Here is a 288,358-nt window from a genome sequence, read left to right on the forward strand (position 1 = left end):
TTCTGTTTTGCTTATGTGATATTAAGTTGGACATCTGTTCAGTAGGTCCTACCATTAACGGGCACATAATAGTGACTACAGTGAAGAGTGAAAGCAGTGATTGGAAGAGTCTGTCTCTTATCGGAATAACTTCCACCAAAAAAAAAAAGAGTTTAATTACGACTCAATTTTTTTTTAAACACCCTACAATGTACACAGAACACGAGTTTCCACTTTTGGCCTCTAGGTGTCCCCGTAACAAATCCCCGCCACTCTTCGGCGCTGCTGTCAGCTCTCTGCGCTCTCGTTGACTGTTCACCGCGATATCTTCTATACCGGAAGTCGCTTCATTCTGTGAGTTTCATTCAATATTTGCAAAGCAGAGCAATGTCAGGTTTAACATGTGAAGTCGCTTTATTAGTAGCGAAGTATAGTGTCGGCGTGTGTGTTGTTTGCGTTCGTGTTGCACGGTTTTATCCGTGAACAACGGGAGGCACCGTTGCTCATTGCTCCGCTGTCTCGCCATGCATTTGCATACAGCTGCGTACAGCTGGGTAACGTTTTGTGAAGTGTTTTCTTCATGTGTTGGCATGTTCCCACGGACGGTTCAACGGGGTCGGTTAGTGTTCAAGGAGCTTATCATTCAGTGGTTTAGCAGTGGAGTACTGCATCGCGAGCTGCTGCATGCAGCCCACTTCTGCATTAACACAGTTTAATTACTTCAGTAACTGAGGACACCCTGGAGGCAGAACACCAGCGGTTGATTGATATGTGTTGTTGCAGTGGTTGTAAAACATTAACGTATGTGTAATTAGCCAGAATAAAGTATAACGGTTTCACTTTGAATGATTTCTAATACTTTGCAAAGGCTGTAAAAATGAACAAGTAATAAACAAAATGTATTCTGGCGTACTGTGAAACACATAATTACAGAAAAGCTGTGTATCGAGATGTGACAGCAGCCTTCTATTGATAACCATTGCAGCAGATGTTAATGGTTGACCACTCACAGCCTAATCAAATGTGAAAATAAGTAATATTTATAGAATTATAGAACTATATTCTATATATGTCATTGTGGGGACAGTTTTTCTCTAAACCAGCTAAAAGGTTTCACTATTACGTTTAGCAGGGTTGTGGAAAGGTGGAGGCAATATGATTACATAATCCCACTCTACGTCTGCCAAACTCATTTGCAAAATTGAGTCCAGTGTAGTAGCAGAGGCACTCAAGTTAATAATTGATGTCCTGTTTTTTTAAACCTGGAATAATTTATGTGTGTGGGAAGGAGGAGGACGCATTGTTTTCACTGAGGGGAGGTACAAGAAGGTTGTTAGAAGTCCAGCAGTGGTAGAGTAACCTTTGTGCGATCAGTATCTACACATCTCTGTTTGCTCTCTTCTCTGCTAACTGGATTGTAAAGCTGAAAGGTGAGCAAGGGGTAGTGCTGGCTCTACTTTATGCTTTTCTTTTGTTTCAAAGGATTATTTTCTACATGTACAGAATTTAAAGGCAGTATAACAAAAGGATGGCTCGGTGGAAACGAGTTTCAGAAGTTTGGCTATGTTATTACATGCAGCAGTTTGTAATTTCAAGATTACTGTTTAACTCAGTCTGCAGAGAATGATGGAAATATTCTGGCTGATGAAAGCAAAAGGTGTCTGTCCTCCTCTCTCCTCAGTTCCAGGCGAGTCGACTGATTGAAGACGGGCTCCTGTGGATCCTGGCCATGGATGAAGAGTTGACGCCTTTGGACTGCCTTCTGCCCTCAGGTACTGCCTTTCAAACACACATCCCCTCGGCGCAAACGCACACGCGCGCAATCAATCACATACGCAGGTCCGTGCGCACATGGCGCGTTCACCCACAAGCCACAAGCTTGCCTGCCCCGAAAACAGATCTGTATGCGTCTGATCAAAACACAAACTTACTCCCGTCACTGTCACACTTGTCTTCCTCTGTCTGCTTCTCCCAGACACTCTGACACACACACACACACACACAAACACAAACACAAACAGTCTTGGGGGAATTAAAACTCAAAAACAAATCACTGGTACTTTCATGACAACAATGTGTATATGTATGAGATGCACTTCTGAGCGTCTTCTCTGTTTGGCTGCGTGAATAATGAATGTTTATTGAAAGAGGGTCTCGTGTGTTTGCTGTTTGAGAAAAACTAACTTTGAGGGGCGGCGTTGTGATTATTGAAACGTTTCTAAAAAAATAAATAAAAATTGCTCCTGCATATGATTTCTGTGATCATAAACATTCACTTTGTTTAAACGCAACCCTAGATAACCACGTTTAGTACAACAATTGACTGAAATCTTTTCAGTAGTACTATTTTCTCTTTTCCAAAGGCACGTAGGTACATTTTTGTGGCAAGATTAGATGTTCTGTATCCGTTGATGCTCTTAAAAGAAACCCTACATATGGTCAGAACCGGCCTCCCCAGAGACCCGAGGAAGAAGCTGCTTATAGCTGCCTTTAGCCACTGCGCTAAGGTCAAGGCTTACGTGAGCTCCCTGGTGGTGTGCGAGTGTGGAGGAGGGAAAGCTGCCGACGGGCAGGTTTCACCCAGAGCTGTAAAGGTCAAGATCGTACAACAGTGTGGCTTGTAGAGCAGCTTTTCTCAAACCCTCAAAGCATGGTGCTCTGTGGGTCGCGGAAGAACTGCCAATTGGTAAGATTTGAATTTAAATTCAAATTGTTTTGGTAATTTACAAAAGCTAGCTATGTGCGCCAGTAAAAGCTCCCTATGCGTGTAGTGAGGAAACATGACCCTGAATACATTCATCAATTATTTAGGTGGTTAGTGCTGACTGTGCAATAACACACATTCTAATTGTTTTAGTAAAAAAGACAGCAGCCACATGTAGTTCCCTCCATCTCTTACTTCTGTCTCGTGTTACAGCTGTACTGTTATTCGTCATGTACATGTCATTTTTAGAGATCTATTTTATAAAGAGCTAATTCTGTGACTTGGAACAAAATATATTCCTGCCTTGCATGCGTGTACATTATAACAAAAGGAGGCTGCCATTGGTTGAGTAGCAGCCGCTACACTCTGTCCAAATACAAAGGTGGTGCAGGGTTTTGACACTGGCTAGAAATATTGTCCACCCACAGAAAGATATAGATGGAGATGTTCGGAGTGAAAAACAAACGTTCTGTCCCCAAAAAGCTCAGCACTGTCTGAGCTTTTTTGTCATTCTTCTTGGATTCAGCATACGGGCACCGATCAACCTTTTTCATAGACATACAGTAATACTCTGTGCAGTTTACTGACAATTTCAGGCTACCTCCGTAGTCTGTGGCGTTGCATTCCTTGAGTAATTTTACTTTAATGTGATGGAACCACTTTCCTTTAACCTGCAGCTTTTTGGACAGCTGAAGACTCTTGTATGGAGCTGCACTCGACTCCAACATGAAACATCCTGTCTGGACTTCTTGTCGACTGTGTCTGCCCGTTCACAGAGTGGAATGTGGAAAAATACACCACCAAGCCAGAAAATGGGCCAATGAACACAAGGTGCAATGCCAACAACCTTTTTTTTTTTTTTTTTTTAGAGATGTTTAGGTGATTTGATATGAGCATTGAATACTCAAAAATGAAAGGATAAAGATATCCTATAACTACAACGCTCATGTCAGCATAGTTTCTGCGAGTTCCGGTTTTTTTTATCCTCTTAGATTTGATCCACAAAACTAAACGTACGCGTACCCGAGTTCTGTGAATCTGCACTCTATTGCTCTTCCTCAACCACTGCATGTGCGTCTCACTAAACTGAAACTGAATTGTGAGCGCTGACTGTGGACGTATATAAAGAGCAGGACTTTCTGTTTGGATCAAACACAGTTTCAGAGCAACTGCATTCCTTCACTTTCAAGTTTACGGGAATTCAGTTTCAAATTATGTGATTCGAATTCAGTTTTTTTTTTAATGACATTATTCAAGTGAAGCAATTCAAATTCAACTATAAATTATTCAAACTTTGTTTCTGGTGACGCATATTTCTGCCCGTACTCCACAATGCTGTGCTCTGCTCTGCAGTTCAAAGTTTCACTGAATGTTTGTCTCGGGACTGTTGGTCTCGGGTGCATTCACTGAGGAGTTTCTCCCGGGATATAGTTTATTTTTGGCAACATTTTAAATGAGACATGAACTTGACACCCACGACAATTACCTGCACGCCCTCTGGTCCTTCCCACTGGTTCAGAGTTTTTGGAAAGAGATCACAACTTTCAGAGTTTCTGACATGTAACTTTTCACTATCTCCATCCCTCTGCCTTCTCAGGGACCTGTCAGACTCAACAATAACAAGCAATCCATCTGTACTTGTGGCTCCAGCTATTGCCAAGAAGACTATCCTTGTCTGTTTACATATATGTGTCCTTGTCTACTCTTGAGTGCTTTTTTGTTGCCTGTTTGTTCTTTGCTTTCTTCCTATTTTTCATCAATAACTATCTTTAAATAATATTGTTGTCTTTATGTCTGTGATTAGTCATTTTTCCTCCTCCTCATTGGCTAATGGTTGGAAAAGAAATAGAAACAAAGTAAGTTTAGTCCTCCGATGAGGGAGGTCAGGAGCCGGCAGACATTTGAAAATCCGACGATGAATTCTGTTTTTACAGTTTCTGGCTATGATAAATGATTTTTATAAAACATGCCTTTTGAAACCCGTCAGCGGGTTCTGGGGTTTAGAAAGTGAAGTACATTAACACAACAAAACAACAAACATTGTCTGGTACCAGCCTCTCCAATACAACGATTGGCTGCATTTTTCAGCCTATTTTTAGACACAAATTCATTAATTATTAAAAAAAACAATCTACAGATTAATCGGTAATTTAATAATCGTTAGTTGCAGCCCCAGTACATAATTTGTCCCATTGTGATAAAGTGAGTAAATGAATGAGTGCCACTGGAGGAACAGAGTACTGCGCCATGCACCATTTATTAAACTGGTGTAGGTTGTATCACGGTGCATTGCTTCCTTTGTTTCTCTCTCCCTCGGTGTCTCCTATTGATCGCTGTTTGAAGGTTATAATCCTGCTGTTAGACCACTAAGGGCCGCTGTAATTGTGCTCCTGTACGCGTACATATGTTTGTATAAACCTGACACTCTCACACACGTGCGTGTTCTGCACAGAACAGGAACACACGAGTGGTGTTGGCTTGCACAGCTCAAAAAAACAAAATCAATAACACTCAAAGGCCAACATCAGTCAAGAGACACTCACATCTGATAGGATGCTATCAGCAGTTTTGAAGCATCCATTGAAACCGATGTTTACTCAAACACGCTAGCTAAGCGTGACAGGCCACCCACCTGAGTTTGCTCTCTATGCAAATCCAAGATTTATTGCACAGATGTCACAGGGAGTGCAAATAATGGTGGCAGATCAGAGCGCACACATCCTCCTGAAGATACGACGTATTGATGAATCCGTCACTTTCTAATCAAAGGTAACATGTGTTCGAGATTCCCTGTATCGTTCACATACACACTAAAGTCTTTCTCCCAGCTGTACGTTATAACTTCATTTTCCTCTGTTAAATAAGTTTAGAAAACATTTCCTTTGTTGCTTTAGTTCCATATCTTACAGGAAACACTTATCTAGCCGTGGTGGAGGATATGAATACAGCCCCTGGATGTCTGCATTTTAAAGACCCCAGTGTGCAAAGTTAGCCTTTTAAATTTCACCTTTTTAATTATAGATGCTTATTCCTGGAATGTCTTCGTGCTAGGTTATGTGCTTGGATATTTGTTGTGTGTGGGTTTGTTGTATTTATGCTGTCTGGCACTTCCAAGGTGACATTTCTTTAAACGGAGTGCACGATAGGCTGCACACTTCCTTGTGTGTGTGTGTGTGTGTGTTTGTGCGACGAGGGGTTATCTGAAAAGTCACGGCTGGTTGGGTTTGTCTTTTGTTCTCTGTACACCTCCAGCCAATTAAGAGACAAGACTGACAAATCTACTCTTCCTTTTTCTCCTCCTCACCCACCCCTCCTTGTGTCCTCCTTTCCTTTCCTCTTCCCTTTACCACACTCTGCTGGGGGTTGACTTTTGTTTTGGAAATGACCTTCCATGGATGTGAACTTTTTAACGACATCAAGCCCGCTGCTGCAACAAAGTCACGAACCCAAAGACAATTTTTTCCTCCACACTTTCTCAGCTTAGTCAAGATGCACTCTCTACACTTGAAGGCTTACCACCACAAAGGGAGCTTTATAGGACACAAGGTGATGCGCATGCCATGAGAATTTCATGAAACCTGAAGATATTCTTCTTCTTCCTTCTTAACCGTTGCTTTCTCTGGCCTCCCTTCTGATGTATTTTGAAATGTGTACTGGGAAAGATACAAGCTCTATTAGATATGGCATGCAGCGCTGTTTCCAAACTGGTATCCAGTTGTGCAGAATTTACATAAATACAGTTTAGCAGAGAGGGAAGAGGGCATTGTAATCACAGTGTTGCTTAAGCTTGCGTATGGCATTTTGGCTTTGCTACAAAGGGCAACTACTTTAAAAAAAAAATGGATGGAAAATCATTAATGAGGGCAGACATGAGAGTGAAAGATATATGAGCACGCAAGTGTTAGGGCGAGAGCTTGTGCTTTGGTCTTTGCTCCATTTAGGCTTTTCTAGCAGCTCTGGCTTTTAATGTGTCCATGAATGCAGAGTTTCCATCATTTTTTTTTTCATCTCCTGCAGACAGAAAAAAAAAAGACAATTTTAAAGTATTAGGGGATCTGCATTAGAAGCAGAGCAAAAGAAAAGAGGGATGTGGGTTTGAGAAAGGAAATAGATTTGTGAAATGATGCACCCTGGGACAAAGGAGCATGGAGGTGCACTGAGAGGAAAGTGATGTGAATGGCAGGTTGTGTTTGGTTGTGCTGTATTGAAAGGGTACAGCTGGTGTGTCATCAAGGTCAACATATTCAATTGAGCATTGATGAGACGTGTGTGCACACGTTTTCCTTTAGAGAAACCCAACAGGAACTAATATTAAGGACTGTGACTTGTGACCCTGTTCAGTGAGAGTAACGGTACTGAAAACATGTTTAGACATTGCATATACTCTCTCTACTACTTATATTTTGTTATTTTCTGAGGCAAACAAACCACTCATTTGATGTGTGTGTGTGTGTGTGTGTGTGTGCACGGGAAAACATTTTGAACTTTTACAAAACCAACGCTCAACATCCGGACTTGTTTGGAATGGTTTCTGTTTTTTTTTAATCCTCCCTCTTGTTTTCCTGTCTCCACGATAATGACCTCATTATCACCGCATTGTTTAATTGTTCTTTATTTAGCCCATTCAGTGACATAAACAGCCACCAATCTGTATTTAAAAGGCAAACAATGATGTGTTGTGTTTTTGCTATGTGGCCATTATGTTCCGTCGTCTGTAGTGTCTTTACCTGATTGTTTCTGATTCGTCCCTCTCCCTTTTTCTCCTGTTTTCTTGTGCAGGCACGCAGAGGATCTGTCTTATTGTTCTGAACCAGCCTCTAAATAAAGACTACCTGCACATTCTCTGGAGTAAAGGTATATCTCGCACATCACCAACACAGATCAAACACGCCTCTTTAATAGGACTCGGAGCTCATCTGCATTGAGTTGCACTGAGCATTTATTTCCCTGTTGTTTTTTAAGGGACTGTGCTCTCTGGCCTGTGTAGTCTCCACTGTGCAATATCGTAATTACTCCCATGTCTTTGATGCCCCCTTTCTGCCCTCTGTCCACATTTCCTGTGAGATGTTTTAATTAAGTTAAAGAGGACATAACTCTTTTGCAGAAAACTTTCCTTCCTATTTCGTTTTATAACTCCTGTAGGACCTGGACAATTGATATAATCAAGAAAGATTCATAATACCATACAAAATGTGCTAAATTTTCATTGGATTCACAGCTTGAATATTCAGCGTGATGTTGTTGCCCCTGAGACGCTGACTTTTTATTCTCATGATTAAATGGCATAATGAGTTTTGAATCTGAAATGTCAGTTGAAACGGGGTCATTTAACTTAACTGATAAACCTGAAAAGAATGTGATCAAATAAGAGCCGTTTTGCTACTCGAAAGGTCTGCATTATTTTCATTCATTATTTCCATAGGTCATTCTTTCACAGCCCTGAGCCATATGCTTTACAGTACACATGTGTCTAAGCACTCTTTTTGTAAGGTCTCAAGATAACAAGAACAGCGCATCCGTTCGGATTCATTCAAGTGTGTGTACATTCATTAGAGCTAATTGGTGGATAAATAATTGTGAACACAGACAGTGGCGGTAAGTGTCCACTCCACTCAGCGGGGGAGTGACGAGGTCGATACAAACAAACCCAGCGGACCCGAGACCCCTACATTTAGAACGTGGGCGTTTCGGTCACAACAAATCCACCCTCACAACGGACTCTGAGCGGTTGCTTCCATCTCTGAGGTCTCCTGCAGCCTTCCATCAGAGGGGGAATGATCTGCTTAGTGATACGAACACATGGGGTAAACTTCACTGTCAACCTGCTGCTCATAAGTCCCCTAGATTCCAACCACTTTTTTTTTTTGTAGCTGGTAACGAGAGGATGTAAATAATCATTTGATTTCCCTCCTCTGCTTCATGAATACTCCAAGACCTTTCATGAGAGTAAAAGACAAACAGAGATTCATTCTCCAAAGGCTCGTTGTTAAAAGAGGGAAAATAGTTTTTTGAAAGGGAAGTAGAGCTCCAGTCTCCCAGAGGTGTTGCTTATGAGATGCGTTGATGCCTAATGGTTGTTAGTTGGCTGTGATGTATTAAATATGCAAAGCTGACTTTGAGCCTTTGAACCAGACATTGTCATCCAAATCTGGATCCCACAACTGTGTTTTTCTTTTGAATCTGCTGAACCGATCAGAAACGGAGCTAAATGAACAAGAATGACTGGAGCCAAACTGCCGAATTTGTTTTTATCAAGTACGTAGTGGAGAGAAGTGGCCTGGATCACTGGCACTGTGAAACAACAAAAGAAAATAACTGTAGGCCAACTCATTTATGAAAACTGTTATACATGGATTTATGCATTCAGGAAAGTAAAGGAAACAAAGCAACTTTGAAGGCAAACTTGTGATTAAAACCACTTTAGATTTAATTTCAATGACACAGCTTTTGATATTCTTATCAACTTAGAAATTACCCAGGAGGCACCTGAGCTCCTTCTGTCGCACAGCTCTCTCTGTTTTTTGCTTTTGTACTGGAGGACCTCTAGAAACATGTTTAATGGCATTAGACAAAGCGGTTTCCTCATCTGATTTCACACCAAAGGTCGCCTGTTGCCCCGAGATAAAGATCCTGTGGATTGTTAATTAAGTGAGAATAATCAAAAATACTGAATTTAAAGCAAGAAAAACCTAGAACGTTCATCAAGCAGATATTGGTAAATGTTATGTTGAAATGGAATGGGTTCGTTGACTCTAAGTCCTCCAGTGTGCATCCAGAGTAAAGATCTGCACAATACAATTGCTTTTCAGAAAATTGCAGTTATGTTATTTGAAATGTGTTTTCAGTGCGAATGATATCTAAATTGAAGACAGTTTTTCAATATCCATCTTAAATTATTTGTTTGCTCCCACATGTGGAGATATTAGTCTGGTAATACATTATTTACGCCCTGTTGATTATAACTGACCCTCAGCAGTGCTCGGAGATTGATGTTTTTCATTTAATACCCTTGTTTTCGAATCCAAAATGTGACCAGACCAGCAAACCTTAACTGAGGTGGTTATACTCCAGTGATTACATTTTAAATTGTGGAGCTATTACAATTCCTTTTGTTGATTTTCATTTATTTTTCTCATCCCAGTTAATACTTGCCAGTAGTTCAGGAACAAGAATCATAAGTTAAGCATTGCATCAAACCATCCTCCTGCACCATTCTGCGACCACTGCGAGATAGAAAGACCTGTCGGCTGTACTCTGACAGCACGATGCAGCTTGATAACATCGTATGGAGTTTGCTCCTTCTTATATAAGGCTACTTTTTAAAGTTTCAGAGAGATTTTGGGTGGTTTCTTAAGTGCCACAAGCAATGCTGTGGTGTGGATTTCAGAAATTGGGAAGCTTTCTTGATCCGTTTTACTCTTGATCCGTTTTGCACATGGGACTTGAAGAAAGTTTTGACAGGGTGGTGATGATGATGCATGAATGGCAGATCTCAGATCTCTTGCAGTGTGATGGTAAACACGCTTTTAGCGAGTTTTATCATTCCTCACTTGATATGCCATGTATTTTTAATGTTGTTTATCGGATTTGTCAGTGTGCGCAGTGAGCGTGTCTGAGTGCGTGTCACTCTCCAGATGGTTGTTCACCTGGAGGCATCGTAGCCAGGTCTCCACCCTTACACACACACACACACACACACGCACACGCTGCACTCTCAGGTTCTCTGATGTGCTGCCCCGGCCACCCTCATCACCTGTGGGAGAGGTGGAGCAGCAGGGAGCGAAGGAGCGATTACCGGCTGGGAGAGTGCAGCGCTGATCAAAGGGAAGCTCATTTACACGTGATGTTGTGCTGTGGCATCAAGCTGCTTATCTCACTCACGCACCCTCTCACTCATCTAGTCCATCAGTCACCCACTCACTTGTTCATTCAGTCAATCAGTCACTCATTTACCTACTTACAGGTCCTTCACTTACTTCCGTGTAACAACACAAACAAGCCAATCAATAAAGCAATCACTGAAGGTGTCTCTCTACAAGAGAAAAAAACACGGCCTGTGCCGGATTTCATCATTTGTTGATGTGGAGCAGCTTTTATGAACATTACCCAGCAGCCAGTCGGGTATCAGCCGTGCAATCAAGGCCGGTTGGGTGATTTGTTGACGTGCAAATGCACACTTCCTGAACTTCAGCATTTAAAAGCATGTGTCAGACGGCGTAAGTGGGAACGTCGAGAATTCAAAGAGAGAAGCTGTTAGCGAGGATTAATGGATAGAGGTCGTCAGAAAAGCCAAAAAGCAAATTCCCGTAAGACTGTTGGTGGAAAGGTAAAAGAATGAGTCAAAGAGCCAGTGAAATGTTGCCTCCTGGAATACCAAAGAGTGGGACAGAGCATAAGAATAAAGAGTAACAGAGAGGTATGAGATGTGTGTGCAGGAAATCAATCAAATTTGAGGCAAGGTGTAGAGAGCAGGGTGGATCTGGAGACAGGAGGACAGGTGGAGGGGAAGAGGTGGACTGATAGATGAAGGGGGGGGGGGGGGGGGGGGGGGGGTGTCAAGGCATCATAATAAGAATAATAATCTTATCACCGCCCTCTGTGACCGTTTGCCCTCTCCTCTACAGCGCTAAAGCCCCAACCTGACAGGTATTAATCCTCACCACTAACCTCATCAGTACTGGCCTGCTATAGCATATACCCCACAGCAGTGTGTGTGTGTGTGTGTTTCTGCATGAACATGCATCTTTCCTGCATCAAACGTAAGAGCAAAAATTACTGAAATGACAGGTTTAGTGCTGTGTGTGGAAGTGCATTATCTCCTGCCCACCATATCTGTCATCCAGCAGGATGAGTGGCAGGAGGAGCTGTTTCTGCAGCCAGCAGGGAGGGATTATTATGGCTAGTTAATTTACAAGGTCATCTCCACTCGCTGCCGCCGCCGCAGCTCACAATATCACCGGCAGAATTCATAAGGCAGCGACGTGATTGTCTGTTGAGCTTGTTCGTTAAAACTCGTATACTCCGAGGAGATGGAGTTAGTGCCGCTCTTGTCCTCACAATTGGGGTGCACTTCATACTGCCGGCAATTCATAGTGTTCAGTGGGAGAATGACAGTAATTGTATTTGTCTGCCTGAATGCAGTGCAGATAGAGATGATCTTTCTCAAGTCTCATTTCACCCACTTTTTGCCACTGTGATGAAGACAAATTTAATAGAAAGACAGAGGCTCCCACAGGCATAGTCCATTACAGTGAAGACTACAGCTGGTGTAAACCAAGGGTAGAAGTGTAGTAATGCTCCGATGAAGAAGAGTGCTAGCAACCTGGATTTAAAAAACAAAAAACAAAAATTGCCTAACAAGTGTGTAAACAAGCATACAATCAATGCCCTTCTCTGAGAAACACTGGAAGTGAACATCACTTTTAAACAGTTTAAAACAATCACCTCACTTATTAAATCTGTGGCCTTAGCTGTATGTTGTAGCACCACTGCTCAAATACTTTGCAAAGCTGAATGAGGCTAATATAATGTATAAACTTGTCATGTCATTTGTCATTAGCAGAGGCAGTATTTATGTCAGCAGAGGAGGGAGGCTGCACCGTAAGTGCTGTGGATAAAGTAAATGATAAATTAACAGCGTTAAATTATTTCAAAAGAGGTTTTAATGTAAACAAGATATTGAAGAACGACCCCTCATTGATATTTATGAGATCTGCCTGATGGCCCTTTTTATTACACCACAGTTTGAAAGCATTACGGATGGATATGAGGCACAAATATGGTGAGAACATGCATATAATGGGAAATGATACAAATGGCAGATAGTTTTTGAAAGGTTGTTATGATGTTGGCACCTGAAAGCCGCACTTTGTAGAATCACTTTAAACCTCTTTACTGCAGGTGTGTGTGTGTGTGTGTGTGTGTGTGCATTTGAATGGCATGCCATGCAAACAGAGCTGAGTAAATGATTGACAGACGGAAGTAACTGTACTAGAACCTTAAGTCTGAAAATGATTCTGTGTGTGTGTGTGTGTGTTTTTGTGTGCGCACACAGATAATGACTGATATCGTCACAGTCTGGCACCAGCAGGCTTAAAGGAGAGTTTCTCTGTTTGAAAAGTTTCTCAGCCTTTGCACTCTCAGAGATAATGAGTCATTTACATTCCAATCATTTCTTGACGTGAAACGTCGACAGCAGGTGGTGAGGGTTATGAATGAAGCACTGCCTCGAGTGTCTTATTTACATCACTGCGTCTGCATTCTCCCACTTTTTAAGTACTCCAGACAAGGAAAGTTAGATTGAGACGCCCCCGAACTCCATTTAACTCTGCTAATCGCGTCTACTTAAGTGTTTGTGTGTGTGCTTGTGGATTTACAGTATGTAGGTGTAACTCAGTATGCTTCGTACAGGCAGGCCTATAGTTTGAGGACTGTGATGTCTCGTTGTTACAGTGTACAGAATTGTAAACTTTAATATTTAATTAATGACTGTGATGTGCAGGAATCAGATAGAAAGTCTTGATGATTATTTTAGTGCGAGGTAGGTAATACTGTAGGTACCACTGTCTCGTTGATAGTGTTTTTGTTACTCCTGTCCGGTTTCATCTTGTCATACATGTCACGTCTCGCCTCAATAAATAGAAGAAAACGTGAAGAACCAAAAGGATGTCACCGGGTGCCTTTAACTGGATTTGTGCTCCTTGACTAAGGCTCGCATTCTCCAATTAACAAATAAATAGAGCGCTGCAAGACAGAATTTTACAGTTCTGGACATTTAACCCAGTAACAAAAACGTATCCAGTAGAAATATGCTGCTCAAATACAAAGTTAACCTACAGGAATGTGTGCTTGCTTGCAAAATTCCCATTTATAAGAGACGGCTGTGATATATAGTCTATCCTATCGTATTACTGTACTGTTTTTGTTCAACCAAACAAATGAGTTACGTGCACACTAAAGGATGAGTTTGGATGAGACAGACATCTTGTGTACAACAGTTGCCCGTCGCCTCTTCGGTGCAGGCTTTAGTTAGTTTTGAGCGAGGTGCAAGGAGAAAACGCCAGCTGATACTTTGAAGTTTCTCCCTTGTGTGCAACACAAGAGCCCCAAACTCTTAAAAAAAAAAATAGGCTGCCTGTTCAATTTGAATAAAATAATGGCCATGAAAGAGCATACATTTGCAAATAGTTTGCATCTAATTTAATGCAACTTGAACACCATTTCAAGAATGGCAAATAACCACCTCATTTTACTGTTTTTAAAATCAGAAACGGTAAGTGCTCTTTCACACACTTTGCCTCTAGAGGGTCAAATCCAATTTACTTGTCTGTGTAGTGTGTCATTTGTTGTATTTTATATGGCAGAAAAGTAGTTTTCTTTTAAAACTAATGTGGACCTGCAGTGATTGATGTAATACCAAGGTTTTTGTTTAACAAAAGCCTTGGTATTACTGACGCTGGTATCCAAACACATGCTTGTTATATTTTTCCTTTTTCTATGAATTTGTTCTTGTGGGTTCAGCACTCTGACGTCGGGCGCATAAAGAAGCAGAACATTCATCTTTGGCTGCGTTCACACTACTTTCTTTGGCCGTTGACATTATTTTCAAAAGGTGGCCCACATCAGATTCCAGTGATGAACTGGTCACGGTCCTGACCCACCAGCATCCGCAAAAGACAATAAAAAGACGACGCACGCAGCACGCCGCCGCACGGAAACACCGAGGCCACTGAAGTCATCTTTCATGCTTGATGTGCAGTGGAAGCCAGCAAACTAGTGAGCGGACGATGATGAGGAAAACTTAACATCTTCATTATGGCTTTTTGTGGAGCGATGGTGTGCTGTTCACACCGCTATGAAACTCCGGATCAGTGTATAATAACATCACTTTTATTATATGTCACTCAACTAAAGAAATCTCACAAAACAAGAATCCAGCCAGCAGGCTACAGAAGCTGTAGTCGTCCTCACAAAAACCCCCGGACACCGTTTGAAATGAAAGCGCACCTCAGTATAAAGAGAGATACACAAGGTCCTACCTGAGAATGATTCCTTTGAAAATCCTTGTACCCTGTACAACTCAGACTCATAAATGGCAGGTCACGATTCCTAATCCCTTGCTTCACAAAGTATGTGGTGTCCAATGCCAAGTAGTATGTGTCATCTTTGTATCTCACTCCTGGGGGGGGGGGGGGGGGACTAATCGTACATGCTGTGAGGCTTTCTGAATGTGAGCAGGTCGAATTGATGCAAGTGAAGTGTGTGGAGAAAAGGACACTTTTATGACAGCAGTTAGACTCCGCTAAGGTGGTGCACCCACCTATACAGGAACGACAATCGAAGCATCCTAAAGTAGAGAGGACACGCCCACCTGTATGCTCACCTCTGCACAAGTGGAGACATGGTTTATTGTGGTACTGCACATTGCTGACACCAGTTTGAACTGGGTTATATGGAACAGTGACTCATATAAAGGCAGAAATGTGTCTCCAGTGAACGTAAGGTGTACTATTTATATAAAACAAATTGCCTTCAGTAACACAGGCTAAAGTATCTCTCTGTCTATCTTTCCGTAGCTCTCTTGAGGGCATGTGCCGATGGAGCTGCCAATCACCTTTACAACAACACCGCCGGAGATAGAGACAGGTGAGTGTGCCTCGTGTTCACATTTGCATGTGTTAATTTGTGTTTTCACTTATGTCTTCCTCTGTGCACACTGTTTGTTCAATTGTGTGCGTGCGTGCGTGCGTGAGTGCGTGTGTGCGCGTGCGCGGCTAATGGAGGACTGCTGTCAGGACAGAGATGGATCTGGGGTTCCTGAGTCCCTGAAGTGTTGAGGCTTTCACATTAACACGCTGAGTGTGAGCATGGGTGTGTGTATTCTGTCAGGGTGTGAATGTGATGTCATCTGTGTCTGGGTTTGTCTCCCTATACGTGCATGCTGTTGCACTTCTATCGTGGTAACAGCCATTTGAGGTTGTGGACATCGGAGGTGAGGACATATTTGCAACAGGACGTCACTTCGGCCCATTCACACCTTTTCAGTGGGGCCAACTTCTCCTTGTCCTTGAGTTTACAGCCGAACTTCTTATAATGTGAGTGTGTATGATGACTGTGCAGATCCACTAAAAACGGCACATTTACTGCGTTCAGAGGCTCTGCATATTTTGCTATTAATCAAACATGTTTATTATGTTTGCTGAGTCAAACGGGCCACGTTGTTAAAGTCAAAACCATTTATTGTAACGGCACCAGCTGAGGAAATGGCACAATGATGCTGACTTTATCGGATTCACTGCAAAACAACCACACTCCTTTAATTGTTTAAAAGTGTTGAAAGTCAAGAATTTGTGCTTTTATTGTTCATTCCCAAGTAGCACGATGATGAAATTACAAAACGACAACAATATAACTTTTGTTTTTGTATCGTAACAAATTGCATGGAGGATCTCAGCCAGTCAAAACATAAACAAGGGGAGGTAGAATATTGTAATTACACAATGCAGTGATGACTCACATTACTACAATATATAATGCTCAATCAACAGCAATTGTTCTCTAATAATAACTGATGGAAAAGAAGCCGCACAGTTAAAGTCAGAACTACAATTGCATTTAAGATTAGATTCAAGAGGCTGCAGGTATGGAGCGCTAACGATGAGGTCCTCACTAGTACAGTACAACAAACATGTATGCGTTGTGTGTGTCTGCGAGCAAAATAGAGCATAGATAGAACTAGTCGTGTATCTCTGTCTCAGAGTATGAGTTTGAGCTTGTTTGGCCTGCTGGCAGAGTCCGCTTGCATTGTCTGACCCTCCAGTCCTGAGCTCTGTCAGCAGCCAGGCCTCCCTTACAGCCCCATTGCTCCCCACCCAAACGCTATACGTTATACAGGGAGGGTTGGAGACGGGAGGGTTGGAGACGGGAGGGGAAATAGCGAGGAAGGGGAGGAGGCTAAAAAGTAAGGGAATGTTTATGGATGGGGATGCGTAAATCAATCACCGGCAAGTTTAGATGTATTTAACCTGACATTACCATAAGTAATGGACTACAGAGAGGGGGAGATGCAGGTGATCAATCAAAGCCAGGCTTTATGAGTACCGGCAGCAACACAGACAACAGCAGCATGTAATCAAATAGAGGGCTGTATGAGAGGGATGCAGGAAAAGAAAAAGACAACTAAAGATTACCAAAAACTACTACCAAGATAAATATTATATTGAAACCAAGACAAATATGTAATAGATACCATGTGTGTGTTGTTGTGCATTTGCCTGTTTCTGTGTATGTGTGTGGGTGTACATCTCGGAGCTTTCACTTTTCTCCCAAGTGAAACCAGCACCGGGACATTTTATTTTTCCACCCCAGATATCACGGTTAAAAACTTCAGTTCAAAACATTATAAGTGGGATATTTTGTTTGTCAGATACATGCAGAGCATTGTGTAGAGAAGTCCCACATCTAAGTCCCCCCCCCCCCCCTCCCCACCCCCCCCCCTCCCCACCCCCCCCCCAAACTTCTGCAAGTTAATGCTGACAAATTGTGCTCCCTCACTGCAGGTTAACACGTCGGCTTCTAAGATGCAGTTTTAAAAAGAGAAGCCAGCAGAAGTGCTTCACAGTGTGCGCGCTGACATTATGCTGCTGGAGATTTAAGTTGTGTCAGATATGTTGAGGAAAATCAAGGCATTTCATTTGGCTGTAGGGAAACTTTGCCTGAGGTTGGCTTTTTTCGGAGGACAAACCCAAATTGAAATTTGTAGCGTCACGATCCTTCAAAGATTTTCTTTGAAATGTAAATTATGCCCCTCCCCCCCCCCCCCCCATAAAAAGTGATGGCCTTTCCACGACCTGCGAACGTGTATTTCCATTAGAAAATAACTGATTTGGATGATTGCGGATAACCAATGAATGAGGATAATAAAGTTTGCGGTCAGCCTCTACAGCGGCCTGCTCCGCCACAGGAACAAAGTGGGCGGACGGCCTCCCACCGTTAAAAGACAGTTTCCAAGTCATTTTCTGTCAAAACAGCCTTAATGGTAGTCATTAGGCCATTAAGGAGGGGGCACGTCAGGCCAAGGCTTTCTGTCTCTCATGATGGCCGACGTCAAGGGTTCAGCTTCACTTAGAAGACAAATGGAGCATATTTATATTTTCATACAAAATCAAGATGGAACTTGAATTCATTCAAATCGCTATGCATCTTTTTTTTGATGAGTGATCTCTCAGTCTCTCACAAACACACACACACACACACACCGTATGATTTTGGTTTGTGCTCCTGTCGCCACTGTTTTTTGACCTGTAATGTGTTCTTTGATGATATACAGTGCATGGCTGATGTGTATGCAGTAGTTGCTCAGTTCTTAGAAATCTTTGTCATTCAGTAGTTCTTTTCCTGGTACTGATTTTAAAGTACTACTATTACATGCATGACATCGCTCAAAGCCCCATTATTGTACCTGAATAAGGGTTGCTCCGCCAATCATGCTTTGTCTCTCTAGATTTAATGGCTTTTACTTTGTCTTTCCCTCTTATCCTTTTTTCTTTAAAACCTGTCAGCACCAGACAATAAGCAGTATTCATCATTGACATGCATGCATATACACACATGTACTGCGATTTTAATTCAAGTTTGAGATGCCAGTAACTGTTCAGCAAAGAGCTAACCTAAAAAAAATCCAAATCCAGTTAGTGCTCGGACTCCTATGTACCAGCTGGGGTTCAGGTGAATGTGGGTTTTGGGGAATTTGAAGATGGCACTGATCTAAAGTAATGTTTAGCTGTTAATAACATCAATAGTTTAGCGTGAGTCAGATGGTAAAGCTCTTCTATTGTGTGTTTAGTTTAGACATCGTTATATGGCATTACGTCATGGTTTCTCCCTTTTTTCTTCATGAGTCGCACACAGCCACACCTACAGGTAGTGGTTGAATAGCTGCTCTGCACTGTAACTTGTGCTGTATGCATATTATCAGTAGGTGATTTAATTCCATCAACAGAACTGTCATCAGTCAAAGGAATGCACTGAAATAGCTTTCATTGGAACTTTTCGTTGGAGCTGAGACCGCCTGGCTCTCATCCTCATTTCTAAATGAAAATAGCATTGGGTGTAATTTGTAAATCTAGTCAAATCCTCTTAGAGGATAAGAAGTCAAGAGATGGATGAACGGGGGGGGGGGGGGAGGCAATTGTCCACAAGCAGAGTTCATAAAAACTGCAGCTGTGTGTGTGTGTGTGTGTGTAAAGTTACAGAAAGATGGCTGTGTGTGTGTGTGTGTGGATCTATGAGTGTTTGACTACAGCATGTGTATATGCGGATGAGACTTTCAGTGTGTCAGCATATGATTGCGTATGCATTTTGGTTTAGAAAAGATAATGCCGTTGCTCAGCAAATGAAGCTGTCGAGCGCAAGACTTAAGACTCAATGGCAAAGAGATGCCTCCGACAGTCGCTCTCTCTATCGGTCACACCTTTTATCCTTCGTGCTCACCAGACAGACCAATGGCTGTGTGTGATGATAGTATTTTAATCATGTCAGTGGTCAGGACCCAGTGTGAGTCCACTTAATATGCATATGGGGGTCAGTGAAGATTTCTAAGGCTGTTATCTGTTTTGAATCTTTTTAATTAGCTTTCACATGTATCAAACTCATTATATAATCCATTCAAAGCTCCCTACTAATACGCTGTCGTCAAATGATTACCCGTCTAACTGCTGGGTTATCGACAGTCGCGTGACTTTAAAAACAGGGGCACAGTCCAGCAATTAAGAGGATTACATTGCAGATGGAACCGGGCAGGGGGGGGTTTGGGAGACTCTGGGATCGGCTGATGACCGTTAAGAGAGGACTCAATCCTCCTAATTGCTTTCAGTGCTGTTACATATTTTTTATTTTTTTTTAATTGCACACTCAACATGAATTAATCAACATGATGAGTCATTTCACAATTTGGTACCGTGTTTAATTCATGATTTGCTTCAATTCTTAATCCGCAGTAATTAGCTACTATTATAGATTTTTTTTTTTTTGTTCTTTATTATTATCTCATCTTTTTTTTTCAAGAAGCTCATAGCCCAGCTATGTTTTCTTCTGTGTTTTCAGCCCAGATATGACCTCACTACACTTGATGTGCTTTTCCGCTGCATGTGGGGTTTGTCTATTGCAGGCTGATTGAAACGTCCCCTCTGTGTTTATCGCTCTGTGTAGGAAACGGACCCGCTGAGTAGAGTTGATGAGCATGGGGATCGGGGCCTCACCTTTTTAAAATGAAGGCTTTGCACTTTTGTTTTTACATAATGTCTGTTGTGTTGTTTGTCATAGAGGAATTGTAACAATTAAGATTAATTAGAATTAGATCTCTAGTACACCTAGTAGCCCTAAGAGAATGCTGAGAGTTAAAAAAGTGTGTGTTTGTGTGTTCAGGGCATGAGGAGTGTGTTGAGTTATGAAAGCGTCTGGTTATTAGTCTGACAGCCTACAGCCATCAAGCTGATTTAACTTTGGGATTAATCACTGTTGGATCTCAAATCCCAGCATCACTGTTGCTTGAACAACTCAAGCTACTACAAACACACAGCGGCCTACATGTTTCACAGTCACACATGCATCCAGCCATCGGCAAACAGCTGTTTTTTGTGTGTGTTTTGTGCTTCAAAACAAATGAACATAAGCATGGTAGCATGGTAAACGTACATGTACACCGGCATGCAAGGAAGCTCACACTTATGTGCCTTGAGGTCTTGCTAATTGGTCTTTGTTGCAGCGAGATAATAAGCTCTCTGTACTGCTTTATCATTATCTCCAGACGTGTATATACCACATACACCTCGCATCTGCAAAACAAGTCCTCGTATAAGTGCCTTCCAAAGTAACCTTCATGGCCATAACAAAAATAATCAAGTTCACACAACTTATTTTTTGTGTTTCTTTTAAAATATATTACGAAGGTTTCTAAAGTTAATTCTGACTGTTGGGAGAAGACATAATGCTGTTGCTTTCAGTGACGAGTCCCTTGCCTATGCCTTACAGTTTGTATCAATAGTCATATTCTTCAGAGAGCAGGACGTGTCAAAGTGCTCTGCTTCAGGCTTGTTATGGGTCATTAATTATGTCCCCCCCCCAAAAAATAATCCTTCCACTCCTTCACCGGCCTCGCTCTTCTGATTGGGAGACGGGAGGGATGAGGGGGAGTAATCAGAGCCGCATCTCCTCAAGTACCGAAAAGATGAGAAAAGGGAGAAGGGTGTTCATCGTGCTGTGATTTCAGGAGATGATGAAAGATGTGAGGGAGCAGGAGATTACAATGAAAACATTCTGTTGTAATTAAGTGGTCATATGGTAGAATGGTCCGGCTTAATTTGATGGAAACAAAGACAGGAAGTATGAGATAGTGGAAGAGATTGTTTTTTTTTAAAATCTAAATGAAGTGGTTAGATTGACGGAAATTGCCTCAGTTACACAGAAAACTAAGTATTGCAGAGCGAAAATGAGACGAGGTCACAGAGAAGGTTCCCAAGGCAGCATGGGAAGGAGAGGTGGGGGGGGGGAAAGCAGGCAAAGAGGAAGCAGAGAGAGGGACACACAAGCCAGCTAATGGACAAACACACACACACACACAGGCAAAGGTCACACAGCCATCCCAGCCACCCGGCACTCAGACAAACCGCCGGTAAAATGCTCTATTTCCCATTCAAATTAAAGTGTCAGTTAATATTAATGTGGAAGTGAAGACTGTCAGACACACAGCACGCAGACACACAAACACAAATACAAGAATTTAGACTCTCGCCTGGTCAATTACCATCAGCCGATGGAGTCATGTGCACAGGTCACAAGGGTGTGTGTGTGTGTGTACACGTGTGTGTGTGTACGTGCGTGTGTGTGTGTGTGTGTGAAGCTCTGATCAGGCCCAGTGCCACGTCTCGTCCCATCTGTCACATGAAGGTTACTTCTGAATAGACATGCAATTGTGACGTCCTGCATTATAATGCGGGGAAGTGTGCCTGCGTGTACTTTCTTATTTGCAGATGTTTGTGCATATAGTGTGTGTGTGTGTGTGTGTGTGTGTGTGTGTGTGTGTGTGTGTGTGTACACATTTTAGTGCCTGTGAATGTGTTTGTTTGGACAAGGAAAGTTTTTACCTGGATCACATTTTTTTTTTTGTTCAGCTCAGGTAAAGTTGTGCTTGATTGACTTCACGCATGCCTGTGGTAGGTGTGTGTGTGTGTGTGTGTGTGTGTGTGTGTCTGTGTGCGTGCGTGACAGTAGATTGCATATAATTGCTGTTCTGTTTGTCTTGCTGTATCTTTTTGGCGTGAATGGGAGCACTGAGTAGGGAGAGAGGGAATAATCCTCCTGTATCTCTTTCTTCAACCGACCGGAACACCGCTCTCGCCTCTTGCTGGGGAGCGCACGCACACGCACACACACACAAACAAATGCACCACCCAACCAACCATGAAATCGTAATGTCAGACCTGTTAATGCCTCTAGATAGCGGTAACCGCATCCCTTCGTGGTCCTGCTTCTTTCACACGCACACACACACACACACACACACACACATAAATGGAATAAACAGAGAGCTATCTGTCTCTCTGACAGGAATGTTCCACTCAGTCAGTAGTGGCTGGAGGATTTTTGGTTGTTTTCATTGATATCTGCTAGAGACCTTGTTAATTCCTACACCTTGGGAATGCAGGCTGCCTCAAAACACAGTTGTATTTGGATGAATAACATACAATGTGATATTTGTATTCACAATGCAACGCCTGCATGCACGTATATACTCCCAAACCTCCAGCCCAGTTTAGTTCTCCGTTGTAATCCTCTTAATTGCATGTATTAACATCGAGTTTCTGCCAGGTTTATGTAGTTAACAACTAATATTCTGTATGACTTCATTTTGGGATCATTGTGCCTGTTTTCTGAGAGGCATTTCTGGGTTATATGAGTCATAAACCATGGGGAAGTAGGGCTGGGCGAATTCATTTTCATGCCAATATATTGAATTTTCTTCTTTCTTTTTTTCTCCTTTTCATAATCGGTTGTACAAAACATGTGCGTGTACAGTGGCCTTACATAAGCAAGCAACACTTTTTCAAACCTAGTAGTTCAGTTTCATTTGTATCCTCTTGCACACGCGTTCCTGCCACCATCAAAGTCAACTTACATTTTTGTCATGCATACTAACTGAGAAAATAACTGTCAACATTAATACATGCTGTACTCTGAGGGCTCATTACTTGTTACTAATTTGTTTTCTAATCATTTAAAATGGCTGAAATATGCACTAATAAACAAAGCTTAACTTTTAATTGTTGTTTTGTTTTTTTAGTGATCTAGAGGGACTATGGTGCATAATCAGCACACCATTTAAACACAGTTTACTCACGTTTGTTGAGCTTTAAATGTGTAAACTGTCGTGATCAGCATCTTCCCTCAGGAAGATAGACAGAAGATCTATAGAGACATAAAATCTATATGAAAATCAGCTTTTGACCCTTTGCAGAAAATAATGTATTTTTAAAACCAGAAACAGGACTTTCATATCATATATTAGCTTACAGCATCAGAATTTGGTTCTCAGTACTGTTGACTGTCAAACAGCAGCACACAACTCTGTAGTGTTGTTACTGCTTTGTCCTGTAACCCATATCAGTAGTCCAAATAAATAGACCTATTCCTAAAAACAGACACACGGGCTATTTGTTTTACCTTACTTCCCCATTTACTCTGACAGTATACTGCGTTGATTGAGCACATGTCTCACAACATCAAATTGCACTGTGACCTGTAGTAATCAAAGCGATCCTCGCCTCTAATGGAGAATGTAGTCAGTGTAATGGAACAGGCCAATATCTGACGAACACCAGGTACATCATGCTCTGTTTATTTGTGTGTGTGTGTGTGTGTGTGTGTGTGTGTGTGTGTGTGTGTGTGTGTGTGTGTGTGTGTGTGTGTGTGTGTGTGTGTGTGTGTGTGTGTGTGTGTGTGTGTGTGTGTGTGTGTGTGTGTGTGTGTGTGTGAGAGAGACAGCGCCAGGCTCACTGCCACAGAGAATCACCCTGTCAGTCTCCGTGTCTCTTCGTCTTCCCCCGGCGGCGTCACTCCCTCGCTGCACAGATCAAAGAGCTGACACATGCCCCGATGTCCTCTCTCTCTCTTCTATCTCTGCCTTACACTCTCTGTCTTTCTTGCAATCGTAACCCTCTCGCTCTGTCACTCACCCTCTTTTTTTTTTTCTATCCTCACATCCAGCTTTCTCCCCGACTATATCAGCGGGGATTTTGATTCCATTACTGCCGAGGTCAAAGCATTCTATGGCGACAAGGTGAGTGGAACACAACTTGCACACACTCTCAGATCTACAGGTGTACACACAGGGACACACACACACACACACAAACAAAAAAAACAAGAGAAATCCTTACTGTCTTTAGTTCAGTACAACTTGACTCCTTAACCACCTTGACATGTCGACAACTTCATTAAGAAGTTTACTTTTCCAACATGGATTGATGATTTGTCCACACAAGCAGGGACTTCTCTGTTTCATTGTTCACCCAATAAATCATCTTTCCCCATCTGGTGCAAAGTGACGCCGACCATTAAGACATTTTCTCGCAGAGCGGTGTTTGAGAGCAGTTGATTTTACCAAAGCAGGATTTAGTTTTCTTTGTGCTGCCTTAAAGTTCACAATCACAAAACAAGTAGTTGCTGGTGGATGAGTTTAGCTGCACATTGTGAAGTAATAGAAAACAGGGGTAAAGTAAATCACTTGATTGTGTGCAGGACTCGTGAATACATTTCTCAACAATTCCTGGGATATTCTTAATGAGCTAATAAAAGATAAACATTGTCCGAGCAGTGTTTGTGTTGGACAATTAAGATAAGGGTTGGGTGGAAACGTAGTTCATACTGATGTATTTGTGTTAGCTTTTTTGATGGGTATTATCAATGATGCAAATAACTTTAATCCTGAATATGGGCACATGTTGTCCCCCAAATGAGCCTTCCACTGTCACTGGATTCAGCAAACTAAACCCTCAGCAACTCTACATGACACGAACTATCAACTCAGCTGGAGCTTGACAAATATCCTGCTTTGTGTGCGTGTGTGTGTGCTTGTGTGTGTGTGTCGCAGGGTTACAGAGTTGACATGAGGCGAGTGAATAAGTGACTCCTCAGAGCTGGCTGGGGTTTAATGGCTCGTATACTCGAGACTCTCCAGGAGTTTCACCTGCAGTGACGAGAACATGCTGACTGAATTATCAAAGTGGGTGCAAATGTGCAGTCTGACATGGTTTCAACTGTCAGTGCACTCAAGATCCATGTAGACCCATAAAAAACTACCTCTGTCTGTGGTCAGAGTCACATTTTACTGGTATAATCCACTTCCTGCTGACTCGGGAACATGCAAGCTTTTAACAAATACAATATATTCCATCATGACCAGTTGAACCACTCTTTCATGACAATCGATCAAACTTTATTTCAGACTCGGGGTCCATATAAGACAAATACATATCGCATAATGCTTTATAGGTCATATAATCATCTTTAACTTAAAGATAAAAAGTGTAATGGTGTAGCTTGTTGGCTACTGATCAACTTATATTATATTATATTAATGTGTCTCAAGCAAAAAGACTGTGAATCACGATTAGATATCTGTTGAGTTTGCTTTACTTTAATGCACTAAAAAGACTCCATTAAGACTTTAAAAGACAATATCAATGAGTTCTGTGTTTACTTGTAACATAGGATGTAGATGTATTCTAAAAATATCTAAATTATATATAAACATAGTCCAGGTTTACGTCCTACGTCGTTGCTTTGCTCCCTGCATGTGCCTCTAGCTGTGCAGGAGGCCTGTTCATGTAGGCATATTTAGACTAAACTTCCCAAGGTCATGAAGATGAAATGCAAATTCTTCTATGAAGTGGACTCTCCGTAATTTATAACAAGCAAAATGTCAAACAGGAACCCGCGAGGAGAGGTGAAGCTCGGTTCAATAAGTGATAAATACAAGGTGTCACTTAGACACACACCTTCGAGGAAAGGAAAGATCAGCCCCACTCTGATACACACTACTGTGTATAGTTTGAAATGCAGATCCAATACTTCCCTATGCACACACACACACACCATCACATGCATACATACTCGCACACAACAATATGGGTTGTCACCCTCTTTTTTCCTCTCACTCTTTTCCCCCCTCTCTCTCTCTCTCTCTCTCTAGCTGAAATATTCGTCCCGTTTCACAAATATCACACAGGTTTCCTTAAAAAAAAAAAGAAGAAAAAAAAAAGAAAAGCAATACCTTTTTTTTTTTTTCATGAAAGAGAACAGACTTTCATGGTAATGCTTAAGGAGCAGAACAATGGAAAAGTTTGAGGCGTTCCTTCAGAGATTTGTCGGAAACGGTGAATAATTCTGCATAAATGGAAGGGAGAAAACAGAGAAGCATCCGCAAAGGGAGGGGGAGAGAGAAGAGGTGGGGAGCGAGCGAGGATGGATGGGATCAAACAGAGCACAGCGAACATGTTTGTGTGAACTGACTGCTCTGTGTGTGTGTGTGTGTGTGTGTGTGTGTGCGCGCAGTGGCAAAGTTGTGCAGTGAATGGAGAGACATAGGGAGAGAACGCCAGAGTAAGGTTGTTTACCTGGATGCTGTAGTTTAGGGCCACTGACTGGAACCTCTACATTATTCAGCAACACAGCCCACAGACAGCCAGACAAGACTAAAACACTGATTTATACCTCTCTCTATCTCGTTGTGTTTTTCTGTGCTTTGTTATCCCCTATCCCTTATCTTTGCCTGGGTTTTTGTTTTGCTATCTCGGAATGTGTACATCCATCTGATTATGTTGTGTGGCCTGCATGTGTGTGTGTGTGTGTGTGTCCATTTTTCTTTGTGCGTAGGGGTGCAATCTGATAGAAACAGATGACCAGGATCTAACAGACTTTACCAAGTGCCTCGCAATCATGATGGAGGAAATTCAGAGACGGCAGTTACAGGTAAACATCCACCGCACACCACGCACACTCTTGAATTCAATTCTTGACATTTTATTAGGAAAGGAACAGTTTGAAATTTGTTTCAGTTGTGGTTTCACCGGGGTTGTGTGCTGGGCTGTTTCTTGGCCCGGGTGCAGTGATTTCCTGGGCATAACAATACCCTTTTTAAAACAATGTTTTTGACAAGCATTGCTTTAAAGAAAAGGGTATTGTTACTATTATTAAAAGGACTACCAGTTGTTTTAGCACTGCGGTAAATAAATAAGTAAAGCTCTCCTCTAACTCAGCCTCTGATAGCTGAGTGCCTTTAGCAAGGCATTCAGTCCTCCGTTACTTAAGATGAGCTGCTCAGAGGTCAATAGTGCTGGAATGTGGTTGACTGGGGGCAGATTTGAGGCGTGTGTGTGGGTGTGTATGAATATGAAGCAGCTTGCTGCTGGGAAGGAACTTGCATGCTCACTCAACATCCATCCCCTGAAGAAATGAGCGCTGGAAAAATATCATTGGAATAATATGTGCCGCATTTACACCTACACGTAAAATGCAGCCGGTAATCGAGGTTTGCCAGATTTAAAATGAAATACTTTTGTTGTGATATTTACAAAGTGAAAAGCATTTCCTACAACAAACTGATATCCAAAACTCCAAAAGGAGCTGCGCCAGCGATTGCGAAGCCGCGTGCCCAGCCAGCTGCTTCAGAGCCAAACACAGAGATCTGATCCAGAGATGGAGTCCATTTCCATTTTGACTCTAAAACCGTCAGCTGAATTGCACAGAATGTACATCACATGAGGACAATGTGTGCAGGCTGATACAACAAACAGTATATCTCTGATTGTCATCATTTCAACAAAGGTCATTATTAGTGAAGTGTTTTGTCTATCTGTCTCTTTACTCTCTCACGCTATCCTCCACTATTAGAATTTTTAAAATGTTGTTTGGCTGAGTGTTGCTCCAATCACTGGCGAGTGCCACAATCACTTCACCCCTCTAAGCTGACGAAAGGCCATGGAGAAGACGCCTGCACCCACACAAAACATGCGCGTCCTCTCAAACCTGCGTTTTCACTTTCATTTTAGTTGTTTGGCTTAAAGAGAGGATATACTTTTGTCCTTCCGTGGGCGTTGTTTTCGTGGCCTGGCTAATATTTGCTCTGCCTTTGAACTGACGCTGAGTCTGTCTGCCTGCGAGAGATAGGAGCCTGGCAATCACTTTTTGATGTTCTAAAAGAATTGCTGATGATGACTTTTTGTTTTGTTTGTATACCTGGATTTTTCCACTTTTCCTTTACCCACTATGACTCTGATAAGTCTGATTTGACCATTTGTTCCCTTTAACAACTTAGTGTATGGTTGTATAGAAGCGGAACTTTTCTAATGATATAATGTCATGACTTGTCATTTTCCCTTTTGCTTACTTTCGCTCATTTTTCCGATCCACTTAGCCGGTTAAATTGAATCGAACACATAGATGAAATAATAACGGGCTGATTTGCAGATTTCGGAGCATTGTGCTCCTGTTTTGGCTGTTTATGATTCAACATATTAGCCTCTGAATGTTTCCCTTTGCACGGCTTAGCGCTTGATTTAGAGAGTTTATCTTGTATTCTGTTGGTTGACATCCCAAAGAATGGTATCAGAGGATTATGGTGGGTGGATGAGTGTGTGTGTGTGTGTGTGTGTATATTTATATATACGTGTGTGTGTTTACGTCTTGAAACGTGTGCCTATCTACATTGTGCATGAGTTTGTGAAAGGCTGGTCTGTGTGTGTGTGTGTGTGTGTGTGTGTGTGAGCATTCGGTACCTGTTTACATCCGTTTGTGTATGTACTTGTTGAAGTGTGTGTGTGTGTGTGTGTGGCCCAGCATCTGGTGTATTCATGTGTGCTTGTCTGTTTGTCTTCTCAGAGCTCTGTCCTAGTTAGCTTCTCTCCCCGTGCTTCACAAACAGCACCACTGCTTTCATTTCTTCTCTCTCTTTCTCTGGTTATCTGTTCACATCATCTCCAATAAATGGATATGAGTTTTTGTGTTGATCTCCGAGCCAGCATTGCTCGCTCCGGCTCCCCCAGCCAATCAGGAGACGGTATGGACGGATCTGTTGAGCCAGCTTGTTAGATTCTCTTCATTCAGTCGTGAGATTATCCTTTTCCCCCCGTAAACAAACATGAAATAGGAACACATACAGATTTGAAACCGTTATATGGAGTTTGATATGCGTAGCAAGTGATATGCAAGTGTGATGGGAAGCGATAGATTGAGCAAGCTAGTGTGTCATCAGACGCTGAACTGCTGAACATCTTTTTTTATCTCTAGTCATTGCTCCTTTTTTCTCTGCTGAGGTTTTCTGTCGTCTGGCTATGGCGACTTCTGAACTGATGCCGTTCACTGTTGGTTGGATCCGTCCTCTCCTCTCTCATTCTTTCCTCTGGTAACAGCTATGGTCCTTTTCAGGGTTGTGTGATTAGTAAGCCATAACAAAGGTGGGAAGGGCATCAGAGATGTATTTGGGAGATGGTTTGGTGGATGGACAAAAAGGGCCAGACATATTGTAAAAGAGAGATCCTACTTCACCATACATTTATATATTTATAAAAACCAAAACTTAAGTATCGTCGTAATTGCCGTATTTTTGTGTGCCATAAGCCCTATTAGTGAGCCACACCTGGGTGACACATTAGTGCTGTAAATACTTACTAGGGCACCAAATCTGTGGCGGAAGATCACTCCCATGCACTCTTTACTTCTGTTTGAGTAATGAATGCTAAAAGCTTCAATGCCCAGCTGTTTCAGGAAATGACTGAGCTATATATATATATATTATATATTATATATCTCTCTCTCTCTCTCTCGTTCGTTCGTTCGTTCGTTCGTTCGTCAAGTGTTGTTGTTTACAGTTTAGGTGATGCTTCTGCATGTGGGGGCGTCAGCCAGATGTTGAAATAACCTCAATCTCTCAGCTCTTGGTTTTGTTTTAAGTCCATCGCCTGAGGCAGGAAGTCGGTAACGATAGATTCAGTTGGGAAATAGTGAGTTCCCATTATGTACAGTAAGGACCATTTCAGAGCTCTTCTTTCACCTTTTGGATAATGTTGAATACGTTGAGGTGTCGGTGGGTTGTTGAAGTAGTAAAGAGAGGAAATGAAAATTATTTTTAGATTGATTTTCAGGTGATGCTAATGTTTCCTGTGCTGTAATTTATCAAATGGGCGAATGCATGCACATCCACGCAGAAATAAAACGCTCACACATCTCTCTAGAGGTGGTGAATTGTCAAAGTTAGAAACAGCAGAAGGAAACATGTTTACTGTCTGCTCATGTGTACTGTATCCACCTAATGTTCAGCTGCAGCCCAGCATTAGCAAACGTAATAGAAAATGAATTTCCCTCTTACATTCTGTTTGCTTATTCATTTATTCATTTTCAGTATGTGGTTGAAGTGAAAACAATGAAGTAACGTGTGATTGATGGTACTGTACGTGCTGGTGTGACTGTCGGTCGTCAGCCTCTGACAGCGCCTCTGCCCTCTAGACTCTGCTGGGTTTTACGGCTGTCAGCGCTGGTGCCTGACTGCTCAGGGACTTTTTATAAGGATGTAACTGCTGAGAGATGTATATATTGAATGTAAGAGAACTGCTGGCTCAAAGTTAAGAATAGCCGCATTTTAGTTCTGAGGTTGCAGGAAATGGCATTAGTTTAAGTAGTCAACTTACTTGATTTGCCGTTTACATGTTTGCGTCTCTATTCAAAGGACTGATGTTGTTAACCCTCATTGTAATGGCCCAAATTCATGTTTTGATCTCCCACTGATTGTTTATCTGTCCTCCTTCTCAGTTCTCTCTCAGTGCTCTGTGTCCTTGATTTTGTTGTCTGTCGTACTTGTTTGTTTTTCGTTGAATGAAAAGGCCAGCAATATTCTATGTTTTTTGTTATTGTCAACAAACTCCATGAAAAGACCAAAACCAATAATGCAACCGTCTCATTAGTTTCAGTCTGTGGAAGCCGATATCTCAGGAAAGCCTTCAGAGAAATTTGTTCAAATTTGGCACAAACGTCCACTTGGCCTCAAGGTTCACTGTGACTAACTCATGACTTAATATGCTAATTATTACAATATCACACAAATATCTATTAGGATAAAATGATGAAGTGGTGACATTTTGGACAGACCTGACTGGTTGATGGGGGCATACAACCAGGAGGCAGTAATCCTACTTTCGATATACCATACTCCTTTACCATAATTAGTTGCCAGATTAGTATTGGTGGGGTCTATTTTACACACTTTCTCAGAGCAAGACACCTCATGGCTTTTCACATATAGATGCATTTTTAACAATGATTTTAAAGTGTTGTTTTTCTGCAGCCACTTCTGCCGTCATTTTTCTTCATTGAAACAAACAGCAGCATTCTACCAGAGAACCAGTCCAGTACAGCAAAACCATGGCATTTCTCTGTGTCTCATTAAATTCTGTGTCTTTCCAGGTGGATGCCATAGTGACACTGGGCGGTCTCGCTGGCAGATTTGACCAGACCATGGCATCTGTTGAGACCCTCCACCACGCTCTGTCCATGACACGACTCCCCCTGTTGATCATACAGGAGACTAGCCTGGTGTACCTTCTCAGACCCGTGAGTGTATTATAAACACGCCTTGGCCGTAGCCATTTTTTTCCCCCACAGGTGTAGTGAAATACAACTAAAAAGTGAAGCTGTTGCACTTAAACGTGTCGCTGCATCATCTATCCTTGAATTTTTAGTCCAATGAAGCTGCTTATTATGGCTGTATCTGTATTTGAAGTTGCGTATTAAAAGTCCACTCACAGGCAGACCCAAAGTATATTTTCCTTGCACTAGACTAACCATTGACTGTATATAAAGATCCATATTTAAATACAGTCTACACAAGCATTCTGCTCTGCTGCTCCAACATCTCCTATCCCTTCTAATCACCCCTCCCCCGGTCCTTGTCTTCATTTTCTGTTCTCTCTCAAAACTCTTCTTTCCCTTGCTTTGCTTCCCTGCTTCCACCTTGATTGGAGTGTTGAACACTTTGTTTCTTTGTTAAATAATCACTTCAAGAACCCCTCACCACACACACACACACACACACACACATGCACTCTTCTCTGCTCTTATGGTGCCCCAATTTGCTGTTGTGCACAAGAGAGAGAGAGAGAGAGTTTCTTTTGATGCTCCCAAATTGTTTTTCCTCAATGCCAGCCACTTTCTCATGCTCCTCAGTTGATTGAGTTTACAAGTGGGCCGAGCAGACGCCATTTGGGACACACGCTGCTCTTTTTTTTTTCCTCCTATGTTGTTTATTTGCAGAATCTTCAGGACAAACAACTAACTGTCACACTTCCTGATGCCACCTTGTAATGCTCCAAGTAAACCTTTCTATCATGCACTCCCTCCCTACCTCTTGTCATTATTCCAAAGGCGCGTTGTCATTTGCTGCTTCATACCTCGACACCTCCAATTAATCTTACTTCAGTGAGGGTAAATTAAGCTCGTTTGTCAACGCGGCTCCAATTCGCCAGCGACTGATGAACGCAGACGCCTGTACATGAAGGTGAACGCAACCTTCGAAAGACCCAGTACTATTTGTTCCAGTTACATCTGTAATTGAAGTGTTTACAACTTTTGCCAAATATCCTCACCACCCGTATTCCATGCAACCACAGCTTCGTTACGTGCTTAGCTTTGGGATCTGGTGGTACAATCAATACACACACACAGTTCATGTTCTGTACACAAACACACACAAAACAAATTAAGACCACAGATACAGTATTTTAACAGCTGTGTCCATTTTGCTAATTTGACAAGTGGGACTATGTCACTCGAACATATTGCTGATATAACCTTAAAGCTACTTTATAGTTTCATCATTTTATTAAACATGCAGATTTTAGAAAATGAGTGAGGCATACTTCTTCATTCCTGAGTGAGTCAGTGCATGTCTAAGTCACAGACGTAGTATGATTTAATCAGGGTTGTGTCTGTTTGTTTTACCTTCTGTTTCCCAGATGAGTTGTCAAAGTGTGATTATGCTATCTTTGGGAAAATGCCGAAATGTTGCGTTTTCTATAGCTGGCTCAGGGCATTGCATAAGTCTCATGTCTTTTATTAAATTATGGCAAGGGACACGGCAAGGGCTTCAGGCTTGTTTATGCTGCGTCCCTACACGGCAAGAAGATGTTTTAATCAGGCTCGATCTCAAGGTGACGCTAAATTTACTCAATTTGAATCTAAAAAGAAAGAAAAAGTTGCACTGAGTTCATGTGTTTTGTTAGTTCTTCTTGTGAGACTCTGTTGCAGGGGGCAAGCATCGTCACATTTACTCAAGTTAGTGTCCCATCCCCTGAAGATACTTGAGAGAGCCTGTTCTCAGTTCTGTGGGACAAACAATGCCCAGCGCTGTGTCAGCCCAATCCACACTATAAATCACTCTATAAGCACACACACACACACACACACACACACACACACACACACTCCAGGTCATATGTATGAGCTTGTTTACCTGATGCCCTTTAGAAGAGTGAAACTTGTCAGTGCAAGAGCTGATTTAAATGATAAAGTGTGTTACCTGAGGTAAGGTAACGCATCCCGAGATAGCAACCATGTGGCATTCAAATATACAATAAATATAAATATGAGCCAAAGAACTGACCCAGGATATTCTGTTCTGTACTTGAATTAATAATTTAGTGTAATAAGTGCAAGACAACAACGATACAAAAATCTCAACTTTGTTTATAGAAATCAAATCTTTACAAAGAACGTTAAGAACATTCAAACTATTTTGAAATGACTTTAATGACCTTTCATTTAATATTCCAACCTAATAGTTGCATGTCTTAAAGTAGATAAGATGATGAACATGGAAAACATCTCATGCTTTAAGGTGTGTTAGCATTGTGAGCATGTTAGCATGCTGGCATTAGCATTTGGCTCGAAGCACCTGAGTTTAAGTCCAGCCTCATAGAGACGAGTTGTTTTATGTTTCTATTCCTATTTCTCAGTTATTACTGTGCACATAAACCTGTTCACATAATACACAAACTGATCCGCTTTCAATGTTTTTGAAATATTTGCCAAAAATAATTTAAATTGGAACTCAAATCTCGCACAAAGAAGATATGACGAAATAAAAACTAAACAATGTATACCATAAAGTTCATCACATGGTTTTCAGTGTCTCATACATCTGTAGTTTTAACAAGGCAACTTTTTAAAATTCAACTTTCCCCATCGAGTTCCATTCTCATCCCTCTCCTCCGTGTTCAGGCTAACAAGTTGCTATTAGCGGCTATAGCTCTACAACCAGAAAGGAACACTGTTATCCCGAGTTGTGTGTGCTGAAATGCAGGTCCACATGCATTTGTTTGCCGTTCTCTCTGTTCCCTCACACACTCTCACCCTGACACAGTTACACAAAGAGACTGTGTTTATGTTTAGAAAACAACCTCAGGGATGTTTCCTCAAGACCAAACGCTCCAACGCTTAGAATTCTTCCACTTATCCTTCCCTCTGGCGTCGCTGCTCTAGGAAGCCAAGCAAAGGAATCTCTGCTTTAGACATTTCACACTTTCAAGATTTCAAACTCCTAATTGAGTGTGCCTGTCTCTGCTGTCTGTGTCTGTCTGATTATTTTAGATGACTGATCTACAGTAAGTTCTAGCTATCAATGCTTTTTAGTTTTTTTAGTTTTATGCTTAGATGTTTGGCAGTTTGAGCATGCATAGCACTTGTAGCATGCATATATTAGAAGTCTTTCAATAATATTTCAGGCAGTTTCCTGCGGATGCAACATTTTCTCACCAAATACGTGTGTATGTGCTGTAATGAGATTGCGGTGTTTCTTTGTACCCTTTTTGTACGCCGTGAATGAGAGAAACTTCGTTTTGACCTTTTTATATTCCAGCATCAGGCTTTATTATAACCAGCACATTCAGAGCGAAGTCATTATTTAACCTGAAGAGTCTGACACTACCTTGCACCTACACTATGTGATGCTTTTTTTTCCCCCTTTGCGCTCTAGTTTCTCAAAGGGATACTGTGACTTTTTGAAATGTTTGTCATATTTATTTTCATAGAAAGACTTCATTGGACCTCAAAAACATCTGTTCCTCACACATCATTGGAAAAGAATACAAACAAAGTCAACCATCCTCCCCCATCATCATTATATACTTTTCTTTATAAGCTACAATGACACAATTTTCTGCTTTTAGTGTGGGCTATCAGTTTGAAAATATGTTGACTCCCTGTGACACACAGTAAAATGAACTAAAATTCAAAATGGCAAAGTTTCTTTTTTTAAGTGTGAGCAGGAACATGAAAATGGGTTTCAGCTCTGACAAGAGCAATCATTTATTTTAATGAGCCTTGGTCCCTGGGCGGAGAAGCTCAGTTTCTCATTCGGAGCTGGAAAAGTCTAAGAAGTCTTACTCCACATTTATTTTCTCTTTTTCATTTTTTTCTTCCCTCTATCACATTGTTTCCACCTGTCACCAGCTGTGGCACACATGCACAGACAAACACAACACATGTTCTGTGTGTCAGCAGGGCGGTCACAGACTACAGGTGAACACAGGCCTGGAGGGTGACTGGTGCAGCCTCATTCCAGTGGGTGGACCCTGCCAAACAACCACTACTGGACTGAAGTGGAACCTGAGTGAGTCTCTTTCTTTTCATTTTCAGCATTGGATTGATGCTCTAAAGCCAATAATTAGTCTCCAACTTCCTTTGTTACTTTACTTTGTTTGAAGGCGAAGGAAAGAAGATCTTTTTTTTCTTTCCTCTGACACATTAAGTGCAAAACTTTTTTTCTTAAGAATTTTATTCTTTTGTCTCACAAATATGAATTCAAACAAAACAAACTGTCTCTTTTAAAAACACACTTCTTCCTTCTTGACTCCGATTAATACGACTATCTTGCAAATGTCCGGAACAAATAGACGTGTGATGAGGAGAAAGAAGAAAAACAATGTATTGCTATGGCTAAAACTCTGAATGAGTGTCCTAATTCAGATTCACCAAACCATCTTTACCGGACAAACTTATTGTTAATTGCTCATTTCTGCCTGATGAATTCCACCTGTTCATGTGAAGGTGCACGTCTGTGAGATTTAATCATCACGACAACCAATGCTCCTAAAATTGCCACACAGTATGCGGTTGCATGTTCCGCTCCGTTCGTTGTCAAGTGTCAATCACAAAAGTGTTGCCAAAAGATTAAAAAGAAGAATTTCCTTCTACATAAAATAAAAATAACTCTCAGTAAATTGTCATGCCATGATGGTGATAGTGTGGTGAACATAATTTAAACTTTGCATTAAGTTTTTATAGTCACACATTTTATTTGGATAATTTCTATATCATATTTAAATAGATTCAGATTACGGTTTTATGATTCTTAAGTCAAAGGTCACCTGTGGAGAGAAGCAAACTATAAGTACATGACGTGTACGACAGCGCTGGACCACTGGTGAAGGTTGTTAGTAAATTATTTTAAATCGTACGCGCCCCTTGAGAACCATTCTGTTCGCATTTCATTAGGCTCATTGTCTCTCTCCTAGTTATGTTGCTGGTGAAATTAGTCCAAAATAACCAAGATACTATACACGATGGAATGATTGGTGGCGGCATGTTGCCTGAAGGTACAAGTGTCAGGTCTCTAGTGAAGCAGAGGACATTGCAGATATCAAAGGGGCAATTTAACATCAAGGGTCTCAACGTTACCGTTAGCTGCCAATACCGCAAACATACATTTGCGTTCACAGAGCAAACGACTTCCACTGAATTTTCAACATGCCTGATACGATCCAGTTTTTCCGGCTAGTTTCACATATTGGGGGACGCATGCCACAGTGAGCTTTTCATATTCTTGAACATTGTATGGAAATCCAATCAGACACCCGTCTGACGACCGCTGTGGTCTTACCCGACTCTAAGCCTTATGGCCAGCTGTGCTCTTAATGAGTTGGCACAGACCAACCTGCCACCAGTGCGAGGGGAACCTGGACCTTCTGTCAGTGGGTTTGTCTGCTCCCTGGTTGGTGTCCACTCTCTGTGTCTGTGTGTGCATGTCTGTATGCTTCTGGGAGTCTCTACACTTGAGGGAGCACGCTGTTGTCGGCGTGCTTGTTTCAACAAGTCTATGTGTGTGTTTGTGTGTGCACCTCAAGCCCCGTTGATGAACTTGTTTTTGTGTGTGTGTGTGTGTATATTTACTCAGCACACCTGTGAGATGGCCTTCTGAGTGGTAATGAGAGGGTCTTTATACATGAGAGTCCTATGCAGATTAGCCAGTGATAACAAGATGCATAATTAATCATATGCATATTTAGAAAGCTGGAACTAATGATTTCCCATTGGGGTTGGGAGGAAGGACCAGAATATGAAACAAAAATTAGGAATATCTCTTTTTTTCCTCACATGTCTGACAGTATGTATGCGACGTCATATAGCAACAGTGCATACTGTAATACCATCTTTCGTTTGTTTGTGCATTTTCTTTAAAACTATTAAAATGTGTGTCTGTGCATGGTTTTCAATGCAACATGCTCAGGGGCCCAAATCAGTTCTGTGTCCCTCTCTGGTGACACCAAGTCTCTTCAGAGGTCCATTGAAGTGATCCCCCATACTTGGGTTCAAAGCCGTTCTGTGATGAAAAATACATGATCTTTCTATAAAGAAAGAGTTTTGGGCTGTCAGCCATTACAGTCGTGTTGCCCCAAAGGGAACTTTTTGCTTACATCCAGAGCTTGTTTCAACTTTTGCTTTAAAGAATAAAATTCTGCAATGATTCATGTGGTTTTGGAATGAGTAGTCGATTATTGAGCAAACTTTTTTTTATTGGTTGTTGTACTCCAGGGGAGTGTGCAGGATGAGCTGAAATACCCTTGGCCTAAGTTAATTATATATTTTTTTCTATGTCCGTTGATTCATAATTTATATTGCTGTGAGATTAGATCAGACACAGTACACATGTATGCTGACAGAGCTGTGCTTGAGCTCTTTTAAAAATATGTAATTGGTTGATCCAAAAAAGAAAAATGAATCCATCTTAATCTTAATCTATTTGATATTAATGGAAGACAAATGGCTCATCTTTCATCAGTTTCTGTTATTGCTGGCCAGTCTAGTAGTTGGTCTGCATGTAAATCTATAAACCAGCAAACGCTGTTTAATTTTTCCAGTTGCCAAGTATCTTAGTGTTCTGGCATCATATCGCGTTATTGTGTTGGGTGGGTGGTTTTGAACGTTTGAATAATATTTCTCCTACCTCTTTGTCTTTCCGCCATTTAAGAAACTCTAAGCCTCGTAAAAATCCTCCTTACCAGGATCTTGTCTTAACTGTCAGGGGAAATTTGTCAAAATACTAAGAATTTCCTTAGATTTGCGTCACCAGGTGCTCCTCTTTGTACCAGGAAGCTTTATGAATACAGCCCCAGAGTAGCAACTACACGGGAACCTTGGAGCATTTGGGTTGATGCCCATCGGTACAGCACCAGGAGAAAGGAGATACTGCCGGCAGCACTGTCAAGCCCTGGAGGTCATGAAAAAGCAATCTGCTCAGAACCTTCTGCAGGCAATTAGCAGATAATTGTCATTCAGATCAATTGACTTAAATTCTAATCAGGCATTTGAAAGAACAGTAAGTAAGAGAGGATAGTTGGTGAGGGTTGGAAAGCAAAGTAGAGTTGAAACTGACACTAGGAGTTACTAACTCTCCACACCACACTTCAGGTTCTGTTTATGCCTCTTTTTGTATTAATTCAGCATCTTAAAAACAAAGGCACGTTTGAGCTTAATGTGTTGAAGCCTGAATATTTTAGCATACTTAAAACTTGAATATTCTTAGCAGATTTTTAATGCAGACTTGTACTGTTTTTTTAATATATGTTGTTTTTTTACCAAGAAATCCTATTTAAAATAAATGCACGAATGCACAGGCTTTGTGTAGAAACTCTTCAGAGCTTTCAGCCTGTTAGGCAGTAAGGGAGAAGAAAAGGGGAGTAGCAAGAGCTATCTGCAACAGCACGAGGCAGCGGAGAGAGAGCCATGGATGGCCGTGGCTCAAGAGAGTCTTTGTTGAGACTGCTGTCTAATGAAAGGACTGCACTGCGGTAATGATACTAAAGGAAGGGAGTGTACTACTAAATAATGAAGTGACTGCAGTGTAGTAAAGGTAACAAAGTAGGAGGGAAGTGCTCAATGAAGTGACTGCTATGTGCTAATGTCCATGCAGGAAGGAGGGCAGTGCATGTTGGGTATAGTATCCTGAATGTAATGTGATGAGAGTGCCGGTTGGAGACGGATGGGTCTCCTGAGTTGGTATGAATCTGGCACTGCTCCCATACTACGCTGTAATAATTTACCCTTTTTTTTTCTTCTGTCATTTCCTTTTTCACTTTATTCCTCCCTCTTCCCTTGTACCTTCCAATTTGCTCTCATTCTAATCCTTCTCTGCCCGACACCCCTGCTATCCTCCATATCACTGAGCTCCATATCACCTTCTGTATGTTACATTAATTTTCAATCATCAGTTCTGAAATCCCCCGAGGATACTGTCAGTAAATACTGTCTCTGCGTGTGTGTGTGTGTGTGTGTGTGTGCGCTCATATATTGCTTGTCCTGTGTCTAAGTGTCCATACATGAGTGAGCCTGCATTGGTGCATATGTGTGTATTTTCAGATGGGTTGTGCGATTTGGACAGTAGCTCAGGGCAATATTCCTTAATGATATAATTTCCCCTCATTTGTTTTATTTTTTATTCATGTTAATATGTCACATGCACACATACCATTATGCACCCCACCCTTCCAGTTATTTGTGATAAGTAGACGGGGTTGTGTCCAGAATAACTCTACGTGGAAGATCTTGGAACGTGATGGGACGTGTGTGGGAGCTTATAGCAGGAGCTAGTATGTACGCACACACACACACACACACACACACACACACACACACACACACACACACACACACACACACACACACACACACACTTTACACTTGGCAGAGATTAACTCCAGGAAGTGAATGCGCACGGCCAAGAAATGAGTCCAGCACATAGCCCCATATAATACCACAACATGGCGTATTACACTACATTTGTTTTTGTACTGTGACAGCGGATACGTGCATTTCCCAGAACTACTCATTTAAAGGTTCCCTGTGGAGCTTTTCTCCACTATTAGCGCTTCCGAGAAATGTTTTTGTGTGTTGGTCCACATTTTGTTTGTGCTTGTGGACGCAGACAAGGAGGCATATGCAAGCACACAAGGGTAATGCAATACACATTCCAGCCAATGGTTTCATACTGTTTGAGTGAGCAACAGGTGACATATCAGGAAACACCCTAATGTGCCAACAAAGGCGTGGAAAAAGAAGCCTGCTGTATAGTAAACATGGACGCAAACATTGCAGGTTTCACATCCGCCCTGCAAATGTTTTACACGAAAGGAAATGCAGTTAACACGTTTGTGAGACCTCAATGATACACACAATGTGTAAAAACTCTGCAGGGTACCTTTTAAGTCTTGGTAGTGTGACATGATTACAAAACAAAATTCTGTAGAGATACCCTACCTCCCCTGCACCTTCGTGTGCTTTACCGCGCTTTGCCAAAACCAATCTAATTATTTTAAATGAGACGATTGAGACAAATGAGGCGATCACTTGTGGTTGATGACGGTTTCTCTCTGATGCTGCTGCCCCTCTTGCCCCGGTCTGACTTTGACGGCAGCTTTTCTTGCAGCTTGTGACATCTGCCTGAGAGTGGGACAAGCTTCAGGGTTTCTGTTTCTGGCTCCACCGACTCTGCTACGGTTTGGAGCCCTTATCCAATAATGTCACCCGAGAGGTGGGGAGTGGGCTCTTCTTCTGATGGACGAAGTGATCTAGATCTAGTGTTCTAGTGCGTTTTCAAATGTAAAAATATGCAAATCTTAGTTCAAGTTTAAATACACACTACAGTCTTAATTAGCAGAACTGTAATTACTCTCCACCTCTCTCAGAGTCAGCCTGCTTGATGGCTTGGCAACTGGTGGCTGTGTTCATGTGTATCTGGTAATGTCTTAAGAATTCAGCTGTCAAACTTTTGAGCTTCAAGAAAGCATACAAAGACTATTTAATAATTCAAGTTTCTAATTTTCTTGCTTTTGTACTCAATGCCAATTGAGCAGGCTCTTGTATTATTACTATTTTACTTTCGAGGTGGCGCATTCTTCTTCTCTGTTCACTTCTCCATCTACTTCTCAGTAGCCATTATTTGATATAAATATTAATTAATAGGTTTTCTTTCAATTCTTCTCTCTCTCTCTGTTCAGTTTAGGACCACTGATCTGCTGCTCTGTTGCAATATTGTTTATTTCCACCAGACGTCTCTAGTTTTGTTTGTTCAAATTGGCCTTATTCTAAATGTCAGGCAGTACATCTGTTCCGTTCTTGGACCAAATAATGCAGCGGCCATCTGCGGAAGCTTTCCTGGCGTTTGGTTTTAGCTTCATGTGCTTGTTCCACCTGAATAGAATTCAGGTGTACTTAAAGTGGCAGTACACACTCCAAGTCGAACCTCAAAATGACCGCCACTGTGTGAGTTTGGGTTGCTTCAGACGGCTCATGGCTTCACCATACAGTACATGAGCACACAACTGTTTAGTTCTCATGAGAGGTTGAAAAGCTCTTGGACGTTTCAGGTCTTTTCATTTACCCTGAGGTTTCTACCACAGGCTGTTTTCAATGTTTTTAGTTATAAATGCAAACATGGAAGTGCAGTTCATTACTGCTTTATTCTGGGGGTTAACGAGGGATACAGATCAAATAACAGGGGAGGCAGGGTCAGTAATGGTGAGCATGATTGTGGATCTCACAGTAAACATGGTCCTTATTTAGTCCCAACATACATTTCGAAGACATGCAATATGTTGCACTTTTTTGCAAGCTTAAATCTTTGGAGCATAAGCAATGGCAGACTCAGCTAAGGCTGTTTTTCATTTCCTTTACTGTAGGAGCTCAAACTGGGTTGCTGATACCAATGATTATGCAAATTAAGGGTGAGTTCTTTGCGCTCCTGATTGGTCATGCCCGGGAACATAAACCCTGACCAAGCTCTTGTCGGCCAGGCTCCGATTGTTGATTGGTGTTGCCTGCAGTAACACTTTAAGACCCCCGCCGATTTATTTGCATTAAGTAGCCCTAACCTCTCTTTTTTTTTTTCCTGCTCATTTTCTTTGCTGTTGTGCATTCCATCGCCCTTGCTCTACCCCTGCAGAAAATAAGTGGCAGTGGACCACCCACAGCAAATAACCACTGTAACATTAATCTTACGTAAAGGGGTGTCATTGAGTCCCCACACTCATGAAGGCGAGAAAGGAGTAACCACTGGAAACCATCGACATGCCCGGCTCTGTAGCACAGCAACCTTCTGATCACACTGTGCTTATGCGTGTGCATTTTCAACCACATTAATCTCTGCAGTTATTTGGGAACTCGGGGTGGGCTCTGCACTCTCTCAAGCATTATGGATTTATTTACACTGATTATACTGTTTAGCAGAGTTGGTCATTAAATCTTGCAGAGCTGGAGATATATTCAGCTCTGCCAGCCTCGTACACACACTAGCTGCACCGAGGCAAATTCCTACCAACTGTACTGACGTGGCAACAGAGTATTTCAATTAACGTTGGAATATTACATATTAAATTCACTAAGCACTGTAGTTGGGACGTTAATGATCTGTATTATTTTTTTTGCGTTTTTTTCCTCCCCGTTTAGACACTGTGGCAAACGCATGACGTCAAAGTGATTATGCCTTTTCCTTCACACACACCGACACATTGCTGCATCGTGCTTCTTTCTCTTGAAGCTCGGGCATCAGGGGGACCAGAAACAAGTGTCCATAGGTGCAGTCAGCACGTAGCGAAGCTCCTCTATTACACTCCGTAAACAATTAATGGCACCTTATCCTTACACACACACACACACACACACACACTAAGGATGAATTGTAGGGAGAAGCTTATTCAAATCACGGCATGTAAATGGCTATATGTTTAGCCCACTAAAGCCCATTGTTATTTATAATACAACATATTTAAATGACTCGTAAAGTGACCTTGTTCTTCAACCCACTAACAACTTCATAAATATGTTGGAGGTTAAACTGATTGTTGTATGTTTTATGCAGAGTGCATGTTTGTGAAGCCCCCTTACCTAAAGCCATAATGAGATTCACCGTGGCAGTTTGAAACGGCGAATAGCACTGACTAGTGCTCGACATGAATAGAAAGTGAGCCTTCATGCTGAGGTTGTATTTTAGGAAAAGACCGCACGTGTGGGTGGGTGATGGAGAGGTAAGGGGTTTCATGTAGGCTTTTTTAGGCTTTTTGTCGTACCATTAATAATGGTACAACACATTTTAATTTATACAGGAAGGGGGTTTGGAGGGGGTGTCTTTGGAGGAAGTGTAGTCACAGATTTATTTAGTCACAAACACGGGACCGTCCCCCCTTGTGTGACGATGCTCCAGTGTGGTAGAGAAGCTGGTGTCAGTGGCTGAAAAGGGTATTGCGTGACTTGTGCTTGGAATATCTAATGCATGTACACAGGTCATATTGTTTTGGAACTGTTCATTTGAATGTAAATATGCATATGAAGTATAATGTATTATACCCGGTGAGGTTTGCAACACTTTAAGCCTGCTTTTTCCTTTTAATTCATTTTAATAACTTTCTTTTGGTGAGATGGGCTTTTAACATTTCCAAATACTTTAAAAGCCTGGGCTTGTTTTTAATTGTCTCTGCTATCTTTTACTTTCATGGATATTGCTTTTGTAGAGCTTAGTCCATTTACGTTAGTATTACGAAGCTACTTTTAGGAGATCAAATGTTCTTTGGCAGTCATTAAAAGGATTTGTAAAAAATGTAAATGTTCATTTACAAAAGAGCTCAAGCTTAACAGACACATGCACTGTGAGCAGAAGTTTAAGTTGTTTAAGTTGAAGCTGTTGTCTCTGGCTACAGGTGATGAACTTGGGAACAACTGTCTTCTCTTTAGGGCCTGTGTATGTGGAACTCTCTTGGTGCAAAGCCGAAGATTAAATCATTTTCTTGCTCTTTTTTAAGTACCTCCAACCAAGGAACATAACTTTGTATCAAAGACAAAACTCTCTCTAGGTCTGCCAAATCTTAATTCTCTTCAGAGGATACGAGGCTTGCTTGGTGTTTAGATCTCAATAAATGAATTACTGTAGAAGAATGGCAGGATATGTGTTTTCAATCTCAAGTCTAAACTATAAACACTCAGCTCAAGTTGCTTCAGGATATGGTCTCTGACTTTGCAGAAAGAATAAAAAAACATCAAACTGCAAATGGGGTCAATTCATGTCGTGAAACAGCAGCCTGAAGTGCTGAAACGGGACTTTATTGATCTGTAGAACATAATGCTGTGGTGTTTATCAGTGGCCCTGTACCACCAGTCAGAAGAGTTCAGAGATTCAGCAGATTGTTGTCTCTGAGCACATTACTTCCAACTGCATGTACCGTCCATTCAGTGCATTTTAGCGTCAATTTCAACTTCTTCTGGGACCGCAGACATCTTTTTTTTAAGGCAGATAGACTTTGCCTTAACAGGTCAGCCATTTGTTCCTCGTCTTGTGCTACCAGACAATCGGAGGATCTCGGCGGACTTGATGTCTGGGGATTTCTTAATCGCCGCTATCCTACGCCTCTTGTATGTCCTGGATTCTAACAGGCCAATCAAAACCATTTATCTACTTTGCAATGTCAAGATATGCAACAGGTGCGCCGCACATTGCGTTGTTTGTTGTGAATTTCAGCACAGCAGCACCCTAAGGTTTGTCTGCGCACCAGGCGCTGTGGTTTTGCTGCTTTCCATTACTTTTCTTTCTCCCATAATGTATAAAATTAGCATTGCACATGACTCTCTCCAGGACGAGCCGGGGCCCTGTGTGCTGATGGCTTCCTCAGTTCCTGTCTTGATGGGTAATAGGAAAAAGAATGGTGAGTCTGCTGAGAAACAAGAAGCACTCAACCGATCCTGCAAACGTATCAAATGTAGCATCCACTCCTTTTCATCCACAGCCTGTCCCAAAAAACAAGGCAGAAAACTTTTAACACAACAAAACTATCTTCATTGAACGTGTCATGCACATTTTAAACTTTTCCCTCTGACGCAAGCATATATATATATATATATATATATATATCTTATGGATATTTTGTTTACTCAAATACAGTGCAACCTTTTTCTGATGAACTGCTGTCTATAATCTGTATTGACTTTGACTGTGTAGCTATTGTTGATGATTATAACATCCGTGTAGACAACTAAAGAACTGTGTTGTGTTCTTGATAGCTGACTCGGCATGTGACGGAGCTCACACCCGTTAATTGGTAATCCTCTGTGCTTGATTATCTCCGAGTGTCTAGGTGTCGAGTGTAGTATGTTTTCTTTGACAGCACTATCTCTGTGTCAGGTTTTCTCTTCCACATCCACCATCTCTCGAGTCTAAGTCAATCAGTTTGTCGATAATTTAAATTGTCAAATTACAAACGCTATTCATGCCATTGCACCCACTAAAGTGAAGGCTGTCTCCGGTAAGGAAAGATCTCCATGGAGAAATGCCACTCTGGTAAGAATAGAAAAGAGTGAGTGTCAAAAAGCTAAAATCTCTCGTCTGAGTTTGCCTCCTTCTTCAATGACAAAATTCAGAAAATCAGACGAGCACTCCAAGCCTCCATATCCGGTACATGATACGTGTTGTTCCTGAGTCCACGGAAAATCGATTCAAATACCATAACACACATTTATCCGACCAACCATTAAAAAAAAAAAAATGGAGGACTTTATGCAACATCTGCTTCTGCTGGCTTGATATTTTGCCAACAGGCTTTTTCAAAACATGTTCAAACTGCAGTCATCAAGACACGTCACTAATGCAATTATGGGCCCATATCAAAAATCATGTTTTTAAGTAAAAATGATCAACCGTCAAAAAAAAAACATCAACTTTTCATGTCTTCCAGTCAGGTTTTCAATCAAGTTCCAAATGGTGTCACAGCTGTTGTAGAGACTTTATGCTAATGATTGTTAAAGGACTTTTTGATATTTTAAGGATAACGGGTGTATGATATCTTAATTCGTATTGTGACCTATACTCGGAGCTCCTCCTTTGTTCTGACTGAAGGTGGGAAGCCACTGCTGATGCATTGCATTATACCTGATATCACATTTGGGGACTTTAAAATTAGAAAATACACTTAATCTGAACTCACACACACACACAACACTCCATTTGTTTTGAAATATAATGTGGAGCACAGTCAAAACCATGGCAGCCCCAGTTTGAATGACCAAACACATGGCTCAGGCTTAATGTTTTCTCTTAAAACACTCATTTCCCATTGTGCCTGTCACTGGCTGCCATCTGTTATGTTCCTCAAGAAGTAAATGTGGGTCAAGAGCTATTGTCAGCAGATGAAATCCCTCCAAGTGTGCTTTTCGAGGACTCTTATTATTATATTATTATAATTATGGTTATAAAGGTCAGTGAGACCATAGGGGTCCATCTGTGACTGACAGAACCACTATCCTACGTGTGTGTGTGTGTGTGTGCGTGTGAGTGTGTGTGTGTGTGTGTGTGTGTGTGTGTTATGTGCTGGCGTGCGGAAAAACCTCCTTAGTCATTTCTTTGTGACTCGGCCCTCTCACGACCGACGGCTTAATATTAAACAGCCTTCATCCTGCAGCAACACAGTCTGAGTTACGGCCTCTGGCACGCTGTTTGTGACTGTTTGACTGTGACTTAAAACCTGCTTCGTCATGATGTTTGCAGCTTAGCGTGGATCATAATGACCAACAAATTTGAATAGCTGTCATCCAGAAACCAACTCTGCGTAGCGTGTGTGTGTGTGTGTGTGTGTGTGTGTGTGTGTTATCTATGTGACAAACAGCAAGACAAACTTCTGTGAACCATGAACAATGGCTGTCAGCCCACTGATGACAGAAAGACTGATGAGGCGTTCCTCGCTAAGGTTTCCATTCAGTTGAATATGCAAATAAGCTGCTCGTACTCCACAGCACTGGTTACAACCCTGTTCCTCATAACTTCAGTATTATCAGGCTCATACATCCATGCTTTAACAAGCATCAGACACTTCTCTCTCTCTCACACACACACACACACATACAAGCACAAACTGAATCATACACACACCAGGTCTTTCAGATTTTAATCATTACGACTTTAGCCCTGATTGATTTGTTTTTATAACACAGATCCAGAGCTCTGTTCCAAATGATGTGTCTATTGAATATTGGGGGCGGTATTTAAGTATGACAATGGCGTTGCTCAAGGAAATGCCAAATCCCATAAATGCTACAGAAGACCAAGTGCGTACTTGTATCTATAGGCTGAGAGGATTCATCCCGTCATGTTGTTTTAATACAAGACAGTCAATGTTTGGCACGGTAATACTGAACTCATGATCAAATGTTGGCTTCTGAATTACACAAGGTCTATGCAGCCGGTGTTGTGGAAGCAGCACAGCAGCTGCAATCTACCAATCGTGTCTTCACATGATGCGTTCAGGCACAGTGTTGAGTGTCGGTCATCGTCGGTGTTTTGGCAGCACTCGGAGCCCAATTCATAATCACAATAGACAATAGAGTTGAATATTATATGCTTGGGGTTGCGTTTACGCGCCTACCACAGTATATAGAGAGGCATTGACGAATTAAAATACATAGAATGGCTCTTGCTGGAAAAATGTTCTTGCCCAGTACAATGGACGGTGGATCTAGTTGTTTTATCATCACATTCAATTCTGAAATATTTAGTAGCTTTGGACCATTAAGTAGTTCTTGAGATCTTCGTCAGTAAATGGAGTTTGTTCGGTTGTCATAGAATAGCACTTTAAGGACTTCACGTCCACGTTGGTAATTCGTTAATATCGTTTAAAATACTACAATATTTGAGTTTGTCCACATCACAGCTAATCATTTTACGAGGAAATGTACTATGTCATGATCTAAAATGGCATACTCTATGATGTATCGCTCCTAATACATACAGTCTGACACATGCATGAGGAAAACAAAGCACCGTGCATGTGTGTTTGAGTCTGACCCAAAGACACGCACACATTTCCATTCATACATCCATGTATCCACATACGTCGCCTGTCGCTTCTCACTTGCTCCGTCCGCAGCCCTTCCAAATGCTACGCTCAATACATAGATAAAGCTGCTCTTGCACACATGCTGCTCCAAACACAGTGCTTAAAATGTCATCAGGATACTAGAAGACCTTCAAATGACCCACCAGATGAGATTTCTGAGCTCATTCTCCCGAGGTATTTCCAAGCACCAGCACCTGTAAACACACACACACACACACACACACACACACACCAGAGCGTTACTAGACACACAGACACGCGCACACATCCAACACTAACAGGTGCTGAGTTTTGATAAAATGCAAACACGTGAACACAGATGGATTTTCGGCAGCAGAGTCTCGCAGAGAGCCGAAGCAATTGAAAAATCTTAATTAAAAGTAAACTTTAGGCAAGATTAGAACGCTCGCCCTCACTGATGATGAGAACATGCTGTTTATGGAACGTAAGCCTCCACAAACACATCGACATGATGAGATCGATTTTTAATAAGGACTTCACAGCACGCTCCGTATTTTTTGTTGTACTCTGAACATGAGGTGAGAGGGTACATGCATACCGTATTTTGACAATTTAGGCATGAAGTGTGAGTAGCATGTAGGCTGCACTCACTGTTTGAACAGATTTTTTTAGGAGGCATTTGGATGCCATTCTGTAGTTGTGAAACCGCAAGCAAAAAAAAGATTTTGATGTGAATCCAAGAATATGTTGACAGGACCTTTAACGTTCTGTGTAGCAGTGTGTGCAGCTTGAGATTTCAGTATTCAGCGGGCATTCTAAATATCGGAAAGGATTGTTTTCAAAGGTAAAGCGGCGTACTTTATCTTGCAGTCAAACGGATAATGTCTGATAAAACGCGGTTCAGTGAGGTCTTACCCAGTGTCCCAGCCAGAGGCAGACATCTCCACTGTAAGATCTCTCCTCTTCCTTCTGTTTCTTGAGAAGCTGACACCCTGACCTTCTCCTTTTCTTTTCATATCTCTTTTCTCTTTTCTTTCCCTGACGATGTTTTTCTGTCCGTATTCTCGCCTCGTGTTTTTCTCATTTTATTCGGGGATTCAGACTAAAGAAATGAATCCGTCCTTTATCTCTCTGTCTTGCCCCTTCTTTCCCATCACTCTCTACACATGTTCACCCTCACTCTCTTCCTCTGCTACACTGTTGCTGCATAATGACGACGCCACTCTCTGCCCTTTAACCCCCCCTCTCCCCTCTCCCCTCTCATTTCCTCCATCCCTCCATCACACCAAGGTCCTAGCGAGGGGAAATGAAATGTGTATGCATTCTGTGGCAGTGCTGTGTGGCAGCGGGAGGGAAAACTGCTGTTTTATGGTTTTATTTATGGATCTGTAGATTTCTGGCGCTGTGCACATCACACACAGGGGCAGAGGGGGAATGAAGAGCAGCCTGACGCGAACCGCTGCTAACACCCCCAGTGGAGCTGCAGAGGAGGAGTCCACACACTCGCATTATTTTGGACCAAACGTGCATCAGCTACATTCTAATGTATAGACAAGTAAACGGTATACTCAAGTATTCATGACAGGATATTCATTTGCACAAAAACACAATAGCGTATCTCCACAATCGCCTATCATTTTCTCTCCCGTCTGTTTTCGACTGACTGATGCCACTCTTCCCAGCAGACACCGGTTTCCTTATCTGAAGGTCAACTTAAGCCAGAGCAGCGCTTGTCACCTCACTCTTAGTCAAAGCCGCCATAAACATTTAATGGAAGTGGCTATCATTGCACAGCAGATGGTGCTAACACTGCTGGTGCAAGCCCTGGCTCGTGCCATGGCCAATAAATAGCCTTGAATATAAGGAGACTGTCAGCTGGAGCAAATGAAGGACACTTTATTGGAGTTTCAGGCTGGTGTAATATGCACAGTGCATGATTTCTTCAATAGAATAGTCCTATATTTCAGATCAGTGATATTCAACATGTCCTTTTATCGTTGTAGTTTATTACCACAACTGAAGTTGGAAGTGCTTGTACATGTTCTGTAACATCTAATATTGTAATACTACAACAATATAATAGTTGATTTTCTACACAAACAAAACTCTTAAGGCTCAACCAGTGAACCCAGAACAAATCTTTTCTCGTGTTGCGTTAAAGTGAGATATAACTTGGCTGAAGTCTTTCCCTCATCCGTCTGCAAACAGACAACTGTTTGCTTATAACTCATTCATTTCAAGTCTTTGAAAGACGAATCGTTGTTTTTGACTCGATATTCCCCGCGATTGTTGAGGTGAAACCAGCCTTAGATCAAACTTTGTCCCAATAAATGTGTGTTATTGCTCTTTTGTTCTACCTTGAACACATATAGATTCTGTACCGTCCATTCATTGCGATGATGTACGGTGTCTAAAAAAAAAAAAAGACAAACCACGGTCATACGTTCACCTCATTTTAGTAATTGGACAGCTCAGTATTGAACAAACATGATTTATAGAAAACGATTTTCTCTCTCACACTGTGAAGCGTGATGAAATTTGATAGCACACTGGTCCAAAGGAGAGGAGGATCTGACTGAATGGGTTCAATTTGCCTCTCGATGACAAGTCGCGGTTAAACACATTCAGATATAATGGGAAGAGAAAATGGTCTGCTTGTTGTAAGTTGGAGTACCTGGGCTCACAGTCACTCGCTCAGTGTTATTTTTAAAGGTGTGATGTGTCACATTTTCCTGTCGATGAACAATTCCATCCTCCATTACAAGTGATTAGTAAAATGAGCTTTAGAAAATACACGATGGGCGGCTTTTACTCGTCTCCATGTTGCTCTGCATAAAACGGTTGCAGTGATTACCTTCCAGGTTACACCGGTTTCCCAAACTGTGGCCGTGTATGACGGTGCCCTAACATATCACAGATAAGTTGACTAATGTTTTGGTGTTTAAAAAAAAAACACTTGATGCGGCACCTTTTTAACATGCCTTTTGAGAACCTGTTTGCAATTCAACATCAAGAGGGAAAAATGGAGCAGCAAGAGTCTTCTCTCCTTTGCAAACAAATGCCCCCTAACACCCATAATTCCCCCTCTCTACCTGTCCACTGCAGTCAGAGTGTCTGTGAGCCTCCCCTCTCCTCTCCCACCCTCTCTCCTGGGTAATTTGTTGTGTAAATACGGTCTACTTACAGCTGACGGGCCCTTTTGGCTGTGGCGCTGGAAATGCAATTACAGGCAGCAAACATCTCCATTGTTATCACTGGAGGGAGCGACGCTCATTTCGGTCGCCTTTGCAACGGGGGCCGTTATTGATCAGTATCAGCTTTGAGGAGGGGATTACTAATGAAGCCATCTGAAAGCTTTTTGTGCGGTAAAGAGTTTGCACGCGCATATGTGTGTGTGTGTGTGTGTGTGCGTGTGCGTGTGCGTGCATGTTTTTAAACGGATGTGTGTTTGAGAGACAGCCAGAGGGGATAATGTGTGATTGTAAATGTAGGTGCCATCCTGTTGAGCATGAATCCTAATGCGCCCTTATTGTAGTGCTCTGCTGCCTCTGGTGGTAGTCTGGTTATTTACACCAGCCATCACTTTTTACACCTGAAAACATCCTCATTTTTTGTGTTTTCTCCTTTCTGGTTGTAATATAATCAGTGTGCTGTGGTGAAAATCTTATGATCATTTTATAGCCATCCAGCTTTGGCAGCCTGCTGAGGAACCTAATAGGCCCATTTATGGCACCTTGATGCTGGTTGCTGCTACATTTTTGTTTGTTTTTTCAATTATAGTTTTACATTAATATTGCTACTAAATTTTTGGGACATACTGAAGAGTTATTGGAAGCCTATTCAGTATCTTTGACATTAAATGTTCACGGCTAAATAAGCAAAAATCAAAGATAAAATTTGGTAAAGTCTAAACTTTGTTTTATTTGTTCAGTTTTTTTGTTTATTATTAATTTAAGTATTGCTGAAATTCTAATTGGTGCGCAGCTGTATGTGACATCACCCTTTTCCAACTGAGCCCAGCCCACTTCGAACCACAGAAAAAAAACACAAATGGGGAAATTTGTTCAGGAAAATACCAAAACGGTTCCACCGTGAGCAGAAATGACATGTTTGTGTCGGACCACAGTGCTCAGAATAAGAAGCTGATTGAGGTTTGTCAGAAGAAGCTACACAGAGATCCCTGTTTATCTTTATATTTATCTATTCGGACTCGGGACCCTTTGATTTCCTCAAAGAGAGCTCTAAAAGCATGCCCTCATGCATAAGAAAGAATACTACACTAGCTGCCTCGACTCCTTTACTTCCCCCACCTATTTGTTAACCTTTGTGGCTCAGCTGGTATAAAGCTGGTGAAAACAAATTCCCCTGCAGAGTGAAAACTTCAGACACTTTAACACAGTCGGAAATGATTCTCTTACACGCTGTGGCTCTGTGTTCACTCAATTATTAAGTACCCTAACTTCCCATCCAGCTTATTTTACTCTTGGTTGTGAGTCGAGCTGGTCTAATACCATGTGTGGCAGTCTTTGAAGCAGAATAGCTTCTTTTTCTGTGTCCCTGTTTGATGTGCGTGCAGGCGCCTGTGGACAAATGATTCGCTTCATTCTCTCCAGCCTTTGTTCCTTTGTGTTCAATTTCGCTTTTGCATGGAGTGATTGCACCAAAACTATTTTTGCATATTCATAAAATTCTTTATTTGTCCTTCCTTTGTTTGTTCTAAAAGATGTTGAAACAATGCAATCATCACGTATTGGTTTGGGTTAACAGTGTGCAATATACTGTACAGTGTGATGTTTGAGGCGTAGCGTTTGCCGAATGAGGCTGTAAGATTAATTAGTTTTGTTATACTACACAAGAGAATGTGTGTGTATATATATATATATATATAAAAGCTCTATTTTATTTTATCAAAATATACAATGCCCACAAAAAATGTTGATGCTACAGTTGCATTGGCAACTAATGTTGTTAGACTTTCAGTTTAATGATTTCCACTTTTACTACAGTAATGCCTTTGAGATCTGAGTCAGTGTATGAAACCTAACATTTCATATTATACGTTCTGTAATTACTGCATTCACCTGAGTAAAGCAACGCTTATGTTGTGACCTGTGGTGTTATTATATCCATCTGTATGATGTGACTTTACTTAATATGTAAAATGTTACATGGTTGATTTTAACTGCACAGACATGACAATAAATGAATGCTCTTGTGATGTTACCTGTGATGTTGTTTGAATATGATATGATGTATAAATATTGTTTGAATGTGAGTCACAAATGTGTGCCTTTTAAGGTAATCTGTCCAGGCACAAATTATTCATAAGCGCAGATGGCAATGCTATCCCCTCCAATAAATATAAAATAGAGTTATTAATGGGGCGGAGATGATTGACGGGTAGAAACAAAACTTCATCTGCCCCCCCCTCCCCCCCCCCCTAGTTATAGCCGAGGTCTGTGCTACTCACTCTGCTTATAGAGCACTGACACCAAGCAGGCAAACCAGATAATTAGATCAAAATGGCTAAAGGAACAGTAAGGTCAATGCTTTTAGCAGCCAGAGTGGAGAGAGCTGAGCAACAGAGTGCTTCAGAGACCAAAAATAAAAAAGCCACAGTGTGTCTTGGTTGATGACGGTGCTGAGACAGGTGATGGCTTAAAAAAAAAACTAAAACTCTTTAACTTGAAGCTAAAAGCCACAGCAGAACCCTTTCTGTCTTTTCTGGGAAGTCTTACAAACAAAAAACACGAACACAACAGAAGCTGAATTTTCTGACCTGTGGGGTAGGAATACTTCACTATTCAATTTGCTGCCGATTGTAAGAACATAGTGACAGATTATAGGGAATGAATAATGGAGAGTGCCCCAGGTATGAATCTCCTGAGGTGAGTTTGCCCTTTTCACATTAGCCACGATCCAACAGCTCCACTCTCAGGGTGTTTGTCAGCTCAGCTTGCTCAGAGCGAGTATATAAATGTAACTGTTAATGGGAAAAGGTGACGAGCACATTTCTATTTCTGCCATCCGGGCCTGCTGAAGCACGGCTTAATGGTTTTGTTACTGTCCTCAAGGATTCATTATTTTGCATGAATGCATTCCTCACAAAAAAAAAGGTCATATTCTACATGAGAGTTAGAGCTATTCATTTGTTAAATGTTAAGAGGTTTATCTTTACCAGTTTAGAAAATACAAAGCACTCCGAGTGATTGACGGTCTCTCGCTGGTGGAATGTGACGCCCCCTCACTACTGAGCTTCCTGGTTAGACCACTTGATGTCAGTGTTGGCTCGGTGTCCGTTCAGGCAAATCACCACATTTTGTTTGTTCATATCGAATTGGTTAAACCGAGAGTGAACAGATTGTGTCCCTTAGTGAAACGGCAGCAATGGAGCACAAAGAAAATATAATTATGAAGCTCATATCGCATCAATTACTTGTACGGTTTAACCTGTAAAGCATTAGGTCCTGATAGTGAGATTATTTAGGGTTAGATATTCTGCTAAATCTGTGCCCATCATGTGGTTGAAAAATGTATAAAAAATATTGTATCTTTATTTAAAATGTTCCTCTCATAAAAGTGGAGTTCACTCTCTGCTGGCAAAGGATACCACACAAAAAAAATCGTATTTGACTCAACGGTCACCTTTCCTGTTGGAGGCCGCTGAGGGATTCTCTCTGAGAGGATTTGTTGGCACTTCAGGAACCATAAAGCGGGAGTATGCTCAGTGGCCTTGGCATAATAGCCTTTGTGAATGTGCGCGGTTTTGGCTGTGAGCCCTTTTGGCCCCGGACTGCTTCGCTCGGCCCAAATTTCTTTGCTCAGACATAAAGCAGTCGTGTGGATCGCCTCGCTTTGGTTATCCAGAGACACAAGTCGCTCCAGACCACATCCTCTCTAACAAGGCTTTGACATGTAGCTGCATTATTAATAGTCAAATAACAGAAAATACAGACGGCGGTGTGCATGATTATAAGATAACTAGTCACACGGAACAACAAGAAGCTACTTTTACCCACTGAATAATTGAACTACACTATTTAAAGGAGCCATTAAGTGCAGTAGAACCTCATTACTTCCTGCATTTAATCACGTGTCTGTCTCCTCTGTCCAGATAACCAGGTCCTGCAGTTTGGGAAGCTGGTAAGCACCTCCAACACCTATGAACCCGTTGCCCCTGGAAACCCCAAAAAGCCTGTAACCGTGACAACGGACCAGCCCCTGCTCTGGAGCATGGGCATCTGTGAGGATGGGCACTGACACAGAAGAAGCCCCTCCTCCTCGGGCCACATGTGACTAAGAACATGAGGCAAAGGAAGAAAAAGATGACGGCACTATTACTTATGCCCAAAAAACCTCACCTAATTGTTTCTATGATATAATGATCAAGACCTGGTCAGCTCAGTTGGAATATAAAGATTTACTGTATTCTTTTAACCGGTGTGGATATGCTTCCTCACTGTGCAGGGTTGAACTTAAAATGAACCATATACAACCTGAATCCAGGCCTTACTCCATACCAACATCTGGTTCTCTTTAAAACACATGTTGATATCAGGGAACGTTTGAGAAGGAGCCGACAGCATGTAGCAGATAGAGACTTTGCTGAACCTACAGTACATCTTCCTTTAAATGTGTGCAGGTATCTGCTTTGTATCACAGACTACACCATGTGCCTTTGACGTCAGGGCTTCTGCTAAGTACGAGAGGAAATATTGTTTAGCCAGCTTCAAATTATTTGTGCCTTTTGACGACAGTTTTACAATATTTCTGAAAGCCAGTAAAGTTGTATACATGTTAGTGATAAAAAAAAAAAAGCAACTTGACGAGACAAATGTGTTTCAATTTGTTTTATTTACACATCGAAATATAAATGTTGTACACAGAATGTAAAAATGACATCCCTCTAGTCCCCAATAAACACTTTGCACCACCGTCTCGTCCCCGGGAAATGAAGTTTGTTTTCTTCTTGACCAGGACTTAACCACCACTAGACAGAAAAACGAGAAAAGCAGTGTTAATGATTGGACAAAGCAAAACAACACATTACTGTCAACTACAGTCTGAATGACCGAGCAAACCAAATAATCACTGCTTAAGAAAACTGCCCCCCAAAACAATTATTGTGTGTCAGTCACCACTACGATTGTACCACAACTTTCTTCCCAAAACAGACAATCCAACTCCTACACTTTAGTAAACTATGTTCTCACTATTAAGATAACATGAATAAAAGATAAAATGAATAGTATTTGGATTATATATATCCTACGGTGCCCAAAAATAAAATCATTACTGCTTGACTGCTGTTGAGACCAAGATCTGCTGTAGTTTAATCCGTAAAGTATCCATGCTAGTTGTACAACAATACTATGATCATGCGTTCATTATGATACAAAATTGAGGTTTTCAAACGGGGGATCTCAATGGTATGAGCCGGGAGCCTGTTCCAGCTCTGGTAAAGAAGGTATTTAAATTATTTAAGGATTCATTTTTCAGGATAGTATTGGACTACAAATACTTCAGAAAATTGGATTTTTAAACAGAGTAAAATTCTAATCAAACATGTTGGACAGATGATACCTTTCAGTGGGTTTTTGCAAACCCAGTTTGACTTATTTAAACATCTTTGCAGTGAGTAGATCGAGACAATTAAGCATTTGATTGTGAACAGGGAGTCTCTCCCCCCCCCTCCTCCTCTCTAAGGAGAGGTCAGATATCATTTGAGACACTGGGATAAAATGTTTGGATAGCCGGGACATGCACAACCTATAACAAGACAGCCCCTAACTGTAAAAAATAACCAACAAAGAATTGTACGATACAATCACCATGCAAGTAAGTGGTGTTTTACTGCTACTTACACGATGATGTTGTTGATGGGGATGTGAATGAGTTTGACGAAGAAACCAATGAAACCCATGATGGCAAACCCAATTGCTGTGGCCATGGCAATCTTCTGGAATTCTGAAAGAAGGCAAAAATCACCAATGTCAAAATAATACAAATAAACTTAAGAAAAAAACCTCATATTGCGCCTTGGATCCCTCAATCTTTGATGAGAGCAGTTGAAGTCTGGAAATGTGGAGGCTGCTGCCAACACAACAGAGACCGGGCCCCATGGAAACGGTATAAACCTTTAGTTACCTTTTCTGTCGGGTTTTGTGCATCTCTTCACGAGCCTTATGGAGTCTTTGACGAACTGCCGGCTGGGCTCAACGAACTGCATCACCTGATCCATGGTGCTCAAGCTGCAGACACGATACAAACAGATACACGTTAAAGCTGGAAGTGGGTCGACTGCTGACGTTGACTTTCAGCAGCCTGAACCTTTCAAGACTCCCATCACTCTATTAAATGGTTAATATACACCATGTTCTTTTTTCCCTATCAAATATTCACCAGTATGTATGTAAGATATGTGTCCCTTCTCATTGAAACACGTATTTTAAAGTTAGTTGTGTTAGATAACGCATCCTTGCTAGCTAAGCTAACGTTATCGTAAGAAAGGCTATCAGGTCGACGTGTCGTTCGGTTAGCTGGAAATTAAATCAATAAAACATATCACGATGACTATCACAGCAGTAAGTGGATTAGCTTTGTGTAAAACATAATAATGAATAGAATAGCTTTTAACCTACCTGTTTCTGAGGTCGTGTGAGACGATAAGACAGTCGGAGGAATGAGGGCCACGTAGCTTTTGGGCTGCTTGTTAGTAGAGAAGAGCTGACGTATACTTAACACGCGCATGCGTATGGTCTTCATGCTCCTTTTTATTTCAGCTTGAATTATTGTCCACACTGCCACCTAGCGGCTAGGAGGTGTTAATGCAGAGGCACTCACTTTCTAGTCTCTGGCAATGATATCCGGATTTATTCCGACATAAAAGCACCTTTGAGACCTGAATTATTTTAAGACAAAGAAAATACTTTTTTTTCCCCACATATTATATTTCTGTTGAATGTCAACCCAGAGCACTATTTACTGTGCTTTTATCTGTGTAAACTTTATAATTTAATAGTTGTGATGATTTAATTTGATGACATTATAGTTAATTTTCTTGTTCGATCCTTGGCTGCATATGAAACTTCAGACTGTATGATTGTGTCACAGCAGGGCAGCTGTGGGATATGTCTTACTAACTAACTTAGAACAGTAATTCCATATAGTCAGGTAAGTACGAATATTTGTCAATTTACTAGAATAAAAGTAAGAAATGTTTTTCAAATTAGAGTGACAGTATTTCTGGACACAGGACAGCAGACTGGTGGGATATTGTTGTTTGGTGAGTTTTGATGCGAGTATATATCTAAACCATTACAGGCTACACACATTCCTTTGAGGGAGCGTTGGTCCTTGACTCCTTGTTACCGCTCCTCCTGCTCATGCCACATTCCTTTAGTCCTAAATACTCAGTCATGTGATTTGGATTAAAACACCGTTTAGAATCCTGGCATTTTCTCTTGATCTTTGTTTCTTAATCTACTAATTCTACAGTACAAGTCCCTCACTCACAGTAATACTCACGTCCAGCAAAATACAAGTACGTGTGCTGCAGTCTACTGCATTCTATACACGGGGCCTCAATCAAGTGGCAAAGTGAGCAACAGGATTCTAACGTTACTTTTTTTTACATTTGTCATTTTAATGAATCGACCATGGAGTGAGTCACATTGAAATTCATTCATCTGTTTGGGTGGCATGTCTGAGACTTTAAGAGCCTTAATTCTCTCATTGTTAATACACTAAACCTACCTAATCTCTGCTAACTCTCAAAGGTTAAAGTTATCCCAGTGTCACATTACTGCTCCTGAAACAGCTAACTCAGAACTCAGGTATTCAGTAATTTAACTTAACTTTAGGTAAAAGTCACAAACAAGCAGAACTTTGCAATATGTTTGCCAGTCCAGTTTAATTTTTACATACAGTACATTTGTCACATTAACATCATTTTAAGTTGTTCTAAGGCATCTGAAATTGCAGATAATACAAGGCTGTCCGATGAAACATTTCAATGAAAAAGGGCATAACTTTAGACCAATGGTTCATGTTTCACCGATCAATAAATGTATAATACTTTAAGTGCTACAAAAGTAGAACAGGACTCACTTCATATCTGTCATCCGTCAAGTGCTTTAACCATCAACCAATATACTGTATGTGTGCACAGATGTACAGAATTTCATTCAAATGTTACTTTGAAAAAAAATGGATTTTGGAGGCAGAGTAGAGCTAAATTGTTTTCATCAGTGCCTAAAACTATCACGCCACCACACTGGAACTCAACGTTTGCAGCACGTAAGAGAGTAAGTACTTTCATCCAAAGCAAGACCGTGCTGGCTAACGCCTTTTAACATCTTTACAAGCTAACAAGATAAAACAGCGACTGCAGTCAAGATACAAAACTGTCTAAACAAAGAATGCCCACATGGGTCAATAAAAGTACAAAAAAGACAGTTTTGTCATGCAACCTTCTTTGATAAATACAATGACAAAATTGTCATTTTGATATTTATACAAAATAAAAGAGCTCTGACTTTTGAACTGTTCTGTACTTTGAGTTATAAAAAGCACCTGTTTCACATCAGCAACAGCAACATGAATGCCTATATAAAAGTGCGTAAAAGTGCTCTTTAACAGATGATACATAGCATACAATGTCCTTTCACTATGCAGTTAATTTAACACCGTTCACTGCCAGGTGATGCCAAGCATGTTGCAGCTGATCTCCCACAGTTTCTGGGCCAAGTCTTCATCAGAAGCCGTCCTTGAGCACCCAGCAGTAGCGCAGTCACTGTCCGGGACAGAGAATGACCATTACACTCTGTGATCTGTGTTTGTTTCTCATACAAGAATAAAAAACGTTAACCCTCAGCTACAAACAGTTTACCCTTTTGTTACTCAGCAGGTAGTAATACTGTGCAGCAGGTAGTAATACTGTGCAGCATGAAGTCTAACTCTGAGAGATCTTGTATAACCAATTGCAGGTTTGTTGAAGTACTGTGTGTACCTGAAGTACCCTCCACTCTGGCTGTCCAGGCCTGGCTCCACAGCACAGTAGATGGTGGTCTGTGCTCCCTCCAGTGTTGTCTTGGTGAAAACCCTGAAGATCTTCACTGCCACCTGGATACATTGGTGCTGGTGTCTCCACAGGTCAGACTGCACCACCCCCGGGTGCAGGGAGAACACGCTCACCCCTGTACCTGCAACACGTATACGTACGTAATGCCATGTTTACACACGCAAAAACAAGTTTGTCGATGTTATTGTCATTTGTGCACACCGATATGATTTTGCATACAATTTACACATATTTATTTGCAAAATAGGCTTCTTTCTTATTGTAATTGTTTTTTTCTTTTTAATGCATTATGTCTTTGAATTAAAATCCTAATGAACTTTTGATAGCTATACTCAAGAATCAACCATTAGACTGTAGGGTTGTCATTCTCTGCCATTAAGCAAACGGAAGAACAATGGATTGAGACAATAAAATAGTTCATTTCTAATGAAATTCAAATCATATGTCATTGCTGCACTTCCTCAGAATGAGAAAAGACAATTACTGTGCAAGTGATGGTACGTTAGGACTCGGTTACATCAGTCTTTTCTTATGTAAAACTAAATACAATGCTACTTTCTGATTCATCGTTCTCAGCAACAACTGCGAAGGCTTTTCTGCTCTCCACCCACTGTAAAATAAATTCTCCCATTAGAAGTTATCCATCAAGCTTCCAAGCCAAACCATCCTGAGTTTTGAGTCTATCAGCAACACCATACATGTGTACATCCTCATGTGTCAACATATATATATAAATATAATATACAACCAAATGTGTAATAAACTTATTCTTTCTTTCTTCCGTCCCTCGTGATGTGTGCTTATGCTTGGACCACCTCACCTCGTAACCGCTTGGCAAGTGAGCGTGCAAAGAGGACGTTCGCCAGTTTGCTCTGCCCATAGGCCTTCATGGTATCGTAACTCCTCTCACTGTTGATGTCATCCAGTCGAATTCCAGTCCAAGTGTGGGCCACCGATGCCACGACGACGATACGGGCAGGAGCTGAGCTCTTGATGAGGTCCAGCAGCAGGTAAGTCAACAGGAAATGACCTGCGGAAAGTCATGAGACACAAACTCAGAGGCTATTGTCCTGTGCTACCCAAACAGACTACACAACACTGGGGTGTGTTTTTCTTGTAGCGCTGCCAGCCAAAATCCTAAAGATTTGGAAACTCATAAAACACCCTACATAGCCTACTTTTTTAATTAAGACGGGCTTTAAAGAGAAAGAGAATGTTGGAGCTGCTGTAGAGGTAATATAACTGTACCACTCTGCGAGACATCACCGCTGTGCCAACCAGATGCTATCTGGACTCCTTATACTGTTGGTGTGTTTCTTGTGTTTCGGCTTGTGCTTTGATTTTGAAGTGCTGAGCAGAGAGCTCCTATAAAATGTCCTTGAACCACATCTTCTAAATTGCAGCAATGTTCTTTATCACTAACACTGAAGTGACTTTCATTTTCACCGTACTGTTGCTATAATGACATTAGGAGCCCGGGTGCGTCTCTTTCCCTCTGTTTCTTCCTCTGTGGTGGTCTTTGTCCCTCCTTGTAAGACTCTCTTTCTTGCAATCACTTGCAATGAGCTTACTCACTCTCCATTCATAAATTTAAGGGCAAACATCATGGTATTGCTGCATGTTTACTATGTGATGTTCTTGTGGTTCCATGTGATGCTGGAGTCACAAGCGGTTGTTTTTCGTAGTCAACATACAGTAGCGCTTACTATGATAATGAGCTCATTAGCAACCCTGACGTAAACAACATGTTGATTGATGCTCTTCATTTACAATAAGTGGGAACTAGAAGGCAAAGACATTTAGCCTTCGTTTGTTATTCAAGCAGCCTCATTATAAGCTGTATGAATGGAAATCACCATGTGTTGCAAGTCAAAAGTCAAGATAATCTTAGGAAAGTTTTATGTGATCAACAACTGTATCATAATGGGGGGGCGGACACGTCTCTCTAAATATTTAGAACATGTGAATTTGTCTCCCCCAAATGAAACATGAAAGTAGCAGAGGACTTCTATTTTTGAAAAACCGCTAGAACAACACCTCCGCTAAAGTAGGGGACAGTAACCTCAAAAGCAATGGTTGTAATCCAACGTAGAACAAAAAGAAGTAGAAGCGTTGTCGAGGCTCCGCTTCGACAGATGCAGAACGCTGGCCTTTGCTGCAGAAGGAGGTCTGAGGGAGGACTGAGTAAACATGGCAAGCTCTGCTCTAATACAGCCGCAGATTGGCGAGAAAAAGATCAACCAAAAAGCGGAATTATAGTCCGTCAACTACAATGGAGGATTAAAAATATTCTTCAAAAATATTCTTTAAAATACTTTCTTTAATTAAGTCAAAACATTCAGAGAAAAAGTTGTAATACTTCAAGTAAAATCATAATAGAATAGGTTGTTTCCAATCATAAGTACATATTTTAGCATTTTCTTATGGTACATTGGCTACTGCTGCCTGTAAGTATTGTGGTGTCTTTCCTCTGTCCGGTAGCTCTGTGACGGTGTGTGTGCGTCCCACTGAGAGGTCATAGTACAGTAGGTCATAAACCGTCATACTATAGTTTGTCATAAAAAGTCATAGTATGGTATGTCAAAAAAGTTAAAGTGTAATAGGTAGTAAAAATGTCAAAGTATAGTATGTCATAAAAAGTAAAAAAAAAAGTCATAGTATAGTATGCTGTGAAGTATACTATGTCATAAAAAGTCATGTTATAGTATGCCCTAAAAAAAGTTATTAAAAAGTAATAGGATAGTATGTCGTAAAAAGGTCATACCATAGTCATTATGGCTAGTGACAACATTCTTATCTACAAAAGCAGAACATGTTTAGGAACCACTGAATGGATTCATCATTGACGTGAATAGGTGCCAAAATGCACATTAAAGAGGTTACGTCCCCAAACAAAGACACAAAGGAGAATGGGAGCGTAAATCATGGCTGCATGTGCGTTGACTCATCAGGGATAACACTAAATGAAAATAGTTGATCAGGACAATACATATCTGAAAGCAATACAGAATGCCTGAGAGCATTGCTGCATTGTGTCCCATTATATTTTCATATTTGTGATCGTCACTAGTCGCCTGACTTTTGTTTTCCTTTAAATAAATAAAGACATTTCCGCCATAAATTGGTGCATAAAAACTCACCAGAATGCAGGAAATGATTGAAATGGAAATGAGTGTTTGACGCTCACAATTTCTCCCCTCAGACCCCCGCTTAATACGTGTCCTCACCAATGTTGAAATAAGAAAATGGATGCTCTTGTACTGCATACATACTGAAACACTGGGGAAAGTTTGCAAAAACTGATTTCTGTTCAGGGTACACATACACAATACCACTGCCCTAAAAACGTTTGCTTTCTTTACTATTGTTCTCTTTTTCCTGTTTTACTATGTTTTAGTATTGTTCTGTTTTTCCTGTGTGTGTGTGTGTGTGTGTGTGTGTGTGTCTGCATATGTGTGTGGGTGACCATGTTCGAGCACAGACTGTTCTTCTCTCTGTCAGCCTGTGCCAAAAATACCACCGAGGCAAAGATAATTAGGAAGGAAGCCATGAGTCAATGCAGGGAAAACACTGACAGCTGAAGAAAACCGCAACTCTGGTTCATTTTCCTGGCTGACATGTTAGCCAGCTTGGTTGTACATGTGTCCAATGGCTTTTTTAAATACAACGTAATATGGGTTATAATATTTGAACCTTGTTTAGCAGGAAAAGCCCTCCCATCACTGTGTAATCATGTTAATAAATCACTCAAAGATTTGACTGCCAGCTGTTTATGTTACGGCAATTACCGAGACTGAGCCGTCGCTCGCTTATTTATCCCGCTGACATCACAGCCAACCGAACCACTTCCCTGAATTGTATGCCTTTCACTATGACTTACCCAAATGATTGACACCCAACTGCATTTCAAAGCCGTCAGCAGTCTTGGAGTAGGGACACATCATGACGCCTGCATTGTTTATCAGGATATTCACTTGTTTCTCCTCTGAAAAGATTCCACACAAACACAAAAGAAGTTAGAGTTAGTAATACTTTCCCATGAGTATGTTAAATAAGTGGCATGAATGCAAGGGGTGTTTGGTAAGTGGACTGCATTTAGCGCTTTTTACAGTTGGCCTCTCATTAACCCATGTGCAGATGCATCAATGGTCTAAGAGCTGCTATGAAAAAGCACAATCAGGAGTTATTCAAGTCTCTCTCCATTGCTCGCAGACATGTGGACAGGAAGAGCCAGGGATCGACCCACAAACCCGTGCCATTTGTAAAGATATCGGTGGTCAGTTTCCTACCTTTGTTGATGAGCTCAGCAAACGCTCTAATGGACTTAATGTCAGAGAGATCCAGTTTCCTGATGACCACATTCTCATTTCCTGTGTCTTCCAAAACCTCCGTTCGGGCCTCCTCTGCCCTCTCCAGGTCTCTGCACGCCATGATGATGCGCGCGCCTGCAAAACAAGAGTCTCAGGTCACACGACTTATGAGGAGAATGTTCTCCCCATTCCACACGACTGTCCTCCCACAGTGTGACGAAACACAGCTCACCTGAACTCTAAACTTTGAATTAATTAATTAATTGTTTCTGTGAGCTGACCCCCCCCCCCCCCCATCTTTATGCTGAACAATTACACAAGAAATCACTGTTATTGTTACAGCACTCTGTATTATACTAACGGCTGCATAGAAACGTGACAGTGATATATTAAGGTGAATATTCTACACACATCTGGCTAAAATGCTTAAAAGTTTCCAAACTTAAAACTACAAAGGCATTGCTCATTTGCACACACACAAAGCCAACTACGTCAATCAAGGGGGAAGTACGTACTGTAAATCTGTACTTTTTGAGATCATCCTCTAATGTTTTCTAAGCCCTCATTCAGCATCTCATTTAGCCAGGTGCTCCACTCTCATGAACACAAGACCCTCTCAACTGTGTCATTCTCGTCTCTGACGCAAATGACGGTGCATTCTCCTTAATGAGCAGAGAAAAGGGGCTTTGAGGACACACACACACTGTCACCCACAAACATGCATGCATGCACACACAAACTAACAAATAGAAAGACAACTCCCCCGCCACACACACACACAATAACACACAAAATAGCTGCTGTGCCCACCAATTATGGAAGAGGAGAGCCATTAATCAGTTGGAGCGTAGCGTCTGTATCCCATCACAGTGTCTTTGTTCCCCCTTGCTGTTCCCATGTCGGAAAACCCAATTGTTCCCTCATTTCCCTGGTGGCCAAGTTCACTCAATTAAATTCAATAGTAAACAAATGTGAGAATGGAAGGTTATGATGAGTCAAGTTAAAGATCACCCAGCAGATGATACACCGTGTTATTGAGGCTTAAATAATGTCAGTGTATGCAATAAGGACAAAATGCAAATAATGACTTAAGTCAAACCTGATCCTATTTTGTGTATTCAGATTCAATAATATGTACATTTTACTTTGTCTACATGGTAAATGAGTAACAAATAAATGATTAAGAGGGTTGGGATTTGGTGCGTTTGTCCTGATACAGTACCCCAAGGACCCACCTTCTGATATGAATCCTCGCGAATCTAATCATGTTGTCATCGTGTCATTGTATAATCCAATTTACTGAAAAATGATCCAGTAATTTGACAGGGAATTATCCAGGAGCGAGGACCAAAGAATTATTATTTTTTAAAAAGGAGGGAGATGCCATGCAGAGCCTTTCAAGTGCAAACGAATGTAAAAAAAAGCAATCACGTATGCAGAACCACTTTTTAATTACTCATTCTGCGTGTGTGTGTGTGTGTGTGTGTGTGTGTGTGTGTGTGTGTGTGTGTGTGTGTGTGTGTGTGCGCGCACCCTCCAATCTCTCTTTGTTGCCCGTCTGGCTCCAGAGGGGAGCAGACCCTCACAATGCTCCCTCTGTCCCCTAAATGTATCGTCTGTCTTCCATCACTGCTATTCGTCTTTCTTTCATTTGGATTGGTGAAGTGTGACGCAAGATGTACATTTTGGATATCTGTTTTCCATCTGCCCTTCATTTCGGTCTTGGAATATGCAAGAAGGTAAAGTATTCTGAACTCACAAAATCAGTTGATACAGCCTCATAGTCCCACCAAAACATAAACAGCAGAAGCACATTGAATAAGCACACAAGTAGGATTAAACCCGATTCTTTGGTGGAGGTCGTGAGGACAGAGGGCACAGTCAAAGATCACGCTTTATAGCTTTAAACAACCGAAAGCATTGGAGGTGCTTAATTCCAAGGAAAAGAGTGGAATGTGTAAAGCACAGTTTGGTAGTCAGTGAAAATGGAAGATAAAATCCAAAGAAGCAGGTACACAATAATGTGAGCGAGCCAGAAATAGACTGAGGCAGATGGGGGAGAGACAGACAAGCCTGAGCAGTAGGCTACCTCTTCTCGCCAGGTCCCTGGCCGTTTCTTTTCCAATACCAGTGTTGGCTCCGGTGATGATGACCGTTTTCCCATCCAACCTCTCCTCAGATGACCAGCGGTGACAGCACACACTCCTGAACAACACACAACAATCACAGACACCTTCATCATAAGTACTACTTCCAATCACCACTGCTGCTGCTGCTGTCAGTAATGCACTTTGTCACACAGTCATTCAGGAACTTGATCCTTTGTGGAATTTTCCATAGAAGTGAAGCAAAGAGAAGTGAAGGGAATATGTTAACAGGAAAATCAATCATGCGAAACATGATCCATAATTTGATGATTACAGGGACTGATTGACTTTTGTTACATTTAAGCACATAATTATCTATGTTTTCTAAATCCTGTATAGGCAATCTGTATTTACACCCCCTGAATATGATTATGACATGAAAAAACCTGACTATACACGATAAGAATAAAAGAACATATTCAGTTTAAACTCAGTAGCTGTTTCACAGTGAGCAAAAAGCAATCAGACTGGTTTCCTCAACTGCTTTTCATTTACTCATGACTAATGCATACTAATGATTTGCAAGCAAAGAAATACGCTCCGGATCGACGCAAATTACACGTTTAATCAGATCCAAATCTGCCGGCACGGTGTAATCTAATGACCTTAATAAAATGACTAACGTTCCTGCTAATAACGAAGCCACAAAACCTGACGTTATGCATGTTTTCCTACCTGCAGTTCATTCTGCAACAGATTCCCAGCTCAGGACCAGTGAGCCACTTCAGCAAGAAATGAATTTACCTCCTGAATTCAGTCCTCCCACCGTGTCATCTCTGCCCACCCCCGCCGCGTTGCTTCGTGACAAATAACGCGGCTGGCCCAATCAGGCGCGAGCTGACGCGTAATTGATTAGCAAGTTGTAGACTGTGAAACAGCCGGCCGCTGCTGACAGAGGGGCTCAAGTTACGGACCGGGCTGTCACCGGAGAGTGGTGGGAAATCTATTCCGCCGAAAGAATTTTGTTTTTTTTCCCCACCACTGCTATATACGTGACACCAGGAAGCTTATAGAAAGTGCAAACATAAAGCAGTCCCCGTAGGTAACCCACTTAATGCGGTCATCGTGGTGTTATATTGCAACTTCGCTTTCTGGCCACGTGAGGTCCTGGACTGTGTTAGTGAGACCTTATCCGAGTCATGAGGATTTCACCCCAAAACACCCACGCATAATCTGTTATATGTTCAATAAATCACTCGTGGGAGGGGTTCCTGACGCAACAGTGAACATTTAGAATAAGCCTGCTGCATGCTGACATCCTAGCTTGCCGATTCAAACATAACACACAACAACCATTGGCGGATTTGAATAGCAGTGATGTTTTTTTTATTAGCAACAGCTATGAAATTTGCTTTCTCCAACCTATTAGCATTCTCAGCCTTAATTGTCTGAGTTTTACCAATCAAACTCTTTTACAATATAGATTGGGCTTGTATTAGTATCCATTTTCAGCAAATCTATAGCGTTAGTATAATATTGAAAGGTAACACTGCGTGCTCATGTATAGTGGCCTCATAGCATGTAGAAGAGCATAGTTAGATGTATAGGTTTATCTCCAGCGGATGCCTAGCTGTTGGCAGCTCACAGCCCACAGCTTTAAGGCAGTGCCATCATCCTGACCTGCCCTGGAGCTCTCTGCAGTGGCACAGTCCCTGTAAGAAAAGGAAAGACAGAGTAATGACTTATTTTGCGCGTATACAGCTTTTTGGTTGTCTTAAAGTTTTAAAATACCTTTTTAAACACCCTGTTTCTCTTTATCTAATCCTCCTCTAAAGGCCCTTTTCACAGCAACCATTTTGTGTGCATGCTGGATCACACGGCTGTGACACTGAATCGAATGGGACCAGAACTAATTTGATCAATTGTGTTTACATTTCAAAACAGCCCTTTGTAATTGTTACAGAATTAAGGAGGGAAATCCTGTGAGATAAGTACATTTTGTACATTCAGTGACTGGCCTATTGGTAGCTGTGATCGCTTTTAGATAGCTGTCATGTAGCTGATTGACATATGTCTGCATCTAGCACCTTATAATAAGACTGTTGGTGGTGTGTTCAGGAGTTCTGCCAAGGTTCCTGCTGGCCCACAAATCTAAGCAGGTATAGGAAATACTATTAACGTTGTGACTAAATATGTTAATGACAATTACAATATCCAACATTTTGCACCATCAAAGAAACAATGGCCTCCGGTTGTTTACATGTGTGTGTTGTGATGCTGCCTGGCGTCTTCTTTCACCTCTTAGGAGGTTTGATAAATGGCTTGGTTAGGCTGATTTGAATTGATTGATCTCAAGTATTGCTGCCGGAGCAACAGCATTTCAGACTGACTTGTAATATCCTCCGGTGACCAGCTGGTGCTCAGGAGTGATGGCACAGTAGATGGTGGTGTAGGCTCCCTCTGCTGGGGTCTTGAGCATGCAAGCAAGCGCCTTGGATACGCTCACAAGAGGGCGCCCTAGGTGCCTTGTGATTTCAGTGTTCACCATGCCGGGGTCCACAGAGTAAGCCATCACACCTAGAGCTGTTACCAAGGGGATGCATTTAGGTACAGAATTTATTTCAAATGGGTTGATGTGGATGCCCCCTTCCCAAAACCCACTTTGCTCTTCTATCCCACTGTAGTGTTTTGGTCAACCTGAAATGAAGAAAACCTTCAAAAGCAACCTAATAGTAGTCAAACACAACTGACATGTTGCAAGGACGTAATGATAAATGCGTGAGTTTGATATCAGAATCCTGCTACTGTAGTCATTCTTCACTCATTATCATGACTGTAGAAATGATTAAATGAATGGTGAGACTGACAAACAAGGTGTGATGCAATGATTCATTCCTTAAGACCAGCGTGTTCCTCTAAACAAGTTTCTCCTTGCTCTTCTTGCCCAGAGCGGCTGTGGTTCAGGCATGGGACTCTCACACCGGCTAGAGATTCTGATCCATTTTTTACGCAAAGTAAAAGAGACACAGAAAGATACATAAAGACAAATATACATGGTGCATAACATTGCCCTCTCTCTGCCTCTCTCTCACACACACACACACACCCTACCCTCAATCCTTTTGGCCAGCTCTCTGGTAAACAGGATGTTGGCCAGCTTGCTCTGTGCGTACGCCCTGACAGGGTGGTAGTCTTTCTCGCCGCTCAGGTTATCAAACTGGATCTTTCCCATAGTGTGAGCTAACGAGGACAAGTTGATGACCCGGGATGGGGCCGAGTGCTTCAGCAAGTCCAGTAACAGAAAGGTCAGGAAGAAATGACCTGAAGAGGGAACAATCAAGTGAAAGTAGAGAGACAGAAGAGGAGTTTACGGCGAGGTAAAATAAGACGCAGAAGGAGCAAGGTAAAAAAAAAAAATACACAAAGGATTTAGAGATTGGCTCACTGGTCATCCATTGAGTGACGGAAACAGAGCCACAAAATGAGCTGGTTGATAATTTGTGCTATTGCTGCATGCTAATACTTCATTGCTACAATGAAAAGTGGTGACGGCCACTGGCCAGGGGCCCACAAAAATAGTTAGTAGATTTATTTGAATCAATGAATATAACAAACTGGTGTATCGTAATCTCATACCCAAGTGATTGACTCCAAACTGCATCTCATATCCATCCACTGTGGTGGTGTAAGGGCACATAGCCACACCTGCATTGTTGATCAGATAGTGAAGAGTCTTCTCATCTGGAAAACAAAATATATGTTAACTCCATTACAGTCTTTATGAAAAACTGTATTCCAGTCGTGCGTGTGTGCGTGTGCGTGCGTGCCACCCACTGCTGTAGATATTCTCAGCAAACTGGCAGATAGATTTGGTGTCAGCCAGATCCAGTTGCCTGGCGACTACTTTGGCTCCCTTTACCTCCCTCATGATGTCACGAGCAGCCTGCTCTCCTTTTGCCATGTCTCTGCATGCCAAAATCACCCGAGCACCTACGGAGATTGACACCACTTAATGATGACTGTGCGCTTGCATGTACATGCATGTCGAAATTTGAACAAAGTAAGGTTTAAAAGTTTCCTTTTAAACATTTATTTTTGTCTCAGCGTTTATATATCTATACATGGCAGGCATTTATTTAAATACTGATTTATTGAAACCAGTATTTGTTCATATGCTTGTGAGCATTATTTATTTAATGTAATTTGGCAGTTCAATGCTTTAGCCACCTCATTATATTTGTTATACTTGCATGCTTGTTAAACTGTAAACAATTTCCACACAGGTACTCTCAGTCACACAGCAAGAGAGAATAATACAAAGAGCCTGTAAGTCATCACGGTACTCATTTGTCTGTCTTTAAATGTGCGGTTCTGCTTGCTTGCCTCTGGCTGCCAGGTCTTTCGCTGTCTCCTTGCCTATTCCAACATTGGACCCCGTTACTATGGCTGTCTTCCCTTCCAGTCGCACATCTGAGGACCACTTGGGAATAATTAGAGACCTGAGGAGTGGGGCATGAAGGTATTAATGATAAATGAAGGAAAATCTTGACACCAAATGTTATGGTTAAATCCAATTTTTACAATCAAGATAGTTAAAAAAAAACGTTGTAAGACAAGTGGAGGGCTTAAATTATTGTTTATGTGACATGTTTGTTTAAACTTACAGTGACTAAATTACAAGGTGGGTGAGGTGTACCACCTAAGGCAAAACAGTGAATGCCATAAACAACGATCATCGGACAAAATGAAGTTAAAAGTCACAGCTGACTTGGCAACTTCATTTGGCATTTCTGAACTGACCTGAAGCAACATCTGCACCCATCTTAATTGGCTTAAATTAATGTAATAGTGAACATATATATTTTTTGTGAATTCTATTTATCTTCTTGTGTGAGATGTTTCTTACCTGATTGCTTCCATTTCTCTAGTTGGTGACACAAACTAATGTTATCCCTCCTTCAATTGAAACGTCTCCTTTCCAACGATGTTGTCCCAAGACGCCAGAGAACTGGGATGTAAGCCTAGCTTTAGAGTGCACTGGGAAGTCATAATTACATGAAAAGTCTCATGACTTGTTAAAAGCCTGTTAATGTGACAAATCAATTCGACAGAACCTTTAACAGGGTTCGTTGTGAGCGATCACATGGCATGTTCTGCGAAATTTCAATGAGCCTGAGTAACAGAGAACTACTGAGTTTTTAGCTACAGTGTTATAATGCTTGCCATTTCTAAATTGAACTTCACAACCTTGAACTCAGCAGATTGTTGGGATGTCATGTAAGCAGTATTTAAGGTTGTATCCGCTGGTCCAAGTGTTGCTAAGTGATTGATTTTACCCTTTTAAGCTCCTCATATGTCCCGTATGCCAAATCATTAGCTGTGAAGTAACCAGAAACTGCATCTGCTGGGTGAAAAATGACCATTGGTGAGATAAATCTAAGTGTCATGTGCAGAAGAGTGATTGCAGGTGAAATTGAAAACCTAGATATACAGGTGATCCTGTCAGCATTAGACCACTGTGGATTTTCTGGTGCTTTCCACAGGAAGGTCTACGTTACCACCTAAGTGTGAGCGTGTTATCCTAATTGATGATTGAGGTGACCATGACAGTTTATTTGATCCTTCATCCCCCACCCCCTTCTTCTTCAGGGGCCTATATTTACATTAGCATTTCCAAATTGTGTTTGTATGCGTGTGTGTGTTGGTAAATGGGTCATGTGTTTGTATTGTATTAATAAGACCACAGACTATATTTAGTCAATGTAGGACATGCTTCTAAAAATGTGATAAACAGAGGCATTGCTTGCCTTGCACTACTTTTCAAAGTCACGATTTTTGTCTTTTTGTCATCCTGACATACAGTCACCACTAGGGGGCAGACTGTAGCAACATGCAGTGGTTAAGGACTTACTGCATATCTTCAGTCAAAGAGGGACTGTTTTCTCACACATGGAAGGCAGAGAAAAAAAGAAAAAAGAAAGCTAAAATCATTTACAGTCAGGTTCTGTGTTGACCGGGCCGCCAGGCCTCATGTAAACCATGTGAAAGCTAGTCATAACTTCCTGTTTTCACAAAAAAACCATAAAATAAGCTGAGACGAGATGCACACTTACACACACACACACACACGCACGCACACAAACACACACATATAAACATACTCCTGCCGACCCAAACCAGGCCTAAATGAGTGCTGCCAGCTTCTCTCATGTGGTCTCTCTGTGACGCTGGCTGGTCTGACTGCTAGCTTGGTTTCCCCTCACAGCTGCTCGCCATCCACAGGCCTGATGAAAGGCTGCCTGTCTGTCTGTCCGTCTGTCAACACGGGGACAAAGACAGAGAGGCCTTGCCACATGTTTAATTATTGCTTCACAAAGATTATAGATCATCTTGAGGGGAGAAATGACTCGCTCATTGTAATTTGACGAAACCAGAATAGGAAAGTTGACAGAGAGAAACCGCAGAATGTAGGAAAGCAGCCATCCCTCGGAGGATTAGATGAAAAACGTATTTAATTTCAATCAAAATATTCTTTCATTCATTGCAATAGGTTTGATTGATATGTACATAATAATCATACGGCTGCAAACATATGGCAAGGTTGTAATTGAGCAGCTCCTTATAACTCCGACGTGCGTTTAGCCTGCTGTTAATGGCGGCACTTAGCACAGCCGCACCTCAAATCATTCTTGATTCACAAATACATCATTTTATTTTGAAATATATACAAACATTGATCATGTATTTTTTGAAATAATACATAAACAATCTACTTTGTAAAATTAATCAAAATATAAACAGGCTGACATTTTACTTTTCTTCATAAAGGCTTGCGCATTAAAACATAATTAAACAAAAGAAACCAGTAATAAAATAGCTTATCAAATGCACAGCATTTTTTTTCTTAGACGCACACTGCACTTGGTGCAATAAGAAGAGAATTTTAAAAAGTCGCCATACGGGATAAATAAGCATCGTACCAAAACTGGATGTGTCCCTTTACTGTAAATTAGCTTTCGTCGAACCCTGCAACCCCAAAAATGGAACATTCACTGAGTGAAATGCCAGATAGTAATGTAGCGTGTAGATTGGATTTCTAACATAAAAATATTTACTTTCATGGCTTGATTTTGTGAGAACAATCACAATTATTTCCACATGGTGGATATTTTGTTATGACACTCTTGAAATCATGCAAATGTCAAATTTAGAACTGTTAAAAACAGGAGTGTACAGAGTTTAACCTGGGCTAGTCAATGATGGAAGGTGTACTAATGCTATTATATGAAGACCCAGCTGCAATTTCCATACAACAATAATGACGTTCTTCCAGTTTGAACCCTAGTTCCGCAACTAATTCCAAACAAAGTTCCCCATCTTTGTCTGGAATGGAGGGAGTTTCCATTTTTAAAAAGGATGTAGCTTTCCAATAAAAAATTAATAAAGGCACTTTGGAGATATCTAAGGCAAGATTAGGTGACTAATGTGTGAAATGAATCCAAACAAATGATGTAGGCATAGATCGATAGCTCCACATCATTTAAAAGTTGCTCTCTGCTCAGCTTCATTTGAAATGAAAGCCTTTCTTTCTTTCTTCTTGTACAGCAGGCAGGGATGGTACACAGATTTATTCAGGCTTTTTATAATGCAATTATAAAAATGCTAATTTAAGGCGAAGTAACCAACAGAAATGATCGGAGGTCATTTTTTTACATTGTCTAACTGATTGTTACTGAGATGATCAATGTACTGTCCCGGAGGAAAGATGTAGCTCAGTCCATGGGTACTTGTCTGTATAGGAAATCAATAATGTTCTTAGACTTCTTCTTCTGACAAACAAACAGCCAGTAGTCACTTTTCACTTTCCCAGCGGCCGCTCCTCCATCACTTCCTGGACTGGCAGTGTCTCGTCTTGCAAGGTGCTTTGACTAATGGAGTCCCCTTGCGGCCTCATGCTGCTCTGGAAAAACGGGGCCGTCTCATTGGCCTCTTCCTGGACAGGGCTCCCGAAGGCGTCGCCCTGACCCGCCCCATCACTACCGAGAGACGTCTGGCTCACATAGACGACTATGACATCGCCGCTGAAGTTCATCACCTGGCCGCTGGAGATAAAGGTGGTGTTGTGGCTCCCAGACACCTGACCTGTACGAGAAAAAGAGGGGATTGTGAGAAGTAGAAAACACATAAGGACGTAGGCACAAGAGTGGTAACGGGATGAGAATTGGGACACTATTTATGGATAATATTTGCCTGGTACATACATTTTTTTCTGCCTTAAAATAAAAGTAGGCTAGTGTGACAAAAGCCATGGTTTCATGACAAATAAATCCCCATTCTAACTGGCACAGAAAATGATGGGTGGAATAACACCTTATTTGGAAATCAGTTTATATATGGTACAGTTGTGCAAGACATGGCGGCGGCGTCCCCCCCCCCACACACAGTCAGATAGAGCCTTCTCTATTCATGATGTCAGTGAGGAAGGGCCTATATCTTGGCTAACCTCAGATGACGAATGGACAGTGGGTGTAATGACCATGCAGGATGACCACAGAGAGGCCACAGCTACAAAGACCGCCATACCATATCCTTTCTGCCTTCAGTGTCCAGCACTTCTCAGCGTGAGAAACTCAAGACCTTTGAAAACAACTAATTTGTCAAGGGTTTAAGGTTTTACAGACATGGCTGAATAAATGCAAATTGAAATGCCGTTCAACTCTCTCTAACCTTTATTTCCGACCAGTACTGTGCATTAAACATACAAACTTGCGCTGATCTACTATTGTTCATCTACTGTTTGTACATGCATTCCAGCCAACCAGGTGAATTAGGAAATAAAATGTGTGCTTTTGTTTTGTAAGCCATCTTTCATCCCATTAAGCCTCTGGTTCCTATTTTATCCAGCCTCCTGTCTGAGTTTCCAGCTGACAGGACAAGCCGACCCTCAGTGACTCACAGCTCTTGCCGGTTCACACATGTGTGCACACACACACACACACACACACACACATAATCACAGCAAATGTAAGCAAACAGGCTCTAGCAAACACTTTAACACACACACACACACTGAAAAGCACACATATCCCTATAATGTTGCAAAGGCAGACAAACACAATCACAGTAAGTGTGTCTCAGTGTTCCCCATCCGAGAGCCTTTCCTGGAATATCAGTCTGAGAGGTCTAGCTCAAAAATATGCCAATTCACCACAACTTTGAAAACAAACCTCTGTGGAATCTGCTTGGGCTCTTCTGTCAAGCAGATTTGTCTGGATGCCCATCAATTGTGTGCCGAGAGGGTTTTAAAACCAAAGACTAAAGTTGAACTTGTGTACCCCTCTCCTGCTACTTTTCAGCGAAAACCACAATTGTACACAGTTCTGCGCCAAATCTTGCTCATTTTACCAGTTTAATTCCTCGACAGGTAAAATATATCTGGGTCATTACTACTGTTAATGTGAACAAATGCAGTCAACTCCCCAAACTGAAGCTGTTGAGAGTCCAACATACAACTGACGTTGTATATTGTCCACCATCTAAGTGTGAGACAGCTGAAATTAAATATAATGTTTTTTCTTACAATTATAAATAGATTGCCTGCAGGAAATCCATTTAATCACCTGTGATTACTGCATGATGGGAAATGGTGCAATTAAAGAAACAAGTCATCAGTGAGAGTCTAAAGAAACATTTGTGTGTCTGTGTGTGTTTTCTTTGTTGGGTGGGCAGGGTTATAAAAGTATTACTCAAGCTGCGCACATCTTGCTTCAATTAAAGCTGTGGTCACTTTGCGCAACCCTATGGAACTCTGGGTAAACAGGAGCTTTGTAGATGGCATAGCTCAGACTGGCACACACACACACACTGTATGTTAGAGTGTGGTTCTGGTGGTTCACTAGCTCATCAAACACTCACATATCTCATTCCTGCTTTCTGTGTGGTCCCCCTAAATCCGGGGTCAAACTTTCAATACTGGCTTTCAGAAAACATGTTTCTTGGAAACAATCACACAATTTTTTTTTATTCATATGCTGAAATCAATCCTCTGTTATAGGTTGAGTTCAGCATGTTTACCTAATAATACCCCAGATTGAGCTAACCACTGCACTGATCAGACGGTTCTGATAACACGGCTTTTATAACTAACCATAACCACTCAGTGTTTGAGGCGCAATACATAAATACCTTTCCCAGAGATTGTTCTTTTTGGCAGTGTGTAAAGGTCGCTACGAGAACAATACAAGTTCAACCACGTGACAGAAAAACTTTCCATTAAAACCAACATGAATTTTATTGTGTTGTTTTTGGTCGCCAGTCCCACCTATTCTGCAGAAAGAGAACGCTGCTGTGTACTATACCAAATCATGTATGGGAATGACCCTGTGGCAATACAGTGGTGGTGACTGTCTACACCAACAAATAACTAAGAATCCACCTGGCAAACACAACTGTGGTCGTCCAACAGTCTTTGTAATGAGCCGATATCCCCAGAGCACACCACCATGGTGCATTCAGTTGTCATTGACATTGTTGAGTGGTCATAGCAAAAATATTCAGGAAATATTTATCTCCACAGCATCTTGTTTATGCCCCCAAGAGAGTTCAAAAATAGCTTGACTTTCTGGGAATTAACACACAGGGGTATGGAAGCCCATTTCTACCATGGAATTGTAATTTTTTTTTTAAAGTTCGGTAATAATAAAAGTAAAAGCACTGATGGTAAAACTAAGTGAAGATTACGAAATACTAAATCACAATTATGAGATCAACTTTCCAATCATGAGATTACTTTACAAGTCATGATTATGCAATAATGAGTCGGTATTTTGATTTTCTCTTTGACATCTTTTTTTATGACACTTTACTATGACTTTTTATGGCATACTAAAGTATGACTTTTTATGGCATAATATACTATGAATTCTTTATGACATACTATACTATTACCGTATTTTCCGCACTATAAAGCGCACCGGATTATAAGGCGCACCTTCAATGAATGGCCTATTTTAGAACTGTTTTTATATATAGGGCGCACCGGATTATAAGGCGCATAGAATAGAATAGCGTCGTAAGCGTGTCTCTTGAAAGGTGCCATTTTGGGGTCTTTATACACACAAGTGGTGTTGGACTAGGAGTAAGCACAGTACCGGTGTTTACCGCGGTGCGGCTTTGTAGTTTACCAGTCGTACTGAAACATTTTGACAGAGCGCCGTGTACAACCAGTATGGATCAACCAATTAACCAATTGATCCATATATAAGGCGCTCCGGATTACAAGGCGCACTGTCGTTTTTTGAGAAAATTAAAGGCTTTTAAGTGCGCCTTATAGTGCGGAAAATACGGTACTTTTTTATTACTTGTTCATGACATGTTATACTATGACCCTTTATACATTTTTAATGGAATACGATATTATACAACTTGTTTTATCACTTTTTGTTGGATACTATAAAATGACTTTTATGACCGTTTCTTATGGCATACTAAAACTATGACCATTTTTTCTACAATACTATGAGTTTTTTATGGCATTTTATATTATGACTTATAATCACTTTTTAACTACATACTATGACTTTTTCTGTAACATAATATAGTGAGACTTTTTTATGGCATACATACTTTGTAATATACTATATTAAGACTTTTCATAATTTTCTTATGACATACTATACTATGACTTGTTATGTCTTATTAAGACATACTACACTAATACCCTTTGATGGCATACTATACTATGACTTTTTTATGGCATGTTACATTTTTACCCACCTGAGGTAAGAGTTGGTTCAGTCAGCTGGCTATGGAGGCTCTCAGGGGAACACTCAAGATCTAACTCTCCAGAAGAGAGTTTGATTCCCTTGCTATCCCCCCAGGAAAGTCCTTGGCCTTGCTCCGGGCTCGAGGGGGGCTTGTCCAGGTAGAGATCTCCAACAGATGAAGAAGTCATCAAGGGGCTGACCGAGGTCATCGCAGAGGTTGTATTGTTCTCTGTCGAGGTGGAGTCTGTGCTTGCCAGTCTGTACAATTCCTCCTGCTTTACCGGTGACCTGTCAGTCAGGTGAGGCTTGAACTGTTGTCTCATCTGAGCTTGACACAACGGCAGGCAGAGTTCAGGAAGTGGACTTGATGGAGGGATGACAGAGGAGATGTGGAGGAGTGGAGGAGAAAGCAGGACAAGAGATGCAGCACCTGTCTCACTCTTGGACACAACTATCTTTTCTGGATTTCGATCACCATTTGCTCCATTACTGTCTGCCCTCCCACTCCCACTTTTATCTTCTTTCCCACTCTCATATCCATCCAGCCCTCCGCACGAGCAGGTTCCTGGAGTCCCGGGGCTGACAGCCTGGCTACAGTCCTCATTCTCCCCTACTTCCAATGGCTCGCGGACAGGAATGAGACACACACAAGAACCTGCCAAAAGAGGTGACACACTCACAACCTCCTCTTCTTCTGACACCTCCTCAGGTTCTCCAGACCCTTCACTCTGATCCTCCATCACCGTCTTCCCCTTGGTCCCTTCTTCCTTTGTCCTTTCCCCCGTGAAGGGCGGTGAGACCTTGACATCGGGAACGGATGTGGGAAAGGTGCATGGGTGCTCATCAGCGGGGCTGTGGGGGGCTTGGCAGACGAGTTTGGTCGTCTCACATGGTGTATATTTGGGGCCACCTCCTAATCCTCCTCCACTGTGGTAAAGAGGGGCCAAGGTCTCCTAGAACAGCAGAAACAAAGAAAGGGGCATTGTTAGTTATTTTGTGCATGAGTAGTAAGACACATGTGATTGCCCAAACCCTGCCTACACCATGTAGTAACAGACATAAGAGCTGTATTTGTTCTTAATTGTTTCATTTGATAATATCTATCATAAACAATCGAATAAGCAGGTGGGATTACTTGCAATAACTTTGGCTTCAGTGTATTTCCATAGCTTTTTAACTGAAACTCCACTTTACCTGTTGTATCCTAGTCCTCTTTAGATTCTGGACACAGGATCGCAGATTTACTAGACAAAGAAACAACATATTGGACCTTAATACTGAATAAAATGCAGTGGCAGAAATCTTAATAATTTCTGGTGAAGATGTACTGCAAAGAGGTTAATTAGCACCTTACATGATATTTTTGGATCCAGTTCAAATAGCAGGTAAAACAAAAACAAAAAAGTGTTTTATGTACTACAATGTATAATGTGATCAGACGTCAGATAGTCACTTTCACTCACTACTTCAGTATGTAAATGAATGTCTGTTTTTGAACCAATGTCTACACCTTAAAAACATAAATTCATGTAAATATCAATAATGAAACATCAAAGCTAGAGATGAACTTCGAGATTAATATGACTGTAACTTACCAGAGAGTAACTTCAGCTTGTCCTTGTAGCAGAAGAGGAGCAGGATGAGGAGACAGAGAACAGTGATGACTGACAGCACGAGAACTATAACCCAGGAGCGTGCTGCACCTGCAAGAAAGAGGAGTTCAGAGCTCGCTTTTCTGCTCTACATAACGTCTGCCAAAGATACAAAAAGTCATAAATATCTATCAAAGAGGTAAATAAATCACACGCTTTTTCCTCTTAAACTTCCAAGTAGCAGAGATGACATTAGCCCTAGGAAAGCGTTTCTTTATTTTGAGTGGTTAGATATGCATTGCATTGGCTCTGTACGGTGACAGTCTGCAGTGATTGTGCCAATGTCTTCGCTGTCTTACCAGAGACAGGTGGTCCACACACTGCATCAGCCTGAGCGCTGCCTGGCTGCGTTTCACTCCTGTCCTCAGCCTTACAACTAGAGGAGAGGGTTAAATCACAAAAACACAGAGTCAGGGGGAATGATTGACCAACTGGACTTACTTGTTGTTGTTTTTTTTCTTTCCCCTCTACATTTTTACACGCCAACCTGAAAGCATTTACGGATGAATCTGTAATGACGAAGGACAGAAAAAGGAACAGATGGAGAGAAAAACAAAATTCTCCCTCCCTCTCTCCATCCTCATCCTCATCATCATTACGGATCCGGCCGGCAGTGGAAGCTGGTATCTGATCCAGGGTTTCAGGGGAAGTGGTGTGCGAGTGTTACTCATAACAGCTGGTTGGTGGTGAGGCATACAACTACCAACTACCCAATTGCATTTTCCCTTCATGATTCCAGGCTAAAACCTGTGTTTGTTTGTTTGTGTGCGAGTGTGTGTGTGTGTGCGTGTGTGTGCATATTTAAACACTCACTTAGTCCATTGTTTGCATTGTTCGCCACTTTTGTCAGCAGAGAAGAAGCCTTTCTTACATGCAGCACATGTCTTCCTTCCATTAGTAGACTCTGGAATTAATAACACATTTTAGCATAGCTCTCTAAGTGACACTCTTAGCTGCTGTCTTTTGTGTTCATGTGTCTTACCGAGGTCCAACTCGAGTCCATATCCAGCACTGCAGTTGGGTATCTTCTCACAGTACTCACAGTTGATGGGGTAGCATTGGAGGCCGGAAAGGCAGCGACACGGCTCCTCTGCCACAGGGTTTTCAGGCCTCTCCATAAAACCCTTACCTTGTAGTCAACGGTAAGAGTATATTAGTGCAAAGGTAGGTCCAAATCCTCGAAAGGAATGGTGTGTTACATCTAAAACTCCACTCCGCAGGCTGATCTATCTATCTGTGTAGTTTGGAATTAGTTACAAAGAATGATGACACAAATTGGTAATTTTACGTTTACAGCCTAAGAGACACTGCTGGAGTTCATCAAAATATATTTTGTCTGGTGATCAGAACAGTTTCTAACCCTGAAATCAAGACAATAGTACTACAATAACTAAATATTTTATAAAACCGAGACAGTATCAGAGGAGTTGCGTTAACCTTGTGGTAATCTGTGAGGCTCTGTTGTACTGGAGAGCTTTAGATTAAAAGGTGTTTGGTTTTTGCTCTCCAATGTAAGTAAACAGGAGTGGACAACATATTTATAAACTATAACCTCATATTCTAACATTTGTATTGTTAAGGCATAAGTAGCTCAAACCTTTTTAATGTTTTATCCAAACTGCTGGTACTGACCTTGGTCACAGAGCTTCTGCTGAAGACAGCGCATGTTTTCAGTCCAGCCAGGCTGGTATTCACCCCGATTACATTTAATACATATAGTCTGTTGGGAATGGGTGCAGTCGGAAAACACACGGAAGCCTAACCAAAAAGAAGAAGAAAAAAAGTCAGTAAGAAAGAGACAGTCGGAGGAAGAAAGACAGGGAGTTACCATTAGTAACCTAATGGAAGAAGAGAAAAGAAGAATGAAATTGCCAAAATTAGAGCCCCTTTCCTCTTAAAATGAATGGGTACTACTAGTGGACCAAATGTCAACGCAATTTGTGTGTATGTGTGTGGTTGTGAAAACACGTGTACGTCTGAGCCATTTTTAGCCGAGATGTTCCTTTTTTAAAACATTCTTCCTCTTTTGATTTAGGATCTTTGTGAATGGAAATCTATTTTTATTGTATGATGCTTCCATCGTGTAAACCAGCTTTGCAATATGCATACTCTACTTTCTTGTATGTGTGTGTGTGTGTGTGTGTGTGTGTGTGTGTGTGTGTGTGTGTGTGTGTGCGCTATTACCTGGTTCACACTTCTTGCAGCATCTGGAGCCTCTTAAATAATGTGTTTCGTTACACTGGAGAGATTTGGAGACAGCATTCTAAAAGAATCAGGACATAAAATTAGTTCTCTGTTATTTTGAGCAAGTTTAGATTTATACGTGACAGGAAACAAAATAGTTGTATATCCTTTAACAACACATATTTAGAGAATATATGTATATATATATATATATTTACAGGAGATGACCAAATTATATCATGAACATAGATCTTTCTTCAGTGCTTTTTTTCCTAAATGCATGCCACACTTTTCTATTGCAATCCTTCTCCTTCCGCAGTTCATCTTTCAAATCCACAGTGATATTTTCAGATGGCGGTGAGTAATGAGAGGAAGAGGATGGTTAAATATCTCCAAGTCCAAGACATGCCCAGGAATTCTTTCCATCCTCTTAGAAGCACCTGACCACAGCACAGCACACCCTCCAAACCAGCAAACCAAACCCCAATAGCAAGCAGTCACACAAGGAGAACCAACTGGAACTTAATGCAATCCACTCCAGTCTGCTAGAAATAAAATTTAAAAAAAACACTTGGCTGCAGATATTCTCCTGATCCCCACTAGTGAGCTGTTAAAAGACAATCACCCTGTTTTTTTGGCAGGATTGGTCAACTTGCCCATTAAGTAAAAGGTGAGAATAGAAACAAATCTCAAAGCAGCAGTTCATTCTATTCTAACTTGATATAATGCCAAGTCATTACTAAGACGTGCTAGAGCTTTAGTTGCAAGGAACATGGAAGTCAACAGTGAAACATCTGTGTATGTTTTAAACAATAAATGGGAACTCTGATAAAATAAGGCCACAAAGATAAGCCGTGCAGGCTCTCGCATACATTGTACACATGCTCCAGCCAACCTAAATTAGGGGCCGGTGAACTCCTAGCCACATTGCTGAATTAGAGAATCTGGCTGTTATGACAGAAACTATGCCAAAGCCACAGTGTCTATATATAAATGTAAAAGAAATACAACCTATAGGCCTGACTGCACTTGAGCTGGGATCAACCTTCTACTTTTTCCCTCACTCAGCCCTTCTGAAAGCTTCTTTTCCCCATGAAATGATACACTAATTCAGTCATTCATTCTGTAATTTGTACTCTAAAGAAATGCTGGTGCTGCAGAGGTACAGTTAAGTGAAATGTGATAAACCTCATCCTCCTGCTCTTTGGCGACCTTCACAAGTCAGTCTGTCATCATACTCATCATCAATGGCTATCTTTTCTTTCCAACAGTGCCTCTGTCTGACTGCAACTCAAATGTCAACCTTCTTAAAATAATGACATTCTTACTTTAGAAAAAAATAGTTTCATGTTAAAATCTTAAGAGGCACAATAATATTAGATTAGATAGGAAAATAAGGTGATCTAACTCTAACATTGTCTTTCACTCCCTGTCCTCCTCTTTCTCACACCTCCACGTTAAACTCTGTTTAGTCTCAGTGTCTGTCTGTCCGGCCCCAGGCTTCAACAGCACACCAACAACACTGAAGCATTTAATTATCTCCATTATGCCTCTCACACATCAGCCGGTCTTTGTTTTAGAATCTAACCAGAGGGATCATGATGCACAGCGCTCACAGCTCAGACCGCAGCGCTAACTAGCGCCATGTGCTGCAGCAGGCAGAAGTGACAGAAGTAGGAAAGCTTCCCATGCTAAGACGTTCATGTACTGTAGATAGGTGGATGGATAGACAGACAGAGATGTGGAGACACAAAAGCCAGTGGTGGTCAATCCGTACAACTGGGACACAGAGCACAGGAAGTCAAAAGAATGCTGGGAATTGTGTTTTTGTTACCGCCACATCTAAATATTGGGTGTCAGTTATGCGAGGCAGTATGTTTCTACTCACTAAATATACAGTATATGTAAGAGGAAAAGAGCTGATCCACCCTTTATGATTATAGGTTATGATGACTGTCAAGATAGAATATCCAACCTCAAAGCTAACTTCATCTGCTGTAGGGATTCAAATATACACGTGTGTTGTGTGGGTCTAACAGAAAGTGTGAAGAAAGAGATGAGGGAGGTAAAAGGGGAAATAGTCAGTGGGGTAATACCATGTTAGCATATTATCCCAGCATTTGTGTGATCTATCAAACAGGAGTGTGATGCAGAGTGCATTCCATTTGCAGTCAGAATACAAGAGAATTTGCATAACGGCCACGGCAGCCGTTGGCATCGATCCAAGATACTTATCTTTATCCAGTACCACCTTATCCATGATAATTGCCAACTGCAAAATCAGGATATTCAAAAGGATCTCAAAACGTTCACCACGTATGAGCATCTTAAAGACATAGCGAGTTATTACTCAAGTAATAATCAAACACAGTTTGCATTGTCTTATCTTAAAAACTGGTTGTGATTTTCAATAAAAGCTTGGCATCAAGTGACACAACAAAAGACAGCTCAATGTCCAAGGAAGAACTATTCTGATCTAATAATGTCACCACACAAAGCTCTATTGTCACACAATACTGCATGCTTTTGTTATCAATTGGATGCCTCTGTTGTTTGTATAGTTAAATCAAGTTTGGATCTGCAGGCCTGAGGCAATGTTGTGTTATTGCTCAAGCATGATTACTGATGTGACGGTGGATGGATGGATGGATGGATGGATGGAGCTACAGGGGGGGGGGAAAGCTCTTGATGGATTAAATGATAACATTGAAGAAGGGTTGCTGGTTGAATATTAGATGTGGGGAGTTGGGAAAGAGGCAGTGAGAGATTGCTGATGGATAATTGAATGAAAGATGCTCAGATGCATGACTTGCTAATAGAGAAAAGTACAGGAGCCGTGGGTCGGCAAATAAACGAATCCACCAAAGCTCAGTGTATTCATAATGTATTGACTTTTAAGCTCTCGACATCTTGAAGTAATCTTGTATTGCTCAATGTTACACAGACAGTTTGAAATGGATTTGGAATAGACTGGATGAAGTGGTTGAAAACCAAGAAAATGAAGGGGAATTCTTTGGGGATACTGTGAGTCAGTAATGGCAAAACCATGGTAAGAACAAACCAAAGCCAAAGGTTTGCAGTGTCACCTTAAAACGCAGATGAAAAACATTTCTTCCCTTCCACACACACTGACTCGTTTTTCCAGCTGTTATGCTCTTGTTGCCACTATTTGAACAAATTGCACTTTGAATTAGATAAACATCTTTCTTCTGCGCTATTGCCTTCTCTGGATCTCTGATGTGGACAAGATGCAGTGCCCTGCTTGCAGCGCTATCTCTTGCGACACATTTTCGGTGAAGCAGAGAAGAAAAAGAGCGCCTGTTCCAGTCAAAGTCATAACGATGCTGGTTTACGGTAACACAGGCAAACAGGCAGTGGCAGATCGCTGGTGCCCAGCAGTCCCACCACTGCGACCACATTTTATAAACTACTTCCACCTGGACAGAGTTAGCTGCTTGGACTAAACAACAACATGGACAACGACATGCCATTCACTTTTTCTTTTACTCAAAGTAAACTGTGGTAGTGGATAAACTAAGGCATTACGCAGGTCTTATGACGTCAAGATACAGCGAAAGTTTCTGATACAATAGAAACAAGACAATTATAATTTGCATGATGTGTTAAAGTAAACTGCCTGTATCATTATGGCGACAGTGACTGCGAAACAGAGGAATATTTTTTTGTTTCAGTGGCAAACCGTTCTGGATCGCTGTAGGACCAATTGTCTCTGCTTCTCACATTGGAAGTCTCTGCTCTGTCAGAGCTAAATAGGTTCTTGATGAGCCATTTGGCCAGCGCGAGATAATACTTGGTAGAGGGACAAGATCATCCAGTTGCCAGCGGCGTTTTTTTTTTTGCGGTCAGAACAGACGAGGTGGACTCAACCCAAAAACAACCGTTTCCAGTCAGTGTAAAAAAATCCAACCCCCTCCTCTTTCTCCCTTTGACCAGTTCATACGACATATGATCTGATGACACATATTCTGGTTTACTGTTACATACCTCCTTCTCCATCTACTCATCATGCTTTTCAGAATTAAGTCAATTTCCATCTCCTAAAACGCAGTGCATAGGATACAGAGTGTACAATAAAGTGATTATCAACTCTCTTGACTATTAAATGCATGCCGTCATTTTGTTATCAGGTAACTTTAAACCGTATATTTAATACAAGAAGTGTGTTTTTACCTGTGCGTAAAAGGCGACGAGGACGCACGTTATCCAGCCTCGGACTATCCAACTTGCAGACATGTTCGAGCTCATCTCTGCTGGTTATTAATTGAGACTACTTCTGAGGCAAACTTCTCAGCCAAGATGACGACTCTTCTTCTTCTTCTTCTTCTTCTTCAGATTAACTCACAGGAAATCACCTTTTCTTGCGCGCGGGACCTCCACACCGTCTCATAGGGCATTATTGCGCCTTCATTCATTAGGCAGCTGCAGTTACCACCTTTCTTCTCATCCTTCTGCTGTCACCCACGCGTTGTGGAGTAAGCTGCATGCAACAGCTTGTAAAAACTGACTTACTGACTGAGGGAGGGAGGGAACTCCTCCCACGTTGCCATACTGCATGTCAAAAAAAAAAAGGTTCACTCCCACTCTTCTCTCCTACACCTCTAAGCACAGATCTGATCCTCTGAATGAATGCATATGTGACAGTTAGTGTGCCTGGTAGTTCTCGATGATGCATGAGATTATCATTAAACCAACAAACACTGGCATTAGAAATACTGTCAGTGATGACCAACTTGTTTAGCTGTCTCACAGCCTGCATGACTTATTTATTTCTCAAGTAGCACTTCTCGTGCGATTGGCCAAACAAGTTATGTTATGACCTCACGGCAGAGATGAATACAGATGACCACACACACTTGGGCAATAGCATGTGGTCATTCTAGAGGAAAGTGGGCAGCATAGTTATGGCAGCCTGGGTCCTGGAACAGCCATGTACATTTCTGCAGTCTCAAAAAGACATTCATTTTAAAGCACTGTGACCGCCCCCAGGGCTGAAAGAGAGAACAAGCAGTGAATTTGCATGGCAGATTAGACCCAGCCTACCTTGGCAAGTGAAAAAGGGAGGTTTGAGAGAGTGGAGAAAATGTTCTCTTCAAGTTGACAGTTATGCAAATATGAAATTGTATGTGAAGACCCGGAATGGATAAAACAGGGTTGGTCGGCATGAGAGGAACGGAGAGGTGAACAACAACAAAAAGAGATGAAAAGAAATGAAGCAATCTATATTAATTGATAAGAGTTATGAAACTGAAGAGAGAATAGAAGAAAAAGAGACAAAAGTGTCTGTTTTAAAGTACTCGTTGCATTTAGTGATATTCCAGAAGTTTTCATAACAATAAGCACAAATTATGACTAAAAATGACCAATGACTCATGTCAAATTGAGGTGCGTAGATAGACAAAAACTTGAACTCATAAGAAGTTCAATAGAGGGAGAAAGAGGAAGAATAATGAGGGTTTTGGGCTGAGCCAGTGGAGGCAAAGGGCTCTGTCCTCTCTCTCCCCCTCTTCCTGTAAAAACATGCTGAGAGAAGCTGTTTCGTGGTGGAGCCTCTGCAGCTCTGCAGCGGTAGCAATTAAGAGCCAGATTTGACTCTCATAGCAATCAGAAACCTCAGCTCGACTCTGAACGCACCCCACAAACATTCACACCAAAGTCAACCCCCGACATCAAAACTGAACTGAAAACATGGAGAAGTCGCAGTTAGGCTGCACTTCAAACATAGAAGTTACAATTAAGGTTGTTTTTATGTATACAAATGTAGATCCACTGCAGGCAGACACCATGCTGGTTTACAAGCATCACACTTCAGACGACCTGGGTCAGAGCCCAGCCTGTGCAGCTCTGCATGTGTCTGTAAGCATGTGGGCTGTGTTGCTTAGCATCACTTACAACAAGTCAAAGTCCATGCATATTCCAGACAGGTCATACACACAAAAATGAACGCACGCCATGGGCCGTTGAATGGTTTCCATTGAAGTAAGACACACTTGTTCCATAGAAGAAAGCAGCCGCAGCCTGTTTTGGTACCATGATTTTGGAGGAAGCTTCAAGGGTTCGGCACCGTCTCCCTTGAACACACTGAGAAGCACACAGGGCTAAAAAACATGCATGTGGCCCTCACATCCACACAGAGCCGAGCGGAACATTAACATTAAGGCTTAGCCACCGTGTTCCGGTGGGTTCAGGGTTGGATCTGCGTTGCTTCTGCTCGCTTTGGAAACAGATGTGATCTGTGAGTCACCCCAGTCACAGATGTGAGTAAGCTGCCTGCTTTTGCCATTTCCACACCAGGAGAACTTTCATGACATGCACATACAGAAACACACGTATTTGCATGGCGACACAAACCCACGCTGATAAAGCCAAGCAGAGGGTTGTTTTGGCACAAAGAACAAGGCTGTTCACTAGAAATTCAAATCACACATCAGGTATCTCTCCGCACACATATCTGCAGACACAGATACACAGGCATGCACACAGAGAAATGGGAGCGCACACACACACACACACACACACACACAATGCTGCCATGCCCTCTAGTGCCGCCCCGTCGTATATTGATTATTTGTCCACCTGGTACGTTATCAGTGATGGTGGTTGAATATTAGCTGAATATGCAAATTCTGTTCTTTATCAAGAGGTGTTCACTCCCTCACGTAATGTTCAACCACTAAATGAGTGCCTGCTCCACAATACCCTGCTTGACCCATTTCTATTTCCAACATTTATGAATGTACTGCGTTCCACTACATGTCAATCAGAAGTGTCCAAAACATGTCCTTTATCGAAAATTTCATTGAAATGGCAACCACATTTTCTGCTTCTTAACGTCATTTCTTTAAAAAGATGGATTGTGTTTTAATCGTCCTGTTGAATTCCACTGGCGACCTTCTGAGGACCCCACGTCTTTGACGGAGATCAATGGTATGTTTTTGATGATGTAGGTCAAAGTTAACCACGTTATTGAGAGATAGTGCAATCTTGACGGCAGATCTGAGCTTTTACTTCTGCTCCCAGTTGCAGTAAGTTGCTGGGAATGTCCCGTAAGATGGACTTTGGTTTGTTGTACTAAGCAGACAATAGACCACATCAAAGGGTTGGATGTGAGGGGCAGGGACAGCAGGAGTGTTTGTCTGTGAAATTACTTTGTTTTACGGCCCCCCCCCCCCCCCCCCCAACACCTGTCGACACTTGGAGCCATTGGCCATAATCAAAACTTGGGACACCAAGAAGTGTAAAAGCATGCTGACATTCAGTGAAGCCTCCAGAGGTATATTGAAGTACACAACTCATCTCCATCTTTTATTATACCATGACACCGATTTCAAATATACATAATGAGTACCATCCTCTCAAGTTCAGTGTATGATACAGTTAGTTATCATTTCTCGTAGAGCATATTGAAAAAGAACAACGAAAATAGAACCAAATACCCACTTTAGAAAAAAAAAAATAAAAATAAAAATAAAGTACAATTATCTGAGACACTGCAACACAGAGACAAGATGCAACGGACAGAGGGCATAATTATGAGCAGTGTTCTCTTCAACTTCACATTGCCAAAACGGATAAACAAAAAAGAAATCCATCAACAGTAGTGATAATGTTTATCATGTGTAAGACTCTGAATTAAAACAAATTATATATAGACAATATCAAAGAACAAAATAGAAAATAGGAAAGTGAAGTGCAAATTTCTTTGGAAGTTGTAATAGTTTTTTTTCTTTTTCATTAAGACATAAATAAGTTATAAAATACAAGCTGTCAAAACAAAAACCAGTGACAGACTTTAAAGAAACAAAGGCAAGACTTTTTTTTTTTTTTCATAGCTTCAAGTATGCAATACTTCTGAGAGCCATACAGACACACTGTACAAGGCATTCTTAACAGAGCCGCTTTGTCGTCTTTTAGTACAATTATTCTATCATAAATGCATGTTAATGCATCTATCGTACAACTCTCTGCTCCAAGATGGGGTTTGAAATTCTACATGAAATCCAGCAGGCCGTGCTCAGAGTTTTGTCTCCTAGTGACGAGTGAAGCTCTTCCGACACAAGAAGTACTGCACTGAAATCAAATTAAATCCTGTGATACTATTAAGTCCAGAAACGCTCGAGAAACAAGTCCTTTGTCACCACTTTGGGTGCATCTCAACACTTCTCAATGTCTTCCGCTCTCTCTCCCCTCTTTCTGAAATGACAATGTTGACAACATCCATAAAAGCAAATCCCTTGTCATCGACAGTGCTTTTGTCATGACTGAGGATTAAGGAGAGGAGAATGAGCAGAGGGGGGGAAACCTTCGCCTTAAAAGAGCATGGAGTCCTGCTGCACTGGAGATTTGAAATCAACAGAATTTACAGCAAACCTTCATATCTTGAAACTGAATAAACTCTACACACGGGTTTTGTTCTACTTTAAGCTGAACCGATGCTTTTCCCCAGTAGAATGAAATGCTCCCAAAAGACAGCAGGGGGATTGTCAGTTAGTTGCAGTTGTCGATCGGTCGTCGATCACTTCTTTCTCTGGAAGACGTTGGCCAGCATGGCGCCAGAGGTGGTTAGCTGACCCATCTTGCTGAGGAACTTGGTCTTGGCATCTTCACCCACCAAACTGGAGGCGATGGACATGGAGCTATGGGGGGGGGGGGGGAGAAAGGGCATACAGGTTGAATTTGGCCATGATGAAGCAACAAAGTTAGCTCTGCTTTTATTAACATATATTGTGACAAGCTTGGACAAGACGGAGCCAACCCTGAGGCCGTTGCAATAAGGACTGAACAACCTTTACTTTTAAACGGGAAATGCTGTTTGCCAATACAGCCCCTCCTGATTTTTATAGTCTAACGGCTCCATAAGTTCCCCTTTTGAGTTATCTGGGATTCAGACTGATACATGTGAGCAGTTACAACACTCTGCCCTGCTGTTGAGCAATGCAGCAGCTTGGCAAACACCATAACACCAACACCAAACTAAAGTAAATGGATTTAGGGAGTCCGTTGACTGAACTCCATCTCATAACTTCCAGATGAAACTTCCCTGCAAACTGTTAGTTTACTGTTGTAAACATACATTATTTATAGGAAATTAAAGGAATTTCATATACCTTTCGGAAGAAATGTGCATAAGCATGTGAAATATTTCACCAAAACTATGAGACGCCTCTTCAAAATGTATTTTCAACAGAATGCTCACTGAGCTGTGACAGCCACAAAGTATCAGCAATTCCATACCAGGAAGTAAATGGGGAGCGGGACAAGTTTAAAACTACTTAAAAGACACAAGCTGAAAAAAAAAACAAGAATCCAAATGATCAACTGTGGCATTAGAAGTCGAAGAAAGACTTGTAAGAGCAAAATGAAAGAGGAACAGAAATCTCTCGGCACAGACATAATAGATTTTAACCTCAGAGGGTTTTGTGGGAACACACCCAAAACTGTGCATGTGTGCACATAGACGAGCAGACAAGTACACGATTCTTTCATCCATATATGCACACTGCTCTTCTTAATGAGCCCCGAACACATGTTAACAACATGGGGGGAAACAGCATTTAAAAAGACACCCACAGTTTGGCCAGTTTCCCAGCTCTCCTAGCTTTACCCAAACAACTCCTTGTACTTTTCTGCTCTCCCTCTCTCTCTCTCTCTCTCTGTGTGTGAAGATACCCACATAATGAGTGTGGTTCAACACTCTTAAATGTTCTCCTCTCCGCTGGGGAATAAACCAGCAATACAGGCCCCGCTCCAACACTATTAAGTGACCCCTCCCCTCACAGTAGGACTACTTCTTCCCCCTTCAAATTCCTTTTAATTACCACTTTATAGCCATCACTTGTTGCTGTCGCTGCCTCTCATGCAATAAAATCAAATGTTTTGCAAATAATTTCCGAAGAAGTGACAGTGTGAATGGGACTGTTTGTTGGTTCTCACCCTTGTGCGTCAGCCATTCCTCTGTTTTCCACCTTGATTTCACACTCTTTGATCATGGAACTCAGAATAACCTGTGGAGGACACGACAGAGACGGGTGAAATGTTACCTTTATAAAGAGGTCTTTGTCATAAAACAAGACTGAATGATTTCATCAAAGATGTATTTTTGCAATGCCATCTTGCAAACAGCATGCTTTTAACCACTGGAGTGGTACAAGGCAGGTGGTGTATAGTCTAATTATGTTCCAACATCACTGAATAAAAACCTTTTTTTTTTTTGTATTTGGATGTTTTAATGCATGGCAGTTCCACTTTAGAAAATAATTCCTGTCTTGGAATTTTGGTACGCAGACCTGACAGACGGAGCGGATGTGTACAGAGGGAAAAAAAAAAAAATAAAATCAGCTGATCATTAGTCACCTTGGGAAAATGCTCACATGAAATGGTACACTTGAGATTCTGAGACACAAATAAAAATCGCAGACGTGCGTGTGTGTGTGCGAGTGTGTCTGAGAAAGAGGTGGAGAGTCAGACTGTCTGTCTTCACCAATATTATGCGAGATCTTCTGAGAAAAACACACAGAAAGAAGGAGAATCTCTGGTCCATCAGTGGGTGAGTATGCGAGACGAGATATGAAATACATGCGTGCATTGTGAGAGTAAGAGTCAGTGTCTGAATATGTGTATGACCCCCCCCCCCTCCCCTCAGGAGCGCCTCCTGACCTCGTGCTCAGGAGAGAGCTGCTCCATGTCGGCGCGGAGACACCTGAGACCGGGCAGGAAGTGGTTGACCATCACCTCCTCAGAAATGACTGCACAGGAAGTTAAGGACTCACATTGCTAACTTTTCACTCTCTGGGCTCCCATGCAGGTTTCAGAAATGTGGGTGTTCACTTTAAAATTGAGTAATCTGGGAATGAAAGAATGAAAAAAAGAGGACGGCAAAACGTAAAGCTTACCGATCCAAACTTTCTTGTTTCTCTCACTACATGTATAGACATAGAGATTTAAAAGGTAGTGTTTGCAAAGCCAAGAAGTTACAAATACTATTTGGATAGTGCTTCCAGGCATTACCAGATGTATGGAGTTTACTTAGGATTATTCAAAATGTCAAGAGAATAAAAAGCACTTTTTAAAAATGTTTTCCTTTGACTGTACAAATATATGCATTGCTATACCACATTATGCTGACACAAACCTAAGATTTAAGCACAACACTACTTTGTCCAGGATTGTATGCGTTACGCCACCTGTCATTGCCAGTTTAGCTATATGGCACACGGAGTGAACACATTTATATTTTTAGAGATGGGAATGTACAATTTCAGAGCTGTCACACTGATTACACAAGAAAGAAGTGCAGTGGGAGGTAGAGCCTCTGAGGTTTAGGGCTATACCTTGTGGACACTACTGCACTGCACAATAACAGCCTGACAAAGATCCACAGGAATGAACCTCAGACCAGCTGCACTCTGTGTGTGTGTGTGTATAGGGTGTGGTTGACAGAAGAGTAGAGTAGAGAGAGGGGAAAAAAAGTGTGAAAGGGGGAAATAGTAAGAGAGGAAACAATCCCAGAAGAGAAAGGAGACAGAGACAGAGCAGAGGTAAAGTAACCGTGAGTCCTATCCTGGGAACTGTTACCAACAATTGGAGTTGATGCGCAGCCCTTCCCTCATCTCACGTTCTTTCTCCCTCTCTCATCCTTTCCTTTGCTTAACCAACCCTGTAATTACTCCAGCCCCGAAATGGAGGCAGCTTATTTTCCCTTTCTCCTCCTGCCAAATTACAGGCAGGCTCTGCCAACACACACACACACACTGAACCGCACAGCTGATACTTACCACACAGTTAGGCCGGCACATCCAGGAGCACATCTACCCAGTGCAGCTAGCATTTCTAACGGCCTTCCCACTGACTCACTGTTACGATAGCTAACCCTGAACACAAGCCAACCTTGACACAGACTTCTAGTTAATCGTTTGGAAAGCGTGAACTGAATTGCACATTTTCCCCCTTAAGTTTCACAAGATATCCGGCGGTTACGCTTTTAAGTACAGCATGCAGCTGTCATTAGGAGTATAAATGACAGTAAATCCAAGCTGACCAGTATATGGCCCAGCTTACGCAGACCATCTAGTATGACCTCTGGAAGGATACAGCAGCAGGAGAGGGCGCTGTACGCCTCAAACAGCTGGGTGGCAATGTCGATCCTCTTGCTCTCCACCGTCTGGCTGTTGTTAGCCAGCGCCAGCTTGTGAAGATGTGGCAACACGACTAGAGACATTTACAGACTTAAAGTTAGTGCACATGAAAAGCAGAAGCATCGACATAGACATTGTTTGCTTTCGGGGATTTCTATGCATTTGTGTCTTTGACATACACTCGTCTCTAAAGCGCGGCTCTGCATTAGGTCCAACTCTTCCGAACGTCCTGATGATCTCCATGTGCAACGAGTGCTGATCTTGGTACTGAGGGTCTTCCAGGAATGATGCCAGCTGCATTTTTACACGCTCCAGCAGCTACACACATGCACAGAAACTATGTTTAAACATGTTTTATAAATATTATTATTCAATTAAATTCATAGTCAGCACATTAGAAAGTGTGCAGTTAGTTTCCTACCTCTTTTTGTGTGACGGTCTCCATGATGGTACCAAAGGCGGGTATAGTAGATATCCTCACAGAGCTAAAAGCAGCAGGAGAGCAAGACAAGGGTTTGACCGTTCATAGTCACGGGTATCACTATTTTAGGTATCCTCTAATTCCTCAATGTGCTTTTTAGCAGGAATCAAATATTAAGTGCAAATAGTTTGCACAGTCATAAAAAAGAAATGTTGGAATCATCAGCTCATTGGGTTTTAACCACATTAACCACGTGATGGTTCAGGTTAGATGGTTAGATGGCCTCAGGTCATGTCATTTGTAGGGAGGCACCAATCAGGTTCCCTTTGGCTATTTTGTGATTTTCCAAATAATGCTACTAACCGAGTCAAATATACTGGAATTATGTTTCTCTGCACATTTCTTAGTACAATGGCCCATCGAGTGCCCAGTTTGCATTTATTCTTAAACCACAAAGAAGAGTGATTACTTTGGTTTACACGTGTTTTAGGTTTATAATGATTACATAGTAATGACCACTAGTAGCCACAGTGATGACTGAGGTGGTTGCTCACAGAGCGGATTGGCAGTTTAACAGCTAAAAGCTGTAAATCTAGTAGGTTTACATCTGACTGGGCAGTTTCAACGATGATCATTGATCCATTAAGATCAGTTACTTTCTTTAAATATGTTTAAAAACCTTCCTAGTATTGATTTCCTCTGTAACATGAAACTTTCTAAACGTTGCTTGTAATAATTAACCCCCATCTACATTGAACACTAGATTAGATCGATCAGGAACACATTCATCACATCATTCTTGTGCTATAGCTGCTAAAATATAAAAACAATCCCAAAGATAAAGGGGTCACAGCATTCAATTCCCAACGCAGTCATGAAAAATATGAAAAAACATAATAATGCATAATATTAATATCGGAAAATACTCAATGATTACAATGGACTGTGATAAGCGAGATTAATGGGGTGCTGTTAGGGTGATGTTAGATAATCATACCACTGTCAGCGGGAGCTGGAAAGAGATACACTTGAGCCGTGTTGGACTCGGAGGATATGAGAAAGATTTTATGGCAAAAATGTTACGATTTCAAAAATAAATATATGTTGCATCTACAAGTTGGGTCAAGAGTGCACCCACTAGCATGTGAATTTCAATACAGAGAATCATGAGAGGAGAAGGGCTGCATTCCAACAGTGTCGCCACTAATTTCATCATCTTGTCGAATCACAAACATGTAAGCCGGATGCACACTGGCAGCTTGTAAGAGAGCTAATCTTTGAATAACTGTCCAGGCATGGCATGTTTATACAGCAATGAAAAGGACACTTTTCACAACATTAAACTGAGGGAGCTTTAAGTACTCATCCAACTTTAAATGTTTAGCCAATCATTGTGGCTCCAGCTCTCAGTGGATCCCCAAGACGGGATACAGGAAGAGAGACAATTTACTTCAGGCTCTAACATCCTCTTCCACTGAGTGTTTGTAGTGGTTAAAGAATCCCTGGTGTACTTAAGCTACTGAAGGGTTTTGTCATCCCATGGTCACAAGGAGGGCTTTTTTTTTTAGTGCCCATTCAAGCTCAGCGAGACACATTTCTAGCAGGACACTGCTTCACACTGTCAGGATGCAGCCCACAAAATCAGAGAGTTTACAGAGAGGTTTTCTTGTGTTGATTGACTCACAATTCAGGCCCACTGCACAGAGTTATAAGGGCCGGAGCCGCACGGCGATCTACTAATGCTTCACTCATGCCTCGGAGAACCAACTGCAAACCCACCACACAGCATGATGAGAGAGAGGGAGAGGCAGGGTGGGAGGAGACAGGGACAGGGGGGGGAGGGAGGGAAAGATAGAGGGTGGGAGGAAAGATGTAAAGACAGAAGGGGATGATATTGAAGATAGAGAGAGAGAGAGAGAGGAAAATAGAGTGACAGGATAAAACTGCGAAAGACGGGGCGTAGATAACCAACCAATAGCTGGCATATCGGTCAGGAGGAGGGGCCCTGCTTAAACGGAGTAGGGTGGGGAGGAAGATGGGGGGGGGGGGGGGGTTACAGATGAGCATGCTGGAACTGTGCTATTGCCACATGCAGACAATGTGCACTCACACATCTAGACTGGTTAGTGTTGCAGACTGATGACGTGATGAGAGCCGGCGTGGGTTAGTGTTGCAGATTGATGAAGCGCACATGCAGAGTGTTAGTGTAAACAGAACCACCCCATGGCCCAGCCTTAACCAACACAGGAGAGACTCCACACAACGACCGACAACTATGCCATTGAAAAGGAGTATTCATTGTAAAATTTATATCAAATATGACATCAAAAGTGTCTGGAGAAATAGTTTATGTGCTGGATTTGCTCCTGGCAGGTACAGACTTGTTTCGGTGTGATAGTTCTCAGGCGGCAAAGAGAAGGGGGGAGAGACGCGGCGCGGTTTATTGTTGTTGTTGTTGCACTTACATTTCAGGGTCGGAGGACAGTGTGATGAGAGCCGGCACCACTCTCTGAGCTACCAGCGTCTCATTCACCCCCTTCACCAGCAGCTGATCGGGTTGGACAGAACCAGCCGTGATGTCACAGAGGTGGGCGGGGCATTGGGACAAGAGCGAGCAACACCGCCAATAGATAGAGAGGAAAAAAAAAAAGAAAACAAAAAAAAAAAAGAAGCAAAACAGAAAAGGGGAGGGAAAAAGAAACACAAAAAGATAGGAAGAAAGTGATATACAATGAAAAGAACCATAGCTGCAAGGCACGGAACGGCACTGCATATATCAAGCAAGTGTGTACACACACACACACACAATCACGCAAACAAACACACACGCGCACACACACACACACACACATGCACACGCCGAAGGAATGGCAAAGCCAACATAATTAAACTGCACAAATACTTTTACAGTATGGCGAGCATAAAGCTGTGGGCTCTTTCCACAGACTCCAGGTCAGATTATCATTCAATTCAGTTCAAATTGACAAAACAGTTGAAAGTAAACAAATCTGTACTGGGATCTGTGGCAGAGGTCCAAATATCAACCCACAGTTTCGGCAATGGTGGACAGCTAGTCACTATGGAATGGTGACAGTGGGGTGTGTTGGGAAAGGGCAAGTACCTCACAAAACAGGGGGGGGGGGACAGGGACATGAATACAGCCTACCACTCCTCCTCCCCCAAGTTTAGATCAACATAGGCCTGGATCTACTGCTATACCTAGATCCTCATTTTAACCTACAGTGTGCACAGATCTCAAAAGACCGGGAGAGGTGATTTGTTATGGTTGTTTGGGCCACGACTTTTGCCTTGGGAACCTTGCCAGGGTCAAAAATAGGGAAACAGTCGTCTTCCTTAAAACATAGAAGCATTATATTTCAATAAGACATGAAATAGGGAAGAAGTAAAAAAAAATATTTATGGGAAAACATTTCTGATTAAATGATTCTTTCCAACAACATTGAAAAGGAACAGACCTTGAACTCTTTCGACTATACTTTCAGGTTGCTGACTCTAGCCGTTCTCTGACATGCAGCAGATATTTTTGTAGTCCGTAGTGAGACCAGTGCACAGTGACAGGCCTGTTAACTCTAGGAGGGTCTAGGTATACAGATGGAACCAGGGCGCGTATAAGCCACAGAAGTCTTTATTCACACTCATAAGGCAGAGTAGCTAGATATTAAATGCATGTTAAACAGCAGCAATAGCAAGCGGAGCTAGCACATGTACAGCAAATAGGTAAGCATATATATAGTATCTATAAAGCAAGACTACAAAATGTGTTTAGTACTGCAATTTTTGCATAATAATACAGTATTATGATTTAATTTAACATGTATATTATAATAGAAAAAAAACAAGCTTTAACAGGATAATTACAGATAAGCAACAAACTAATCTGAATGACCATTTTAACCATAATTGTGCAGCCATGTTTTAATCTATTGGTATAAGCTTTATGGTAGAGTTATCATTTGGTCATATGTCTCGCTAAAAATGATTTATGTGAACAATATCTCATCAAAAATCCAAACATCTGTGATTATGTGCGTGCGTGTTCTACCTCAAACATCCGTGCTGCAGTACACCGGACCAGTGCAGAGGTATGGACTACCCCATACCACAGAACAGTGAGCAGCAATTCATGGTACACTGGGTTGGCACTGGAAAGAGAGCATAAGATAAATACTGGGCAATATTGTGGCAGCTGTCAACCAACAACCGACTATCACACTGTGAGATAGTTTGTTACACACACTCAACAACTGCTCTGCAAAGTAATTAGACTATACAGAAGAAAGTGTGTGTCGGAGAAAAATAAATAAAAATGCAACCTAGTAAATCTGCCGATGTGATGTAATTTTCATTCCCTGGAACATTGTGAAACTTTGCAATGAAATCATGTTTCTTTCTCCATCATATTGCATCAATTCAGATTTGAAGAGCAGTTGCAGTACTCTAGCATGTTACTATTTTAACCAGCATTGTTTGAAATCATCTGTGATAGTTTTCATGAAATCAGTTTTATTTTTGACAAAGATAAACATATCAGCCACTAGAATTGACCAGCTTTTACAAGGGTCAGCATCGTTTTTTTGCGATGATGTCATACACATATGTGTGTGGTATTATTATATTATAAAGGGGACCTTACAATAAAATTGTTCTTTTTCATTTAAGTTTTTTCCGAATGAGCAGAAACAATGGTCCACACTTGGATACTGTAGAATGATAGTCCACTTTTGGTAATGTAGGGATTTATTTGTGTGCGTGTGTGTGTGTGTGTGTGTGTGTGTGTGTGTGTGTGTGTGTATGCATGCATGTCTCACCCCAGCTCTACAAAGGAGGCCTTCAGGCTGTCGAGAGGTGCATGGGACAGAGACAGGGTTGTCATAACATCCTCCAGGAAACCCACTAACAACTTGCGATCCTCGTCCTTTACAGAAATGATAGAATGTTTATCAGTTACATCAGGTAGGCAACACAAATATTAACATCTACATTTTAATATGTACATGTGTGCAAAGTTCTACAGATCAGTAAGTATTTTCGGACAGCAAAGATCTTTTGACACTTTCAACATACGTTGAAACGGGCTATTCTGAACTTGTCTCGTTGAAGCGTTGAAAGGTAAATCAAAATAGAGAATGTGTTGTTCACAGTGTTTTGCAAGTTCTGCATCATTTTGTGAACCTAAAATCTAAACAAAAAATGCAAAAAATACTCCACATGTCAACTGACTACAGGAGAAGATCATTGACTTATTGACTGTGGACTGATTTAAGCACCACAAGGTACTGTATGACTCTTACAATAAATCAACTTCAAGTCAGCTGCTATTCGGCTGTGGTCTGCTATTTGCCTACCTGGTTATAACAGGTCAGCACTCCAGTGGCATAGATGGGGACTGTGGCTTTGGTGAGAATATCGTTCCCGGGTGAAATATCTGACAAGAGGAATAAAACCAGAATGAAAAAGGAAGAAGATCCCAGAGATGGACATTTCCCCGTGTACACGGTTGTGGATCAAGTTTGACACTCACACTTTACTCATTCTCTATTACAGCTATTCATCATCTGTTTTTGCCCAATTAAACAGAGAAATAAAAAAATACACCAACGCACATTTCATTATGACAGGACATGATGAGGTCAGGTACAGTCTATTACATTCTGCTAGGCATTTGGTAAACTGACTGTCTATGTAACAATGTGTCGACAGCATGCATTACATTGTTTTGGTTTTCAAAAAAACTACTGAAAAGAACAGTTGCAATGGAAGGTCACAATGACCTAAACACAGACTGGGACCCAGCACAAAACACATTTCATAAATGGCCACAATACCAAAGCTAAATCACTTGGCAGCCAACTGAGACCAAGCACCTCTTATATCTACAGAAACATGTCCGGAATCAAGAAAAAAAGGAAAAGAAAGAGGGCAACACCCATAACTGACTCCAAATAGCTTGTTTACATCAACAGTGTCGACGCCTGAACTCCACCTTCCAGCATTCTCTTGAGGGAGCTGAGAAAATCTTACAACAAAGAAACATCTGTGTGTGTGTGTGTGTTCAATCTGCACTCACCAACGTTCTCTTCAGATAGTCGGAGGATCTCTTGGAACTGTGGTTTCACCTGAAGAGGAGGAATGAGGAAACAAAATGTCATCACTACATTCATAAATATAATTCACATTTACTTGTAAGCACTATTTTACAGTAGTAGAGTTCTCATCAGAGAAAGACCCACCGGTTACAACCACTGGACTTACAGTGACTCACAGTGAACCCCTGATAAATACCATGTTCACTATCCGCTCTTCAATACAGTCACCACAGCTGTGTTTTCAATCAGATGCTCATTAGCATATTCATTATTCATTATAAGACTGACACAGGTTACTGTATCATAAACAAATATTTGAGATACCTCATGTGAATGCTAGGACACTGGATTTTTTTCAAGACACACTAAAGCATACAGGCTACTCACACTTTATAAAACAGTGCTGTGGTAGCAGTCTTTTGTGCAGTCAGGAGAATGTTTAATTTTGACGAGTCACGTGGTTTTACCTTAGTGTTGGTAAAAATCTTGCCGAAGGTGCGACAGAGCCTCCAGAAGAAGCGAGAGAACTCGTGCACGCAGGTTGATGACGCCACATTGATGCGACCGACGATCTCTATGAGCTGCGGAAGGCTGGAGACAGCAGACAAATGGAAATCAGGGTGATGACCGTTTGTGTATGCTTTGGTGATACCATGTACAAAGCTGTCTGTATACATATATGACTTTACGTGTGTGTGTGTATGTGTGTGTGTGTGTCTGTGTGTGTGTGTGTATTTCTCACAGTTGGTTGACCACCCAGAGCAGGCTGTCCCAGCCAGTGGTTCCTTCATGCTCTAGCTGGTAGTCGTAGAGTAGCAGCAGGGCACTCAGCATCTCTCTGCTGCCGATGATGGTTGCCACGTCCTGGAGGGGAGAAGCTGGCCTTGGGAAGCGGGTGACTACAAGACCAAAGGCACAGGAACAGAATGGAAATGAACTGCTTTAATAATTACTACTTCTACATCTGACCTGTGTGTGTGTGTGTGTGTGTGTGTAGTTTTCCTACCCTCTATTGCAGCTATGTCTCCGTTGAGTTTGGCTCTGCTGGTGAAGGGTGCGTTCTGCAGCACCACAGCAAACAGAGGCGGGATGAGAGACTGCAGGGCCGACAGGAACACATGTAGCTTGTGTTCATCCAGACCATGCTCTCCTTGCTAGAGAAAGAGGGAGGTATAGAAGAGAAAAGAAAAAGTGCTGAAGTGCAATTTATTGTTTGTGTGGTGCAGATATCTGTAGCTTGGAAATGAGGTGTCTGCACAGATGCATGTATTGTACCATCAACACAACTTTAATGCTATTGTAGATTTTGTTTTCCTCTAGTTTACTGCACATTACATGTCTTGAACAAACCGTGTTGTGTGAATCATTTGTATGTCTTTGCCTCAACATGAGGGGGTGAGAAAGGCTCTCCGGTTTTAAGCCCATCCATGAAGTTACATGCACACAGGCACTTACCAGAAGTAGTTTCTCTATACGTGCCAACAGCGAAGGGAAGAGGGCAGTTTGCAGGGTGCCCAGCTCTGTGGTCCAGGCAGCAAAGGCAGGAATGAAGACCTGGTGGACTGCACTGACCACCCGCTCTGATGGGTCCCCAAGTGACAGCAGCATCAGCTCAAAACCCTGGAAGACACCCACATTGATGTGCATAAGGATTTACCCCACAAACATCAACAGACCCCTAAGGCTGTTTCACTATTTTACTTTTTATTTACATTATTGTTAGAACACTGTTTTATCAGAAAAAGAAAGTAGAACACTTTGTATTAGGTTCTGACACGCTTTCCTCTCTCAACACGCCTACCTGGGAGTACTTGTCGGCATCATCTATGTAACCCATGATGATGCCCAGACTCTTGACCACAGCCTCTCTGACCATGTCAGCCTTATCCTCAGCGAGCATCTGCTGCAACATGGACAACACCAAGGAGCTACGGATCTCCTTCTGCAGAGACAGAAAGCAAGAGACATAGATTTCATTTATATTGTATCCACCTATATATACATGTATATGTATATATATACACATATATATACACAAATCCTGTGTGCACAATATTTTCTTACAGGCAGGTATGGTGCTAAGGCTCCACAGGACTCTGCCACCAACAATCTCCTCTCTGGATATTTGTGGTTAATCTGCAGAAGAAGAGAGCAAGATTTAGAGGAAAACATTTGAAAAGAAACACAGGAACAGAAGTTGAAAAGAGGAGAGAAGTAGACTGGAGGGCAGCCACGCTGGAATGGAAACAACTTGAATATCATCAACATGCTGACCCTGTGGAAACCGCTATTGGTCTCTCTGGGCAAATTCTCAGCCTCCAAACATCTGGTAGCTGTTGTTCCCATAAATGTGTTGCATAAGGTGACACAGGTGGCAATGAAAACAAGACTGCTATCACATATAAGTCAGGGACAATGGACAATAATAGGGATGTTCTGAGTCAGAATTTTCTGAGAACATTGAATGATATGCTCACTAAATAAAGACACAACTGAGAAACTAAAAATAGACCAGAGGAACATCCCTCATGAAGTGTAACTTTTAAGTGTCACAAGAGACAATAAAAAAAACATTTAAAAAAAAGACTCAGAGGTTGAGCAAGTACTGGTTTTCATTTTGGAGCAAGTGACGGTGAAGCGCTTCTTGCTTCACCATTGCAGAACATCAGTGACAGCATATTCAATAACAAAGACCACATGCAGTGTGTGCCCTGTACCTGTTCCCAGCACTGAGGAAGTAGTTCAGCCTCGACACGCGTGGGACCCACGTGCCTCGCAAACGCAACACACCCCGTCAAGATCATTTGTCTTTGGAAACACAACAACAGGATACAGTCATTTAGTGTCTCACTAATGGGGCTAATCAATGGTATCTTGGTAAGAGGTCGGTCATCGGCCATAATAAACTAAATATTGCCGTGTCTACAAAACACAAACGTACATACCTCTGCTCATCATCTGGTCTCTTGATTAGGTTGAAGAGGATGTGGAGGAGCTGGTCCCTCTCTTTAGACTCCGGGTGAAGGCAGGCGGTACATAAGATGAGCGGGATCAACTCCTGAAGGAGAAGCGATGAGAAAGACACAGAGAGAGAAGTGGCATCAGTTTAGATTACTTTACAATAGGAGGGCGCGGTTGAAACACAAAGGGAAGAGATTGTCGGCAGCAGTCAAGCGGGCCTGGAAGTCTATGGAGGACGGGAAGTAGGAAAGGGTAAGAAGGTGTGTCTCAAAAAAGAGGAGAGAATAGGGCAAAGTCACAGGGAGAAACACAGGGAACCAACAGGAGTCCGTCAACACCAGTGGAAACATGCTTACCTTCAAGACCTTGTTGGTGTCATACCTTGACTCATTTAGGCTTTGGAGTCACGTACATACAATGAGAGAAACTTAAATAGTGCATGCACACACCCAGACACAGCTGCATTTAGACAGACACACATATAGACCTTTTCAAACTAGTTAAATGTTTGTTAATGCAGTAGCTGACAGGAAGTCATCTTGGACCAAAGCTGTAGCCTAGAAACCGAATGGTAATGAAAAGGTCTATACATATTGCACGAGTTCCTCTGCTAGAACACGGTTCTATGACCGAGTTCAGATAGAGTTTATGGACCTTCCTGCCAGAGGGGAGAGAGCTCAGCTACCCTTGATACAGGGCCTCCATGGCCAAACTGTGGTCAGCCCGCCATTCCAGCCACACACACCCAAATTAGAGAGTGCATACAGAGTTAAAAATATGTCTTTAGTTTTTTTTCCCCCAAGAAGATATTATAGTTTCCTGCCAAGTGCTGGAAGAACGAGTAAAACCCCAACGCTGGACCGGCATGTGGACCTGACAAGAGACACTTAAAGACAGGCTGTGATGAGTCACTCACTAAATACTGGACCAGCCCTCGGAAGTCCGTGCCATGTTGGCTATCTTTTATAAAGTAAAAATATGGCATTTAAGTATCAGAGGGTCATTTTAAGTGGTTACATGACGAGTTAAATATGGGTGAAATCAGTTCAAGCGTCAAAAACCAGCAAATACTCTGGCCTCTGAAATTACCATACATCTTTACAAGAGACATTTTTGAAGACTTAACAGCACTGGCCTGATAAAACAAATACAGGAATTCAGCACACATCTGAAGAGGCCAGAACCCATGCTGCTCCTGTTCCATTTCTGAGTGAACTCCTGTGTTACTGATGTGAAGACTCCTTCAGGAGGTTAAACATCTGACCAGTCCTGGATAAACATTGTGGGCAGGTAGAGTGGACAGCACGACGCCAGGACCTTTGAGGCCAGGGGGGCCTGATGCTTCACTCCAAAAAGCAGAGCAACTGCACATCTCAGTCCAAGGACCACTATGTGCCGCATCCAAATGTTGCACTTTCCACATTCTAAATCTTACCAAATCTTTTTAAAATGTCATTTCTTTGCAACTGTCTCACATTAAAATAATCAAATAAAGACCTGAAATTAATATCAATAGAAAATAAAAACACAGGAGATTTCCAGATACAGTGATAACCATCTCTTTGTCCATACACATGCAGTATCACTATGCCGTACAATCACTGCTGTTTTGATGCACAGCTTTATGTAAAAGGGCTCAAGAGACTCGACAAAACAAAATAATAATACCTCACAGGGAGAAAAAAAAAAAATCATGCTCAATTTTGTGAAGTGGTAAAGCCAGAAGCAAGACGGCCTGTACCTTATGGTGGCACAATTCGTGTACTGTATATGCATGCTTCACGATGGGCTTATGACTTGTATTTGATGCCGCAACAGTCACAAAATCAAACTGCAGTCGTGAGTGATTGTTGATGCACTATTGTATGCAAATGAAGCATGGCTGATGTTTGTGCAGGTTGTGGCCGTTATTATTTTATTTGTAGCCTCCTGCATAGCCTTCTGTCCTCCAGGTGCCTTTTCTTTTCAGTTGATTTTCTTTTTTTATCCATTCTGACTTTCCACTGCTTTATCACACATGCCATAGCTTGAGTACAAACACACAGCACAATGTAAACAAGGTCTGTCATCTGAGTTATAACTTCACTCCTAATCTTTATTCTCGTAACAGCCCTGATAAAACGGTCAATGTTCCTCGTCTCTCCAGTAGTTCGTTAAACATCACAGTTAATCTGGCCCGTAGAAAAAGGAAGTCACCCCTTACAGGATACAGTTAGTATCTTCATAGTGATACCACTAGACACATCTTTTACTGTATATTCAATTGGATAAGAAAAAAAAAAAAAATGCTGTAACAAATTACCCCAAATCAAGCCTTTTCCACCGTAATGAAAGGAAAATACAGCACATTGCATTGTGCTCGAAAAACATCATGTTTAATGATTTACAGTGACTGATATTACAGCCAGGTGGCAGGCAGGGTTTTAATGCATCATTCCACCATTTCAAGTCAAACACCCTTTGTTCTTAAGTGGGTGTCACATTCAGAGAACTAAAGGTGTGCCTTCTCTCCAGGCTTGTGGTGGTAAGAAAGCCTCAAGTTACAAGATGGAAGTGTGAGCAGCTGTGTGTGTGTGTGTACTCAATGTCACGGTCGGTGAATCTAACGGATATAGAACAAAGTCCACACCACTCAGACCCAGAGGCTTAAATGTTCTGTGTGTTAATCTTTGTCATCCTCAACCCCAGTTTGTTTATCCTGATTTTGCAAAGAGATTAAGTTCTTCTTAACTGTCAAAGAGTTTGACTAAAGCAACATAACCATTGTGATATGCAAAGCAGCCCGACTGGGAACTACTCCAACCAGATTCACCTCTTTCAAAACACTGCATTTTGTGTCTTACCAAGTTTCAATACACTGTGTGCAAAATTCAAGTATTTGTACACACGTGGAAAAACACACACACAGACACAAATTGCATGCAAGCAGTTCTGTTTGGGCGGAACACCTGTGCAGGTGTCTGCATCACAGCTTGGAGGGAGTAATCGCTTATGCAAATGCGTAATCCATTTTAAAATCGCTTACATTTAGTTACCTGGAAGCCCTGCACACCTCATAGCAAGGACAAAAAAAACAAAAAACGCTCTTCTCTGGTTTTATTTAGCCATTAGAATATATAGCATTAAGCTACTTTTAAAAAAGGTGCGAGGTGATGTTACAAGATTAATTAAAATCACTCCAGAGTCTCAAACGCCACAGCAGATAAATCAGGGAACCAATAAGAGAAGAAGTAAAGACACACTGGGGTTTAGAGACATACAGGACATGACCCACTCACTGTTTGGCTGAAACTGCATACCTTAAGTTGCCTTTGCATATCAGTTCACATTTTGGGTATAAATACGTTTTCATATTTATTTTTAAGACAATGCAAGACTGCATAACGACAGTCACTGGCACTTTACAGAAATGCCAGCACTACAGTGCTTATAGATAAAAATGAGACAGGTTAGACCCTAATGTGGCAGCAGTTGTAGCCAACAGGAGCAGGGCATACGTTACATGTTTTAGGTCTACAGGTCATGTGACAACCATGCAGATGAGTGCGTGAAAGACTCACCTGGCAAAGATGTGCAACCATTCTCTAGAGGAGAGGCATGCATGAGAGTGAGAGAATGAGTGAGACGAAAAGAGAAGAGTAAAAATAACACCAGTGAAGGCAAAAAGGACAGCAAACATGAGTGGGGGACAAATACAGCAGAAGGGAAATGATGACACTGGTGGAGACAAACGCCATCATAAAGGAAGGTGAAATTCCCAATCAATAGATAGACACAAGTCAGCTGGGTATTTGCAGGTTATGAAATCTATGATTGGCACTGTGAATGTCTGAATGAGCTCTTTGTTCATACAGCTGGCAGAAGACACAGTCACATCCGGGGGGGGGGGGGGGGCAACAAGGAGAAAGATGCTAAGTGCAGCATTAGCACATAAGATTCATGATACTTCAGTGTGACTATCGTAAAGAAACCAGCAATCAAGCTTTCTAGACCACTGCCAAGAACACTGGAAGCCTCTTCATGGTGTGAAACACTACATCGGATGTTCGTTGGATTTTGGGAATGCCTTGTGGCACAAACCAAGGAGAGGGTGGTGTTCTTTCAGAGCAAACTGAACTACATTTTTCTCACAATAGCAGATGGTAAAACGGGTGACTCACCAGCAGAAAAATAACTCCCTTAGCTGAAGGGGATAAACATGATGAAAGTTAAGAATTGATTTACTGCCCATCTACGAAGACATAGTTTGGATGGGAATGTTTACAAGCTGAAGATGACTGTCCTCTCTACAGCTTCCCCTACATTTTCACCTTGCTTAGCCCTGCTGCTGTGTGTGGATCTATTGGATTGTGCAGAAGCCTGTGATGACGAGAACAATCAAGGGGGAGGAGGAGGAGAAGAGGAGCAGCGGCAGAAGTGGGGTTACCTCTCGTTTAGCAAGAAGGACATTGGGGACGATGTGAGGGAGGCAGCGGCCCAGCATTAACATCACACTCTCCTCACTGTCCGCTATACGAGACACCTGGAAATGAGAGGGACGTTATGTACTGTACTGTACGTGGTCATAAAAGTACTCTTCTGCATGACAATGTGCTGACCTCTGCTCCCAGGCGGCTGTCGGAGCACATTCTGCAGAAGGACAGCAGGGCTTGCAGGAAGGCCGGGGATAACTTTCTGCGACACCACAAACAAAAAGAGCAAAAAACAGTCAGTACAGTCTGCGCCACTCGATCTGTACTCCACGAGAGCTATGGAGTTTGGCCTGACCGCGGAATGATTGAGGACCGGGCCATCCTGCCAGAGAGCTCAGTGGAGCCACTCTCCCATGTCACTGCAGTGTATTTTAGTGGTATATAAAACAAATCTATAGATAGATGGAGTTTGGCTACAAGACATTCGTTATTAGGAATAACCCCTTGAGATGTACCATCTCGTTTTCAAGGGGGTCCTCAATGAAATTTATACAATACAAGCACAATTAGACAAAACATTTAACAAAAAACTAAATTAGCAACATGGATAATTCTTTCAAAGGTTAAAGAAAAGCATTACTGTCAATGATAGCATTAAGTAATGAAGCCATAAGACATAATTATAGAGATGTCATTATGGATATGCACAACTGATCCTATAATAAGAAGACAGCGCATTTTTGAACCGGTGGAAAGATGCTATGGATCGAATATATTCACAGGTAGATTATTCCAATCAGAGGGCGCTTTAAACATAAAGGCGTTCTTAGCTATTGACTTGTTACAGTAGCACAGCAACCTGTTCAAAAGCAGATGACGGCCAACTGTATTTTGCCGCTCAATTTTTGGAACTGTATGAATCTGGTAAAAAGGGAAATATAAGAGAATATGAAGGTATATAGACAACACAGTACTCCATTCACCGGATGATTCACCAGATGTCGGTGCACTAAATATACTACAGCATGGGTGGCAGAGTGGTAAGAAATGTTTGCATGTGACCAAAAGTCAAATTCCCACCAGGGCTGCTTTGTGCTCTGAGAAAATTTATTAAGTTACATTTTCACTCAAGAGGGCAGCCAACCGCCAGTAAGTGCTGTTGGAATTGTCCATTGTGGCGGCATAAGCTGATAACTACCTCCATCTAGTGGTTACATCTAGTAACTACACTGAGAGGTACCGAGTATACTGAATATTATTTTCAGTCTATTTTCAAGTACCACCTGAAAAATCTGAACGGTAACTCATCATTTGTACCGTGTACCAAGCAACACCGACAAACACACAAGAATTGCAAGTTTGTATTGTGTCTATTATATCTGTCGACACAAGAAGTATATACAGAATTTTCAGGACTCACCTGTTAGATTGAGCAAACTGGACAGGAGGCCGACTCTTAAGCACATGAAGGGAATGTGGGCGAGGCTGTGAAATGGTCTGAGTAGAGGAGGGGTCCGGGTTAGTTTCAGGCTCTGAAACCCCCCGGAAGTCCATATACTGGCCGTTATCTGTAGGAGGCTGAAGGTAAAACGAGATTAAGTTGGAATTAATGGGTCAAATGTCCGGGCTTCTGTCAGACTACATCAAGAAAAAAAATACCACTTATTTTATTCCAGGACACTGGTACTATTAACACAAGTCTGTGCATTACATATTCAAATGAACCACATACCACAGAGAGAGGGTCAGTGGAGGAAGTGTTGGTGGTGGTGGATGAGGAGGAGGGGTTAGATGTCTTCTGGAAGCCCAGGTCCAGAGTGGCCAGAGGTGGGGAGGAGACGGTCCTCTTCAGTGTCTGAATCTCACTGTGGGGGTTAGACGAACGAAGACAAGAAAGGACACGGTCAGAAAACACCACATGACTCTTATTAGTGAAGAAGTGAGTCAGAAAGACATACGTCTTCCATCCAAAAGTAGTGGTAGAGCAGTTATGTAAAATGCCTCAACAATTTCGGATGGTGGTAAAGCAAATCTTTCTGAATCTTAATTATTCCACATGGAATGAAAATAGACTCCACTACTGTATCAGAACAGAGTTTCCTCTGTAAGTCAGTGCAGCGCTTCGGGGAAACTGGTTCTACCTCACGGCCGGTTTTGGTCACAGTTATGTTAATAACGTGTACTGAAGTGCTGAATACATATGCAGATTTTCATGGATGCTTCTATTTATTTCTTTCTCTAGTGGTATTGGTAAATGGTTCTCTTGTAATGGCATATGATTGTTATGAATAGGTGAAACCGTGTCAGCAGCACCATAGCATACTAACAGTGAACATAATAAGACATATAGCACAACTCTCGGCAGTGTCTTAGCCATTTTTACATTCTGACTGATTCACTTTTATACAAGCACATTATTAGCACACACATGCACTCGGGCACTCACCTCTGCAGTTTCTTGATCTGCTCAGCGAGGCTCTGCTTCTCATTGCTGAGGAGGCTTATCTGGTATTCCAACTCTTGGACAACTTCTGTCTGCTGCTATAGAGGGACAAGAAGATTTTAGACACTTTAATACACCAGCTGAAGAGTGTGTTCTCCAATAAGTCAAAACTATTCATTAATTGGTAATATCGCAGACTTTATTGAAATAACTTTTCAATTAGTTCCACAGCCTTTTACTGAAACAATGTGAATGTAGAAGGGGCCATTACGTTTTTCATCATTCAAGCTCAGTGGACCGCCTCCAGTTCGTTGCTGTAACGAGTCAAAGCAATTGACCTTCGGGGGGAAACTGCCGCTGCCTCTCAACGAGTGTGTAAATGCACATTTTCAGTTAAAGAAAGAGAGCAAAAAGGGCTGCGTGTCTATGATAATGGAGTGCCCATCTCTGCTTTGGAATAGCAACAATTTTGTGATCGCAAAGCTCTTGATGCAGCCAAAAGGAAAATACCTGACTGATTGCCAAAGAATCCAACATTGATGGATGGATGGATAGTTCAGCTCATGAAGAACTGTATACCCCTGAATAAAACCCATACATGTACATACACACCAACCTGATGTGAGAGGTCAAGCTTTTTTGGGGGATCTTGGGCAATGCAGTTTCCTGGAAGATCGGCAAAATCCACCCCTACTGACACATCAGCCATGTCCCGGGGAGAAGGGAGAGGGGTACCACAGTTCCTGTAGAGATGTAACAGGTCGGGGGGTTTGGGGATGTTGAGGCCGACATCATCCCACAACTCAAAGTCCTGCAAATACATAAAAACAAAAACAAATGAATAAACTATTTGTGGCGGACGGGTGTGTGTGTCCTCTGAATAGACAAAGCAGGAATTCATGCAGGCTCAGAACAGGACAGCTGATCCCAGTTGTTGAATTTATTTATGGTCACATGACCCTACCACAGCTTAGACCAGTGCCCTGAAGCTCACAAGTCTGATACCTCCTATTTCGAATAGGAATCATACACTTTGTATTAAGAAGCAGTCAGAAATAAATGACTACAATTTTTTTATTCCATTCAGATATTTGTCATTCAGCCAGAAAAATCTTTACCTGATCATCATTTTCATCGGAGAAAGTGATGGATGAGAGTTTGTGTTCATTTTTTAATAAATATTCATTTACAAGGAAGTTTAAGGCTCTTTTCTCCAGTGGGCGTATAGGCTCCTGAGGTAGAGAGGAAAGAGAAGCTGTGAAATGACTCACTCAAAGTCTAGCAGTAACATCATCACAGGGTTTAAAGGAACACATTTCATCTCCTGAGTCATTTGAAAAAGGAAAGGAATTCACAAATCTTTTAACACTTAAAAATCTCCCACCTGAATTTCAGGACTTGACTTGAAGTTTTTTCTCTCGTGAGAGGGACCTTCGCTCTCTGAGAAATTGAGAAGATTTTAGATGAGTTTGAAAGGATGCTGAGTGTTATTCATCTAGTGGAATTCTCTTAGAAATAAAAAGAGTGAAAGCTGTAACAAAAGAGGGTTCAGGTGGAGAAGAAGTTAAAAGTACGCCACACCTGCTGCCTGAGTCAAGTTGGCGCGCAGAGCCTGAATGGTCTCCTTTGCTTTCCGTAGTTCAAACTCCAGCACTGGACAGGAAGTGACAACACACACACACACACAGGAAATGCATCCAACCAAAGACAGGGAACAAACAAATAAAACAAAAGATGGGCATGAAAAACAAAACAACCACACGAAAGATTGTAAGAGTCATAAAAAAAAAAAAAAAAAAAGGGGTACATGCAAATCATGGGTCTAAGGAACGCATGCAGCAGAGGATCATGGTAAAGCCGGCTCGATGATAGTCTGTTTGACCAGTGTGTGTAATGCATTGAGACACGTCTCAATGGTAGGATTTCCTGCCCTCGTTTGCCTCCCATTAACAGCACTGATGTGACCGACTTCAAAAATGGGAGTCCAAAGCTACTTCAATGGTAGCTGAGGTGAACAGATCTATTCAAGCTACCTAAATGTAGCCTTGATAATCTAGGAGCTGTCTGACAAAGGATGTTTTCCAGGCAAATACCTTACTAACAAGTAATTCATAATTTGGTTTCAAGTCACTCAAGGGACAGCCAATGCTCAGGTTGTTACTTCTTCTAAGCCAAAAAAATAGGCCGTCATACTATGAACAACCCAATCTAAGGTATAAAACTCAAGAGTCAAAATGTAATTTAGAATATGGTATGTTACTGTTTTAGGCAAAGAAAAACAACAACAAAAAAAGCAACATATTCATTATCAAATGAGCAAGCTGTTTCTGACGTCTTATACAATCAGAGGCAGTACACATTTGGAAAGAATTGTTGATTTGTACATTGAAGTTTGAAAAGGTTAAACTAACTCTGAATAAAGAAAGAGAACACACAGTATTCTTAGACACGTTAGATTAAAAAACACACGCAAAAAGTAAGAAGCGATGGAGCAGGAAAACTATGTTGCATAGCTGTGCACTGAAAATCTGCCATCTGATGTGATCCTGTTGATGTCCCCGAATCTGTCTCCTAACGTCCAGGATTGCGGGTCAACAGGTGTTGTAGGTTTCATACTAAGTATGAAAAGTGTAAATGCTCATCAATCTTTAAGGCTTTTCTGTAAGGTCATTGTCAAGTTTCAGTTTCCACAACTTTGAGAATATTATATTTTTGCAAAGAGAGCTGCCAGCAACACATTAGTTGGACTTTTATGACCAAATTCACCCACTCTGACTCCATCATCCCTAACCTGTCCAGCAGATCAAGAGTGCACAGGATGCAAGCGCAACAAATGGAAAACCAAGAACTGAATAACGGGGAGAAGGTTTATATAAAAAAAAAAAAAAAAAAAAAAAAAAAAGCTAGTCTGGATGGAGTGACTTGTCCAGTATTGGTCACTGGGGTTTGATCAACGTCAGGAGGAAGTCATGAAAACCCAGAGTCAGACAGCTGGGGGCAGGCATCTTGGCAAGAAGAACAGTTTCAGGGGATGAGAGTGGGGGTGGGTGAAGAGGGAGGAGAAAGGGGGGCGGAAGGTGCCAATTTGGAGAGTAATAGTAATTTTTGAAAAGATGCATATTTTGTCGTTGGGAGCATGGAACCAATATCTCTGCTGCATGGTTTTAAATGTGCCCTTACAATGCATTAATGTACCGTGTGTCAGTATGTTCTTATAGAGATGTTAAAAGCCCCAAACCATAACAAAACTAGCTCCCTGTTCACAGTTTAAACTTAAGACTCTTAAAGAAATGGTATCCTTTTTCTACTCTAATAATGCAATATGTATATTAAATTATAGACATGTAAAAAAACATTTTACAAGACAGGAAGACACTCTAGTTTTCATGCTTAGCACTGATGTACAATAGGACAAAACAATCTAATGTCAAAGAAAGAAAACATAAATAATAAAGTATGCCACAGTTTGTGCACAATTCCATTCTGCAGTTATGGATTGGGGCTTTTCCAGACTAAGCTGGTAATGGATAATGTTAACTATTATTACTATTATTAACCACCTGTACTATGGCATAATGTGCAGGGCTAAAAAGTAATTATAAAATAGAAAGATGAAAACAGGAGGCAGATTAAGTTAATCCAATTATCCCTGCATGACAGCACTGTCCCGTCATCACACAATATCGGAGTGAAAACCAACAAGCTGCTCATAACCAAGCAGCTGCTCTTAAAACCAGCGCTTTGTGATGAGGCGCCATCGGCGTCAGACTCGACTGTTAATGTATATGTGGCAAAAGCTATGTAATGGTGTGTCACGACAGAGCCACAGGGGGGACGGGGATGTGATTCCAAACTATTTTGAGACAGGTGCCGCACCAAAACTACCACAGACTGACTCCACAGTGTGAGAGCTGATGGGAAGAGGCACGAACACCTCCACCAAGTTAAAGAGAGAAACATACAGCATGTTGGAAGTGGGACATGTTGACAAGTTTTTGAAAAAAAACATGTCTTCCTAAAAACAGTGCGATTGCGTAAAAACACGACGGTAAAAACCACTCTTGTTTAGTGTGGATTCTGACATCAAATGTGTTAAAATACCTATGCTCATTATTTTGTCATCACTATTAAAGCAGCTCACATACAGCAGTGCCACTGTGACAACATCAGAATGAATCTATATTTAACTTTTGTGGTGGCTTGGGTTACCCTGACATCACTATTATACAGGCTGTGATGCAGCCGTTATTGTCTCTTTCTACGCCATCCTCCCGTTCCGTCACTGCCTATTCTCCTAATTTTGTTACGTCCCCGTGTTAAGCCGGGCCTCTGGCAGTACGGTTCATCTCACCTGCCAGTCGCTCGTCCGACTCTCGGTTGCCGTCATCTGAGTAACGGGCAAAGTCCAGAGAGTCCAAGGTGCTGATGCTGTTTGCTCGATCTGAACAGAGACACAAAGACAACAGTGAGACAAGTCTACAATCCACACAACTAGATGAGTCCACTGTTAAACATGTGACAGGAATGCACTGATGCTGAAGAAAGGTTCCTTTATACATGCTCCTCTCTGAAGGACACAACGGTAGCCCCACTGCGGTAGGGATTTAGTATTTTGCTTGAGGACTCTTAACCAGGCTGGAAGCATGCTAACACTTGGCTCTAGTTCAGCGCTGGTGACTAACCAATGGGCCCGCTCTTCGACCAAACAGATGGAACCTTTGTTAAATTCAGCTAAAAGCAGAGACCTTTAAAAACTATGTGGGAAGGTTATACTTTAGCCAGGAAACATATGAGTCACTGCACATGTGGGAAAACAAATCAATCATGAAATTTTCACTTTGCTAAGACCTTTACTTTATGGAAACACCCATTTCAAAACTAACAGTAGGTATTGTTCACTCGAAGAGCAGATGAAGCTGACACATAAGCATACTTGTGCTCCTATTTCACTGAGGTAGGCAGGCCTGGTAGCTTAGCCGATGGTGTTAGCTTTCCTCCACCTCAGAACAAGTGCAAGATTGGACTATTTGTTCTCCGATACCTCTGATACAGTGGAAGGTCAAGCCAAATGTAGCTTGTAGACTAGCTGCTGTGCTTTGACATATAAGACTTCAGGCTTTTGAGTCACATTAAAAAAAAAGTTGGTTCTTTCTCAATTAGCTGTCATGCATTAGTGAACTTGATATTTCTGGGCTTGACCTGAGAGTACTGTGTTTTGTCTCGGTGGGATGATCGGGTGCTGAGAAATGCAACGCAGAGTTGCTCAAAAATGCAGTTCCTGAAATGGCCACTTGAGGCCCTTTTAAATTATATTAAGGCTTAAAGTTAGGCCTAATTGAGTGCACGGTTGCTTTGAGTGCCTTAGCAGGTCGCTGACTGCTAGCTGTCTGATCTTCTGTGTCAACCGGCCGCCGACGATCCACCTCTTAGCCTATTTTTGCAGTCCACGAGATAGACTGTCATCACAGCCAAGACGGCGACGGCCGGCGCCCCCCACTTTGAGCTTCACAACGCCACTGTGTGTGTGTGTGTGTGTGTGTGTGTCACATGTTCAAATGTATGTCACACTCTCATTACTGTGACCGCACAGTGAGTGTGCTTCTGATCTGGCTGAGAGTGTGACAATGTGTGCGTGTCATTGTTCCGTCTTGCTGACGTCAGGTCAGGTTAACCCCTCTTTCTATGGAGAACGCTTCCAGCTGTCATTACTTCCTGATAATGTTTGAGGATTCCAGCCACCTGCTGTAGGCAGCTGGAATCTATTTGGTGAATTAGTGTTTGTATGAATGCGTCTGTGAGGGAGAAAATTAACCTGTAATTCCACAAAGTCAAGGAGCATGCACATATGTGGGCCAAAATTGCACAAAACAAGTATTTCTTCCTGGCTAACTATTTGGTTCTGTGCCTGTGGCGTGTATTGTCTTGTCTGTGATGGATCTGACACTTGAGACTGTCACCTCTTCATTGCAATCCTGCCGGGCAGCTTGATCAATTGGTGACAGGGAAAGGAGCAAGAGTTTGATTCGAGAACAAAGAGATACAATTAAAAAGAGCGGATACACACACAGAGAGACAAGAGAAGATGGATGGCCACAGGGTAGCCCACAAGCTCCTTTAATGGAAAGGATGCTCTGGTTTAAAAGGATGGCTCTAGTTTAAAACCACACTAATCCTACGTGTAAATGAACTGGGCTATATATTAGCAAATATGAATTCCATAGTTAATAGTAGACTAGGTGATCAATTGGTGTGACTACACAGTGACATGAGTTTATGTGGAATATTTAGTATGCTGTGCCAACTCACAATGAAAAAGGTACCAAACAATAATAACCCACATTGTGATCTGCTCCACTGCTAAGAAATATGCACATATAACTCTTTCAAATGGACAGAACCACCTGCATTCATTCGCACACATACACACACACAGTGTAATGAAAGGCAGAGAGTAATGAACAGGCAGCCAGTCTGTGCAGGTCCAGAACTACATGAAGCTAAGCAAACACTCCACAAATATCATTAATCGCCTTCTCACACACACAATACCAACCCCCTGCCCCAGACGGAGAGTGCATGTCAGTTTGGGCCAACTAATAGGCAGTGCTACTGAGGAAGAGGTACACATGGCAGGATTGTTTCAACAGCCTGACAGTGGCGTGTGTTTGACCTGGATTGCCTTTGTGCCGACTTTACAGATTTGTAACAGGAGAGAAGACATAAATAGTGGTTACAAACAGAGCCTAGAACTTTTTATGTGAAGCTACAATGTGGCCTATTTGAAGTAGCAGATGGTAAGGGCCTGCAACTACAACTTTACTTTTGGATTCATGTTCAGAGAGCCGCTTTCTGGTGTCCCATACTTATGTGAAAAAACAACACCAACTTCCTAAATGTGACAGCTTACCGTCAACCTCGCACGTGGCAATTTAAATGACTTGCATGCTCAAAAGCTCCTTGCATCAAAGGAGCAAACAACGACCTGACTTGCCATTCATGCTCCCTTGCTGCAAATTAGCAAGGTGGTGAAAGATGCCTTGTTGTGTCATGTGGCTTAGAGCAACAGCTGCAGAGATGATGATGCTTGTAACACAGTCATCATCCATTCACATGCTTATTGCAATGAACTGCTTATAGCTTACTGTCACTGGGTGTGTGGATACTTTCAGGCTAAGCATAAACAAGCCTTAAGCCTCCTGAGACACCAGGTGTGTTGTCCATTGCTACTGCATCTAAATGAGAGAGAAATAAATCTTCTAGTTATAAAACCAGACCATCTCTTTTTTTCAGCATTTATTTATATATGCTGTTGTTCCCTCCGCTGGAAAGCTGCCAAATGTTTATACAATGAAAATGTATCATCTGGCCTTGTTGCTGATCCAAAACAGTCAAAGTTACAAATGCAGTACTGTGTCGTGAGATACTGTAAACATTGTGAGCCATTCGGAAACTAAAACACTGATTTGATTATTGCAGGCTTTATTTATTTGTGCATGTCACCATGGTTACAATTTGCATAGCATATTTGTTTAAGTGTCCAGACTCTTCAGTCACCACATCATACTGCAGGTTATTCCCACACAGAAGTCCTGTAAGGTGATGAGGGTGCTACAGATATACACCCTTGATCAATAAACCGAAGTGACAAGTGTATTTCCCTACAGAGCTCAAAGCATTTGCATGATTATTATAGGACTGTCATAGACTCATCCATCTCGTCCGGCTAGATAGTGCGATGTAGCAGAACAGCATTCCTGTGATGATGTAGTCTGAATGTCAGCCAGCACAGCTGACCCTCGAAACCCGCTTGTTGACTGCGGGCCCTCGACCAGAAGGGCAGGTGCAGCAGGCGGTTATCTCATGATCTATTGGCTTCCGACGCTAGTGTTTTAAAATAACGCAAGGTAGCCAGTGGGCTATCTCTGTACAATGCAGCATTAAATACAGAGCTAGCCGACAGCTACGTGACTAGCACTGGGAGCAGCCGACGTTACTTACTCAGCGGTCCTCCAGGTCCGAGTACCTGATCTTTGGCAGGCGGAGTGCCGCTCTGACGCTCGAAGTTGCCAGGGTTAGAGAAATAATCCCTCAGCCTCGGAAGCTCTCTGCCTGCTTCCAACAGTTCTGTGTGAAACTCCAGGGCCGTGAGGATGTATTGGTCCCGTAATAGCTGTGCAGCAATACCGTCCACCGATATCCGTGTCTCGGTGGTGCCTGCCATAGCGGTGGTGGCCGCGATCGAGACCGAGCCCTCACCACTGGGGCTCGTCCGGTTGCTAGACAGCAGAAGTGTCGGAGGCTCGGCGTCCGCAGGCGGAGAGAAAGGATTACTTGGCGGCGGCCCTGGCGCCCCATCACTGGGACCTCTCTCTGTGTCAACTGTTTCATTGGGTCGCCGTTCAGCCTCCTCCTCAGAATCACTGAGATTGAACGGGTTGACCGACGCCATTTTTGCACTATAAGGATTCTTAGCAAGCTAAGCTAGCTAAGCTAACCAGAACCGCTTCTTCCTGAATGGATATCAAGCTAGCGATCATAGGTGGCTTTGACAAGGGGGGAGGAATGCCAAGCTATGAATGGCCAAATTTGACCCACAGCCCGCCTATTTTATGGGATAGTAGAACATGATTGGATAATAGCGAGACAGAAAGGAAAACTGGGCAGGGCACATTTGACAGCTGGTAGCTGCAAGCTAATGTGTTATCAAAGAACCACAAGCTGTGATAATATCATTTGCTAGTGAAACTGCACTATAACACATATAGATTGACAATTAAACTCAACGTAATATTTTTTCATTTTGATAAATAGCGTTTTAAAAATATTCGTAGAAAGCTCGCTGGAAACATTTTGTTTAACTACAGTACCCACAATTCAGCTGCAAAGTATAAACTTCCGACGTACATACGTCACCGTAAAACCTCAAAGTCACAACAAGGAAGTGAATGCTCATGTTACCTGAATGTCTTGTACTAATCTTCTTAGAAAGAAGGACGGTTGGGTGTGTTGGAGGGCGCATTTAAAGATTACGTTGATCTTGTTCCGCACAATAGATCTGTCGCGTTCTCTCGACATCTCCGAAGATAACATGGAATCTAAATCCTGTGAATGGGCTGTAGTTACTTAGATACTTCTGATCTCCTATTCATTCATTAACGAGCCAGCGCTCCTCGTTGTTGTGTGCAGATTCCACTGACAAGGTACAGGTAATACTCTTTGTATGGCCAAAGATGTGATTGCTTTTCAAAGTCACTCTCTTGTAAAAAATAAAATAAAACAAGTTGTAATGACTGCTGGCCCAGTGAGTGATTTACTATTTGAATGAACTAAATATAATGTCTGCTCATTGGTTAATAGCATATGGTGACAGAAGGATTAACCTAGCCATTAAGCAGTCTTTACGTGGCACAAACTATGGCTTAACCTGGCTATGTAACAGTGAACCTTTCTAATACCTCCTTTTCCATTTGAAATAACATTTTAATCCTGATCTATATAGTATAATATGTATGTCTGTCCATATTTGCCTCAGTCATTTTTATTCTGTCTTTTCTTTCCCCCCCCCCCCCCCCCATGGTTGCTCTGCAGACCCAGCTCGGTGCTGAGGAAAATGAGGATGATCACCTTCCTCCTGGTTGGACTAATAGTCCACGTGGTCTTCTTCCTCTCTATCTTTGACATCTACTTCACCTCTCCCCTGGTCCATGGCATGACACCCCAGGTCACACCCCTGGCACCCCCTGCGTCCAGACTGGTGTTAGTGGTGGGCGATGGTCTCCGAGCAGACAGTCTCTTCACAGTCCTCCCGAACGGCTCGTCCAGGGCCCCGTACTTGAGGTTTGGAAACTGAAACGGAGCATTGAGCTCTGACGTGGTGTGTTTTTGTGTGTATTAATTAATCCAGAACAGGAAACGGTGTGTATATATCTGCAATTTGTTTTTGTTTATGTGTGTGTAATTGCTATTGTTGGTCTTTTCTTTTCATTCTTTGTTCTTAACTCCTGAGTAACTGGTGTGTGTGTGTGTGTATGTGCACATCTGTGTGTGTTTCCCAATATCAGGAGTGTGATTGAGGAGAAGGGTACCTGGGGTGTGTCACACACACGTGTGCCCACTGAGTCTCGTCCCGGTCATGTTGCTCTCATTGCTGGCTTCTATGAGGATGTTAGTGCTATTGCCAAAGGTAGGTGTGTATGTTGATACAGAAAAGGCTATGTGGAAGACAAATTAATTGGAGCTTTTGACACTATAGGTGACTACTGCTGTTTGTCTGTTTGTGAGTGCAAGGTCATTGACCTGTTTATGTGTGTTTTTTCTTTAGGTTGGAAGGAGAATCCTGTAGAGTTTGACTCCGTGTTTAATGAGACCCGACACACCTGGAGCTGGGGCAGCCCTGATATTCTGCCAATGTTTGCTAAAGGTACACAAACACACACACAGATGCACACACACTTACATGACCCACACAATCAGGACAACCAACCTAATCAGTATAAAAGCAAAAGGTCACAGATTAAGACTGTATCAAAAATCTGGAATTTGTGCTTCACAACTCATCTCTTTTATTCCTCACTGCTGACATGTTTTGATTTTTTTTTTTAATTTCTTGTAATGGAGCTCATTTTGTGCTGTGGTTTTGCCAGGTGCCAGTGGAGACCATGTGTATACCCACACATACCCAGCAGCGGAGGAGGACTTTGCCTCCACAGATGCCTCCAGGCTGGACACCTGGGTGTTCACTCAAGTCAAAGTATGGTAGTGGAATTACTCACTATAACGATGCATGTTGTGATACATCTGTTGATAGTAACCACTGAATAAGTCATAGGGTTTTTAGATCATTTGCTTGTGCAAAGCTTATACTTTCCACTTTTATATTCATTGTCGCATAATGCAGCAAGGTGCATTTTCATGTCGCAAAATGTGATTCCACGTTGAGTCATTACAATGGATTGTAGCAAGGCTGCAACAAGCTTTATTGGAAAATAGTGATTGTGAGGATTGCACATTGCCATCTTGAATAAATCTAACTGTGTTTGCTTTTCTTTCTGCTCTAGTCATTCTTTCAGTCAGCAAAGTCTAACTCCAGCCTGAGGGCCAGTCTGCTTGAGGATGAGAATATCTTCTTCCTGCATCTGCTGGGCCTCGACACAAACGGACACGCTCACAGACCAATGTCACAGTAAGAGACGTGTTCATACGATTTTCATTTTTTGATTTCACTCTGTATGACATTAAATTAAATTAGCAAAGTAGCCTTAATTTAAGTTGTGGTATCTTTATCTTTCATTTGTCTTTTGTCTAGGGAGTACCTGGAAAATATTGGTCTCGTAGACACCGGTGTCGCTGAACTGGTGTCTATGGTAGAAGACTTCTTTGGTCATGATGGAAGAACGGCCTATGTGTTCACCTCTGACCATGGCATGACAAACTGGGGTAAGACTCTTGTTTCTGTGTGTGTGTGTGTGCCTTTTTACCGTATACAATGAAACACAATCAAGTCTTCACTGGAGTCTTTTCTATCATCTGTCGATGTGTGTGCATGTGTCTCTAGGTTCACACGGTGCAGGTCATCCCTCTGAGACACTCACCCCTTTAGTGGTGTGGGGAGCCGGAGTTCACAGTGCCCACAAAGTCACTGAACCACAACCATACACTGATGGCTTCCTACAAGGTGCTCAACTCATGTACTACAGGTTTCTAAGCTTAAATTTAGGAACCAGGTTCTCCTACATCCGCTAAAGACAATTATTTTTATTTTCAGGCATTTTGTATTTTATTTGTAATAAAAACATTAATGTTTACACTATATGTTTTATTGACATTGTTTTTATGCCTACTGGTTTTCTCAGATTGGAAACTGGAGCATCTTCGAAGAGTTGACGTCAATCAGGTTAGGCCCATGGCCACTTTTTGATAAGATACTTTGACATATATATTATAAGGTGATACAACACAACAAAAGATATTAAATTATATATTTTTGTCATTGTTTTCTGCAGGCAGACATCGCTCCCCTCATGGCTTCTCTCATTGGTGTCCCCTTTCCTGTTAACTCAGTTGTAAGTCCAGAGATAAACTAAGAACAAAGGAAATAGTTTTGTGATTTTCTTAGAAAGTTCTTTGCAAGTGCTCACCGTATCATTAAAGTTGTCGAAAATTGATATTCAGAGTACACTCCAGTGCCTGTGACAATCAGTTGTGTAACTGAAATGATGTGTCCACACATCTTCATCTTCACCTTTTTATGTGTCTGTGTCTCTTCAGGGTGTGTTACCTCTTCTCTACCTTAACAACAGTGACCACTTCAAGGCGGAAAGCATGTACACGAATGCTATTCAAGTACTAGAGCAGTACAAGGTATGACAGCATCCAGCTCTTCTATTTCTGACATGTTGGTATATTACAAAGGCCAAGAAAACAATCATTTGTAGCTTCAATGTTGAACTTAAATAAATATAAAATGGTAAAAAAGTATTATTAATATTATCAGTTGGAATTGTACTACTATGTTGGTATTACTAGATATCTCCAGTACTATTTATTTGATTTACAATAATAACTTCAAAATGATAGCTATGAACATTTCATTTTTTTAAGGTTTAAAGTGTGATAAAGCTATTGCTGCACATATCTTATAATACAGTCATTTGGTTATATATATATATATATATATATACATCTCTGGTGACTGAGCTATATATATTTTTGTAGATAAAAATGACCCAGAAAAAGGAGACAACCTTGTCTTTTCTCTTCACCCCATACCAGTAAGTACAATTAGTGAGTTAATGACTTGTAATAGCTGTGAATTAGGTTTCAAATGTTGAAGTACTCTGTTGCTGGCCCACGCTTTATCCGGTCAACATATTTCCGACCACAATCAAATACAATTTCACACACTCTTTATTGCTCTGTCTCACTGTTTTCCAGACCTCTGACTGAGTCAAAGCAATCAGAATTCATCCACAAGGCTAAAATACTGATTCAGCTGGAGAAGTATGAAGATACTGTGAGTATTTGGAAATGACTGTATGTAGCTTGTAGGTAAATTAACAGTTGCACAAGTGAGTCAAAGTTAACCACTTAAATACATTAAGCTGGTGTTGTAACAAGGTGTTCACATGTACAACATTTAGCACTTATGGTACGTTCGAGGACTATGTAGTGACCGATGTTGTTGAATAATACTCAGCTGATGTTGTGGTAGAAAGTTAGCCACTATTATGCCTAACGCCTCTGGAACCAGCTAACATGTGGTAATTTCTGTCTACATGAACAAACCTTTTGTGTTTTTTTTGTCATCCGGAGTTTCTTTTTGTTACGTTACATTTCTTGCTGATTCATCTTCTCCATGACATTTGATTTTGCTGAAGTTCTCCCTTTCATTTCCCCTCGTCCGCCTCTTGTCAGATTTCCCTGTGCCGGTCTCTGATAGGCCATGCTCTGGAGGGCCTGGCCTACTACCACACATATGATAGGTTCTTTCTGGGTTGTAGTGTGGTGCTGGGATTTGTAGGCTGGACCTCATATGTAGTCCTAGTCATACTGAAGACTCATGCCAACCTCAACAGACGCCCCAGTCTCCTCCAACAGGTTAGGGCATACACTATAATCCCTCTTTCTTTGCCTCTAAGATTCCTTCCACCAAGACAAGTTTCGGAAATGAATGTCTTGTGAAATTACATTATTGGTGTTGCTCCTGTGTATGTGTGCAGATTCCCGGCCATGCCTTGGTGAGGCTGTGTTTGTGTGTGACAGTGGTGATCACTGTGTTCCTGCTTATCCAAAGGAGCCCCGTTACCTACTATGTGTACTGCCTGCTGCCTGTCCCTTTATGGTACTCTGTCCTTAAAGAGTGAGTAACGCACACATTTGAGAGAATGTAAAATAAAAAAAAACATAGAACACACCTGCACACTTACATCACAGACTAATGAAACAAATGGGAAAAGTTCATGCAAGCTGTTTTCTGAGAGTGGTGGAGTATTACCACACGTAGACACATGATGTCAGCAAATATCAAAAAGGCATCGTTGAAGAACTCAGAAAAAAAAAAAAAAAAAGCAGCTTTTTATTCTCACACACACATGTTGGTGAATGTGCGGCACAGCTTCAGTGAGGTGTTAATTTGATCCTTTGATGTGGTGTTGTATGCATTCATGGTTCTCCTCTGTAAATGGATGAAAGGACAGCCCGTGCAGTTTTCTTTTGTGTCTCCCTTTTACCACAGAAAAATAATATTCTAATTCTGATCCATTTCAGGTCTGGAACTCTGACAGATTTAATTCGCTCGGCTCCCTCTCTGCCACTGTCGAAGTGTTTTGGCTATTTTGTGCTGGTGTCGTTTGGGATCGAGCTACTGGTAGGAGTCTAGTGTACAGTCAGTCATATTTCTGCTACAGCACACTGGTGCTGTGTTACTTATCAGCCTTGAGTTCACCACCACATACAGTACGTATTACAAAGTGGTCACAATGTATTGGGCTCATTGTGTTTAGAAGAAGTTACTCTGTAACATGGATGACAGTTTAACTTTTCCGCCCCCAGGTGGTGAGTTTCTTCCATCGCGCCATGCTTACTGTGGGCCTGGCTATCCTCTCTCTCTGGCCCTTCCTGTCGGGACTTTATGTCAAGGCCAAGGTAACTACGCTTTAGATCACCGTTTCAGCAGCCACGGTACTAAACACAAAGAAAAGGCATGGTATTTGAATAATTCCACACATGAACGGGTACAGAAAAGGAAGTGTTCTGAAGGTTTGGGAATGCAAGGTACAGCTTCTTAGAAATGAGCAGCAACATGTCATGCTTACAGAAGTTGTTTTTTTTTAAAGAAATCTGACTTTGCACTTTGTCTACTGTCAGATAAAGCCTTAAATTATGAGACCACGTACAGTATCTAACTATATGAACTAATTGTCTCTCTTCCTGTGTAGTTCCGTTCGGTGAGCTGGTGTGTGGGCTGTCTGTGTTTGGCTGCTTTCCCCCTGATGCCTGTTGTGGGCAGAGAGCCTAATATACACCTGGTGTGAGTTGTTTCCTCTATTTGCTTACATTTATCAGAAAGTTTACCACAATGTCACGCCATGGCTAAACTCACAAACCAGATTAAGTTCAGTCACTTACAAGTAAATATTTGTTTATCTCTATACTTAAACATCATCACATAGTGGCGACATTTGTTTGCTAGAAATCATTTAGAGATGGGCATTGTTGTTGGAATCAATATCGCAATATTAATACAAATAACTTTCCTTTGTCAATATATACGTATATCAAAATTTGGAGGATGACAAAGCTTCATCTAGAGCCGTAGAACTACTACACATACAACTGCTTTCACAAGCTTATAAGGCATGTCCATAACAGACACACTGAATATGATATGTGAAATCAGAGTCAGAGAATCTTAACAGCAGCATCTTTATTCAGCACGCATGTGCAAAATGAAGTCGGGAGCATGTCTGTAATAATAACTTCATATATGATGTTTGTTTGCGCAGTACCTTTGCAGGTCTACTCGCTATCTTCACTTCAGCCTGTTACCTCTGGTCATCCAGACGGAGAGCAACACTGCACCTGAGTGACAGACAGCAGTTTGTCACCCAGGTACCTGCAGTACATATCATGTTGTGTGTGTGTGTGTCTATCATTGTGTTTGTGTCACTGCATTTTCTAAAAATAATTGATTTTGTGCCAAACTATACAGATGCTCCATGTGGCGGTGTGCGCGTACATTCCATCCCTCACACACTCCAGCCTGCAGCAGAAACAGGGCCTGCCACTTTTTAATCAGATCATCAGCTGGACCACACTAGGTAGGTAGGTGTGAGTGAGCAGAGGATACTTGCGATCATGTTCACACCATATCATTTCATAAAGAGATTATAATCCTGTTCATTTTGTATTTATTTAAACATTTTAAAGATCGATCAGATATAATTTAAACTATTTTAGTCCTGGGTTTGAATTCAACCCGCTCCCCCATAGCTGTATCTAGTCCCCTCTCCTCCTTTCCTGTCTTTTGTCCTGACTAACCAATAAAGACAAAAAGACAGAGAATTATCTTTTAAAACAATAAAAGTGGCCTGCTGTATTACATGCCCCTCAAGCTGTAAGACCCAGCACATCTCCCCTGTCTTTTCTCAGCATCTTCTATGCTCGTTCCATTGTTGAGCTCAACGCGTCTTTTCCACCGACTCCTCAGCATATTCCTCTCTCTCACGGGCACATACCTACTGCTCAGCACTGGGTAAGGCAAGCAATTTCACACACACACACACACACACACACTTCCTGCAGCTGCACTAACGCGTCAAATTGCACCTTGTGTGGAGTTTTATAATCACAGCAAAGCTACAATATTATAAAATTTCGAAAATGTGTGTTTTCTCCCTCCCAGGTCAGAGGCATTGTTCCCCCCTGTGTTATCTTGGTTGATGTTTGTGTGGATCAACATTGAACAGGAAGCTATGCTTGCTCAGGGTGTCTCTGGCAGACAAGAGGTAAAACCCTTAAGTGTGTGCTTCCATACTTAGATTTTGAAGAGCAGCATCACATGTTGTCGGCTGTATACAACACCGACAACCACGTTTCCTGTTGGCATGTACTGTTTGATCTTGTACAGGCATATGTTCATATCGATTTTATTCAAAAATACATTCTGGAGCCTCTACTTATGGACTACTGGAGCGTTATGGTGACATTTATTTACTCACTTTATTGGTATTTTCTTAATCAAAGAAACAAGGAATCGCTACTCATGATAACATTCTGTAATCTGTGAAGTAGGCTTGCCTAAATCTCTATATAATGTACACAAGATGTCAGTACTGACTGATGTCATCGTATGTTTGGGTGTGTCTATGAATGTGTGTGACTGGGTGTGTATGCACATCTGTGTGGGCATGCTTTTGTGTGTGTATTTTCTTTCAGCTCTCCACAATTGATTTCTCCGCAAACATTGACATCGCCAAGATCCGACAACTGAAGTTGGATGACATCAGGAGATCGTATTTTTTTGTATCCGTGTTGCAACAGTGACATTAGCTGAAGCACAAAGACAAATTACCTTTCTTGCACCAGTGTATTTGGAAGTAGTGATTCTGTCTCATTGTAGTCAGCAGTTGTTGTTCAGCCCAAACTATATCCAATTAGATAATCGTTTCGGAAAGTTAGGATTAAATTGTTGGATGTGTGAAGTGCGCAATCTTTCCTTGACTATTTATTTTCTACAGGTATTTTTTATAATAACAGCTTTCTTCGGCACAGGGAACATAGCTTCCATTAACAGGTATATACGTTTTTTTTATTTATATATAGATATATATATATATTTGTGTATGGAAAATGGCAGGAAGTTGTGTTAATGGGGGGGGGGGGGGGGGGGGGGTATATGCATGGTTCATGGTTTTGATGATATGTGCTTTTTGAGTGTCGGCAGTTGAATACAGGAAGGAAATATGTGACTCTTGAAAAAGCAGTTAACTCACTTTCTGTGTGTTATGTGCATTGTTTAGACAACAGAGTCTCTTGTGTAGTGCATGCTTGTGTACTTTATCCGAGGTTGCCAGCATTGTGCCGTAGTCATGCTGTACTTTTAATTAATTAATTGAGCCGTATTCCCTAAACAGATTTGTGCTCTGAATAAGTTGTTTTTTCTGCACTCACATCCTCTGCTTCTTTCTCCATTTTTCTAGTTTTGACCCAGCGTCTGTTTATTGTTTCCTCACTGTCTTCAACCCCTTCATCATGGGAGGGCTGATGATGTGGAAGGTACCATAAAACTTTGTTTCTATGGTATTATAACCATATTAGTCATAATCTATAGATATATATATATGTCTGGGAAATATGCTTAAATACGTTTCAACCTCAATGAATTCTATTTCTCTGGACTTCCTCATTAAATCTTAAATGTCTTGTCCTTTGTTCCTCCAGGTTATCATTCCATTCATAATAGTAATGTGCACCTTTGAGACCATCCAAGTTGTAACACAGCTCTCCTCAAGAAGGTAACTTCTTGTCGCAGCCTTCAAAATATGATACTCGACTCATCTGTTCAGTCACAAACTTCTGTTTTTCAACTTCTCTGGTGGTTGGCGGACTGACAACCAGTACACATAAACCACGTCTGCTCTTGGTATCAGATACAATTTGACTTTTAAACACACCAACACTATACGCTGTTTTCAGAGATCTGAAACCACGAGTCGGTTAAAATAGCTCAATGTGTTTGTTTTTTCTGTGCTTCGCTGTGTGTGTGTGTGAAGAGGATGTCAATCTACTGTCTGTGCTATACGTGAAGTATTTTTGTAGTTGTGTATGTTTTTAATATGAAAGGTCTTGCTTTTAACGCTTTCCTCTGTTCTGTTTCTTATTTTTCCTTTCCAGTTTGTTCCTCATTGTCCTGGTCATCTCCGACTTGATGGCTCTGGTAAGGTTGTGTGAAATGTTGAAGTTGAGTGTTGGGTTAAAGATGCACTGGGATGTTGTTTTTCCTGTAAAGTACAATATACAGTATACTAATTTGTAACTCCTTCGTCCTCTCCTCAGCACTTTTTCTTCCTAGTGCAGGACGACGGCAGCTGGTTGGACATTGGCACAAGGTAGGTTAACTTGGAAATACACGGTTCGAAGTCTGTTATTAGTTACTGATTAATAACTTTACACACACCGTCTTTCCGCCTTTTCTTGTGCCTTCCATCATCTCTTTAAGGCTATCTGTGATGCATACAGTGACATATAAACACGTTGAAGTTATTTCTCTGTCTCTTTCAGCATTAGCCATTACGTGATAGTCATGTCCATGACCATCTTCCTGATGTTGCTCAGTGTGGTCACACACATTCTCACCTCACAAAGACTCATTCTGTGGAGACCCAAGATGCACTTCCCCTAAATAGACGTGTTTGTGTGTGCATGCACACATTCTAGTTGAACACAATATTTGGTTTTTATTTAGATTTTGTAAAGATATTTTTCATCTAGCGTTTGCCCCTTAAGCCAGATTTTTGTTGTATAAAATATAGGATATTGTTTTAGGACTCAATATAGTGTATAGTACTGTGCAAAAGTCTCACACCACTTGGCTAAATTGTTGTTGAGTTTTGGAAACCCCCTCTTATATATATTCTACTCTCTCATCTGTGACATAGATAATTACTCAGGTGTACTTTCTCAGATATCTTCTCAACAGTCGTGGTCTACCTTGTATTAATATAGAATAAACACTTGTGGTCTAAGACTTTTGCACAGTACTGTTTTCACCGTATTGTCTTGTACACTCAGTCTCTGTTCCAAAGTCATTGTTTTTACATTAATGATTGATGAATTGACTAAGAACACTTGAATATTTAACTGTACATTGTACCTTTGCCAAGCGTGCTGATTTATGATCCACTCAAGAAAGGTAACTTGATAACTCCATTAACATTATTTCCTGTGAAGCTGCGTAAAACACATCCTTGTTGAGAAGGAATGGGGAGTTATTTTAATTTATTTTAAGTACTGTATTTTTCTAGTCAAACTGAGGCAGTGAAATGGAAACGGGAATTTCCATCAAGTGACCTGTGTGTTGCATTGACTGCAACCAATAACAGGATTACATTTGGTGTCAGTAAAGGTCATGTGCTCTTTGTTTGTACATCAGTTTACACTGTAACCCTAGGGTGGGCTTAGAAACTCAAGATGGGAAAGTAAAGACTAAAACATTCTTGTAATGCTGCTAAACAACTGTAGTCCAGATGCTCATATAGCTCCCAGTAGCTTGAGAACCCAGTGGCCAGCACTGGGATTGTGGTTGCGTTTGAAAATGTGTAAATGCTTGTATTGTAAATAAGAACATTGGGATGTGGTGCTTTGGTTAGAATGTTTTAATAAAAAAATACAACTTTGTTTTTCAAATCAACCCATAAGACGGTACTAAGGACAAAAAGATTACACATTAGCTGCAATGTACTGACTAAACTCATGTATGCATTCCAAAGCTATTACTGAGAAAATAGTTCCACCTTGCTTTGTGGTCAGGGTAGTTACAAGGGGGTTTCCTCTACTGTTCTCTGTTGGGAAATGCAGTGAGGTGTTTTCTGAATATGGTTATAAATAACAGGTCGATAAATTTCAGCTCCATTGGAGACTCCAATGCCTGCAAAGTCACCCCTTCAGTTGAGCACAAGCTGTAGTTGCAGTAAATGCTTCTTAACTAAGTGCTTGCTGATCGACAATAGAAAACACATCTGTTAACATTACAGTCATTTAGCAGACGCTTTTATCCAAAGCGACTTACAATTCAGATTCTATCACATTTCTACACCGTAGGCACAGCTACGGGAGCAATTTTGGGGTTAAGTGTCTTGCTCAAGGACACATCGACATGCGACTAGCGGAGCCGGGGATCGAACCGCCGATCCTCGATCGAAGGACGGCCCTGCTCTCCACTTAGCCACAGTCGCCTTAACCTCACATCTGTCAACATCACAGCTAGCATTACCACAGCTTCTCTCACTCTTTTTTGTAATTAGCCAATACTTTGACTCCGTAGTGTAACATACACTATAAGCTATTGGCCGTTTCGTTTTAGGTATCGGTGTCACTCATTTTAATGCAATCATTTAAGAGTGGTATTTAAGTAAGATCTGAGTTGTGAGATGTTTCTGGAAATTCATTCAAATATGACTTCTGGAAAAAGTTTTAGTTTCTGTTTGGATATAAACCGTTTGTTTCTTAATGCTGTTTGTCAAACTGATTAAGTCATACATAAAACATGACGTTTTTATGGAATACCAGAGTGGCATTTTTTATGGCATACTATGACATGTTTGCCGAACTATACTATTACTTTTTATTCCATGTTCTACTAAACATACAACATTTTTACGAGATGGTAAATTATTTTTCTATTCTTTTTATTATATATTATTTTATTATGCGATGAATGATATTTTGTGACAAACTATATTAGATATAATACATTTTAATAATTTTTTCAACATACTATGACTTTGTTCGACCTACTTTGTTCGATTTTTTTATTTTACATACAATACTTCTTCTTTACTTTATACTTTATCTTTCATGACTTTTTTCAGCAAACGTACTATGAATTTTTTGATGTACCATACAATTACCTTTTTGACATAATATATTGGGAAATATATTGATCAACGCCCAAGTCTGACCAACCAGCCATCCACCGAACTGTCGAGGAGAGACGAGATGGAAGCTAAGCTAACCCAGCTAGGACTTAAGGGTACTCCACTACCCATCCTACTGCTTGATAGATGAAAGCAGCGGTAGGTCGGTGACTGTTGAGTCCACATCTTCAGACACCTGGCTCCATCGTTCATCCCGGATCGAGCTGCACTTGACGGGCAGACAGCGGGACAGGGCTCAAGACTCCGGTGGGACTTGAGGAGGTGGACTCTGTGTTTACATCATGATGCTTGGTGCTCATACGCAGTCAAAGTTGATGTACAATGTTTTCCTCATGTTTAATTTTTTATGTGAAACGGTCACCCATATTATGTGTCAAAAGAATTGTTTTTGTTGCTGCTGTTTATATTCCTTATGCAAATTCCTTATGCAAATTCATGTACTATTGTTTTTGTTTTGTTTGTCATGTGTTTGTCATGTGGCTACAACTGAATTTCCTTGGGCATCCCTGTGTAAACTGAGTTTTTGAATGACTTTTTTTGACATGCTACATCATAACTCTTTTCCACAAACTATTCAATTACCTTTTTATGACTTTGTTCGACATGCTATACTATGACTATTTTTGACATGCTATGAACTATTTTATTTCTTTTTTCGACATGGTACACTGATTTTTTTTCTTTTTTCGACATGCTATACTGTGACTTTCGGTATACTATACAATTATATTTTTTATGATTTCTTTCAACATACTATACCATAAATTATGTTGTCGACATGCCATATGACTTTTTACGACATACAAAACTTTGACATCATGAATGTTTTCGACATGCTATACTATTACTTTTTTTGACAAACTATACAATGACTTATTTATGACTTTTTTCGACATGCTATATATAGTATGACTTATTTATGACTTTTTTCGACATGCTATACTATGACTTTTTTATGCCTTTTGTCAAGATACTATGCTATGAATTATATTACTGTTGTCGACATGCCTTACTATGACTTTTTTCAGAATACAATATAATTACTTATCCACGACTTTCTTCGACATGCTATACCAAGGGTCTTCAACATTTTTCAGGCCAAGGAACCCCTAACTGATAGAGAGATGGAGCAGGGACCCCCGACTATATATATTGTATAAAATTGTGTTTTATATTAAATGGGCCTACCGTGTATAAACATACCTCTTTATTGTGCATTCAATACTAAGCTATTCAAACAATACACAGGTTCATATATTCATGTTTTTATTTTAAACATGTGCAAGGTACAGTGAGCAGGGTGGCCGTGCCACTGCCATTTATAAACATACCTTGTCAGCTGATACCAATGCCAATATCAACATTGTCTGTCAATTGCATGATAATCATGCATACAAGCTATTCAAACTGATGTTTTCATTTTAAACATAAATGTGGAAACAAAAAATGAGTGATAAATGATACAATTTTGAATTATTTGTTTCGACATTTTATGCTATTCGTTTTAGTCATGCTGTACTATGACTGAGTTTTCTTCAACTTGCTTTAGTGACTCTTCAACAGCCTATACTATTTTTATACTAGTTTTTTTGTCATGCTAAACTTTGACTTTGTCATCACTTTTATTTAACATCACTTTGACATTTTGGTAACTTTTTTTTATGGTGATGGTTTATTTTATTATATTTTTTTATGACTGTTCTCAACATAAAATAAAAGGAATTATTTGAACTTTACTATTACCTTTTTATTTATTATTTACAACATATTACTTGCAACAGAACTGGCCACGGCATTCCTCTTAATGCAGCTTCTATTCTCTATATATACACACCTTACCACATGGGCATTGTATCATATGAAATAAAGATGGTCTTTATGACATTTTTTATTGCAAACTATACTAAGACATTTTTTACGACATTTGTATCACATACAAATGTAAATTCTAAGTTTTTGAATGGCATTCTATATAAAACAAGCATATTGTGTCCATTAGTCCAACCCGTGTTGGGCCAATAGAAACTATGATATGATTGTGACACACATCATTATCTTCACTGTTTTAAAGTTGAAGCACCTTCTGAGAGTCAGCTTTAGACTGGTAATATTAAATGTCTCTATTTGTAAGGACTATGTCAGTCTTTTTCCAAATTTTCCAAAAGCTTTTAAGATCAATTACTTGAAAACGTATGAATGCTTTCAGTTTGAGTCAAACGAATATATGTAGTATTAACATGCTTCAATCTGTTTCTGTTTATTACTATGAAACAGGTCTGAAGTATTCAAAGGGACAGTTCATCCCAAAATCTAAAATGCAAATATTTACTTACACCTGTAGTGCTATTTAGCAATTTCAACTCTAATTCTTTCAGAGCTTTGAGCAACACAAGCCAAGTGCCTTATGTTCTCATCATATTTGAGAGAAGGCAGACATCTCCATGGCAGATTTCTCCAAACTCACACCAAAACAATCTACATAGAAAAATAGCACCACAGGTAAGAGGGAAAATATGTATTCCTGATTTGGCGGTGAACTGTCTCTTTAAGTTGAAAGGTTTTAGAATGCAAATAGTTTAAATGGCATAATAGTGCAAATGGTCGTAAGCATATGCTTAATCAATGGTACAATTATGAGGGGTTCCTTGGAAAATGTTCTGCCCTGTAAGTCCCTGGCCCCAAAAAGTTTGAGAACCTATGCCATACTATGCTATGAAATTGTTACAGCATAATATACTATTCTTTTTTATGACATACTATACAATGACATTTGTATGTCATACTTTACTATGATGTCGTTTTTGACATACTATATTATGACGTTTTATGTCATGCTATATGACATACGTCTGCTTCCAATGAATACATACTAACTGAGATCCAAACAACTCACATAGAAAGAGATATTGGCACATAAGTAAATTAACCTGGTTACAGAGGTTAAAAGCAGAACTACTGATTTGGATTTCAAGCGAAAATGCAGAAGAGGCAGTGGGCGTAAACAGTGCATCTGTGAAATCCGTGTTTCTTTTTTTTCTTGGCAGAACTTACAGCAAGTTTAAGTATTTGTCTCTAAACCACAGGCATATTTTCTTTATTATGCTGTTTAGTACTCTAGTACACATGTACATGCAACCATGCACCAAACCACCCCTTCCCTTTCCGCCCCTAATCGATAGTTCTATAAGCCATTCACTCTATAAACAGTTCCGCATCACATTCTAACGGTTTGTATTTAGGTGAATATTGCAGACACAAAATAGCAGGGATAGGTAGAGAGGTGGCCAGAAGGAGGAAGCAGCCAGCTCTTTGGTTATGAAAACACGTGTGTGCAATCACCTCCTGTTTCTCACACAACACATTTGCACACACACACTCACACGATATGCAAAACCGGTGGTTTCTGACAACACAGTCCCACACACAAAGCTAATTTTCATAAACTTAACTTCCACATTAGTTGGCACACACATAGAAGCATATCCGCACGTACATTCAAGCAGAAATAAAGACACGCGCACACACAGACGTACTTCCTCAGACATCGATATTTTCCCATGCTCGCCGGCACATTGTGAAAATGTAACTATTGCCTGCTGGATATAAGTTGATTTAATGTGGAGGACAGATACATCCTTTTATGCCAAATTTAAGCCATCCACACACACAGGAGCACTCAGCAGGCAGTTTGTCTTGAAACCAAAAGGTACGTAAGTCCGGCTTTGTTTACTGTAATGTCCATGCAAGATGCAATTTCCATTGCAGTATTATTCTTTCGGTAATGATTAGTCTATACTCTGATCACTATCTTTGTTTTTAAACCTCATGATGTTTAAATCCTATTAATTCCATTTTTTTTGCTTTTAGTCCTGTTTCATGTTAAACTGATAATATGTTGTTACAACTTGTATGTCGGACTAAATGAATACTACGGTTTACGTCTTGTTCTGGATTATGTGTTTAAATATGAGCAAAAAAGGCTAATATTAGTAAAGCATGCTATTACAAACTAAGTGTTAAATAATCATAAATCTTTTATTTATTTCTGTTACTCCTGTTTTTAACAGTCAAGTCAATTTTACTTATACAGTCGAGTATAACAAAACAAAACAACAGTAGCATACAATACCTTCTATCCTTAGATCCTCTACTTGGATAAGAAAAAACTCCCTCCAAAAAATTTCAACCATTTCCTAATGTATTCCTTCACTATACTCCCGAATCTGACAACCCCCCCCCCCCCCCCCCTCTCTCTCCTTCCCTTTCTTTCTCTATTTAAGATGGCTTCCATGACGACCCAAAGCACGCTATCCACCGCCATAAGCTCGATGATGACCACAAGCTCTTCATCTAAAAATCTTGATGAGCACCACACAGTCCTCCTGGTCATTTACTCTGTGGTTCTGGTCATCGGGACCATCAGCCTTTGCTTGATGATGCACATCATGAAGTCCAGCACGACATCCATCACTTCCATTGCTGTACTCAACCTCATCTTCACCCACTTCATCTTCCTTCTCACTGTGCCCTTCAGGATTTACTATTACGCAACTAATCACTGGAGCCTGGGCCGCGGGTGGTGTAAAGCGGTCAGTGGCATGATTCACATCCACATGTACATGTCTTTCATCTTCTATGTGATCATCCTCATCACACGCCTAATGATGTTCTACCACAAAGTTGAGCGGGTGGCCTCCCTCCAGAAGATTCATGCACTCGTTGTCAGTGCTCTGGTGTGGGTGGCGGTGCTTGTCATGGTCCCTTGCATAATGTATTTTGCCTATGGAAAAAACGCTAAAAATCTGAACATGGACAACAGTACCACAATCTGCTTCAAGTTTGGCAGCCACATAGGGCCTGTTGGCAAGGTGTTTAACTACATCATAAGCACAGTCATCATAGTGGTGGCCACAGTACTGACAGCCCTCCAAGCCAATTCCCTACGGGTTTTATACAGGAAGCACCGGCAGGGATGCACCTCTCAGCAGGACTTTGGGGCTCAGCTGAAGAGTCTGTGCTTTGCTCTCATTATGGTTGTCTGCTTCATTCCCTACCACATGTTCCGGCTGTATTACTTAGAACACGTCGATCTGCAGATTATCAATGAGGTGTTTCTGAGTCTGACCACTTTTAACTGTTTGGACGTGCTCACCTTCTTGGGGAGGACAACCTGTTACATGTGCTTACCCGGAAAGGCTATTTGACAACTGTTGGTTGGATGTGTGTTTGGAGTTTCCTGATACTGTAATTGCTTTGTTTTACTTTAATGTTCTTTGTTGCCATATTAATTATTAATATCTGTGTATTGCTGATGTGCATTTCAATAAAAGCAGTGTTTACCAGTTATTTAAAAGCACATACAAGCAATCATTAAAACAGATGAACTGGAATTAAGTAAAAAAGAAAATTGATGAAACATAAACAAAAATAATATTCACTTAATGGCAGCCCTTTTGTTGTCATCCCCATTTATTTTGTTTCGATGACCTTCAAAACCAGATAGACTAGCTAGCTCCCATCTTATCTCTGTCAGATGTGCCATGCTTTGCTTCCTACGACTGCTGTGTCAACTGCAGCTTTTTGTGATGTGACTTAATAAACTGTTTGGTTTTGTAAATTCTTTTATTATTATTTGCAATTATTTGATAGTTGAAAGTGCAATGAGAGAAACATAACTTGGAGAGGGAGAGAGGTATGACATGCAGTAAAGGTCGTGGTATCTTAACCAGTAGGCTACCATGTTGTGAAAATATTGAAAGAATTATCATGACTGGAAACTGTGCTTTGCTTTTAACTCAACATGTTCTCTTGCCATCTGCTGGTCATTGTATATACTACACAGGCTTCAAGCTTGACATTTGTAATGCTAAATTACACCAATGGTCTTTAAATTCACTAATTCTCTATGCAAATAGTGAATTCATGTGAAAGGCATGTGAGTGGAAAGGAAAAATGAATGTATTACACTTTCTTTGCCAACACTTAACCCGTGTGTACATAGCTGGAGTGAAATAAATAAAATTGTTACTTTTTCTTCATTATTGTGTGAAACATTACCTCAAACCTCTTGGATCTCTTACCTTCCGCCCTCGGAGGTGGTGTTAGAAGCCCTGGCTGACATACACACATGCACATAAACACACACCCCTGGTGATCCTTTCCTTTTGGTTTTTATGGCTTTGGGTTACTGTTTAACATCCCCACCCTACTTTGAGTTTGTTTAGTAAATCGATCTAATGACAGGGCTATGGTGGCGCCATCCAATGTGTCGCTCCATGAATTATTGGCCGCTTAGCTCTACAAACCTTCCTTTTTAATGTTGTCAAACAGCTTTACCATTTTCCTATTCTCAGTGTAACTTAGATTAATGTCGCACTGAGGGGCTGCGCACTACCAGAGTACAACAGTACACCCGGATAAATGCACATCCCCGGCAGACACAGAAACACAGGTAAGTCAAAGTCCTCCTGTTACGTAAATTGCCATTAAAATGCAAAATATCCGCATCGCCTGTGGTATAGTATGAAGTATGCTGTTGCTTTTGTGGAGGAAGTGAAGCTTACATTTAGCAGTTTATCAAGGAAGTTTGGTAACATGTTCTGATAAATCACGTGGTTTGTACTTTAATGGTATTGGTTGTACTCCCTGTTCCCCCACACACACACACACACACACACACACACACACACACACACTTCAATCGCTGTTTTGTGTCCTGTAACAAATTGCAGTATACACACAGTTTGAGGTTGTTTAAGTCTGCTAAATGTCTTTGTTGCGTTGTGTCTAGTGTGTTTAATGAGAGTAGTATTCTCGCCTCTCTGTCAGCAGACAGCATTTTGTGTCAAAAAATATAGGATACTCACTTTGTCACGCATGCTGTGCTGTAAAGATCATGCGATAACCTGTTTCGCCTGTACAAGGACAGCACCTGTAACAAGAGCAGTGTCACAGAGCAAAAAGTTGCCACTGTAAGCAAGATGGTAATACAGTCACATTGTTTTTTTCTCTTGTGATGCGCTACCAATATGGTACTTCCACTGAAAATACAAAAAAATATAACTTTGTGTCTAATAAAATCAAACGCATATATTTCTAAAATATTTTAAATGATGTATTTCGGTAATCCACTGTTATTGGAAATTGAAATCCAATTGGCATCTAGTTGTTTGACAAAAGCATCAGCCAAAGCCTTGGATATGCACAGGGCGGACACCATAACAGTAATGATATAATGTGATCTCAGTAAACCTACCTTTGTGAAGTTGCAATGGTGACATTTGTTTAGACTATGTCACAGAGTTGTGGATGGATTTTTGAGGCTGTAGTTGTATTGATCTGCCTTCAATAGTGCAGCTGATTGCATTCACCCTGTGTATTCAGTTTACAGGCTAAAGACACATGGGCTTTACTTCAGCTGGATAAATCGTTTGTCACAAAAAAAAAATCCACTTTTGGTGGTGAATGTTATTGACCAAACTAGCCTTCAGACTTGTCACTAAGTAGATATTAGCGGGAAGAATGAACGAGTGGGATGCTCATTTAACGCCTTCAGGGACCAGGGGTTTATAGGAAATATAGCATGTAACTGTAAAAGTGTTGTAGAAGTGTTGTCTCATTTTTTAATTCACATGTTTCTGTTCATTTGCACAAATCCAGTAACATAGCAGTGGTTTAAAAACTGAACAACATGGCAACAAATTAAAAGCAGATTACCTTTACTCTGTCAAAATAAAAGCTGATCCTTCAGCAGAGTTTTAAGAGTGAACAATATACTTCTGTACAGTGTCTTTTTTAATATTGCCCCGGTATCAGGAAGTAGTGGTTTACTAGAGTCAGTTGGGTGGCTGACGGTCATCTGTGACTATTAAAAGCTCTAATCTAAATAGAAACGACAGTACTATGGCCAGTTCACACAGAGATAGCCTCTTAGCGCTTGGTTTTATGGCTTCAAAGAGCTTTTGGTTGCTAGGCGGATGCAAGGCTTCTCAGGCGTCCTCCTTGGTTTTCAGCTGAAGAAGTCATAATAGTTTTTTATGATTTTAAGTATTTATGAATGTGTAATATGTGTTTACCTTCATTTATATGTAACATTTCCAAATCAGTAACCTGAAGATCCTACCGAGATGTGGGTTGTTGAATCTACTGGAATGCATATTTGCATTGAATTAGTTTTTAGTATATTAGTGTGGTGAGCAAAGTTAACGTTCCAAGTAACATTAGCTGTAATAAACAGCTGACTAGCTACAGTGAACTTTGATGCAAAGAAATCAAGAAGAGAGTATGATTTGTCAAGTTTTCAAAATGTAGAAAAACAAAGATCGAAGGCACTCATTATTACACTATTAGAGACTTGAATTTCCAGGCTTGTTGACTCTGCCCTTAACAGGGGCTAAACAGCTTTTAAACCTGTTCACTAATAGCTACGAAGTAAAATAATTGATATGATATCTGTCTTCAAAGCTTCAAAGCACAGGTTTATACTTCTAATCCTAGTTTAATGCAGATATACTTCTATATATCAGAACTTCTATATATCAGATGTGATGCAGTGCTCTCTGCCAGTCCTATTGTGTGTTAGGTGATTGTGAACGTGAATGTAAAGAGTAAATTCTTCTTCCCCCTCCACAAACCTAATGAGTCAGGAGGCCTGACCTCACCGCCTGGTTTAAAATGTAATCTCTCTCTCTCTCTCTCTCTCTCTCTCTCTCTCTCTCTCTCTCTCTCTCTCTCTCTCTCTCTCTCTCTCTCTCTCTCTCTCTCTCTCTCTCTCTCTCTCTCTCTCTCTCTCTCTCTCTCTCTCTCTCTCTCTCTCTCTCTCTCTCTCTCTCTCTCTCTCTCTCTCTCTCTCTCTCAAACCCTTTGTTTCAGCAGTGCATATTAACTAAGATGTCTGTTATTACTCTGTGACCGGATACAAATTGCTCTTTCTGATATACTGAGCCTACAGTGACAATATATAACCGCTATGCTTGCTCATATACTGGAGGCACTTTGCTGACTTGCTCACTCATTACTGATGTAGGGCATCAAATCTCCTATGATACTGCCTCTTATCAACAGATTACCTTTAGGCCACACTATAACATTTAGTGCAATGAAACTCCCAAAGACAAATGGGCGGGTGGAGACATTCTAACTGGTTTATGGTAGTAAATTACAGTGTTTTTACAGCATTCCTGGCTGAAAGAGGAGGCAGTTTGGCTCTTAAAGAAAAAGACCGAAGACACTATAAGTGTATCATGCGGTCTAAAAATTCTCCTTCAGTACAAGTATTGATATTTACTGATATGAAGTAATAAATAATGACAGCAACATTTGCAATAAATCCAATCTAAACTAAAACCCTCACACAAATTATTTCAAAATGAGCCAGTTAACTAAAAATAAAAGTAAAAACAGTAATGTTTCAACAGGAGTTTGGTCAGTGAGGTTAATGTCATTAGTGATAAAAGGTCATATACTGTAGTTGAGTTACGTGACCAGTTCATTTGGAAATACTTAGCATGAAGTTTTATGAACTTTAATGAATGAGGGTTGGGTGTCTTTATAGATTATATCTGCTGAGGTGGTGGTGCTATTACTCCACTATTGATTAGATTAGAATGCCTGGGAAGGACAGACACACACACGCATGCACACACCTACACACACACACACACACACACACACACACATAAACATACACCATCGCGCCTGCAAACACACAAACACAGAGGTTTACCAACATGCACATGAAGTGCAAAGCTGTCCTCTAAAATCAAATGAAATCTTTCTCATGGTGAAAAAAAATAAGGCAGCGGGGGAGAAGGAAAATATCTCCTTCACCTCTATCTATCCATCCCTGTGATAAGTGGGAGAGAGAAGGACAGATAAGTAATGTGCAATAAAGTGAGAAGTCTTAGGCCACAGCTCCTCCCCTCTCCTTGTTCCTGCCCCAATCAGATGGGATTATAGATCTTTTATGTCAGGGATGTCCCTAGTCATGGCTGTAAGAATAAGATGAAGCAGAGACCAGCAGGTAGAGAAAAGGAGACATAGAGACTAGAGAGTGAACTGAGAAGAGGAGAGAAGCAAAGAGAGGAAGAAGAAGTGTGAGGAAGACCAAGTTGAAACAGGAATGAAGTATCCTCCTACTCCTCAGAGTAAATCTCTGTTAGATATGGAAGAAGCAAACTATTGTGAAGGCCTGGATCCCTCATACAGCACACTGGGCTTTGAGAATGCAGAGGTGCTCTGTGGAGGAGGAGGTAAGTGCGTGTAGCCACCCACACATGCACATGCAAACACTAATTCAAGCACAAGGCATCTGATTTTTAGCATGCATAGTTGGACATGCTCCTTACAGAATGACAATGTGAAGATAGCACACTCCAGCTTTATAAGCACTGAAATGTGAATACATAGACTGATAAGCTGCTCACTCACACATTTCCCACAATGAAGTGGGGGCCTGCAAAATGTCTGATCATGGACAGAGTATTGAGATAAGCCTTGCACTGTGTATCTGATAAATCTGTATCCTCGTTTAACGCGATGCTTCTTGTATTGAGGGTTTGGGATGTGTCATCTACCTCAGATCTGGGTGAAGAGGTAAACTAGAACTACCGTGTTAGTTTGTAAGTTGAGAACTTAAAATGATAAAGTCAAGTGAGACCAGCTGAATGCAAATTTGTTTCTATTTCCACAAAAAGGAAGGGTTTTAACATAAGATAAACAAAGGGGAAACGGGTGTAGTCATGACATTTTAATGTCGGCATGTATACACTGATTGTGATGAATTAATTCCACTTGCATGCTGCTCACATATGGGTATGTGAGTGGAAATCTGTGGGAGTGAGGGACAGAAAATGGCTAGGTACAGGTTTTAAAAGTATGAAATCAGAATGCCAATAAAAGCGTTTAGGCCGGAATTCCAGCATGTGACATAAAGATGTTTTATTGAAGAGCAAGCACGCATCTCAGTGATACAATGAAGTCATCTCAGCACGCGAACAGAGAGTTAGTCGTACATTGACTCATCTCGCCTTGACACTGCCTGGTGTGGGACTGAGAGGGATGTGTGTGGGGAGATGTGATCGTGTCTGTGTTGATGCATCTTGAATTTTTACCGTCACATGCTATGATCGTGTTGTGTTCTATTCGGCATGCTTTGACTGAACGATAAATATGCAGACAACGATGATGATTATGGTGACGATGCTGCTGCTGCTGCTGATGATGATAATAACGACCATGATGATTATGACAATGCTTATGGTAATGAGAAGGTGACAGTAAAAATAAAGACATCGACAGTAATGTTTAAAAGGCCTGGCGATTGAACGGCCATTTATTCTTTTTCCTGATTTATGTTTAGTTTGATGTACAAATCAAACACCAAACAAATGTCTATGCAATTATAGGAACCCCAAATAACCTCTGGAGTTACACACTACACCGAATACATTTACTAGAGTAGTAAGGTGCTTTAAATTTTACACATGGTCGCTTCGATTAGATGAAATAGTGCAGACTGTGAACCCAGTATTAGACCATATTGAACTATATACTTGTATTATGTTTGTAAGCGTACTTGTGTCTACGCCAATGTGTGTAATATACAGATGTATGAGCATGTGTCTGTGTATTTACCTGTGTTTCAGACAGCATGCCAATAGAGCCGGGCATGTCAGTCGGTCCAGACGGGGTCAGCAGTAACTGTGCCATCTGTGGAGACAAAGCCACAGGAAAACACTATGGAGCCTCCAGCTGTGATGGCTGCAAAGGCTTCTTCAGACGCTCCATACGCAAGAGCCATGTCTACACCTGCAGGTACAGAGAGCAACAACTTTGTGAGACAAAACTTACACGTAAAAAACACAGCGCACTTAAAATCATGCCACACTTACATACTTATTATAAACACGGTATTGGACATTTGCACCCTTGTGATCAAGTGCAGATCTAACAATGACTTTTAAACCGTTGATAACTTACTTTTCAGCCCAGTCATCATGTCATGGCATGTCACATTGACTTACAGTACAGTTTGTCATGTCTTGCACTGTAAAGCTGCTTACATTATGTCCGCTTGTTGTATGCAGGTTCAGCAGACAATGCATTGTGGATAAAGATAAGAGAAACCAATGTCGTTTCTGCCGACTCAACAAATGCTTCAGGGCTGGCATGAAGAAAGAAGGTAGGGAAACCTCCCTCTCTGGACAAGTATAGACTCCTAACTAAAAGTTTACACAAAGAGACACAGAACACAAAGTCTAAATAATATTTTAGATGTAGTTTATTTTCGTTTAGTTTAGTTACATTTGTTGTTGTTGTTTTTTTCCACTGAGACAAAGTGTAGACTTAAAACTAGTGAAACTAAAGGAGAGGCTTTCTTCAGAGAATCTCAGAGCTGCTTCAAGATGGCGGAAATTGGCTCGGCCATAAAATAAGTGATTACTTAGTGTGTGTGTGTGTGTGTGTATTTATGAGGGGTATAACCTTGGCAAGGAGTTTTATGACACCTAATCATGTGTTATTCAAACATGTTGTTCTGGATTGCAACTGGTTAACGTTTGACTCCGATGGCTGATGCCAGCCTGTGTGACTATGTTCCTGCCCCGTAAGGGCTGATGTCATCGTTAAACTGAGTGATACCAATTTGAGCTAAATCTTGCAAACACTAAACCAAGATAGAGACATATTCCAGTTCGAAAGTTATTTGTTGTTTTTCTTACAATAAGGGAAGTACAGGAGGTGCCGTTTCTTCCCTGTTCCTTTTCTGTTTCACACACACAGTAACTTTAGCTCTCTGCTACATTTCAGCTGTACAGAACGAGCGGGATCGGATCAGCTCCCGAAGAAGTATCCCCGACACCCAAGACATGCCACCCATTACTATTTTGGCCCAAGCTGAATCACTGTCCCAACAGGTGACAATTTCTTTTTATGATATTTTTATCAGGCAGCACAGTATGTGCATGATTAAATTATGTGCACAAGGAAATCAAGGGATTGTGACCCAGGAAGCCATTGTTTTCCGTCTCCCTCCAGATCACTGCTCCACTTGGAATAGCAGACACATCGGAGCAGAAGTCAGCCACTGTCGGAGATGCATGCGATTCTATGAGACAACAGTTATTGGTGTTGGTGGAATGGGCCAAGTACATTCCTGCATTTGGAGAACTGCCACTGGATGACCAGGTAACAGGGCTTTGATGCACGATGGATCAACTTGATTATGCTATTGCTCACAGGAATAAGTCAACCTTGTTTTAATCCCATGCCCTAAATATCAATCAAGACCTCTCAGACTTCAGTACTTTCGTTTAACATTCTGAAGTGCTGTTTTTTTTATATTGGTCGTATTTAGCTTGTGTGAGTGTGCTTACTGCTCTAACAAATGGCTTATTCTCTTGAGGCACTTTCAGTTGGGATGAAAGAAAGGTTATCTTTAATCAACGACATGCACTGTTAGATAAAAGAACATTAAAAGCAATAACAATTAAGTCGAGTGTTCTAGATCTGACTACTGCAGTAAAAGTGCGTTCCCTCTGTGATGTATGTGAGGGCAAAAGGGGAGGCATTGTTACATTGTTTTTGTGTGTGTTTGTTTCCAGGTGAGTTTGCTCAGGGCTCATGCAGGTGAGCACCTTTTGCTTGGTGTCGCCAAAAGGTCAATGCCATTCAAGGACTTCCTGCTTTTAGGTACGAACACACCAGAAGAATGGCATCTTATTTAAACGTGGTGCAATCAGGTGGCTCAGCAATGTGAACATTGTAACATTTTACAATAAAGGTCACTGAAATGGGAGTAGTTACTAAGGAACAAGCAAGGAACGAATCAGGAATGACCTGATCATGAATGCATCGTTAATGAGTAGTTCTGGAGGTCTATATGTATATGTATAGTAGATCATAATGAACAGCCACTGTTACAGTCCTAACGGTAAGACAGTCATAAAGTAATGAGGGACTACTTAGCAACTACTCAGTATGATGTGCCACTTTACTTCAGGGGGGCACACAAAGGGTGAGTAATGATCAAGTAATTCCTGTTGCCCAGTGGCTGATGAGGAACAACTCATGAAGAAATATTATTGAACTAATCAACCTAATGATTCATTAATGAAGTATTTCCCAAGCTGGTTTCTAACCTATTATTGTCTACTACACAATCAGAGTTATTCAGAAACTATTTATTAACAATTCATCAATTATCAGGTCGTTCCTCACTCCTGTCTGACTAACTACAAACATTTTTGGGTACTGTATTGTCACAGATCAAATGTTGTGTTTGCTGAGAATGATTAACTAACGGTTTATATTTCTTTGTGACTTCAAACGTGTATTTGTAAATGGCATTACTCATTACCTAAACGTGTACCAACATCATACTGTAGGCAGGTCTGTCAACTACACTCAAGCACTCACACACACACACATTGTGCATTGCTGTGTCTTAAGACACTTACCTTAACCTTGACTGAAACCCTTAAAACGGCTTGACGAAAGTCAGATTTGACTTTTCTTTCTCTCACAGCGAAACTTATTTCCCTCAACCTTCCACACAAGCACACACCAGCACTCTACCCCATACACACCCACATACCTCAACACTGGCACTAACCTGTGCTCACTGTGTCTGCAGGTAATGGCTGTGTGATCCACAGGAACAGTCCTGAACAAGAGATGTACAAGGTAGCCAACCGAGTGCTGGATGAGCTGGTACAGCCCTTCCAGGATATTCAAATAGACGACAACGAGTATGCAGCGCTCAAGGCTATTGTCTTCTTTGACCCGGGTAATTAAAAAAAGGAACATTTGGTACTTTAAGCCATCAGAAGATATGTGAGGTACATTAATAACATATGCTAGGAACCAGTTACTCTCCCTTGGGATGAGTGGTTACTCTGTTTTCCCAGCTCACCCTTGCTTCTCAATTCAGGAACAGCCTGTATGTGTAGTGTAAATGTTCGTCTGTCTGTTACAGAAATATTACAATTATTGTTTGGAAGTAGGCAACACGAAAAAAAAGATAGAACAAAAATAGAAAAGAAAACACGAAAGCCAGAAAATCAAGGGACAAGAAATGAAAAGGTGAAAAAACAATAGTATAAATAGTAAAAGATAGAAAAAAGCAAAGTAAATATTTTCAATGATAGATTGCTCAATATCCAATGCCATTTCTTACCAGTCCCTCTTTTTCTACCAACCAATCCCCTCCATCTGGTTACATTTCCCCTCAAAGTTAGATCCCAATCCCTCTTCTTGTCTTAGTGTGACCACAACCCCTGCCCCCACCTTGTGTAACCTGTCTCCCTTTGTCTCCCCTTCACTAAATCCTCTCATTTTACCTTTATTCCCCAGTTTGACCATAATCATTATATCAATTCCACTCATATCCTCAATTACATTCCTGAACTTTCTGTTTTTTCCTCACCCTTCCCCCCCTTCCCAATCTGAAGATGCAAAGTCTTTGCGGGATCCATTGAAGATTAAGGCCATTCGTCTGCAGGTTGGTCGAGCATTTCACTCTTGTAGTTTATTGTAGAGCTTATTATCACAGTGGATTATACTTGTAATTATACATATATATTCTTGAATAATATATCTAACAACTTACAAGGACAAGGGGAGGTTGCTTACGCTGATGGAGACTTGGCCTTGTGTGTGTGTACAGGTCCAGATGAGTCTGGAAGACTACATTAATGACCGTCAGTATGACTCCAGGGGTCGCTTTGGAGAGCTGTTACTCCTGCTGCCCACCCTGCAGAGCATCACCTGGCAGATGATCGAACAGCTTCAGTTCATTAAGCTCTGTGGGCTGGCCAAGATAGACAACCTGCTGCATGAGATGCTGCTGGGAGGTGAGACTGGGCCCATGTCTGTGCTTGTAAACCTTCAGAAAGAAAAATAGGGTGACCTTCAGCAAGACCACCAAACGCTCCAGTGGAGCTATTCAGTGATAAATGTGTGGAACTGGACAAACATGAAGCAATGTAAAAAAACTAAAGTATACAAACTCTGCAAAGTTTCCCAAGATATATACAATGGGTAAAAAGTTAGGGATTTTGCAGAGAGTTGCCATACTTTTTATAATCCACATATACTGTATCTTAGGCAAAGCCAAAACAGACAACTTGCTATATGAGGTGCCTCTCGGTGACATCTGCAAACACAATGTGTATGTATAAGGAAGTCTGTAGTTAAAGGTAGAATGCATCAAACATATTCTAAACAGGGCCATGACAGACAACTCAAGCACAAGATGAGGCGTGGAATAAAGTACTAAGTCATCTCCAAAGATGTCTTTTTTCCTCCATACATGCTAAAAACAACTCCAGAATATGACAACCTAAGAAGACTGTGCAAAGAAAGCGCTGTGTGCGGTTTTTTATTTTTCAGCATCAAGTAGGAATGTGGTACTTACATACTCACAATGCTGTTAAAATACATTGTTGAGATTGTTATATTTAGTAATGTGAAATCTATACAGTTTGAAACGAAAAAAAAGCTAACCAAACGAAACAATTTAAAAATGAAGTTATTTAGGACTGACTTGATTGCTACATAAAACATGCACACATGGCAAAACACTTTCAAAGGCAAAGAAATAAACTCAACTCACTCAATTGAATAAATTCTCCATAACATAATTTATCCAACAGAGATTTATCCAAGCTACCTATTGTTCTTTTTAGTCTGTTGATGGTTGATTATTGGGTTGTTGTGTTATGTGTTCAGGCCTTGCGTCAGAGCCCACACACCTGCACCACCCAGCACACACCCAGCTGGCCCAGGAGGACCCTTTGACTGGACACACACTGGTCATCAGCACCCTGCCTGTCGCTCACACTACACAGACAGGTAAGTGCCAGACACTCGACAACCCTGAGACATGCAGCGCGGTCACACAAACTGCATTCACCCAGACAAGCGCAAACCTTCTGACACACACACAAGAAATATCAAAGTGACACTGATATATGTTTATCTCTTCACATGAAATTTCATAAAGTGTGTGCCAGATGTGTTTGCATTAACTTAGTTGAAACGAATAAATAGGCATCGCAAATGTGAAAAAAATTCCATAAAAATGTAACAATTACAAGAATTGATGAGTCTTGGCCCTATTGTATGATTTCATTCAAAACATTTGGCAATATTACACAAGCTAACGGCCACACGAGATTGATGGGAACTGTATCTATGAAGTAGCAGCTGTAGATGTAACATTTCCCAAAGGCAACAGTGGATACATTTTACAGACTTGATATATACAGCATGGCTTTTATTCACACAAAAACAATGTCAATTTGCAAAAAATAAACAATGTCTCTCTGTCCCTGCAGCCTCTCCAGACACTCCCATCCCATCACCCCCTCAGGGTCCTGCCCCAGAGAAGTACAAACACTTTTCCTATCCTCTTTGTCCTCCAGCCAGCCCCTCGCCTTCCACATAGACAGATCTCTGACTTCTCCCTGCACTCTGTCAAGGAAGCGGACATGGGCCCTAGTTCCCTTGTCCCCTATCCATCATCCCAGTCATAAGATTATGAAAGCAATCCCCGCTCAGGGTCTGTGGTTAGACTTTACCCTGCTCCTTCTCCATGTGACTCCTGGTGGCGTTGCAACAATAACTAAGACGTAATTGACGCTGCTGTGTGCGGCACTTTTAAACGACAACTTGTCACCTTCGAATTCAGTGAACTAATGAAACACCAAACCAGAGTTTAACAAAACATGATGTTTGTGGTCACCTAGAACCAATATACTGTTTTACAATGCAGTATCTAGATTTTACAGCATTGTTATGTCAGTAAGGCACATGCTCATAGAAATGATGCCAGTGCAAAAGGTAAAGTAGATATTAGTCCGATGAAAAGATAATGCCATCTTAAACTCTGCATTATTTGAAGTGTAGCTTTTATTGACTGATGTCTTGCTTGATTTGACATAGAAGTGCAGAAAATGCCCTCTGTCCTTATGCTTCTTTACTGTGATAATCCTGATAACGTGTACATGTATGAAATACTATCGAATCATAAATTGCAACGGCAACAGAAATGCAAAGAGAAAATCGTGGCTTATCGTCAACAAATTACAGCTGGCCATCAAATTTAAATGAAATGCTCTGTTTTGTTCATACATTATGCATCAGTGGGGCCTATTACACCTGTAAACTGGTCTTAGATCAGTTATCGTGTTCTAAAGAACTTCAGAGATATTGTTGCTGATTGTTAAGACTTAGATGTTATACCTAAAAACACACTGTGGGGTATACAGAGGAAGAAACTATTTTAAAAAATTCAATATATTCTGAATTTACATGTATGCAGCAGCTGAAACATAATATAATGGGGTACTATAGTTTGTGGTGAAGATTAACATGGCAATAATAACAATAACATTTATTTTACATAAAGACCTCTCATCAAATGCAAAAAGAAATGTGGATAAATTGTAATATTTGAACAACTTACTGTATATAGCCAAATGGATGATAGGAAATATTCACATCATCAAAGTGTCTTTCTATATTAAATTTTTTGGAATCAGCTGTGTATTTTTATTTTGGTTTGTGTACATTTCTTAATTGATGTAGTATATTTATTAAAATGCAATTTTGAGTATTCATTTGAAATGAATTGATTGAATGTGTATTTTTTTTTAGAAATGCATGACATACATACAGTGAGAGACTCACAAAAGTCACAGTATTGCATGACACATTAGCACCCTCTTGCGGTCCAAAGAGGAAATTTAACGGGGTACCAAATTTAAAGTGGGAGATAAAAAATGAGAAATTCCGTTACTACAGCCACAGCAAACCATTTCAATGGATATTGCTGGCAATAAATGGAAATTGACATTTTTTTTCACATTTGATCCTGAAAGGAAAACAATAGAGACAGACAGATGATGATAAATTGACAGGGTGTATTTCAATATGGTTTCTCCAGATGCAAGAATACTGAGTGTGTTTGTCCATTACTTTCGTCATGGAAGTCATCATGCTCCCCCACAGTTCCATTGGTTAGGGGTATACAGGCTGTATCCAAAGCTTTATTGGCACACTATTGAGACTGCACTGCCGGAAGATGCTGCTCATCTAAAATCAAACTAGTTTCCCCCACCGTCCATCTGAGAAAACACACTTTGAGACAAACCCTAAAGCCAAACTAGATTGTAAAGGGACAATTTAAGCTGAAACTGAGCCGGGGCCAACTGTACTTTTAAATCTGTTATTTTGTCATCATTTTCTTGGGGTTTTGTGTTGTGTATGTGTGAGCGTTTCTGTGCGGTGGATGAGACCAGGGGATAAAGCGGAGAGCTCTTATTCTCTGTATATTGTTGTGTGACTCAGAGAGAACACTCAGGTTATTTATGGTACAGGAGATGATGCTGTCTAGAATCAACATGACCAAATCCTCCTATCAACTTCATAATGGACAAGCTACCTGGCTTAGGTCAAAACAACACCACCCACAATGGGAGGATGTGTGCATGCATATATACTGTATGTGTGTATGCTCCTACCTGCAATTTATTTATAATCTGTGCGGGTGCATGTGTGTACACTGTATGTGTGTTTTTGGAAGTGTGTGCATCTGTGTGTACCCAGGGAGCTTTAATCAAAGGGCCATAGTGAGGAGATGTGGGGGCCCGGTCTCTTTCTTTTTCCTCAGATAAAACTGTGTGTTAGCATGCCAGTCACATATCTCATCTGAGACACACCGCTCTCCTCCTCACACCTCGCCGCTGCCCACACTGACAGCACGCTATTACACACCAGCCTGACGCTCGCTCCACCTGAGGAGGGCAGCGAGAGGGGGGGGGGGGGGGGGGGGGGGGGGGGACAGATAGAGGATGGAGGAGCAAAAGATGGACAGAAATATGAAATATTTATTTTATTACATAGTTGCATCTAAGTTTGACAAGTTAATCAAGGCTGTGCTTTTCAGAATGCTCCTATGGGCTACGGGGTGATTATGTGTACTTTTCTCACACATTCGTTTTGAATTTTTGAATTAGTACAAAATATTCAAATTAAATGAATACTACAAAAAAATCTGAGCATTAATTAGTTATAAGACACTTCTAAACAAGAATTGACTCTCTCTTCTACTAAATGAAAATACATTGATCATGAAATGTATTACCGGTTATTAGTGGTTAACTTCATTTTTGAATATATTTATTTTACCATTGTAGAGAGAGTTAAAGACAAATTGACCCGTATTGAATAAAGCTATTTCCTCTTCTCTGGTCATCTACGCAAGCATCAAATAAATGATCCATCCATCCATCCCTTTTCTCCCATAACCACTAGATGGCAGTACAAGTCTGTGGTTTCACAATAGACAATTTGCCCTTTAATGGCTGTCATCAATGTACTTTGTCATACTATGTCAAAATGATAACAAATGGAAAAAATAAATGTAATCAAAAAACATATTTTATCATATTTTAATGCCATGAGCTTTACATTCTAACAATATAATGTATTTCTATAGTAAATATACTGTATATCTGCAATCAATTTTTTGCCTTGAGTTTTCTTAACAAAGATGATTTTTAATGAGTGTGTTTCAGCATGTTGTAATTTAGTTTTACATTGCTGTTTGCAAACTGTAGGAATAGATCTTTGTCTCTAAAATAGGCAAAAAAAGATTGCAAAGTCACACACGTAAGCTCAACTCTACACCATCCAGGGGAATACTGGCAAGTCTGAAATGAATGGCATGTGTCAGCGATCCCAGATTAGAGCCGGAGATTGCAGGCTATCATTCCTCACCACTGCATTTACCCATAATTCCCCTCTGTCTCGAACATATCCGATGATTCCTCCTCTAGGAGACAAGGTGAGGCTGTTTGAATCTCTGCCTCCAACTCTGGAATTAATTTAAGACCTCTCCTGAGTGATTTTCTGTGTCTCCGTCCTGCAACTGTGTGTGTGTGTGTGTGTGTGTGTTGCATGCTAGGTTTCTGATTATACCACAGCATGGGTGAAGGGAAGAAAAATACAGTGACAGCTTCATTTCCAAAGCTGAGTTCACATAAATGAGGGATTAAAGCAAGCAAGAGGGTTAAGGCTCACCTCGGCCTTCAATAACAGCTCTCCTCCTTAAAATCACTCTCTTCCTCTCTCTGTTTGAAACTTTCTGTCTCACCCCTGTGTGTGTAACCATCTTAGTCTTTCTTCCTCTTTAATTGTCACATTCCATGTTTAGGTCATCTGTTTTGTCGTGCTCCTGCTCATTTTGCCTGCAGAGATAATACACGCACAGATAAAATGTTAAAGAAAAGCATACTGTACTGTTGACTACACACACAGTGATTTACATGATTCCAGGGAGCTGGGGTGTGCTACATCATGATGATGGGAACCGGGTTAAGGCAATGAAACTAGGGGTTAGGACCAGGCAAGGGTGTGTGTTTGTGTGTGTGAGTGTGTGTGTGTTTGGGGTACATTAGGGAAATGAAGAGGGGTGGACCACTGATGGCTTCTGAGATGCAGACTTGTTAGAATAAAGGAATATAAAAAAGACAGCAGACAGAGGAGATGACAGGGTGGATGATAAGATGAGTAGTGCCGTAATGAAAATGGTCCTGTGTACCCCGAGATTACATTGGGAATGAGATTGGAGAGAGAGAGAGAGAGAGAAGGGGGAGAAAGAGAGAGGCTGAAGGGGGCGTACTGTTGAGGGGGGAATGGGTAAGCAGGGAGTATGAGAGGGGGTGAAAGAATGGAGAAAGATGATGAACCATGGAGAGAGTCAGCTGGAACATACATGGTACTGGTGTGAAAGGAAAAAAATTAAGGAGAGGAAGGGAAGAAGGGAAGAGGTATTTCAACTCTGGACGAAGCAGCCCCATTCTGAATGATAAGTGTCTCACGCGCTACGGGTTATGGGAAGTTCACACAAACAAATGACTCCCATTTGCTAGAGGCGAGGGACACAATTGAGAAAGAAGGGGCCAGAGAGTAAGGAAGGAGGGAGGGGAGAAGAAGGAGAGAGAAAGGACTAAATACTAGAGCCATGAGTTCAGATAACTCCATCTGCATTGAGGAAATGCTTACCTTTTTACCCTCTCTAATGGTTTCACAGGTTTGCAGCATAAACAAAATCACCTTCAATCCAAAGGATATTAGGAACCCTGTTGTGATGCACAGTAAAAGTCTTTGCTTGGTTCCTTAAATTATAGGGTGCCTATGGACCTTGGTCAATAACCCTAAATGTATTGCAAATTGTAGCGTGTAGGTGGGCTATCTTTTGCACCATAAGAGGTGATATCAAATAGTAATAAGGGTCCATGAATACTGCCCTCATTTATACACTAAGCAACATGGAATCAAAGCTAAGTGGATACCTCTCTTTGAAAATGACTTCACTATAGTTGTTTTTTAACCATGTGACACGAAGGCCAACGAGTGCCGATTTGACTTCTTCTGAAACAAGCACCTTTTCTGGTTAAAAGGTGTGTTTTTCAGTTAAATTACATGCTAAAGTGTTTGGTTCAAATGACAACCTTTCTACTCAAAAGGACCCCCTGCATAAGAGCATGTTTGCAGACCCAATAGCTTCAGTTTGATAAGATTGGATAAGCGAGCTAACCTATGACCTTCAGTTTAGGTCACGTCTTCATATTAAAAGAAAAACATTTAGCTATGCTAGCAGCACTGCAACACCATACCTAGCTAACATGATGTTTTGCAGATGTATAGTTTTGTAGGTATATATACATACATATATATATATATATATATATATATATATATATATATATATAAAATATGATCTCTCTACCTTCAGTACGTTCATGATGCTGTTACGCACCTCTCCACCTCCCTATCTCCGCCAAGTCTTTGCAGATTCATCAGCTTCATCAGCTTCATCAGCTCATCATTCTATCAGCCTCATCAGCCACCACCACCAGTGCCTGGACTCCACGAGGGGATTTATCTTGTTGCTGCTCAGTGCAGACGCCCCTAGATTACAAATCTCCCTCTAGAGTCCAAGCGCCAAAGACTCGCAAGACTTTATCATCACATATCATCACTTAAAAATAAACAATTGCCTTTTCTTCATCTAACTTGTCTCCCCTGATTGAAATCAATTTATTCTGTAGTAGTACGAGAGGAAAAATCAGAGGAACACCAAAGTAATTTTGCGTAATTTTCGGGGAACCATGAATGTCTGTAAAATATTTGGTGCCAATCCATTTGTTAGACGTTGTGTTGTTGAAATTATAAATGACAAATTTGACCTGCTGGTGATGCTACTGGAAAAATCAGGGGATTACCTAAATTATAAGGATTCATCATCTGGGCACCAAGAATATCTTTACCAAATTTCTTGACAATCTATCCAATAGTTATGGAGACATGTCATTAAAAAAATATCAACCTCATGTTGGCACATGGGGACCAGTCAGTGATTTACCAAAGTCAGTAGGATTCATCTTCTGAGAATCATGAATAGCCGTACAAAGTGTAATAGCAATCCATCCAATAGTTGTTGAAATATTTTAGTCTGAATCAAAGTAGCAACCCAACCAAGCAACCAACATTGCCATCATTAGAGCCATGAAACTAGCATGGGTACAAGTATGGTCTATGTGGGGGAAAGACAACCTGAAAATCCGCCCTACCTTGCATTGGGCCATAAGCAAAGAGTTGGTATTCAATGTAATATTCCTGCAGATAACAAAAAGGAAATTATACAAATAAAGACACGCAAAGATGTTCCCAGCAGCCAAAATCATGCTGCATAGCTGAGTAATATACGGTATCTAAAACATCATCTTCAAATCTTAGGTGTTTGTTTTCAGTCCCTGAGAATCAAGGAGGAAGGGCTTTTGACCATTTTCATGTTAGCAATCAGGAATAAATCCATCACAGAAGAGGCAGAGATGGCAATTTCCCCAGTGACAGTCACATCAATAGTCCATAATGTGATAATGCAGTCAACAAGACATGTTGTGTCTTGAGTAATTGGTGACCCTGAACTGGAAAAGCTTCCTTGATCTTTCCATTTTCCTTGCTCCCTCCACCCAACTTTCAAGCAGGATGCATGAAGTTCAAGAACACTGTCTGGGCGTTTCTTAATTTGAAGTACATTTTATTTCCTACCAAGCACAATTACAAAATGGTTTATAAAAAAATACATGAACATATTGGTGGCAACTGGTCAACATTAGCATGCTATAGGGAATTTGTGGTTGGAATCAGGGCATTGCTGAGTTAATGAATTTAAGTCATGAAACATGAAAAAATATATATAAATGCACCTGAGAAAGATCAGTAGAATTAGAAAATAGAGACTTTTATCTCCAGTCCACAAGACTGTTCGGTGTCCTTTTTGGATTAGATGATCAGAAGCAAACCAAGTGTAAATAATATGCCTGTCATACAGCGGCAAGGCCTTTCATTTCAAAAACAGCTCCGGATATAATTATTTTACCCCGAAATTAGAACTGAGTTCACTTTAAAAGCTACAAAGGAATTCACTGTTAGCGTGTGATTAATTTCATATTACTATTTACGTCAGTTAATTATGATCTCTATAGAGGTGTGCTACACGCAGAAACACACTACCTTCGCTATGTAGAGGGAGACAGTGGTGGTACAAAAGTATGAATTTTACACACATGACTTCCCGTCCTAATCAAGGGCTTTCTCAACTCCTATCTGAAAGACACACATGACTGACTCCTTCAGCGGGATACCTACGCACCGTGGATGTGTGTGATGAGACAGTGAGTGTATGTGTGTATGCGTGCTTGCAGAAGCTCACCAACCCAGCAGTGGAGTGGTAAAGGATATTAGGCCGCAATTGAGAAAAGATTGCAAAATGTGACATCCTTAATAGAGAAAGATTACTGTGTGCAACATCACTTTGATTTGAGCTGCATACATTTTCCTCACACAGACAGGCCTCTGGACAATTCTGCACTCTGAGCTTTCCAGAATGGGTGCTTTAGCCTTTGAGTTTGTGTGCTGCAAATGCAAATGCATGTCAACATGTATGCATGTGTATTTGAATGCAAGAGAGTGAGACACCAAATGTCCTTTTCAACAAAAGTTTTTGACGGTGTTTTTTTTTTTTTTTTTTTGAGAATTTACTCAAATTAATATTATCATCTTTTTTCCCCATTGGTCAGAAAAGCAAATTTGAAGCTGTCCACAAAATATGAAAAAGCTTTTTAAAGCCTCATGTGCGTGTTGATCAAACATAGTGGTGAGAGGGAAATGGTGAGAGTTGGATGCTGTTTTCACCACAGTTGGTTCAGAAATGACAATGTCAACTATGCTCTTGTGCACATATAGCATGAAATAACACTTAAGTAGCTGTTTTGACAAGTAAATGGACTTTAGCCTTGCTAAAGGCATAGTTGTCAGTATTTGGATACAACAATAACTTCTGATCATCTTAAAGGTGCTAAATTGTATATGATATAACATCAAACACCTATTTGCTATATCAAGATAACATGGAGGAATGTCTACCTGAGCAGAGAATAAGGCCGGTCTCCGTCTGTGTGTGTTGTAATCTAAGCTTCTGCCTGCGTGCATGCCTTTTAGTGCATGTTACTGCATGTGAACTTGCCCCGCTGGCTCGCTCACGGGCGTCGCTCTGCAATGGTTTCATCCGGCGGGTACAGCAGATAATGCCATCATGAACAACGGCTTTGCCATGGAAGCGTAGCCGCCGCCCTCCGGTTCCCCCTCAGGTAAACACTGTTAGCTCTGTCATCACTGTTAGCACCGTTAGCTGCGAGCCTACAGGGTCAGCAGTCGCCATGTTGAGAGCTACGTGGAGGAAATAGGAATGCTCCCAATCTTGAATTTAGCACCTTAAAATATTTGCTTCAGAAATGATTCTCAATTGTTTTTACATGAAATTAAACTACAATGAAATTATATTCTTAGTAAGAATCAGGCAAAAGTTATGGTACAATTGTAAAAAGTAGTTTTTTATTTCGTTAGATGGCTTAAAATAAACACTACCGCTCTTGTGTGGAACACAATGCACAATTTGTCAGTAGCCAACCCTTAAGGCCAAATCATTTTGGTTAATTAGAAAACACTTCCTGGAAGGTTTGCCTCTCACTCCCACCTCATTGAAATAGCAATCTCCGTCACAACAGCCTTCAATGCAGCTAGTGTCAAGTACAGTATCAAGTCTGGAATTGTGCCGGGGGAGGAGATGTCAAAATAAAAGTCTCCCGCCTCAGGTCAAAATATTCTCAAATCCCTGCGGTGAAATATCAGTATCAATCAGGAATAAAGTTTGTTAGTGCAGAGCCTTGGATGTGAGCAGGACAAAAGCACCAGGGAGGTCCTTTATTTAGCTAATTCTACTCTATTTGAGATGTACATATTTCTACAGCGCTTTGATAAGGCCTTGGGGACATGCATGTTTTAATTAGACCTGAGCAGCCTGAGCAGCCTGGTTGAACAGTTCATAGAAAACTTTGAACATTTTTGCTGAAAGCCTTTCTCCTTTTGTGACAGGCAATGTGTAATTAGCGGCATATGTGCATTTGCATATATGCACCCTGTGACATGTTGCATCTTATTTGAATAAGTAGACATGTCTCAATGTGATATCCCTGAAGTGAATACATGAATATGAGCTGCTAATTATACCAATCTTGCAAATGATCTATGTAAATATTAATATCTTTCACTTTGCATTGTTTGCTGGGAGCTTTTTCAGTCAGGAGCTGTGCGTGTTTGTTTGTGTCAGTTCCACCTAGGCTGCGGTGGGTATTGTCCTCTGTGCGTAAAGCGTGTGCGTGTGTCTCTGCATGTTGTTTCATGTGTGCATGCATGTAGGCTAGTGTTCGGATGGTGTACATGGTCTCCAGTGGAGACAGACAATGTGTGGTTCTCATTGTTACACAAACAATAAAAGCCAATCAGTGAGGCCACAGTGTAAGACAAGCTACGGAAGAGGAAAAAAAACTTTTATTCAAGCTTAAACCTCATGAAAGTCTGCAGCATCCACCTGGCACGTTTTCATGTTTTCTAGTGGAAACTAGATCATTCTCGCAATTGTGTTGTCTTGTTACTCAATCTATTTAACATGCTAACATGCTTTAGGGATGCTCTTCATGGACTGCTATTCAGAAATGTTGATAAGGATTGTATAGTTGGTCTGGTTAACAATACTGTAAAATGCTGCAACGGCCTAATTGTATGTTTCATGAAAAAAAATGAAAACAGATGACATGCTTGTTTTTTTTTTTATCCTTTTCTCATTATAAGAAAAATAAACTTTTCTCAGTTGGCAATTATATTTATATTAATGCAATGTTTCTGACTCTAACTCTTTCTTAAGGGGAAAGGGAGTCGAGTTGAAAGTGTACTGACACTTACTGTAACCATTGCAGGACCATATGGGAGTGGTTTACCACGAAGAATACAGCTTAGCAGCACTGCAAGGAAGCATCCGATATTTTAAAGTCAACTCAACGGTATTGACACTGTCCAGGTAAACCAAATCCATCTAGTACTGGTGATCCTTGACAGAGCTATTTGACTAGTGTCTGTAATGCAAGCAGTACATTCATTTGAAAAAAAAAGAGACAAAGACACTTTGTGCAATAAGATATCTACACAGTGTGTGGGGGTGTTTTCCATTTCAGTACAAAAGGCAGATGTACAAATGTAAATTGTGTGTAACATAAGTAATGATTAAAATATACTACGATAAAGAGTGCAACTATAAGGCATTTACAATGTGATAAGGAACTGTTCAATCACACTCAATCACATTACGAACACTTTTATTAAACCATACGCTTTAGTGTATTTTTTGCAGTTCCCACTGATATTATTTCCCATGTTTTATGTCTTTTGGGTCAAGCCAGCTGCAAGGCAAGAATTTATGGTTAAATCAAATTGTCTTTTTATTCAGAAGTTTAAGGGTTGAGGTTTTTTTCTTTCCCACAGACTGGCAATGTAATTGTACTCATCTTTTGATTCTCTACACTGATGTTTGCTGCTTGCTGCTAAGTGTGCTGGACAATGAAAAGCCTCTGGACAAAGCGAGGCTAGGCTGATGAACGCTACTCAGCCTTAATTGCATGCTAGTTTTGATGTAAGGCAATCATGAGGTCATCCGTTTGAAGTGGATAGGTTTGTTTGATCCAGCTTTGTGCGAGTGCGTGCACGTGGGGCGTTTGAATGTCTTATCATCAGCTTACCTGGTGCGATTAAGTCAGACATAAGAAACCAGAGGAAGGAAAATGTGTTTTTTGTGTGTGCATGTGTAAGTATACATAAATGTGTACAACTACAAACACATAGTGAGGTTTAATAGAGGTCTCTGTCTAAGCCTGCACTGTACGGCTGCAACAGTCAATCAATCAGCAGCACAAACTACAGGACACTACAGCCTTCAAACTCATTAAAATGAGCATGGCATAACAGAGGAACATACTCTTCGCAAATTAAGTTGTGCGTCCTAATTGTTTTGCGTGTATGTGGGCCTTTCGACAACTTCAGAAGGCATTTGTTGTTGCTTGATGTATGCTTGCTGTGCCTCAGGCAATGTTTTTTATGACCATTATTATTCAAATGAGCTAGAAATGTGTTTTGAAAGTCCTAAATCATTGAGCATGAATGGCTACCCTTGGCGTTTATAAATGACTTTCCACACAAGCAAACCTCCGTCTGCACGTCTTACTCCACTGAGCTCATTTGGGTATTTGAGTTCTGTCAACAGAATTTGTGTCAGTTGTCCATTGCCATGACAAGTTGCATTAGAAAGTTCGACAAGATTCTTCACTACTTTTTTTTGACTTTTTGAGAGAGTGTTGTATTGGTAAATGGTTGCTAGTTGATGATCAGCAGGTGAAGAACTAAATAGGTTCTATATGTTTCAGATAGAATGTTAACTCGGAGGCTTTATCATTGTATGCTGGTTTATACCATATAGTTTATAGGAAGACACTGATGAATTGAAGTCATTTAGTGAAACAAACCCTGGTGTGCACAAGGCTACAGCAAGGGCTGCAAGTAACAATTGCTTTTATTATCAGTTATTACTTCGATTAATTATAAGCTGTACAAAATTATCTAAAAATGCGTATCACAGAATGCCTCAGCCCAAGGTTATATATTCAAATGGCACATTAATTCAAGTCCAAAACCCAAATACATAATTGTTTTACTATCCTAGGAGACTATATAAATAGAATATATTCACATTTGAGAAGCTGCAACCAGTGAATTGTATTCATTGTTGCTTAATGAATGACTTGTTTCCAATTAATTCACTCGACTAATCAGTTAATTGACTAATCGCTTCTGCTGTTGCTACAGTGAGTGAATTATAGTCCTGTAGATGCATATATCACTGTATGCACTAATATGTATGTTTACATTTTTTTCACAATACATTAGAGGATTATATGTCTTGTAAATTATTTTCTTATCTATTGTCATAGCATTTGTTTGTCATGTTTCGTCTAGTATAATAAAACTATATTGTGAATTCACAATTTACTACCACTTCAGTTATATTTTTACATTAAACAGACCAAAGCAACTTTTTCTAAGATGAGAACCCTCCTCCACCAAAGTGGCTATAACAGAACTAGCTTCTATCTCTGTCGATAAGATTTGGTTTGTAGATATTTTTATATCAGCATAACTGAATCAGTGTAAAACATTCTACTTTCTCAAAGACAGAAGCTACACACAAATGCATGTGTACAAGCTCGCACTCCATGTCTCATCTTCTGTCCAGACACACTCACACACTCTCTCACACACACACACAGACACACAGACCACATCTTGATTAGGTTTTCATAAAGTCTGGGACTATGCTGAGTCTGTAATTGACTTTGACAGCAGAAGCCTCCATGTCCTATGGCTATGTTAAACGAACAATTTACATCTTCATTTCAAATTCTACATGGATAAAAAGCTATTAATTACATTTGTCTGCGAAGAGTCATTCCAGCTGTGTAGAATATGTGTGTATCTCTGTCTGTGTGTGTATATCTCCCATCCTTATACTTTTGCTCATTTGTATAGTAAGTCCTGCGGCCAAACAATGGCCAGTAAGTGCTACTCTGCAGATGAGTGTGGAGAGGACTTTTACTCACGTGCATTGCTTTGCAAAGCAAACACTCCTACGAGCATTTTGTGGACAGGAGAGCATTTATTAAATCTATTGACTTGATTTAGTTGACCCTAATACTTCCTCCCTTTGCTTGTAATGATGTTAGTAAGGAGTTTTAGAATATTTTATTGTGGCTTGTAAAATACAATCACTACATAAAGTCATCTCACCTGGTCCCAAGATTCTAGTTTCGAGTCTGTCGATAAGAGAAACGGCGGGAGTGAATAGATAGATCGATAGATAAAACACATCCATAACCAAAAACGTGTGTGTGTTTGTGTATGTGTGCGTGTTGGGGGTGGGGGGTTGCATGACGATCAAGCATCCTGTCAGCTTCAAAGAGCGCTTTAAGAGGCTGTGGAAGTGGCTCTCTGAAAAGCAGCGAGAATAGAAGTATCTCAGCCATCATATCCGAGCCATCTGCGTGATGGGGGAACAACACGGACCCCTGTGTTTGCTTTGGAGATAGAGCGATCAAAGAACAACACTAACCATATAATGAAGGGACAGATGGACCTTATATGAAGTGGAGAGAGTGAGAGAGAGGTGTAGACAAAATCAAACTGCAAATGCAACAATCTTTTTAGAAGAGAGAGAGAGAGCGAGAGAGAGAGAGAGAGAGAGGTGTGCAGGGGGGATATGATGTGGTGAAAAAGTGTGAGCCATCTCGTCGCATGCAGACTGCCTGCGCTGAATGAGAAAGCTAAAAGGTAATTTCACGGATAAAGAGGAGGCCTAATGCATAGAGGTAATGTAGCAGGGGATGGAACAAAGGCAAACTTTCATCTCTTTAAGCTTGGATGGAGAGAGAGTGAGAGAAAGCGAGAGAGAAAGCTTTGATGCTTTGAAAATGATAATAACAATCTCGAAAGTCAGCCTCAGAAGAGAATGTGTCCCCCCCCTCCCTCCCTTCTCACTGTGCCCCATCCCCTCCTCTTCTGCCCCCTACCACTTAATACAACTGCACAATGACTGTCTAGGACAAGGTGGGCTGTGGGTGTGTGTGAGGAGGGTGGGGGGCAAATTATGACACTTAGGGCCCCCCAAATTACTCATGGAACAAACACAAAGATGATGAGAATAAAGAGACTCATAATATCCGAGATTAGATGACTTTCGTGGACACACTAAGGGATGAATTCGTGCACTGTAAAGATGATATTTCACATAAGTAGTATAGAAAGCTATATTGAAATATGAATGTCGATAAAAGATTCATGGATTGCAGCTTCTCATTCTCTTTCTCGCTGTCTCTGCTACATATTAAAATGAGGAACGGACGCTGTTTTAGTTACAACACTTTTCTTCCAGCTCTGTTGTCTCTACAGAAAAAGCTAATTTTGCTTTCAGAGCTTCCTTAACGCACATTCCCAGTGAAAATTCAAATTCAAAATGATATAGGTGCATGAAATGCACGGATATCGCTGAAGTGGGAGTAGCTATTGTCTTTCAAGTCAAAGGAACTACAGTGTATAATGGTGCTTAGACATTTGAAATGGCATGTTTAACTGCTTAGCATTTTACCTTATAGGTTAATTACATAGACCAATGCCTGTCTAAAATAACAATGCCAATCATACGGTTGCATGTGTATTTTAGAAGAATAATTCAGAAGCATAAAAACCAGGAGGTTGGTGAAGGGTGAATGCAAGAATACTAATTTAATCTATATATATATATTGTTTTTTTGGGTATTTTCTGTATAATCATTGATTTGTAAACTGCAATATCCAGTTTATAAACCGATAATGACTTAGAAATCCAGCTTTATCTTCTGTTAGAGAGTGTTGAAGCAGTTCAAAAGAAGGCTTTCTCTCAAAAGAAGAATCGTAAAATCCTCTCCGTCATTATGGCCCAAATCTCCCAATTATGCAGAAAGGTATAGACCATTTTGATTGCCCTTTATTGTCTTTAAATTGAACAGATGATGCATTTAACTGCGTCAAACCGTCCTGAGTGCTTGAGCTCTCAAGGGGGGGGGGGGGGGTGTGTGTGTGTGTCCATCAAGTTCATCACCTCCCCCACTTTACTTTCACGGAGAACACAATTTAGCAGTTAATTCTCAATCACTCAAACCATTTGCTGCGAATACAACCAAACCTTATCCCATATCTCTAGAATGTGGATCTTGGATGGGTTTATCTCACGACGTATACAATATTAATATGTTTTACTAAATAAGTGCATGATGTATTGCTTGAACTTAAAATGATTATCTGAGATACCGTTGCTGGTTTAAAATCTGAATTTATTCCTTGATCACACTAAAATTGTCCATATTCTTTCTGCTCTGTTCCTGGGTGTGGCCTCCTCCTGTTGATGGAGAGAATTTTAGCTCTGATCACAGATTGAATTCCAGCATGAAATGTCCTTGTGTCTTACCTCATTGGTTATTCTGTCCTGGTTAGCGCCAATTGCACACAGAGAAAAGACCTTTTTTTTATCCTTACTCCCTCATTTCGTTTTTCTCTCCTGACCCCTCAGAGTATCACCAGACCTCAAAATTGCATTGAATATATAAATGCTAATGCTAATAACTGCTAGCAGGAGCAGATAATGTCCTTGACTGGTACAAGAAAAGATCCTTTTCTCTTACATGACTCACTGCCTCTGAATAACATTAGAAGAGTTCACATCCCAAGCTCTTATTTCTCTCCTATTCTTTCTCTTTTCTCTTTTCTTAATTTACTTGACTCCCCCCTCAACTCTAGCCTTCTTGTAGCAGAAAGAAAAAAATCCAGCTGAAGTGTAAAATATTAATTCATTTATCTGGGCGATAAGATCTTGCTGCCTCGCTCGAAATTCCAATGACATCCATTTGCCATTAAGTCAACGCAACACACAAGCAATGAGGCCTCTGGAGCTTGTCTGTCTTTGCACCCCCTCCCCCCCTCTGTATCGTGGCTCCGTTTCTATGCCCCTGGAAGCTTTTCATGGTAGGAATTAAACTATAATACTTGTTTCAGTGGCATGCATGTTAATGGCTGCAGCAAAGCTGTCATTTAAGAGACACGAGGAAACAGCTGCAGCGAACAAAATGGCCTCTCGTGGAAACGCCGCGGATGTCTTTGGGACTTTTTATTGTCTCTCTAAAGATGGAGATCATCCCGATGCCAAAATCCCTGCAGTTCTGGAATGAATGTTCAACTTGTTATTGTGTATTCTGATTGGTCTATGTTTAAGAGTGTCCAGTGGGGTCCAAAAAGCCTCTTAGGCCTTCCCAGTAGGGCTTGTCAGTAACAATAGAGGAATTAAAGGACCCTGCGCTGGCAAAAAGCCCCATGCCATGAATAAGAAGCCAAATATTCCATTGTTTCATATAGGAACTTGGTTCTCTTTGAAGATGGATGTGAAGAGAGCTGCGCGGCAGAATTTGCCCTTGCCTCAGTTTCTTAAAAATGAATTATTTCTCGTCTGGCAGGCAGCTCTCCGGAGGTGAGAGGCTGCTTCTTAACATGAGCAGGTATCAGTCTTAAAACCGCTCAAAGTAATTGTAGCTTTGAAGTCACACACATCACAGATGGCACAGTCAATATTGCACCAACTTGTCTGGGTACTTTCCTCCCAACTCTGCCGTACTTTGGCTCCTTTTCCTTTTGACGAAAAAAATACATTATTTGTCACAAACTTTGTATTAAAAGAGGCCAACCATCAATCAAGTCCTGCAATCACTCACGCAATCACATTAATCATTCTTCTCTGCCTTATTTGCGTCATTTGGTAGGAGAATATGGAGACCCCAAGTGAAATGCACTTCACAGCTATATCTGGTTCTGCATATTCTTTTGACGGCATACTTCTCAAATCATGTCCGCAATATTCAGCAAGAGCAATAGTCACTGATAACTGCCGCATAAGTTTCAAACAAAGCAACTTTTCAAGGCTATATTACATCTACTTTACTGAGGCTATCAATTACATGTATTTGTGAACAAAAGGAGTTGGAATAGGAATAGGATCTAGCACTAAGCAGCAGGGGGTCAAATTTACGCTCAAAGGTTTCATGTGTAATACTGCACTTGAAATACTAATAAATCTTACCTACATTCATTTCTTGACATTACTATAATCAGGCTATTAAAAAAAAAGGCCACTGAGGAATTACAACAATTTCCAGCAGCCTTTTCGTCTGAATCTGTGTGCAACTAGTTTGTAGAAAATGAACTGGGAACAACCTCTTAACATGACCAATGCTGGTGCTGCGCACGTTTGTTTGCCTAAATAAAAACAAAACAGACACAAAGCAATGCTAGGATAAGGGATTTGTTGAATTAGTTCATTGTTACAGGAAGCAAAGGTTTACGGAAAGGTTTACTACATGCAGCCAGCATTTCACAAACAACCACAACGATTGTAAAATACCACAAAGAAAGCCTGATAAGCACCAAACAATAAAACAGCCACAGGAAGCCGAAAACACTTGATCACAACTAACCACAAAATACTGCAAATGAGCACAACTTAGCTCAACAACAACAACGAGGTTTTAAGGGTAGCAGTACCAGGCATCCATCCATCTGTGGCAATGTAATGAGAAGATGAAAGAGATGAATCATGAAGACACAGGAGTTCTTGGGTCTCCACAGGTATGATGCTGTAAATCATTACCACCCTTCAGAGTCCCTGCTTGAAGAGGTATTGTTTTGAAATCCCTGCGCTGCTATCTGATCTTCTCAGAGACAAAATTTATCAGCCGAGCATGTGAGACAGAGAGAGAGAGAGAGAGAGGGGGAGAGAGAGAGAGAGAGACAGAGAAATGAGGAGGAAAAAAATGGCCAACAACACAAACAGAGAAAGAACATTGAGACGGAGAAGCAGACATCACAGGAAGACACCAAGCAAAGTCTTTAGGCCAAGCTTGAGAGGTTGTACACGTTTCCTGCCTTGATTAATAAAGTCTGTCTGGGGCTCAGGTCAGCTTGCTGCTCATCTAGCTGCACTCCAGTCTCACACACTCTCACAAACACACTCATACACCTTCAGCGCTGGCTGCCTGCATCACTGCGATGACTGACATGGCCTAATCCCTTTTAATTGTCCTTGAACGGGAAGCTGTGCCAAAGGTTGAATCTGTTAAAAATACAAAATCTGTAGTAATTATGCGTCTGGGATTGTTTATGTGTGTGCATACAGTGTGTGTCCTAACACATTTCATACATTTGATATACTTGAACTCTGCGTTTGTCTGTGTAAGCCTGAAGGTGGAAATGTGAGTGCTTGTGTGTGTCTGCTGGGCGTGCAGTCCAACCGATGATAACACAATAATGAGGTCATATCAGTAATCATCTCACAGGCTGGAACAGGGTGTTGATCGAAATGGTATTAGGCCATCCAAGATTAAGCATATTTACTCAAATACATACTCAGGTACTTTCAGCCTAACCCTTCATAATGGGTCCATTCGCCCACTGCATAATGGGGCTCCTGTTACAAACTGCATTTAAAAGAATCAAATAAAACATGTAATTTTGATCAAAAAGTAAGAAACACTCACCAAAATGCATCATTAGGGCAGCCCTTGCCCACAGTTTAAGACATTAAGGGCATTTAGCCGTAAGGAGTGGTGAGCATAATGGGCTGGGTGTGGGTTCATCGGGTTGTCTGCTAACATTTTTATTGCCTTTTTGCTCCATACTTTACCCATTAAACAGTTGGAAATGTACAAAAATTGTGTGCCAATTTGTCAGTTATTTGCCCGCTAAATGTCGAAGCACTTTGCTGTCATTTGGGGTGATCAATGCTTAATGAATTAGTCTGTTTTTCACCTCCGTTAAAGGCAGACGTGCTTAGCACCTTCCCAATCCCTTTGAGACCCTGTCTGATGGAAGCCTTCCACCCCTAATTTATGAAAAGTGAGGAGCTAAGCAGTTCATGCGTCGAGAAGTGCTCGCTTTTTGGTAAATTGCTTTTTGTGAATTCACTTGAGTCCAAAACGGAACTCAACCTCAACTTTCATTAAACGGAGGATGAAAGAATGTCTTGAGAAGTGGTGGAAATAAAGGGGAAATAGAGACAGAGAGACCAGAAGATAAATGGCAAGAGCTCAAAGCAATGTTTACATGATGGGAACGAGCGTCCTAATGCAGTGATGATTGCAGAGTGTTTCCAGTGATTCCATTTAGCCTATTGAATTAGCCATCGCTGGAGTCAGCGCATTGGCCCAGACGCTCCAGAAACAGACACCCAGGCATCAAAATCCAATTAAATACATTTGTTAAATAATGTAATGATTGCCTAAGCATACTTTTCAGTCCGACTCCATTCATTTGGACCCATAAAAGTGCCATTGTTTTCTGAGCTTTTGGGAAAGGTTATGCAGATTGATAGAATTAATTGTCTGGCAGGCAAAGAATGTCATTAGGACACTTAGATGGCCGTGATATATCCCCAGTCTGTTTGCGGCCTGGCATTTTAATTTGTAACTTGACATGATAATGTGGCCGGTCCCCAGCTCACAGACACAAATATTACTCACATTGATTAAAAGGGACCATTCCTTCCCTCGCAATAGCTGGACAAGCAGAATCTTTGCAATGTTAACTTTATCTGGTTAACATTTAGCTTGCCGTGGCTTGTATTGCTTCTATTTTTGTGTTGAACGTAATATGAATCTCTAATATGCAGATTTCTTTTGTCATTGTGCAGCCATGTGCAAAAGGACATTAGTAGTAATGATTATGATTAAACTAGCTATGTTCGCAAATACTTAATCAAACTTGAACTATGTGTGAACAACAATTTGCCAACACCTCACTCACATGCTCACTTTACAAATTACATCTTGTCTTATAGGATAAGGCCTAAAATAATTGAACCATAAATATGCAATAAGGTAAACAACCTTTCCTGTGCGTGGAGTAACAGTCACTGTGAATTATATTAACTGTAGTATTTAACCTGAAGAAATCCTAACAGCAGCCTCAGGGAGACAAACAGCATATCTGTGGATATACTGATGAGACTGCAAACATCTCTTCAGAGGTCACCGACTTGGCTTGAGACTGAATTAGACACGGATGAAGAACTCTCCTGCATTATGGGTGTGTGTGTGTGTGTGTGTGGGGGGGGGGGGGGGGGGGGTGCACTATGTTTCCATGGTAACATATTCCAGGGTGTGAGAGGGTTGGATCATTAAACCTGACTGGAGATTTCAGGGTCAAAGGTCAGAGGCGCACGGTCCAACGGGAGCAGCTTGTGAATCTATCATTACACTGCGCTCATAAACATACAGCACACAGCCCTCGTGTGGTGATGTATGAACAGACATTCCTGACAATTAAATAAAAGATTGACATCACCATGTTTTTCTTTTTTTTCTGCTCTTGAGCATCCCAGCTTAGTCTGAACAGGATTTCTTCTCCTCATTTCAATCTCTCACAAATCCACCTGTAATGAACACATGACAGTTAGCACATTATGGAACATTTGCCCAGCCAATGGCTGTGCGGCAATGTAAGTGATGGTCGTAATGTGAAATGATGAAGACTTGGGTTAGAGTGGTCAATCCCCCCCCCCCCCCTTTAACGTCACAGCTCACCAATCTGACTATTCTCCAGGAGCCATTTTGTGTCTCTCCTACAAACTGTTTCTTTGAATCCAATAATAGATGAAAAAAGCCCATCCGTTCATTTGACAACATAGCAAAAACTATGCAGTTAATATTCATGTGCACTGTAAAATAACAATAATCATGTCATGTACAACAATCTTAATATTTCCCGTGCTTCACTTCAATAATATATGGGGGATTCATAAACATATTGCTGTTTTGTAGTGTGACTTTGCATAGCCGCAACTCAAAGATGATTCTTTTCCTTACTTGGTGAAAGCACACAAAAACTTACCTGACAGAAGTCAACATTTACAAATTGCATTCACCTATTTAAAGCAGTGGACCAGATGGAATACGGCATCAGCAAAGCGCAGACTGAGAACACAAACAGACATGTTTGGTGCTTAACAACAATGAACACCTTCATCGAAGCTCTGTCTTTTCTCTCCCCGAGTGTCACAATTGCCTAGCTCCTGTGACACTTTTTTTTTTTTCTTCTTCTTATTTTTCAATATTGTCTTTGAAAGTGATAAAGCAGAATGATCAAAATGCTCGGAGACAAATGGAGAGCCTCTGGTTTGGAGTTTTGATTTGTGAGACTGGAAGGTGCTACAAAAAAGAACAAATGATGACAGTTTCTACTGTAGTGCTCCATATCATTATCAACCCTTATCGACTTTCTTTTCAAAGCAACCAGATGCGTTACACGTCCCCACTTTGTACTGGGTATCTTACACCAAAAGGAAAAGTAAGCTTGTGTCTTGTAATATGATGTGTGTGTGTGTGTGTGTGTGTGTGTGTGTGTGTGTGTGTGTGTGTGTGTGTGTGTGTGAAGACAGTTCAAATTAGGACCTCAGCATCACTAATAAACACTGAGTTTACAAAATATTAGGAATGGCATTTTAATAATGAGTTCCATTTGTTTTTTTCACAATCCATCTGTCAATTTGCAAATCTTTTTTTAACCCGTGTCTTTGTCATAACCTGAATCACTCACCCTCAAGAGAGACACGGTTTAAAAAGGTGAAATCAATAAAAGATCGAAGCTTTCATGTGGAATCCCTTGATCAGCCGGTCTCCGTGAAAAACACATATTCCCAATATTTTTCACACTTGGGTTGGACTCAATTTTGACAAGGCAGAGCAAAAAGGATGTTTTAAAGACTGCCCCGAAATATGACTATCAATGACACAAAAAAATCAGTAGATCTAATACTTTATTGAATATGCTCAGGCCTAGATATACTGTATGTGATATTCATGTATCATAAACAACTATGCATCAGATACTCCTGGATTCTTTTTGACCTCTACACACAAAACAAAACGGCAAAAAATAATAATTTGGAGGTGCAAAACAGGATTTCTATTGGTGATGGAGCGCAGCATTCTTTTATTTCTACAGATAAAGCCAGATCAGGGCTCAGTAAATCTTCCTATGTGCTAAATGGAATTTCTTGATTTTTATTGCTCTCAAAACAACAGACAGCGTCTTTGCTCCTCACACGGCGATGATGTCTTTTTGTTTAGTTCCACTCAGGGTTCACATGGTTTTGGATAATGAAGAAATACACTCTTTGACAGCTGGGAATGTTTGACAATACAGTACGCACACATATTTGTTCCTGCAAGAGATTTTTCCTAAACTTACACTTAAACTGAAGACTTCTTCACTGGATCACAATTTTGTACTGTCCAGTAAACGTCTTATTCTGTCTCCTCTTCCAGTTCAATACTCTCATCCTCATCATCAAGGGCCTCATTCACAGCTTCTTGCTCGTCTATTGTGGTGCTATCACATAACGGCATGTGTGAAAGAAATATATACAGTACACCAAAGCTTTGAGAACTGATCAATGTAGTAATGAGTCATGCTGTGGCTGTTTGTTGCCATAACTAACAGGTGCAATATATTGGTTGTAATGTTTGGTTCCCATGGGAGGAAAAGTGAAATATGAAATATGAGAGACAAAGAATTGTTCTAAGTGGGAAATTGTGACTGTAGCTCGATGTGAGAACTTTACATGGTTTTGGTCACAATATTTTGCTTAGAATTTTCATTTTCTGCACTTTTTTGAATACATAATGTTTAGGATTCTATGACATGACGACAATCCTCAATCTTGTCATTAAAAAATATGACATTTTTATAAAACATTTTATTTTGCAGAGGTTGTTGCCAAGAGGGCTTTTATTTCTCTTTCTCAACAGCGGAACGTTAAGATTGATGTTAATGTAACTGTGATGTTAAGGGCTGCAGTAAATGAAATGTGATTGTTCAATTTGCTGTTTTAAGTCGGTTACTTGTCTTTTTTTTAAGTGAAATGCTTATGCTGTTTCTTTACTTTTTGCCGTTTTGTTTTTAAGTTATTTGTGTTGTTATGTGTGAAACAGTTATGGAAAAGAGATTTTAATCTCAATGGGACTATATACTGGATAAATAAAGGTTATGTTTTTATTCTTGCCTCTATGCTATTTTGTTGAGATTAAGATGTTAAAAGCTGCGTCCTCACAGATAAAAAGACTTACAGTATACGTAAGTGCTGTTTTCTTTGTTGTTAAGCAGTCTAACATGGTCGGACGGATATTGTGCCCCTCTAGTAGCAGGGGCGGAGCCTAGGGGTCACAGAAAGCAGATTTTAAGAGTGCCTTTGATTCATACTAATGCAAATATGGATGATATATAAACATGTTGATCACCTTTGCTTCATATGAAAAATATGTCTCAGAAAGAAGTAGGCTGAGCAAAAAGTAATTCCGGCTCTCTGTTCCTTACATTTCTTGTGGCACCTGCGTATGGTGGCTGTGTTGAACCCCAGACACAGAAAGGGGTGTAGAATGAATGAACCCCCATCACAGTCGTGGGTGACTGGATAACAAGTGAGAAGGAGAGGTGGAGAAAATAACCTCAATTTACACTCATTTCCACTTTTCTTTGGCAAATGTTGCAACATATTGGGTTTTGCTGCGGCAGAGCCTGCTATCTGTCTGGCGTGTGTGTGTGTGTGTGTGTGTGTGCTTGTGTGTGGCATGTGTGGACAATAGGCAGACTCTCCTGGTCTCCTAGTTGTCCTAACTCCCTGTGGCGAGGCTGAATAACACACCTCATCCTGGGCTTCTTTTCTCTCGCTCGCTCATTTTCACTTCCAAAAGGCTGAGACAAAAGCAGGCCTGTGTCATTGCCATCTTGTTTGTGTGATTGCACGTGTATGAACGGTGTGTACGTAGAGGTCCTGTCTTGCTCCTTCAGGGAATGGTGCATCAATGGGCATTATGTGGATGTTTGAATAGATGCCACCCAGCGTCTGCCTGTATAACTGGGTCTCCATAATTCGGTCCGTGTTTGTCTGTCTCTCATCTTAACAACTAAGGATTTTAACAAACAAACTGCCAATGATCACAACTGACAGATCTACATACTGTTATTGTTATATGTTTTAAAATGAATTTTCCCTCTTCTTCTCTTGCTCTATAACCAACATACTGTATATGACACTGCTCTTTTACTGACCCATATCAGTGTAATGATTACTGCTTGTAATGAAATGATTCATTTTCTAGTTAAAGATTAATTTCTTTATCAAGAGTAAACAAGCAAGTTTGGCGTCATTCAAAAGTCCTTTGTCAATCCACAGAGCTTCTGAGAAAGCCCACGTACAACGCGTTCACTCTAATTTTTTGTATTTGCTGCTGTGTCTTTTGTCTATTTTTTGGCCTAATTGTCTCTCTTATCTGCCAGTAAAGTATAATGACGACGGTCCGTGTTTGACTCCCTAACCAGCCACCACTGCACTGACCACACAAGCCACTATTGTAAACAGCAGCAGTGGGCAAGTAAACTGGTGTAAAATGAAATTGTATATCTACCTTGAATGTACTTATATGTTTTTTTTCTTTCTATCCTTTGCTGGTACTTCAACAAGGACACCAGGGATCAGAGCCAACCCATCATCTACATATCTGTCCGTCCGTCTGTCTTTCTATCAACTTACTTCATAGATCTTATCGCTGTATGCATTAGATGTGATTAAATCATCATGGAAGTTTTGATCTAAATTTGCCTCTGCATGCTACTATTAATCCTTCACTTCCACCAATCTTGATGCCTGTCTCCCAGTGCCATTTTATGTCTGTTTCAATTTTTCACGGGACTTTGTGATGAATTAAACCAGGTAGAATGCTTATTTTCTCCTCATCAACAGGCTCAGCGTGTGAGTGTGAGTTTCCTGTGGAGTGGTTGAGGGAAACGGATCACTGAGCCTCCCTAAGGTCCTGCAGAGTGATTAGGCTTTAGATAGGAGATCATCAATTCATACTGGGATCCATACCCACAGTAATGATGGGGGAGTGTGTGTGTATGTACAGTACGTGTGTGTGGGTGGAGCGCGTGGGCGATAGTCAATTAAAATGTGAGGCAGGCTAAAGAGAGTGCTGACCTTTCCAGCAGTTTTAGACACCCTGACCGTGAAAGGGTTATAAGGGAGTCTAAATGGAGGCAGACACACACAAACAAACACACATTAGGAATGCAGACTTTCCATACGCTACATGCCCTATCGATTGAAATTAATTAAACTCCTAGCTGATTAGAATGTCCTCCTGACTGTTTACCTGCCGAGAGCTGAAACAACATATCAAATGGCCTGAGGAAGAGGAGGAGGACAGTGCAGCCACACACAAACAGAGCCAATCTCCAGCACATAAGTGGGCAGTTAAAGGCCCATCTCCTTAGCTGATATTGTGGATGTTTCTAATTCTACACTTTGCTAATGCTGTGCTGAGTGTGTAATAGAGTGGTGGTGGAAAAGGCCTGAGGTGTATGAGGTGTATGAGGTGTACACAAGCACACTTTGATGTATGAGCCAGTAGGACTACCCATTTGAAACTGTAATGAAAAACTATTATCCAGCACAACACACATGTTGGACTGTTGAGTCCTAAAAAAAGCTAATATTGAGTAAGTGGACTTTAAGTGAAGGTCAGAGTGAATTGTCAAGCTCAACAAGCTAACATGTTATAACATTTACAATGCAATCAAAGATAGTAGCAGATGTCATGATATACTAATACGCCATACTCTAATCCAGCGCTTTGTCTGAATTCCAAACCTCCAAACGTGTGATTTTGTGCAGCATGCAAGTAGAGAATGAGTAGAAAAAAGTCCATCAAAGAAGACAAACATAACAATTCCTCCAAGACAGATCATAAACACATACTTTGGTCACACAGCCAACTCTCGGATCAGTGGATTCACCAAACAAATATGGGAACACACAACAACACAATGTAACAGACTTTACTGAACTACTGCTGACACTATTTGTTGACAATTATTTTCATCATCAATTGATTTTAGAAGTCATCTAACAAGCCAAATACCTCATGATTAGCACCATTTGCTGTTTCCAGCGAGTCAACTGTGAAAATGTCTCATATTGTCTGCTGTGGGAACTTGTGATTGCCATTTTTCATTATTTTCTGATATGTTATAGATGAAATGATTAATCAATTCACTATAAAAGCAATCACCACTTTTAATAGAATAATTATTGCCTTACATTGAACATTAGGGATTATTGTCTAATGGATGAAGAGGTTGGAATTCTCTTAAATAACAGTGGCGGCTGCATTGCTCATACGTGTGATGAATCTGCTGTGAGGGTGTTGGCGTGTCAGCTTTCCTGATCTCAGGCACCACGCCAACGCCAAAGTCCAACAGCAGCCATCATAAGCCATGCATGGCCATTCAAGAAAGTTGATTTGAAAGCACTCTCTAGTTCTGCCAGGGAGCATTACATTGGGCATAGACAAAGACAGAAAAAAACACAAAGCAGAGACGGAGGACAGCGATAAAGGGAAGAATAGCAGCAGAGAGTGAAGGTTGGACGTCCTGTATGGGAGACAATCAACGCGCAGGTTGGCTGTCCTTTACGCCTCTCAGGGCTCATAATAACCCAGCTAAACGTTTATATTAACACAGCATATCAGCCTTGCCATCAGAGCAGTCAATGATAGAGGGGGAAAAAAAGCACACATAATTATGACCAGGCCTCGAAATGAACTGTCGTTAGTTTCATACACATACAGGGGAGGGAGGGAGGGATGAGAAACGTGAGAGGAAGAGAGAGAGAGAGAGAGAGAGAGAGAGAGAGAAGCGAAATCTAATTTACCCCTTCAAATCACATTCATAGGCTGGGACTGTCAGGTACCTCCTGAGAGTAAAAGATGACAGAGAGAGAGAGAGAGAGAGAGAGAGAGAGAGAGAGAGAGAGAGAGAGAGAGAGAGAGAGAGAGAGAGAGTGGGCAGAGAGAGAGAGAGACTTAGGAGGCTGAAAAGGTCAAGGGACCTCAGCTTAGAGGAGATAGCCAAATATTATGTTAATATGGACTCCATTTTACATACAGAGCTAATCAGTGTGGCCCAGAATTAAAGGGGCAGATAATTAATTCTAGAGTAAGGGGTTATCGTGCCCGCCTATTGTCTTGGCAGAAAAGAGGAGGAAAAAGAGACAGCAAGGACAGGGAAAGGGAGAGAAGTCCCTCAGCCTGTGTTGAACATGAAGCGATAAGGAACGAGCCCGGACACGGAGGGAAGCGACATCAGCGACAGAAAAGAAGAACAGATTCAAAGTGCAAAAGTATGTCGGATGGAAGACACACACAAAGGCCAATCATAAAGAAAAAAAGATGTCAGTGTGCTGAGGGGAATTGTTTTTACACCTTATTCTCATCCGCTCTCTCATTTCTATCGGTGGTAAAAGAAACATGTGGTGTGGTGATGTAGTGAGTGATGAGCTGGCTGGTTTAGGCAGGTTGGGTGACCATCAATGCATCCAGAGGTGCGATAATGGTGTTTGATAAGTGCACTTGATATATATCCTGTCAGCAGCACTGGGAAGTACAGGGTAAAGGTGACGGACTTGGAGGTTATCTGTCTTAACAGATAATCTAAGTCAGTGAATCATATTGAGTCTTTTAAATGTAATTTTCTCTTAGGAAAAGTGAAAATAGATGACAGAGGGATGAGATCATTTGATTTATCGCGATCCAGTTTCACTTGATTACTTCTCTTGTTTCAGGATTGTGTTTCTTGTTTTACTTAAATCATGAACATTGTTCTAAGAATTGGGTACTACATTGGACCGATGAGTTCTGAAAACCCTGTCCCCTAAAAAGTTATGTCTATTTATAATCAAATTGCAAAAAGAAAGAAAATGCCGCCTGGGCTATGTTTTTTTTTTTTTTTAAAGGTAATGCGTAAACACGTATAAAAATGTGTCTCTCAACGCATCTACGAAACATTCACTGGTGACATTTTTTTTTTTCCACTAAAATATCCACTTAACTAAAGCAATGAACCTTTAAGGGGTCTTGCTTGGGCATCCGAAAGCACTCGGTTAAGGTTTGGGAAAGATCATGGTCTTGTTTAAAAGCCAACTCAGACCTAAAGAATGACTTTTTAAATATTCAACCAAAACCACAATCTTTCCCCGACCGTAACCAAGTGCTTTAGCAGGCTACACTCCCCACCACGGTGGGACGCAAGCTACTGTCTCTCACCTCAAAATCCTGCGCTTTGTTCACCGAACCACCCACACCAATATCATGTGTTTGAATTCTATGCAGTAAAATAATATCACACTTCCTGAAATGGAAAATAATGCTGCCAGTGATTGTAATCCAGCAACTGAATTTCCTTCAAAACCGCATCTGGCAGAGAAAATAGGTAAGATATAAAATGTATTTTGGAGATATACGGCTGAAGACGAAATGCAGGATACAATGACATAATGTGACATATGGTGTGGTCATCAGGGTCTTGCAATGCTTTCTGCTCTCAGAACAGTTTTAAACATTCACAAAAGCCCCAAAATCCGAACGGCAGCACAGTTGAAAAACGCAGTTCGAAATGTTAATTTTATGATTTTTTTTTTTATGCCTCATGCACTCCAACACAGGCTGTATAAAAATCTGTAAAATGAATCCATGCAATGATATAAAAATGCCTCTTTTTCACCACAGCGTTTTCCTTGCAGTGGCAAACTGTTACGCAGCTGAAGGCTCAGTCGCTCTTTATTTCTGTGCCTCAAGAAGCTAAACTGAGTCGCTCTCTTCTGTCTCCATCTTTCCATGCTCATGTTTAAACCATAAGGGAGACAGCCTCATTACGTTTGACTCTCTCACCTGCCACCGCAGAGGTAATATGACATGCAAACAGACCACACGCACTCACACACACACACACACACACACACGCTCCTACATACAATCAAACACACTTCTGCGTGCATGCCGAATTGTCCGGCACAGCATGACATAATATTACAACTGCACACACAGACATAAAACTACACCACACAAGTGTGTAATTACCTTAATATGCCACACCACCTACATGTGCACACACATCCAAACACACACATGCTACTACACACCCAGCTTAGGTAGAGTATGCCCTGTTTACATGGACTAATGTCTGTTAGCAGGTACTTACTTTGAAGTATCATCCCACCATGCCTGTAGAGCAAGCCCAGATTATGTTGAGGCTGTCACTAAAGGGTATAAACATAGGCCTACACACACACACACTCACTCGTGCACAGTCAAAACCACACACTCACAAACACACCGAGAGCTTACATTGTATCCGTCTCTCTAAGCAGTCTAAACACATCGTCTAGCCGGCCTCAGAAGGTGTGCACCACTGTTCTGATTTACATACATGAAGTGCAGCAAAATGCAGCCTGATGTTTTCACCTTTGCAAAAAAAAGATTACACCAGCTGGCGCTTTGCGACATGAAACGTTCTCGCTAAAATGTAATTCCCCCCCCCCCCCCCCCCCCCATTGTTGGGCACTGAAACCAGGCAAACGACAAAAGATGGGATGTGACAGGAAATATATGGTGGAGGGGGAGAGAAATAAAAGGCTGAAAGGAGAGGGGGAAGGAAGGATGAAAGAAGGAAGATCCGTGTCTTTGATACTGAAGAAACAGAGTCTCAACAGGGGAGAAAACATAGTTGGGAAAATACGATTATGCAAACCTGACCCGAGGACGATGAGAAAAAACAAATACGATTGCCTCCAAGTTTCATGTGAAGCCCCCTTTTATGTTTTCCCTCTGTCTTTCCTTTATTCAAACTTCAACATTTAACACTGTGTTTAACACTGTTAATCAATTGACCTCCATTGTGGGCTAATCCTTAACTGTGCCTAATTCATTGAGCTGAAAGTGTCATTCGACTTAGCTCTGTTCACTATCTTTTCAATGACACTTACCCAAATGGGACTAATATGGCCTCAATAGATTCACTTAATTTCCATCTGCTCAATTTGGCAGAGGATAAGTATTAATGTGGGGGCAAAATAGACTTGACTTCAACCTTGTTTCTCTTGTCTTTGAAACTGTCAGCTGGAGATTTGTGTCATAAAAATGCATATTACAGCACTTTGCAGCAGAGAAGTTGGAGTCGCCGGCTTTAAAAGAAATGGCACAAAGGTTTTCTAAATTTAAATTTGCTGAGGAGGTTTTGAGAGTTAAGGATCCTGGAATGTATGAAAAGTGAAGTGAAGTCCGGCACTCCTAAGTACTTCAAACAAGAGAAAATATTTTTTTTTAAATATTGATTCCATTTGCTCAGGTCTGGAGTGTTAGTGTCTTTATGAATTTCAGCCAACGTATTTCATGGAAGCATTGTTTTGCTGGTTGAATCTGACCCGCGTTCAATGGTAATGCAATCATCCAAGTTTTACTACATTTCTGTCTCTTCCAGCTGAAGGACCCGAGCATACAGCTCAGACAGGAAAGCATGCATGTAAGAATACTTAAAGACACGCATATACGTGCACACGTACACACATGCTCTCATACACTGCAGCAAAGCCTTCCTTTGTCTCACTATCAATCCTTCCTTTCCTGGACTTTCTTATTGAAACATGTTTCTTATCCTGTCAACCCCTGCTCCAGAGGGAGGGGAGGTGTTTGTGGAGGAGAGATAGAAAGAGGAAACCAAGAAGAAGAAAGAGACGTAGCGGTAAGGGAAAGAGAAAGAGAAGAAGAGAGAGAGAGAGAGAGATAGAGAGAGACGATAAAGAGGGAAACCTGGAGGCACAGGAGGGAAACAGCTAAAAAAAAAGGACAGAGACGGCAGAGAAATAAAGAAGGAGAAAGAGTGATAAGCAGTCATGCAGCTGATATCCCAGTACCATTAACATCAGTGCCAGAAGGAACCACCTATATGAATCCTGAGACATCATCTGATTCAAAGGTTACCCCGGAATCTAATGCGCAAACAATACTTCTACCGTGGTTCACGGACATAATGCGATGCCTTTACTTGCTCTCACCCTTTCTGGAAATCGCGTTGACATAATTAAATCTGCATAACTGCAAACGATAGACAGACCGAGCAGCATGTTGCGTGCTGAACCGGTCTGAAGATCATTTACGCTTTTGGAATTATCACGCTATCATTAGTGTGTTATTAGGGCGGCATGTTAGCAGTGTAAACAATATACCGTAGTGTATAGTGTTGTTTGTCAGGGGTATATTGTCTGCAATTTGCCTTTGTATTGCGTATCTCCTCATCCCTCAACGAGGCACTGGAGGTTTATTGGTTTTGATGAATCAGGACTGGAGAAACATTTACTCGGAAATATAGCTTTGGCAATAACAAAGTTCTGGCCCAAATGAACTCCAGCTATGTAATTGTAAGGGATTTTTGTGTTGTTACTGAGAAGCGTTTTTGCACAATTATTCCCATTTCCACTGTCAGATATTTAAGCTATTGGAAGGGGCAGACTGTGCGATGGTTATCAGAACTCAGAAATGCATTAAAAAATAACTACACTGCGGCTGTCAAAGACAATTGCGTTCACACACGCGCACACATGAGCGAGCATTTAGGTGCACACACACACGGATGCAAAGCGCGCTCAGCCAAACGTGTGCACACATTTAAGTGCACACACACGTGGAGAGAAGGTGTTCCCACAGATAGGGGAGTCGATGTTCTTAATCCGAAGCAGACCCCATCTGTCTCCCATTATAAAGACTCTGCCTTAGCCCCAAGAATGTCTACATTTCATAAATATTATCTGGGCTGGCAAAGCCGGCCGGACAAAAGCCAGAGCGCAGAGCATTTCTCAGGGCTGCATCAGAGCATAATTAGCAATCATAACATCATCCCTACATGCCATGCTGCCTTATTTTCTTGAAGCCACTTAATTGCCTTGAGGTACAAAAGAAGAAGAAGAAGAAGAAAAAGAAATACATGCTTCCTTCCCCTAGAAAACATAATTAGATAGAAGTAATAACAGCTTGAAAGTGGGTCAAGTAATCCTCGATAAACAAAAAAAGTTTAATGAAGTTACTGCACTGGACATGAGGGCAAGTTATTTTCCTCTGCTTGAAATCCCTGTTGTTGCACACACTGTACTGAAGGCAGCAAAAGCCCCCCAGGGAAATAAGGTCTTGGGTCAAATATGTTCCACTGTATATAAATGTTGACCTTAAAAAACTGAGACAATACAAGGAAACAAATAAACTGCTTTTTTTTTTTTTTTTGTCATACAGCTTGAAACATTCCATAATACCTGCAGGAGAGAGGAAACAGCAATGACATACTGCATATGGTGGGGAGCAGCCCACAAAAAAAAAAAAAGAAAAGATGTAAGCTCATTACTGAGACAAGTTTAAAAACCAGAGAGTGAGAAAGAAGAAAAGTAAAAGTTAAGCACTTTCTGAGACTTCGGCTTCCTTTCTATCTATCTTTCTTGAAGAGTTTACCCCCTCCCTGCCATCACCACCACCACCACTACCACCTGCAACCCACCCCCAACCTCCTCTCTCTCTTACTCATTCTCTTGCTTCACTCTCTTTGAGTTAAGGAGGGTAAGGTAATCGTAATGAAATGACCCCGCGAGGCACGATGGCAGCCCTCGCCTGATAAGTTATTCCTGACTGGCTTTTAAGCTGCTGTCAAGCAATTTCCCTTGAAACTTCGCTTTGTTTTTTAGGGATGGTGTGTGTGTAGTTGTGGTGCTGGTGGTGTTGGTGGTGTGTGTGCGTGTGTCGTGGTGGTGGTGAGTGGGGGGGGGGGGGGTTGCTTTGACAACCCTGCTTCTCTCCCATGAGGGGTACAGATGACAACCTCAAGGTATAGGTATGTGTGGTACGTGTGTGTGCGCGTGCACAAGCGTGGGTGTGTCTATGTGTGGATGCAGCGGGAGACATCTCATAGATGACAATCCCGCTAATTGAAATGACAGATTATTCTAATGTGCAGAAAGTCATTAAAAACCCAGCCGTCGTTTTTCTTGCTTTTTTCCCTGTTTCCCCTCGCTGAGAATATTTCTGCCTCCAAGTCTGAGCTGGAGAATCTGCACTTAAAGGAGATGTTAGCTTTCCTTCCTTCAAGCTCATGATTATTATCAGGATCACCTGCCACATAGTTAACATCCAGTAGATACTTTTCTAACTTTCACTCAAAAGAATACGACTGCTAAGTGACAAAGTTCGCAGGGTTGGACAGTAGATTTTGGCTTTCGATGTGTAGCTACCCAGGGCAAATGCTCTACTAGAATGGGTTGATAAGTTATATATAACATTCGCAATTATCCAGGGAAACTGCATTGTAATCAGTTTCCTCTATGTGACAACAAGCCATACACCAAGACCAATCTGAGCCTGCCAGTACCTTGAAAGTTAAGGTCAAGTGTCAAATGTCTAACTTTGTTCCTCATTCCTACAATACAGGAAGTATCCGTATCCGAAGCAGCTGAAAAAACACACACCAACACAAAGCAGTTCCGCATATTTGAGATGTGACAATAAAAACAAAAAAGCATGTTAGAGGAAGCATGGTTAGCAGTGAAATCATGCGATGCATGGCTTACTCCTAACCAGCAATAGTCCGTCTTGGTTAGCGTTGATAAAGTTTGCCCAGACTCTCTACAGGGGACCTCCTGTTCATTTCTGAGCCAAAGGCTTGTCAGTACATTGCGGTCTGACACATTGGGCAAGGCTTGAAGATTATGAACACAAGGCAGACAGGCACAGTACATTTCTGTGTATCCAAATACTTCCTCTTTCCTGTCTGAGTCACAAATACCCAACTATTTTTCAATTTCCAATTCTCTCCATCTTTTTTTTTTCCACTAAAGCAGGCAGACTACATTGATATGGCGTCACGATATCCTAAAACATTCCGCTGGCTGATATGGAATTTCTCCCAGACTGCTTTGGAACAGATCCAGACAGCTAAAACACCAACCGGGGACACATTTTTCCATTTCTCTCCTCCGTCTCCTTTCCTCCTCTCCACCTACTCCTCTTCCATTGACATTCAGCGGAGGTAAATATTTAACAGCATGCTATTGAGTGCCGTGTGCAGTGTGGCGCAGGCCGGGCTGCGGTAGAGATATGTATATAGACAAGACTGTTTTATTAAGAGTCGCTGCAGACATATTAAGGTAAAGTATGCCTGACACCTAGGGAGGAAATTGCCAGTATATGACACTATTCCTCAATACTGTGGCAGCTCGCCTCACTGCAATTTTGCACAAGGCGAGTGACAGAAAATGACATGTAGAGAGGGAGGGAGAGGGACCTAGAGAGAGATGAAATAGGGAGAAAGTGTGCAGGGTGGTTCGAGACTAAGGGGTGTGTCTCAGAGTGTGTGCATAGATGTGTGTGTGTGTGTGGTGTAAGTTTGTGTAATGTAGGTGGCATGGTGGGGTGACATGCAGAGTTTGTAATTGCCTTACCCCATGTGAAGGATTGGCCTAGAGATAGTGCTGTTTACCTGGCCTGCTATGTTTGCTGTTTGTGAGGGTGATCGAGGGAGAGGGACTGCAGTGAATCATTATGTTGGAGGTTGATGTGTGTAAGTCGTAGGCAAACATCCATAGGTATAAAGACAGACGGACTAGTGCAGAATAATGTCCACACATGGACAGAGATGAAACTTGTGAGGACCTCCAGTGGACAACAGTAATGACCGCTTCCTTTTCTTCTCAACACACCTAAACTCATGGTGGTAGCCAGAATTTTAGAAATACTGAGACTGTGTTCCTCAACACAATCCTGCCCACATAACCGATTTTAGGCGAACCATCAAAGACTCATTTTATTTATTTATTTAATGTTTTAATGATATTTCCATTCACTGCAAGAATACGTGTTTTACTGTAGTTTGGCGGTGTGGCTCTGCTCATGTGATGCCAGAGCAAGGTTGACACACACTGTCCCTGAGCTCTCAACCCCCCACCGTGCCAGAGCCTGAGATACACAACTACATCAACACACATTAAAGAAACATATAGAGTTGACGTAGCAGCAGTGTACTGTAGCAGAGAGGATACAGACCTCAGCCTTGTTGAACGCAGGCTGAATGAGTGCTAAATGTTAGTATGGACCACCTAACATTAGAGATAGGTCGCGGATAAACAGTGTATGGAACATATTTACACAATTACTTTTGTGCCTGCCTCTATACCACAAGGCTTCATTTTTGTAAATGTCCCGCCAGGCATGTAATTGTGATGGAGAGCAGACATTATATATATTTTGATTAAATTCATTCAGTTTATAGCCCCAAACTATTAAAATGTAAGCTATTTTCTCCGCAAATCCGCCTTAAAACATGTGTAATATGTGGGCTATCATAGAATGTAAAACTCTTCTTCGTGTCATTAAACCCAACACATTCTTAGAAGCACTTTTGATGACATGACCGTAGTGGTCTCAATGGCAGTCCGGCCTAAACCTATCCTACATTAAACTTTAACCATGTTCTAAAGCTCAACCAGACATAACACTTTCAAAACCTAATACGACCCATAGCACTTAACCCAAGCCTAAACCATTAAATATCCCTTTACACCTGTGAGACTCACAGAGGTCATCTTGCCTCACACATACAATTCAAAACGGTCTTTTTTTTTTCCCATATTGGCCTATTCCACAAAACAGACTTTATTGAAATCTAAACGTCACACACACACATACAGTGGGTACTCGCACACAGAAACAATAATGCAGTTATCTTTTTTGACATCTAGAGGGCACTGTTGCCTACAGTCTCAGCCACATTGAAACTGCACCGCCTACGCTGTCTGCTGGCCTGTACTTCCCCTTAAAAAAGACACCAATTCACATAATTACATTCTAATTAAAAAGAACAACCTAATTAACCTAGGGAATGTATTCCATAATTCGGTAATATTAACATGATCATCCTTATGCTTGTAAATGATTGGTGATAAAAGCAACAGCAGAAATTAATGCCACTTACTAATTAAAATGGGGAGATAAACACTGGCTTATGAAAATGGGGGAATTGAGAGAGACTTTATAGTTTTAAGTAGTTTTATTATTACCGTGTCAAATATGAACTTGAGACATCATATTTTCTTTGAAGACTCAAAGCTGTGATTGGGATGAGCGGAGCATCACACGGCATGCTTTGCTCCCTGCCAACTCCCCAAAGAGACAGATACTCAAGTGCTGCACTATATCTTAAACATGCAGAACAAGAGCCTTGCTGAAAGTGATACACCAGATCAAATTGCTGTCATAAATCCTTCATAATTCAATAAAAACACAGCACAGACTTTGTGTAACTAATACATTTCCACTGCCTTCTTTTAGTATTCCGAGACACGGCGTTGTGCGGCGGAATGGCAGCACTTGACTGCTCCTGACTTGTGATTCGAAAATTGAACCAAAGGACAAAGAGGTGAAGCGACGATGAGCTGTAGAGACACAAGGAGAGAATGAAAGCACCGAATAGTAGCGCACTTCTGTGGCTCATCATCACCACCTATTCCCACTTGGCAATATATCTGTCAAAGCCCTCATCACCATCACAAGGTAGAGTCTTCCACTGATAATGACCCATTTAAAGTAAATAGCTCTGATCATCAGCATAGTAACCATTATCATAGATATATAGCCAAGCATGTGACTACTGAGGTGTCACCAGCATACTGAATGTTTGTAATATATATATGTGTGTGTGTGTGTGTGTGTGTGTGTGTGTGTGGACCCCTACACATCCATTTAGGCAGCATTTAGCAGCATAAAGCTATAGCCTCTGACTTGAACTGAACTTTCCTGAGAAAATAGTCGGTGCTGCTCTTCAGACATGGATTTCTGTTTTTATAAAACAAGTGTGATGCATCAGTCTAAATGATTGATTCAAGTGCGGGAATATGCATATTTAAATTACCTTGAGGTTCATTGCCAAAATATCTTGCCAGAGGTGATTCAGACCATAAAACAATACGAACACTACATGTGAAAAATCGCATATTGAAATACTTAATTGATTCACACAACAAAAGAATAACACAGACATATTCTCCATCTTTCTGTGAAGTTTAAGGGGTTCCAATGTCATGCAGCAGCAAATAAATCCACATAATTCCTGAGTATGTTTTTGCATAGTTGCATGTTTTAATGATTATGCTTCCTTCTTAAATCACACAACTCATATGGACATTTCAGCAAATTTGGATTGATGGAGTTCTAATGTGTATGTGTTACTTTTATACAAGTCTTTCACTTCAATACGTTTTTAGTCTTGCCAGTGAAGTGTAATAAAAAAAAAGGCTGTTGCCGAGTCCGCTCTTTTATCTCTATATATTGTGAATATTAGTCTACACTTACCAGATTTAAGTAATAAAATTACACATATGTCCATGTGTAGATATAAATGAATGCAAGTGTTGTGCATTAGCATAATTTCATGCATATTGCATGCCAAAGTATTGCATCTTTTAGTGCTGGTCACATTCAATTCAGGGACAGCATAAAACGGAGCATTTGTTTTGATAAATTATTCTGTTGCAACACCACCAGAGAGCTGTTTCAAATGTGTGTCAGCCAAATGCAACGTCCAGGAATTAGCTGGAACACGATGTGTGGAATGTGCACATTTCTCTGTCCTTCATTAGAAATGTAGTAAATTATGCCAACGTAGCATTTCAGTGATTACTTTTAAATAAAGCAGCATAATTAAAACCCAAGCTTTAAAGATGTGTTTTGTATTGACACGTGCATATGATGTACATGTGCGGAATCACACGCAAAGCCATGTACACACGCGGACGCACAGTCACACACACAGAGACAGTGTAGGCAGTGTGTGGCACCGCCTGAGGCTATCTGTCTACCGTATGACTCTTGACGCCCTCCTATTTCCGTCAGACCGCCACTCACAATAAAGCTGTTTTTCTAAAAACGTGTCTCAGGACAAAAAAAAGTGTCCCAGGGAATGTCAGAACTCTCAGTGCTGCAGTTTTGTTCGCACACAGCATACTAATATGTGGTAAATAATAAATGGATGTTTATGTTTGCCTCTATTCAACACTTGTGTACTGGCATGACCCTGCAGTGTTTAAAAAACAGATTACCAATGTTCATCTGTCTTTAATTACAGTTACTGTTTCTACGTGAATGTACTACACAAGGGGTTGCAGGTGGTTGGAAAAAGTTTTCTCTCTCACTCACACACACACACACACACACACACACACACACAAACAAAACAGACTATAAACCAGTGTATACATATGTAAAACTACATGAATCACACACCAACATGAGCGCTAGCCTTTCTTTATACTTCTCACGTTTCCTTCGGTCCAGCATCTCCACCAGGACCAGGTGTTTCATAAAGCTCATGCCATTTTATAGCTCTAAGATGCAAGTCCCACGCAGCTTTTTTTATTGATGTACAAAATTATCAGACTATAACTTCCCATTGCTGTGCATATTCTTTTCATTATGCTTGTTCCTTCAAGCGTTCAGACTGGCCAGTCTTTCTTAGGTTCGGATAATGAAGATTTACTGTATATTATGCAGATCGGGACCCACTTCTCTTCAAAACAGCCAATATAAACTTGTTTTGAACTCATTCTGTGTCAGGGTACACTCAGAAAATGAATGTAATAAAAACACACATACGTCCTTATAAAGGTTAATGAATATAAATATAAACAGTGGGACATCAGCTTAATTTCATGTATACTGCAAATGGGGCTCAGGTAGTTTGTCTGGCCCTTGCTGGCTAGCAGCGAGTGCTCGAGAGGAGGTAGTTAGGGCCTGGTGCTCTGCCAAGCCAAACTCCTGAAGCATGCAGAGGGCTAATGCTCTGCCTCTGATGTGTGGCACTGAAAAACCCCAGGACCGCTCGCAGGGTCCACTAAAACTCCATCACTCACTCACACCCCGCCAGAGACGGGAGATGGAGCGAGAGCGAGGCGCACCCAGGGAAAGAGAGAGAGATATAGGTGAAGAGAGAGAAAGAGGAAGAAAGTGGTGGAGGAGTTACAGTCAGTGTTACAACCGCATGATTGAGGAATGGCTGCATATGGGGAGAGAAAAAAAGGGGGAAAGCAAGGCGGAAAAATAGAGTGACTGCATAGTCAAGGTGTCTTAATGCATATTCCATTCATCTTTTCTCCTTCGAAAACCTCTCATTCGTCAGTGGCGTGTGGAAATCAGATGGCCTGTATCAGATGGAAACCAATGTGAGATTCTGGAGTAGATCAAAGGTGTGGCTGCGGTTTAGATAAGTCTACCTGCCTTCCAGACACATTTCATCTGTCTTAGATGGCTGCTCATTTCTCTTGTCAGATAGCGGGAGAGACTATATATAGCTGTGATTAAGATGTCTGGAGCAACTCTCTTCGTCTTTAGTCAATAGGAGGCTTCCAAGGCCTCTGCAGACATTGTAACACTGCCTATTGTGGGTATTTGTTTAAAATTAGCGGTTGTTTGAGGGTTCTACGCTCTTATAAGAGCGCATGTTTCTGACACAGTGACATCGCTGTGGTTAACTTCATTATTTGGCACACGTCCACTTAGTTGACCTCATGAAAGTACAAATACTGGCAGGCTGAGCTATACCCATAGTGATTTCACCGCTTGCTTTCTAATAAAAATGGAGCCAGGAAAAGTAAAACTTCTGACACTTTTGCTGCAAGTGCTGCAAAGCAACTCAGATATATTTTTTTATGATTAAGGCGTGCTTGCAATTTCAGAAAACAAAAGTCATAAAGGATCCTGACGTAATGTCGATGGTAACCGCAAACTCAAATGCAGTTTCATCGAAAATACTTTACATTCTAAACAAGGTATTTTTCTCAGCATACAACCTCTTAAAGAGGATCATAGTTAATCTCTTTAGTTTTAACAAAGTGGAAGTGTGGGCAGCTGTGATTGGGCAGCATCCAAAAAGATTCCCTATTTCTCCATTGGCCTCTTAAGTGGCCTTCTGGATTAAGGGGCATCAAACACAGCAGCTGAGGAAACCCTTGCCTTCTCGTGTTCGGTATCAGTTTGTGAGGCCCACAGAGTGTTCTTGCAATCTCTGAGGCCCCTTCACCAGTTTAATAGGGCACAAATAGGACTCACACATACACACTGCAGGCATGGAGTCTCTTGCTACCGCTGCATGATGTCACTGACAAACACTCAATGTGGGGAACACACGGCCAAACAGCGAAACAATTTGTTTAATCATAAAGTGCATTTACATAAGGCAACGGCTGCATAAATGAATGCATAATTGAACAGGTTAATGCATAATGTAGTGCTCCCCCGGGACAATAAATAAAGTGCCTTTTGAAAACGTGTGAGACAGAAAAAGATAGAGCGAGAGAGAGACAACACTACCCGCCAAGCGTCAGACAAAACATGAAACACGCTCAGCGAGACAATGCCAAGGCCGCCGAGGTAGAGGGAGGAAGAGAGAAAGAGAGAAAGAAAGGAATATGGCAGGAAATAAATAAATAAAAAGGTGAAGTCTTGCTAAGAGGATTTCAGGACATGCTTCGTTTCTTTCCATAATCTGTCTATTAGCACCAAAGTATTTCTAGCTCTCATAACCATGGCAGGGACACTATTAGTGACAAGCTCACACACCAATACAACTTAACACTGCCTCCTGGGAATTCATACTTCACTCTCTGTTTGCCCTCTTTCCCCTCTTGTTTCCCATTTCTCTCTCTCCTTGGCTACCACTACTTATAACCATTCCCCCTCTTTTACAGCGCCTCTCTCCTCTCGTCTCTTCCATCCTCTTTATACACCAACACTCTTATTCTCAAAGCCCAACACCATTTACTTTGTTGAGACACAGTTGGCTTGTCAAGCAAGCACAGACATTGGTAGCGTACAATTCCTAATCAAGAAGCGAGTAAGAGGCCATCCACTGATCAACACACACACATGATTTTAGTTCTGCTACACTGTCATATTACATTGCAGTTCCTCCCTTGGTGAGGAAGAAATACAAAAAAAAAAAAAACATGACAGGATTTGTAAACGAAAATGATTCTGTGAAGGTCAGATGGTAAATTTAGCTGTTTGTCTGCTTTCTCTAACTTTCTGACGGCTTTGATCAGCTAAAAAGGTAAAGTATGCATAGATTGCCTTTTCAGTAAAGCTGGAGATGAGTCAGTTGTGTATTATTCTGCTTAAAATCGTATGTCTGTGTTTAACCACTGCAGTGCTGAACTGAAGCGCAGGTCAACGACAGATGCAACAGAAATCCCTCGCTTCTCTTGATCACTGTACTGTTGTTTGGGAAATCTTGCAGCACCAACAAGGCCAAAACACAGGCACAGGCACCCACCCGCAGTAAAAGCTGATTCTGAAAGTAATACCATGTGGACCATAACATGTGTTTTGAGATAGCAAAAGCATCCCTTTTCTCAGTATGTTAAGCTGACTACATTAAATAACTTTAATCTTTCTCTTACAAGTTAAAAGTTGAATTCATAAGCAATAAAAGTAACCATTTCTTAATGTTATCCACTCAGGGGTTTTGCTGGTGTACTTGGTCTGGTATGATAGCTAATGTTAGCAAACTTTAGACAGATTTTTCTTTGTGTGTGTGTGTGTGTGACATTGCAGTTTGCTGACTTCATGACTCGTTTGTACTCGTGCCAATGTAACACAACATTTTAACATTTAGTACCATCATCCCATCAGTGGCTGTTATTCAGCCAAAGTTACCGAGTCTAACTTTAATGTTTCACATCAACGCTGAAGTAGCAAGAATCCCCCGACTGAAGAAGAAAGTAACGTAGTTTTTGTTCGCCATTTAATACAATTTCACGATAATATTATGCCTATACAGTTCTCTCCAACTATGAGAGGCAAATAAAACAGCCAGACCATACCTACAGTATACGTTACTAAGCACCTGCAAGCATGTTTCCGGGGCAAGGAGGAAAGCATTTATAAAGATGTGCATGTAAAGGAAGACAGATTGTTGATCACAAAAGATGTCCCCAACTATAAAAAATCTCTGTAAACGATGTGTCACTTGAAGATAGAAAAAAAAGGGCTTAAAATAAATCACAGTCCGTCTCCATCTGCACAGCTCCCACATCTACGTCCTTTAAAACCCTAATAAATTCACCAACTGAAAAAAAAACCCCAAAGAAAACAAACCGGCTGTATTTATTAAAGCTGCTGTTATGTGCATCTCAGAATATACTCAGATACCTGTCAATGTCTGTTTCTGTCGCGGTGGTCCACAACGCAAACACCGCACGCGTGTACGTGGCTGTCAGGTGAGATTGCGGGCATTTACGCTGTGATGTGTCACACCTGATTACGGATACACGTTCCCTTCTTTCTCCCCTGTGCGCTGCAAATATGTGTGATGCATGCGCTAGTGTGAGCGTGTGACAGGCAGACATCAGCGGAAGGTTTTGGCGGGTTGATGACAGCGCCGCGACCTCTGATGACGCCCTCCATTTTGTCACCGCCGACTCGCGCAGATTACCCCCAGCGCCATCTTCTTACTCTGTATGCTAATGAAACAGAGAGAGGGAGTAATGAGAAAAGATTGACGGGATTAAAAAAAAAAAAAAAGAGTCGGGGAGAAAAGAGAAAGAGGAAAGGAAAGGCACGGGAAACAGTGCATGAAAGAATACATGTGAAGAAGAGCTACATGAAACAAAGCGTTTGAATGTGTGTGACAGAGAGAAAAATAAGAGAAAGAGAAGAAGAAGAAGAAATGCCTGTGAACATATGCACTGTGAGAGAGATGAAAAACGAATACAGAAGGTAGAACGTGGAAGAGAAAGGGGGAGACTAATGAAGGTCATCAGAAGCCATCACGGGGCTCCCTTGGATAGAAATTTAGGCAGAGAGGTAGGGGAGGCTCCGGCGAGTATGATGAATATGATTATAGGTGTGTAAGTGTGTGTGACAGTAATGAATTCAGGGTGTGGAACAGGAAAGGGATATAGGTCTTTGAGAGTGTTGAATTTCAAACAGGGACACCAACCGGTCGCCACTGCCCCTGATCGTTCTCGGTGTGTGTGCGTGGGCCTGTTTGCATGGCTTTGTGCCGAGGTAGCAAGTGAGAGATGCAGTTCGGCTCGCTGTAATTTATGTGAAAACTAACAGAGCTGTCCCGAGATGTCATTAGCTAAAAGGCAAATTTCATTATTTCGCTAATATGGAGCAAGATGACTCTTTTTGATGTCTCCGTCCCCTTCTCTTCCTCCTCCCCGCTCCCTCCCTTTTCCACCGTATCCCCGCCTCCCACCTCCTTTTTGTCTATTTACCCCGCCTCCCTCTCTCCTCCCCCGTACCCCCATTCAGAGGATCTCCTTATTCAGAGCAGCTTTCCCTTTCAAGGTTGAAGAAAATGGCCATGTGTCTGTGTAGGTGTGTGCGGGGACAGTGAGAGTGATTTCCATTCGAGGTTCCACTGAATGAGGTGATGGTGACTCACCTTCAGCCCACAACCACACACACACACACACACACACACACACACACATACCTTGCACTCCTTACCCTACCTCCCCACCTTTGATGTGTGTTTGAGTCGATGGCTAATCAGGTAGCATCAGGCCTAGTCCTCATTTCCCCTTCACACCGGCCCCATTAGGGAGCAGGCTTTCTGGAGCAGACCGATAAGGACAATATGCTCTTCTTTGGCACTCTCTCTTCCATATATACCTTAAATCTCCCACTACTCTCTCATTCTACTCTTTTCCCATCTTTCCCCTCGCTAAATGTCCAGTGTCTCCATCGTTCCACCATCTCTTATTCTCCCCTTCTCATGCTTCTCTCACGTTTCACTTCTCTTCGCATCTCACCACCTTTCCCCTAAACGTCCCTTTACTCTCTTCCTCCACTTTTCCCTTTTCCATTCTTAAACCTCTCTACTCTCTAAATCAGACACCTCCTTCCCTTCATTCCTTTGTCGGCCTCCCTCTGCATCCATCTCTCACTCTGCTCCCCCCATTCGTTCCCAAACTTACTCCCTAAATCCCCAGTAAAGTTCTTTCAGCCTCTTACCCCATGCATCCCTCTTTCACTACTCCCTTTCCTCTTTCTCTATAGTGCTCAACTCTTTTCCTCTCCCTGCAATTGTCTCGCAATCTCTTTTTCCCCTCTAGGTTTCCTACTGTCTTAAACTGTTCCACCCCCCCCCCCCCCCCCCCCTCTCCCCCATGTCCTCTTACCTCTTCCTTTACTCCTTGAGGGAACACATCCACTTTTTGTTGAAAAATTGGACTGATGGTCAGTTTACCGTTTAAGAGATGGGAACAGACACAAAAGTCTGTCATATGTCCCCTGTTTGCTTCTATACTCCATAAAGCTTTAAGATACATATTATTTATGATGGAAGGTAGTACCTTTACCCCGAGTAAGACCACTGACATTAACTATAAGAAGTTGCTAGTGTTGCTCTATTCATAATTCATTTTCAGAACTAATTTAATCGGCAATACAGTTATGATCCTGACCATTTATGAGCTAAACGTATGGTTTTAAGAGACATTTGTTTCAGGCAATGAGAGTGAATATAGAGATAAGATAAATGTCCACTCACAGAGCACATGAACATCTAATAGAACGATTCATATTATTAAAAAAATGTTTTGGCAATTTTTATTTTCAAGGCACAGCTTTGCTTCTGTTGTTATTTACCAATCAACATCATTTGTACACCATAGCCAATAAGTACAAATCAAAGTTTAACATGGCATTCAGAGAAGCAGTCTCTGGTAGTCAGATCGCTTTTACATGCATTTTATGTGTTTATTTTTCAAATTGCTCCTTATTTACTGTAGATTTGTGCTGCTGGTTCTCCGTTGAGATATGCTGCTCACGAAAACAAAATGTGAAAAAGGACACTTACATGTGTCTGATTCATTTAGCTTTTACTAATATTTGGTGTGTACATATATGAGTTTGTCCAAGTACTTTGATTTCAATTTGTAAAAAACTGTGCTCTGCCAACAAGCTTGACAACAGTAAATCCCTCTCTGCTCCTGGGTGATATTTAGCAATCTAACCTTCCTACAGGGATCAGCAGACTCCCACATTATCAGCTTCAGACTCATTTATAGTTTCATCTATCAATTCAAGAGCTTCAGAGTATTGTAGTCCCTACTTTTTGTTAAATCTCTGAACTCTACCTTTACCAACGACAAAATCTTTTCACTCTTATTTTATATTTCTAACAACTCAGCAATGAGCATGGGGGTCAAATAAGTAGCAGTGGTTATGACCACTTCAAGTCCTCCTCTGGGATATTTGAGTTTACAGCTGCTTGTGGGATTTACGTTTGCACAGTCGAGTTGCACACGAGTTGCCCGTGTTTTCGTCTTGCAACTTTAACCCTTTCATAGTGTTTACAGTTCATGAAAGTTACGTGTAACATTTTCGGTCGCCTAAAAATGTCTTATTCAGCGTTTCGGTCGTACTTCGCTCCACCCTTTCCTGTTACTTCTGGTTGCAATAAGCCAAGATGGCGACGGCCTAAAAACAAGATGGTGAGGGAATATGCATGAGGATGATGTTGGCAATGAAGGGTTCAATTCCTAAAAGAGCCACACATGCTGCAAATGAAATCATTATTCACCAACGTGAACTATGGTGGTTTAAACATAGTTCATAAACCATACACTTTCATACTAAGTTGGGTTTTATTCTAAAGACATGATGAAGCTGATGAATACAAATCTTGCAAATGCGAGTTTCAATTAATCTGGATATGCTTTTCTTTTTAGTCGACCTTCTGCATCTTTTGTCGGAGCTTAATGCATACTGACCTTTTGTAACTTCATAATGGATGGATATTATGCACATAACTGGAATCATGACTTGGAAGCAGTAACAGTTTGGGCAACATTTGAAGCTGCTGGCAAGGCAAAGCAAGAAAAGGCAAAATACCTGAATGAATGACTGAGGTGGAGCCAAAACTACAGAATGGTTGGAAGTCTCAGTCCATAGAGAGTGGGGCAAAAAAAAAAAACGTTTCCTATCTGTTCAGTGAAAGAGTTTCATTTAGAAAATGTTGAAATGAAGCATAGGATTAATGCTGTAGTAGAAGCTGTATAAATATGTTTACAGATGAAAAATGGCATTCGGCTCGGATTCTTTCTTTCATATGTAACAACATTAAATACAAAATGTAGATGATGGTGTGATAAGTGTGTGTGGGTTGGTTGGTGGAGAAATGATGGTGTCTGCCGGGACATTTTGTCAGTGTGAAAATAAATCTCTGCCTCCAGCCTAAATTCACCTGCACCAACAGAATGTCAGCATTTGCTCCAGTGTAGCTGTATAGTCATATAACAAACACATAACACAAACCCACCTTTTTAAAAGTGAAACATTGTGTGAATAACTGTCTGCTTTTTCCTTTTCTTTCCTTTTGTTTTGAGTGACCTAACTTTTAGAGGAGACATGTTGCCAGCACTCCTGTCAGTTTTCTTTCTTTCTCACCCTCTGTTGCTGTTCTGTCAGTTTGTGTTCGCGGTGTGACAGAACCGCCTCCCCCACTAAAATCATTGCAACAGTGGCAGAATACTGGGCTTGTCCCAGCTAAGGCATTTTTCACATGACAAAGTGGCTGTTCCAGGTGTTGGATATATAGGTTGTTGTGATATGACGATTTAAAAAATGGCTATTTATATACATACAGCATAGTTATATCAAATATTTAACAAATTCCTGAAGTGAAAGTAGTAGTCGTAAGGTCCCTACAATTAATCTCAGTTGCACATAAACTGATGCATTTTATGTTTCCAATTATAATCCAACAGTATATGTATGGCCTAGTTAATACATGAAGGTAGAACAAATGTAAACATGCATGTACTTATTATTACAGTAGCAGTGCCTACACAGAGGCAAAGCAGTTATCACCATTTAGCTGTTGCTACAATCAAGAACAACTTTTAGTTCAAGTAAAACAAATATACTCAGATTAAGAATTAAACCTATTTGCTTCATTTTATTGAGTGTTATAGATAATAAGGAGCCTGGCAAATTATAGAGATGTGATTTAACCAATAAACATAACACGGACTCTAAGGTCCATCTACACCTGTTACTCCAAGTCGGTTAAAACAGACACTAAGAAACATTTGCAGACAATTTCTGTTGCAGACCTGCTGACGGCATGGGCTGTGAACGGAAGCTTTTTGTATGATTATTAGCATGGGCAACCACACAGAGACCTACAGGGAAGCCCAGACTGGAGCTGATAACACACACACACACCCCAATCATTTGTATCTTAAAATAGGGATCAAATAATGCCTTGTAAACACTGTAATGAGTGCCGTGATGATCAGCAGCTACTCGGTCTCTCTGTGTGTCTCTCCCGTGGTTGAGGGCCCACTCTGTTCACAAACAGCCTGACGCTAATTTGGGATAAAAAGAAAAATACTGACTCGCAATATTTTGCTGGTTTACCATAGATTTCCAAGGGACCACACATACAGCAGTGAAGTACCACCCACTCGCATTTGATGAAATTAGGTTAGGAAGGAGCCTGTTCTGTGCTTTCCACCTTTGTGAGAGAAGAGCTCATGGTGTGGAAATTAAGAGCCCGTATGTGCTGGTGTGTGCAAACGTGTGCATTTGAGTTTGTGTGAGCGAGAGGCTGACTAATCCCTCCGCAGAGCTGAAACGAGTTTAAAAACACATCAAAGGGAAGCTTAACCTCTGTGAAACCTCACCGGGTTTTCAAGAACAACAAATGATCATTCTCCTCATTGTTTCCAGGGGGACTCTTTTCACCGCTGCGCCGCTGACTTTTCCCTCAGTCCTGGGAGTTTTCAAAAAAGCCTGTGGTTTCATTTTTAATGACTGTGCCGTTTGCGTAAGTGTGTGTGTGTGTGTGTTTGCGAAAGAATATAGATGCGTGCGGATGTGTGAGCGGGTGCACTCATGTGTGTTTGCACATAAAAGAAGGGTATTTTTGAGTGTGACATGGCAAATGAGGAAAACCAAGCTAACAAGGACATGCAGTTCTACTCGCAATCATTAAAATGTACGACATCCTGACCGGCTACACAACAGCTATGTATGAACAGAACCAATGAAGGATAAAAAAGGGAAGACTGGAAGACAGGTGGGGGGGGGGGGGAGACAACAAGAGAGAATGGCAAGATGAGGAAGCCAATTGTGGTCTGAGACCTGCTTTCCCTAGAATTCTCATTATCACAGTATAATAGTGCTCCTTCTGTTTGAGTTCAAATATTTGCATGCTTCTTCTTCTCCTTGTCGACGTGAGTGTGGAACGGTGCTCCTCTTCAACCACTATAAACATAAAAAGAGCCAAGAGCCACGTGTAGATGCACATGGAACGTCAGCAGGGCAATACGGTCCCCGGTATACGGTCATTTATTTAATGGTTTTGCTGGTTACCAACGCTTCGACATCTTTGTAACTCATGTGAAACTATGTAAATCACGAACAGTAAAGATGTCTAATGTTAACACGTGTCAGTGCTCGCCTGTTATTATACGCATGCAAAAATATTTACGACATATTGACGGATGAAATAAAAAACGGTGAGAAATGTATGACCACTAACAAATGTATCCGTTTTTATTTCCCCGTCTTTACAACACGGAGGCTTCGAAAAAACAGCGACAGAGAGAAATCAATAAATAGTTTTTAAAGTAGAAAACAAAATATAAAACAACATCGACGGTAATAAACATCTAATATACTCAATCACACACGGGCACACATTCATCCACAGGCACTTGCAGAGACAGAAGCCTCGCAGACACATGATGTACACGCACATTCAGACGCATTCGCCGCAGTAGATGCATGACACATGGCGCACAGCTGCAGCGTAATCAGGGACTGTGTAACAGCCATCCACGTCAACGTCTGAGGTATGTCTGTGGATACCGATGATATGCCGTCCCTCATTTATCCAAAGCGCGACTCTTTGCTGGTGTAAAGACACATTCGTCAACAACTGTGCAGTCAGTCACTTGTTCTGTTTAGTTCATTTGACTATTTAAGTTGAATTAAAGTGATTATAGTTCATCAGAACTGTCACAATCTTCAAAGAAGTGCAGACAAAATATTTTTTCGTGCTTAGTGCTACAGTTTTGTTGCAAAACAAGAACATTACTTGAAGGCATAATTGCTAATGTTATAAGCTGCCACTATTCAGAGCTTTGCAGCATTTTGAGGATGAAATCAATAGCGTTTTTATGTTAAGTGTCAGAATCCTCATCCTTCCATATTCTTGGAATAAATCTCTTCTTGGCACAGCAGTAGAGATATTTTTTGAGTTGATTTTTGATGATTTGAGGGAATTCCATCGTTCGCTGGTTCTGGAGCCCCCCTCAGGCAAAAAGCACCCTGGGAGTTGACTTTGACCTGCAGGACATTAACCTCATACCGACTACACTCCCTGGTGAGGAGGTGGAGGTCTACAGGTCATGACAGGTCAAAGTCTTCAGGGGGCTTCATTTTTTCAGATCCCTGCTTGTCCTCCCAGACCAAGCGTTTTCCAGTGAGGAATTCGGCTTAATCCGGAACGCTTCACCCAGCGCCTCGGACTCACCTGGTCTCTCTAGCCCAGCTCCGCTCAGCTTGGTTTGGCTAGAATCCCGTCAGTGTCCCCCGTCGCATTGTCCAGGCTCAGGGGACGAGGGAGGCGGAGGGATGAGAACAAGGAGGTGGAGAGAGGAGCTGGGCGGGCACTGGGGGAGAGGGGGAGGTGGACGATGGAGCTCTGCTGGAAGGTGGGAGGAAGAGGAATCAGTCGCTCCACTTGTCTACGCATGGACCTCTCCTCCTCCAGCTGCCTACGCAACCGCTTATTCTCCCTGCTGAGAGAGTTTAACTGGAAAGAGAAAGAAAGAGATATTGAGAGAGACATATTCACAGCGAAAGACACGTAGAGACAAAGAGAATAACAGTAGTTATATAAACCTTCACGTGTGACTGTGGAACAGTTCAAGGGACATTTTCTGGTGAAGCCTGAAGGAAGTTTAAACATCACACTTGTTTATTTAAATCAACCACATTACAAAACTTAATTCGAAGCCACCAATAAATATCAAACATCAACAGTCAACAGCTATCAAGTTGATGAAGCGGCTGACATCCCATTATGTGCTTAATTCATCTTTCACAGTTACTTTCATGCCTGTTGAAACAGAAATGCAAGTGGAAAATTGCGAGGGGGTTTTCAGGAGAGCATTGACTTCACAGTTTGAAATGGTTGCCAAGTCGGAGTCATGCGACGGTGTAAATTTCTACATGAAAACAACCAATTTGAGCGATCATTAGAGGTCGATTTGACACAAAATCATCCGTGACACAAAACAAATCGCACATCGTCAGAACATGATTGGGCTCCCTGAAACACAATTACAGACTAGCTAAATTGAGGGTGTTTTATTTTTTGACAGGGACATTTGGGTAAAGGCAGGGAGGAGTGCGAGTTAAAAAGTGTCTTTAAATGCAAAAAATAAAATAAAACAAGACGTCTACATTTGTTGTAATTATATGCAAGATGTGCCAGTCTAAAAATTGTAATAAAACAGATAAAAGGGAGAGACACAACGGGTAAGGACAGTTGCACTCATCCACATCTGTTTTTTTAGTGTGTGTGTGTGTGTCTGTGTTTGTGTGAATGCAGCGGTTCAAGAATGATGTCACATCGACATGTCTGGCCATGTGTGTGTGTGTGTGAGTGTGTGTGCATACATGTATGTGTGTGAAGGGGGAGAGGGAAACACAAACGGAGATGAGACAGACACATTTCCGGATGGTTCTGCTAACTCTCCCCTTCCAGACACCGTGCACACACAGACACACACGGACACACAATAAATCTGAGCAAATGTATTACATCTCATGACTAGAAAAGCAAAGTCTTAGGCTTAACCCTCGAAGAGCCAATGGCATGTCGATGTGTCAAAACCTCCCTGTGACGCTTATAGAGTATTTACTATCTTCAACAGGCAAATATCCTACAACGTGTTCATCTCATCTTATGCCAAAAGAAATAGAATTTCCAGATGAAAAACATTGAGGTTGACATTTATAATTAACCGTTTATTCAAGGGGACCTGTTTAATTTTCCTCTTCTTTGGTTGCTCTGGATGCTTTTCTAATTGCAAAGGAGGGGGGTGAAATTAAAAATCACAGCTTGTCTCCTCAACCTTCACATATTGCGGTGAACTGGTGGGCATACGTTTGGAGGAACAGGATGTGTGTAAGTGGGGGAGAAAGAAAGAATGAAAGAGACAGAAAGTCGGGGGGGGGGGGGGGGGGGGGGGGGGGTTATTGCTGGTGCATGAGTGTGTGTTTGCACCTTTTTTTAATTTATAAAGCTGGGTTTCCATTCAAGTATGTTAATACAAATTATGAAAATTACTGAGCTAGAACAGATGAACAGAGACAGCAAACTTTGAGGAAATTTCTTCTCGGTGGCAAAAAGGTTTTCATTTTCTGTATTTTAATGGAGTTGGGGCTCCGTTGGCATAGGATGATCAACAACAGAATATACTGTGGAACACCTGTCGGCCCATCCCTCTCTGCAGCTGACTTATGCATCTCTTTTTCATCTTTGCATGAAAGCGTGTAACAACCTGGACATTAGCCGACACTAAAGCGCAATACAGTGCCAGCTCGCTTAAAGCTAATCAAGCCTTGAAATAATCCCAATTCTTCCCTCTGATGTTCATCTTCACCCCCAGTTGATGGAAAATCACTTAACTCAAATCTAATTTTGTGTGACATTTCAAAAGTTTTGCGTGAAATTCGCTTGACAGTCGGATGTAAATCAAGGATGCGCGTGTTGTATAGCTGGCGTTAATATGCGCCTGTGGGCGAGTGAGAACGCAACAGCACTAAACCAGTTTGTGACTGTGAGTAAATGAGACCGATCCAAAGAAGAGACACAGACCTGATTTATAACCCGACTCCTTTCACGTAGATATATACGGAGACATTCCATCCAGCTTCTTCACTGATATCTGTATCTGTGTGCAAGTGTGAACGTGAGTTTGTCCAGTGGACAGTGAAGGGAATGGCCTCGTGTAAATGAACCGCGTGTCCTTTCCGACCGCGCTTGTACGTCTGTGTGTGCGTAGAATGTCCATGTTGGATCGATGTGTGTAATGATTCACACTAGAGATTAAGAGGTGCTATTACACACCTGACCTGTTAAACAACACCTCTCTCTTCCTCTGCTCCACCTTTCTTCGCCATGTACATGCAGCCAATGCCATTTGCTTTTCAATGAAAAAAACACTACGTTAAAACTTCAACAAGTACCAGCCTTTGCCGTATCTCGTCAATCAGCGGGCCATTCCATAGACGAACTAAAGACGGGTGAGCCGTTCCCCAGGCCTTGGAGTTTTGGAGAACTGAGGGGGCTGAGGAGTACTTTTGATTTGTCTCTCCTTTGGTGATTTGTTGACTCTTCTGAAGTTCAACACAGTAAAAAAAAAATAAAATAATGTCAGCTTTTCCTCAGAATATTCCTCTGTGTTTTTCCCCCCACATTGTTTTATCACAGCGGGCCATTTCCCTATGCTGTCATGGAGAGATCAGCGCGGCTGTATTGATATACATCCCTACCTCAGTTTCATGAAAGGGAAATCATTTACCAGTTGAAGAAACGTCACTGCTTTTTCCCCGATACGATTTGTCCCCCTTCCCCACGCTGCACACACCCCCCCCCCCCCCCGCTGCAGACTTTTCACTTTTATCGTAGGAAGAGGAAATGGATGTCTGTGTGTGCCTGTGTGTAAGTGTGCGTGTGTGTTTGAAGTTGGACGTATGAAAGCTTCCTCTTCTGTGTGAGCTCAACAGCAGGTGGGCTGGTGCGTGGGTGTGTGTTTGTATCTGCCGGGTAAAAAGGACTGTCAGGACCTGGTGTGTGTGTGTGTGTGTGTGTGTGTGTGTGTGTGTGTGTGCGTGCGCTCTTACTTGTTGATTTAGCATTCTGATGGCCTCCAGGTTGCTTCGAAGTCTAGTCTGCATGTCCTCGATTTTGCTGAGGTTTAGAGCCACACAACCCTGCTTTTCCATGCTGTAACACAAGCGTATGCACACACACACAAACATATATAAGAAATTAACTTTGACATCTGTACAATAAACCTTACTACCTGTTTGAGAATGATTTACTTTCCAGCTGCTGCTTGAAACTGGCTTGTAGTTGTGGTTTCCAATAAAAACATATTAAGTATACACTTCGCCTGTCATGGTCAACTTTTAAACTGTAGTATTTTTGTTCAATGATATGCATTTGCGAGACAAAAAACAGTTCCAATCAAATGTCCTCAAAATCTGGGGCATGGAGAAGATGGCGTACATCACCTTCATTATAACTTATTACTAAACTCAAAGATGGGTGAGCAAATGAGTTCCAGAAATCATTAAATTATATATGAAAGCGCTTATAAAACAGGAAAAAAATAAAAAATACAAAAACAAAACGAACGCAACCGCAGCCAGGGAACATTAAGAGTACAATAAGATTTTAACTGTTTATTAAAAACGTTTTGGGAAATGACAAACAAATGTTGGGGTCTGCTATCTTCAGACCCAGGGCTGACTAAGGAATGTCTATTAAATTAACGACGGTGGATAATGGTGCTCTGTGCGGGCTGAAGATCTAGCTGCCCCCGCTTTACGCTCTTTCCTTCATGCCCCAGTGAACCTGTCCAGTTAGCATTCGGAAAAACCTTCTAAATACTTTATTGAAGACTCCTTAGCCCATTAAAGCACCACTGTACCTCCCCGATGTTAATTTTCTTGTAAAAGAGCAAGCTGGGATTTTCTATCAGAGCAGCGGATGGAAAGACGGTCCCGTTTTGCTTCAGTTGAGAAGACGGGCACGCTCATCGCAACGCTAATAAATGGCATTATTGTTCCTGTGGATGTGGGTGAGCTGAGAGAGAGACACACACACACACACACACACACACACACACACACACACACACACAAACTTTTCTCCCTATTAGCGATAACTTAAAACATTTAAGATCTGTGGAGACACTTGAGGGAGATGCTAATATGTGAACTGACATTTTTGTCGGAAAAGTTTATGAGATTCATTAGTGGAAGAATTCAGGTCCCATGTATTTGTAACCATCTCTGGTAAACCTCAACCAAGAGACAATAACATAAACAACAGTGACGGTAGCTCCACTGCATGAAAACACTTTCCACCGTACCATCTCTCGACTGAGATTCTCTCTTTTGGTTTTCTATGGAATATGATGCAACCTTGAGTTACAGCTTATGGCTATAAAACTGAATAAAAACCAGTTTAAGCAAGAAAAGAAGAAACGCAGTGAAGCACTTAAGGAAGGGATACTATCTATTTGTTGTTCTTGTCATCATTAATGTTTGACTAATATACTGCTCACTGTTTCAGTCAAATATCAATGATGAAATTACTCTTAATAATAATTAATTTATTCATTCATTCATAATTCATACAGCAGCTGTCAGAACATAATCTGGATCACTGCCTATTAACCAACAAACTAATCAGGCTTGGACAATTTAAGCATTTCTTTTTTTAAGAAACCTCATTTCCTGAAAATGAAATTCATAAACTTAACATAATTGCAACTGACCCTTCCAAATCTTTTAATTTCACACCGTAATGACGATACAAAGAACATTAATAAGAAGAAGTGCTGACGTTTCCTTTGATCTTTTAAATTGTAAATGCCTCTTAGAAGAGGAGTTGCTACAGCGAAGGGAAAAACAGGAGGCATAAAATCCAAAGCGCAACATCTCCGCAGATTCCTCACATGATTTAAACGCTTTCCTTGATGGTAATGCCGTCTTCAGCAGATCGTGAAACATCGCCGCCGCTGAGACAACTGTGTGAGATTTATGCACCCGATGTGAGACGCCTGTGTAAACATGTGCTCCCGTGCTTACACGCAAACATGGATGTGTGTAATTAGCGGCCTAACCCAATCAGTGTGTGTATAATTACAGTCATTAGTGTCAAAGCCAAGCTGCCGTGCTCTCTAAACCAGGCAATAAACTACATGGACCCTTCACTGCTCCGATCTTGCTCTCATCTTTCTTATTTACTGCTCTCATCTCAAATTTTATGCAAGACTTGACTTGTCTTCTCCAGCAGTCTTCTTATCTCCTCTCGCTGTCTCTCTGTCACTTTGGTTCCCTGTGTTTGTACAAATCCTCTGCTGTGATCACTGGGTGCTCTTAATTGGAAGCACATTGTTAATGGTGCGACTGATGATGCCTGATGCTTTATGAGCGCTCCCCCCCCCCCCCCCCCCCCCCCGATGGGTTGTGTCAGACAGTCACAGCAAACAGCCTCCATCTCTGCCTCCACCACTTAGTGCATTTCAATGTGCACTTGCATTTGAATGTTTTCAGATATCATTTTAGATAATTTGAGGTGAATTGTGAAAGATTTTGATGACAGATTTTTTTAATTGATTTGAGACTGGAGTGTCATTTCTGTCGAGCAACACACGAAGATGTTTGCATCTCTGCTTGCATTGCATGCCTTTCAGATTTCACAGCAAACCTAGCAGTAGATTAATTTACAGCATAGACACTGCTCCGTGGCACAAACAGAAGCCATTTTGCATTGATCCTAATGAGCATTGTTCCCAAGCCAAAAACCCTGGTCTCAGAACAACCAGCATCTCCAACCGGCCATCCAAATAAAGACATATACAATTAACAGATGATGAGTAGACATAGAATTTGACATCTCTTTACATAAAGTACATCCTTGAATTTGATACAATACTCTTCATTTTGGGCCTGAAACAACTTTTCTAACAGTTTCTTTTATCAATCTAAATGTTTACCTTCTCAATGCCTCACCTCTCCGTGGGCTTTACTGGTACGAACTGCCATCCATAATGTGAAGCCGTGACACTCCGGCTGCTTTGGAACAGAAGGCCATGCAATCATAATATATATTTCTTTAATAAAGGCATATCTAATGACAAAGCCTCCACGCCGTGTCGATTGCTGCCAGTGATAGTGACAGCGGAGAGACACTGCAGATATCCCCTTTGCCACCAGTAATGAGATTTATACACTGAATGTATATGGCTGCCATGCAAATATCATGACACATCTGTTGCCTCATGGATGTATGATTTTCATACATATGGCATTTTGGTTAGGTGTGTGTGTTGGGGGGGGTCTACAATAATGAAATGAAATAAATTAGGAGTCCTCATAATAAAGAAAAGGGGAGAAGGAAATAAGAAGAGAGAATGGATGAGGAGACACTATGGAAGAGGCTTTCATTCACTGTTTTTTATCTCGTTCCATGTTATTATATTCGCTCAATCAAAACCCCTCTTATGCATACATCTATATGAACTGCCTCTCTCGCTCTGTCCCCCTCTGTCGCTCATTCGCAATTATGAGGGAAAGACAAAGAAAAGCGATTCATCTTTCTGTCGCGGCCCCTTAATGATATCATTAAAATGACTGACAGCTTTGAATAGCAATGGAAACCTACTCCAGTCAAAACAAATCTGATCCGTTTTGGAAACAGAGCCTGGTGGTTCGTTAGGGGAGGGGTGCAACATGAGCGTGTGCATGTGTGTAAAACGGGGTGAGGTGGGGGGGGTCGTTAATGAGGGAGACCTCAGGGGGTCACACTGGGAGTATGGGGAGTACTGCTACAGGCAGGTGCCCCCGCAAACACCCTCTCCCACACACGCAAACACCCTCCTTCTCTCACTTCCATCCTCCAACCAATCCCATCTGTGCCACGTTCCTTTTAATTGCCTTAATGAACATATCAAATATATCTCCTCTCTATTGATGAATGCTATTTGACAGCCGTGGGGGTGGCAGGCACGAGAGGATGGGCCCTTGATTGGAGTGTAATCATTGTTAAAGGCCCAGCGTGAATAACGTATTCACATTGACGAAGAGACACGCACAGACACACACACACACACACACACACACACAAACATATACACACATGGGGAAACACAGGTGGCTAGGCCCACAGGGTGTTTCATTCACAACTTGGCACTCCTGCTGTTATTACCATCATCAGCTTTGTTCGGGCTAGATTGTGTGTGAAGGAGCGAAACACGGTGGGCAACACATTTGTTGGATGTGAATGCTAAACTCTGATCAGCTGGTGGATGCATACAAATGTATGCACTTATATGTACACACTCACACACACACAGAAAGATGACTCACGTTCTCTCTTCTTGCGGGATGCCCAGGTCTCGGATCCAGGCCTGCAAACAATTATAAATTGAAAGACAAACCTGTTTTTGAAAGCCTCTCTTTTGTCTCTCCCTACTTGTAGTTCATTGCTCTTCCACTTTGCACTTGTTCACCTTGAAGCGTTCCATGTCTCTTGCCATCTCATCCCCCACTTCTTTCAGTCGCTTTACCTCCGCCTTCAATGTGTCATTAGAGTCTTGAAGATGCCTGACGAAGCCAGGGAGATGCAGAGACAACATTTAACAGAGAAACACACACACACAGAGAGAGACAGACACCTATTATCATCAAGAGACTCTAGTTAACATGGGAGACAATATATTCCGCCACACAACGGCAATGGTGTCTGTGTTTCTCTGCTTCCAGGAGAGCATTTAACTAGCAGTTCAGACATTATCACACACACAAACACACACACACACACATCATGATCTATTATAATGAAACACTGTGTATATTTCAGCAGCCATTTATTACTTACCCTTGTGGCTATTTATTCTAGTATTTTGTGATGCCACCGATTCTCAGTATCCAGAACTATTAAAACAAGTTGTAATTCTGATGTTTATTGTACTACTATATTACAAATCAGAAGCATGAAACTTTTATTTAATGGGAGATGTAGAAATGTTACGTTTTATTATGTTCAGGGAGTTCCTGTGTGTATGTAAGAAACATTATATTGCTCTAACTTCACGTAGCCCGTGTGTTCCTGGTGTAAAAAGACAGTTACCTTTGCTACAGGTTACCATAGCAAAAACATTAACAAAACACAGACACACAGACACACACTGTATCTTAAGAACGAGAGAGAGGGGAAGAAAGCAGACACAGACGGTTATGGTGCTGCTGGGCGGGGCTGAGGGAGGCACCACAGGGGGTGGGATGACAGAAGACAGCTGGACCGCTTTGATCTCTGGAAAAAGGAATATGTCACGCCCATGCCAATGTGTGTGTGCGTGAGTCATGATGACGCAGATATGCAGAATGACAGTCAGGTGCGAGCATGTCAGAGAATCCACCTGAATCACTCCGACACATGCACAGAAACACATACTACACACAAAAACACACACACATTTATATATGCGCGCACACACACACACACACACACACAATATAATCACCAGTTTGCAGGTGTAGCGGTTTGCTGTGCTGTTTAACCCCCCATCTTTAGCCATCTTTAGTAAACAAACATACTGAACAGGATAGAGACACACACACACACACACACACATAGAGACAAACCAAAATTCACTAATTGAAACAGTAGCGTAGATAACAAATACTCACTCTTTCTCTTCAGTGACGATGAGCAGCACCTTGTTTTGGGCCTTCATCCGGGCAGTGAGGTTCTCGCTGGAAGCCCTGAGAGGAGAAGAAAGACTTTGACATGTCAATGTTACCTAGTGGAAAACTAAACCAAATAAGGCTTTTTATAAGGACATAAACACCCACCAGTTAAACAGTATCTTTTACCTTAATAATGTAGTAGTGTTACTTTAACATTTATTCAGTGGTCATCGCCTTTACAGTGTACAAAACCCATATCAAATAAAAAGCATGCAAGGGACTGGGAACTGTTTTTTCGAAAACAAATGACTTGAATTAGTAATAAAAAAAACACATCACAGGGTTAAGTGTGGTCCTACTTTTGTTCAGTAATCCAACGGTTGACGTTAGTCATGACCAGCTGGCTCTCATGGCGTAGGTTTGCCTTGTCAGACCGCGACCCCTCCAGCTCCGAGAGGAGAGTGTCCACCTACAATTCACAGTCAAACATTACCTCTCACAACGCAAGCTGTCATACAGTAATGTTTTTTTTTCAATAAAATAGTTATTTCCTAACTTTAAAAACCCACCATCTATTATCTGACTGGATTCGTGATGAACAGAAACTGGAACATTCACTCCATCATTGTTTCAATGTGCATTAGTTAAACCAGATGTTTTTACAGCTTAAAAAACATAACTTTCTTTCATGGAAGTGTCTCTCTCTCTCTCACTCAACACTCACACCAAAGGTGTGAAATAAAGGAAGGTAAAAAAAGAGGGATAAGTGGGGCTCTAATAGATGGGACGCAATGACAGGGTGAAAATAAATGTCAGAAATAGAGCCTAATAGCAACACAAGAAAAGAAAAAACAGTTAAATGGAGAATAATGGGGGATGAAAGAGATGGCATTTGCAGACACAGGTATAAATAACAGGGTTAGGTATTAAGCAGGTGCAAAGCAGGAAAGATGGAGGATGGGGAGAGCAGAAGCAGACTGAGGACGAGATTGGAGAGGAGAGACGGGTGAGGGGTGAAAACAGGGATGGGATGGCACTGGCCAAACTGCTGACTTTTTCATTCTGCTTATCAGTCAAGACCTTTCCAGGCCTAAACTCTTGGGACCCTGACACATTACCCTTATCGCCATGGAAACACATTGATATACCATACCATTTTCCCACAAAGACTTGGGGAAAACATGAAAAAAAGTTTCCAATATGTGGGCCATGATTTAAGGATTCCAAAAATGTCATACGATTAACCCAAAATGTCAAAAATATCAACTGCTGTGTGAGGTGAATCATGTACTGTGTGCATGTGTGTGTTTGTTGAATCCCAAACGTACACCAACATATTTTCCTGCTGATGTTTATCTTAAAAAACCCCACAGAGTTAGATGTAAAAGACAGCTGATCCTATAGATGCTGAGCGGACTGTAAAATAGTAAGCAGGAGTAATTGTCTGTAGTGTTCATAAAGTCTGTAACTTTGTCTCTGCTTGTTGATCCAGTGATTGTTGGGGATTATGTCAGTATGTACTGTAAGTCAAACTGCTACAGGCCACATCCACACTCACAGCACGGTAAATGAGCCAATGCTGCACCAGAGTTCTGATACTTGATACATACGTTGGCTAAAAGGATGCATTGCAGGGCTAGCGAAATCGATTGCATACTTCACATACTTGTTTTGTATTTCGGGACATTTAGGTTAACGCCACCCGGCTGACATGAGGTTTGTCATAAAGAGGTGACTTTCACTAAAGTCAGATTGTAGTCAAAAGAGAAAAACAGAAAGGTTTGAGTTTGTCTGTGAGACAAGCAACATGGGCAACCTCCCATATGTCACATTAATGTGAGATAATAAACGTGCAATTCATGCAGAGAATGATCCTTCAACAACACAAATGAATAGGCTGCTTCACATGTGATAGGAAGTTGTGAAGATGACAGCGGCATATAATCAATGATTCAAATTTAATAACATGATGAAAGATTTGACTTTTAACTTCAATCAGAATAAGGAAGGGCTGCATTTTTTTTTTGCAAATAAAGCAATAAATACAAACTGAAGTAACGATGAAATTACACCAAGCAAATCATTTAATTTGGAAGAGTAAACTCAGTCAGGGCATCAGTTGTAATTGCATGTGTCAACAATGGAATACATATTGTGGATACCCTGTTTCATGTCATGCACGGACACATCTTCACGTGAAGGAGGTTCTTATGTCGCCCAAAACCACCCGTTAATACTCCAATAGTAATTATATACACAGAAATATCAAAACCCTACCACTCAAAAGCTCAAAACACCACAAAACTCACAACGCATCTGCACACACCTCCACACGCGTGAGCATGCACACACTCACGCACACGCTGGCGGGATCTGCGCTGTAATGACAGTAATTACCTGTGGTCCCACATTAACATCTCTCTCCTGACCGTCCGACTGGCTCGGCTAGTGGAGGGATGTAAATCGCAGCACAAGTCTGATGTTGTGATTAGGACTAAATTACGCACCATCACTCTGTTTCCACCAGTGTCAACGGAGGCAGTGAAAGGGTGTGTGAGAAAGAGGGGGAGAGTGTGAGAGCGGGACGGACATTTAGAGAAAAAGGCACAAAGGAGGTGCAATTGCAGGCAGGGGGAGGAGTAAAGTAGCATACCTGCTTAACATTTAGATTGGTTTTGTTGCGCAAATATTTTAGCAGATGATGGGGGCTAAAAGGGGCAACAAAATGCATTTGGGACACACTAACCAAGTCGGGCGATACCACTGGTCCTTTCAGGTCTATGCTAGAGAATATGAGTTTACCACTGCAGTGCTGGTGAAGGATGTGGGATCAGCTGCTGCAACAGTTTTTGTCATTTTGATTTGTTTGCTCTATCAAAAATAACGCAGAGTTGTCCAGTCCACAGCCCACACTTTTCATTGACAATAGAAACAATATGGACTTGGTGCAATCTTTTTTTCTGAACTTATACATCTGAATGAAGTTTTATGACAAACCTCATAGTGTATCTGCAGGCCAAAAAAAACAAAAACTTAAGCAGTTAATGGATTTTTTCCTTCTTTTCTATTCTTCATGGAGCTGTGGACGAGTATCACATTGCACATCAGCTTTAGGACTAAAACATACCAAGCTGTCCAAGGTCGTGGGATGAACATAATTCAAAGTTAACTTTTCTTGGGAAAGAGAGGAATATGAAGATGAGGGACTGGTTGTTGCTACCATCACCATCAAACCGCCAGAGCTGAATACGAGCCAGTACTCTGTTCCACTCAACTCATCAGAGCACACCCTCTCATCAAATTAATGAACACATTTATTGTTAAACACGTTTTTATAAAACATTCATTCATGCTGTCTAATTAAAAGACCCAACAGGCCTGACATCACTTAAATATGCATACTTATCACTCACAGGGTCTGAATTAAAGATCTACAGGCATGTGTGTGTGTGTGTCTGTGTGAGTACACTGCATGTGTGCATGTGCTCGTACGGTGGCAGGAGAGAATGAGGCTCCCTAAGCAGGTCTTCTCACTCTAGGCTTAATGGTGATAATCATGGCGTGACCCAACATTAAGACCATGTGCGTATGTTTGTGTGTGTCCCTAATGGTGACGATGATGACATGTTCTCCATTAGACTAGTCAGTGGGCCACAGCAGATCTAGCATATTAATGATGCTGATGATGGCTTCTTTAATTACCTTCGTCTGCTGCAGCATGGCCTCACTCCTTTTCCCAGAGTCCTTTTTTTATCACACACTCTCCTACGCATGCTGCTGGGTTGTTTATCAAAGGCTGCCATCATTGAAGTCCCCCATCTTGTGTCTAAGCCTGCGTGAGCACAACTACATTACCAGCCTTGGTAGAAGATGCTCACCCACCAGCTGGATGAAGTTACCACATCTATCCTGTGCTACTCTAAAGACTCTGGCTGTGTTTTGGGGTGCAGACTGTAAATGTGTCCATACGTTTGCACATATTCGGAGTGCTCTTTACCTAGCCTCGGATCACACAGTTTCTGAATTTAATCGTAACATTACTCATTTTAAACAGCATTTAATTTGCGTATATTTATTTAATATTGCATTCAAATTCATCGCAAGAATAATTGTTTTAAATAACGTTTAATTCCCGAGAAGTTTGCTTTCTTCTAGTTTCTGAAAGGGGATGTTTTGTAGAAAAATAAGTTTAAAATGATCAAAGTAAGGCGAGTTCTTTTTTGGCATCGTACTAAATTCAGTCATCATGTGAGCACTTGCATCATTCAAACAATACCAAACCTATTAACTTAACTCTGCATTAGATTGAATTAGCCAGTTGTTGAGGTTGCAGCAGGATTCCTGCAGAAAAAAGATGCAAACAGTGTTGTGCAGCATCTAGGACTGCTTTATTTGTTGGTAAGCTCCTACAATAGAAAGCTATAAATGAGTCCTGGATGTGAGGGATTCCCATTTAGCAGACTGTCCGATGTTTAGTTGTCCAGGTGACCATCCTACAACAGTGTTTAGCTGACAGCAGCAGCACAAAAGAACAATTTTAGGTTTTTATTGTTGCTGCATTGTTTAGTGACGAGCTGATGCAGCAAGAGTTTGGAAAAACACTACCAGCCGCGTTTTTATTTCTGCACCTTAATAGAATGTTGGAATATAAAATAATGTAGAGGTGGGAAAGCATTTATTTATTATTTTCCGCTACATGATTGATTTGTAGGAAACTCAGAAATGCAGGGTTATCAGTGAGCATCATCCTATTCACATGCTCTCTTAGAGAGCAGCCTTTGTATGGGAAGTGGGACATGCTATTTACTAAAACAAATATCACTTAATAAAAGTGCTGCTGCGGAAAAATGCTGAAAAGAAGAAGAAACCTGCTTTCATAGGTAGTCTTTATTCTTTGGTTCTGAGACTGACAATGACTCTATTTAAAGACATCATTAGTGACACGAAATAGCTCTTTTACAATCTGTGAATAGGATTTTAGTAGTTAAAGTTGCAGCTAAGGTGAGATGATTAAAGGATGGCCTTGAGTAATTACAATAACAGCAATCCTACGTATTTGTATTTCCACTCATTATACAAGTTTCCTTTACCAAAGTCTCAAGCAAGTACACAAAAGTGAAGAGTCTGAACTTTGACTAAGTGATAGATTTTCTCTGAAGCGTTATATGAAACTAAACTAAACGTGACCTAAGAGTGAGAGAAGTGTGTTCAGCGATCGGATTGTATATCAACCATTGAAGGACTGATCGACAACAGTTTGTTCATACGTTCATTCATAAGATGCTTAGAATCTGCTGTGCTGTGCAGTTAGATACGTTTCTGGTGGAGCTGCTGAGCCCCGTTAATCAGCACGACTGACCAGTGAATTCAAAATCCTTGATTACAAACCAATTTGCCATCTCTTGTCCATGGATCCAACTATAGCATCTCTGTTCTCCATATGCCTGCTCACCAAACATGTGAGAAGGTAACTCAATGGATAGGGCTGTGTCAAAATGTCATTTTTGTAGGTTTCCAAATGAAGCTTTGAATGTCTGTCGTCAAAAAATTGGGAATGATATGATTTTGTGTTGTGGTGGTTACATGAATGTACTAATTTGTGGTGCTGTAAGATTGGCGCTAGACCGCTCCGTGAGGTCCGGGCCTCACTGTTGCAAGCGGGAGTTTTTAGTCGCAGTGAAAGTGTTTTTTCTGAAAGGCTAAAACGCCGTTAAAAAGCCTTTGGATTGAAGCAGAAAATGACTTTCCATGAAAAACATAATGTGAATTATGTAATGATTACATTGAAGTTATTTCAATAAACGTTTACTTTTGGAGCGCCGTATCGCTGGCTGTGTGGGTGAGAGAGCGACGGAGAGAGGGGAAGAGAAGGTGGACTATTGCGCACGACGCCTCTGTAAGTTATTAGTAATAATTTGAATGTCAACGTTATGAATGAAGCGTTGAACTATTTGACGCAGCACTAGCTTTGGATATGATGACATTGTTGTGCTCAGCACAGGCACGTAGACTTTTAAAAATAATTTGAATAGAGGAAACACTGCTATTAAATGAATTGAATGTTTAGACTTTAAACTTGTATACATGTTTATTCACATTACTAACTGTATTGCCTGCAAAACGCTGAAAGATTCAAGCATTTCAAAGGGGACAACAGAGGCTGAGCCACACTGTTTGTTGCCCCCTGGCGATGCTGAATATACCCCATTGGATGATATGGAAATAGAAACCATTGGCCAAGCCCAATGACAGAGAAACAACCTTTAAATATCTATGCACCTATTCCACATCTTTCTCTCGCCCTCTTCCTTTGCTAAATATTATATGCCCCTCATGATCTTTTGCATACAGCAACTGTGAGGTAGAGAAAGAGAGTGACAGCTAAGAGGGACACAGAAAGTTATGGAGACAACACAAGAACAATAGCAGCCGTGTCTGCTCGACTGTCCATCCCGTCCCTCAGATGAATTACACGACTGTAGCTTAATGAACTGTGTTTGAGGGTGATGAGACACAAGGACACGCATGCACACACACACATTGAACAAATACAAAGGCCATTCCGTGGTTAAACAGTCAGACAATTGGACCACTTCTCTTTATTCATCAACTAAACAAATGAGTTTCATTTGTCTGTCCTCATTTCTCCATTATCAAACATGTGTGTGTGTGTGTGAGTGTGTGTGTGTAAAAACGGTGATCTAGTGTGGGTCATTTTAAGCTAATTAAGCCAGGCTTGGGGGCTTCTATCAGGTGTAACGAGTGAGATCAATGACCAGATGAGAACGTTGGCATCCAGAAAATTAAGAAACACTGCACACTCACGATTGCACCGCCACATTTCAAATAAAAACAATTTTGTCTGTGATTGATACCTGCAAGTGTGTGTCAAAAATGATTAGATAACTGCAACGCTGGGAAGCTAAATCACTGTCTATCAGTTGTGGAGTGGTGAAGAAAAATGGATCAAATTCCATTTCCCTTTGTCAACCTCAATGTGCAGAATAAAACAGCTTCTTGTGATTCAGTGCGTCTTGCTCAAGTATACTTAAGCAGCGACCAGGCTCGTCTCTCTAATCACTAGGCAGGCACCCTACTGACTAGGAATGATTAAAAGCTACTGTCTAATTGTACTTCTATAGGATGACATCAATAGTTGTAAAAACTTTATGGGAATGAAAACATGCTCATAAACTTTTGCTATCTGAAAACTTCTCTGCAAATCCTCATTAAAGCTGTTTGAAACCGTTTACTCCATGCTAAGAGAAGTTGAGGTAAACACACTAATGACTGTGATTGTGTGTGTGTGTGTGTGTGTGTGTGTGTGTCAGAGACAGACAGAGAGAGAGTAAGGAAGATGGAAAAGGAGTGAGGGCTGATCTGATCAGTCACAAAAACACGCCTCATGTTTACCACAACTCGCATTTGAACTGGACTCATGCAGAGGGACAGGATCAAGTGAAGTCAGTGTGTGTGTGTGTGTGTACCCGTGCATGCTGAGCGGCAAAACACGCAAACACAAAATTGACTGGCAGATAACATGCAAATCCTTCTCTTCATATCAGAAAAGAAACATTAAACAAACCTGGAAAACGTAAACAAGACTTTGCATGTAACACACATAAAACAAACACAAACATATACACACTGTGTATACAATGACACATACACACACACACACACACACACACACACACACACACACACACACACACACACACACACACACACACACACACACACACACACACACACACACACACACACACACACAGAGAAAGACAGAGCTATCTGAGGTTCAGCTACTGTGCACTGAGGCAATTTGTAATATAGATTTCCTCTATAGGCCACTGTAGTGTACCATTTACCATTTCAAACCCTTTGATTTTTTTCACCAGCGAATAATTCATCTTCTGCTGGTCAATAACAGAGATTGAGACCTAATGAAGGAGTCATAGTCAGAAGGGCCATCACACTGGTGTTTAAACACTGTTTGGAGTCAGGTTCATTGAAAAGCCCATCTGTTGTTGAAATGATGGAACACAGCAAGAACGCAAAGGGGAAGTGTAACGGATTGTGTATGAGTGAAAGAGCATGCCAGAGAAGACACATATTCAAACGCATGCAGATAAGTACACGCACACACACACACACACACACACACACACACACACACACACACACACACACACACACACACACACACACACACACACACACACACACACACACACACACACACACACACACACACACACACTCCCAAACAGTTTACTACAAATGTGGGAATAAACTAGAAAAGTACACGCAAGTAGAGTGCAGATCTGAGCCAGTTGTGTCTCCATCTTCCCTCCCAAACAAAGGAGAGTTGAAATTCACTTAATTATCCCTCCCGGCTGCCTTCCAGTCAAGATGGTGGTGAAGATTTAAAACAAAAAAAACAACAACAGGGATTTAGTCATGTTGTATTGTAACTAACTTGAAGGAAATCAAATTAATCTGCAGATGCTCTGGTTTAAAATGAGTCCAAACCTTTTCTATGGATGTCAGTTTTTGAGCCACAACAAAGGCCAACATGTGGCCTGCTGGACACTAGGCAAGGCTCGTTTTTAGCCTAGCCGGTTACCGGAAATGCTTGCGGCCCTGATCCCGCCCAGTAAAGAGGAGCGAGGAGCAGTCAGTGACTGTATGAAAAATGTAATAAAATAGGTGTTTCAAAAATTGTGAATCACCGCAACCACAAGAGGTCCATGAGCATACAGTCATACATGAGGCTGATGGGTCCAGTAGTCTACGAGATTATCTGCAGACAAACACACACACACACACACACACACACACACACAACCATACAAATGATCCCTCCCAGGCCTAAGCCAAACTAAAGTTAGAGAGGAAGCCCACGACTCTCTCAGCAGTCACACAGCAAAGGCCGACATGAAAGCATTTTTACCCGTTGAGATATAGATGAAGAACTCTTCGCAAGCACTGGCTTGGCTACTGACTGACCAATCATCTGGCCTAAGTCAGTGTCTTACTGGCCCTGGGCGATCACTATTGTCAAACCCTGGTGCACTAATGTTAAGAGAAAAAAGGAGAGCCATGCTATGTGGGCTGCATTATTCACAAGGACGGAGTGAAAGAAAAAGTAAGGTGAGGAAGAGCAAGTGAAAGAGAGAGAAATGGAGAGACTGGGAAAAAGTATGGAGGAAAAGGGTGAGAAAAGAGAGGGACAGAGAACAGGAGAATGAAGAGAGCAAAAGAAAGAAAAAGAAGGGAGAAAAGAAAAAGAGTAAGTATCAGAACATAATGCAAAATCAAGATCCAAGAGAGCACGACTGTGCACAGGAGCTTAGGACGGAATTCAAAGTTTGTCGAATCTAAATGAACATCAGTTCCCCGTCCTGGCTTTACCCTTAATTATCCATTCTGCCTTTGTACAGCGGCGGCTCAGCTCTGACAACTGCTCTCCCCTGAGACGCCCTCCCCCTTCGCTCCCAGCCAGAACATTAGGGAATATCAGGGAATATTACACCCAGGAATTAATGCTCCAAATCACCTTGCCAGGTTTAGGTCCCGCATACACCCCTCCTTCTCTTGGACAAGATAATCCAGGCTCTAGCACCGGATATATGCCACTAATCATCAAAAAGGTAAGGGGGGGGGGGGGGGGTGTAGAAGGAGAGAGAAGAGGAGGGAAGGAGAGGAGAGGAAGACCTTGGAGGGCATGAAACCTCAACATATGCGTATTAGTCTACCTGTTTATGTCGTACAGTGGACCCACCTTATAAAAAGGGTAGGGTCACTTACAAAAATCAATACGCTACTGGCCACAAGGATTAGATGATTACATTTAAGTGACGTTAAGTGGTAAAATTGGTGTAGCTTTCTGTGAGTATCTTAGAATTGTTCAGATGACAAACACCTCACCTGCGCTGTGCTCCAAGCCAATTCAAAGAAACGCTCAGAATTATTTGCAGAGGCTGTGTCACTCAGGTCTGGTGTGCATTTATTTACCTGTTCCACGGCATCCCGTTTCTCTCGCACCGCCTCGAGTTTGTGATCGACAGCCTGCTGAAGATTCCTCCTGAGCTCTGCCACTTCTGTCTCCAGCCTCACAGCCATTGACCTGCACACACAAACACAGCAATTAAATGTCTGACTGTACTAGAATAAGGTAAATTATATTAAAAAAAATCAGTCACTATGTTTTAGTCACCCCAATATCTTGGATGCATTTTTTTTTAAGTAATTTAAATAATTTCACATTCATTATTACAATAAACCATCCTAAAGACAAACACATTGAAAGTATTTAATTCAATATGAAGTTTTCTCGAAAATCAAGATCTGTGGGAGTGTTTAAATAGGCCCAGTAAGTGTGAGTGTGTGTGTGTGTGTGTGTGTGTGGCAGCCGAGCTAAGGGAATGTGAAGGGGATCAATATGAGGGGGTCTATTCCTGCCACGCAACTGTGCGTCTGTGTGTATGTGAGTCAGTTAGTGTCTGCAAGTGTGTGTGTACACGTGTGCGAGCAAGTTCGTGTGTGCCAGCTGCCCTGGCTACAGCGAGATCAATACGACAAATGATTACCATTTCCACAAACCTGCCTCCACAGCCTCGCTTCGGCCGCTCAGTGAGCCTCAACACCCCCAACCGACCTTCTCCACACACACATGCACACATGCACACATGCACCAAAACAAACCAGCCCCACTCTTGACCCGAACCTCTAAAAGCAAATTTCAAACATATTTCAAGCAAAGGTTTTGGGACAGTGGACTAAAGTTAGTATATTATAGATTTTACAGTAAAATAAAAAGAATGACTATGCAGTGAAAGATCACAAAGTCAGCATTTAACCATTAGTTGTTTAATGGCATTTGTGTTAAATTGACACATATAGAAAATACCCAATAAATGATGCACATTTCAATATCTACCACTCTCCCTCTGTACATTATCTGTTCTTTTTTCAGTTATTGATTTAGGCTATTGACTACCAAAAACATTGACCTATCACAAGTTACTAGATTCTACTTTTTTTTAAGGCCGCAACTATCAATTGTTTTTATTATTGAGTTTTGTTTTCTCTGTCAATCAATGAATCACTTAATTTATAACACGTCAGTGAAAACTGTCCATCACAGTTTCCCGGAACTCAAAGTGATTTGTCCAAATTACATGTTTTGTCCAACCCACAGTCCAAAACTCAAAAAGATATTTCCATTTAGTTTCTAGGGAAACTGGAAGAATATCTGGCAATTTTTACGTTAGAAAAATGACTTAAATGATTTATCAAAATTGTTGCCAGTTCATTTCTTTCAACAATCAACTAATTGGCAAATCATTTAAGTTGTTTGCTTTTAAATCTTTAATAGATGGACAAAAGCTTAGTCTAAAAAAAAAGTGCAGTATTCATCAAGAAATAATTATTATATTTTCAAATCATTAATATATATAAATTTACATTCTAAAATGTATCCAAATAAATGATAGTTTATCTCAATATGCAGATTAATTCACTACATGTTTCAGCACTGACGCTAAAACGAACAGAGTAACTCAGTGGTAGTAAAAGCTGAGGCAGAACAGCCGAAACCAAAAGGAGAGAAAATGCCTGATAGATCGGCCCATGGAGAGAACACATGATCGGATGAACAGAGTGGAAGAGAGAAAGGAAAGGAAGAGAGGAGGCATCCTGTGGAGAAAGGAGGGGATTTCCCACAGCACAGATGGAAGCCATTAGTATGGTGTTGTTGCTTAAAAACCTTTCATGTCTTTGCAGTTATTAGATAATACTGGGTTAAACAGTAAACAGCATGATTCTGCAAATGGATATAATATGCAGACACAGCGATTGCTTTACCATTCACTACCTAAAATTGATTTAACTGTAATAAAATGTAATAATTCATAATGTAACCTATAAAGTCTCCATGCAGAGTTTGAAATTGTCGTTGAAGATGAAAATGTTCCATGGCTCAACTTAACCATGAAACTCCCTATATGAGACCGTTGCAGTGAAGTCGTGTCGAAGCCAACGCCACAACCGCAAATATGTGCGCACAAACAGACGCACACAAACACACACTCCTCTGGGTGATACATGCTTGCTGATGTCATCACCGCAGCTCTGGTGCCACACAGGGGTCAACCGGGGGTCTCGCCCCTCTCAACTCTGAACTCCCCGACCTAACAGCTGCTTACCTACCGTGTCCCATCAATACACATTTTCACATTCGTTAGATTCACTCGGGTGCAGAAGTTCATTTTCCGCTGGGATATCCAAATCTTCAGAAATAATAAAAAGTTAGGCATTTCGCTTTGAAGACTTTCTTAAACAAGGCACGTATTTAGAGCTTAGGGCTGTTCTGTTCAACACATGTTCAGTTATACGGCCTACTGTACGCCGCATGCGAAAAAGCTAAATGTTTTTGATTACCGAGTTTACACAGGGGACCATGGGAAATAGGATAAGAGAGGAAGCTTCTCTCCCTCTCTCCCTCTTTCCCTTCTTACCTTATTTTCTCCTCTGCTAGCTTTCCCTCATTCAGGCAACCCTCCATCCGCCTCGCCTCCTCTGCACGGGCTGCCAACTCCTCCACTGAGCAGGTGAGAGAGAGAGGAAAGACAGGGGCAGAAAAGTGTGAGATAAAGAGCAACAGTTCACTTCAGACGCTGTTGGTTAAGATTCATTAAAGAGCATTCAAATGTCCATACGACAGGAAAAAATATACATTCTAAATGAGATATTATATTGCCAGATGTACGGTCAGATCTTGAGGCCGAGTTCATTTTGTTTTCTAATTCATTTAAAGAAAGAAATATGGAACACATGTATTTATATACAGTAACTTACATGCTCCAGCAGACCAAGGTTTAAAGAATGATTTACAAAACTTGAACACACGGAGGTGATTATTGATTCGCGTCAAGTTCAGCATGAAAATATGAACCGCGAGCCACCTTCAAAGCAAAAAAACGCACTCCGACCACAGAAGAAGCGCTGAATGCCTTTCAGAGGCAGAGAAGGCAGAAGTGAAAGTATTGCACTGCTTGCACTTAAGACGAAGCAGCAGCCCTTTTGTTGAGAGAGAAAAAGCGCGCTCCCCGAGTTGGTCAATAGATGGCACTCTTTACCTTGAGCAAGCCAGTAGAGCTCATACTCCTGACTGCATCCCTTCAATCACATTCCCTTTTCAGCCGTCCCCTCCGTCTACATGCAATAAAACCCCATTGTCCTACACTTAGTAGTTTAGCACATTGAGTGGTTCCTTGGTTAGGTATGCTTATGCAGGCCCTTTTTAGTTTGAATTTAAAATTTAGGATTTACCCCCACCCCCCTTTTTTTTTTTGTTCTGTATGCTGTTTTGTGAGTCAATGTTTCTTCATAGCTCTTAAAACCTTTTCACTATATTCAGTATTCATTGAATATAACATAAACTGTCAGCCATCGGTGGTCAAGGCTGGTGAATATTGAGGAGGTGTGTGTGCTGAATATGTAGAGGTGTGCTCCTGAGTACTGTGTGTGTGTGTGTGTGTGTGTGTTGAATATTTACAGGACGGACCATGACTTTGTGGGTGTGCATGTGTATTTGAGTGCGTGAAATAGAGAAATGTTGATTGTATTGCTGTGATGCTTTTCGGGCCACGCACCACACTGTGATGGTAGTGGTGGGACAGACTGAACAGGGGGAAGCTAAAACCAATACCAGAATGGAGGAAAAGGAGAAAAGAAAATCTACATTTAATAAAGCCATGATTCATTTATGATTTTGCAGCATCCAAACTGTTTAAACTGAAGCCCTAGGAAAAAGCTGCAACTGGAATTGCTAAATATTTAACGATGCAAAAACACTTTTATTTGTGTGTGTGTGTGCATGCGCCTCTACCTTGGCTATTTCACTAAATCTCAAGGTGAAAGTTTGAGTTTTGAGTTTATGAATCTCAATAATCAATAAGGCAGAAATATGAAAACTTGAGTTTGGGGGGGATCAAATTCGCAATCAAAGCATTAGTTTTGAGGTGACCTCAGTGACACCTCCCACCAGGGGAGGCCACAGAGAGAGCAATTAGCTGCATAGACTGACCGTTTACACAAGCGCTCCTATCTGTACCCAAACACACACAGACACACACAGCGGAAACACTAAATTAAGTGAAAAGACACTTCTATATAAAATAAGAAAACACACAAAAGTAGAAAGCAGCAAACATACAGACATACAGCAGGAGTTTACTTTTGACAAAATAAGATGTGTGGTACGTTTAGCTTAGTCTGATGACCAACATTTTCCACATTAAAAGAGGATCCGCAGAGGATTGTGGATTTCTCAACAATCAATTCTTCTTAATAGCTTAAAATAGATGCTGCATTTCCCCACAATGGTACGGCACGGCTCTACTTAACTCGCTCTTTTTTGGTTTTCCATTAGCAAAAGTTGTGTGTAGTATTTTTTTTTGGGTACCGCCTCTAGCGAAGTTCCAAGTGAGCCGAGCCGGTATTAGAACCCTGATTGGTCAGAGAAAACTGTCACTTGCACAAACCTGCCATGCTACCGTCAACAGTGACGGCAATTGTATTTTTATTCACTCTACCCAGATTTTCTTTTTTTAAACTACGCCGAACGCTATGCCATACATTTGACGAAGTGCTGACATTCCTCTGCTTGGTTGCCAATGCAAGGATTCAGCGGATGTTGCGTTGAAGTTGATATCAGGTAATTTAATGCTGCGTAGATATGGCGATCAGGTGAGAATCCGGCCTACACTGAGTGGGTACTATCGGCAGTGGAACACAAAATAGAGAGAAGGACCTGGTACCAAGAGGGAGTCAAGTCGAGCCGAACCATGCAGTGGAAATGAGACATGCGATCTTGGGTCTCTTACTTTCTTGACCCTTTTATAGTGGCTTCACAACTTATGGTATGACATTAGTTCATAATCTAATCTCTCCTTCTCAATGCCTTCATAAGAGCTACAAAGCCCATCATACAGCATCAGTTTATATTCACAGATCTGCAGTCAGATTACCCCGCTCTCGTAGCTAACCTTTAACATGAGAGGGACGAGAACCCGGCTAACCCTGAATCAGTGGTTGGGGCTGGGCTGGGCCCTGCCTGGCCCTCATAAAAGCTTCATAAGGCTTCATAGGGGCTTCCTTTGGCTTTGTTGGGGGATTCGTAGCGGGCTAAGGTGCTCCCGAGAGACGTCCCAAAGCCTCCCAAGACTCACTCCCTCTCTTTCTGAAGTTGCATGGGCTTGCAACACTGCTTTTGGGTATAAGCCAAAAGGTGCAGGCGCACAGCCGCACACAGTCATGCACACAAATACACCACAAGAAAAAAAAAAATAAAAATCATATGCACACAACAGTGAACACTAACAAAGACAAAGAGCAACACACACACGTAGAATCTAAAACTCACACATACACCCCAATACACTCCCCTCTTGCTCTCTCCTCTTCGCTTTATTTACAATCCTCTGGCAGCGGTACAAGGGCCCGGGGCTATAACACACGGCACCTAATGCTCAAACTGCCAGGTAATCTCATGTCTGACATCCCCCTTTGATAGAAACTGATCAATAGACTCTTGTAAAGGAGTCATTTTCTCTGATGTTTCTACCAACCACTTCTCTCTATCTCTATCTCTATCCCCTTCTCTCACTATCTCTCTCTCTATCTCTCTCTCTTTCCCCCGTTCTCTTTTATTAGCCATACATTTATAATTCATATTTCAGCGGGGCCAAGTTTGCTCTGAGACAAAAGGGGGGCTTCTTTGTGTAATAAAGAACAATGGCGGTGAAATGATGGGGAGAAATGCCAGTGTTTGCTGCTGGTTCCGGTGAACAACAGTTTTGGGGATCGATAGAGTGTGAAATGGGATTATAGCTAGTAATAGAGGTGAATTGGAGGAGAGAGGCATGTGCACGTGTGCGTCCAGGGATCCAGATTGGATAGCAGCACACACACACACACACACACACACACACACACACACACACACACACACACACACACACACACACACACACACACACACACACACACACACACACACACACACACACACACACACACACACACACACACACACACACACACACACACACACACACACACACTTGCACACATACATGCACACAATAATGATTTCATCATCTTTAGGCAGATGCACATCAGCAGCACAGAGTGGTGGTAATATCACATTTCTGTTTTTGTGGAAGTGTGGAAATATGGATATTGTGTTTTTGTTTATGCTGTTATTTCATTTGTGGTCACACAGCATCGCATTTATTTCACATTACAGCAAACCTTACAACACATCTTATTTAAGATGTAAGATGACACGATCAGCCACATTTGAATTTTTTAAACATCCATCTTTGGTTGATTTTCACAGGTGGGTCCTACAAAAACATTTTCCCAAAACAATTAACCAGCCATTTAGATTATTAGGCATACAGTGTTCTGTGAATCTGATTAACAACAAAACTTTTCGACTTATTGTCTGAATAAATGTCTTAAGAGTTTCAAATATCATGCCACAAGTCAGTTCTTAATTCAGTTCAAATGACCCATATATACTGTAAATACAAGATATGTATGGTACACACTCTGGCTCTCCACTTAGTGTAGTTTAGTGTTGTGTGGGTTACTCTCCGGACTGAATATTTAGTAAGAAAGAGAATATCTAGTGAAGTGGTACTCATACAGAAAATGCATGCAGTGAAAGAGTGACATTAAATTTGACACATACAGTCATGTGGCAGATTTCAGGACTTTCCTCTCTCCTTTTTAATCACCCTCTTCTTTCCTGTCTATCCTGCCACAGTCTGATTGAATCCAGCTGCCTTCAGCTGCTTCAATCTCATCCATATGACACTTCTCTGGTTCCCAACTCATCCTCCCATCCTCCGATTCTCTCACCCCGTGGACATTCCCCCTAGCTGGCCACAAAGACCCTCTAATATAATATCCAACACATCCCAATTACAGTACAGCCCTGTATACGCCCAGTTAAATGTAGGAGTCATGCAACATGTTACCCGTCTCACAGCACCAAACAACTTTACAAGTAGCAAAATAAACCATAGACACAATAACATACGTAAGTTCAATAATAATTTAATCATCAGCTGTAAAGTTTTTACTCTGTCATTTCACAGACAAACAAATAACATCCATTAAAACAGAAATAAGTACTGAAATTACGTAATAGTCTTAAATATGGTGTTTTCTTTTAAATGTACGGTGGACTACTGCCGGTTTTTCTTCATTATTTTACAGTGTACCTTTTTGTTTCGTTTGTCCATCTAACAATCTGCATTCTAACCTGTTCTTTGTCACAATCTACTCCATCCTAGACCAGCTCTACTGTTATCGATCATCTCCACTCAAGATGTTGTTTTATAATACAGAAGGTACCTCAACAAGGGCTCCATGTTAATAAGAAGGGCCTTTTGTCCACAACAGTCATTTCTGAAGCTGACTCCTCACCCAGTCTATTCAGGCAACTGCTATATCCAGGTAAACAATGCCCCCTTTGTTATAATAATGCACCTTTATTCTTCTTAAGTCATTACAATAGGCTCTCAACGTTGCTGGATTGTATTTGCTGAAGGTAAAAGCGTAATAATATGTGGTTTTGTGTGGAGCGTAGAGTTGAGGGAATAGGTTTTGATCACAGACAAAGGCCAAGCTACACAGCGTTGTCCTTCTGTCTCTATCTGGTTAATGAGCAGTGTTCACCGAGCAAGCCAGCCACTCTCTGCCACAGAGAAAGACCTCAGATTCATCTCTCTGCGGACAATAGGTGAGTGTGTGTGTGTGTATATTTGTACCTCGGAGAGCAAGCGTGTATGTGCTAATTAAAGCAGTGGGAGTTGGGAGAAATGGCTGTGTGCGTGTGTGTATGAGAGGTGTTTGCCTGGCGTGACCGTAGATGTGTACGTTAATTCTTAATGAGACATTTCTGTGCCCAGTGAGACCCAGCCATCACCATTCCTGCACTGCCACACTACTACAAAGGCCACCATCAGGTGCACACACACACACACACACACACAAACTAGATCATTACCATACCGCCAAAGCAGTGTGCCATTAAATCAAACCTCTATCTACAGTGTGTGTGTGTGTGCGTGTGTGTGTGCGTGTGTCTGAGTTAACATTGCGTGCAGGCAGCTAGCAACCGAATCACCACATCGCTGCACCACTGCTGGCTAATTTGAGCCAACTGATTGAGCTAACAGCAGTGTGGCTGGTTCAAAACAAAAGGCAGGGAACACTGTAAAGCTTCTCCAGCATCCTATATGCCTCTGATGGCATCCACTGCCAAACAAGAAAAGCAGAGCGACTAGTGTATCAAACAGTGAAGTGAGATAAAGTCTCAATTCTTTAAATTTAACTTTTTGCTTCTGCACCACTTTCTCAATTGTGCGGGCCACTATTTAAATGCGGGTTAATATAAATATTAAGGATTTGATAAAAAACTGTATATGTACACAATACGTGTATGTGTTTGATGGATAAAGGGACAGACGGATGGATGAAATGAGTTACTGATAGATCTATTGACTGATTGCTACCTGTCACTTGCAGCTTGCCGCGCAGCTCCTCCAGCTCTTGACTCGACTGCCTGACGCGACTGCTCAGACTCCGTTTCTCTCCGATGGCACTCCTCATTTTCTCCTCCCCCTTCAGTAACTCTTCCTGAAGTCCCTGCACCTCTGCTCTCTGTACGACCAGCTCGTTGCTCCGTCTCGCTGCCTCTCGTCCGGCCTCCTTCAGCTCCTCCTCTGACTGCCTGAGAAGTGCCACACGTACCTGCAGTACAAGTAAGGGTCAAGAGTAATAGTGGATAAGTGACTGCGTCTTCATGCGCGCACACACACACATGGTGTTGTGGCCTCGTTCAGATCAAGCGTCTTGCTAGATTGGGTCTCGAATGCTTTTCACAGCTGCCATAAAATGTGTGTGAGTGACAACTTATTATTTGATTTTGATTCCCTATCTTACATTTGCTTTTATCCATGGGAAACCTTGACTGAAACATCAAAATAAAAAAAAGATACATGTTTGCCTCTGTCGTGCAGCTGGAGAACATTTGGTGGCTCGCTTCAGACGCAAACTTGAAAATCATGTCCGATCTGTTTGGCATAGTCAAATCTATTGTGTCAAGGTGTTTGGAAGGCATACAGTAGTCAACTCTGCATAATGCAAACTCATTAGAAAGTCCTGCTTACCGACCACTTTATTTTATACACCTTGCTAGTATATGTAAATGTATCCTACCACGACGCATTATGTGACATTAGGCTGAATAAATAGAAAAGACCTGAAAGCAAGAGGAGAATATTCTACAGTTGCGTATGTGTGTGTGTGTTTATTAAAATCAACAAGTGCCCATGCATATGCTATTCTTGTTAAGCATGACATGTCTATCACTTGTATGTGCCAGAGGACACACAAATTAATGTGTCAAATCAAATGCTCCCACTTGCACCTAGACCACACACACACACGCATGCACACACATGAATGATGTGGCTATGACTGCCAGCAATGTTGGCACTCTGCCAGGCTACAGTTGCCACTTTGAGTAATTTTAATGTTTAGTGTCCCATTGAGCTCTTAATTGGAGTCAATTTCACCAGCCTTGGCACGTTCGGCGCATTAATTAATGGCGAGGCAATTTGTTTCTGCCAGGCAATCACGGGACAATCACATGAGTGGTGGGTGTGTGTGGTGCCTGTGGAGGTGGGTTGAGTACTCCTCTTTGGGAACTTGAATTGAATCTCCAGCTCCATGTTCGCAGCCTGAGATGCATCCATAGGCAAAATTTTAGGACAGTATATGAGGCGACTTAATTCAAAAGTAGAGGGGGAAAAGGTCAAAATAACAGGGCTATCTCTAAACTAGAGGACAGGACAGCAGATACGCATTACTTTAATACCTTTTGGGTGTCCGCCAGCTCAAGCTTTAAGCGTGTAACTTCCGTTTTCAGACGTATCACTTCCTGTTCCAGCTGGCTGCGATTGCTCATGTTTGTGTGGTGGGACGCAACAAGACTTTGCCTCAGACCTGCTTTTTGCTGGGCTCTATGGGGAGGAAAGCAAAGACTGACTGGCCCGTACAAACTGCTGTGTAAAGAATGCATAGCGCCAATAAATACAGGGAAAGAAAAATTGTCTGCAATAAGAATAAAGTAAACCAGATAAGCATAATTAATAGATAATGATTTCAATAGATTATTGTGTTCATTAGTATCTGTAGATAATATATAGTGTGCTACTGTGTGCCATTTGGCATGCAGGCTGTTAAGAGAATGAGAGAGAAGAGGGGGCGGAGGCAGATGGGAAGGGCACCAGAGGCGAGACAAGGACAGGAACCGGGATCAGCCGAGGAGAATGAGAGTTTTATAGACTCAGTTATTACTGTCTCTCCAGCTCTGACTTCATCTGAAGAATAGCCTTTTCACACTCTGCAAGGCGCTCAACCTGCTCAGTGCAGGGCTGAAACACACACACACACACAAAAATGTGGATGCTGGAATGTAGCAACGTAATGTAATTCATTTTTTCTCAAACAAAATTGAAGTCAGAAACATGAGTTATTTTTGAATATAGGTAGATCTAAAAAAATGTTCTCTCGACTGTTATCGCTGAATGGAACTGTAAGTACCGAATATGCAGTGAAAATATGCCCATCTGTAATGCGTAACCTTAAAGTGTACAACAGCACAATGCATGACCGCACCTTCTGCAGCTGCTCTCTGTGTGTTAGCAGGCCGAGGTAGTCCTCGTCAGAATGAGAATGACTCTGTTGGTATAGCTGTAGGTCACACTCCAACATCAGTTTCTATGCGTAGAGAGAGCAAGTGAGATAGGTAGAGAGAAAGAAGAAAATTGTTAATATTTCATAGAGCTAATATAACTGCTAAATATTGCTTGTTTTTTGGCAGACTTTTTTTATTTATTCATTATTTATTTGGATCCCCATTAGCTTTCACAAAGTGGTCGCTAGTCTTTATGCGGTCCACACAGAAACAATAACAATAAAAGCAATTCTAAAACGGTGTAAATAAAACAAGAGAAGACTAAACAAGCCAAATGTAGGGATCAGAAAATACAGGGAAATGGCACTACATATGAAACAATAAACCATGATGGCCTAACAATGGAAACAAACACAAAATTGTCACAAATGAACAGCAACAAAAATAACAATCATAATAATAGTAAGATTAAAGCAAGCAATAACTAGGGTGGTGTTAGTCATTCATGCACTGAAAATGAAACCACCAAAATGCAAACAACTGATTCAAAAAAGAAGTCCCAAAGATATCAATTGTAATGAATTGCATTTCTACAGATACTCATTTTTGGTTTACTAATAAATGACAATGACACTGATGTGCCACTAAGTAAATACATCATTATGTGTGACTACTCATTTGTGAATTGATTTGTTGCGTCGCAGAGCACAGAGACACATGGCCTTGATGTTCTAAGCACAGCTGACAAACTCCAACACTGCCAACATAATATTAACACGTGAATCTAGCGCGAGAAACTACATTGGGCAATGGGTACCTAAAGATCTTAGCAATGTTCTCATAATGACAAAGGAATGTCTCCTTGGAAAAAAAGACCTTGTAGCTCATTGTGTGTTCTAAATGTATCAGTAGCCTCAATCTTTGTCTATTAACTGCTGTCCTTTATATAGGCAAATGATGTTACTAATTCAAAAGTGGACATCTTTGTAGGAAAGGAGAGGAATTCCACATCTTATAGTATTCATCTTTACGTTATTCCCTGGTCAGAATACCAATGGACTAGAATATAGATAGCATTACTATACTATACTGTATAAGTAACATTTATTTTTCCATTTGTGCTCAAACATGATTTCACATTCATATTTTTATACATTTGAAATGATTTCACTTTTTCTTTCAATTTAGATTTTCTTGTAAACAGGGAATTAAGACATCAGTGATTTTAGGGTTAGCTGAGCCCAACAGTTGCACGAGGTAGAGAATTAGCAGGACGTGAAGCTCCATAAGAACTCCTAACCTCTTGATAGGCGCCTCACAATCAAAGTCATTAGCCAGTGTAATAAAGGGCCTGAGATACAGCCATTCTTCAGCAGCCTAACTCTTTTATAACCAACAGATTAAAGTTGATTGGATTAAAATGACATTCTGCCCGTCTGACCTTGGCGGCAGCAGTTAAGTTCATCCAAATTAAATTCCTCCGTAATAAAGATGATTCATTTGTTGCCTGACGTAGTAAATATAAAACAGAAAGAAAAAGGAGAAAAGATTAAGTGACACGCTCCAGTGCACCCATGCACACACGCACGCATACTCTAGGGCGCAATGACACATGCACACAAAGGACCCATGCATGCCCTCACACAACATTGATGAAGCTGACAAGCACCTGGGAGCTCACGTAAGAACACAGACACCCAATTTGACTGAACCGAAACACTGGCACACCAAATCTTCCTGTTGAGAACTCTGCCCCCTTAGAACAAATACAACCATAATGAAGATTGAAATAATATTTGTTTCTTATTTTGAAATGAAAGACCGTGGCCATGTCCCCTGCCTATGTTTCCACTAATCATCTCCCAGGCAGCCTCATTGATTTACATAGAAATATTAGCAGGAGCACGTACAATGAAACACACAGTTCTCAAGGTATCTTAAATGTTGTAGTAAAAGGAATATTCCAAAATCATGAGGTTAGGACTGATACAAACAAATGTTGTTGTTGTTGTGTATACGTATGCCTGCTGTTTGATCGTGTCCGCCTGCTCCTGCAAGGAACCCACCGGGCCTTTAAGGTGGTCTGCTGTTTGTTGACTCTCTCTCAGTAGATTCTGGTTGGTCTGGAGCTCATCCGTCAACTGGTCAAAAGCCTCCTGGGCGTTCTCCCATTGGCCAACCTTTTCCAGCCACCGCTGCTCCATCTCAGCGAGCTCTTCCTTCACCGAATGCGTTGCCAATTTGGAATCTCGTAGCTGCCAATAAAACAAAGTGAGTATGGCAACGGGTGAATTTTAGCCTATTTATTTAGAATAGTTATATAGCTGATGAAATCTCTTCACATGGTGCAGAACAAGCAAAATGCAATAATGATAATATACTGCTATGATATACCTGTTGCTGTGAATACTGTAGTTCCTCTTCCAAAAGCTCCACCTGCCCTTGCACCCTATGCACCTTCTCCATCGCTGCTGTGTACTTTTGTCTAAAAATGGCTACCGTTTCTTTCTGCTCCTGGGCTTGTAAACCGGCATCTTTTATCACCTCCTTGGCTCCTTTTAGCTGCTGATGAAGAAGTTCCATCTCAACCCCCTGCTTCTTTAGCTTCCCTTCAAATGTCTCGACCTGAGAGCAAACACAGTAAAGTTAAGCACAAATGATGAGAATAAACCTTTGCTATTTATTTAAATGGAACAGCTCTGGTCTGATGGTTTGGTAGTGTGACCAAAACATTGTTACATTTTTAAGGAAAGCAGCATTTTGAGTCCCCTAACGTTTAGGTGCGATACACCAGGTGTGTGAAGAGTTACAGAGTGAATGTGTTGCAAGTAACTGGTGACAAAAGCAGCAGGAAGCCTTAATATATGTACAAATAAAGAAAACTGAATGAACTTAAAGAAATGTTGAAACTATTACAGCAACAACCGCCCTCATCATAAAGCTGCAACATGAAAATGTAAAACAGGACACGTCGTCGTGATTAAAAAAAAAAAAAAAAAATAGTGGTACACTAGTTTGTCTAACATGGTGCAATACACTGTGCTGCTCTACAGTAACCCCGCTCGTAATGAAAGGGGAACCCAGGAAGTGAAACCGGGCTTAATCCCGGTGTTACACAAGGAATCCTACTGTAGCTCACCTTTCAAGGGGAGAGGTGGAGAAAGTTAAACCCGCTCTAACACTCATCTTGAGTTCATCCACGTTAATCCCGCTGTAATCTGGATCAGAACATGAGGGTTTACAACTAATGACAGCCAACTAGTTAGATTTCAGTGGTTCACCGCAGCTTGGTTTAACCAGGGATTAGCTGGGCCCATCTAGGACTAACACTGGGTGGAAGGCAGCATGACTGGGTAGAAAACTTGCTCATGTAAAGGAAAGAGACACAAAGCAGAGGAGAGGAGAGGCTGGAGCGGCAACATCTACTTCTATCCTCTAGTTTAGAGTCAAAACTGAACAACCCGTGTAGGTGTATGTGCGTGGACTGTTTAAAACCATTGACACTGCCCATGTACACTCGACTTTATTCAAGTGTGATGGTGAATGTTTTATCCAAGGTTACACAAGGTAACAGTTTTAAAGTCACACACACACAGTATAAAGTAAGGTGTCATATGCCAACTTTACCTATTACAGCTGAACTGTAAATGTTACTTGATCTCTGCCTTAGTATTTCTCTCCTTTTAATGTATCCACTGCTGTCGAAACACTAATGGTGGATTTAGCGTTTCATTCTGTCGCTGGATGAAAGGCCTTATAAAAAAGGCTTAATGGGAACACCATGGCTTTCTTGTGACCATAATCAGGAGCTTGTGCTTTGAGGAAACAAACAGCCCCTCATTAAATACGATAGGACACATGTCGCTTTGACCCTCATCTGGCCTGGTGTATTTCAGTATTCATGGCTGTCACATGACTACCCAAGATGACCCTCGTTTGATTGCAACTTCATTCTCCTCTATTTTTTTATTTTTAATCTCTTGGCCCGTCTTTCCCTCCCTGTATTCGTGTTTTGGGTCCAATTGGATGTGAGAGGTTGACAAACAGAGGGGTCATCTTGTCTTGTTTGGTAATTCAGATGATGTAGATGGGGATGTATCGAAGTTGACTACAAAATAAAGCTTGACTGCTGTAAACGGGTCAGTTTATTGTTCTTGGCAAAAGACTGACTAGTTGATTGTCTACTGTGATTTAGATCACTCGCACACAGACGCATAAGTGCATCCAATTTTTTTCTTTCTTATGTCGTTCACTGGATTAACGCAATAGATTGTTCTGCTGTAGGATCATGGCTCAACTGATTGACAACTGAGCACACAAAAGACGTTGCCGTCTCAGCGGCTATGTGCTGCTGACTTAAACTGCCCTTGAGCTTCGTGACCTTCGACTCCCGATCCTTCAGCCTGCTCTTTATTTGGCTGAGCTCAGAGTTGTTCTGCTTCAATCGGCTGTGAAGCAGGACACTCCTCTGGCTCCAGCGTTCCGCATCAATCTTGAGAGCTTGTTTCACAGCTTCCAAGTCAGAGTTCAACTGATCTATAGCTCCTCCTCTAGGGGAGGTGGAGATGAGCGAAGGTGAAGAGGAGACGAGAGAATGCTTCCTTACCTGTTGCTGGCCAATACGGAGCTGATCATGTAGCTGCTGTTGTTCTTTCTCTTTCTGCTCTATAAGGCACTCGATATCTCGGACCTTTTCGCTAAGCTGACACCTCTCATCCTGGTGTCCTCTGACCTTGTGTTTCAAGTGTCTCACCTCAACCTTCAGTGCTGCCACCTGAGCAAAAAAAGGAGAGGAAAAGGATGGAAATGGAATAACTTCATGTAGATCATACAAAGCACACACAGACAGGCAGACAGACAGAAAAGGCAGCAAGGGGGCGGCAGTAGCCAAAAAGTGAGAGAATCAGGCTCGAGTCAGAGAGTTTCCCAGTTTAGTCTCAGGACCAGTTGGGAAAATGTGGGCACGGCAGACATGAATGAGTAACGATTTCCCCTTTCCTTAGCTCCAACTTTCGAAGAGCCTTTGAGCAAAGTGCTACACCTCCCACAGTTCTAATGGAGCTGCTCAGTAGCCAACTGAACAAAACTGTTGCTGGTTTGGGCACTTCCCTTGAGTAGATATGTGCAACTCTGTGGGTGTAAAACAGGTCATTGTTGGAAAAAAACAAAAAAAAACACAGGTGTGCTCACACAACCTAGCCTCAGCATATCAAAGGAAAAAACAAAAAATAGTAAGACAGGTTGAAAACCCATGCAGACTACCTGGAATTGAATATAAGCCCTGAAACACATTTAAAACTCCAAAATCGGAAACTTATTTTCTCACCGAACATAGCTGGAGAATGCAAAAGTAGCAACATTAAAAGGGACAGGCGTGATCTCTTAGAAATAGTACTTTACGCAAAATGTATCAAAACTGCAATATCATAGCAATATTATAAGTTGAAAATATACTCAATAATCTTAAACACAAGTAATAAATACAGTGGTAAAAGCCCTGATAAGTACATACATAGATAGAAATGACAGGAAAAGCACACATCTACATACAGACATAAACAAGCCAGCCACCTGTTCCTGTTGCCTTTGATGCTTTTGTTCAGCTGTCTTCATTTCAGCTCTTAACTGCAGAATTAACTGATCTCTGCTTCGAACCTGAACACACGGGAAATACACTTAACGGTAAATATACAAATACATTGTGGCACTTCAGCCCATCCTTCAGTTAAATATTTAGTTAACAACCGCAGAATTTGATACATAAGTCTGACCTATGCACACACACACACACACACACACACACACACACACACACACACACACACACACACACACACACACACACACACACACACACACACACACACACACACACACACACACACACACACACACACACAAGCACACAGAGACAGAGAGAGATGGACCTCCAGGTGCAAGGTGTGGACTTTCTCATGGCTCAGGGCCAAATCAGCCTCCAGTCTCTCTTTGGTCTGGTTGACGTGGACAAACTCTCTGCTCCGGTCGTCCATCTTGGCTCTCAGCTCATCGCTGTCCTCGCTCACTTTCTCCAAAGCCTCCTCTCTTTCGAGCAACTGGGAAATATGCAATAAAATCGAGCCGCTCGATCAGTGCTAAGATCCTACAGTACTTCACAACACCCACATCAGGATAATGAAAAAAATATTTGAATTAATTAAATAACAATCTTAAATTCAAAAGTACTGAAATATTATTTCGAGGATCAAAAAAAAAAACACTCAACATTATCTAAAGTGCATTACACATTAATAAATTGAGTTTACATTTTAATTCCACTATCAAATAAAAAGTCCAGTAACATTTGAGAGAGTAATCAACAATCAAATGTTCTTTAACACAGTTAACATTAATATGAATCATGAGCATTACAATTTCAAGTTGTGGAATAATGAAGCTGTTGCCTTTACCTCTTTCTGACATTCAGAGTGCTGCATCTTACTCTCCGTGAGCTCCCTCAGCAGCGCGCACATCTTAATCTCCCTCTTCTGAATCTGGAAGAACAAACACATTTCTAATGGTTTCGGATCGTCGGATAATGTTTCTTTTCATTGCAAAACACAGATGCTCTTTTTGATGATATTTTGACATTATAACTTTATGTTAAGAATCATATTTCCTTAAATCCTTTGCAACACAAACTGCATCTCAGGAAACAGCAGAATTTATGTTGCCGATTACAAAACTTAAGATTAAATTATCCAGTCTTGTTTTTTACATATTTGTGTTTACGGTAACGGTGGTGGAGAAACGGCTGTTTATGAGTGTACAGTATTTATGACAATTTCCTGAGTTTGTGTGCTTCCTTGGTGACCTTCCCTAATTACCTACTTCAGTAATATGCCAAATGTGTGGTGTGTGTGTGTGTGTGTGCTTTAATGTGGGTGTGATGCCTCACACATTCATGGTTTTCCTGTTTACGGTCAGTCTAAATGGCCAGGTATCTGCCACTGTGCTGCCTATTTTGAGCCAAACAGGTTACTGATGTATTTTCGGATATATTTGTACAAGCACTTATGTCTGACAAATTTCTTTGATAAGATTCTAAGGCTTTTCTTTTAAGCTTTTAAATATTGCATCTCCAAAATAAGAGGAACCCCCCCATGAGTGGTAGTTAGGGAACCAGGACTGTTATATATAGGTTAGTTAATTATACTAAAACCCCAGCCCTGTCTTAATCCACAACCTAAAAAAAAACAAAATAATAATGATGATGATATAACTAATAATAATGAAGAAATTGTACTTTTCAGTCTACTTTGGACTGCATATTTAATAGACGTAGTCTCCGCCTTGGATTTATATACACACGCAGTCCTTAATGCCAAACAGAGTTAAATGCCCTCTCTTTCCCACCTCCTGCCCGTCCTGCATGATCCAGGGATTGTTATGACCAGAGTTGAGGGCTCGTTTGTAACTGTCCTCGGGGATTGATGGAGTTAACTTGGCTCTTTGACCTCTCACCTCTGGCTGTCAGCGGCCAGGCTCGCTAAACACACTAAACCTGAGCTACGGCAAGGGGAGGGTAAAAAAAAAAAAAAAAAAAGAAGAGAAAAACACTGCATACACACTGCCATGCACATAGCAGCTAAATCACAAATGAGTGCTCGCGTAAACACGCACAGACTTTTTCAAATAGGTCTTGCCCTGGACAGGAATAATAAAGGTTGTGTTTTGCATTCCATGGACATTAGATAAAATAGAACACGTTAGCACTCAAAAAAAAAATTTAAAATGACCAGGGCATACATTTAATGCGACAAATACAAGTCATTCCACTTACCCATAGCAAACACTACACTTACTTCCTGACAATTTTCAAATCTCGGCTTGATTCATCTTCGACTGTGTGTGTGTGTGTGTGTGTGTGTGTGTGTGTGTGTGTGTGTATCCCCAATGTGAGCATGTGATAGGCAAAATGGATGTTGATAAACAGCGGAGGATGTCGTGTCAAAACAGACAACTTGTCAAAACGACAAGCTAACTAGGTCAATCACAAAGTTTAAGGAGAAACTTTGGAGTGGAGCTTTGGTTTATGCATATCTCTACGCGGATGTCTATTCGCGTGTGATAAGCCTCTGAACGAATCTGCAGGAGGGGACCTCCAATATCGAAGGTATTTTTAAATCAATGAGCTCTTAAGTGTATCTCAGTCTCAATGTGTTCACACATCCGCACGCACACAACACTCAGCGCAGACAGAATCCCTACTGACAGGCAATGACAAGATAAAGAGAGGGAGAAATAAGGGGGGAGAGAGGACGACAGGAGGGGGAGAAATAATATTTGAACAGTTGGGGGTAGCGGAGGAGGGGATGAAAGCGAGAAATGGCAAAGGCAAGAAAAGAAATGAGCAATAAGAGCGATCAAGAGAGAAAGCAGGGAGTGAGGAAAAACCAGTAAGCCATTCTGATGGTTGTAACGCATTGTGAGGACCAATGTTTGTCCAAGTCTAACCTTGAAGGCTAAAACAACCTTCCACAGCACTGCCCACCTACCACTGTACTGCTCTTTTGTGTCTCCTTTCAGTTTTGTTTTCTTCCTCTCTCCCCCCGCACCCCATGTCCATTTCAAATAATATGCAATTTGAAATCTTATATCTAATGCGCTTTATAGAAGATCTATGAGCGCATACTCTTCAAAGTGATGTCGCAGTGTGGAAGCCGGAGACACTCTGTGCAGGAGTGTTAACAATAAACAAAATGATTGGACATCACATATTGAAATAACATTCACAGATCTCGTTCTCATGCTGCATCTTACGAGCACATAGAAGTGAGAATGAGTCACGCGGCGAGCTCTCACGCTACAGTAAAATTCCTTCTCTCTTGCTTTGATTAGCCTCCATGCAGATTTGAGTCTTTGATCGGCTCCTATTCACAATCAAACAATTTAAACACGATTGTGTCATGGAGACCCATCAGATGTAAAGGCCGTGAGAGGACCAATGTGTAAGATCCGGCAAGGATTTTTGTTTTAAACTACTCAACTTTTAAAAATAAACTAACATTATCGACTAAATATGATAAAGTAAGTGTTGACACTGTGTCAAAGACATCTCTGTATTGTGTTGCAGAGTGATCTACGGAAATGAGCATACTAACCACGTATCGCATCAGCCCGTCCCTGTCTTGTAATATCACTCATACCTCGAGAGGAGATAGTGAGTCACTCTTGCGTCCAGTCTGCCCTCAGTCCAGAGGATGCAGAAGTAGAGTACAGGGTCCATGTGGTGGCAGAAAGGAGAAAACCACTTGTATTTTTGTTCAGTTCTCAACGCCACCAGTACGACACTTCACGGCCCAGTCGCTGACTGAAAACTCGACCCATTGGATCACAAGGTATCTCCCCTACATCCTGCAACCTCTCTCCTTTTTCCACGTTGCTCACACTAAATCCATCCTTCCGTCTCTCCCTCCTGTGTACATTTATGACCTGAACATTTAAAAGAGGAGCCTCAAGAGAAGGGACTTTTGGTTCTGAGAAGATGAAGCGGATCGTCTCTGACAAAGCCCCTTGTCATGTTAATGGCTTCACTGCTTTCAAGTTCCTCAGTGGGGGGAGTTTGGAACACTTTAACCACATGTTAAAACTGCAGCGACATGTGGCCATTTGCAAGAAGATGATGTGTGAGAGATGGAGAGAACTACTAATACAGATGAAAACAAGTAAAAAGGGACACAGATAAATAAAGCATAGGGGATTAAAAAGACATTAAGGAGGATTTTGTGCTTAAAATATTACTTTGACGCAAAAAAAGCACAAACATCTGCTTTTATTTAGTGAATTTTCCAAGTATTTTTTTTTGTTTTCTACACAAAAACAATAAACAGCTGATCTAACTGGACATGTTTACACCCCAGGACCCAAATCCATGTTCCCATCTACTTCCCAGCTGTTTGAATTAGATCTAAAATATAAAAAAGGAAAATAAAATAAAAAAAGGGAGTGGACGACTCATTTTCTACAGAATACGCAAACTGCTTTCCTATTCTTCCGAGTAGAAAAAGCCTAAGTGAGAGAGGGAGAGAGTAAAAGAAAGAGAGTGAATCAGCAGAGTACATTACAGATGAAGCAGCGTGTTGACAGTATTTGTTCAGCTGTGCTAATGTTAGGACATTTAGCTCTGCAGAGGAAAAGTTCTCTCACTTTCACTTACAGTATATTCAAGTGCAAGCACCCTCACTCTCTTTTACACACACCTACTGCTACCACTGTCCATACAGTAATGGAATGAAGTGTGCATGAGAGAATGCAAAGCTGGAAGTGTTTGTGTGTGTGTGTGAGGTTTTCTGTGTGTGTGTGTGTGTGTGTGTGTGTGTGTGTGAGAGAGAAAGCTTGTAATAGATCAGAGAAAGAACAGTTTGGGCGCATAAAGCAGCACCAGATGTGGAGCAGAAACCAGATCCCTGGACAGAGTGTAATGGTCCATCCGTTGACTTAATCAAATCCAAACATGACAGACACAACCTCACACACACACATACACATGCAAACAGACGTAAAGTATACTGTAGCTAATTGCATACACTCTATATCCACAACATAATAGACATGAACAAATAAAGAATTGACCAATCCTGCATACTTGTTGCACCTGTGAAATCCTAACGTGTTCATGTTCACTCCAGCAGAGTGAATAACAAGAGGTCAAAAATATTTTCTAAAATCTCTTATTCTACCAAAGCCCATTTGTTGTCATATAACATGAGCTACAGAGCATGGAGTCTTTTAGATGTGCATTCTATGAACTGGTAGACTGTTGTAACAATAGCCTCAACCAACAAGACCCTGACCACTCTAACTCTAAAGATACACTGGAATGAGTCGGTGAAGAGACGAGCCAGCGACAACTACTGATCCTTGTGTGTTTTTACAAAGCCAAGTCCTTGATATTCACCAATGGCTTACTGAAACCTGGTTAATGAATACAAACAACTGAGCTATATATATATATATATATGATTTTGGCAGCGCAAAAGCTGTCTAACAAGCAATATACAATAGGATCATTTCTTTGAGTTTTCATGCAGTCCTAGCTTAAAACAAAAACCCCATTTTAGCAGAACAATCCAAATTGATGTCAAGTCTGTCTTCGTCAAAAGTGTGTGTTTTTAATAAGGCTCTAAATATCAGAACATCCCATTACCCATTATCTAAAACCTTATTATCAGCACCATTGTAGAAATAGACAATGCCTGTCACAGTGAATATTACATTTGAAAATTGAATATTTAAATGAATCCCTCACCTATACAACCCTTCTTATCAGCCCCATTGTGGGGAAAAGACAATGCATTACATTAAAGTGAACATTATATTTCATGTCCATCCAGTAGAAATTGCGTATTTTCAGTTTAACCATTTCATTAACATTTTCCGCTTTTGTGTAGAAAATGCTTCCTGACCTTTTGGGCAAACGAACTCGCTAATAATGTATCAGTGATGACAACACATGGCCAACAACAGGGAAGTCAAATGCACTCGTCTCAGTTTAAGTGTCACAGTTGGATGGACAAGCAAAGTTTCGCAAGAATATATAACTTAATTATTGGAATTAAGACCTTGAGGAAAGAAACCAATTACCTTCTTTTCAGTGGTGGGACGCACGTGTATTAGCTCTTGCTGCAGATGCTCCATCTCTTCGTTGGCATGGTGCAGCTGGTCTTGGATCTGCTGTCTCTGCTGTCTTTCCGTGGCCCGGCTGGTTTTGGTCTGATCCAGGGTTTTCCGGATGTCATTCAACAGGCACTCACTGGTTTGTAACTGAGGGGAGAGAGATGAAGAATAAGCAGAGTATGTCTGATCCAAAGACTAAAAGAGAGGGACAGTCACAAGCAGGCGGGCAGCTGTAGACAGAGCTGAGGAGGAGAAGCACACAAGGAGAAGAATGGCTGAACCGTTATAACAAGATACAAGCAGGAGGAGAAGGAGATGAAAGTATAATTTAGGGACGTTTGCCTCCACTCTGTCTCCATAGCAGTGAAAAGGAACAACATTGAGGCTTTGTGCCAAGTTGGGGAACCCCACAGTTACTGCTTTGACTCAGGACCAATAAAACTGCTTGACTACACATAAAGACGTAGGACGCCAACTGTTGACTAGTGGTTCTTAAACCTTATCGACAAGGCTCGCTGGGAGAAGTGGTGATTTTTCTATATGCTCCACATCAGACAAGAGAAAGAATATGCTATTATTAACATGGGTTATTATCAACACACCACGTTTCTTGAATGCCACTGCACTATTCTATGTGCACTGATGTAATGCTGCCAATCTCATGTGCACACACCCCTGGAATGGTTAACAGAAACCTGTTTCAAATGCAGTGAGCTCCTGTTTAGTTGTGTCAATTGTGAACGGTGTAACTCCTCGTATTGGCAAAATAATTTAGACTCCAATACAAACAAACATTAGATCAGTAAAAGAAGAGGAAAAACAGACTCAAAGCTGTGACCCAGAGTATGCAAAGTGAGCCCCAGCACTCGAAGACATGTGTAAATTCAAACTGCTGCCACCTCCAGACTACACTAATGATGTTAGTAAGGTAAAGGGAGAAATTAAGTTAGTGTTTGAAAAGTAAAGGGCATGAAGTCAGACTCTAAGAACGCCTTTCAAGTGTTCCCTAAGTCAAGTAACTAACGTGCTTTTATGTTGAATATACTTTGTTTAGTTGGCTCCCGGGCACCCGCGCCACTAAAACACTAGTAACAGATGAATGACTTGGTTTGGTCAAGGACACAGTTAATGGGTTATTTTAAGCCTAAAACACATCACTGCCACGCTCCGCACTGATATACCTAGAGGGGCAAGAGGGGGAGGAGGAGAAGTAGAGAGAGAGAGAGAAATACAGAGACAGAGAGAGGGAGAGAATTATAAAAAAGAAAGGAAAAGGACAACGAGAGAAACCTAAAGGCCATTCCATTCATCATGCGTATGACTCTTTAATGTTCCCATACATTACCATTGGTTCTCATTGGGGCGAGGGCGAGACCGGACAAGAGATGAGAGAGAGAAAGAAAGCAATCAAGAAAGAATGATCTCAAGAAAAATAATGAACGGACAAAAGAAAGAAACAAAAAACATTTAACCCCTCCCCCACTCTTGCTCCATCTCTTGGCTAAGTGATATTCACACGAACACGGTTCTTTATTGTACAACGAGCCAACCCTCTGCGGAGCTAAGATGGTGGCGATGAGTTATTAAATATGGAGAGAGGGCGAGAGAGGGAAGGCGGAGGAGGAGGGGAAGAAGGACGGATGATTAACTGTGAAGGAAGTAAAAAATGAGGAGAATTCCCCAATGCACCTGACTGGATTTGATTTAGAGAAGGTTGCCCAATTCAAGAGGAGCTCCCCTTCTGTGTGTCTGAGAGAGAGAGAGAGAGAGAGAGAGAGAGAAAGAAAGAGAGAGAGAGTGTGTGTTACCTACTTTGCTCTGCAGTGAAGCCCGGCTTTCTTTGAGATGTGTGTTGTCTTGGACCAGCTGTTGCTTGTGTTTCTCCTTCATAGCCAAGGTTCCCTTCAGAGAGTCCTGAGAGGCTCGCAAACTAACCACATCCTGGTCCAGGTGTCTCACATGCTCGTCTCTCTCTTTCATCTAACACACACACACACACACACACACACACACACACACACACACACACACACACACACACACACACACACACACACACACACACACACACACACACACACACACACACACACACACACACACACACACACACACACACACACACAAGAAAAGTCGGTACTGTACGTAAACATATATACGACAACTACAGATTGTAGATATTACATGCCTCGTAACAATGTAGACACAAAAAATGCCAACAAATGAAGTATACTTGGCGGCATTATTTCACCTTAATATTAGTTTAATATTAAGGTGAAATTAGTTTTCACCTACAGCATCATTATTTTTCAGTAAGAGAATAAAACACATACACGTTATTTACTTTGAAAACTACAAACAACTGTTGCTGTGCATTACTTTTTATAAATGAGTGCCTGAGTTATCATCGGGAATAAGAGACTAAGGAGGCAGGCAGAGGTTGAACTCCTCACCCCGTGCGTGGTCGTCAGTGTGTGCGGGCCTGTGGTTCAGAACCCCAAGTCAAATCAAAGCCCCTATTCATTAGCACTGTGTTGAAAGAGCCCTGTGTTAGATTAGTAAGGAGGCTTCATAGACAGTCAACACACATGCAAACATATACACACACACACACACACACAATGTTGTTAGGATCATTTAAGATATGTGACGACACACAATAGAATCACACACACACACACACACTTAGTGGGTTCTACTGTACAGTGCAGTATCCTTCTTTATAGTACAGGAACAAATCCCCCAAAAAGGTTTTAGCTTTTGAGATACCCCTACCCAGCAAAGCACAACCATAGTTTAGAACTTCTGCCTCCTCTAACAGCAGACTGTGGTTCTGAACTTGTGTCTTGGCACAGACACGGCCCAGCTCTGCCTCCTCTCCAGACGATGCAGTATATATATATATCATCCAACCAGTTGTAACGGAGAGCTTAAGCTGGTCTTTTATACCGTTAACTCATCTACAGCATGGCTAATGGATGGTAACAATTATTAACAAAATGGGGCAGCCAGTATTGCGACACTGAATTAAAATGACGCTTTTATCTGGATATTCCCCAAATTGTAGTGTGACCATTGGGAAATAAAATAAGTTCCACAAAACTGAGACAATAAGGTGTGAATTTCAGTGCTTCAGCCAAGTCCAGCACATTACACAAGTGGGCAAAAGTCCGTGCTCTTTATTTTAACCCATCAAGAGGGATGTCAGATAAAAAAATGTATATGAAGCAAAAGAGCACATTTTCTACGCATTTTAAACATTAAATGTTAAAACATCGATGTTAAAGCAATGATTGCTCCAAACGTTCAGCTACTGTAACTGTTTTACTGTACGATTCATGTTGATATTTCAGATACAACAGACATTATATACAGTACATACAAATATTACATACAAATCTTTCTATAACTGGCACCATTAATCCATATCAATGAGTTTTCAACAGAACCCGAGGGTGTGTATTTCAAGAAAAAGCTTAGGTCTATGGTAGCAGAGACTAAGGTAGTGCCAGTACGGGGCTCAGTTAAAAGGAACATGACAAGTATTTTTTTTAGAGTTTATGTAGCAATACACTGTGTGCCTTTTTTGTGCCGAGCAGTTATTCCTGTAAAGAATGAAAGTGTAACCGAATTGACCCATGACCCATATAGGCCTACACATAAAAGTAAACCCCAATCAGTCATTTTCATCAATTGATAAGTTGTTGTTTTTTGTCGAAAACACTCAGGAAAAGACCAACAAATCATGATTGTCTCTTATTAAATGTATAAGGTAAACAATCACTTCATCACTACAGTATAATTCGAGGCCCTGTTTCACATTTGAGGACATTTTAACAGACCATTCTCAACTTCCCTTTAGTGTGCGACTTAATATGGATTCTAAAGTAATAGATATAAATACTGCAAACTGCCTACAGGACAACCAGTAGGACAATGTTATCATATAATCTGTTTTTTTGCTCTTGTATGCATGTTCAGATAATAAAAGTCACATCAATCTTACAAAGCATGTAAGCAGTTCTGATACATATCCAAACAGGGTATTTAGAAATTAATTCATATTTTGTGTTGCTCGTCATTGATTCTAATTTCTTATGAGCTTAGTTCTCTACTCAAACATTCATACAGTATATTGGGTTTATTCACAGTCCCATCCACTGTATGGTCACTGCTATTTATGAGGCTGCTTGTTAAAGATCACAATGTCTGTGAAAAACCCTTCCGTAGCCCAAGGTCTTTACGCCGCTGACTTTCAGAACTCTGTAATATTGTTACATAATGAATACATTACGGTGACTTTCCTCATCTCCAAATCTGCCACCATCAGGGATGATTAAAAGTTCCCATGTGGTCTGTGTAAAGTCTTAATTCTCCAGTGGGGGAGTGTAGGACCTTGGCTGGAAGTCCTGAAGAAAGTATATCAGATTTGTGATTTTATTTCAAATTAGTGCTTAAGCCTTGGACTTTCATATTAGTAGTCCCTATTGAGAGAGAAGCCTCAATCTGATCAAGTCTCATTACTTTAGCAATTAAGGTTTCACCCCTGGGGTCCTCCTTTCAGCTCCGGCCCCCCCCCCCCCCCCCGCCTCCTCCCCCCATCTCCTTTCCTTTATTCTCTGCTCCTAGCCATCATATGTTTTTGCCACCAAGGCGGAGGAGAGGAGAACAGGAGACCGGCTTGCGTAAATCCTTGATTGGCCAAAGTCTATCCTCCATCTAGGATTACGAATAGAAATAGAACATTTGAGGACAAAGAAAGGAGGGGTGAGATGGAAAGAGACAGAAAGAAAAAAAGAAAAAAGAGAGAGAGATTGAGTGTGAGAGGGAGAGATGTGAGTTGCAGAGTTATGGGCACAGAAAGGGAGAGGGTGGCTAATATAATTGAATTAAAAAGATGGAGCGGGGCCATTTCTAAGCAGGTGGGAGTGTGGAGTGAGAAAGAGCAGGCGAGATATTAACTTCTAATAAAAGACAGATTAGAGAGTGGCTAGGAGGACTGCTCTGTCTTTACCTGTGGGAGTGACAGCCCCCCACATAACCTTTCACTGCAATATGCACACCGATATTGGCCGCCATATTCTGAGCATACCACACACAGACGGACACACATATGCACAAGCATCCATCCAAGCATCTAAGAATCACACATATAGTATATATACAGACATATATGGAGAAATATATGACATTTAAGGAGACGCACGCACACGCACACACACACACACACACACACACACACACACACACACACACACACACACACACACACACACACACACACACACACACATTCAGTCATGAGCGCAGTGTGACAGCAATGCTTATCAGCTCCCATTCAATGATCCAACAGGCGGCAGCCATCAGATAATGAAGACGCAGCTCTTTGGGAACCGGCTGCTATTCAGACAATTAATTAACTAATTGATCTAACGAGCTCGTTAAAGCCGTGCTTTTTTTGGCAGCCGCTGTGAATATATTAACTCGACTAATTCAATTAAACAGGTGCAGATTTCACAGCTGCCTCTCCCCCGGGCGCACGCACAAATCCTACAGGTGTTGTGTACATGTTCGCTCCATTTGACTCTGACGAGCCTTGAAACCTTGGCATTCGATCAAAGGCATAATGATATGCAGATCAAGTGGTGTGTACTTGTGTGTCTGCGTGTGTATTTCTGTCGGCGCTTGTACCTCAATGGGCCTGGTGTGCCTTTGTACCAAAAGTACAGCTCGATAAGCTCGAGCAGCATTGCTAATCTGTATAATTGAACTATAACAGAGGGGGCTCCAAACAGATTGAAGCACTATGAATGCACTTAAATTAGCTTACAGGATCCTAGGGGTCAACCACTGAGGTTATCCAAAGCTGCACAATGCCACACAATTCTTTATTTGCTCCAAAGCTTTTCAATATTATATATTAACGTGTGTACTTGAGTGTTTGACACTAAATAGGCAGTCTACATTCACGACATATCATTACTGGGTAAGCAATAAAGTTTTTGCCAGTCTGACGATCGGACACATGCATTTAACGATTTGTAACATCTAGCATAAAGTCATGTCTTAAAATTGTACCGAAACACCAAAGCGTGTGTGTTTGTGTACACATGCGATCTTACCTTTTGTCTCACTCCATTCAGCTCTTCAGTTAATTGGTTAATCCTCGCCTCTTTCTCTCCCAGCCGTCTCTCAAACAAGGCACTGAGCTCGCCCCTTAAAGACACCATTTTGGCCTTGGCCTGGAACACAGTCAGGGGTTAACATTCATTCACTGTCATGAGCCCTATAACGAAGCTGTGGCGTGCACATTGGCAGATATTGCCTATACACACATATGGATGCACAGATTATGTATATTACAAACTAAAGCACACACTCGATCAGAGTGGGACTTTTGATGACACAGAGCTTCTCTGAAAGTGTTGGGCTCTTTATGCTCTGGTGTGTGACCTGTGTGTGTGCGTGTGGAAATGTATATGCATGACCATTTGGTGGGTGTGGTTTGTTATGGCAGCAGGAACATCAGAAGCTCCCTCATAGGCCAACTAAAGCGCTGATGTCGGTTGTTAGCAAAACTCCCATGGAGATGATACCACTGATTCATTTCCCTTCGTCTTACTCTCCTCCACACCCTCCCCCATGCATATAGGTCCGCCTTCTTTCCCTTCCCCCAGCCCCCTCACCCACTGCTGAATATTAAATCACACCTTTTTTTTTAAATTTGCAGATAACTACGGTTCATTTTTCTCCAAGTGTCATATAGCCATGACATGGTGCAGGAGCCTATATATTAGGGATGGCTGATGTGAGTTATTGTTGTCTTTTTTTTTCAATTTACTGCATGGTGTGTCCTGTACACTATGTATGGCTAAATCATTACCTGCACATGTGGTAGAAATATTGAATAACACCATTAGTGTGTTGCAGTGAAATGTCCTATCTTGAAGGTAGACGTGCACAAGTTGCAGTCCTAAAGGAGCCAAACAGCACCAAAAGTCTCTGTTTCACCATAACACAGATATTGCTTGGAGTGTTTTGTGTAGTGCTGGTTTCCTGGTAGTTAATAATGAGATCTGTGTTTGAGAATGTTTGTGTGTACAAAGGGAGAAGTCGAAGAGAGGTGGATCTATACTGCTGTAGTGTGTTTTAGAGTGATTTTTGCGAGGGAAGAGGGAACTGAAACACAGAAGAAATATACAATATACAAGCAATCCTGCAGTTTGTCCTATGATACTATATATATATATATATATATATATATATATATTCTATGTGCAAATACAGACTCAGCCATTAATGTGTGCACGCATGTGGACACAAGCAGACGCAGACAGACACACACCAAGGGTGACATCATTCAATGTCCCCGCTGCAGATGAAATCTCATTCTCCACAACAATCTGAGTAGCCCTACCCCCTCCTACTTATTCCGGGTCTTCACTAAATCACACCTTTCTTCTTTACCAATCTGCACACCTGCCCTTACTTCATTCTTATCCATAACACATGCAGACCAGAAACCATCACACACACACACACACACACACACACACACACACACACAACCTGCGTGTGCTCATTTGTGTTTTTGTCAAGTGTGATCAAATATTGATTTACCCCGATATTTGCACACAAGTTAACACTTTGCAATCACCAGGCCTTGTTCTTTACCCGGACAACAACAGCTGCTCGCAGGTTTTAGCTTTTCTCTTGCATTGTTGTGCCTTCCTATCATCATATTACTCCACATCACCTGCTTGCATAGCCTGGAACCTCGCCCAGCAAACTGGGGAAGTGGGAAGTGATTTGGAAAAATGAGGGCAATAAAAAAAAAACACAGGGATGAATGGAGAGATGTGATATAGGGTAATATGCTAACCCAATCATCAGGCTGCTGTTTGCCGACAGTATAATCAACATATCGGCCTAATGTCATTACAGCTATATGAGGAATAATATTGCGTGAAATGATATTGCGTGGCGCGTGCACGCCTGTGTGCTGCACACATGGACGAGCTCACATGTGCAGATGTATGTATCACCTACCACTTCCTTGGCACAGACAGGCCCGCAGACACACACACACACACACACACACACACACACACACACACACATGGTGACAAAAAGATGCAAAAATGATCCATGCATGCACACGCTGCAAAAATGTACGAGACTTATTCCTGTGTAAAGTATTTCAGTTTTGTTCCCTTATAATGTCAAACAAAGAAAGAAAAAAAGAAACTGCAGTTGAGATGAGAAGACTCCACTTTTGATTTATAACAAACATTTTATTGATTACTTTAAGATTGGTATTGATTCAATAAAAGAGTGTCACTATTTTACCCCACTGACAATTAAGATAAAATAAGATTTTAAGAAGTGAATTTTATATTATTTTAAAGGGTCATCAGTTAAAAATCAATATTGTTTCCCTTTACGCGTACGCACACACACGGTCATTTGCATTTTTACACACACACACAGACTGCCCACTGGCTCTGACACAAGAGGATAATAGTTAGTGTGTGGCTTCCATATCCTGGATGCATGAGGCCGCTGATGGCCTCTATTGATGGACACTGGCGTGAAGCCATCACTCAAGTTATGGAGCTTTAATTGGAGACAGCATAAAACGATAAACCAAGAAACATGCATGGCTGAACAGCCCAATGTAAACCATTAATCATAGCGCAGGCAAAGACAAGTGGCCGCCACGTACACACACGCAGACATACTCACGCGCGCAAAAAAGGGTGCACACAGCTGCAGAAGCAAAAACAAGCTGCCCTTGCACCACACGCATTGCATTTGTGTGCATAATTGCGCGCACACACACAGAGAGCGTGGCAGAGACAAGTGTCCCAGTCACATATTCTCATGATAGATGACCCATTTAACTTTGATTTCTGAGAGAAATGAGCTCACCAGCGATACAGGGTTACCACACACGCATACTTACTCATTCATAATACACACAACACACATAGATACTATACATGGGCCGCATACTGTATATGAAGTCACAGTGTACATTTAGCTTGTATGTAAATAAGAGCTTGCATCATTTTGTAGACGCATGTATTCTTGCCCTCGCTCCCGTTCTCTCTCACACACACGGTGCCTATACTTATTTGCATGAGAAGGGTTATAATATGGGGATGATTTGTGATGCAAGCAATCAGAAGTGAAGTAATTCATCAGTGGCGGTGTCTCTAGTGGTCATAAATACAAATCTACACACACGCACGCATACACCTGCTTGTAAAATGTGCACATTCCCACAGAGAGCATAAATCAGCTAAAAGTTGGCATGAAGGCAAGACCGTTAATAGCACGAAACCACACAAATGTGCTCTCACACACATCAGACCCTCCGCAAATACTTGGAATAAAATAATCTGACAGACACAAGATATGTAAAGGGCAGTTGTGTTGTCAATAGGAGTTCGTTCTAAAAATGTTTGTTATGCACTTATAACGTGTCTTTTTTTCTCGCATGTCCTATACATGTTTTTACATTAATAAATCTGGCTTGTCCTCTTTGTTACATTACTTGTCAACTGTACATTATGAATGCTGACTTTCAAATATGAAATTCAACAGAAGTATCTCATCTAGCACTAAAGCAGGGTTGGAAAAAATATGAAATAAGAGATCAAATAAAAGGCTTCCCATATGGCCTGAAAATGATTAAGAGACAAGACCGTATTACCTGTAAATTATGTCTGTGAAGACATGTAAGTAAAGCGCTACCAAAGCGTTCAATGCAAGCAGGGAAATACAGAACTAGGTGAGGATAGAGATCTGGGGCCGTTATTCAACAACATTCTGAGAACACTCAGGCCTACTTGCGCAGTAGTCTCTTCACATACTGATATATATATATATATATATCTTTTCTTTAGCTGGTAATTTTAGTACTTAATCTATTTGATATTGATAGAGGGAAAATGGCTCAACTTTCTGGATCAGTTTCGGTGATTTTTTTTCACCTTAGGACTTCTCTCAAGGGCCACGATGCTTTGTGAATAACTTTAATCATTACCAGGATATTTTCTGATCTGTAAGGGTGAATACTTCTGAGAAATGTCTTAGAATTAGTCACTAGTAGAAAGTCTTTAAACTAGGAAGCCTTACGAATATGGCTCCTGTTTATTAGCAATTGGAGTAGATAGAAATCTACTTGATTTAGAGAAGAGAGGCTGACAGGAGGAATTTCTTGAAAAGATGAAATATCACATGAAAAGAAAAGTGACTGCTGCTTTGACTGGAGAAGGTTATTCGTCCATTGGGAAGCAAGGAGATGAGCAGAGAAAACTCAAGGTCTCAGCGTCAAGGGGTTAAACAACTCAGTGGGCTGACACGGAACTAGAGCCAGAGAAAAAAAGAAATTACAAGCAGTTATACGGTGGCCCTGAGAGTCAAAGCACAAGATTTCGGAAAGCACAACGACATTTCAGATGACGATGTCCGACAAACTGGATGCCTTGCAGCACATTGCTGCCTCTCAAAGGTTGGGATGATAAGATACAATAAAAGAGGGAAACTGCTGTGCAGCAAAACAAAGTGGGCAGAATGCAAAAACATAGAGTGCAAATATAAATGTATCATATCGCAGTTCAGAGTGTACAACAGACGTAAGTTCTTGCTTTCGCAGTGTTTTCACCGTTTTATTTTGGTTTTCCCCCACAGGTTTTGAGGCAAGTGTCTTACTGTGCAGTGAGTGTGAGTGTAGATATTGCCAATAGTATAGCATTTTATTTATTTAAAAGCTTATATATGCTACTACTATTTTACACCGAGCAGCCCATAGGCCGACTGCTCTCCGGTCAACCCCTCATACATGTTGGAAGATGATGAGCTTGAGGTGCTGCCACCGAATATGCAAATAATGTTACCTCCCATTTTTCAACAACCATTTTTGCCGTTAACGACTTTCATTTGTTGTGCACTTTGAACTGCAATACAATGCGTCCTGATAAAGATTATCGTATCTTATCGTCCCAACCTGGAAGAGGCCGCAATGTGCCGCAATGCATCCAGTCTGCCGGAAATCGAAAAGAAGTAGAAGTACTTCTGTTTGTTGTAGACTGAAAGACAGTTCACCCAATCAGGGTCAGGGAATAATTGTACAACATATACAGTACACCTACCTTTTCCAATTTGAGTCTCACTTTAATGTTGTGTTGTTGTTTTTTTGCTGTTATGTTTTCTGAAATGTTGTGTTTGATCCTCAGGGCCACCGTACATTTCTGTTCTTTTCTGTCTGTATTGTTTCCTTATGTTTTTTTGTACATAAGTGTCGCTGCTGCCAAACACAAAAGCATTTCTGTTCCAGCTTTAGTCCCAGGAGCAATTCATTTTTGCAAACTGATAATGTTGTAACCCAGTGTTTTTCTCATTTGGTCCTTGTTGCCAGATGCTAACACCCCAAATCCAACTGCACCCCACCAAAGCCACTGTCCGGTGACATATGAGACAGTGTTGATATTTAGACAGATGGGTGGTGCATTAGAAGGATAAAAACCTTCAAAATACACACAAACATGTACAACACACGCGCATACAGCGGCTGCCGCCCCTCAGCGCTCCTCTGTCCTCACATGCTTGGTTTCCCCATCTAATTGCTGCCATTCGTCAGTGTGTGTGTGTGTGTGTGTGTGTGTGTGTGTGTGTGTGTGTGTGTGGGATGCCAAGTGCTCCTGTACTTTGTGTTTTTGTGCTTCTTTGGTGATTCTGTCACTGTGCATTTACAAACAACTGTGGTAAAATGAGAGAAAGTAAAAGATAATCAGACAGACAGGTAAGACTGGGAAGGAAGGCAGAAACACGCAGAAACACACACACACACACACACACACACAGTGCCATAGGGCATACTAAACCTGTCAGCATTTAAACCTGCTGGCTTGTACTCTGGCTTGCCACGTAGAATTAGTCTCACATAGTATACCAGCATCTTTATCAAATACAACAAACACCCACTTTCGATAAATAAAATATTTTAAACACAATCAGAATTTTTGCCCAGTGAAAGTATGTGTATTTGTTATTGTTATTTAGCAGCTCTTCCTACAGTGTAGATTCTAGGAATGCGCAGAAAAGCAGTTTAATGTCAAGTAAAGTAAGCAGCGAGGAGCGCTTGTCAAAAAAACAAAAGAAGAACATCCACATCCTTAATCATTGGTACAAAATCTTCCAAATATTTCTTCAGCATGGAGCAAATCAAAACTCTAAGTTTATAAAACAAGTTAATTGCAACTTGACTTCTATACATCTCACACTGACATGTAAACAAATGAGACTGATTGCACTCTTTTGGGCAATCATAAAAGTATGACTGTGCTGATGAACAAACCTGTTTATGTTCTGTGTGTGTGTGTGTGTGTGTGTGTGTGTGTGTGTGTGTGTGTTATGACAGTATGTTTGTGTGTGTTTAATAAGAAGGTCTGCGTTATTACATTTTTTTTTCTTTCACATGTGCGTGCGTGTGTCTAGGTGTGTGTGTGTGTGTGTGTGAGAGTGTGTGTGTGTGTGTGTGTGTTCAACATGATAATTTGTCAGTTTATGTTGTGAGGGAGCTAAACAGATAAGCAATCCACAGCTCAATCCTTCATCCTGCTCTGATTATAAATCAGCTGGAGCTCTCAGAAGCAATCAGCAAGAGCAATCTGCAGCCGGCACAGACACCTTATCAATCAGAGGGGACCATCACACTGTCACACTCACAGACATAAACTAAAGAAATACACACTCCCCTATTCCTACCGTCCCACATGCACACCATCGTAGACACAAAGACAGGTATGCCGCAATTGTAATTCTACATCCCGCGCCCTGCAGCCTCTTACCACCTTTTAAAACTTCCTTCTCCTTGCTCTTTTTTTTTTTTTTTGTCACAGATCACAGAGTCGCAACAAGAGTTTCATCCAGCTAGCTGCCTGGCGGCCACGGAACTGTGCTTGGCGAGACACATCACTCCTAATTACAGTCTGATATTAATAACAGAGAAAAATATTAATCTTGGAGGTAAACACTAAGCCGCTTAAAGGAAAATTGCAAATAAATCAGATTATCTTATAGGAATATCCTCCGAATGGGCCGAGGGGGTAATGAGAAACCTGGGCCCAGCCCCTCTCCCTCTCTTCATCTCTTTCTCTCTGTCATTTCCCACTCCCCATTCTCCTGCAGGATTGAAAAAGGTGTGACTGTGTGTACGTGTCTGGTTGTGTGTTTGTGAGCACATCTGTATATTTATAAAACTGCGGTGCGACCCCCCCCCTCCCCCCTCCTCCCTCCTCCTCCACCAGCATCACCTCCCTCCTTCTCTCTCTCTCTCTCTCTCTCTCCCTGCTGCTGTATTCATTTTTCACCTCCAATTTTATTTTTTCATCAGTCGGGGGGGGCGCCGCCGAGCAGATTCAATTAGGTTCTGTGATTGGGCCGCTGGCATTCAGCGGGGTCACGGAAAGGTTAAAGAATTCAGTGGCACAAACATGATTATGGTTCTGTAGCATTTGATCAAAAGTAAGGTTTGTCACGGCAAAGTGGAGCCCCGATGTTTTCCTTGAAATGGGACCACCGGTTTGGCCAGAGTGTGATGTGAGAGCTGTTCCACGTGTTGGTTCGCTTGATTCTTCCCTTGAATGGTAATTACGTGCTGAAGATGTTTGATACATACAGCAGGCTTGGAGATATATACAGAGATATGCACACGTGCATGAGTGTGCACAGGTGTGTCATGCTGCTACACAGATATATATTCACAGAAACATTCACTCTCTCTTGCTCCTTCTCTCGCTCTCTCTCACACACACACACACACACACACTCAGAGAATAGCAGAGTAATAAAGCCCACCCTTGCAGTGAAATTAAAGCTAGTCAATGACACTGCGTGCTGAGTACACACTAAATCATTTTTATACCCAGATGAAACAGCCAACATAATACTAGCTGTGCACATGTATCCAATATCACCTGGAGACTATGAAAAAACAACAACAAAAACCAAAACAACTAATCAAATATCATATTGGATGTGTCAGATTCACGTCAGAACAAGAGATTGATACTAAATATAGGAAATATGGTACAATAACAGTGTGAGATCTTTTTATATTCAAAATGGCCAAGCAGAGAGCACATTATGAGATATTGGATTGATAAACAGGCTGGGATACTGTTGTTGGGTGAGTATAATAGAACAATAACGTTGCTCCTGGGTTAGCAAAGATTGCATTATGATTTTAATGTGTTTTACAGACACAAGCCCTTCACTGAGAGGAAATTATGTCAATAAATAAGCAGCCTCACATTTTAAAACAAAGAGAACTATAGTCAATGAAAAGAATCGTGCAAATATAGAATGGTGTTTGGTTACTATCAAATATCTTACACAACACGGCAACGCATGCACACACATACATGCGCATCATTGTGGCATATCATGAGCTCGGAAATATAAGATCCTGTCTGACTTCTTTGTAAACAAAACTTTATGGGCATATTATTATGGCTCTACGCTTGTTTTTTTATAGGTTAAAGCTCGAGGGGTAATGTATATTAGAAACCTTTTTTGTTATATTTTGTTGAAATTCTCTTTACATCCTTGCATGAATCAATAAATCTAATGTCCAATAGTTGCGCTATATTAATTTACTAACAAGTTGTTCATTGTTACTGTTCATAGTGATCATTTTGGGGAGTGGCGTTGGAGATGCGACGAAAAGGAAGAGCTGTCAGTGTTGCCGACTTTCTCGCTAGATTTAGTGACTTTTGGAGCTAATGCTGCCGGCTACTTCCTTTGAAAAGCAGTTGGCAACACTGGATTGGTTGTTTTTGAAATCTAGCTTACACTTACCGGTTTCTCCAACAATACCAAACCAAGCTTTAATCTTTGAAAGTTAAATACTAAAAAGTGAATTGACCAATAATACAAAATTTCAACACTTTAGGCAGTTGATATGTCAAATCTTTGATGGCCAATTTCTCTGAGCTACATCGCGCTACATACATGGATATGTACCCATATCCATGCGTGTTTGCACACACATTTCTTTCCACTCACACCTGAATTAGCCCACGAGTAGATTCATTGTGACAGTGCACGTCAATCATTTCATTTTGGGAGCGCCTGTCAATCATCTCCTTCACTCATTTACTCATATCACCAGGAGCCACAGGGAGCTTTCCCATCTGCCACTTCAGGTGTGGAACACCAGCCAGACGCAACCAGTCAATAGAGCTGTTTGGTACTCCTGTCCCTTGCTGTGGCCTAATTGCCGGTGCAACACTCAAATATGTCCTACACTTCCCAATTCTTGTGAACCCCCATCCCCCCACTCAGCAATCCCCATTCCATACTCAAGATGGGTATTTACATGCCCCACACCGCGGAGAGCAAACAAGCTCATTTAAAAGTTCACATGCTAATGTGTGACATTTAATCCAAACTTTACACGGGGAAAAGGACACGCAACAATAGATTTTGATTCCTTTCTTGTCCGTGAATCTCATCATTTTTCGCCTTCCATATTTATGAGTCGAAAAGGCGGGACACCTTAGAGGGGAGTGAGGGGAAGGGACAGGGAGTTTACTATTTGAAAATTGGACTGGTTAGTGATATTTGCACTCCAGAGTGTCCTACTTTGTTGATATGCACAAATTACTAATTTTTCGTCTTTTTTGAAGCTACTAAAAAGTCGCCCACATATTTAATTGATATGATATTATCAATTTATTATGAACTTTAAATGTCTGCAGGCTCATTTTCAGGTGGCGAGTGTCGATTTCACCATCTGGAATGACAATTGTTTGCAACATCAGCTGTAGCTAACTAATCTAGTTAGTTGGGCTAATCACAAAGTGAAACTCTTAGCAGTTGTCCGGTCAATGTACTGTGAGAGACGGTGTCTGCACGCTCAGCCAAAGACAGTTTCCCAGAGACACACCACTCTGTACCGTTTGGATGTTTCAGACGAGTGGAAAGAATGGAAAGTGGAAAAAAACAAAACAAAAGTCAGCCAAAGTCGTCTTTCCGGCTGAATTTTTGGTTTCACTGGCTGATGCTGACACGGACACACAGCATATTATATTCCCATGCAGATTTATGTTTAATCTAGATTAGATTTAAAGGAGTTCAGTATTGGGTCTTATTTTGTATATTTTCACTCCCGGGTCTCTCCCATGATCAGGTATTACTGTTGTATATGTTTTATTTTGTAAGTTATTTCCCCCTTAAATGTGTTCTGAGCAAAAAGACAAGATCAAACCACACTGAGCCCCATGGGGATATTGGGCGGTATGGGGCAAGATGTGGACTATTCATTGCATTTATAATTGTTTTCAAGCTAAGAGTGAGAGGGAAAACCACAGCTAAATGAATCTAAGGACAGTGAGGAGTTTTTTCTTTCTGCTGTTTTCCATACCTCAGAGAGAAGCGTCTCCTCCTTCTGGTGAGACTCTGACAGCTCGCTGCTCTGTAGCTCTACCTGCTTCCTGCTGACCGTCAACTACAGAGAGAGACGGAGAGTGTGTTACTGGAAATAGCTCAATAATAATGATAAGAATAACTATTCCACTGACACTGAATCTGATACACTGTATGTTTCACGTTCTGTATGTCGACAAAAACAAAGGGAAGATAATGAAACAGGAATGGTCAAATGAACAGAGAGAAGTAAAGACACAGATGGACCTACATTGTGGACTTTTGTGAGTGCCAAGGAAAAAAAGGGTTTGTGACGTACAAATAGTCAGGTTCTTTATCTTGCTCTCTTTCAGTCTCTCTCTCTCCCCCCCTCTCACACACACACACACACACACACACACGTACCCACACAGATCGACTAGGACAGGCCAGGGATGAGCACACCCCATCTGATCTGTGGCCCGTTCATTCATTAGACCCATGCTCTCCCCTATTGATTTCAGCTTAAATAATGAGAAAGCTTATCCAAAAATCTTTAGCATTTGGGCTCCAACTTAAGGGAATCGATGGGGCCATTTCCCATTTTGAACAGCACATACGCAGGGGTTTTATGTACGATGAACGGGACAAATCCAGATGCTGATAAATCAATAGGCCTTTTTGTCGATGGACAGGCATGCTTGCACACACACATACATGCATACATGGACACACATGGCTGATAAATGGTATTTTTGAGGCAATTAAAGTAAGCTGTAAACATATGAAGGCCAATCAATTGGCCAGTGAGGTCTATTATCAAGGCTTTAACACTGATTTAGAAGGGGCTTTAAGGAGCCAGCAGCTTTAAGTGTGCCACAGTCACTTATGCAAATCGGCAGCAGCTAGAGACCTGCACAGATCAGTGCTGCACTGTGCTAAGATGCTCACACAACAAGATAGTATACATGTCACCACTACAGAGCCTCAGAACTGCTGCCTACGGGGAAAGGTGTGTGAAATGAAAATGTGCTTCTAAGGGACTTTAAAAGCCCTATTTTGTTTATTGGCTTATATTATGTCTAAAAGTTTTATTATTCAACTCAGTCTGATGTAGGAAAAACAACAACACCTTTAGCCAATACCGTAGCAAAATATTTAGAAATGATATTTTTGCTGCTTATCAAATCTTTCCAAACAAACAATGCGGTCAAACATGGCGCCAATATCAACTCCCTGTTCGCCATAGACATTGTTGAAGAATTTGATCATTTATTCTCTCCCTAATTCATTTATTTTTTTGTAAATTGCAGTTTGCATCTAGGTGGAACAATAAGAGGGGAGAGGAGGAGCTGTGTGGTGGACAATTCTATTTTAGGGGGGGTGGACAAGCTTGTTAGGAGGAAAACGAATACATCAGTGCTGTCCAGCCCCCCCCCCCCCCCCCCACTGCTTCCACTTTGCTAAAGGTGAGACACGTGTGTTAGCAAAGCCAACCTACAGACAACATTTCCCTGAGGTAATTGGTTCCGCATTAATATTCATTTGATTCTGTATTCAGCAGCTACGACAAGCCTCTCTGCTTTGATGCTCTGTGTCTCGGCCCCCTCGTCCACCACACACTGTTAACCCTGAAACTAGGAGTTCAGATAAACCGCCACGTTGAGGCCTTTTTTTTTCCCCCTGCTATGTGAAAGACTACAATGATATAAAGCTAAACTAAGACCCTCCTCCCCTCCTAGTGTGATTTAGTTTGACTCTGGTATCTCTCACTTTGACTTGTCTTTGCATACCACTGCTTCAGTCTAGTTGATCCATTGTGTGTGCATGTGGGCTGCTGAGGAATGACATTTAAATTGTGCGTCCAATCAAATTGGCAGAGAGGCAGTAAGGAAGGTTGGGGAGTGATGAGGGGGTGCGGGGGTGTTTCGAAAGGGTTGCAGACCAACCGTTGCCATGGTGAACCACTTCTGTCAAAACCACCAAGGTCACAATTGCTGACCTGCAGTGTTATGGGACTTCTGAATAGCAAACTGTATGGACATGAGGATTTCTCTCTTTCTTTATCTTTGTTCTCGTCATTCTTTCATTTTGTCTCTCTTTCTTTCTTTCTTCCCCCCCCCTGCTTTGCTTTTCTCCCGTCTTCTTTCTTTTCTCTCATCATCTTTGTTTATTTCTCTATACGTTTATTTTATATGCCCTTTCTCTCTTTCTTCCATTTTTAAGACTGACTAATTGTGCCATTATGAGGCCTGTGGTGTTGCTGAATACATTATGTATGGCCTGTGCTGGCAGTGAGTCTGAACACGGCCTGTTTTGAGTCATTATAATTCCGTTTGCTAACACACAGCCATTGTGCTAGTCTGGGGTTAGGGGAGATGGTATGATAAAATATTGAGGGCGAGCGAGGCAGCTGCAGATGCTAGCTGTCATGTGTGAGCGAATGAATGTTATGACAAGCATGTTTAAACATTCATGCGGGGAGGAGAGTTTAGGAGGGCTTTTCATTAACACCAATATGTCTTCGTCTCCCTGGTGCAGACACTGCTGGTGTTAGCATGACAACAACAGGGAGGAGAGGAATTAACATCTTGAGAGGAAACTGTCACAGACGCACACTAACAGAGAGGTAGAAACAAGCCATCTTGTGCATGAGCACACACACAAGCATACGCATTTTTACATTGGCTGACTACTCCGAGTATACCGTACATCTAACAGGAAAATGTACTGAGTGAAATTGACTCTCCACTTTCCAACTCTAACAGACACCAAGACAACGTTCTGTTGTTTACCAGAACAACGATCTGAAAGTGTAACGCCATGTTCTGAGCTGATCAAATAGCTCACAGTAGAACTGAGCAATGCATTCAAATAGGAAGAAAACTGAAGGAGTGCAGTGGGTTCTTACTTCAACCACAACAATGGCATAATAGAAATGATTTTTTCAAAGGGAAGAATAAAGATGTGGGAGGTTTCTAGGCCAAACTTACATCACCCACCACGCTGTTAAGCTGTTAGGAGAGTTGACCTGTTGGCAACAGTGCAATCTCTTGACAGTTTCTGGAGACTAGAAGACAAGCTATTTGTGGCATTTGTTGGGAGCAGAGCAATGGCCAATCTGTTTGTATAACCTTGATGCAGATAAAGAGATACGTTGAACAGGTAATGGGCAGAAATAACAGCTCTGTGGTAAATGGGTGAACACTGTCCATGTTAATAAAAAAAAAATCATATTCTTCTTATCTCTTACCTAATTCCTTTTAACATATCTGAGGTGTATGTTGCCTGTGATGAAAAGCAGATGACGTGCATATTACAGTGGTGTAGTAACAAAGCTCAACATCGTTACTCCGCTACTGTGGCATGTTATTATGGAGGAGGTATATACACATTTTAGCTCACTAGAACTCCATCAAAATGGACTGCAACATCAATACCTATGCTGATGATCTCATGAAGTCAAATCCAGGCAAAAGAGAAAAAAAGGAGCATGACGTACTCTTAACATAAGTGGCTTTGACTTTCAAAATGTGTTTGCATAACATGAGCTTGAGATAATGTCATGAATGGCTTTAAATGCTGCAAGGTGCATTAACAATATGCACAGTCATCGGTTTTACCCGCACTTTGACGCAAACATTTTTGAATTAATCTCGTTTTTACTGGTCAAGCAATTCCATTTCAATATTCAAATTTGGTGTGTATGCTTGCATGCGAGCCAGTGCACACTCGTGCGAGACTGATCTAATCAGTCTTAAATCAGTTAATAAGCCAAGGACACAGAGGAGATGAGTCAGCTGATGTGAGCATGAGCTAATATTAGCATCTCGCCCCCCATTCAAGACCTGTACCGCACAGAGTCGCATCGCGTGTTTGGTCTTCCCATTACAAAAGTGCAGGCTTTGGACGTTAAGCCCCGCAGTTTAGCTAACCACAGTGAATACCATTAGCACATTACCTAAGGTGCCATGACCTAATACTAATGTTGGGTGCAGCCTTCAATACCATATCCTTTTTTCGAAAAAAAAACTTCAGTCAATTTTGAGAGTAGCCCTTAAACTGTTCTAAAAGAGAAACCAAGTGTTATCAAAATATATATTTTTTTAAATAGATAGACTTATAGCATACAGGACTCTGAGCTTTAACATCATGCCACACAGACCATACCAGAGGTACAGGTCTTAAATGAATTCTCATCAACTTGCTCCACAACAAACTACATGCATAAATGTTGCAAACACAGGTGCACAAGCACATAACACAGAGACAAACAGATAGACACGCATACATAAAGATGCAATTCATGTGCACACAGGAACTTAAACTGACTAGTAATTAAAAGCCAGAGCATGGAGTTGATTCGGGGTAGGCGGTTCATGACACCACAAATCTGGGAGACTTCCTGTAAGACATAAATCTGTTGCTCTCCCGCTCTCCCCCTCTCCCCTTCTCCCCCTCTCTCTACACAGAGACAGTCTTGTCTGGGTGTCTCCCTCCCTTCGCTCTCCTCACTGTTCATTTGAAGCTCAAGAAGCTTTGGTGAGGTTCAAAGAAAATCTACATTCTCTCTTCAGTCACTCATTCATTCCCTCTATCTTCTTCGTTCTGGTTTGCTCTTGCTTGTACTCATTCTCTCCCCCTTTCTCTCTCTCTGTCCCTCTGCAAGTGTCTCTCCCTCTCCTCTCTAAACAGTCTCTTCCACATGGCCCGGATAATGAGTGGCGAAGCTAAATGAGAGGAAATTCACTATTAGGATGGGAACGCTGACTGAAGGTTTTAAATAAACGGAGAGAACTTCAGGCCAAATTGTATTTCCAAGGACATAAACTAATGGAACAGGCAGACATCCTCTGAACAAATACACACTCAGTTTAAACTACTATAAGAGTTGTAGAAATATACAATGTCCATGTGGATATAACTGAAACACAGACTGGCAGAAGGCAGACAGAAACACATATAAATGCATTCATCCCACCATATGCATGAAGAAAACCACAAACACTGTTTACATGAATTCAATACCGCTTATTTCCTTGGTGTGGAAAGCCTATTACTCCGCATTCAGAAGAAAAACAATAAGGACATGAAAGAAAAAACATAAATGCTTGTCTATGTCATTGAAAACTAATTAAGCAAATGTGTTTTCTTAAGTGTCTCCGATATCCTCTCAGGCATAGAAATGCACACCCACATATAAACACACAGAGGAGCCTCACTCTATGGGGTTAATTGGGTTATCTAGGCTGATTAGCATAACTAATAAGGATGCTTGTTAACGGATAATAATTATTTATTCAATTAGCACTCTGAGTGTATGTATGAAGCTGTGCATGGGTATAGATCCCCCGTTCATCACTGGCACGAGTTCAAATGAAAATGAAGCAGAGCTAAGTAGGCATGAAGTGAGACCCGTGTGTGTGTGTGTGTGTGTGTGTGTGTGTTCACTCCATTTATCTATTCTACACACAGATGCTCACCATCAGTCATCAGACCCCACCCGTTCACCCCTACCAACACCCCTACCCACACACACACACACACACTCACACCATGCCCGCTATGCTGTAGCTCTTAAATCCCTAATCATCATCATCATTAGTCTTCTGTTTAGCATAATTAGTATTGTTAACCAGATGAGCTGAGTCGAGTCAGGCTGTGCCAGTCACACAGCAAATGACATATGTCACCCTCCTGGCACCTTTCCAGGCAGCTGAAGAGGCTACTTGTCCCCATCAGGTGGGTTTGTGGCACATTTGCATGCTTTCACTGACTGCTGATGGGTAATGTAGCAGCTGATGTTCACAGCGTGTTCTGATGCATTGTGTGCAAAAATGTCCAAAGAGAAGATTTTTTTCTTTATTTTTTATAATATTTTTTAGGGCAAACAGCTTGTAAAGTGACACAACTCTTGCAGTTATATCAGTTAATGGAACAATACCGAGAGCTCATTTCACCAATTTATTCATTCGTGTTTGCAAATGTAGATGCTGCCTTTTGTTTGTGATGCTTAACATGCGCTTCTAGCCGACAGTAAACACGGAAAAAGCAAATCAACAACACTTCTCTAGTCTTCAGCTCACAAGTGAAAACTCACAAACACACTCCAACACTCACAAATAACCAGAGAGGGGAAAATGAGAGAGAAAGAGAGAGGCAGAGCGCTACATTTACTGAAATTAAACATTTTCTCATCAGCCTGAGGGTGCAGCAGGCCCACTAATGTATTATTCATCCCCACTTCACAAAGGAACATTAATCAATTATGAAGATATGAGGATCTTAAAGTATAGAGGAGAGACGAAGAGCGGCCCGTTTGTATTAATATGCGGCCGCAATCCTGCGCCCCCACCCCCCCTGCTCCTCAAATCAATATTTTGCAGATTAATTTGGAGCGGTTGTGGCGAGATGGCAGGATGGAAAGAAGGAGGGGATGTGGGGGTGGAGGAGAGGAGAGAATGTCTGAGGTCTGAATTAAGGTGAAGTGTTTTGTCGTAATTTTTTTTACAAGTCCGTGTAAGTGCGTGTACATGCGTGCGTGTAAATATGCTGTCTTCTGTAGTGCTGTAAGTAAACATACTAGAACCGCTCAATTGAGAAAACTACATGGTAAAACATATGACTGAAATATTCAAAGTTCCAAAGAGGAGAGACTATTTTAAACATGTAAATTCATCTTTAATTGAACCTGGCCATCTTTTAATTGTGGATGAAGGTGTGTAATTGTGTGATGAGCTCGTGATGAGGAAAAAGCATACATGAGAATTCAAATGAGGGAACACAATGAAGAGAATCAATGTTCTTACTTGCAGCCAAGTTTACACATTACCACCCATTGTTGAGTAGTCTGGTTAGATACAATAGATCTACTAAGTACATCTGTAAACTCACCTCACAATTCAACATAGCTTCCTTCTCAGTCCACTCTTTATAGACTCGAGTATGGGCCTCTCTCTCCTCCTCAATCCCCCTCCTCCACTGTTCCTCCCTCTTCTCCTCCTCCTCCTCCTCCTCCTCCTCTCTCTTTTGTTGCTCCTGCCTTCTCCTCTCCTCTGCTTTGTGATGCTCCTTTTCATATTTCAGTCTCCGTTCGTCTTCTCTTTGCCTCCATTCCTCCTCTTTTCTCTTCAGCTCCTGCTGAAGCTCGCTTGCTCTCACATTCAGCCTGGAGAGCTAAAGTCGGACAGAAAAAAAAAAGAAACAGAAATGGGCAGGCAGTCACATCTGAACCAGTCACTTAATCTCAAAACTAATCTGAAACACCAAGAGGGTCGTTGCAGGGCAGCATCATGTCAGACAGTTATGTGCTGTGTTCAGTTCCTTTACATACCAGCTGTTTTTCATATACCAAAAATAGCTCGTGCTGTGCAAAGAGGAATCCCAACTCATAAATTGTGGAAAGTAACTAAGTACATTTCCTCAAGTAGATACTAAAGTACAATTTTGAGGTACTTGTACTTAAATGAGTAATTCCATGTAATGTTGCCTAAAACTTCTACTCCAATTGGTGACCTTACTAGTTATTTTTCAGGTCTAGATCTTACATGAAAACAGACATCTATAATAACTAAAATAAAATATCAGTCATCGGGGAAATGTGACTGCAGAATAAGTACTTTAAGCTCGTCAGTGGGGCACCCTCACATGCACTAACATGCTCGCTGCTGGCCCGGCTACGTCAACAACGTGCAGACAAGCTCTGATAACAACACACTCTGCTCAGGTAGACATTACTCCACGATATCTTTACATATACTGTGAATATTGTAGAACATCTATAAACATGATTTTAAATGCAGTACTTAAATACAACATTTGCAATCGACTATTTTCATGCTGTTTTATGAATATTTTTATCTGCGTAAAAGTATCTCAATACTCCTTCCACCATTGCAACTCATTCATAATCTGCCAGTACCCACCTGAGCGTGTGCGTCGGCCCCTTCCTGTTGCAGCAGCTCAATGTTAGCTTGCAGTTTGCTGATGCGGACGTCTTTCTCAGCGATCTCCCTCATGTTGTCTTTCTGGATCCGCTGCAGACATGAGAGCTCGCTCTGCAGGTGCACCAGCCTCTCACTAATTTCCAGCACCTGTGTTGCAGTCTGGACCATGAAAATATATATTTTTTAAAACAAACATTAGTAGCTTTTTTAAATATTTTAATATTAATTGTTCATATCTCATTTTAAAAAGGACCTTTTGTAATTATGGAGGATTGTCATATACCATAAGTATAATTTATTAAAATGTATATATTTAGTCCCTCTCAGGTAAAACAGCTGTTTATGTCTTAAACTAGAATATTCTTTTTCCGTCACTTATGCAGTCATATTGTAAAGAGACGGCACAAGGTCAAGCAGCGGATAATGGTTGTGTGAAGGACACACTGCAACCATGTTAATAATTCACATAGCATTGAAAACCCGTCTACACAGCCAGATTCAAAGGAATTACATGTATACCTGCCTTGTTTTCATTAAGGATATAAAGTAGTTTTAATTGGGCGTCTGAAGTGTCAGATTCTGTGAATGTATTCAATTATACAGAAACTGGCTTATTGCTAACAAACAAAGATGCAATTCTGTGGCAATCATCCTTTTAAAAGCTGTGTGTGTGCGCGAGTCCGTGCCAACAAATCTACCCGTGCATCTGCATTGCAGACGTACCAGTTAAACAGAAACACAAGCAGAATGAAAACACATATCAACATTTGTTGAAGATATGATTAACAGAACAAGCTCCAGTAACTCTTGCTTGTTTCTCTTAGGCTGTGCAATCACACAAACCACTAATTAGCGGCGGTGCAAATTAATGACTCAACTCACAAGCAGAATGAACAAACATTAACCAGCGAACACACACATAAACAACTAACAAGCCCAGGTTTACCACAAGCATGAATGTATGTGTGTGTGTGTGTCTGCATATCTGCAAGTCTGTGTGTGTTTACGTGCGTCTTAACCGTAAGCCACAGAAGACAGTAAAACAGCAGTGGGTATAATTTAGTGACACCCTATAAGGAGGTGTGGGAAGGCCGTAAAAAACTCTCCCTTTTAATCCCGGTCGGCGACGCCATGTTTGTTACCCAGGGCTCTGAGATATGCCGGTAATTCATCACCCACGCCTCGGCTTCCTGTTAAACCTGGCTGCACATGGAGCGCTTCTAGCAAGCTGCCAAACCAATATCGTAAAAAAAAAAAAAAAAAAGACTTCTACACCTCTCAGACAGGCTTCTAAAGAATAACAAGCACCCTGCAGAGAAATTCACCTTAACAAGTAATGTAATTGTGTAGACAGTCTTATAACTGTGCTAACAAAAATCAGCTGGAAGGATAAGATTTAGTTTTGTTGTTTACATTAGAGGCTTACTTATTTGAGGAACGCCTTTGAAATAAGGGAAGGCAGTCCAAATACAGTGTATGCAATGTACTGTACTCAATTGAATTTTGAGAAACAGAGGAAAGACTTTCAATAAGCTAAATGATCTTAACCAAGAGGCAGAAGTTTGAGGGCTGGACATATATCTTGATGACATTTTGTGGTGTGATCTTGTAGTTCATCCTTTGTATAAACTCAAGGTCCAGCTGGATTACCTTTTGTTTCTGCTGGAAACTCTCTCTGAGCTCCCTCTCCAGATCACAGATGACCATGTCCTCGGTTTGCAACTGGATTTTCCGGTCTTCCAACTCAGATGTGATCTGGACCAGGGAACCAATACTGAAGCAGAAAGGTAAAGCACAGGTAATGTAATACTATACAAGTTGCAGATATATTCACTGGTACAGTTTCCAGTATATGTATTGGATAGGAAAGAAATGTGATCACAATTACAGTAAATTACAATAACATGACAGATCTAAACACAGCATATGATGATGTATATCATTGGATAGCTGTGTTGGATAGCTGTATCAAAAACAACAGAACATGAGATACTAAACTAACACTGAGTGAACCTTGATGGGTAATTAAGATTTTAAATAAATGCATGCAATGCTTTCCAACATAAAATAATAATAAATAGATAAGCAATCTGCTCTGTGAACAGCATGCAGCGCGTATCCAGTGTAATATGTGATTCATGAAAAAAATCTAATTCAAAAGCAGCAAAGAGATGCTGAGCCCGGTGAAATTTGTGCTCGGTGACAGCAACTGGAGCTGATATGCGTCTGTGTGTGTGTGTGTGTGTGTGTGTGTGTGTGTGTGTGTGTCTGTGTGTGTGTTTCCCAGCGGTGAAAATATGTTAACTCTGCCCAGACACCTTCTGAGTCACCAGTGACAGCTGTCACACACCCAAGATGGAAGAAGAGGGAGGGAAAAAAGAAAACACATCACACGGCACTGTGCGGTACTCTTCACAAACACATGCACGTACACGTACACGTACAGACACACACACACACACACACACACACACACACACACACACTATTTCATATTTACCAGCCTCATGAGAGGAGTTATTCTGATGAAACTTTGCGCAGATTAAAAATGGTAAACTCACATTTGATCAAGCGTGTCTACACGTTCGCACCAAGCAGGGACGGGGAAGGCAAGATTTGACAAAAGTGACATGTGAGTGGATCGAGAGCGCTGAGAGTTAAATCTTTCACTTCAGGAAAAAAAACAACTTTTCAGTCAAATGGAGTAAAAGCCACAGAGGAGAGTGAACAAACTGACTTTAGATTATAGTCTGTTTCTGTGTCTAGAAGAGAATGGCAAGGAGTGCGTGCTGCTGTGCTATCAATTCACTTGATAGTTTTATTCCACTCAAACTACACTGTTCCTTTGTTATGAATTATCACTTTGCTGAGCATTTCACTAAGAAAATCTGTTTTAAAAAAAGAATGTACAAAAACTGTGTGTACTCCTAACCACGCACAGACGCTTTTATGGGTGTATAAATGTGGAGACAAAGACAATCTTTCCCTAAATATATGCACAAATATCAATCCTCAACTTTTACAAAGGTTAAAACTGTCTACAGTTGCATTATAACATGATTTCTCTTATTATTTTGGGGCTTGTTAGATGGAGTGAAGAAGCTTGGTCTGTTTATTAACATTTTAAAAACGCATTCACCCGTCAGTTCGGTGGAAAAATACTTAAATCACCCCAAATTTAGGAGATTCTTTCGAGACGAACGGTCTGAAATAGGAACAAGTTGAGAATAGAAAAAGGGTTTTGAATGAACAGTACCTGCAGCCAATTTCATCCCTATACTCAGGATGGGTTTAGAGGTCTGTGCGTATGAGTGTGTACATGCATATGTGTACTCGCTAGCTGAGATAAGGAGTATCATTTTGTTGTGTCTTGTAGTTTTTAACTCATTTTTGGTAAAAATAAATACGAAAACCTGCAACACATTCTGACCTGCAACAAGTCAAAATGCAAATGTATTAATTGACTGCGCGTGCATGTGATGTGTGTATGTGCACATCAGGTCATGATTATGTACGTAACAAATGAGGCTATATGATTTACTATATTGTTATATACAATAAAGCAGTTGTGCTAAACAAATGACACAATGTCAAACCAACAGATGAACAGGGAATTCCTACTTAGAGCCCTAAGTGTTGTTATGATTACTGTGTGGACAAAGAGAGCAGGGCGAGTGAATGTGACTGAAGTGTGTGTGTGTGTGTGTGTATCACCGTTAGTGTATGTAATATTAAAGCAGGCTCTCGATATCTCAAGCTGTCACTCAGGCCTATTAGGCAAGGCTAACAAAATTAGTCATGAATATGCAGTAATAACATGCAAATTGCCACTCCTTCCCCCTGTCTTGTGTGTTTGTGTGTGTGTGTGTGAGAGCCGGTATGCATGTTGCCCCCAGGGCCATAGACATTGGCTCTGTAAACCCAATTCTTTCTACATCATTACAGCAACAAGACATAATTCATAAGAATAATATAAACATGCATGTAGCCTGGCATACATGCACAAGCGCACACACACACACACACACAGACACTTGTCTGCGCACACACCCACACGGGACACTGGTAGGCTACGCTGCCCTCTTCACATGCCAGGGCCACTATACAGCAGCTTGTTGTTAACCACTTTAATGTTGACCAAAGTGTTTTAAGATTTCCAGTGCCATATTTTATGCTTAAACACACGCACACACACACACACACACATTTGTGCATGTGCGTACACAAACATGCTGATCGTAAGTTGCTTCCGTGTCCCCAGGGTGATGTTTGACACAGCCTGGGTGCTGCCACAGCAATTAACCTCCCTGTTAATGAGAAGAGCTCTGTCAAGCAGCCAGATGGCACCGCCTGGCACGTTGCCATGCACACACACACACACACACACACACACACACACACACACACACACGCACACACACAGCAAAGATATACACTCTCACACATAGACATGCACATACAGTATGTGCACATGCACGAGCACACGCACACAATCCTGTCTTCCCCTGCTGTACACCTAACTGTTGCTGGTTGTCAGTGCCCCTCATCCCTCCCTTTGGCACCCCCCCACCCCCCTCTTTACTTCTCTCTTGCATTGTCTTCTATGGCCCTACCTCACCACCCCCCCCCCCCCTCCCTCCATCTCTGGCAGCTGCTTATCCATGCAGCACTGCAGATGTCACAATTCACCAGCTGGGAAAACAGCAGGGGAGGAGAAGAGAGGAGCAGGTTTGAGAGGAGAGGAGGAGTTTGTCACATCTTCGGATTTGACAGAGAAGCAACCAACTCGATGAAGATTTAGAGATTTATACATAACTGATTGATTGATTTAGAAATTTGTTGTGTTCAGATTAGCGATTTTTTTATAACAGATTGTAGGAATGTTAGAATCTACAGTCAGTTGTATCATTATTCATTTTACAAATAATTATATTTATGAACGTGTGCGATTGGGTAGATGTGTGTACTGTACTGCTGTGTGTGTATATGCTTGTGTGTGTGTGTGTATATATGTTTGTGTGTGTGTGTGCGTTAATGAGTGTGGCAATTGGCCTGGGCACGGCCCGCTGTGTATGCCTGTCTGCATGTCCACACAGCAGCCCACCAGGCCTGCGTATTGATCAGTTAGCTTGGCCTAATAGGAGAAGAGGAGCCTGACCTGGGAAAGTCAATATGGAGAAAAAGAGACATATCCTCCTCACGTCCTGAGAGAGAAGTGGGAAAGAGAGAGAGAGAGAGAGACACAGATAGAAAGTGATGTGCATCCACTACTGTAACGGTAAGGAAAGAGTCAGGAGACAAACAGAAAAACAAGCACAGCCATGAGGAAAATAATAATTTAACAATAATGAACCACCAGTCTCCTAAGCCTAAATATCTTATCACTTTTTGGAGTTGAATTAAAGTTTGGAGTTGAATTACAACAGTTACACTGAGGGATACTGCCAGAGTGCGAAATAAGTTAAGTTCCTACCTTTCCCAAATGAGAATCAGGATATTCTGTCAAAGCTTTATTTTTTATTTTTTTTAACCTAACTAACTTTCAGCATTTGACTGCTTTTGGCAAAGGAAAACAGCACTCACGTTAACTCTAGAGGAAAAAACTCTGCAGGAGATTATACGAAGGGAAAATAATTAAAAAATTGGAGGGAGATGGGAAATAAAAAAACTGACACCCACTCACACATCAATACATCGATAGATCAATGTGTGCGTGTGTGTGTGTGTGTGTGTGCGTGTGTGCGGAACACCATTTGAGCAGAAATATATAAATAAAGCTGTAGATAAACAAAAAACCAGAGGAAATGGAAAAGTAGATAAAAGACTTAGGTTCCACCATGTACACGCACACATTTACACACACACACACCTGGCTGAGTGATGCTACCCTGGAGGGTGGCTTCAATCTGATGTGTTTAATGTTGACGCTGGTGGCAAGAAACACACACACACACACACACTCACCCACTGTTTCAACCTGCCTGTCATCTCTTTTCATGAGACCTGATTTACTCATTTCATTTTTTTTTTTTTTCATTATTATTATATGTGCAGCCATTTAAAACACTCAAGGTGTGATGCAAATCCCCGTGTCTCTGACAGCGAGAGCGCTGGCTGAGGATCCATCATGCCCTTCAGTGCCTTTTTGCAGGATTGCCAAAGAAAGCCTGTACAGCCACAAACTCAACTGTGCCACATGGTGCCAGACCACCCTTTCCTGCTCTGCTTGGTGCTTTAATTGGCTGCACTGCAGGCTGTCAAACTACTGTCTGGTTACTTCCGACCATATTTGGATGTGTTCTTAGTTTTCATATGACAGCTTTAGAATATAATATTATGTTTGTTTATGTCATGTAATCACACTAACCATTACAACGTCAACTTGTGTGATATAGCATTTGGCAGAAATACAGTACTTTATATGTTGTCAGTACAGGAGACCAATGGAAAGTTAATGTTAAGAAGTAGTATTACAGTGGGTACGGAAAGTATTCAGACCCCTTTAAATTTTTCACTCTTTGTTTCATTGCAGCCATTTGCTAAAATCAAAAAAGTTCATTTTATTTCTCATTAATGTACACTCAGCGCCCCATCTTGACAGAAAAAAACAGAAATGTAGAAATGTTTGCAAATTTATTAAAAAAGAAAAACTGAAATATCACATGGTCATAAGTATTCAGACCCTTTGCTCGGTATTGAGTAGAAGCACCCTTTTGAGCTAGTACAGACATGAGTCTTCTTGGGAATGATGCAACAAGTTTTTCACACCTGGATTTGGGGATCCTCTGCCATTCTTCCTTGCAGATCCTCTCCAGTTCCGTCAGGTTGGATGGTGAACAGCCATTTTCAGGTCTCTCCAGAGATGCTCAATTGGGTTTAGGTCAGGGCTCTGGCTGGGCCAGTCAAGAATGGTCACAGAGTTGTTCCGAAGCCACTCCTTTGTTATTTTAGCTGTGTGCTTAGGGTCATTGTGTTGTTGGAAGGTGAACCTTCGGCCCAGTCTGAGGTCCAGAGCACTCTGGAAGAGGTTTTCTTCCAGGATATCTCTGTACTTGGCCGCATTCATCTTTCCTTCAATTGCAACCAGACGTCCTGTCCCTGCAGCTGAAAAACACCCCCATAGCATGATGCTGCCACCACCATGTTTCACTGTTGGGATTGTATTGGGCAGGTGATGAGCAGTGCCTGGTTTTCTCCACACATACCGCTTAGAATTAACGCCAAAAAGTTCAATCTTGGTCTCATCAGACCAGAGAATCTTATTTCTCATAGTCTGGGAGTCCTTCATGTGTTTTTTGGCAAACTCTATGCGGGCTTTCATATGTCTTGCACTGAGGAGAGGCTTCCGTCGGGCCACTCTGCCATAAAGCCCCGACTGGTGGAGGGCTGCAGTGATAGTTGACTTTGTGGAACTTTCTCCCATCTCCCTACTGCATCTCTGGAGCTCAGCCACAGTGATCTTTGGGTTCTTCTTTACCTCTCTCACCAAGGCTCTTCTTCCACGATTGCTCAGTTTGGCTGGACGGCCAGGTCTAGGAAGAGTTCTGGTCGTCCCAAACTTCTTCCATTTAAGGATTATGGAGGCAACTGTGCTCTTAGGAACCTTGAGTGCTGCAGAAATTCTTTTGTAACCTTGGCCAGATCTGTGCCTTGCCACAATTCTGTCTCTGAGCTCCTTGGGCAGTTCCTTCGACCTCATGATTCTCATTTGCTCTGACATGCACTGTGAGCTGTAAGGTCTTATATAGACAGGTGTGTGCCTTTCCTAATCAAGTCCAATCAATTTAATTAAACACAGCTGGACTCCAATGAAGGAGTAGAACCATCTCAAGGAGGATCAGAAGAAATGGACAGCATGTGAGTTAAATATGAGTGTCACAGCAAAGGGTCTGAATACTTATGACCATGTGATATTTCAGTTTTTCTTTTTTAATAAATTTGCAAAAATTTCTACATTTCTGTTTTTTTCTGTCAAGATGGGGTGCTGAGTGTACCTTAATGAGGAATAAAAAGAACTTTTTTGATTTTAGCAAATGGCTGCAATGAAACAGAGTGAAAAATTGAAAGGGGTCTGAATACTTTCCGTACCCACTGTAAAGTGCCAATTTCAATTGAATTTAATGTTTTATTTGCAGGATGGTTTTGACTGACCAAAAAAAAAGGTTGTGCTCGATTTGACACTGGGTAACTTAAGCTTCAGCAAGCGATGGGGATTATTGGAACTCACGTGATTTTCATATCAAACCTCTCCCTGGTCTGGTAAGTCCAGGTGTCTAACTAGCAATGGCAAAATCTGGAATAGGCACATAATATATGAGCATGCAGATTTAGATTCAGAAAATGCTCCTTTCATTAGTTTTGTCAAAATGTGTGAAACTTAAAATGAGAATCTGTCTTTCCAGAAAGGTCTAAAGTAGAAACAGAACAAGTCTTTAGGGGCTTTGGAGCACTGCATGGTGGGAAATATCATACAGGGATTTGCATATTGCCATGGGGACAGTGGTGTTCCAGTGACTCCCTCAGGAGCTCAAACTCCCTCCGGAGAGACAGAGCCCCTGAGGCCAACACTGTTACCTCTCTCTGCAGTAGAGGACCTGTGTGAGAGTGTGTGGTCGATTCATGAAGTTCTTACGCAGAAGTTATTAGTTATCAAGAGTCAAGAGTAAACTTTTCCTGAGAAAAAAACAAAAATCCTTGTTGATGAAGGGCAGCTGAGTAACTAATAATGACTATAAGAGTCCCATACAGCACGCCTGGCGATATCTATCCATACCTGTGGGGGACTTGAGACGCTGGTCCAACAAGCTCATCCAGCAACAAAGTCCTCACATCGACCTCAGACACCTTGGAGAGACAAAGAAATAGCAAACAGATTTAGTCACATGGGGCATGTGCAGCAATGCTTATTCATTTGTTACGGACATGCAGAGATAGTGTAATGTATATTAGTATAGAGAACATTATACCAAGTAGAACAACATGTTATAAATGATATAAAGGGGAACATATACTATACTTGATGTGAGGCGTTACATTTTCACCATAATGCAATTTTGACTTTTTCAATTAGACACTGCTCACGCTCAATAAAAGGAAAATCATTCTTTAAAACATTTTCCAAGTGCTGTAAACTGTGATGAAGTTTAACTAATCGCTTGGAATTTGCCTCTTGATGACCACAGAAACATGGTAATAGTGTCTCGGGAAAAAGAACAGGAAACTAAAACTAAAAAAATCACAGCATGCAACTGCATAAACGATTGATGAAAGAAAAAAAAAAAAAGTCTCCACTTTCTCCTTTGCTCATTTTCAAAACGGGGCCAACGGCATACAAATCACCAAAATCAAATCAAAAAGCTGACAGAATCAAATATAGAGAAAAGAATCGAAGATGAAATCTGAAATATGATTACTCTAATGACCTAATAATTTGGCTGTCCTGTTTGGGGATTTTAAAAAAATACATTGATGTCACTTGATCTGAAAGAAGGACATTGAGATGAAGAGACAGCACAGTTTAGTTTAGTTAGATAAAAGTGCACACGCGGACACAAACACACACACACACAGTCTTCTGTTCATTCCCAGATACAGTGCAACTCCTTGGACTCAAATAACCCGCCATTACCCTGTCTGCCTGTATCTCTCCATAATGAACATTGGTTTGTGGAGGACGAGTGAATAATATGGGTCAAAATTGTTGTTGTGGGGTCAATTCATACTGCATCTGTACAAAAAGAGAACATAAAGAAACACTATAAATGAATGGCGCGGAAAAGAGAGGTAAACAGTTACAGTGACCTGGCCTTTTCATTACATAGGACCATTAAATAGAGAAAATAAACAGATGGGGACAAAGGGGAAAAAAGGGCACGGAGAAGGAGTTGAAGAGAGAAAGTGAGATGCAAGTACAGGGAGAGTCTTAGACTTACAGAAAGAGAGCGAGAAGGGGCTTTGAGAGAAAGAGAGAAGGAGCCGGCTGTACTGGTGAAATATCGGCCACTCTATCGCTGTGGTGACAGGGGTCACTCTGGGAAAAGGAAATCAATGCGGACAGCAATGACTCACAGGTCAACACACGGCCCTGTGTGTGAGCGTATGTGTGTGTGTGTCTGCTTTCAATATGAGCTTGTGTGTGTGTTTCAATTATGCATGTGCTAGTCTTAAGTACGGGTATGTGTGCAACTGTGTGTTTACGTGAATGCAGGATATGGGGCAGTGACCAAATTATACACACAAGAACAAGCAAAAAACATCCAAAAAGAGGAGCTGGTGCGGACGGAAAGATGGGATTGAACCCATTATGTGTGAAGTTAATATTTGATGCATGATACAGGCAGACAGGCTACCTTTAAGACTGCCGCGGGAACTCGTTGTTTTTTTAGGACACCACTTAATACAGGAAACAACAAATGATGAACACAGACTGACTTGTTTACTCCCTATACCTCATTCTTTACTCCACGGTGCAATCTTTACTGATAAGTCCAATAAGTTACTATCTTTTAAATGTAACAGTATATAAAAAATGATTTTCTAAATGTGTAGTAGATCTTATCAATGCATAAAGTGTGCTTGTGTCCCCCAACCAACAAACATAAAGACGATCAGATATACACACGATTTTCTCCCCCACTCACAAAACATCATATTCTAATGCAGCTGCAATGTGACAGTGAGAAGACATGGCACACACAGAGGTCAGCGGCTAATACAGGTAGACTGTGTGTGGTTGGGCGTGTGAAAGTGTGTGTGTGTCTGTGTACGCATGCCTTATATACCCTTGGGTTAGCAGGAGTTACGACCTGCTTACATTATTAAGGTGAGTAGTAGGCTGTGTTGTGTATGCCTAAACAGTCAGTCCATTCATTACAGATGCAATCCCCTAAGTACACGAATAAGCACATGGACTCTCTCTGCCTCTCTGAACTGTGGAGGAGACAAAATACTGGTGTGATGCAGGGCGCTTTAGATAAATCAGAAACAGGAGCAAATTAATAATAAAGGAATAAAACAACATTAGCTGATTAAGTATGTATGGCAGAGTGGCGGCTGTAATTTACAGGCAGCTGGGGTTGAGTGTCCGGAATAAGGTCTCATTATGGATCACGGTGTGTGTGTGTGTGTGTGTGTGTGTGGCCATCCCGTTGGTAATCCGTCACCAGTGGTCTCAGCTTTATGAAAAGGCCTGCAATCTATGATAATGAGCCCAGTGAAGGTTATGAGCACGGTACATTCATTTGTTAGAGGGAGGGCTTACATGTGATTGTCTGCTTGAATTTGAATGCAGGTTGTTGTTGTTGTTGTGTTTTGTTTGAAATACAGCTACACCATTAAAGAGTAGTGAGGAAATATACTAATAAAGTAATGGTCAAAATCAGCAGAGTGCATGAGTGAGGGAAAAAGAAGTGCGAGAGTGAGAGAAAGAGAGCGCATTACATGGATGTTGCATCACATCTTAGTTACAACTACGTTTTCTCACTCAGTTTTGAGACAAACAGAACGGGCATATGCAAAGTGTTCTAATAGAAGGTGCTCTGTCTATAACAAGCAGTACTGAGCCTTCCTAAAGTGATCCCATCGCAGTCCCCAGTACAGAATAGCAAGGATGTGGAATATAGTCAAACAAATCCTCTGCCTGTGGATCTGTTCACTGGTAGAAGTATTTGAACGACTGTAACATAATATTAAAAGTAGAAGTAGCAGCTGTACTTCTACTTAGAAACAAACAAACAAAGCCAACTGATTACAGCAACAATCATTCACAGAATCGCTCCACTTTCAACCTCGTCACATTCTCTTGTCTCCTCCCGTCTCATCCACTTGCCCCTCACCCACGCCTCCTCTTCCCTGTTTTGTTTTTCCCCCCCTCTTCCCCACCTCACTTTCGCTTTTTTTCTGCTTCTTTTCTTTCTGAAAATAGCCAGCCATTTACGCAATCATTCCATTTTCCCCACTCCCCCTCCATTCCTTTTGTCTGGAGCTAGGTCAACTGAAAGCAACAGAGGAGAAAAAACAAAGGCAGCGACGTGTGTGCGTGAGTCACCATGTCACAACGGAGAGCGAGGAATGAAAAGAAATAAGATAACACGACTCGTGGTGACGGTGACTGGAAGGAACACGCCAGCGTCTTATGTCATGGGCTGCATGTTTAGAGAGAACGTGGACTGAAAATGTGGACTTTCATTTTGTCCAGAGTGAGCTTGACGCAAGTGTAAAGTGATGCAACTATGATGATAAACAAAAAACACACATCTGCAGCCTTACATTCAGGGATTTGTTTCTGTGCCATATTTATAATAACTAATAATTGTCCGACCTGTGAGTCCATCCCTCAAACTCTCAAACCACAGTTTGTACATTTCTATTTTGTTTCTCTTGAGTTTGAATTAAGTGTGTTTTACGATGATCAGTCGGGTAAAGTTACAGAATCTGTCAATACATTCTGGTGGCTTGGCGAAGCTCAACAATACTGTTTCTTTTCATATCTAACTCTGTTAATTACGGGTTTAGTTTGACCAGACCAGAGTTGGTGACTGCTGAAGTAGAAAGACTAACAAGACAGTTTTGATGAGTTTTAATTGTTTGTTTTGTACGTTAATAAATTAGAATAATTGCCCAAATCCGTGTTGATTTTATTCAACATGGATTAAATAAAACTTCAACGTGTGTCACATAGCATTGCGCAGGAAAAAGGGGTAAACATTTGCACTTCCACCAGAGTGTCATGTTTCCATCACTGCCGATCGGAACTGGAGCCAGGAAATACTTGTGACTACTGCAGAATTGTTCGTCCCGGGAATGAATGCAAATTGTAAACTTTCCCACCAAAGACAAAAGCCAGACGTTAGAGGGGTTTTTGTCCAGTGGGAAAGGGGCTTGACTTACAACCTTGTACGGTTGGCAGATGTCTGCCTGTTTTAAAGATTATGCGAACCCTTTGCAAGACAAACCTTTTAACTTCCTCTGTCCATTGAAAGAAGCAGCCTGGAACTAGCACGTTTTCTTGTTTTATATACGTGATTACATGATTAATGGGTTAATAACATTGTCAGATTAGTTTCCTGCCAATCAGTTAATCAATGAATTGACTCATTGTTTCAGCGCTACCTTTTACCAAATTACATCCACACCAAACACAGCATGTGCTTTTCATTCCTGTGCTGTCCAACGATATAAGTTGTGTCCACTAAACATCTGTGTTGTTCCCAAAATCAAAGTGAAATAAAAATAATTACCAGACAGGAGTGACAGTCATCCATGTGTATCAGATGGACTAGTTACAGGTCTGGCTGATATATTAACAAAGGTTTACAAGGGCAGAGCACTACATGCAAGTTTGGCCTTATGGCTGACCTTACAATGCACTTAGTATCCTGTACAGGGAGTAATGCTGCAGCCACTCCTACAAGCCATTTATTCCAGCTAACGACCGTCAAGCACTCATAAATCAGCATTAGGAACCTCTTTTGCCCTCTCTCTCTCGTTTAGTTCCCCCTCTCCGTGGCTCCCTCCTTTTCTGGGATATTTCTCTCGTGCTTTCTTGTCCTTGCCCTTGCCCACTCATTTTTACATTTTTACCATCTTTAAACCTCCAACTCCTACCGTCCCACTTCTTCTTTGTCCGTTTGTCCATACCCATCTCACCTCATTGCGTTTGTCATGCTCTCTTTTCAAATAACTGCTTCCTCTTGTTCTGCCTGTCCCTGTCCCTGTGTCTGTCTTCTCTTACTCTTGCATCCTCACCTTTTCCCACCCTTCCTGTTGTTTATGTACTACTCCTCTTACCGCCTGCCATCCATCCTCTCTCACCACCTCTTTCTGAAAATTCCTTTCCCTGCAGATAGAGACAGCATCCCTGAGATGTCTAACCCGGTATTGGCACCTCTATTGATTTTAATTAAGCTAATTAGTTCATTATTTGAAGGATCAAACAGGGGCATCCATTACTGCACAGAGAGAGTGGGGGTTGGGGTGGGGGCTCTGGTAAGGGTGGGGGCAGAGAAGTTAATATGGTAATGAAGACGATCAATTATCACTCACAGCAAAGTCATTAACAACAGCATTAGCATAGTCAACCATCGTCACCCCTTGACCTCCCCTGCTCTCTCACTCTCACTCCCACTCGGCCTCCAAGCAGCCGCTACACAAGCAAATGTATGTGTGTGTGAGAGCGAGGAGCGGGTTGATGAAGGTCACACAGTTCAGAGACTGTTTTTTAATGCAGACCTGAATTGAGTTTCCACCTTCTCTCATTGACTTGGGCAGAGCAGTCACTACTCCAAAGGGTCAGACCAGGTTTGGAGCAACTCTTTCTTTGCATTACGCTCGAGGCATGAATAGTATACAGGCTAGCCGGCATAATTCTGTTCTTAATCGGTTAGCGATAGTGCGATTAGGATCTTCCTGGGGGGGGGGGAAAGGGGATACATGTATTTGTGGTACTACTGTGATTCAATCGTAGTGCATCTGCATGTGTGATTTTGACCTATGAATTCAAAAAGTTGGGATCATTCCGAAAAGAGGGCTGTTTTTGCAAATTCCAGAAAGGTATTCATCCGACAGCGACGCCATAGCTTACATTCTGCTTCTTTAATGTACTGTTTTATTGAAATGGGTCTTAAGAGGGCTACCATAGAGGGGTGCTCCACGTGTCAGGAAGAGTGATGTTCTCATGAGCATGGATTAAGTCATGAGACCAATTATCTCATTTGGTTCCTGAGCTTTAATAGCCCCCGTTCTGTGGTTTATGGGGACTGTCATAAATAGTCACTTTGTGAATCACACAAAAAAAAATTGGAGACTCTCATCACAGCTGGAGACATTCCCGGCATTCAGTTAGCAAATTTGTATTCGTCACTTGTTATAATCCATTCGTTTCTTCTCAGGTACAAAAAAGACAAAATAAATGAGGTCCTCTTAACCTTGTCTCTTATAAACAAGGAAAGCTAACAAAATGGGATACTTTCAATTTGAGCCCCAGCACAACAAAGCACCAGTCTCACAAATGTGTTTACCAACACGTGGATGTTATGAATATGCTGGTATGGTAATAACTTGAGAATTGTGTGGGAATGGTGAGATGAAAGGATGAGTGGATCAAAGAGTGGGCCAGTGATCCTAAATGATCCCTACTGATCTGTTCTGATCTACACTGATCCCTCTCAGGCCTTCACAGTCCCCCATACTGCCCTGTAGCCCAGGGGCTAAACTCTGTGAATTAAAAAAAAAATCGACCCAACAGAGAAACATACACTGACTACACGTATTGTGTGTGCGCGCGCATACACACAAACACACACAAAATATCCAATAGATCTAGAAAAAGAGTCTGACAAACAACTACCGACCAATCAACCTTCTTACCATCTGCAGCCTGCTGTTATAGAATATGACGACATGAAACAACATATTAACTTCCAGCACGGTTATTTATGTTTTCTTAATCATACGTCTTATAAAAGGCAAGTGGCCTTTCTACGACCACCATCTGGGCAACAAACGTAGCTCCAGAAGTTGTTCTGTAGCTGCCCTTGTGCCCTTGTGCCTGGAATGACGCAAGGGAAAAAAATATTTCTACTGAGATCAATAAAGTGACGATTTTATTGCATTACATGATTACTTATCCTTAAGCTGCCAAAAAGACTGTCCAACGGGAGTATGACCCAGACGATTGGCGGAAATTACTATGAGGAAGTTTCCCAGAACTTTCCCAAACTCTGCGCTCATAATAATGCCTTTTATTTCAACAGAAAGAAAGTTCAGCACTTTCCATATATTTTTTCAAAAGTTTGGAAAGCTACCTAATAGAAACCAATCAATCTCTGAGTGAAACAATGCTGCTTCAGAGTTCAGCTGGCACAATACATCTACATCCTTATTCCACAGTAAACCGTGTCAATGAATACTACTACACAGGATGAAATGAACCTCAGTGTAATGACTGTGGTTGTAGTTTTTTTCCACAGAATTACTAAAATAAGTTTTAACCTGGGTGGAGCACATATTTGGTGGAGTTGATCAAGTCAGTACATTGAGTCACATTGGTCAATAAAAGTGGAGAAGTTGAATGCATTTTAAAGTGATTCTCCAATGACTTCCATATTGAACTGGACTTACGCGTACGGATGGTATTGCCCTGTAACCACAGGTTAAAATAGACATTTAGTATTATTCACAAAGTACTGTTTAATTCAGGTTTATATTGTATGCAGGGAACATGATGATGCTACATCCGTCTGCCGATGGATGACAAATAGACAAGAGGCTAATTGAAGCAGTCTACAAAAGAGAACACAAGACTTGGATTTCATGATATTATGACCACAAAACAAACTCTGTTTAGTGTCCATTACAGTTCAACCCTATTGTGCATCAACAAGACCATACACTACGATTCAATCAGACGTTAGCCAAGCTCCTATTACAGAGCTCATTGCATCGTTTACATGGTGGAACGGTCCATAAGTAGCTCTAAATGCTCTTCATTTGATTGGATTTCACATTATGGACATCAGAGCAGAAACACACTGTTGTCCCCTGGCTATCCTAATAGACTGTTGAGTGAAACAGTCCATTTGTTTGTATTTGTCTACCAATCTAGACCCGGAAAACATACAAAGTAACATAAACAGACAGTGAGAGCATCGTTTAAGACGGGTGAAAATGGAGATTCAAAAGCTCAGAAGATGGGTCGACAGTACGGCAACAAGCCGTTATGTTCCCACACACTGTGTCTTTGGCGGTCAAATGAAGCTGCTGTTTTCACGGGCAACAACAACATTGTGCAACTAAATGAACTGAAGGACTCTTTGCAACTAAGAGAACGTCATTTAATCCCTTTTCCAGATTTTTTTCATTACCCATTTCTTTTTAAACTGTTTTATTTTTTCTTTTATCTGCAAGAGCGCTAAATAAATTGGCCTACAATTCAATTACTGATAACACATGTGAAAGCTGATAAAGGTCTTGGCCATTCTCATCGTTCAGTACACATGCATTTTTGCACTATAGTTTGCAACAACAACAACAAATATATATGACGGCATATAGAGGCACTTGAGGAATTCATAGGAAAGAGAAACTGTGCAGATTGAGTTATTGAATTTGTTGTTGCCAAAGCAATGCCACATAGGAGAATGAAGTTGTACAATGATGAACGTTAAAAATGGACAGCATTAACAAATGCAAAGCATTGTATTACAATGATCTTTTTGACCAGTGCAGAGAGCACACAAAGCCACATCCCTCTGACCTTCTCCATAATAGCAGATAAGTACTTTGATGGATAAAAGGCCATAATTACTTTTCCGTGAGCGAAATCCACTCAGAAGAGCGAATATTGATGGAAGCCTGGCCATAACTGAAATGGAACAATACCTTAAAGTCACTACATCAAGTGGTGATGTCTTTATAGTCCTGCCTTGCCTTGAAAAAAAAAAAAAAAAAAACTATGGAAGAGCATTTTTGCACACAACTTTCCATCTCCAGTTCACTACAAATGTCTGCTAATCCATCATCTCCTCCAGAATGTTTGGGTCCACAGGCTTAACAGACAAAAACAGGGGACTTGTCTCTGCTTGACTCCTTCCTTGTCTCAGCTTATGCTGAAGAATTCACTGCGTCTTTAACACCAGTCTCTGCAAAGAATTCCCATCAATAAAAACAGAACACTGTTGCATGGCTCCATGCTTCTCCCAAATGCTTCTCTATATTGCCATTACTCTATGCTGATCCTGCTTTGTACAAACAATGAGGGATTTTCATGTTCTTAACTGTTAACCAAATTCAGTGTGATCCCTGACACTTTTAATCTGTGAAGTTGAAGTGGCCATGGCCTCCAGAAGTGTGCACAAAGAAAGGATCTTGGAAATAGATACTGCATAAAAGACAGCCATGAGCTGTTATTTTCCCCTCTTGTTTTCTCTATGCTGTATAAATTCTGCCGTGTTTATGCCCGTTTGATATTTTCATATAGATTGGGTTTATGAATAGACATTTCATCCTATTGACATATGCTTCTCTATCCATCCAAGCATCCACTATCCGAAACCGCTTATCCTATTCAGTGTTGCGGGGGGGGGGGGGGGCGAAGGCAGAGTACACCCTGGTCAGGTCGCCAGATTATCGCTGGGCTATGCTTCTTCACAGAATACTATGCCCCAGGTTAAACAGGAAGATAATATGAAAAGAAGTACATTTATTTGTATATATCCAAAGGATATAATTATACCTAAAATTCATATTTAAAACCTTTGGAGTGTGTCACCTGGGAGTTGTGGCAATCTTCAGGTTGTAGGTCACATGCTCCAAATTGTGCTGTATGTACTACAATGTTTGCCATTGTGGTTATACTGTGTAACATGTCTCTAAAAATATTCTAATGCTCTTTATGTATTGAAAACCTGACGGTATTTCCTGCAGATTGCTCTCCTGAACACAAATGTACATCAAGGAATTAAATACCATAAAGAAGACTATACTGTGCATTTGTTTAAAAATAATGATGCGCCAACTACTTAAATAAATACTAAAAGAAAAAACATTTATAAAAACCTTACGTCCAATATACGCTCAGAGGTGTGGAGCTTCGTTCCCCAGTTGGAGACTTTGTAGTCAGCTTCCTTCTGCAGATCCTCAATGGTCTGAAGCAGCACCTGGTTCTGGTCTGCAAGGTCATTCAGATAAGACCTCAGGAAATTCACTTTCTTCTGCAAGAACAACAGCAGCATCAAAGGGAAGTTCATTAGCTTTGTTTTAACAAGCTGACAGCACAACCAAGCATTTCTCTACTATAATACAAACTGTTTTATTTTATTGAGCCAGTCAAATTATCAACAAGCTGAAAATGATGGGCAACTCTCAGAAACAAAATCCCCCAGATTCCCTTAAGAATTACATTTATAAACTACTCTGTATTAGCTTTGTATGCTTGAAGGGAAACGTGTCTTTATGGACAACATTTGAACACATTTTTGTAAAGTAAAAACTCTGGTTTTCCTTCAGTAGCCACTTGTGGTAACTAAATTGTGATATTTGTGTTTGTGTCCAATGGCCATTAAAACAAATGGTAAAAGAAAGATCTTTGACAAATATTCAATGTTTAAAACACACTACACGACAGCACGGGGGACACAAAACTCATCTATGGTGGTGAGATCAAGCACTAAACTAATCCATCCAAATCTATTTCCTCTCTGTAACTACTTCCTACAAGTACGTTGGGGCCAAAAGTCACCAGTGAACATACTTTGCTATTGCAAGTTAGTTGCCATATGAACATAGTTCCTAATACTTAGAAACTATGTTCTTGTCTTAGGCTAAGAGACAGAGTTGCAAAGACAGTATGCCATCTTCCCTGATCCAGAAATGTAGTACAGCCTCTTGGCAAATATGTGTTGTTTTTAAGTTGACAGATTACAGAAGTGAGATGCAGAATTTCCCCAAGATTCATCAAATGTCAAAGTGAAGTCAGCTATCACTTTGACACACAGAAGAACAAGGACTGCACGCCTCCAATGATGGCCTCGCAAGGGAAACATGAAAGCTCCCCATCCAAGCAGGATAACAAACATGTGAAAATGTAATGTGTTATTTAGCTTCATCTAACCCTTGTGTCTTTAGGATAGTCTCATTGAAATTAAACAGGGAGAAACAAGGGGTGGGGAATCAATAGTCTCACGCGGCAGGCTGTAAACACACACATCTGACGACAACTGCCAGAAATTGTGGTAATGGTGAAATCTGCTGATGGCCACAGGCTGTGATTCTACCACAGGTACTCCGTGCAGTTTTAACATCTGGAGTAGGACCCGCAAAAGAGAGAGCAGCAACACTGTAAAAGCTGTAAAATAAGCAAGATATCAAAGAAAAGAAAAAAAGAAACCATTTGTATTGTCATATACACGAAATTTGACCCATCCCTGTATATAGGGAGCAGTGGGCTGCCAATGACAGGCGTCCGGGAAGCCGGGGGTTCAGTGTCTTGCTCAGGGACACTTCGACACGTGACACGTCCCAGTCAAGGATCAAACCGTTGACCCTGCAGTTACCAGACAACCCTCTTAACCCAGTGAGCCACGGTCGCCCCCAAAAGCAGATGATGCTCTTACATCAGATTTACAGCAGCTCTATTGCCTTTTGTGGAAAGTATTCACCTGCTCTCGTTATGTGTAGTGTTCGGGGTTAGAGCAGGCTCAGAAAGATATTATTTCCTGACTGCTTTGTGTCTGGAAGAAAGCACTTCTAAGTTTACATTTTTTACGCTTGAGAAAAGAAAAGGTCACCTGAACATGCTCCACCAATGGTATCATGTATCACATCCTCACACTCCTTCAGCACAGTCTTCCAGGTTATCTCAGTTGTTTTTTTTCTAATACACTCGTTTCTTAAAGGGATTGCACAGGTAGCCAGACAGCATACACATACGATGATAGTAGCTCTGATAAAAAGGGAGTGCCACTGAATTTCAGAATCATTTTGCCTGAGAGGAGAGTCTGTACATCTGTGTTCATAAAACGTCTGTCCCCTAAAGCCAAACAAAGTCAACAAGCGGTTTGTACCGTCCCCTGGTGCATAATACAACACTGATGTATAGCTTCGGGTAGAGTAACTTTACAAAAACGATGTAGATAGATGACAGTATCTGAAATAACATTCAACAGTTGTGAAACTGAAAACACATCCATTATACATGACTACAGCAATTTTGGTTTACCTTTTTCCAGCCATCAGTGATTGTGACGGCCATCTGCTGCCACACAGCTGATTTAAATGCGAGTAACCCTCCAGCACCTTAGCTTTGTTTACAGTTTATTTTCTCCTCATAGAGTTTATTGACCTTTTGACCTAACGCAATCATACATCAGCAAACAGATAGACAATGACACATAGCTTTTGTTTCATGCATCATACTCACACTGACTTTAGTACTGTTGGTAGAACAGTAGTTTCTATTTGAAGGACACACACTTAGTTAACTACTGTACAGTTGCGCTGTAGTTTGTATTTACATACATTTGCCTTAAGTTGTTCTAACTTCTATTTAACTTTGAGGTACCAGTGTTGAGAGTGCCGCTGCTGTTGGAGGGACATCTTGCAAGGCTGGAGCAGAAGATGCCGCCCTAAAGCAGAGCTCTTAAATACAGGAAATGGCCAATCAGAATGCAGCATGTATTAGTCACATCGTGGTTATAGTTTGTTTCTTTAGAATATATTATCATATATACACATATATCATGGTCATTGTTTGCTCCTGTTTGGGGTTAAGAAAACCCTCCTTTTGAAATTCCACCTGAGGAGCCTCATGCCTGCCAGCTCGGCCCCTCACAGCGATTACTGCCACAAAGCATAAGAAAGAAAACATACTTTGTATGAATTCTATAATTGGGAGGTTGTTCTAACATGTTAGGAAACATTATAAACATACAATGGGTTCATGGATGAATGGGCTGTGTGTTTTCAATGGACAAGCTTTATGATTAATTGTCCACATCAACCTTTAGGACTCGGGGAGCTTCTGAGTTCTGAACACGTAACCTTGTTAAGCGGGCCCGCGACTGGGGCCGGCTGACCGAAACCCATCTCTGAAACCTTGTTACACTTGCTTTGATGCACAGCCCAGCTCACACAGGCTACATTCTGTAGCTAAATGATGTCACATGACAATCCTGATGATTAGAAACCTCTCTTTTTTAAATATGAGTGTGGATCTGTGTTCCTGATCCCTGCCGCTCAGATGGAAACATAATGCAATTTGCCACCTGTTACAAGTGCTGCGGCTTTATGAAAGCACCCCTGCGCTTCCTCCTGTCATTTGTCTGACAGGACAGAGGTCATCTTCTGATGCCCGAGTCACGGTGGACAGGATGCTCTTTGATTTGTATTGGATGGATGACAACCTAATGACAATGGATGTTGGAAGAAAACTGCACTTACTGTGGAGACTTTGGGTCTGAAGAAGGTCCTCAATAATTCCTCTTTTTGTGTGTATAATTTATGTTGTGGACCTATGAATACAAGGTTCAGTGCCCTGGATTTACCTATAAGGAGGCTGCAAAGTAGCCCCGGTAAAACTAACCAAGTTGTAATTTATTTGTTAGTCACTACATGTTACAGTATCAGTCAATGATGTCACACGTCTTGCACATATTACAGTAGCTAAGAACTACTCATCATGACGTTAGACAATTATAATGGCAGCGGGGGGGGTTTGAACCCACATCTCCAGAGAGACTGGAGCCTATTTACAGCGCTTTAGACCGCGCGACGCCTTTACCATAAGCACACACGTGTGGTAACACCTTGTCAGGTACTCACCTGTAGCAGTTCCTCTCTGGTTACACTGGTGTCCAGCTCCAGAGTTGTCAATCTCTGCTCGTAAAGTCCTCTGAACTCGTGTACAAGCTGTTTAATGTTGTTTGTCTCCATCCCAGGGTCGTGGATGGCTACTCTCAGCTCCTCTTTTGAAGGAGAGGGCAGGCTCAAAGCATCCATCCCCTGTACCGATAGCTTCCAGTTTTCGCCTGACCCTGGTGATGTTTTTTTTGTAATTTGGCTCATGTGGTTGTGCAAGTTTTTAGCATGGCTCGAATAAAAGTACACGTAATGTTTATGCAACAAACCGCAGGCTTCGAAAAAGCTACAACTCAAAACCACGGCTTGTTCCTCTGGTTGAATCTTCGCACAGCTGTATAGTTTACGTTATCAGACTGTTGCGCAAACCTGGAAAAAAAAGGCAATGCAATGCATTTTAAGTGCATGTAAGACATTGTCTGTGTTACTTTATGTGAATTACCGTGGCTTCACCAACAAATTAGTCGCTATGTTCCGTTACTACAACGGAGGACTCGTGAATTATTTCCAAACAGACCGACGCTTCACCCTCATGCTTTGCCGCTGCGTTGGCTCTGTGTGATCTGATTGGCTCATTTGCACCATCTGGCTTCGTAGCCGTGACGTCGCTGCACACCATTGGTGACTTTTCTTTAGGAGGCGGTGCATATTCGCACAACCCGGATATACGTGTTGTTTTGGTCTGATCAGAGAGAAATGGCACAGAGCTCGGCTTTGCCTTGAACAGAAATGGGTAATTATAACTTCGCTGTGTTGTTTAGCGGAAATCCAAGTGTGCATTATTTTTCTCCACACCCTGGTATTCCCACGGAAAGCTTAAATGCGCCACCTCCGCTTCTTTTAAAAGACTCTCCTCCTTGTTGCTGTCTTCTCTCAGTGTTGTGTCTCCGAAGCGATATTTGTCCCCCTTCACACCTGCATGTTTGAATTTAAAATCAAATCGATTGTTGATGCCTGTCGATGCGTTTCGTGGATACGGTTCAAACGATCAACTATTATGAATTGTGAGTCATGTTGTCAGGTATATTTGCCATATGCAACTACCTTTTGAGTGAGTGTGTCTTCCTTCAAGAGTACTGCTCTGCACATAATTACATTATTCCACTAAATAATCAGTGGCAGAGATCAAAACCTTCCACACTGCAAATCAAGGTAAAGTTGATCTTATTGATTTTCAAGAGACCAACGTTACTCACTTCTCTCATCCCAATCATTACTCCTCTACTCTTATCTCTCTCTCTTGGTTCTATCTCTCTTTTCCACTGGCTTTGACTGCACTGCTCTTGCACACTCTATCCAAAAACCTAATCCCCACTGTGATTATCTCATAATGCTTTGGCCTTGTTATCAAAATGGAGCAGATTTGAGTTTTGTTGTTGTTAAAGACTGATGGGCATGGGCTTAAAAAATTAAGAGACAATGTCATTATGAGGAGAATGTGGACCGGCTGCATGAAATTGAAGTATAGGCAACTCGCCGAAGTTAAGTTGGGCTGTGATCTCACTCGGTCATAAGGTCATTTTATACAGTTTCCAGATGAAGGGAAGTGATAAAGGCAAGAGGGGTTGTCTGTGCACTCATTGGGAAAGAATTCCACCCTCCTGAATTAGCTTTATCATTTTAGTCGTTTAAGAGAACAAAAGACATTATATCGCACATACATTGTACGTCTAACGGTTATGTTAATTCTCAGACTGATTTTTGTCTTGTTTTTATTCATGTAATTTCGTTCATTTCCTTTTTGCTCTAGATTCCATACGTACCACATATAGACTTATAATTGAACAGATTTGTGTTCCTGTTACAGCTGTTTACATCCAGTGTGCTTCAATAATTGCATTTAAGTATATACATCATGTTCAGTTGTCTCCAAGTATCACAGTGTTTTTTTATCATATTTGCAGTGCACTCGCTATAATGTGTACATTTTGGCTGGAAATCGAGGCATTAAACTTCCAAACTAAAATGAAAGTTGCCTATAACATGTTGACATGTCATTATGGGTACAATTTGCAGAGGCAGCAATCCAATTCTCCAAATTGATTCGCAGATATAA

General features: G+C 41.3%; 11 protein-coding genes across 19 annotated transcripts in view; 5 read left to right on the top strand and 6 right to left on the bottom strand.

Moving 5' to 3' along the window:
• Window positions 1-273: 273 nt before the first annotated feature.
• Window positions 274-55,827, top strand: tpk1 (thiamin pyrophosphokinase 1). 3 transcript variants are annotated; one of them, XM_076080479.1, is made up of 9 exons: window positions 274-333; window positions 1,661-1,751; window positions 7,463-7,537; window positions 15,259-15,328; window positions 23,945-24,017; window positions 26,615-26,710; window positions 31,196-31,342; window positions 35,288-35,396; window positions 55,007-55,827. In XM_076080479.1, the coding sequence occupies exons 2-9, from the start codon at window positions 1,709-1,711 to the stop codon at window positions 55,150-55,152; spliced, it is 759 nt and encodes a 252-aa protein (XP_075936594.1). In that variant the 5' UTR covers window positions 274-333; window positions 1,661-1,708; the 3' UTR covers window positions 55,153-55,827. The 3 variants fall into 3 exon arrangements, with proteins under 3 accessions (XP_075936594.1, XP_075936592.1, XP_075936593.1); XM_076080477.1 differs by lacking the exon at window positions 274-333 and adding an exon at window positions 362-598; XM_076080478.1 differs by lacking the exon at window positions 274-333 and adding an exon at window positions 363-1,409.
• sec61g (SEC61 translocon subunit gamma) lies at window positions 55,728-57,689 on the bottom strand. The gene is made up of 4 exons (XM_076080480.1): window positions 57,534-57,689; window positions 57,040-57,143; window positions 56,757-56,859; window positions 55,728-55,882 (listed from the first exon to the last, which is right to left on the bottom strand). The coding sequence occupies exons 2-4, from the start codon at window positions 57,131-57,133 to the stop codon at window positions 55,873-55,875; spliced, it is 207 nt and encodes a 68-aa protein (XP_075936595.1). The 5' UTR covers window positions 57,134-57,143; window positions 57,534-57,689; the 3' UTR covers window positions 55,728-55,872.
• Window positions 57,690-58,839: 1,150 nt separating this feature from the next.
• Window positions 58,840-67,096, bottom strand: LOC142937638 (retinol dehydrogenase 12). Its single transcript, XM_076080669.1, has 7 exons — window positions 67,083-67,096; window positions 66,374-66,489; window positions 64,264-64,419; window positions 63,855-63,959; window positions 60,795-61,004; window positions 59,903-60,095; window positions 58,840-59,686 (listed from the first exon to the last, which is right to left on the bottom strand). The coding sequence occupies exons 1-7, from the start codon at window positions 67,094-67,096 to the stop codon at window positions 59,584-59,586; spliced, it is 897 nt and encodes a 298-aa protein (XP_075936784.1). The 3' UTR covers window positions 58,840-59,583.
• An 884-nt stretch (window positions 67,097-67,980) lies between these two features.
• LOC142937639 (retinol dehydrogenase 11) lies at window positions 67,981-71,291 on the bottom strand. Its single transcript, XM_076080670.1, has 7 exons — window positions 71,278-71,291; window positions 70,755-70,870; window positions 70,206-70,361; window positions 70,008-70,112; window positions 69,483-69,692; window positions 68,762-68,954; window positions 67,981-68,083 (listed from the first exon to the last, which is right to left on the bottom strand). Exons 1-7 carry the CDS (start codon window positions 71,289-71,291, stop codon window positions 67,981-67,983), a joined length of 897 nt encoding a protein of 298 aa, XP_075936785.1.
• A 1,574-nt stretch (window positions 71,292-72,865) lies between these two features.
• Window positions 72,866-86,595, bottom strand: tnfrsf11a (tumor necrosis factor receptor superfamily, member 11a, NFKB activator). Its single transcript, XM_076080671.1, has 10 exons — window positions 86,164-86,595; window positions 81,973-82,051; window positions 81,421-81,546; window positions 80,771-80,917; window positions 80,602-80,692; window positions 80,088-80,164; window positions 79,732-79,839; window positions 79,331-79,380; window positions 78,147-79,089; window positions 72,866-74,513 (listed from the first exon to the last, which is right to left on the bottom strand). The coding sequence occupies exons 1-10, from the start codon at window positions 86,236-86,238 to the stop codon at window positions 74,230-74,232; spliced, it is 1,980 nt and encodes a 659-aa protein (XP_075936786.1). The 5' UTR covers window positions 86,239-86,595; the 3' UTR covers window positions 72,866-74,229.
• A 2,673-nt stretch (window positions 86,596-89,268) lies between these two features.
• On the bottom strand, window positions 89,269-119,004 carry relch (RAB11 binding and LisH domain, coiled-coil and HEAT repeat containing). Of its 6 annotated transcripts, none has more exons than XM_076080215.1 (31): window positions 118,467-119,004; window positions 114,820-114,909; window positions 112,050-112,121; window positions 111,853-111,908; window positions 111,587-111,700; window positions 111,085-111,279; window positions 110,472-110,563; window positions 109,758-109,890; window positions 109,446-109,603; window positions 108,212-108,287; window positions 108,040-108,135; window positions 107,174-107,197; window positions 103,598-103,710; window positions 103,370-103,460; window positions 102,717-102,788; window positions 102,454-102,594; window positions 102,108-102,272; window positions 101,659-101,806; window positions 101,395-101,551; window positions 101,120-101,243; window positions 100,634-100,682; window positions 99,912-99,991; window positions 99,375-99,481; window positions 98,609-98,708; window positions 96,230-96,312; window positions 94,546-94,609; window positions 94,304-94,442; window positions 94,081-94,197; window positions 92,647-92,735; window positions 91,924-91,994; window positions 89,269-90,626 (listed from the first exon to the last, which is right to left on the bottom strand). In XM_076080215.1, the coding sequence occupies exons 1-31, from the start codon at window positions 118,915-118,917 to the stop codon at window positions 90,506-90,508; spliced, it is 3,588 nt and encodes a 1,195-aa protein (XP_075936330.1). In that variant the 5' UTR covers window positions 118,918-119,004; the 3' UTR covers window positions 89,269-90,505. The 6 variants fall into 6 exon arrangements, 5 of the variants coding, with proteins under 5 accessions (XP_075936330.1, XP_075936328.1, XP_075936329.1 ...); XM_076080213.1 differs by having other exon boundaries at window positions 110,472-110,566; XM_076080214.1 differs by lacking the exon at window positions 96,230-96,312 and adding an exon at window positions 97,011-97,093 and having other exon boundaries at window positions 110,472-110,566.
• On the top strand, window positions 118,960-130,377 carry pign (phosphatidylinositol glycan anchor biosynthesis, class N). Of its 2 annotated transcripts, none has more exons than XM_076080219.1 (29): window positions 118,960-119,674; window positions 120,057-120,305; window positions 120,530-120,651; window positions 120,790-120,888; window positions 121,112-121,218; window positions 121,526-121,650; window positions 121,774-121,904; window positions 122,023-122,142; window positions 122,321-122,361; window positions 122,471-122,530; window positions 122,736-122,828; window positions 123,183-123,238; window positions 123,402-123,480; window positions 123,882-124,064; window positions 124,187-124,326; window positions 124,734-124,833; window positions 125,019-125,111; window positions 125,405-125,496; window positions 125,972-126,077; window positions 126,178-126,286; window positions 126,618-126,720; window positions 126,871-126,973; window positions 127,404-127,490; window positions 127,706-127,761; window positions 128,168-128,243; window positions 128,409-128,482; window positions 128,862-128,904; window positions 129,024-129,076; window positions 129,249-130,377. In XM_076080219.1, exons 2-29 carry the CDS (start codon window positions 120,079-120,081, stop codon window positions 129,367-129,369), a joined length of 2,799 nt encoding a protein of 932 aa, XP_075936334.1. In that variant the 5' UTR covers window positions 118,960-119,674; window positions 120,057-120,078; the 3' UTR covers window positions 129,370-130,377. The 2 variants fall into 2 exon arrangements, with proteins under 2 accessions (XP_075936334.1, XP_075936333.1); XM_076080218.1 differs by having other exon boundaries at window positions 118,960-119,668.
• A 4,688-nt stretch (window positions 130,378-135,065) lies between these two features.
• Window positions 135,066-137,661, top strand: gpr141 (G protein-coupled receptor 141). Its single transcript, XM_076080658.1, has 2 exons — window positions 135,066-135,329; window positions 135,904-137,661. Exon 2 carries the CDS (start codon window positions 135,904-135,906, stop codon window positions 136,825-136,827), a length of 924 nt encoding a protein of 307 aa, XP_075936773.1. The 5' UTR covers window positions 135,066-135,329; the 3' UTR covers window positions 136,828-137,661.
• A 4,082-nt stretch (window positions 137,662-141,743) lies between these two features.
• hnf4g (hepatocyte nuclear factor 4, gamma) lies at window positions 141,744-149,069 on the top strand. The gene is made up of 11 exons (XM_076080514.1): window positions 141,744-141,873; window positions 143,269-143,437; window positions 143,710-143,804; window positions 144,431-144,537; window positions 144,659-144,808; window positions 145,225-145,312; window positions 146,256-146,408; window positions 147,073-147,122; window positions 147,288-147,474; window positions 148,352-148,474; window positions 148,960-149,069. Exons 1-11 carry the CDS (start codon window positions 141,744-141,746, stop codon window positions 149,067-149,069), a joined length of 1,362 nt encoding a protein of 453 aa, XP_075936629.1.
• Window positions 149,070-197,177: 48,108 nt separating this feature from the next.
• On the bottom strand, window positions 197,178-286,812 carry LOC142937701 (uncharacterized). The gene is made up of 29 exons (XM_076080756.1): window positions 286,267-286,812; window positions 282,510-282,659; window positions 272,723-272,793; window positions 265,600-265,723; window positions 263,929-264,108; window positions 262,898-263,179; window positions 256,023-256,106; window positions 245,710-245,829; window positions 241,400-241,567; window positions 239,555-239,734; window positions 234,379-234,462; window positions 233,857-234,024; window positions 233,501-233,584; window positions 232,536-232,703; window positions 230,324-230,554; window positions 229,996-230,184; window positions 227,911-228,012; window positions 227,590-227,666; window positions 227,108-227,252; window positions 225,741-225,978; window positions 219,666-219,750; window positions 217,162-217,273; window positions 207,504-207,613; window positions 207,145-207,219; window positions 205,965-206,058; window positions 205,822-205,862; window positions 201,562-201,664; window positions 200,905-201,054; window positions 197,178-198,460 (listed from the first exon to the last, which is right to left on the bottom strand). Exons 1-29 carry the CDS (start codon window positions 286,507-286,509, stop codon window positions 198,203-198,205), a joined length of 4,116 nt encoding a protein of 1,371 aa, XP_075936871.1. The 5' UTR covers window positions 286,510-286,812; the 3' UTR covers window positions 197,178-198,202.
• A 161-nt stretch (window positions 286,813-286,973) lies between these two features.
• The window catches only part of pex2 (peroxisomal biogenesis factor 2), a 7,496-nt gene continuing 6,111 nt past the window's right edge, over window positions 286,974-288,358 (top strand). Inside the window, exon 1 of the mRNA XM_076080668.1 lies at window positions 286,974-287,035. Within this exon, the coding sequence (XP_075936783.1) occupies window positions 287,032-287,035 (4 nt within the window). The 5' untranslated portion in view covers window positions 286,974-287,031. The remainder of the gene's footprint in view (window positions 287,036-288,358) is intronic.

Source organism: Anarhichas minor, unplaced genomic scaffold (genome assembly GCF_050575085.1).
Source record: "Anarhichas minor isolate MPS153535 unplaced genomic scaffold, ASM5057508v1 ptg000074l, whole genome shotgun sequence".
Taxonomy (NCBI): domain Eukaryota; kingdom Metazoa; phylum Chordata; class Actinopteri; order Perciformes; family Anarhichadidae; genus Anarhichas; species Anarhichas minor.

Bases quoted from the DNA above. Each gene is read 5' to 3' on its own strand.
- tpk1 (XM_076080477.1), top strand. From the start codon at position 560: ATGTGTTGGCATGTTCCCACGGACGGTTCAACGGGGTCG. The intron at 24,018-26,614 runs GTGAGTGGAACA...CTTTGTGCGTAG, and splicing joins AAGCATTCTATGGCGACAAG to GGGTGCAATCTGATAGAAAC. The intron at 26,711-31,195 runs GTAAACATCCAC...GTGTCTTTCCAG, and splicing joins TTCAGAGACGGCAGTTACAG to GTGGATGCCATAGTGACACT.
- sec61g (XM_076080480.1), bottom strand. From the start codon at position 57,133: ATGGATCAGGTGATGCAGTTCGTTGAGCCCAGCCGGCAGTTCGTCAAA. The intron at 56,860-57,039 runs GTAACTAAAGGT...GCCTTCTTTCAG, and splicing joins CACAAAACCCGACAGAAAAG to AATTCCAGAAGATTGCCATG.
- LOC142937638 (XM_076080669.1), bottom strand. The intron at 63,960-64,263 runs GTAGGAAACTGA...GAATCTTTTCAG, and splicing joins TGCTGAGCTCATCAACAAAG to AGGAGAAACAAGTGAATATC. The intron at 59,687-59,902 runs GTACACACAGTA...TGTCCCGGACAG, and splicing joins CAGAGTGGAGGGTACTTCAG to TGACTGCGCTACTGCTGGGT.
- LOC142937639 (XM_076080670.1), bottom strand. The intron at 70,362-70,754 runs GCAAGCAAGCAG...CAATCTCCGTAG, and splicing joins GAAAGACCTGGCAGCCAGAG to GTGCTCGGGTGATTTTGGCA. The intron at 70,113-70,205 runs GTGGGTGGCACG...TTTGTTTTCCAG, and splicing joins TGCTGAGAATATCTACAGCA to ATGAGAAGACTCTTCACTAT.
- tnfrsf11a (XM_076080671.1), bottom strand. From the start codon at position 86,238: ATGAGCTCGAACATGTCTGCAAGTTGGATAGTCCGAGGCTGGATAACG. The intron at 80,165-80,601 runs GTGAGTGTTTAA...CCTCTCCTCTAG, and splicing joins CAATGCAAACAATGGACTAA to TTGTAAGGCTGAGGACAGGA. The intron at 79,090-79,330 runs GTAAAGTGGAGT...CTGCTGTTCTAG, and splicing joins AGAGGACTAGGATACAACAG to GAGACCTTGGCCCCTCTTTA.
- relch (XM_076080213.1), bottom strand. From the start codon at position 118,917: ATGGCGTCGGTCAACCCGTTCAATCTCAGTGATTCTGAGGAGGAGGCT. The intron at 109,891-110,471 runs GTGAGTGCCCGA...TAACCCCCACAG, and splicing joins CAGATCAAGAAACTGCAGAG to TGAGATTCAGACACTGAAGA. The intron at 101,807-102,107 runs GTAAGTGCCTGT...CTCTTTCTCTAG, and splicing joins GTATAGAGAAACTACTTCTG to CAAGGAGAGCATGGTCTGGA.
- pign (XM_076080219.1), top strand. From the start codon at position 120,079: ATGAGGATGATCACCTTCCTCCTGGTTGGACTAATAGTCCACGTGGTC. The intron at 124,065-124,186 runs GTTAGGGCATAC...GTATGTGTGCAG, and splicing joins GCCCCAGTCTCCTCCAACAG to ATTCCCGGCCATGCCTTGGT. The intron at 129,077-129,248 runs GTAGGTTAACTT...TGTCTCTTTCAG, and splicing joins TGGTTGGACATTGGCACAAG to CATTAGCCATTACGTGATAG.
- gpr141 (XM_076080658.1), top strand. From the start codon at position 135,904: ATGGCTTCCATGACGACCCAAAGCACGCTATCCACCGCCATAAGCTCG.
- hnf4g (XM_076080514.1), top strand. From the start codon at position 141,744: ATGAAGTATCCTCCTACTCCTCAGAGTAAATCTCTGTTAGATATGGAA. The intron at 143,805-144,430 runs GTAGGGAAACCT...GCTACATTTCAG, and splicing joins GGCTGGCATGAAGAAAGAAG to CTGTACAGAACGAGCGGGAT. The intron at 144,809-145,224 runs GTAACAGGGCTT...GTTTGTTTCCAG, and splicing joins AACTGCCACTGGATGACCAG to GTGAGTTTGCTCAGGGCTCA.
- LOC142937701 (XM_076080756.1), bottom strand. From the start codon at position 286,509: ATGAGCCAAATTACAAAAAAAACATCACCAGGGTCAGGCGAAAACTGG. The intron at 241,568-245,709 runs GTAAGATCGCAT...TGTGTGTGTTAG, and splicing joins TGAATGGAGTGAGACAAAAG to ATGAAAGAGAGAGACGAGCA. The intron at 227,667-227,910 runs GTGCGGTCATGC...TGTGTGTTTCAG, and splicing joins ACAGAGAGCAGCTGCAGAAG to CCCTGCACTGAGCAGGTTGA.